Source organism: Culicoides brevitarsis, chromosome 3, assembly GCF_036172545.1.
Source record: "Culicoides brevitarsis isolate CSIRO-B50_1 chromosome 3, AGI_CSIRO_Cbre_v1, whole genome shotgun sequence".
NCBI classification, from domain to species: domain Eukaryota; kingdom Metazoa; phylum Arthropoda; class Insecta; order Diptera; family Ceratopogonidae; genus Culicoides; species Culicoides brevitarsis.
Genome location: NC_087087.1, coordinates 11,421,348 through 11,709,705, shown reverse-complemented (window position 1 = coordinate 11,709,705; position 288,358 = coordinate 11,421,348). Strand labels below are relative to the sequence as shown.

At 28.7% G+C, this 288,358-nt stretch overlaps 23 protein-coding genes across 27 annotated transcripts; 14 read left to right on the top strand and 9 right to left on the bottom strand.

The window, feature by feature from the left end:
- Positions 1-13,426: 13,426 nt before the first annotated feature.
- LOC134833026 (cytoplasmic FMR1-interacting protein) lies at positions 13,427-26,623 on the bottom strand. The gene is made up of 7 exons (XM_063847179.1): positions 26,553-26,623; positions 26,028-26,249; positions 24,719-25,963; positions 21,706-23,072; positions 16,118-16,238; positions 14,752-15,474; positions 13,427-13,861 (listed from the first exon to the last, which is right to left on the bottom strand). The coding sequence occupies exons 2-7, from the start codon at positions 26,235-26,237 to the stop codon at positions 13,664-13,666; spliced, it is 3,864 nt and encodes a 1,287-aa protein (XP_063703249.1). The 5' UTR covers positions 26,238-26,249; positions 26,553-26,623; the 3' UTR covers positions 13,427-13,663.
- On the top strand, positions 16,755-17,313 carry LOC134835110 (uncharacterized). Its single transcript, XM_063849975.1, has one exon. It carries the CDS (start codon positions 16,813-16,815, stop codon positions 17,284-17,286), a length of 474 nt encoding a protein of 157 aa, XP_063706045.1. The 5' UTR covers positions 16,755-16,812; the 3' UTR covers positions 17,287-17,313.
- Positions 19,643-20,228, top strand: LOC134835115 (uncharacterized). The gene has a single exon (XM_063849979.1). It carries the CDS (start codon positions 19,695-19,697, stop codon positions 20,067-20,069), a length of 375 nt encoding a protein of 124 aa, XP_063706049.1. The 5' UTR covers positions 19,643-19,694; the 3' UTR covers positions 20,070-20,228.
- Positions 26,624-26,748: 125 nt separating the features above from the next.
- On the top strand, positions 26,749-31,387 carry LOC134834023 (zinc finger protein 271-like). Its single transcript, XM_063848536.1, has 3 exons — positions 26,749-26,931; positions 28,566-30,135; positions 30,869-31,387. The coding sequence occupies exons 1-3, from the start codon at positions 26,770-26,772 to the stop codon at positions 31,348-31,350; spliced, it is 2,214 nt and encodes a 737-aa protein (XP_063704606.1). The 5' UTR covers positions 26,749-26,769; the 3' UTR covers positions 31,351-31,387.
- Positions 31,388-36,768: 5,381 nt separating this feature from the next.
- LOC134835092 (uncharacterized) lies at positions 36,769-37,214 on the top strand. The gene is made up of 2 exons (XM_063849948.1): positions 36,769-36,912; positions 36,976-37,214. Exons 1-2 carry the CDS (start codon positions 36,780-36,782, stop codon positions 37,176-37,178), a joined length of 336 nt encoding a protein of 111 aa, XP_063706018.1. The 5' UTR covers positions 36,769-36,779; the 3' UTR covers positions 37,179-37,214.
- Positions 37,197-43,075, bottom strand: LOC134835091 (isocitrate dehydrogenase [NADP], mitochondrial-like). Its single transcript, XM_063849947.1, has 3 exons — positions 42,810-43,075; positions 39,160-39,952; positions 37,197-37,746 (listed from the first exon to the last, which is right to left on the bottom strand). The coding sequence occupies exons 1-3, from the start codon at positions 42,904-42,906 to the stop codon at positions 37,302-37,304; spliced, it is 1,335 nt and encodes a 444-aa protein (XP_063706017.1). The 5' UTR covers positions 42,907-43,075; the 3' UTR covers positions 37,197-37,301.
- Positions 43,076-45,228: 2,153 nt separating this feature from the next.
- LOC134835089 (serine/threonine-protein kinase PLK4) lies at positions 45,229-111,466 on the bottom strand. Its single transcript, XM_063849944.1, has 8 exons — positions 111,336-111,466; positions 108,290-108,819; positions 77,333-77,454; positions 51,269-51,467; positions 50,989-51,201; positions 50,803-50,928; positions 48,266-49,538; positions 45,229-46,900 (listed from the first exon to the last, which is right to left on the bottom strand). Exons 2-8 carry the CDS (start codon positions 108,470-108,472, stop codon positions 45,975-45,977), a joined length of 3,042 nt encoding a protein of 1,013 aa, XP_063706014.1. The 5' UTR covers positions 108,473-108,819; positions 111,336-111,466; the 3' UTR covers positions 45,229-45,974.
- A 1,208-nt stretch (positions 111,467-112,674) lies between these two features.
- LOC134834044 (large ribosomal subunit protein mL55) lies at positions 112,675-113,306 on the top strand. The gene is made up of 3 exons (XM_063848562.1): positions 112,675-112,925; positions 112,981-113,059; positions 113,118-113,306. The coding sequence occupies exons 1-3, from the start codon at positions 112,813-112,815 to the stop codon at positions 113,259-113,261; spliced, it is 336 nt and encodes a 111-aa protein (XP_063704632.1). The 5' UTR covers positions 112,675-112,812; the 3' UTR covers positions 113,262-113,306.
- On the bottom strand, positions 113,247-115,279 carry LOC134834043 (tubulin--tyrosine ligase-like protein 12). The gene is made up of 2 exons (XM_063848561.1): positions 115,113-115,279; positions 113,247-115,059 (listed from the first exon to the last, which is right to left on the bottom strand). Exons 1-2 carry the CDS (start codon positions 115,219-115,221, stop codon positions 113,345-113,347), a joined length of 1,824 nt encoding a protein of 607 aa, XP_063704631.1. The 5' UTR covers positions 115,222-115,279; the 3' UTR covers positions 113,247-113,344.
- Positions 115,280-117,833: 2,554 nt separating this feature from the next.
- On the top strand, positions 117,834-126,944 carry LOC134834066 (carbonic anhydrase 2-like). The gene is made up of 4 exons (XM_063848598.1): positions 117,834-118,054; positions 123,133-123,219; positions 125,231-125,386; positions 126,092-126,944. Exons 1-4 carry the CDS (start codon positions 118,027-118,029, stop codon positions 126,745-126,747), a joined length of 927 nt encoding a protein of 308 aa, XP_063704668.1. The 5' UTR covers positions 117,834-118,026; the 3' UTR covers positions 126,748-126,944.
- A 1,685-nt stretch (positions 126,945-128,629) lies between these two features.
- LOC134835090 (serine/threonine-protein phosphatase 4 regulatory subunit 3) lies at positions 128,630-138,625 on the top strand. Of its 2 annotated transcripts, none has more exons than XM_063849946.1 (9): positions 128,630-128,820; positions 129,736-130,011; positions 130,083-130,270; positions 131,904-133,038; positions 133,104-133,359; positions 134,902-135,165; positions 135,237-135,376; positions 135,434-136,116; positions 137,643-138,625. In XM_063849946.1, the coding sequence occupies exons 2-9, from the start codon at positions 129,891-129,893 to the stop codon at positions 137,739-137,741; spliced, it is 2,886 nt and encodes a 961-aa protein (XP_063706016.1). In that variant the 5' UTR covers positions 128,630-128,820; positions 129,736-129,890; the 3' UTR covers positions 137,742-138,625. The 2 variants fall into 2 exon arrangements, with proteins under 2 accessions (XP_063706016.1, XP_063706015.1); XM_063849945.1 differs by having other exon boundaries at positions 137,640-138,625.
- A 479-nt stretch (positions 138,626-139,104) lies between these two features.
- Positions 139,105-140,635, top strand: LOC134834372 (uncharacterized). Its single transcript, XM_063849011.1, has 7 exons — positions 139,105-139,535; positions 139,592-139,711; positions 139,766-139,876; positions 139,934-140,053; positions 140,107-140,214; positions 140,275-140,367; positions 140,425-140,635. Exons 1-7 carry the CDS (start codon positions 139,106-139,108, stop codon positions 140,541-140,543), a joined length of 1,101 nt encoding a protein of 366 aa, XP_063705081.1. The 5' UTR covers position 139,105; the 3' UTR covers positions 140,544-140,635.
- LOC134834371 (zinc finger protein 800) lies at positions 140,576-145,369 on the bottom strand. The gene is made up of 5 exons (XM_063849010.1): positions 145,258-145,369; positions 144,565-144,776; positions 144,341-144,502; positions 143,797-144,271; positions 140,576-142,700 (listed from the first exon to the last, which is right to left on the bottom strand). The coding sequence occupies exons 2-5, from the start codon at positions 144,751-144,753 to the stop codon at positions 140,746-140,748; spliced, it is 2,781 nt and encodes a 926-aa protein (XP_063705080.1). The 5' UTR covers positions 144,754-144,776; positions 145,258-145,369; the 3' UTR covers positions 140,576-140,745.
- Positions 145,370-151,036: 5,667 nt separating this feature from the next.
- On the top strand, positions 151,037-162,747 carry LOC134835200 (adenylate cyclase type 10-like). The gene is made up of 7 exons (XM_063850071.1): positions 151,037-151,049; positions 151,118-151,206; positions 151,272-153,179; positions 155,285-156,767; positions 157,996-158,689; positions 159,499-160,267; positions 162,598-162,747. Exons 1-7 carry the CDS (start codon positions 151,037-151,039, stop codon positions 162,745-162,747), a joined length of 5,106 nt encoding a protein of 1,701 aa, XP_063706141.1.
- A 9-nt stretch (positions 162,748-162,756) lies between these two features.
- On the bottom strand, positions 162,757-163,964 carry LOC134834193 (mitochondrial pyruvate carrier 1). The gene is made up of 3 exons (XM_063848770.1): positions 163,839-163,964; positions 163,263-163,377; positions 162,757-163,200 (listed from the first exon to the last, which is right to left on the bottom strand). The coding sequence occupies exons 2-3, from the start codon at positions 163,359-163,361 to the stop codon at positions 162,961-162,963; spliced, it is 339 nt and encodes a 112-aa protein (XP_063704840.1). The 5' UTR covers positions 163,362-163,377; positions 163,839-163,964; the 3' UTR covers positions 162,757-162,960.
- Positions 163,965-165,819: 1,855 nt separating this feature from the next.
- LOC134834277 (solute carrier family 35 member F3) lies at positions 165,820-188,228 on the top strand. 2 transcript variants are annotated; one of them, XM_063848876.1, is made up of 12 exons: positions 165,820-166,037; positions 175,638-176,094; positions 177,071-177,404; positions 177,473-177,699; positions 177,769-177,872; positions 177,945-178,159; positions 178,515-178,604; positions 178,669-178,798; positions 182,244-182,273; positions 184,862-184,971; positions 186,622-186,680; positions 187,540-188,228. In XM_063848876.1, the coding sequence occupies exons 2-10, from the start codon at positions 175,726-175,728 to the stop codon at positions 184,938-184,940; spliced, it is 1,578 nt and encodes a 525-aa protein (XP_063704946.1). In that variant the 5' UTR covers positions 165,820-166,037; positions 175,638-175,725; the 3' UTR covers positions 184,941-184,971; positions 186,622-186,680; positions 187,540-188,228. The 2 variants fall into 2 exon arrangements, with proteins under 2 accessions (XP_063704946.1, XP_063704945.1); XM_063848875.1 differs by having other exon boundaries at positions 184,859-184,971.
- On the bottom strand, positions 171,903-174,832 carry LOC134835586 (uncharacterized). The gene is made up of 3 exons (XM_063850471.1): positions 174,713-174,832; positions 172,957-173,054; positions 171,903-172,899 (listed from the first exon to the last, which is right to left on the bottom strand). Exons 1-3 carry the CDS (start codon positions 174,725-174,727, stop codon positions 171,915-171,917), a joined length of 1,098 nt encoding a protein of 365 aa, XP_063706541.1. The 5' UTR covers positions 174,728-174,832; the 3' UTR covers positions 171,903-171,914.
- Positions 188,229-189,151: 923 nt separating the features above from the next.
- On the bottom strand, positions 189,152-193,124 carry LOC134834146 (nuclear hormone receptor HR96). Its single transcript, XM_063848712.1, has 4 exons — positions 191,373-193,124; positions 191,175-191,313; positions 189,778-189,845; positions 189,152-189,720 (listed from the first exon to the last, which is right to left on the bottom strand). Exons 1-4 carry the CDS (start codon positions 192,966-192,968, stop codon positions 189,301-189,303), a joined length of 2,223 nt encoding a protein of 740 aa, XP_063704782.1. The 5' UTR covers positions 192,969-193,124; the 3' UTR covers positions 189,152-189,300.
- An 8,393-nt stretch (positions 193,125-201,517) lies between these two features.
- On the top strand, positions 201,518-209,746 carry LOC134834578 (sodium-coupled monocarboxylate transporter 1). Its single transcript, XM_063849305.1, has 5 exons — positions 201,518-201,588; positions 205,749-206,113; positions 207,141-207,315; positions 207,386-207,521; positions 208,232-209,746. Exons 1-5 carry the CDS (start codon positions 201,583-201,585, stop codon positions 209,560-209,562), a joined length of 2,013 nt encoding a protein of 670 aa, XP_063705375.1. The 5' UTR covers positions 201,518-201,582; the 3' UTR covers positions 209,563-209,746.
- A 9,705-nt stretch (positions 209,747-219,451) lies between these two features.
- On the top strand, positions 219,452-220,625 carry LOC134835199 (uncharacterized). The gene is made up of 2 exons (XM_063850070.1): positions 219,452-219,530; positions 220,294-220,625. The coding sequence occupies exons 1-2, from the start codon at positions 219,452-219,454 to the stop codon at positions 220,623-220,625; spliced, it is 411 nt and encodes a 136-aa protein (XP_063706140.1).
- A 2,854-nt stretch (positions 220,626-223,479) lies between these two features.
- On the top strand, positions 223,480-240,455 carry LOC134835198 (uncharacterized). Its single transcript, XM_063850069.1, has 2 exons — positions 223,480-223,539; positions 238,746-240,455. Exons 1-2 carry the CDS (start codon positions 223,480-223,482, stop codon positions 240,453-240,455), a joined length of 1,770 nt encoding a protein of 589 aa, XP_063706139.1.
- A 7,657-nt stretch (positions 240,456-248,112) lies between these two features.
- Positions 248,113-280,347, top strand: LOC134833691 (baculoviral IAP repeat-containing protein 6). Of its 3 annotated transcripts, none has more exons than XM_063848105.1 (18): positions 248,113-248,289; positions 248,526-248,721; positions 248,790-251,388; positions 251,999-252,222; positions 253,033-253,254; positions 253,406-253,561; positions 255,370-256,928; positions 258,011-259,675; positions 265,421-265,859; positions 265,940-271,032; positions 271,768-271,959; positions 276,507-276,684; positions 276,751-276,934; positions 276,995-277,236; positions 277,870-278,084; positions 278,144-278,383; positions 278,931-279,119; positions 279,202-280,347. In XM_063848105.1, exons 2-18 carry the CDS (start codon positions 248,550-248,552, stop codon positions 279,859-279,861), a joined length of 14,229 nt encoding a protein of 4,742 aa, XP_063704175.1. In that variant the 5' UTR covers positions 248,113-248,289; positions 248,526-248,549; the 3' UTR covers positions 279,862-280,347. The 3 variants fall into 3 exon arrangements, with proteins under 3 accessions (XP_063704175.1, XP_063704174.1, XP_063704176.1); XM_063848104.1 differs by having other exon boundaries at positions 265,937-271,032; XM_063848106.1 differs by lacking the exon at positions 253,406-253,561 and having other exon boundaries at positions 265,937-271,032.
- Positions 271,732-275,273, bottom strand: LOC134833693 (probable cytochrome P450 6a14). The gene is made up of 2 exons (XM_063848107.1): positions 274,136-275,273; positions 271,732-272,838 (listed from the first exon to the last, which is right to left on the bottom strand). The coding sequence occupies exons 1-2, from the start codon at positions 275,220-275,222 to the stop codon at positions 272,429-272,431; spliced, it is 1,497 nt and encodes a 498-aa protein (XP_063704177.1). The 5' UTR covers positions 275,223-275,273; the 3' UTR covers positions 271,732-272,428.
- Positions 280,348-288,358: the final 8,011 nt, after the last annotated feature.

Genomic DNA, 288,358 nt, shown 5'->3' with positions numbered 1-288,358 from the left:
AAACTTATACATCATTTTTTTTTTCGCGAGCAGCAAGCAGAAGAGAGCGCAGCGCCCACACAAGAATTTTGCATTACATTACAAATGCGCCTATTTTTGCCTCTCATCTATATAAGTTTTTTTTTAAAAGCGAACATAAAGCAAGTTTAATTTATGATCTTCACATATCCGTTTTTGTTTGCCTTTTTAATGCCATTGCCACACGAAAATAAAAAAAATTACGGCAAAACAATATAATAGTAAGTAATAAATATATTTATGGGGAACATAAAAACATGAATGAACTTGAACATTTATCATGTAAAATATCCCCGCCTGCCATGTATGAGCTTCAATGCAGCTTCAATTGTTCTTGCGCACAAAAAAAAAGCAGCAAAAGAAGAAAAAACTCACATGTGTGTGTCAATTGCAAAGTTTTATTCTTGCTGATGTGCCAGGCAACAAAGGAAATTTAACGTTATTATTGTTATTACAACCTCAAATTGACTTGCTACCATAAATTTATTTGCATCGCCGATGACAAACACATGTTTGGTCGTGTGTGCGCAGCGGAAAATGCAGAGAAAAGGGCCGCGCTTCAATATATGAATTATTGTCATTATAATAATTCTTAATATTTTATGCACAAAGGCTTTTACTTCCATTTTTAATGCAAATGGGAAGCAAAAAATATGGCAAAAACATCGCGATGACATTGAAAGAGAAATTTTTCGCGATGTCAAGTTCATTGAATAGAGGTAATATCGGATAAGAGAGGAAGGAGAAAAAAGCGCACGCTACTTGTTTTACTCGCCAAACATTTTGTCTTGTAAATTTTTTTTGCATTTGTTTGAATATAAGGTCATCATATTAACGATTTTGAACATTGAACATTAGTGACCTATAGCCCAAATACATTTTAAAAACAACATTGCCTCCGAGCGATATGTTGTTGATTCATAAAATGAAATAAAAAAATCTTGGCTACTTAGTGAAAGAAAGTGAATTTAATGGACCTTCAGTTAAATTTAATTTACATAAAAATTTGTTCAAGAGAAGTTATGGAAGTTATTTGAGAAGAGACAAGTTAAACTGACGACAAATTTTGAAGTTCATTCTTTTAAGAAATTCGTTTTGTAAAAAGTAAAGGGATCTTCAATAAATGTCAAAAATGGTAAGGATAACCCCTCAGGAAATAATTTGACTTCACATGAGGTTAACCTGCCCTGAAGGGGGGGGGGGGTCAAAAAAATAAAAAATTGCCTTTTTTGTCCATTTTTAGGTCTGTTTTGACAATTTTCGGGTCTTTTTTGTCAATTTTTGGGTATTTTTTATTATTTTTAGTATATTTTGAGCTGAAAGGGGGGGGGGTCCGTTGGATCCGCCCTTGCCAATTCAGAGGTAAATTTGACCCCTTAAAAGGTTATTGACCCCTTTTGGAATATGTTTAAGGATAAAAATTTCCAAAAGGGTTCAAATTAACCTTTCTAAGGGGTCAAGTTAACCTTATAAGCGATTAGATTAATCCCTAAAAAGGTTTGTAAGAGATTATATTATATCCCGAAGGTTTAATTTAATTCCTTTTTTACCCACAGGGTAAGCTTATGAACTGTTACCTTTAGAATTCATTCAGCTTTTTCAGAAGGTCTTAAAGGGTACAAGTACCGAGAGACAGAGAAATCTTAATCTATACAGATCAGTGAAAATAACTTATTCAGATTATAACTTAAATTTCTCAGAACACGTAGAAACGTAAAAATATCAGAAAAAAGTTATCGACATAGACATCTGGAATCGAACCAAAGTCTTCATTTTCATCCCGGATCCTATGATTTCATTATTTATCAACCAATGCTCAAATAGTTCGGGTCTTCCAGCAACTTGAAAGTTAATTCAAAATGATCGGAATCGGAAAAGTTTTTTTAAGGCTTTGATTTCTAACCAAAAATTTGATTGAACTGATCCCAAAATAATCTTGAACTGATCCCAAACTGATCTTAAACTGATCCTCTGATCCAACCAATATCCTAAGGCACAAAAAAAATAAACAACTGAAATGTACAACTTTTGCACCACAGCATCCGCAAAAAATTCTACAAGTCATAATAAATGACTGAATAAATGAATAACTAAACAAACAATCACTGCGCTTAGCAAAGGTTATGAATCAACTCTCACTTTCCTCATAGGAATATTCGCCGTCGTCTTCTTCTTCGTCATCAACCTGTCTTCTGCAGCAGCGAAATGCCTCACGTTCCGCTCAAAACCTTTGAAGAAAATAATAAAAAAAAATGTATAAAATTCTTTGCATATTTTTATACTTTTAGTATTACATTGAATGAAACGAGAGAGCAAAGTGATTTGAATCGCGGCAAGTTTCCCTTTTGTGGTCTCTAATGGCATATATCAAGTGCCTACAAGTACAAACAAACAATCGAACTGTCTTAATAAAGATGCAAGAAGAAAAAAAAACGAGCGCGCACTGTGAAGAACGCGAAATTTTCGTTCGCATATAACTCTTACCTCGCTTCTCTTTATTCTCACTCGCCAATATCTACATAATTTTACTTATTTTCTCCCATAAATATTTTTGCGCAAAACATGTGTGTCGTCTGTTGATATAATATCACAGCATTTATTGTTAATAAAAACCGGAAAAATTCTGCAGTCTATACGTAAAAAAATAATAATATAATAATTTTCTTCGCACACACAACAAAAATAAAAATTTATATTACTTACTAATGTTAAATTGTATATATTTCGCGGTTTTCACGAGAAACGGTAGATTTTGTGGCACACAATTGATAGACAAATACATAGTTTTTCATTAGTTGTTGCTTTGCGCGCGATACACAATGCTCTATACTACTGCCTGCCTGCCGACGACGACGAAGAAAGGCAAATATAAACGTTAGTTGTAATACTTTTTTTCTGGGTTTGTTTTGTGAAATGCATAAATTAAATTAAGTTGGATCATATGTGAGCTCCACATCACAGACACAGACACCGCGCTGAATGAAGACAATGATAATTAAATTACTTTGTATCGCACTTGAAAAAATTATTTGACTTACTTACGAGAGATTCGTATCATCCATCAAGGCGAAGTAAAAAAACAATTTTTCAATTAAATATTACGTTTAGTAGATTTCCTTCCACAATCCACTCTTTTACAACTATAGAAGAGGTTACAACTCTAAGAAGAAGAAGGCAAATGCAATCAACGGCTATAAACTGTAATTATTAATACTCTGATAATTATTTTATAGCTTTTACTAAATAGCCGGGCAACAAAGCAGCCAATATTTATTATGATAATGATGAAAAAAGAAAACTGAAATCAATTTAAATGAAAACCACCTACCTCTGATCTCGGTCTTGTGTTGCAATGTTTAGAGAGTGAATTGTGGTCCAGATAGACAACGAGACTCCCTTTCTTTTTGTTCTGTACTACTCCCTGTTTTGGTTGCTATTTTGCGAGAAAATTGTCCAAAAATTTAAATAGCTTGAACAAAAATAAATTTTTCAGATATAGAAAGCTATCAAAATTCTCTGAATGGGGAAACCTTTTTAAATTTTTTTCTTTTTCGTAAAATTGCGGATCTTTTTGTAATTTTAAGTAGATTTTAAGACTCAGAATTTTTTTTCAATATGCCAATTCAAATTATGCTGATTAAATTTATGATATTAAAATTTGTAGGTTTTAGATAAGATGTTCTATTAAAGTTATATCGTGGATGCCCTTCTAACATGAAAATCTTGGTATGAGACGATTTGATTCAAAAAGACATTTATGAAGAAGCAATTTGGGTATGATCTACCATAACGACGCTCAGTGTTACTGCCAAGGCTTCAACTGCAATGCAAGTTCTCCTATATTAGTAAACGTCAAGGACAAGTCTTTGCATAATGTTTTGACTTCATCTTCCGGGACTTTCATGTGAGGTATTCGTTGGGTACATTCATAGTTTTTTACAAATTTTTATTAAGTATTAACATCTTGAATGTCTCTTGTCATCTCATCTTGTTATATCATAAAATCGGCTAAACCTTGGAGACGTTTTTCATGTATTTTAATATTGTTTCTAAGTTGGTGGTTCTTTTCGTATATCTTTCTAAAGAGATAATATTTTGCCATTTAAATATTTCAACAGATTTGATGCTAAATTCAAACTTTTCGATTAGAACTTCCATGTTTCCCAATTGACAAGAACTTGACTATGAATAAAGAAAATTCGGATCAAGGAACTTATGGGAACTGATGAAAACTTTTATTACTTACGTTTGATCAAATTATGAGCCATCTGAAACCTAAAAATGAAAATTATTAAAATTTTTAAAACTTACCAAAAGCATTGGACAATTTTCTCACAAAATCGCAAATCTGCAAATTCTTCATGACTCAGTCGATGATCAACGGCAACGACAAAGTGAATGTTCCTCCGGTGAAGGTGCGATGTATTTTCACTGATTTGTTCTTGTCTTTCATTATCCAAAAATAAAAAAAAAATGAGATCGCTTCGGGCGAACATCGCACTCCAAAAAATGTCGTGATGCAAGTTTTATTCTTATTTTTTTTCTTCTCATTTTATTTTTATTTGGGTGTGAATTTAACGATGTGATCTATGAATGCTTGTCCTACATTACATTCCCTCCGCTATACGAAAAAAATGGCAAATTAATTTAAATCACGTTCTGCGATTTCACGGCTTTTCTAATTAATTTCTCGTTGCTCCGCAGTCGTTGTTGTCAAACGAGAGGTCTCTTTCTCTCTTTCTATAATGATCTCTATCGATCTATCTACCTATTGCCTTTGTGTATTCGCACATCATTAGATCAATTTTGGAAAATAACAAAACAACGAAAATCAACACATCCATTATGTCGCTATGGCATGCACGACTCGTCGATTATTAGTTTGGAAATTGAAATGCAAAATGTAAACCAATATTGTGCTTAATCAAGTGTGTAATCAATATGCTGCTTAGCTGCTTTTATGACAATGATCGTGGTTGTTTACGTTGAGAGATAGAAATCGAGTTTGCTTTCCACGGAAAGAGAGATGATGCTGCAGCATCCCAAAAAACAAAAAATCCCATGAATCAGATAAATGCGCAGAGAAACAAAAAGCACGTTGGATTTGGATCATATGCACGATACATGTGTCCCGCTTGTTGTGAAAGAGTCGTAAATTTAATAATAGGCACTGCGCTATTCATTTGTTACATTGGCGAATATACATCTATAAAACAAGTATTGAACGTGATCATGAAAATATTTCATTGTTTAACCCAGTTATTTCTTACTTACCTGTTTTGTTGTCTTCTGTTGTTATTTTTTTTCGAGGCAAAAATGGAAAATAAATTTTATTGCTTGTTTTTAGTGTAAAAAACCTGATTGCGTGGCGAATTTGTGTCTCTAATAATATTGATATCTGATAGTTATTTTCACCGAAACTGCTGCGCGCGTCAAAGAAAGAAATTGCACACACACCATGATTGAGATAAAAGTCTTTACCCACAGTAATTTATAACAGCTCACTAGATAAATTATCGCTAAAACTATCAATTAATGTGTGTGCGATATATGTTTGCTGCTGCTGCAATTCATCAATATATATACTCTACTTCACATATTGGAGAGGAAGGAATCTTATGGTAAGTAATGTATGTCGCCTTTATCGCTCATTTCTTTCTAGTATGACGTTTGCTGGCACATGAAGAAACACAAAACCTAATGAAAGCATCATATCATCGGGTACCAACATAAATCCAAGTCATCCTAGTTTTTACTTGCACATTGCGATCGCGACAGATAAGACATCAGCGAGGAAAAGCATCAATCGTCAAGAAGCTGATAAAATACCGCGATAACACCTTAATAGTGTGAATTATCATGAGTGCAGATCATCATTATCGTCGTCATGATTTAATAATAACGCATCGTCGTCGGGTGACGACGTTCACTCAACTTTTCCTTTGTGCCTTTGACGGTGCGTGCGATAAAATCATCCACCTCCTTCTTCTTCTCCCGTTGGATCATCTCTCTGAAATGGAAACAACCGTTATTTCTCATCCAAATAATGGACCGTTAAGCCATTAAGAAAAGTTCTTAATACGATCTTACCTTATCATTGTTCTTTATTAAAAAAGAAGAAACTTGTACTTGAAAAAAAAATAGAAGGAAGTATAAGTTCAATGCTTTTTTTGCGTAAGACGCGCAGTTCTTAGACAATATAATAAAGATTATCTATCTGCATATCCTCATTCATTTATAAATTGCTTAAGTGACAGCATAAATAATAAACATTTCCATAAATGATATTCATAACGGATGGCATAGATGGAAATTCATCTGCCGCAGTATGAAATGTGATTCTGAAGTGTTTCGATGGAATTTGTGCAAAATATGAAAAATAAGGAACGAACCTTAAAAAAAAATTAAAAAAAGGTAAGAAATCAATTTGAAAAATTGGAATATTTTCTGATTTGTAATTGTTTTTATTCCTCATTGTTATTTTTTATTAGGGCATTTCAGGAAAAAAAAATTTGCTCTTTTGGAGGTTTGCATGTCTGTCCGGAAACACTTGGGTAAGTAAATTTCTATAAAATTTTAATTATTTTTTAATTTTTTGCAGGTAGAATCTTTGAATTGAGCAAATTTTTATGGATTTTGTATAAAGAACATTTTTCAAACTCTTAATGATCCATCAAGTACTTTGAATGAAGTACTTTTTCTATTGAACCGAATCTATGACTCTTGATCTTATATGAAATACTGATTTGTGCTTTATGGAAGTGTTCTTACAAAAAAATAAGCCATGGGCAGCGCACTAAATGTTCTAACTGGAAACTTAGCAATAGTACATAAACTCGATCCAGACCACGAAAACAAAAATGCAAACCTCGTTTGTTTCGCAAACTTAATTAACACTTAAAAGTACGTTTCAAAGTCTCTGGACAATATTTTATTCCAAAAATATTTTCAAAATATCACCTCAAAAATTAATTAAATTTAATTAACAAAACCGAGATGATAGCCACCTGCAAAGTTGTCATGATAAAGACTTACCCTACTTAGCAAGTCTTTCATCTTATTAAGAAGAAGGTGAAGAAGATACTGGTAAGTTCAATGGATAAAAACCATCTAACATTAATACATTAAAGGAGAATTTGGAAAAAGTAAGAAGCAACGTAAATAAGGTTGATGTGTTCTATTACAATGGTAAACTATTGAACGACGAACTATTCACTTCTTCTTCTTTATTCAAAGACATGTGCTGAAGCATTAAAAAAACTATTGTAATTCTTGGTTGAAACTTTCGAATAAAGTTGCCAGCTTTTTTTGTAACCCAATTTGTAACAGTCGAAGACCTTCACAGAAAATTTTTCCTTGTAATGAAAAAAATGCGAGTACTTATGATAAAATCTCAAAGATTCAAAATAAGTAAAAATTTAAGTTTTTGAAAGAAACAATAGGACCTCTAGTTTTTCAAAAGTGCAATTTTCAAGCAATTTTAAAATTATTTCAAAAATGTATCAATTCAAACTAAATTCGATATTTTTGACAATTTTCGGTACAAATTTAATGATCTGAGTATTTCTATACCAAATGTAATCTTCAAAAGTTTATTCTAAATCAAAAAGCGCTCATGTCTTTCTGAAAACATGTTAACCTTGAACTCACAATTCTCAAAAAGAATTAAGGAACAAGAAAACTTTCGTTGATATTGAAATTTTAATACAACATTGTGTGCGAAATGACATAAATTTAAATAGATACACACACCAAAATTAGGTTAATAATATAAGAAATGAACTCATATAAATAAATCTAATAATAATAATAAGTTGCAACTTGCATCAACTGCGTGTTTTATACAGTGGTAATGCATGTAGCAAAATGGTAATTTAAACCTGTTTGCATGCAAAAAATAAATTCAATTGTCTATTTGCTGCAACACTGAAAATAAAAATAAAAAAAAAAACTTTACGACAACATTACCATTATTATTACAATTTTTTTTTTGCTTGTTGTTCTTGTAACTACTACGAGACTCACGCGAAAATTTAGTTCGCTGTCATTTAAACTAGAGTATCATTTCCACACTGCACATTTCTTTTACTTTATTTTTGTTTGTAGGTTTATGTCACTTTTCCCAGAGAGTTCCAAACATATATCTCAAGTGTGTGAAAACGAACAAACAATAATCAATCACCGCCGTAATTGCAAAAACGGCACGGCTATATATGCGATTTCATTCGATGAAACGAAAGTAAAAAGAATAACAAAGAATGACAAGAGTTGTGATGTATCTTCCGATAACTAGTTACTTATGCTTACTTACCGATTGTTTGTTTTCCCTTTTTTGCTGTAACTTTCTAAGATTTTCACACACGTACGTACGGCGAAATGTGCAATACGGAAGAGTAGCCCAAATTTACTTTTAATAGATTTTGACCAGAAGTTAACACGTTGCCGTTTTTTTTTCTTCTACGCTAAAATAAGAGAAAGAACTCTCACTTCTTATGTCGCTATCGCGTGAAGGTAACTTTTTTTGGTCATGAACGCGGTGCTAATGTAAATTGTTGCACGAATCGTGTAAATTAATTGCTCTGTCTCTCTCTTCGCGGTTCATTGCCGATTTGTTCTATTGTCTCTATGCCAGCAATAAAATTGAAATTAAGCAAAAATTTCTTAATTTTTTAAATTTGCACAGAAAAAAGTCGCGTGTATCTTGACACTCACCTATCTGGAGGAAAGTATCTTTAAATTTAATTTCATGTTATTAAAATTGGTTAAAAGCATGAAAATAATTTGAATAATTTACTTACAAGTAAAGTACAAGCCAAAGTAGTAGCTGGATGATGACATGAGTAATTGTTCGCTAGAGGGACTCATGATGGCACAATTTCGCCCTTTTTGTATAACGGCACCTTTCATTTGTTTATCTCTTCCGAAAACTAGAACATCATCTTCCCAAAATAATTGCTCTTTTCTAAATATGTAACATTCAAAGGTAACAATAGCTCTCAACACTTTTGTTTAGCTAATCATAATTAGAGAAGTGACCCTCTAGCAACGCCTCGCAGCGAGATCTGTTGTTTTGTATTTTGTTTTTTTTTTCTAAAACAAAGGAATCTCTTTAGAAAAAGTTTAAGTCAAAACAAATAAAAATCTCATGTGACTAAAAAAGTCGCGAAAGATCCACTTCATGGCAGTACTAACATAAATTTTAAATATAATTTGGGTCAAGACAAAATAAAAAAAAAATAGTAACATTAGTTTAGTAACCTAAACAGAAAATTTTAAAACAACAACAGTTGTCGATATCGAACGAACAATACGACATGTATTTCGTAAAGTGATACCATCTTCAGGATATTTGTTCTTGTTGTTGCGATTCAATTCAATGGCAGGCCAGGTAATGTTAAAAGATAGATTGAATAATATAATGATGGTGTATATTGGTCGTTAATGGTTTATTAAAGAGGCTGGGTTGCAGTATCAAAGGGGCTTAAAGATAATTTTTTAAATTATTTTTTTTTTTCTTTTAATTTTGATTTTGTCTATTCATCGCCCATTTTTTACAAAATATTGGAAGACAAGGAATTTCATTCAAAAAACTTTGATTTTCAAGTTTTCAATTAAAAATTTCCCGAATTTTGGATTTAAGATAATTCTCAGCCCATTTATGCCCCTTTGGGCATTCATAAGAATTTTCTCCAATTTTTGTCTAATTTGAGTAATTTAAAAATTTTTGACCATTTGCTACCCATTATTTCTTAAATATCGAATTTCATGGGCAAATTTTTCAATTTTGCCCATTTATTTCCCATTAAATTATTGCCCAAACATTTAATTTCAAATAGCAAATTTAAGAATTATAAAAAGACATTTGTAGGTGATTTTTGAAATTTTCTGCTCATATAACAAGGGCAATTTTGCCCATTTCTAAATTTGCTGCAATTCTTCAAAAGGTAATTTAATGGGCAATTTTAATAATTTCAAATACCCATTTTTTGATCATCAAGGGCAATTTTGCCCATTTTTACCCATTTGCTACCCATCTATCTTAATGAGTTAAATTTTAGGGGAAATTTTAAAGACATTTTTTATTTGCAGATTTTTCTTTTAAAAACTCAGAATTTTAAGAATAATTCTCAAAATTTTGCCCTTTTGCTGCCCATTTTTCTTTACGAGTAAATTTTGAAGGGCAAAATTAAGGATTTAGCCAAATTTCTATCAATTATTCTTAAGAAGCCAAATTAAAAGGGCAATTTTTAAAAAATGCCCATTTGTAGCCCATCTTTTTTTATTTTGCCCATTTTCCGCCCATTTTTTTTTTTAAATTGTTAATCCTAATTAGAAATTTAGAATTTCAAGAAATATGTTGCCCTTTTTCTGCCCACATTTGTTCGAAAAGAAAATTCAATGGGCAATTTCAAAAATATTGCCCTTCTTGCTGCCCTTTTTGTCAAAACTTGGAAAAAATCCAAAATTTGCCCATCTTAAAACAATTTTCTTAGCTACACATCTGTTTTCATCGCATCGACTCAACGAAAAACAAAAGTTGAACATATTTTATGCTATTTAGCGAGAAACACAGAGAGAGATTCCAATAGACAGACAAATTCGAATGAAAATTATTCGAGCCGAGTAATATTCAAATGAGAAACATCTTCTATATGGGATTTTTCGTGCACACAGATGAGTCAGCGGAACAATATGCGCGACATGTTGATTGTTTAACCAGTTAAATACCATTGAAATTGGAAGATGCAGGGAAAAATTGAATATTTATTTGACTTTTATTTGGTGAAAGTATTTTTTTTTACGTTATATTTTATTTATAATATGCATTTTTCTCCTTATCCGCCGCAAGAATTTCATCCATTGACTGTACTTGTGAGAAAATGTGACTTTCTATCTTCTTCACGTACAAATGGTGCAAATTTCCAAACTTAAAATGCATTTAATGCGGGATATTAGCATTTTATCCATTATTAAGTGCATTAGAATAGCGCGCGAGACAGAGACAGCGCGATAAAGTGTAACACGTTGATTTAATTGCATGTGCCAGTTTCAATGCATTTTGTGATCTTAATTTTCCGCAGAATTGCAAATCCCGTAAAATGAATGGAGAAAAAAAAATGTAAAGAAATTGATTAAAATCACAAGACAAGATCTCCTCACCTCACCTCTTCAAATGTCAAGCTAGGAATCGCGCACAAATTTCGCCGTCATGAAAATGTCGTCAGCTGATGGCAAAAGTTGTAAATTATTAGCGGCGATGTCTTCATGATGCTCATTTTGTGTCTCGGGTGTTCCTTCTTTGTTGGGCAAGTTGACGACTGCAGCAAGCGACATTGATTGAGTGAAGTAGTGAACGGTATCTGGAGTAAAAATCTTAAGAAGCCGGCAAATTGTGTTAATGTGCTAATCAAGTAGAGACAGCTACTTTGCGGAGTTTTTCACAAATGAGAAGCCGAGCTGTCAAAACGATTATTCGACAAGTAGATGCATATGAGAAGCAAATTATTGGTTTTGAGAGTGAAGTTTATTGGAAGTTTGCGGTGAGTTAATTAATAAAATGAAGAATTTTAGAGAAAAAGTTTTTCTTAAGATTAAAAATTGGCTTTTAGAAGATAAAGGGATCTTAAAATTTCTTCAAAACAAAAATTTTGGGTTAAAAATTAATTTTAAATTTAAAATTTTGGTCACTGAAAAACCAGCAATAAGCTTTAAAGCACTAAAAATAACTCAAAAAGCAAAATTTTGTCATTTCGAGGATTGAATATTAGCTTTTAAAACAAAAAAAAGTATCAGAAGCCTTAAAATGCTCTAAAATTAAAATAATTTTTTGAAAAAAGTTAAAAATAACTTTTAACCCATAATTTGTCTTCAAAATTTTTTTTATCCCTAAACAGAAAAAAATTAAATTCTTAAGCCAAAAACTGCAAACCTTCTTAAAAAGGCTTTTTGTTAATAAGGCCGCTCCAATTTTTTTTTTGAACTTTTTGTCCCAAAAACTTTTTTTCAAAATGGGGGGGACAAAAAATCCGATGGGGCAAAATATTTAAAAAAAATGTTTTGGTCAAAAAAAGGCTTTCAAGTTCAAAAATTTCATAAAATTAAAAATTAAAATTTTTGGTCTATTTTCATATTTTTTGGAAAAAATTTCATTGAGATTTATAAAAAAATTTTTTTAATTTTCAAATGGTTAAAAATTTTTTTTGTCAAAAAATTGAAAAACTTTTTTTTAAAATTTTTTTCAAAAAAGAAAATTTTTCAATTTCATTATTAACAAGAAGTTATTTTTATAAAATTTTATCATTTTGTATGAAAAAGAATTTCAAAATTTTTTTTTTATTTTTTGGGACAAAAAGTTCGAAATAAATTTGGAGCGGCCTAAAATGATTTTTAAAAAATGTTCCAAAATTTTTTTTTATAAAAAAACTCAAAAAATAAAGTTAGAGTAAAGAGTTAAAGGAGTTAAAGGACAAAAATTGACTTCAAAATCATATTTTCGATACTGAATGGGTAAGAAATTGGCTCATAAAGCAAAAATTTGTCACTCAAATGGTTAAAAATATTTTTTTCAGGATAAAAATTGGTAAAAAACGATTTAAAAATGTTCTTGACATTAATTTCTGTTAACAAACAGAGTTAAAACATTTATTTAACGAAAATTTTTTTAACGGGAGAGCAAAAAATTTCTTCAAAAGCTTTGTAAATCTCTCAAATGGCGAAAAATCAACTTTTGAGCCAAAAATTGTCATTAATTGAACTGAAGATCACCCTCAGCAAGAAATTTTGGATACCATTAGAACAAAAAGATGAAATGGCAGACAAAAAACTCACTTCGAGCCTAAAAATATCACTAAAAATACCGAAAACAGCCTAAAACCCCATAAAATGCAAAAAACTACACTTTCTATGCAATTTTCTCCTCACCCGGAAACACTTTCTTTCTCTGGCAGAACTTTTTTTCATCGTTCATGTACCTCTGCACTTTCGCAAACCACTCAATTGACGTTGCAATTTACTTTTGACTCGAGTTACTGCCTCCGCTAATGATATCATTGACTTTACATTTTGCGGTCAAATTCCTTTAAGTGTGTGCCATTACGTAATTTTTCATTGATCAATAAAATTATTCCTCAAAGAATTTCTCAAGATTTTGCTTTTTCTCTTCTTTGCAACTCTCTTCTCGGCAACCACAGGGACACAATTATCTGCGACAGAACATGCGAAAAAAAAACAAGACAATTGACAAGTTTCACATCTAACGAAGAGAAATGAAATTAGTGGTTGATTTCGCATTAAAATTACTCGAGGAGTAATTTAAAAATTCTTCATTTTTTTGTACGCGACTAAATTAAAATGACGTCGACTTTTGTCTTTATTTTGTAATAATAACTTTATTTATTTTTTTATTGGATTAATATCATGCTAGATTATTATTTTTAGTTAATGAGTAATAATAATAAATTGTACGATAATAGAAGCTAAGCAACTAATCTCCTAAAATATTTTTTTATTTATTTTTTTTTAATTAATTAATATTTGATTAAATCGTAAATATTGTTATATTATTGTAATTATAATAATAAATATTATTTTTTTATGATTTTTTAGCTTATAAATGATAATTTTTTTCTTATAAAAAGTCCTCCGTTTACATATTTCGTAGTTTATTGGGGTCGTGATAGTGCGATGGGATTTGTGTTGGATGAGGCGGCGGCGGGAAACATCTCACGTGTTCCACATTCGAGCCTTCTGCTTCGCCACTCTTCAAATATTTGTTCAAAATTGCGAAGATTTGCGAGTTCAGTACTTGGAAGCGGCGAATTCGGTCGACCATACGTTTGAGGTTCTAAAAAAAATTTAAAAAAATAGTTTAAATTTAATTTTTAAAATTAAAAAAAAATTAATTTATTAAAAATATTAAAATTAATTAAATATATAGGTATATAAACTCTACATTAAATTTATTTAATTGTATAAATAACAAATTAATTAAAAGCAATTTTTAATAAAAATAGAATTTAATTTAATTAAAATAATTAAATTAAATAAAAATAAAATTAAATTAGAGAAAAAATTAAAATTTATTTAAAAAATAAAAATTAATTAAAATATAAAATTTTACTTAAATTCATTAGGTTTTAAAAATAAAATTAATTAAAAATAATTTTTAATTAATATAAAATTTAATTTTTAATTTATTTAATTAATTAATTTATTTAAAAAAATATTTTAAAATTATTTTTAAAAAATTAATCAAGTAAAATTTTGATTAATAAATAAAAAAATAAATTTAATTTAATTAATAATAATTTTAATAAAATTTATTTTATGTATTTTTGAAATAAAAACATTAAAATAATTTATTTGACTATTTAAAAAAATATTGAATTAAAAAAAAATGATAATAAAATAATTTTTATTAAAAATAAAATATAATTTAACTAATTTATTTAATTTCATTAAGATTTCCATTAATTTTATTTAATTAATTATTTTTATTTTAAAAATAATTTAACTAAACAAATTAAATTAATAAAAAATTATTTTTAAATTTATTTTAAAATATTATTTTAATTATTAAATTATTATTCAATTAATACTTTTAAAAAATTAATTAAATTATAATTTTATTAAATAAATCTAATTAAAAATAAATTTTAATTAATTTTATTTAATTAAAAATTAAATTAAAATTTTAAATAAATAAAAATCATTAAAAAATAATTTTTTACTCACAATTCCCTTCACAGTATCATCCTTTCCATCCACACGTTGCACCCTAAGAATGTGATAGCAAAAATCGAGTGCCTCGAATTTCCTCTGTTGATTGAGCAAAACGATCATCGTGCATCCAGCCCAATGCAATCCCTCGCCAAACAACTCTTCCGGCGTATATTCGTTATTTCCCACTGGAATGCAATAGACAAATTGCAACGCGGACCACAATCGATGGAATTCCGAGCACTCATCAATATGCATAACTCCGTTCACTGGCGGCGGTCCTGCCCAAATTGGATCGTCCAAACACATTTTAATCCTGCCCAAAATCACCTCGAAAATACTCAAGCCGCAACACAAACGTTCACGAGTCAATAAATCGCCTTCCCTTGCGATCAAGGCTTGTTTTGTCGTTCCGAGCTTCTCGATGTTCGAGACAATTTGCAAGGAGGCGTATTTAGCTTCGAGTCTTTTTTGCTTTTGTTCCGGCTTTTCGCCTTCTTTGCAGTAAGGGCGAGGCAGAATGTTCTGGAAGGGAGCCGCGTGCAAAAGATCGCAAACTTCTTCTTGCGACAACGCTTGTTCGATCAGCAAACAGAACAAAATGGAATTTCCCATTTCACGGAAGAGCTGGAAGAGTTCCGTTTTGGCGTCGGGATATTGAACGATGTCAACCAAATGGGCCTGATAGTAGCTGAGGACGCCTGGTGATCCGTAATCGCAGCGCGGTAATTTGCATTGCTGGAAAAAAAAATTTAAATTAATTTTTGATTGAAAATTTATAAATTTTTACTTAAAAATTTAAATTTTTTTACATTTTTTTTGCTATTTTGACAAAAATTGAACAAATTTCATAAAATCTTAAATTTTTTTTTTTTAAATATTTTCCAATTAAAAAATATTTTTTTCAATAAAATCTTGTAAAAAATAAAGAAATTCGATAAAAAAAAATTGAAAAAAAAATTACAAAATTTTATTAAAAAAGAAAAGAACACAAAAAAAATTATTGAATAGTTTATGACAAAAAATTCAGAAGAATTTTTTTTTTTTAATTTTGAGGTTCTTTTTTCTTTTCGTACTATTTTTTTTAATTTCTTTAATTTTTAAGAAAATTCTATAATGTTTCTACGAAAAAAAAGTAATTTAGAAATTTTAGAAAATTATTCAAAATTAGTAAAAAAAAAATTATTCATTAAATATAAAATTTCAGTCCAAAGTTTGATACGAAATTATTTTTTTTCCAAAAAATTAGCTTTTTTAAATAATTTTCTTTAAAAATTTTTAATTTTTTTTTAATTTTAATTAAAATTTTCGATTTTTTATATGAAAAAAGAATTAATTGAAACTTTTTTTGATTAAAAAAAATTTTTTTGATTATTCTCACCTTCGGCATCGCCGACATCAAAGTTCTCGTAAATTGCAACAAATTTCCTTGAATTAGCGGTTTCACAATGTCTTTCATGATAATTTCCATGACGACAGCAATACCTTGATATCCCAACAATCTACAAATAAAAAAGCATAAAAAAATTAACAAAACGTTAATAAAACAAAAAATTTTCCATGAAAAAATTGACGTCATTGGAAGTTCGTTGACATAGAAATTGAAATGCGACTCGATTTCGTAAGACGATAGACGAAAGTGAGTCATTTGCGTAATTGAAACTCTTCTATTACATTCCATTCGAATTGAATCGCAACAACTAGAAGAAACTGCAAGATCAAGGTCGTTAATGCAACAAAAGCATCTTCTGTTTATTCAGCTTTACGCGTCGGAAATTCCCAACATTCATTCATTTATTTTAAGCCAAAGTATACGAGAAATAGAGAGAAAACATAAAAATGAATCGATTGGAGTACGAACGAGAGAGGGAGAGAATAAAGTACGCATTGGAAGTTGTTTTTGCTTTGCCTTGCTTTGCTTGTTTTGACCGGTCTTTGTTTGTCAACTGCAATCATTTTTTCTCTTCGGTGGTATATAAGACGTTAATCGAATAATAGTTGCATCAGTTTACATTTTTCGCTTTTTACATCCAGATCTATCCAGAAAATAAAACTTGTTTTTTTTTTCAATTAAAAATGTTTGCAAAAATTCTCATCGCTGTAACAATTTTTGCTTGTTTTGCTGACCAAATTGTCGCGCAACGAGGTTTTTATGGAGGCTCTGCTGGCACAGGTTACAAAGATCGTTTTGTGGCAGGTCAACAAGCGATCGGGGATAGATTTCAAGCATCACAGCCCGTTGCAGCTCAAGGTACGAATCCAGCTCCAGCTCGTCCCGCTTTGCCTGTGAATGCTCATGGTGATCAACAACTATTCGATCGTTTGAGTCAATTACCGCGGGAACATCAACCTTTCTGGTTCTTGAACTATCAGCAATTGGAAGCGCAACGAGGACAGGCATTCCCTGCCTTGCCTGCTGGACAAATGCAAAATAATTTGCAAGCACCTTCAAATAATGCCCTTGACAATCGATTTGGAGCGCCGTCGTCACAGCCTTTTGTTAATTCACCGTATCCAATCGTGCAAGGAGTGCCCGGAAATATTTTTTAAGGCCGTAGTTTTAAGTTTAATTTTTTGGTAGAGATTAAAGACTTTCTTATTTTAAATTTTATTTGAAATCACTTAAGTAGTTTTATCTTTTATGGGTTGCTTTTGCTCCATCTCCTGCACTTTGACGCCAAATGGATCTTTTGTGCTCCCTTTTGAGTTTACTTTAAGTCTTTCTCATCGAAAAATTTAAGATTGTTCTCATGTTGAGCAAAAATGGTCTACGATTTGTCGTTATCTTATTCACCGATCTGATTTCCGATCTCAAAGGTCTCAGTTGCCTTTATCTTTTCTAAAGGCCTCTAATACAGCAAACTTATGTTGATAGAAATCAAGCTCTAAAAATCTCAAATTTCTCAGTTGTCGTGTTGAAGAACTTTAGTTTACTCAAAGTTCAGGACATTCGAGGTTAAAAGCAAAAAATTCTTTACTGTTTTGTTCCATATTTCTTTCAAATCTTTTGTATGGGTTGATCTTTCAACCGAATTTGGTTCTACGTATTTCCATATTTATGTTCTTCATAAGAGAAAATCATGAATTAATTTATCACCTTATTGATTCCTTCGCGGAGAATATATTCTTCATTTTGGCTTTTTTCAGTAATTATTTTTAAGAAGTAAGAATTTAAGAAAAATTCATCTCAGACAACCTCCTTTTTTGTCTTTCTTCCTCCATGTTCTCTGTGAAGTCGTTTTATTTTTATTCTACTGCTGTTAAATGAAAAACTTCAAATACTTAAAACTTAGTGTCATAAGAGCTCCTTTGGACTCCTTAATTGTGTATGAAATATATCTTATTAACTGAATAACTATTAAATGTTTCAACTTCCTTTTATACTCCAACCATGGTAATCATCATTTTTAGTTATAGTAATGTTCAGAGGTTCCTTAAACTTTCTTTCGACAAATTCTGGTCTTCGTCATCTATCCCAAAAGTTCCCCTTAGTATCAAAATTTCAAAAATAAAAATAAATGACGTTATGACCTTATGACTTACCGTCGTACATTATCAACGTTCTCATGAACATTCTTCCAGTTTTTGTTCATTAGAAGTTCATTTCAATCCGGTTGATGCACAATAAATAGACAAAACATCAAGTCAGTCTCTGTTAGAATTTCACGACGATTAGTCAAGCCGAAATAATTCGCAAAAACAAACAAAAAATATGAATAAACAAACATTTCTTGTTTTTGTCATTTTTGCCTCTTCTTCAGTTTTTGCTCAGCGAGGATTTTATGCCGGTTCCCGTTCCCAAGGCTACAAAGACAGATTTGTGCCGAAAATTGAAGACACAATTAACAATCGTTTCGATTCGCAACCACAAGTTGTTAATACCCCAAATGGACGAGTGCCGGTGAATGCCAACAACGACATCTATCTCGTTAATTATTTGGCATCCCTTCCGCGGGAAAAGCAACCTTTTTGGTTCCTGAATTATCAACTTTTGGAAGCGCAAAGGAATCGACCTCAACCAATTTCACAACAACCTCAAGCTGCCGGAAGATCTCCATTTGCTGGAAGCGGAAACAGTTTCAATTCTCAAGCAAGTTCTCAAGCGAGTGCAAGTTCTCAGACGCAGCTTTCGAACAGATTTGGGTCGTCATCGAGTGCGTCACCAACGAACGATGGGCAACAACGGTTTGGTCCATTTAAAGTTGTTGTGGGAGTTCCAGTATCGAGTAGTAATAGACTGTATTAGGAAGTGACAAACAATTTTTTTTATATTCATGGAAAAGAATAAAATTTAACGACATTTTTTTGTAACGGGAATTCCATGTCTATTCCAGAGACTTGATGAATGAATGTGGTGACAATGAAACATATACAAATTAGTGACGTCGTCAAAAAACCACAATTATTCTCTCGTTAATGACTCGTTTCAATGATCATGTACAAAGTCGCTCTTGAAAAAAAAATTTTTGTTAAAAAATTTATTAAAAAAAATGCGCGGTAAAAAATTGTTTTGAATTTTAAAATTATGAAAAAAATTATGATCGATTTTCGAAAATTTAAAAAATCTAATAGAAATATTTTCGAAAATAATCAAATTAAAATAAAATTTTTCGAAAAATTGTGATAAATTAGAATAAAATTTAAAATAAAATTTTGAATTAGAATAAATTTGAATAAAACTCGAGACAATTTTCGAAAATTTGAATAAATTTCGAAACAATTTTCGAAAATTTGAATAAATTTCGAAAAAATTTTCGAAAATTTGAATAAGTTTCGAAAATTCGAAATTATTTTCGAACATAACGACAATTAACAAAACTCATTAAAAAGCAATTATTATTTTTTTCATTTTCGAAAACAAAACAAAAAATTGATTACGAAAAAATATGTTCAGTTCAAAGTTGACTTTCGACCGAAACACTTCAAAAAACCATTCGATCTCTCTCAACAAAAAAAAAATGCAAACAAAACTCGTCTTTATCTCGCTTCTTCTCGTCATTGGCGTGCCCTTAATTTTCGCGCAACGCGGTTCCTATGCGGGCTCCCGTTCTCAAGGCTACAAAGATCGTTACCGTCAACCAGAAATGCGGGTTTCCGATAGCACGGATCCCATTCCCGTAAATGCTCATGGCGATCGTGGCTTAGTCGACCGTATCGCGCTCATGCCACGAGAGAATCAACCGTTTTGGTACATCAACGCAAAAGCCTTGGAAGCACAACGACAATCTCCGTTCCCCATTTTGAATGGCGACAACTTACAGAGCTTGGATACTGGAGCTTCTACCATGCAATTTGGCTCTCACGCATCCGGTAGATCGCCATTCGCTGGTTGAAAATGTTTCGCTTCCTTATCGTTCTTATCAATAAAATACAGAAACAAAAAAAAAGACAAGAGAGTCGCGTTAATAATTATTTATTTACAAAAGATTTTTGCTTCTGTTCTGGTTGAATCTAGATTCGATTTATGAATATTGATGAAGGAGGAGGAATGCATAAAAAGGGGCAACACACGAATTTTGTGATGTCATAACGTAGTCGCGAGACATTTTGTCGTTATATAATCGATCATTAATTCCTCGTATTTACGAGTCAGAGCAAACAAAAGAGTCGTCAAGTGTTTCCAAGCCGTAAAAATGAGTCATTTTCATGTGAGTTGAAGGTAGTTTAATAAAAAGGTAAAAAGTTTTCATTAGGATATCGACTATTGATAATATCGCGTTTTTAAAATTAAACCACGTGACTTAACCCAGTAAACATTTTACATTTCCTCCTCATGCGCATTTCAAAATAACAACTCAAATTTTTATCCCAATGCTTTTGTTCCAGTTAACTTTTAAAAATATTCAAAATTTTTAACCAATTGATTTTTCCCAATGAGCAATTTTTACTTTTATCCCAGTGAGCATTTTAAAAAATTTAAAATTTTCAACCATTTTAATATTTTAATTAATTTACATAATTTTGACTGAATAAATTGACTTTTCTCCCAAAACACAATTCAAGATTTTCAACCTTTTTGAATTTTAATTCCATTGCGCATTTTTTGCTTTTGTCCCAGTGAGCATTCTTAATAATTCGAAATTAATTATTCTAACCAATTGACATAAATTAAACTCAAAAAACAAATTTTACGTTTTTTGTAGTTGTTCAAACTTTTTAAATTTTCATCCCAATTGATATTTTTAAAAATTTTCACTATTTGACTTAACCCAGTGCACATTTTCAATTTAAAAAGATTTTAAAAAATTATTTCAGAGCTGATTTTGATAAATTCAACGTAGCAAATCTTTATAAACTTTGATCCTAAGGATATTTTGGAATTTTACTTTAGCGTAAAGAAATTTAAGTTGCAAAATAATTTTTGACCCAGTGTTAAAACAAAGTGTTAAATGTGTAATTTAAAATTTTTGCATTTTATATTAAAATTTTACATTTATTCGAGACAATTATCTATTTTAACATATTTCTCTCAATAGTTAAGGCTTTAGAACACTTTTAGGGTATCCATTCCGAGTCACATTTTAAAATTTCACCCCAATGGATATTTCAAAAAATTTAAACCACGTGACTTATCCCAGCGCACATTTCAACTTTTAATCCCAGTGCACATTTTCAATTTAAAAAGATTTTTAAAAATTATCTGAGAGCTGATTTTGATAAATTCAATTGTTTAATTTAGCGTAAAGAAATTTAAGTTGCAAAATAATTTTTGACCCAATGCGTATTTTAAAAAATTTCTCAAAATTAGAAAAACTGTAAGAGACTATTTGACGCTCCATTCCGAGTCACATTTTAAAATTTTCATCCCAATGGAAATTTCGTAAAAATTTAACCACGTGACTTGACCCAGCGCACATTTAAAATTTTTATCCCAGTGCACAATTTGAATTTTTTCTTTAAACAGACAGACGTCAATTTCTCCAAAAAATCAATTTTTTCTTTAAAATACTTTTTAAAAAATTGACTCACCTGCAAATCGAATGAAAATGCGGAGGTCCAATAAACCCAGTAAACTGTCCAAATTGCGTCGAAAATGCCATATTCAATTGTTTCGAACCCCACAAATAATGATGTGCCATTTGTGGTGGTTTTTCCCTCAACGGCTGTTGATTCGGCAGTAAACTATATTTCCCGCGTACAAACCGATTTGTCGCCGCATTATAGCAGAAATTCGACAAGAAATCGTAATTCAATTCGACAAAGACGTGCAACGTGATTCTCCCGTACGGAGCAAGAACATTATGATTCGCTTCCTTCAACATCGTTTCAAAGTCATCGAGAGCCAAGTGTTGCGACAGGAGCTTGTGACACAATCGATTGACATTTAGCAGGGCTTCGAGTTCGACGACGCCCGTCAAATCGGAGGCTTCAAAACGACTGATTGCCAATTCCAAGCTGTTTTGCATATTGGCGTTTATGCGTTGCGTGATGAGTTTATTCAAGTCAATGGAACGTCCGAGAAGTTGGACATGGCGTTGTTTCAACAAAGTCTCGTAACGGTTCGTTTTTGGGTAAACTTGGAAATTGAAGCCAAGTACCTCGCATTCGACACGGAATCTTTTATCGAGACAAATACTTCCGGCAAGTTGTTTGTAATAAGCGAAAACTTGTTCGCTGAGTTTATAGACGAACTGATCGAAGCACAAATTGACCTCAGCTTCGACTTCGTCATACAAAAATTGTTTGCGGAAAATCGTCAAGGCATACAAAGCCGAGTCGTTGTACAAGTCCAGGGGGTACAAAACGTACTCCATCATCGACGGTTCCTTCGTGCGCAAAATATGGTCCGTCAAAATCCACGGCATCGACATCTCAATGGGGAACTGAATCCGTTTTTCCATCGTTATCAAGTCGTTACACTCTTCGTTGTGCTGATGCCGAACCGTGCATTTGTTCACTTTGCGACCCATTGTCATTTCCAAATAAAATTCCCGGTACCACAATTGCGACAAATCGCAGCATTTTTGCAACGTTTCGCTGAAACTCAACAAAAACGGCCAATAAAAGCTCGTTTTGTGGAATTGATCGATGAGAACGAGACAAGCGCCGTCAATGTCTTTGCGGAGAGTTCGTTTGCCGCCAGATTTGTCCGCGATGAGACTCTCGAGCATCGTTCGGACCATGTAGAGTTGCGTGGAAGAAGGACCGACATTTAAACGCGGGACGTTTACGTGAAAGCCGCCGTCGGGATCTTTTTTGCCCTTTAAGGCGGGATCGTTTTGGGCTTCGGCTAAGCGATGCCAGTCAGCAGCAGTTTCACGTACGGAGGTGATGATGCTCCGGATGAGGTCTTTTTTGTTTTTTACTGCTTTGCGGAGGGGTTCGCGGAGAGTTACCTACGGGAAATAATAGAAAATTTTATTAAATTTTTGAAAAAAGAAAAATTTAAAGTTTGGAAAATTATTTTGACAAAAAAATTCTTTAAAAGTCATTAAAATTTGAATTTTAAGCAAAAAAATTTTTTTTTACCTATTTTTTGATCAAAAAGATGACAAGTTTTAAAAATTTTGGAATTTTAGGCAAAAATGATTTTTAAAAAACAATTTTCAACATAAATTTCTTAAAGCTGCGGACACAATTAATTTTTTTTAAAGAATTGTCAAAAAATTTGATTGCTTGAGAAAATTTTGACAGCTGTCACTTTTTTTTGCCAACAAAATATGAAAAATTTCAAGAAGTTCTTTGAAAATTCAATTTTGTGAGAATTTTTAACTAAAAACAGATAAAAAATCTTCTAAATTGCTTCAAAATTAAATTTTCAGCGAAAATTTGACAGCTGTCATTTTTTTATTACAATCAAAATATGAAAATTGTCAATTTTTTGTGGAAAAGTTTGATCTTTAGGCAAAAATTGAGCTCAAAATGTGATTTTAAACTAAAAAAATATCTTCAAAATTGCTAAAAGTTTTAATTCTTAGAAAAATTTGACAGCTGTCACTATTTTAACCATCACAAAATGATCAAATGTCACAATTTTCTCTAAAAAAAATTTTTTTTTATACTTTTTTTAATCAAAAAGTTTAATTTTTTGTCAAAAATATTCGTTTCGAGACATATTTAAACTCAAAAATTGATGTTTTATCGAAAACTGTCAAATGTTAAATGTCAAAATTATGACAGCTGTCAATTTTTTAAATAAACTTTTGTTTTTTGACCAAAAATAAATTTAAAACTGGTTCAAATTTATAATTTTCACATAAAAATTTAAAAATTACTGAAAATACCTTTACATTTATGAAAAAAAAAATAATTTTTAAACAAAATTTTGACAGTTGTCAAAAATCTCATTGTCAATATCACGAAAAATGTCAAAAATTTTTTGAAGTAAATTAAATTTCTAAGAAAAATGGAATTTCAAGTAAAGATTTTTAACAAAAACTTACTAAACATGTTTTCTAAAAGGCTCAAAAATTCAATTTTTAAAGGAAATTATGACAGCTGTCAATTTTTATATTTTTGAGTAAAATTTGAGTTCAAAATAGAAATATCATCTAAAAATGCCATTAAATATCATTAAATTATTCTAAAAAAATAATTTTTAAACAAACTTTTAAACAGAATTGACTTTCAAAGGAAATTTTTGACAGCTGTCATTAATTTTTCTTGAAAATTAAGGAAAAAAAAATTCAAAATTGTCATTAAAATGGGTTGAATTCCTAATTTTTCAGCAATTTTACGAATATTTTGACTTTTTTTGTTAAATTATTCAATTCAAGCATCATTTATGCTTCAAAAATTGAATTTTTATCGAAAATTTTGACAGCTGTCAGTTATTCTACTTTAAAAATATTTTAAAACGTCAAAATTTTCGAAAAATTTTAATTTTTAAGCAATTTTAAATATATTTTTTGTCTTTTTCAAATTAAATTGTTCATTTTGAACCAAATTTTATCTAAAAAATTTAAATTTTCGTCAAAATCTATCACTTTTCTCTTGTCAAAATAATTTTCCCCACTCTTTCAATAAATTTCCCCTCACTCACCTGAACAAAATCCTGCAACTCCGCATAAATATTCCTGCGAATCGCCTCACTCAGCACCGTTTCAATGCGTCCCATGAGCACTTGCAGTCCCTTAATCATCGCAATCACCTCAATTAGTGCAAATTTCTCATCATCCGAGTAATTATACCGCGTCGCTCTCTCATATTCCTCCGCCTCTTGCGGACACTCCTTGTTCTGATGATGATCTGTCGGATGCAACAATTTCCACGAATACAGCTCCGTGACAACTGACGTCCATTCCGACAACAATTGCAGCCCTCTTAACGCCAAATCCGCCGTGGCTCGATTTTCCGCGTCGCTTGCCGTGTCTTTGTACGTCGTGGTCACTTCGTTGCTGTAACGCGACAATTCCGAGATGTATTTGACGTGATCTTCGCGAATCTGGGGCAAATGAACCATCAGATCAGCTTGCGGCGAAATGGCGTTGCTGCTCGAAAGAGGCCATTTACTGGCATCGAAATGTTTGGAGCGTTTGATGTAGTTAAAGGGAGCGATTTGCATGTCGCCAAATAACGGAACGACCTCTAAATTCTTGAAAATTCTGTCAATCCGATCGAGACGAATTTTTTTCTTCTGATCCAACTTGTTGATGTTGCACAAATCGGAATCCATGAGAAAAAGCCCAAATCCCATGACTTTCACGAGCATATGTTTCTCCTCCGGACTCATATACATCTTTGTCTCGAACATGTGAACGCAAATATTGACGACGTCACACAATAAATCCTCGTATCCATTAATTTTCTCGAGCGTATCTTTCACGGTGTCCCGAATTTTGTTCTGTGTCGCCAAAAACATGGATAAATTTTGCGATTCTTGCAACGTATGCGAGTCGCTCATCACTTTTAGGAACTGGGCAGCTCTCCGATACGTCGAATAGTCATTTTTCACACTGGATTTCATGTTTTTCAGCTCATCCAGTACCGCGAACATGTTAATGAACTTGCCCAGGGTCAGCAAATACGCCTCCGAGACAAAATCTTTGCGTTTTTCGACGTGACACAAACGTTTGACCTCACCGGAAAACGCTTCGATGGCCTTTCGCTGGAAATACATGAAATTCAGGAGTTTGTTGACCTCGGGCGCGAGCACTTCTACGGTTTTTTCGTAGATTTCGACGCGATTTGGCTGCTCATTGGACTTTGGCTGGGGAATGGCGCGAGAACAACACCTCCAGGTATATAGCATAACCGCATGTTTTTGTCCCTCATCGAGAAGTTTGTTCTAAAAATGCAAAAAACCGTCAGTTTTGTTAATCAAGAAAGCAGAAAGACGCAACGAAGCTTACCAAATTCGCGTGCGTGGTCGCTTCTTCGATATATTTAGCGATTCCCGTTACAAAACCATTCCGGTCTTCGAAATTTGTGTCGAAATTGGCTTGATACACGACGGAGCAGGGCTGGGCTTCGATGCAAGGTTGCTCATCGGGCAGCGGAAGTTCGTCCAGTACCTCGACATTTGACAAAGCATCCGACAAAGTGATCTTTTCTTGTGCCATTTTCACGAAAATCTGAAAAAAAGTTAATTTTTTAGTCAAAAACCAATGAAATTTGCAGAATTATTTTCAGCCAATCACGGAAAAGCTTCGTACATCTGTGGCATCGAGTGTAGTGTTTACAAATAAAGTTCCTTTGTGTTAGTTGCGGGCTCGTATCTGGACACGTACCAACACAAACAAAGGTAAATTGATTTTTGTCGCTTGCGTTTTTTGTATTTTTGTCAAAAACTAACACGAATTTTACGGATTTTTCATGTTAACGAGGTGAAATGCGGGTTTAAGTGAATTTTGGAGATATTTTTAAGAATTTTTTACCTGTTTTAACAGATTATTTTAGCGAAAAAACACTGATGACTCCACCCACACTGAGATTGGATGACTCACTCGGCTTCTTTGACACAGCAAACCGCTCGGCTTGGTCCAGTTGTCAATTTTTTTCAAGTGTCAAAAATTATTTTTTTGTACTTTGGGGCGAATTTAATGTTTTGGTGCGATAAAAATAGTAAATAAAGTGAGTTTTTAGGCAATTAAGATGGATTTAAAAGAAGTTACCGTACTGAATTTGGAAAAAATCTGTAGAATATGTCTGGAAGTACCGGAAGAAGCGATTCATTTGTCGACAATTGTTTATTCGACGTTTTTGCAGGAAGCGACTTCTTATGATTCGCAGTTAGCGGATTTGATTCAAATGAATGTGAGTTTATTTTATTTTGTTTTTATTAAATATTTTTATATTTTTAGATAAATTTTGGAGTTTTTTCTGAGGATTTTTGTCTCAAATGTTCGCAAATCATAGAAAAATATAAATTTTTGAAGAATTAAAATATTTTTTTCATAAGAGCAGTGCGCTTTATGCGGGTCAATAAAGAATTTTTTGGGGGAATCAAATTTAAAAAGCGATATTTTTGAACAATTCTGACATTTTTTAAGCTCAAATCAAAAATATCGCATTTTAGCTTTAAAATTGTTGCTTATCAGACTCTTGAAGTAAACTGAAATTTATCAAAAATTATGAAAAAAAAATTTTATTTCACAAAAGAAGTGAAGAAATATTGATAAATTTCTAAAAGTTCGTTTCACCAAGAGCTTTCAATGATTTTTTGCGTTAAAAAATTTTATTAAACTTAAAAAAAATAATAATTTTAAAAAATTTTTAAGTTTTTTCGATATTTCTAGGTAATTTTTATCTCGATTGTGCTAAAAATATACTGAAACCTTTGAAAAAAAAATTGAAAATATTAAGAAATTTGAAAGAATATTTTTGTAAAAAATTTTTTTTTGATTTCTGAAAATTTGACAAAAAGCATAAAAATTTACCAAAACTTTTTTTTTCTGTAAAAAATAAATTTTTTTCTGTCTATTGAGTTAAAAAAAATTAAAATTTTAATTTAAAAAAAAATATTAAACTTTTTTAAGTGAAAAATTTTATTGAATTTTCTTTCACTTTTTGTCTTACGTTTTTTTATTAATTTTTTGACAAATTTTATTTTTTTGAAAAATTTCTTTAAGAAAATTGAAATAAAAAATTGCAAATTTTTAAATTTTATAAAAAAAAAATATTTTTAAGCAAATTATTTTATTTTATAATTTTTCAAAATTGAATATCTTTTAAAAAAAGTATCTTGAAAATATCTGACAAAAAAACTTTAAAAAATAATATAAAATAAAAATTTTAAAAAAAATTAAATTAATTTTTTTAATTAAGGCCGCTCTAAATGAAACTCAATAGTTTTTGAATAATTTTTGAAATAAAATGGGGGAGGGGCAAAAAAAATAAAAAAATTTGAAATAATTTTTTCATAAAAAATGTCAAATTTTTTAAAAATTTTCGATCGTTTATCGTTTTTTAATTTTTTTTAAAATTTTATTTAATTAAAATTGAAAAAAATTAATATCATAAAAATAACCGTCAAAATTTTTTTTGAAAAAAAAATTCAATAATTTTCCTGAAAATTATTTTTGAAGGAAAATTTTATGTCGAAATATGATTTTGAATACAAAAACTACTAAAAATTGAAAAATTTTCATTAAAATTTCTTGAAAAATTATGATAATACACCAAAAATAGGTAATTTTTGATGAAATTTTTAATTTTTTTTTTTTATTTTGCCCCATTGGATTTTCGAATTTAAAATGGGGCATCGGACAAAACTTTTGAGTTTCATTTGGAGCGGCCTAATAAATTTTTTAAGAAATAATTTTAATTTAAAAAATTTAATTTTATTATTAATAATTTTTTTAATTATTTTGCTCCATTCAACTTTTGAGCTAAGAAAAAATTTAAAATAATTCAAAAATATATTTATTTTAATTTTTTTTTAATTTTAGATCAGCACCGATGACATCCTTCCAAAGCAACTTTGCAACCCATGTGCCGTAAAACTGCAGGAATTTCACATTTTCCGCACAAAAACTCTAAAAAGTGAAGAATACCTCCGAAAAATTGTTGAAAATATCGAAACAACCACAGAAAATGCCCCAGAAAATCCAACCAAAGTCCCTTACGAAACCCTCGATCACTATGACGAACCTTTTTACCAAAACGAGGAATATTTACTTAACGAAGAAACTTCTGACAAAAAAGAAATCGATCCAAAAACTTCAGAAACAAACCTTAAAGACGAAGTTTCTACAAAACGAAACACAATAAAAAATTCCGAAGCAAAATACGAATGTCCCGAATGCAAAAAACCCTTCGTCAATTTGAAAGCCCAACGCGTTCACATGCGCTTTCATACGGGACAAAAATTAAAATATTGCGAAAAATGCAACAAAGGCTTTTTGAAACAAGCTCATCTCGAGTGTCACATGAAGAAACATGGTCAGATACGAAAATGCCCGTATTGTCAGGAGGAATTTGACATGATAAAATTATTTAGGGCTCACATGAACAGCAATCATCCGACGGAAATGGAAAAGGAACGATCTTTTAAGAGGAAACAGCTTCGAAGCACGAAATATGGGCTTGAAACGGAGAAAAAACTCGCCCAAAAAAGTGTTTTATGTAAAATTTGTGAAGAATCTTTTTCAAATATTGAGAATTTAAAAATTCATTTGATGCAGCATAGTGATCCAAATACGCTAAAAAACTTAAATTTCGCAGAAAAACCATTTTTGTTCGATTTTGAAGACATAAATAACATAAATGAAAGTGCTTTAATCGAATTTATATGTGAAAAAATAAAAAATGGCGAATTGACAAGTTTTTATCAAATCCTGTCACGAGATGGCGCTGAAAAAAGTTTATCTGATTCGGATTCCGACACTGAAAACGCTGACCGTTCCTATATTTGTACTGTTTGTAACGCAGTTTTCCCAAAATCTAAAGAAATTTTGAAGCATACCGAAATTCATCACGATTTGGAACCCTTTCCCGACCAATGTCAACATTGTCAAAAGCAATTTCCGTGTCAATCGCTACTGGAGCGCCATCTACGACAACAGTGTGAAAACGACTCAAAACGTTTCGTTTGTTCTTCCTGCCCCCAAAAGTTCTTCTGGCCCGATAGTCTTCAGATTCATACAAAAATCTACCACGAAGAAGAGGAAAAACGGAAATTTTGTTGCGCCATCTGTAGTCGACTTTTTCAGCGGGCGGAACATTTGCAGCGCCATCTGGCGATTCATAATCCAGTGGCGCAAAAATTCGAATGCAACGTCTGTAAAAAGTTGTTTAAGCGAAAGGACAATTTGGGAGTTCATATGAAAATTCATGAGCCGAATCGGGAAATTAAGTCGGAATTTTTGTGTACGTTTTGTGGAAAGAGTTTTTCGAATTCGTCGAATTTGATTGTTCATACGAGACGACACACGGGAGATAAGCCGTACAAGTGTGACATGTGTGAAAAGGCTTTTCCGAGAAGTTCGGATCTGCAAACGCATCGGAGGACGCATACAGGTAAATTTTATTTTTTTTAATAAATGTTTTAAGAATTTCGAAGAAAAATTTTCTTAAGAAAATTTCAAAAATAAAAAGTTTTTAATTTTTTTTAATTTAAAACTATCAAAATTTTCTTTCATTTTCGTTCATTATTTTTTTTATGTTTTCCAATTTTATTAATTTAGAGAATTTAATTTTAATTTTATAGAAAAATAAATTATTAATTTTATAGAAATTTTATAAAAATTAAAATTTTATTAATAAAAAATAATTTTTGTGCCTTAACAAAATTATTAGTTTGACGTATTTTGGATATTTTTATTTTTTTTTATTAATTTTTATTGCAAAAATAGCTATTTTTCTGTTCAAGAAAAAAAATTTTCTTCTCAAGATTTTTTTTAATCATTTTATTTAATTAAATTTATTAATTAGGTAAAATTTTTTAAAATAATTTATTTAATTCAATTTAATTTATTCATCAATAATAAATTAAAAAAAAATATTAATTAAAAAATATCTTAAAAAAATTTCATTATTCAAACATTTTTTAAAACAAAATTATAAAAAATTAGAAATATTTCAATTTTAAAATATTTTTTAAAAAATATTTTTTTATAAAAAATATTTAATAATAAATATTTATAATATTTAATTAAAAGGAACTTTAAAATTTATTATTTTTTTTTTAGATTTTTTTCATATAATTTTTATAAAATTTTTAAACGAAATTTTTTTTTTATTTTTTTTACAGGTGAAAAGCCCTTCGTTTGTGAAACGTGCGGCAAAGCATTTTCCCGCTCCAACAAACTTTTGCGACACGAAAGAATCCACAAAAATATCCGTCCTTATCAATGTCCTCATTGCGAACGTAGTTTTACCCAAAGTAACGATTTGACGTTACACATTCGACGACACACCGGAGAAAAGCCTTTTCAGTGCGAAGTTTGTGATAAAAAATTTATTCATGGAACTGCTCTAAAAACGCACAAAAAACAACATGAGCAAAATAATCAAGCTGAAAATTCCGACACAAAAACTGTAAAAAAGATCAAAAGGCTGGTTTCGGAAAATAAAAAATCAGTTGAAGAAGTAAACCAATCAGAGGGAAAAACAGCCCAAGTACTTCCTTATAATCCGTCAGCGAGTTATGGCGTGACTTTGTTATCGAATGGAACAGTTTTGATGGCTGAAATTCCGCCAAATACAAATGTGTACAAAATTGAGCAATCTTAGTGACTGTAAATAAAGAAAAAAATAAATATTTGTCAAAAAAAATATTTGTTTTAATTTTTTGTTAATCAAATAATTTTTTAATTGTTCTCAAAGAAAAAAAAATGTTTATTTCAAAATTTTTGTCAAAAAATTGAAACTTAAATCACAAACTGTGTCAAAGCCATTTTTGTCAAATTTTTCTCTAAATGGATAAAAATTTGTCAGAGGGCTCTAATTTATCATTTTTAATCATTTTATAACTCAAAACTGCAAAAAAATTTAAACTGAAAAAATTTTTTTTCTTTGACACAGTTTTGATTTGAAAACTAAATCAAGAACAAAACTGTGTCAAAAACTATGTCAAAAACTGTGTCAAAGCAATTTTTGTCAAATCTTGCTCCAAATGGATAAAAATTTGTCAGAGGGCTCTAATTTATCATTTTTAATCATTTTATAACTCAAAACTGCAAAAAAATTGAAACTGAAAAAATTTTTTTTTCTTTGACACAGTTTTGATTTGAAAACTAAATCAAGAACAAAACTGTGTCAAAAACTATGTCAAAAACTGTGTCAAAGCAATTTTTGTCAAATCTTGCTCCAAATGGATAAAAATTTGTCAGAGGGCTCTAATTTATCATTTTTAATCATTTTATAACTCAAAACTGCAAAAAAATTGAAACTGAAAAAATTTTTTTTCTTTGACACAGTTTTGATTTGAAAACTAAATCAAGAACAAAACTGTGTCAAAAACTATGTCAAAAACTGTGTCAAAGCAATTTTTGTCAAATCTTGCTCTAAATGGATAAAAATTTGTCAGAGGGCTCTAATTTATCATTTTTAATCATTTTATAACTCAAAACTGCAAAAAAATTGAAACTGAAAAAATTTTTTTTCTTTGACACAGTTTTGATTTGAAAACTAAATCAAGAACAAAACTGTGTCAAAAACTATGTCAAAAACTGTGTCAAAGCAATTTTTGTCAAATCTTGCTCTAAATGGATAAAAATTTGTCAGAGGGCTCTAATTTATCATTTTTAATCATTTTATAACTCAAAACTGCAAAAAAATTGAAACTGAAAAAATTTTTTTTCTTTGACACAGTTTTGATTTGAAAACTAAATCAAGAACAAAACTGTGTCAAAAACTATGTCAAAAACTGTGTCAAAGCAATTTTTGTCAAATCTTGCTCTAAATGGATAAAAATTTGTCAGAGGGCTCTAATTTATCATTTTTAATCATTTTATAACTCAAAACTGCAAAAAAATTGAAACTGAAAAAATTTTTTTTCTTTGACACAGTTTTGATTTGAAAACTAAATCAAGAACAAAACTGTGTCAAAAACTATGTCAAAAACTGTGTCAAAGCAATTTTTGTCAAATCTTGCTCTAAATGGATAAAAATTTGTCAGAGGGCTCTAATTTATCATTTTTAATCATTTTATAACTCAAAACTGCAAAAAAATTGAAACTGAAAAAAATTTTTTTCTTTGACACAGTTTTGATTTGAAAACTAAATCAAGAACAAAACTGTGTCAAAAACTATGTCAAAAACTGTGTCAAAGCAATTTTTGTCAAATCTTGCTCCAAATGGATAAAAATTTGTCAGAGGGCTCTAATTTATCATTTTTAATCATTTTATAACTCAAAACTGCAAAAAAATTGAAACTGAAAAAAATTTTTTTCTTTGACACAGTTTTGATTTGAAAACTAAATCAAGAACAAAACTGTGTCAAAAACTATGTCAAAAACTGTGTCAAAGCAATTTTTGTCAAATCTTGCTCTAAATGGATAAAAATTTGTCAGAGGGCTCTAATTTATCATTTTTAATCATTTTATAACTCAAAACTGCAAAAAAATTGAAACTGAAAAAATTTTTTTTCTTTGACACAGTTTTGATTTGAAAACTAAATCAAGAACAAAACTGTGTCAAAAACTATGTCAAAAACTGTGTCAAAGCAATTTTTGTCAAATCTTGCTCTAAATGGATAAAAATTTGTCAGAGGGCTCTAATTTATCATTTTTAATCATTTTATAACTCAAAACTGCAAAAAAATTGAAACTGAAAAAAATTTTTTTCTTTGACACAGTTTTGATTTGAAAACTAAATCAAGAACAAAACTGTGTCAAAAACTATGTCAAAAACTGTGTCAAAGCAATTTTTGTCAAATCTTGCTCTAAATGGATAAAAATTTGTCAGAGGGCTCTAATTTATCATTTTTAATCATTTTATAACTCAAAACTGCAAAAAAATTGAAACTGAAAAAAATTTTTTCTTTGACACAGTTTTGATTTGAAAACTAAATCAAGAACAAAACTGTGTCAAAAACTATGTCAAAAACTGTGTCAAAGCAATTTTTGTCAAATCTTGCTCTAAATGGATAAAAATTTGTCAGAGGGCTCTAATTTATCATTTTTAATCATTTTATAACTCAAAACTGCAAAAAAATTGAAACTGAAAAAAAATTTTTTCTTTGACACAGTTTTGATTTGAAAACTAAATCAAGAACAAAACTGTGTCAAAAACTATGTCAAAAACTGTGTCAAAGCAATTTTTGTCAAATCTTGCTCTAAATGGATAAAAATTTGTCAGAGGGCTCTAATTTATCATTTTTAATCATTTTATAACTCAAAACTGCAAAAAAATTGAAACTGAAAAAAATTTTTTTCTTTGACACAGTTTTGATTTGAAAACTAAATCAAGAACAAAACTGTGTCAAAAACTATGTCAAAAACTGTGTCAAAGCAATTTTTGTCAAATTTTGCTCTAAATGGATAAAAATTTGTCAGAGGGCTCTAATTTATCATTTTTAATCATTTTATAACTCAAAACTGCTAAAAAATTGAAACTGAAAAAAATTTTTTTCTTTGACACAGTTTTGATTTGAAAACTAAATCAAAAACAAAACTGTGTCAAAAACTATGTCAAAAACTGTGTCAAAGCAATTTTTGTCAAATTTTGCTCTAAGTGGATAAAAATTTGTCAGAGGGCTCTAATTTATCATTTTTAATCATTTTATAACTCAAAACTGCTAAAAAATTGAAACTGAAAAAAATTTTTTTCTTTGACACAGTTTTGATTTGAAAACTAAATCAAAAACTGTGTCAAAAACTGTGTCAAAGCAATTTTTGTCAAATTTTGCTCCAAATCGATAAAAATTTGTCAGAGGGCTCTAATTTATCATTTTTAATCATTTTATAACTCAAAACTGCCAAAAAATTGAAACTGAAAAAAAATTTTTTCTTTGACACAGTTTTGATTTGAAAACTAAATCAAGAACAAAACTGTGTCAAAAACTATGTCAAAAACTGTGTCAAAGCAATTTTTGTCAAATCTTGCTCCAAATGGATAAAAATTTGTCAGAGGGCTCTAATTTATCATTTTTAATCATTTTATAACTCAAAACTGCTAAAAAATTGAAACTGAAAAAAATTTTTTTCTTTGACACAGTTTTGATTTGAAAACTAAATCAAGAACAAAACTGTGTCAAAAACTATGTCAAAAACTGTGTCAAAGCAATTTTTGTCAAATTTTGCTCCAAATGGATAAAAATTTGTCAGAGGGCTCTAATTTATCATTTTTAATCATTTTATAACTCAAAACTGCTAAAAAATTGAAACTGAAAAAAATTTTTTTCTTTGACACAGTTTTGATTTGAAAACTAAATCAAGAACAAAACTGTGTCAAAAACTATGTCAAAAACTGTGTCAAAGCAAACAAATCTTGCTCCAAATGGATAAAAATTTGTCAGAGGGCTCTAATTTATCATTTTTAATCATTTTATAACTCAAAACTGCCAAAAAATTGAAACTGAAAAAAAATTTTTTCTTTGACACAGTTTTGATTTGAAAACTAAATCAAGAACAAAACTGTGTCAAAAACTATGTCAAAAACTGTGTCAAAGCAATTTTTGTCAAATCTTGCTCCAAATGGATAAAAATTTGTCAGAGGGCTCTAATTTATCATTTTTAATCATTTTGCAACTCAAAACTGCTCAAAAATTGAAACTGAAAAAAAATTTTTTCTTTGACACAGTTTTGATTTGAAAACTAAATCAAGAACAAAACTGTGTCAAAAACTATGTCAAAAACTGTGTCAAAGCAATTTTTGACAAATCTTGCTCCAAATGGATAAAAATTTGTCAGAGGGCTCTAATTTATCATTTTTAATCATTTTATAACTCAAAACTGCTAAAAAATTGAAACTGAAAAAAATTTTTTTCTTTGACACAGTTTTGATTTGAAAACTAAATCAAGAACAAAACTGTGTCAAAAACTATGTCAAAAACTGTGTCAAAGCAATTTTTGTCAAATCTTGCTCCAAATGGATAAAAATTTGTCAGAGGGCTCTAATTTATCATTTTTAATCATTTTATAACTCAAAACTGCTAAAAAATTGAAACTAAAAAAAAATTTTTTCTTTGACACAGTTTTGATTTGAAAACTAAATCAAGAACAAAACTGTGTCAAAAACTATGTCAAAAACTGTGTCAAAGCAATTTTTGTCAAATCTTGCTCTAAATGGATAAAAATTTGTCAGAGGGCTCTTATTTATCATTTTTAATCATTTTGCAACTCAAAACTGCCAAAAAATTGAAACTGAAAAAAAAATTTGGAGCAAGATATGACAAAAATGGCTTTGACACAGTTTTTGATTTAGTTTTGCTTTTGATTTAGTTTTCAAAACAAAACTATGTCAAAGAAATTTTTTTTTTCAGTTTCAATTTTTTGACGAAAATTTTGTCAAGTCAAAGTTTTAGTCAATAAAGTTTTTTAAGCAAAAGTAAAATAAAAAGTTTTTTTGGCCCTGTATTTTATTAAATATTGTATTTATTTTTTTAAAATTTTTTACTCAATTTTCAAAGAAAAAAAAAATATTTTTCTCATCCTTTCCTAAAATCCTTTCATTCGAAAATACCTAGATAGAAAATTTTTGAAAAATCATATAAAATAAAAAAAAAAATTAAAAAAAAATTTGAAATTTAGATTTTTATAAATTTTATAAAACAAAATCAAAATAAATTTAATAATTTAATAAAAATAAAATTATTTAATTAAATGATTAAAATAAAATTATTAAAAAATTTAAAAAATAAATAAATTTAAATTAAATTAAAATTTATTTAAAAATTATTTTTAAATAATTTTTTTTTATTAATATTATTAATTTATTTTTAATTATTTCAATTATTTTTTTAATATTTTATAATATTTTTTTTGTTCCCGAGCAAAAATAATTCCAGACATTTATCACACGAAAGTTTATCAAATTGTTATTAATTAAACCTTATCAAATCAACAAAAAACTGCAAAAAAAAAATATCTATCTATTATCGACTCTGCCTGTTTTTTATGGCCGTTGCACCCATAAAAACTGATAAAAAATGTTCTATAAAGGGAGACATTTTTCACGCAATCGACATCAGTACACTTTTAGCACTCAACAAAGTCAAGATGGTTACTTACGAGGAAATTTTCGCCAAAATCGAGGCTTACATCAAGAAGGCCGATCCCACCAAGGAACGCAAAGTCCCTCATACCTTCTTGTTCCACATCACCCAGAATGGAACAGTAGTTAGAACTTACTGTGAGTAAAATGTTTGACCTTGAAAAGTGAGGTTAGGATAAAAATTTTGACTTTTTTCGACAGATCTTGACTTAAAGAACTTGAAATTCGCTGTCGGCGAACACCCAGCTGATTGTACGATCACTTTGGATCACGCAATGATGGTAAAATTGGGAACTGGAGCCGTTAAAGCTGCCGAAGCCATTGCTCAAGGTCACGTGAAGGTCGATGGAAAGAAAGAATTGGCTGCCGCTTTGGATAAAGTTCTCGAACTTTTGCATCAATAAAGAAGAAATTTTGCTCATTTTTGAGTAATTAAAATATCTTTTTTTATTATTTTTTTAGACAGACAATTTTTTTTATGGAGTACAAAAATAGGAATTTTTCATCAGTTCAAAATTTCAAAAAATTTATTTCTTCCATGATCGTTCCAATTGTTCAGCGATCGCTTTGAGGAAGTCTTCGGTGTTCAAATACATGCCTTCCTTGACGTTCGGCAGTCCGTGAATGCAAGCTGCCAAATCTTTCGTCATTTTGCCGGATTCCACGCAATCGATGCACGCTTGTTCCAAAGCGACGGAGAATTTTGCCAAGTCTGCGTTGTTGTCGAGTTTTGCGCGGTGCTCCAAGCCGCGAGTCCACGCGAAAATGGAAGCAATGGGATTAGTTGAGGTGGCTTTTCCTTGTTGATGTTGGCGATAATGACGCGTTACGGTGCCGTGAGCAGCTTCGCTTTCGATAGTTTTGCCATCGGGACACATTAAGACAGACGTCATCATGCCGAGAGATCCGTAGCCTTGCGCGATGATGTCAGATTGCACGTCGCCATCGTAGTTTTTGCAAGCCCAAACGAAACTAAAGGAAAATTTTAGTTAAAATTATTTTAAAAAATGGGGTTAAAGGTCGTTTCAAATTAAATCGAAAAATAAAAAAAAATAATTTTTATTAAAAAATTTTTATTTTTTTTTAAATATTTTGTTAATTAAAGTTTAAATTATTTAATTTTTTTTTTCAAAATTTCTCAATTTTTTTGAGTTTCATACAATTTTTTTTTTTTTTTTTTTTTTTTTTTGAAAAAAAATTAAATTAAATTTTTTAATTAAAATTAAAAATTTTTATTTTAAAAAATTAAATTAATTTTTTTTTAATTCGAGAAAAAAATGTTGAATTAGCAAAAAAAGCGATTTTCAAATTTTTTAAATGTCATTTTTTGAATTGAATTTTTTAAATTTTAAACTGAAATTTAATAATTATATTTATTTTATAATTATATTAAATTAAATTTTGAATTTATTTTTATCGATTACGAATTTTTGAGTATATTTATTTTTTTTCATCAAAAATTGAAAATCATTTAAAAAAAAAAATAAAAATAAAATTAAAATAAAAATTGAAACAAATATACATATAATTAAAAAACTTAAAATTTAAGAAATTTAATTTTTAGAAATTATTTATTCAGATTTTTTTTATTTTTTTTTCTATTGAAATTTTATTTATTTTATAACATTTTTTTTTTCAAAATAAAAAAAATCAAAATTGGCATGGTTGGTTTGTATATCGTTCAGTTCAAATAAAAGAAATATTTTGCACTTTAATTTGAGTCATCTTGAATAAATAATTTCTAAAAATTAAATCTCTTAAATTTTAAGTTTTTTAATTAGGTATATGTATATTTTTTTAATTTTATTTTGTTTTAATTTTATTTTTTTTAAATGATTTTCAATTTTTGATGAAAAAAAATAAATATACTTAAAAATTCGTAATCGATAAAAATAAATTCAAAATTTAATTTAATATAATTATAAAATAAATATTATTATTAAATTTCAGTTTAAAATTTAAAAAATTCAATTCAAAAAATGACAGTTAAAAAATTTGAAAATCGCTTTTTTGCTAATTCAACATTTTTTTCTCGAATTAAAAAAATTTAATTTAATTTTTTAAAATAAAAATTTTTAATTTTAATTGAAAATTAAATTTAATTTTTAAAAATATTTTTTTTTAAGAATTAAAAAATTAGAAAAAAATAAATTTATTTTAAAAATTAAAAAAAAAGAAAAAGTCGTAATAAAATTCAAAAAAATTTAAATAAAAAAATATTTTGCAAAATTATTTAAAATATTGTTAAAATTCGTTCATCTTTGTGATATTTTAATAATTTTTAAATTTTTTTTCTTCATTCAAATTTTTTAAATTTTTTTTTAGAGCATCAGATCAAAATTTTCGAAAGAAACCTTATCAAATAATTGTCTTTTAAAAACTTACCCGCCTGCACTTTTGAGTACTTGAGCTACCATGTCGTCGATCAAGCGATGTTCATACCAAATTTTCGCCTCATCGAATTGTTTCTTGTACTTTTCTTCGAAAATCTCAGCGAAAATGTCCTTGAAACGCCCATCATACCGCTTCAAAATCGTATTTTTCGTCGACATGTACAACGGCCACTTTTTCGACAACGCATACTGGAACGAAGCATGAGCAAAAGACCGAATTGACTCGTCTGTGTTGTACATGCCCATCGCGACGCCGCCATCCTTGTACTTGAACAACTCGAATTTCTGCTCCGTGCCGTCATCGGCTTTGTAAACCATCGTCACGGTGCCTGGCTTCGTGATGACAAAATCTTGCGCCTTGTATTGATCGCCGTGCGCATGACGTCCCACGATAATACTTTGGGTCCATCCGGGCACCAGGCGCGGAATGTTTTTGCACAAAATGGGCTCGCGGAACACGGTGCCGCCCAAAATGTTGCGAATTGTGCCGTTCGGACTGAGCCACATGCGTTTCAGGTTGAATTCTTCGACGCGTTGCTCGTCGGGCGTAATTGTGGCGCATTTGATGCCGACGTTGTGCTTGAGAATTGCGTGGGCGGCATCGATTGTGACTTGATCGTTTGTTTGATCGCGATGCGGGAGACCCAAGTCGTAGTACAGACATTCGACGTTGACGTACGGGAAGATGAGCTTTTCTTTGATGAATTGCCAGATGATGCGCGTCATTTCGTCACCGTCCATTTCGACGACGGGCTTGCTCACGGGAATTCGCTTGTCAGTGGAATCTGTAAAAAAAAAAATAATAAAAATTTTCAAAGTAAATTTAAAAATCAATGAAAAATAGTGTAAAAATTGAATTTTTATCAAGGCCATTCAAAAACTCTGAATTTATTGAACATTTATTTAAACATTTTAACATTTTTTTTCTTTCAACATTTGGTTTTAAATTTTTTTAAAAGTTTTACCAATTTTTCAACATTTTTACGAATATTTTCATCAAAAATTTTAATTTTTCTTGAGTTTTTAATTTTTATTTTAAATTTTTAAAGTATTTTCGGAATTTAAAATAATTTTTTTTTACTGTCAAAAAATATTTTAAAATATGGCAAATGTTAAAATTTTTCTCAAATTTCATATTTTTAAAAGATAACTGAAAAAAAAAACTAAATTCAAAGAAAAATTTTAATTTCGATTTCTTGAAACAAAAGAATTTTTGACAAGTAAAAATTTAAAAAAAAAATTAAAAAATTTAATATAACTGATATTTTCATACATTTCAATAATTTTTTCATAAATTAAAAAAAATTATTTCTAAAAATTCTAATTTGATGAATTTTTATTTTAAAAAAATTGATAAATTGTCAGTAAACGTTACTTAAATTTTTAATAAATATATTTTTTTTAAATATTGTGGCTCGATTTTTTTTAAATAAAATAACAAAAAGGAATACTTAAATAAAAAATTTTAAAATATCAATAAAAAAAAATGACACTCGAAAAATTTGAACATCGCTTTCTTGCTAATTCAACATTTTCAAAATCAGAAAAAAATTATAAACAAATAAAATAATTAAAGAATAATTAATAAAATAAAATAATTATTAATAGTTTCCAATAAAAAATATTAAAAAAAAACATAAAAAAATAAAATAAAATCATATACCTAATAATTTAAATTAATTAAAATTTTAACTTAATTTCTTTTTTCATTCGAAGTTCAGAAATTAAAATTGATAAAATTTTATTTAGGTAGCTCCAAATGAAAATCAAAAATAAAGTCCAAAATTTTTTAAAATAAAATGGGGGGGGGCAAAATAAAAAAAAAAGTTTTAAAACTATTTTTATACCAAATGAAAAAATTTGACAATTTTGAAAAATTTGAACATCGCTTTCTTGCTAATTAAACATTTTCCAAATCAGAAAAAAAATATAGAAAAAAATAATTAAAGAATAATTAATAAAAACTGGAAGTTAAATTCTAAAAGTTTTTAATTAAAAACAGTTTCAAAAGAATAAATTAAAATATTAAAATAAAAATTAATATACCTAAATTAATAAAAATTTTTTAAGTTTTTTTTTTTTGGTTAAATTTTTAATTTTTTTTAATTGGATTTTCGACTTTTAGAAAACTTTATTTTTGATTTTTTTAGATCGGCCTAAAAAAAAATTTTTTTTAAAACAAAAAAAATTCTTCTTAAAATAAATAAAATTTAAAATTTTTTAAATTTTTGGATTTAAAAATGTTTAAAAAATTAAAAATTAATTTTATTCAATTATTTTATTTCAAATTCGTATGAAAAAAAAATGAAATTTAAATTAGAAAAAAAAAATAAAAATTTTCAGAAGTTGAAAGAAAAAGAAAATTTTCAGAAAAATTAAATTTTTATAGAATTTATCTTTTATAAGATTTTTTGGAAATTTATTATTAAAAAAATTCAATTAGAAAAAAATCAACAATTTCCTTTAAATTTTATTTTCAAAAACAAGAGCAAGGTCATTATCATTTATTACACACTTCCACAATTTATTCGCGATTCGTAATATTTACATTCGCAATAAGTACAAATTATATAAGAAAATGACATATCTTATCATCTGTTCCCTCCATCAAACATTTACTGAACGATAACAAGCAATATCTCAATTAAATAATAATTTTTTTGAACTAATTCCCCACAAATTCACGCACTTGACGTTAACCATGAAATTTTGCACAAAAATAATTTTTGACCTGAATATTGATTTCATTATCAATCGTTTTCAAATAGGAAACATATCAATCAACTCTTTATTTTATTTTTCAGAAAAATTAGCAAAAACAATTCCTTATCACTTTTAATTTATTTCCAACGTAGATTCTTTACAAAAATTTTTCTGTACACAGCTGTGCTAAAAAATTAGATAAACATAAAAAAAATATTTTTTTAAGATAAGAAAAAAAGGCAGACGTGACTTGGAAACTGTGAATTAGTCTAATTTTTGCAAATTAAAAGTAAAATTTTTCTTGAAGGTCATAAAAAATGCGAAAATTGTAGCATTGACGCATGAATTTTGGAGAAAAAATTAATTTCTAGTCGCTAAAAATAAAAATTTTCATCACATTTGCTTGACTAATAGACAAAAATTCGTCTGGAAGCTCAAAAATTTTAACAAAGAAGATTATCTGAGCTCCAATTTATTTATTATTGTATTATGTAAGCACAAACAGAGTAAGCTGATGATAACAAGTGTCTTATCAGCGAACAAAGAATTGTCAAAAATTTATAAAAATAACTCATTACGTGGACCAGGAATCCACAAAAGCGACAAAAAACTCATAAAAAAGCAGTTCATTGACCAATTTTGCCGAAAAAAACTGGTTTTTAATTCAAAACTTGATTTGCATTCCTTTTGTTTTGTTTCGCGTTTGGTCCGGGAGACGTTTCAAACACTTGTCGAGTGCATTTTCGGCACGAACAGACATGCGTCGCATCGGTATTCAGACGTACTCCAGACACTTGCCAAAGGTCATGAACCTTTTCGATGCAAAAAAATGAAACGGAAAGTCACGTTTTCGATGTTTTTAACCTTGAACGCTCTTCTTAATTTATTTTTTTTTTAATTAATTTGTCTGCGAATTTTCCGCATCTGGCGTTGACTTACATTTTTTGTTGGTGGCTGCAATGATGCCAGCTTGTTGTGCCTTGAAAGCCTTTTGCTGCAAAACAGCTTTGCCTAAATTTGTTAGAGCTCGAGACATTTTTTTTTTTATTTTTTTGACAAATTTATTTAATGCTCAATTTATGCTGAGAAGAGACGAGCGTGTATGACACAATTTATTCAATTTGTAAAAAAAAAGTGGAACAACACAGACCGAATTCAGAGTTAAAAACAAGACCGGCGTAAACTTGAGCAGAACGCAGACTGACGAAATTTCGGTGACTATGTTTTGCGGATTCTCTCTGTTTCTCCTTAATGATTTGTTATTCACTCATAGTCACTCATGCCGCAGTCCCATTGCAAAAAAAAAATAATTTCCGACAAAATCCCAGTGCAAAAAAAAAATACGTTAATTGAGTCAGGGATGGATAAAATTGGGGCTCTGTGTAAATAAAGAAATTTAAATTTTTATAATTTTTTTGAACAAAAAATTATTTAAAAAGAATTTTCATGCATTTTTTATGTAAAAATAAAAAAAAATTAAAAATAAAAAAAAATGAATAAATATAATAAAAAAATTAATAATGAATTTAAAAAAAAAATTAAAAAAATGATAAACAAATGACAAAAATAATTTAATTTTTTGAATTTTTAATTAATTTTTCTTTGTTTTCATATTTAATTTTTAGACCTTTTTTTTAAGGAATAATTAAATAAAATATTAAAAATCCAAATGAAACTCAATAGTTTTGTCCTCGGTTTTGTCCAAAATTTTTGAAATAAAAATACTTTGGGGGGGAAATATTTTTTTCATGCAAAATGTCAAATTTCTTAAAAATATTGATCGTTAATCAATATTTTTGTTTTTTTTTTTTGTTTTTTACATAGTTATTTGTGTATTAAAATTGATTTAAAAACAGTTTAATTAAAATTGAAAAAAAATAAGTATCATAAAAATAACTGTCAATTTTTTTTTTTTTTTGAAAAAAAAATTAAAAAATTTTCGTGAAAATTATTTTTTAAAGAAAATTTAATGTCGAATACGATTTTCAATACAATAATTAATGAAAATTGAAAATTTCTTAAAAAATTATGAAAATACACCAAAAATCGGTAATTTTTGATAAAATTTTTAACTTTTTTTTTTATTTTGCCCCATTGGATTTTCGAATTTAAAATGGGGCATCAGACAAAACTATTGAGTTTCATTAAATATTTTAAAAATAAAAAAAAATTTCAAAAATAAAAAATTCCAAAATAAAATATCATTAAAATTGACTGTTTTTTGATAATTTTTTATTTTTTTCAAGAAATTTTTAAAAATTTAAATTTTTAAGAATTTTTGTATTGAAAAACGAAATTTAATATGAATTTTTTTTTCTAAAAATTATTCCAAAAAAATTATTTTTGTTTTTTTTTTTACATAATTTTTAATAATTTGTTAAATTTTTTGAAAAATTCGTAAATGCAATTTCAAAAATATCTTATCGTTAAAATTCAATATTTTTTCTCATTCATCGAAAATATTTAAAATTGTTTGAATTTTGTCTTTTGTCCCCCCATTTTGAAAGAAGTTCTTGGGACAAAAAGTTCAAAAAAAAAATGGGAGCGGCCTAAAACAAATAGAAATCTCTAAAAAATTTCGAATTAAATAAATTGTAATATTCAGAAAAAAATAGTTTTTGATACTTACTGATACTTACTTTTACGTATTCAAAAGAACAATAAAAAAATTTTAAAATTCTTATGATTTTTTTTTTATAAAACAATTGAAATTAAATAAAAGTTATAAATAATTAATTTTGAAATAAAAAAAAATAAAATAAAAAATCCTTTAAACTTTTTTTCATATAAATTTTTACTTTATTGATCATTTTTGTCTGTTGCACAGTTTAATTCCTTCTTATTCATCTAATATTGTAGTGTAAGGTTAACAGTACTTTTTATTTATGACAATTTTTTTTTCATTATTATTATTAAGTCTAGTTCATATTTTTTCTTTTAATTATTTCTTAATAATTTTATTCTAATAATTTAATTTTTTTAACCCTTTTCTTTCATGATATTAACTTTACTTTACTTTGCCTTAACTTTCTTTTTTCACATTAACTTTTATTTTTTTTACTTTTAATTCCAATTCAATTCAAATTTAACCAACATCAAAACTGGTCTTAACAATTTTTTTTTCTAACAACACTCCCTTTACCTTTTTTTCTTTAATTTTTTTAATTAATTTTATTTAATTAATTTTAATTAAATTAAATTTATTTTAGTTTTTTTTTATTTGAAAATAAATAGAACAAACTCGAATATAAGAAAAATTTTCCACAATTTTTTTTGAACTTTAATTTAACTTAGAGTAAATACTTTTTTTGATTTTTTTAGGGGGGATTTAGAAAATAAATACTTTTATTTTTTTTATTATTTAATTTTTGGACTTAATTAAAAATAGATTTTATTTTAATTTTTGAAATATTCTTAAAAAATATATTTTAATTTCATTTATTTGGCATGTCCCTTAATATTTTTTTTTTTATTTTCGGGCACTTTTTTATGAATATTTTTTTTAATAATTAATTAATTATTTTTTAAACAAATTTAATTATTAGTAGAAGGAACAAAAATAAAAGTGTAGAATGAAAAAAGTGATTTTTTGTTTAAATTATTTACAATTTCATGATTGATATTTGATTTGGCAGGATGAAAAATCTTGGAAGCTGGTGGGATTCAGTTTGGAAGATCTTTTAATAAAAAGGATGGATGATACTGAACAAATTTAATAATTTCCTTTTCAATTTTTTCTATCTTTGACACAATTTTTATATCTTTTTTCTTCAATTTTACTTCATTTTTTAAAAATTCTTTTAATAAATGGACGTTTTCTACTGAATTTATGCTAATTTTCTCGAATTTGATGAAAAAAGTAGAGGTAGCTTCAATTTTTTTGATGATTAAAACGTGTGAAAAGTTGTTAGTTAGGAACTTATCTAAACCTTAAGTCAAAATATTTGATAGTTTTAGATGCGCTAATACGATATTTTTTACTTTTAATTTCATTACTGTCCCAATAATCATCTAATGTGTGATAAAAACTAACAATATTTATGATAAATTTCAATTAAAAAAATAATTTTGGTAAATTTCCCTTTAAATACATTTTTTTCGCGCTCATGCGGGCGTTTTTTCGACGCCATTGGGTGTCCCGACGGGCGATTGTTGTCCCGCTTGTTGCTTCATTTGCTTATCGAAGAGCGGCAACTTTGATCTAACCGCACCTTCGCACACCATAATCCGCTGCTGATGCGGTTTCTTCTCCAATTCCAAGCAGAAAGCCTCGTAATCGGCGCGCGTTTTCAAATCCGCGTATTTTCGCGTCAGTCCCGAACTCAAATTGCTGTAATCCAAGTAGCAATCGGGAAAATGGGTTCCCGTCGTGGCCAACGGAGGCGGGCGATGTGTTTGCGTCGGTGAATTTGTCGCATATAAACCGCCGCCCGTTGACGAGGCACTCGATCCCGTGGACGGCGACGACGTGAGACGCCCCGAACTGGCACTGCTGCTGCTCGCCGTGTGTCGCATCACGTACTCAGGTACTTGGAGTGGCATGAACGCCTGATTTTTCCGCTCGAAATACTCGACAATTTTGGCAATTTGGGCGGAACGCGTATTCGGGATCGTCGTGTACGAGCGATCGTCCCACAGCAGGGAATCGGAGCCGGCGAGACTGCTGATGTCGTCGCTGCTGTCCGTGTAAATTGACGAGGTGCGGTTTTTGCAGTACAAAAGTTGGTTCTGGAATTGACTTCGTTGCATCAAATTTTTGATCTCAGAGTCGAGTTGGAGGCGTTGGATGAGGCCCATGTCGATGGAACGCGCATCGATGTCGATATTGCTCAAAATGTGGTTGCGACAAAGAAAGCGTTTGCGCGATTCAGCTAGTTCTAGGTCGTCGAACGAGCGAAGGGAGCTCACGGTTGTGCTGCTGTCATCCAAGGGCGTGACGCCGTCATTTAGAGTCAATGTGGACAAGTCCAGGTCGTTGTTCGGCATCAAGCAGTATTGGCACAGCGTCATTTTGGAGGATTTTGGACCGTCTGTTTAGGAGAAAAAAATTAAATTTGATCAAAAGGCTCATTTTAAATTAAAATTTTCGAAAGAAAAAATTATTTTGATTAAAATTGTTAGTCTTAGATTGAAATTTTAGTAATTTTCATCAAAAATTAAAAGTCAAAAATTTAATTTTTTGAAAAAAAAATTTGGTTGATTTATTTTACATAAAAAAATTTAATCAAAAGGTTATTTTTTTTAAATTAATAGAAAATTTTTACTCAAAAATGTAATTTTTTGACAAAAAAAAAAGTCTCTATTAGAAAATTTTTCATTTCATTTAATTTAGGATTTTCAAAAAAAAAATGTTACTTTATTAATATTTATTTTCGATATTTTTCATGAAAAGATGATGGTTCTTTTTTTTAGGAAAATTTTTATAACAGAAATTTTTTTTAATAATAATTTTTAAATTTTTTATTGATTTCACATGAAAAAATTTAATTAAAATAATTTTTAAATAATTTTTTTTTATTCAAGTTTTTTAAAGAAAAAATCTCTTTAAGAAATTTTTATAGTTTGTCTAAGATTTAAATTTTAATATTTTTCTTCAAAAATTCAAATTTTTGGAAAAAAATTTTTGAACAGAAAAAAAAATTTTTTTATTTTTTTTTTAACATTTCATATTATTTTACATAAAAAAATTAATTAAAATAATTTTTAAATTTAATTTTTCAAATTTTATTCAAAGCAAATAATTTTTTTTAGTTATTTTTGAAAAAAATATTTTTTTTTTTATTAAAAATAATTAAATAGATAACTTTTTAAATTTCTCCTAATATTTTTAATTTAAAATTTTAATATTTTTAATTAATGAATAATTTTCTTAATAACTTTTTACTTTTTTTTATGGAAAAATTTTATGAGAAGTGTTCAACTTTTGAAATTTTCTCTATGATTTTTAAATAAATCAAAATATTTTGATTTTAAATAATTATTAAAAAAAAAGTACCTAATTTAAAATAATTTTTTACAAAAAATTGTTATAAAAACAAAATTCTTTTAAATTTTTTTTGGAAAAAAAAGAGTCTTTTTGAGTAATTTTTAAGAAAATTGTTGGTCTAAAGAAGATTTTCGAAATCTTTCAAAAAATTGGCATTCAAAAAGTTAACTTTTTCAAAAAATTTTAAAATTCATTATTTTGTTTGTAATTTCTGACTAAAAAACTCTTATTGAGTAACTTTTTGATGAAAATTTTTACTCACAAGCTCTTTTTTCAAAAAATTTTAACAAAAAATATTTTTATGAGTAACTTTTTCTGAATTTTTTGAAAATTTTTTTCCTCATATAATTATTTTTTTAAATTTTCAAAAAAATTTTCAAAATTTTCGCAAAAAATCATAAAAACTCACCATTAAAAGTATCCAATCCCAAATCAGGTCGTTGAACATCCGTGCAACAACATCTCAATTTACTACCGGATGCCCCAAAATCTTCATTCAAGCACGAGAAAAAGCCACTTTCGACAGATCCGCGTCTCGTCAACACCTTCGACGACTCCATTATTTCCGGCAAAATCAACGGATCGCCATTCTGCGTCTTTTCCGTCGCATTTTCAGTCACATTCTCTGTCAAATTGCCATTTGGTAGATCGCTCGCTGCACTATTTTTGCGCGATGATGTCGTCAAACCGCCATTTTCAGTCTCAATTTTGCCACTCTTGTAAAGCGGATGACTAGAAAGTTCATTAAAGTTCGCCTTGTACTTTCTCGCTGCTGCAGTTCCGAGTTGTTTTCGCAATTCCTGCACAAATTCGTGCCGATCTGCTGTATTTGGGGTTGTTTCTTCGGGCAATTGGGCGTTGCGAAAGTCTTTTCGCGCAGTTGGCGGCGTATTTGGAAGACTTTTTGGCATTGCGTCGACATTTTCTTTGTCGCCCGCTTTTGGGTCTGTGACGAATTTGCCGAGTTCCTTGAGGAAAGGCGCCGTCATTTCGAAACACGAGCTAAAAAGATCGCCCGTTCGCGACATGTAAGCCGACGCATTGGCTCCGATGATCTTTTTGACGCCCCGCAACTGCGCCAGAGCCGTAAACGGATTCGATTTGGCACTCGGCAGATCCTTGCTGCGCGGCTTGTACTGCGGATCTTTAAGGAACATCGTTTCGGCGACTTTTTGCAGCGTCACATTCGAATAGGTAACGGGTTGTTCGGGTATGGAGGCTTCGGGTGTGGCGAGACGTGATGCGGTGCGAACCAACATGTGACAACGCGCCTTGTCGCTCGGGGTTGTGTGTGGCGGAAACATGATAACGTCTTCGGACAAGGAGCGACGATGCTTGTTGAGGCCGCTGTCGTCGTGCGCGAGGCCATTCTTCAGTCTTAAACATTCGGTGCTGTCACCGTTCTTTTGTTGTCGCATCAAATTGCTGTCGATGGACTTGCGTTTGCTCACAAAAGTGCTCGTTTTGCTGCCGCTGTTGTCGCTTCCGTCACTGCCGCCCGAACTATGACCGGAATTGGTGCCGCTTGTGGCACATGAACTGTTGCCGTTGCCCGAAATGCTCAAGTTGCTTGCATGGAGATCGACGTCACTAAGTGCTGAGGAGGGGTGTTGAATTTTGTCGAGGAGTAAACTCAACTTTTTCGCTACTTCCACGAAGGTTGGACGACTCTTTGGATCGTACTGTAAATGAAAAAAATTAAATTAAAAATTATTTTAAAGATAATTTTTAATAAAAATTTAAAGGTTCAAAATTTGAAATATTTTTTTTTAACTAAGCTTTAATTTTTTAATTTATTTAATTTATTTTTTTATTTTAATTCTTAATTTTTTTCTATTTTTTATTTTATCCTTTTGAATAATTTTTAAAAAAATTTTTAATTTATTTTTTTTTATTTGGAAATTGAATCATTTTTTACATTTCATTACATTTCATTATTTTTATATTTCAATATTTGAATAAAAATTTTTTCAAATTATTTATTTTTTTTATTTAGGTATTTAAAAAATTTATTTAATTAAAATATTCTATTTAATTTGAATTTATTTTAAATCTTTGAATTTTTAGTTTGATTTAAGCTTTTTAATGGCTTTAAACTTTTCAATTTAATTTTTTGAAAGCCGTTGAAAGTTTAATATTTAAATATAAAGATAAAAATTTTAAAAAATATAAATAATTTTAAAATAAAAAAATTAGTTAAATTGAAATTTAAAAATTCAAATAAATAAATTCTGAAAAAATTATATTTAATTTTGATTTATTTTTATTAAAATTAGAAATTTTATTGAACATCATTTGAAATTTTTTGAATGAATTTTTTATAAAATTATTTTTGTAAATTTTCAATTTATTCTAATTAAATTTTAAGAATTACTTTGAATTTAATTTTATTTAAAAAAAATAATAAATAATTTAAAATTAAAAAAAATAATTAATTAATTTCAAAAAAATAAATGAAAATTATTTAAAAATTTTATTTATTTTACTTGTTTTAATTTTTAGTTAAATTAAATTTAATTAATTTTTGAAAAATAAAATAATAAAAATAATTTAATAAAAAAAAAATTAAAATTAAAAAAAATAAAAAATATTTTCAAAAGTAAAACAAAAATAATTAAATATTCAAAGAAAAAAAGAATGAAAATTTTATTTGAATTTTATTAATTTATTTTAATATATTTAATTTTATCTTTAATATTAAATAATTATTTTGAATTTAATTTTATTTAAAATTTTAGAAAAAAATAATTTATAATTTTAGTTATTATTTTTTTTAGTTTTCTGATTTTATTTTTTTTTATTTGAATATTTTTTAATTTTAGTTATTATGATAATTTTAATTCTATTTAAAATTTATTATTTTTGAAAATTAATTTTTTTATTCTTAATTTTTTTTTAATTTTAATTCTCAAAAATTTTATTTCAAACGAAAAAATCTCAACTTACGATGCAACAGTAGAAAACCAGTCTTAAAAATGTTGGTGGCGTGTCATTGGGACACAAATCCACGAAGCCCATGTAATCCAGGCCAAACGAATTTGTTCGCGGCATGATATCTGGATCAGCTTCAATCTAAAAAAAAATAATTTTTTCATTAAAATAAAGTTTTTAGTCGATAAAAAATTTTCTCACCCTCGCTATCAACTCGCACATGATAATTCCGTACGAGAAAACGTCACTTCTCTCATCATACCATTCTCGTTTTAGGCACTCCGGACTCATCCAATATGGCGACCCAACGGTATCGAGTCTTTTCTGGCTTTTTCTCGGAATTTTCGCTGCTAGGCCGAAATCTCCAACGACAGCTTCCCACAAACCGTCATGCGTTCTTCGAACAAGAACATTCTTTAAAAAAAAAAACGAAAAAAAATAAATTTTTGATTTTTTAAAGGAAATTTTGCGAAAAACTTACTTTACTCGTCAAATCTCTGTGAAAAATTCCAACTTCATGCACGTACGCCATTCCTCGAGCAATTCCCAAGGCGAGAAAGATTTTCATCTGGGGCGTTAGCACGATCGACTGATTCTGTATTAGCTGCTCCAAAGAACCCTCCTCGATGTATTCCGTCAACGCATGTAACTGGCCTTCTTGCACACAAACTCCCATGAACCTGAAAAAAAAAAACAAAAATTAAAATATTTGCCGGTCGTCTATTTATTAAAATAAAAAAAATATTAAAAAAAGACTCAAGAGAGAGAGACAAAGGTACGTAGGTTTCAATAATTGCTTTTTTTGTCACGTTTCCATAATTTTTAAAGAAAAATCAAGAATTGTCTGTCCGTTTCTGCGATTTTTTAAAAGGAGAAACAAGTCACGTTGATGCACTTTTAGCAGCAATAAAACAACCGACCGGTGTCTCGACTCTTGTTGATAATAATGCATTACATTGTTAACGTTTTGATGTTTGTTCAGAATTTATTTACTCATGTCATTCGCATTTATGCATCACAATTCAAACTTTAGCCGGCGCTTGTTTTATTTATATTTTTTTTATTTGCGTTCTACACTTTTGTTGAATGTAATTTCTGCAATGCATGCAAAAAGTTCTAAATTTAGACTTGAGTGGACCTTCATTCTGCATAATAATTCAAAGAGATTTATGAGGATTTTTATAAGAATTTATGAGTGAAGGAATTTTTGACGCTAGATGGCACTGACAAATTTATGAAATTAATTTTTTGGCACTAGATGTCTCTTTATTTTGTGACAGTTTTTTACAAGATTTCATTAAAATATGAAATTTTTTTAAAAATATTCTTTGATAGACTCGCAGATAAAAATAATCCGCTAGATGGCGCTGAAAAATTTTGAATTTTAATTTTTGACCGCTAGATGTCTCTTAAAAGTTTATGAAAGTTTTTCACAAGAATTAATTAAAAATTTAAAATTAAAAAAAAACCGCTAGATGGCTCTGAAAACTTTTTAAACCAATTTTTGCCGCTAGATGTCTCTTAAGTTTATTAAAAATTTTCACAAGAATTAGTAAAATTATGTTAAATTTTTCTTAAAAGATTCTTTGATATCCTCACAGATAAAAAAAATCCGCTAGATGGCTCTTTAGATTTTAAAAGATGGAAAATTTCGGCATAAAAGGACTCTGCAGTTTTATTAAATTCTCCATAGAGGTATTGAAAAGCCTGCTTTGATAAACAAAAATTATCAATAATTGGCTTAAAAAAGAAATATGTTTATAAAAGTTGTCGCTAGATGTCTCTGAAGTATCAGGAACAGACAAAAATTTGCCTTTAGAGCTCAGTAAAAGCTAATAGTTGATCCCAAATTTTCAATGAATTATTCTGAAGACTTTTGAGTGAAAAAATTTAACTCCCCAAGTTCTTAAAAATTATTTCAATTAAAAAAATTGACGCTAGATGTCACTTCTGAACTTCAATTAACTAAGAATAACAGAAAGATGACTCTAAAAAATATTTTAATTAGAAGAAACTCTCACTAGATGACACTTAAAAGTTCTTTTATGAAAAAAAATGCCGCCAGATGTCTCTGAAACATCAAGAATTGACGACAAATTCCCTTCAGAGCTCAATCATTGGTATAAGTTGATTATAAATTGTCACTAAATGGTTCTGAATGCTTTCAAGATGTTCAAAATTAACTTTTTAAGTTTTTAGAAAATATTTTAATTTGAAAAAATGCCGCTAGATGTCAGTTATGAATTTCAAATGATAAAGAATAACCAAAATATGGATCTGAAACGACTCTGAAAGATCTTTTCTAAAGAAGAAATCTCCGCTAGATGTCACTTAAAAATTTTTATTGACTAAAAAAGCCGCCAGAGGTCTCTTTAAATTAATAAATGTTAAAAAAATACAATTATAATCCATTATTGACCAAAAATCATCTTGAAATAAATCTTATAGAACTCAAACATGCAAATTTTCGTTCTGCATAACAATTTAAACAGATTTATTTGACTTTAAAAAAAAATACTTTAATAAGAATTTCATGCGTGTAAAAAGGAGCAAAGGCCAAAAATAAATCTTCTTGACTTTTATAGCGCATTTTCAAGGTAGACCATTATTGTAGCTTGCATGTTCCTCACATGCTTTGGCATATCACAAACAATAATCTAGTGCAGAAAAATAAAAAAAAAACAGGAGACTAATTATTTGCTTGTCTAGGGAAAGAAAATCCATTTAAAAATCAGCACGAAACGGAATTTTTAATTAACTCGTTTGCAGCTGCTGCTGTTCTAACTAAGGTCAAGAACATTTGGATCTCGTTGGTGTCCAATAGTATAAAATTTCCCTTTAGTCCAGCTTCATTTTTTTCTCTTATCTAAAACCGAATCTTGTAAGAGAAAAAAAAACAACAAAGTAGAAAAATGATCGATATAAATTGCTACTGCAATTCCCACTAATTACTCTCTACCTTAAGGGCTCGTTTTTATTGCTACATCTCTTTTTTATTTTTTTTCCCATTTGAATAAATTGAACTCTTTTTTTCTCGTGAAAGACGAAGTAAGGCGTGATTTCATTCCAACACAGATTTTCAGGTGTTGATAAAAAAATAAATAAAAAATCCTTGATCCACTCGACTTTGTAGCGAAACAACAAAAAAAAATCATGTCGTCGTAAAATTGATTATTTTTCGCAAATGAAATATTAATAAATGGCGATATCATAAATATAAACAGGTCATCAAATGCAACAACATCGTCGAAACTCATGAAGATGATTCATTATTCAGTAATTTAATCACGTTTATTGTTGTTTGGGTGGCGATTGTCTGTGCTTTTGTTTATGACTGCATAAAGTGTGTGATGAATGGCAAAAGGACATGATCAATGAAGTTATTAATTTAAACATATAACGTGCAATGGTTGGTGTGTCTGATGTAACAATAGTTGAATTAATGAAGTTGTCTGCGTCGCTTGTTATTTATGTGTGATAAATTGACAGCGGAGTGAAATTTTTATTGATTTGAGCAGTTGGAATTTGTAGGAATTTCTGAGAAATTGGCGAAGACCTCCAGTTGAGTTCTGTGATTGATGAGTTTAAGACTTCAACTGCTTATAATTTGAACGCCATCTAGTAGCGATTTTTGGAACAAATAAAGTCTATTAGAGTCATCTGATGATAGATTATCTTCAGTTGAATATCTTAAGCGACCTCTGGAGGCAAATTTTTGATCAATTGAAGTCTCTTAGAATTGCTTGATTGATCTATTTATAATTTTTAATCAAGGAATTCTAAGAGACTTTCATTGTTCAATAATTTGCCAACAGAGGTCGTTTAAGACATTCAACTGAACAAAATATATCATCAGAGGACTCTAAAAGGCTTTATTTGTTCAATAAATCGCTACTAGATGGCGTTCAAGACAATTTTTGAAAAATCTTTAAAGGCCTTTATTTAATTTAAAAAAAAACTATCAATAGAGGTCGCTTCAAAAGTTTCATTTAGAGAAAATTTGTCACTTGAAGTCTCTAAGGGTATATAATTTTTGCCACTAGATGTCGCTGTAAAAAATAATTTATTTAATTTTGCCACAAGAGGTCACTTCAAAGATTCAATTGGTTTAAAACTCATATCAGAGAATTCTTAAAGCTTTAAATTAATGAAAAATTGCCACGAGGGGGCGTTCATCTGAAAAAAATTGTTTAAAAGTTCTCTTAAAATGTTTAAAACCTTTCAGTTAATAATAATGTTGGCACTAGAGGTCGCTATAAACCTTTTTTGAAGCAAATCTGGGCTCAATGGCTCTTGAAATTTTTAAAAATTAGTGACTAGAGGTCACTTTAATGGAAAAAATGAAGGAAAATTTTAATCAAAAGTTTTCTCAGGTGTTCATGTTTTAAGAAAATTGTCACTTGAGGTCTCTTAAAGATTAAATTTCATAAAATTTTTCATTAAAAGTTTCTATTTAATAAAATTATTACCACTAGATGTCGCTGAATAAAAAAAATTATTTAAAATTCCCGCTAGATGTCTCTTTAAAAATTAAATTACTTCAAAATTCACAAAAATGACTCAAAAATCCTTCAATTTATGAAAAAATTGCCGCTAGATGTCTCTTTAAAAATTAATTTGATTTAAATCTCACATCAAAAAGATCTAAAATCATTCAATTTATGAAAAAATTGCCGCTAGAGGTCACTTTTAATAACTTAATGCTATTAAATAATTCCTCGAACATTCTCAAACATAATCCAAAACTTTATGTACCATCACTCTCCCCTCACAAAGTAATAAAAACAAAATAAAACAACTACCTACAAAATGTTAATTAATGTTTATGAAAGCATAAAAAACGATACTTATCGATATTATCATCCATTTCATAATAAACGAAAAAAAAGCTACTGTACTCCACAAAACATTTAAAAAAAACTTACATGAATTTTATGTTCATTAACAAAAACACACAAAAAAAGTACATAAGAAATGCGTGCAAATTACCAAGTAACCGTGTATGTGTACTTTTTGACAGTTGCGTCGCGATAAATATCTTAAATACATAATTAAGAGTCATTTTTGATGCGTATAAACTGACAATTTTGCATAATGATAATTAAAACCGACCAAAAAAAAATTGTACAACCAAAGTTTTATGTCTTTAGTGTTAATAAAGTATCACAATTAACGATGTTTTGCATTCAAAGTTACGGAATCATTTATTATTAAAAAAATACCAAAAGTAACAATTATTATTAATGTTTAAAGTAAGGTGACTCTCTTAATTCTCCCTGGGTAGTAATAAATTTCTTTGTTTATGTAATTATTATTGGTATTGTCATGTGAGTGTAATATGATTATTATTTTATATAAATGTAATTTTTACATGTTAAAAAAAATATTTCTGGAATGTAAATTATTTTATTGATATTGCGTTGCCTAAGGTGATCATATGTCGAGATATTTACGATGATGTATATGAAAATAATAATATGTAAGAAAAAGGGCGTGCACAGAAATATTTCTTATCTCGTGTGAGTTTGTGGCTTGCTGTCCCTTTTGGGACCCACAATTATTATTTGTTTTGCAGTTTTTGTTTGATAAATGACTCTGAATCACATTGACCAGGGTCAAGAAAAACTTCAAATATCTGATTACGAAAAAAAAAACTCTCACTTGTAAAAAAAACAAACAACGCAACGTTAAAAAAAGGCGGAAAGAGGAAATATAATAAAATAATAAATTTTTCAATGCACTGCTTTTAAATAGCCAGCAACATATTATTTAGTCAGTCACTCAGGCAAGCAACTCGTATATCGATGCGATGGATGGATATTATATTATTACTTTATTAGCAACAAACAATTTCTTTATAGTATAAATTTGCTGCAGGAAAATGTTACTCAAATCCAGGACCACCTTCATCCACGATAAAAACAGGTACTTTGTGCAATATGCTATTATTATAAAACAAACTCGCGAACATAACAGCGGAATGTTGGTATCGCGTGCAAATTTAATTATACACCAAAGTTGACCTCTAAGTTTATTTTAAACTTTATTTATTTACTTCGTGGTGATATAACGGTTCTAATGTGCTTATGCCATGCGGCGGTGTAGAGTCATAATATATGAAAAATATATTTAAAAATAAATTATATTGATAATAGGTACTCGCGGCTAAATATTCTGACTAAAAGTCTGTCTGGCAGAATTAAAATAAAACGCGACAATATTAAATGTAATTTATGCATGTAAAGCTTAAATCTGTGTCTAAATGCAAATTTTGTCGTGTTTTAGTTGTCATTATTTTTTTTTTTTTGCCATTTTTCGTGTCGAATATATGGGTAAAATGTAACTCAACACGAACTTTTGATATGAAGTGAAATATTGAGTAGTTGCGGATCTGTTTGAGGTTTGGAAGTTTTCGATCGAGGTTTGGATGAACATTTTAAAATTGGTATGTAAAATTTTATAAGAAGTTTTACTTAAGTTAATATTTTAGAAAATCTTCTTTAATGATCAGTGGTGGATTCACAGGTAGGCTGATAAGACTGAAACCTTAGGCCTTGAGTATTTTGTTAAAAAAAATAAAATAGGCCCTAAAATTGTTGAAAAAACCCAATTGCCATTATTTTCACAATGTCTATTGTCAAAATTCAATTGATTGGACTCAATTTACTCAGTTATTTAGGCTCTCGATAATCGTCACATTCTGGAGTTTCACAAGTTGCACATATGGAGATACTTTGAGTCGATCCTGCCACCCAAGATCACGCAAAAAGAACAACAAATTAAAGTCGATCAAAGTCACACTAGTTTGCGAGTCAGTTGTTGAAAAGCGTTTCATTTTTTTCAACATTTTGTATATTTTGAACAAGAATACTTTCATAGACATTTTTTCATACAAGTTGTCATATAAAATGAGAAGGTTCTTAAATGCTGGTTTCATTGATAAGAAATGCAGGTTTGAATTTTTCATTATATCTTAACTTTTTTCTATCCTCATTCCTGTTTTGAAAATCAAATGATCATTGCCTTTTTGTACGGCTTATCCCGATCCTAAACAGATGCGGTCTGCATTCGTTGATCTATTTGAAACCAAAAGACGAAAATAATGAAATATTGTAAGAATCAAAATCTTGTGAACAGCTTCAGTTTCAGTTTCATAGAACTTTAGTTTCAAAAGGAATTTAAGTGTGACTTAGAAGTTATCCAAACATTGCAGCTTCTCATGGCATCATCATAACTTGAAACTCTTGAAGCTGCTCAGTCTATTTCTAAAAATTTTTCTTCTCGTTTAACTAAAAAAGCAAATATTAAAAAAATTAGTAAATATTTTTTTTTTCATATTGATATAAACTTCAAAAGTAACCTTCCCGCTAATTCAAACTTTTTAAATACAAATAATTTTTAATTTATTACTTTAGAATTTTTGTGACAACAGGACAAAACTACAACCAGACCAGAGCTCCTTGAAACAAATTTCAACAAAGTTTTATTAAACATGCCCTTAAGTTAACAAATAAATAAAATCTACAATGTATTAGTAAACACGTCACGGTAAAGTAACAAAGTTTTAAAAAACATTCAAATTCATTCAAAAATCGCATGCAATTTTAAACTTTTTCTTTTTTGCATGCTTTTTTAACAAATAAGCTCATAATGAGCTAAGAGAGGTTATTGATTGAAAAACATTGAAAAGGTGCCTTTCAATCCTCCTTAATTACATTAATTATTATTTTTATTATTTTCCGTCTGAAAATAGAAGCCTCTTAACTGTTGCTCACTTAGATAAGTCCCGGGTTGACGTAGAGTGACAAATATTATATAATTCTTGACGACGACAAAAAGTAGTCGTAATAAAAAACGAGGAAATCGATACTTTTTCTGGTTGTGCACTCAAAATATCAAGTATCCAATATGTATATTTATTAAAGATCATAAAAATTCGTTTAAAAAATTAAGAGCGTCAATCACTTGAGACTTGAAAGATGCAGAGAGGCAATGCTTTTACTTTTTTTCTTCTGAACAATCACTGCAATAACAGTAGCAACAGCGGTTTAAATTATTTATTATTATTTTTGCATCCTCATTTACTTTTTGAAGCATGTTGTGCAATTGGATGCATACGGAGTAGTAGAGTAAAGACCATTTCCGAGATTGTTTGACATACATTGTTAGTTAATTGGAAAAGTATAAATAAAAAAATGTATTTACCGGTAGTGAGTGTAGTTCTTCAGAGATTTTAAAGTAAATATGCATTATTACGAAAAAAAATGTTTTTTTGTAATAAAATGTTGTTAAACGTCGAAACATGAGAAATTTCCATATGGTTCCTTTCTTTTTTTTAATTTCTTTTTTTAACAACTTGTAATAATATTTTTTTACAAATTACAATTACTAATTACAGCTTGTTACCAAAATCATCGAGCTGTCAAACAAAACACGCGCTGGGATGTTTATGTCAATGGTAATTATGATCAACAGCAACACCTTTGGTACGAAATTTGCATAAAAAGGTTCAAACGACCTTCACCTGAGATTAAAGATTTAATTACTCGGACAAATTGTTTCGCTTAATGTGGTTTAAACTTCTTCTTCAATGATAAAAACTATATAAAAAACCTGTTGCTGTCAATTACCTTACTTATTTCATTGCAGAAAAAAAATATCAATTTGTGGTTACAAATGTTGTTGAAAAATATAAATATAAAGGGAGACCCTACGCATTACATTGTGTGGCATCGCTTGTGGTTGGACAGAGATGGTAAGTTAAAAAAGCGCAAAGTCTTTTTTGATCAAAAAATTTAAAATTAAAAAAATTTTTTTTTCCATTTTTAGAAGTTGATGTTAAAGAATTTTGAGGTTAGAATTGATTAATTTTAAAAAACTAACCTCAAAATATTTTCGTTTTGGAAAATTAGTCAGTTTTAAGTCACTAATTGGTAAGTTTTTCTTTTTAAATCAAAATTTCTAATTTATTTCCCAGATTTGCTGAAATTTGTTGACATTTCATAAATTTGGCGCCAAATTTATGATCGTGTCTCTTTTAATCAAAAAATTTAAAATATTCTAAAAAAAAATTTTTTTCAGCTTTTAAAGTTGATCTTAAAGATTTTTGAGGTTAGAATTGATAAATTTATAAAAAAATTAACCTCAAAATATTTTTTTGGTTTGGAAAATTATTTAGATTTAGATTCACTTTATTGGTAAGTTTTACTTTATTAATAAAAATTTCTACTTTATTTTCTAGATTTGCTGAAATTTGTTGACATTTCATAAAATTGGCGCCAAATTTATGATCGTTCGCGCCTTTTGACTTTTAGTTACGCCCCTGTCGGTCGTTACACGCATTAACGTCCTGTCAACATTTCAAACCGAGTTTTTGCATGAAGCATAAAAAATTGCAAAATCGCATTTATTTAAATTGAAATCGAAAAAAGGACGTAAACGCCACTTTTCCAAGCATAAATTTAAATGCAACTCGAGAGATTATCATCAATTGAATGCAAAAAATAAGTAACGACCACATTAAATGTTGTTCGCTCTCGAAATAGATCCCGCGTCATTTCTATGATTTCACTTTCAATTAATGTAACAAAACTCGTACTTATGCAGCATATTTACACAAAAACATGTTCGCCACATGTATCAACAACATGACTAACCTATCTAGCAACAACGATCTTCAGCGCGAGTGCGATGCATAAACGAAAAGAAAGACGGGTAATGATTGCTCACTACCTGAATTTTCGTCGTTTTGCGATTCGTTTGAAATTTTGCGCGAAAACAGGCTTGCGAATTGTGAATGAACCGAACGCCAAACCATGATACGAGGGGAAACATGATTTGATCTTGACTATAAAAAAAAAGTAGTTAGCAGAAAAACGTGAAATTATAAGTTGAGGTAGGTTCGGCTCTTTTTTCGCGACTTGATGATGTGTGTGGGTCATAAATGTCATGTTATTAATTGAAATGTGATGTAAATGGGGTTTGTTGATAACATCGACGACGACGACGAAAACGACGAAAATTGATGGCTCTAATAATTTGTAACTGATGGAGTAAACACGAAGTAATTAGCTGGCATGACTCTGTACAATATTTAACATGCTCAAAGGTATTGTGAAGTTGTCAGTCAGTCCCTTTTTGACCGATAGACATCTTCATCATCATCATCGAGTTGAACAAATATTGCTCATGTTCGATAATGATTTGCGTTTTAAATTATGAAAAAAAAAATGAATTTATTGATCATGAAGGTCTTTCTCGTGTGTAAGTATGTTATGTCAATTTTTGCCCTTGCTGATATTTTTTATGATTTTTTTTCTTTTTAGTTAAATATAGGACAAGACAGTTGGTCATCATTTACACTGCAAAAAAAGTTTTGGGGGGTATTTCGCAATCAGGAGGCTCAGCTTTATATGGTAAGTTGTTTTTTAGCAATATCTTATGAAATTAGCAAAAGCTATGCTATAAAAGACCACAATGGACTCATTTGGTTTACCTTGTTGAAAAAAGGCTCAATTTGTAATCTAAGCTATGCCAAAACTCGGATTTGTTCGAAGAAATTGAGTCGATTTCAAGGATTCAGTTGATCTTGGTGAAGTTTTTTCAGCACATGTAAGTATCATGACATTACAGGAAACTCAGAACAGGAAGCGTAAGTGAAATGTTACAATAAACTGAATAATTGGCAGAGAATTGGAATAAATGTTAATTTTCAAAGCGACGAAAAATTTACTTCCAATGTGCCTGATAATTATCATCGAAACAACAAGAATCATTTTGTATCACTTGTTAACGCCGTTAAGCTGTTTAAAAAAAGTTAAATTAAAGCAACCATGGAGTATAATGCCTTCAATAAAAATTGGTCAATAAGCGGTATTTGGATTATGACATCAAAGCTGTAAAGAAGTGTTTAAAAAGTTAAGAAAAATTCAGGTACATCCAAAAGGCTTTCCATTCAAATAGTTTTCTTTCATACATACAGTGTGGTACAAAGGTGTCAAAATATTCAATGAAATGTCAAGACTTTACTTTAACTGGGATTGCAGTTTTTTATCGATGGATTCTCAGTCTCAGAGAATTTAGTATTAGAATCATCAAAAGTCTTTAAGTCACTCGATTTCATCATTTTATCGAAAAAAAAATGTGATTTTTTGATGATTTCGGGTTAGTTAGTTCTAAAGTAGTCGAAAAAACCTAAATTCAAAATTCTGGAATGAGCCTAAGTGTTTTTAGACACTTTTAAAGAGTCTAAAGAGGTACTCCAAAACTCAAAAAAATGTTTAAAATCTCAAAAGCTAATTCCTGAATTTTAAATTTAGGACTAACTAACACGAAACAATCAAAAAATTTCATGCTAAAGTTCAAGTCAGCTCATCTCAGAATTACAAATTCTTATAGCAAATTCTTTTTTTACCATCAAGACATTTTAAATTTAACCGCCTATCAACATTGTCCCACGATTGCAATTTATGACTTGTTGCTTATTGAATTTATTTTATGATCCATTATTTCCGATTGTTCTGTGTTATCAACACAAGTCAACGCCATTTCAAGTACTCTGTCATAAAATCCTTCTATATTTATTGTTATAAATAAACAAACATTCCAGGTATTTATTTTTAACGTTTTAAAGCAACAAATTATCAATTTAGAACAAATTTTAATGCGAAAAGAATTCCTTATCACTAAAGTTATAAAATATTTATTTGTGTCAAGATTTTTTTTTTTTGCATAACACAAAATTTAATTGTACATTCCTGAAATGTGTCAAGGTGTGACATTTTTCCCTCAACTTTTTCCTTTTTTTTGACAGAATTATGGAAAAAATGTTTGTCAATCCATAAAGCACAGAACAAAAAAATGAAAAGTGACACAAAAAATACAATCACGTATCAAGTTAAATAATTTTCCATGACATGCCACCATGAAAGCGTGATAGAAAATAAATGTCGCAAACTCATTGAGTCAATATTTGTTGTTGTTTTTTTTTTGTCACGATATTAAGTAATATCTCGCGAGTTGGTAAAGAAAGAAAGAGACTTTAAACTAGAAATGAGTCAGTCCAGACAAAACCGCAGCATATTACTTAATAAATGTTTTTTTACTGATTCATGTTTTCGGTAAAAAAAAATCATTTTTTATCAGGAATTAATAGAAAAATCCCAAGATTATCACAAATATTTTGTAACCTATCTGACTACTACTTTAAAGACCTTTTTGGAGAAACGTGACTTTGCTTCATCTAGCAACATATTTTTGGACATCTTTCATAGATCAATAAAGATTAACTTCATCTCTTTTTCATATCAATTTCAGCTTTTCGTGTTCTTTCATCTTTTTTAGTCGTCTTCGACTTGTGTCATGTGCGTGTAACGCGGCGATTTACTAAAGATTAATATTTTTTTTATTATTTATTATAAAATTACGATGAATCATTTCAAATATTTACACTACAATGCCACGTTTTTTCTCCTCTAAAGCACTAAAGATCGAATCTTGACCCATTTATCTATATTTTATTGAGTTATTAGTAAGTTTAAAGTACACTTTACTATTTGTTCAGCTTAAAATTTGACGTTTCATGAGATCCGACACGAGGAATGTATTTTTTTAAAACAACCTGAGTCATTCTTTGTGAATTCTTGAAAAAAAAAATTGTAAAGATAATATGGCTAAAGATAAAGCTAAGAAGTAATGATAGTAATTAACCGGGCGCCGTCGATAATTAATCCCCTCCGCGTCAAATTAAATTTTATCTCATTTTTTGAAAAACCATATTTTGTTACATAATTTTCCCTTCTCTTCTTCAGTAATAATTCTTTTTGCTCAAAAAGTCGCCTCGGATCACTCTTAATTGATTTATTGCCTCTGAGCATAATAATTAGAAACGAGCGTCGGTATATTTTTGTGATGCTATTACTTCATTCTCTGTTTAATTGTTTAATTTACGGAGCATCTCTTCTCATCTCGAACAAAAAAAAAGATTAAATAATTGTCACTGACATTGACACTCTTAATTGTACAAATTAAACAATGAGAAGTTTGTTTTTACTTTGTTTTCGTTTCGTTTTGTTTTAGATTGAATATGTTGAGAGATAAATATTACATAATAAATAAATAAGAGTATCTTTGTCGCTATCTTTTGTTTTAGTTGATAAATGTATTAGATTGAAAGGTTTAAATGACAAATTGAGATGGGAAAAAGGGTCTTTTTCAGTCAAAATTTTTAGAAAAATCTATTAGTTTTGTGATTATAATGAGTAGACCCGTTTTTTTTATGAGTAAAATATTTTTTTCAATTCTAGAAAAAAATATTAAATTGATATTGATTTAAATAAAATTTTGTAAATCAGTAAAATTTTTAAAAAATTATAAAAAATTATTTTTAAATTTATTAATAATTTTTCAAAATTTTTATTTTTATAAAATTTTAGTTACAAAAAAATTATTTAAATTAAATTTTTTTTTACTTAATTAATTTTTGAAAAACATTTAAAGATTTTTTTTAAATCTATTCATTATTGTTTTATTCAAAAAAAATAATTTAAATATTTTAAATTAAAAATAATTAATTAATTATTTAAAAGTAAATTAATAATTTTTAAATTTAATTAAAAATAATTAATTTTTAAAAATAAATTAATAATTAATTTCAAAATAAATTAATAATTTTTAATTTGTAAATTTTTTTTCCAGAATTTTATTTTAAAATTTTTAAAATAAATGATATTTAATTTATTTTTTAAAAAATTTTATGTAATTTTACTTTAATTAACTTTGATTAAATTTAAAATTAAAATTTCCAATTAAAAAAAAATTAAAAAATCTTAAAAACCACTTTACTTGATTCAACGAGAACAAATAATTTCCGGAAACCCTTAAAACAAAAAAAAGCACTTTAATTGGTCATTTTTTTCGTCCCACAGCTACCATATGCGACATTACAGCAACCTTGCCTTGACTGTTGTTGATATTTTTTTACTCCACTCGAGTATCTCACATGTGAGAAAATTTCCGCATCATCATCATTGGCTAACATTGAGCCATTACTCAGTTTGTTTATTACTTAACAATTAACTTAACGTAAACAAAGCTCGGAACATTTTTTTAATTACTTCATCAGAAAATTGTGCTTAGAAATTTCATAAAAGTTGACAAATTTTTTTTCTCAACCTGATTGAATACAATGCGAAGATTTTTTTTGCACACAAAAAGTGTGAATGAGGACGCTTGACGTTTTTTTTTGTGTCATTTTTTGTTTGCTTCATTGGACAACAAAAAAAAATCGCACAACGTTCCCTTGAACTTGACTCGAAAAATAAGCGAAAATAAAAATAACGATCATTGTTTATTTCGTTTCGTTTCTGTTCTACATACAATAATAAAATAAGCATAATTGCATTGCTGCTGTTGCACCGTCGTCATAGTGCAAAAAGATAATAAAAAATAACAATTGTATAAACAAAACAATAATAAAAAAAATAAATACTGTAAAATGTCTACGAAATCTCTTTCGAGAAATCATTCTCGTTCAAAGTCAATGTACAGATGAGGAGGCATGACTTTACATTTTTTGCTTCATCTTCTTTTTTTTTCGCGTAATTCGATGCAAAAAATATTTTTTTTAAGTTTTTCACGAGTTTAGATCTGTTCGTGAAGGACTCTTGTAGTGAGAAGGAGTTGACGTAATTTCTTCGTAATCCCTTTTACTGTCATCTTAGCAACGTAACTTCTCTTCAAACCAACAAACAAAAGAGTTTAGCTGCAAGTTCTCGTGCTTGGCAAGACAAATCATGATCATTTTCTAATTAGACCGTAAAAACTTTGCATGATTCCTGATGAATGGATCGTTTTTGCTATCTAGCTCGCATGTTACAGCCTTTCTTGCTTTTAAGATGCAAAAAAAGTGGAGAGTAAAGCTGCTGCTTTTGTTGAATTACATGCGCATTACAGTTTATTGGGAGAGATTAACAGAAAAAATTTACTTAGGCTGTTAAAAGTATTGAAAAAGTTTCATTGTCATTTTAAAAAATTACCGTTAAAATTTGAGATTTGCCTTTTTGCTAATTCAAATTTAAAAAAAATCTGATTCAAAGGATTAAATGATAAAAACTACTTAAATTTTATGAAAACTTTGAAAAAAAAATTTAAATTTAAAATTTTATCAAAAATAATAAGTTTTAATTTAAAAAAAATTACCGTTAAAAATTTGAGATTCGCTTTTTCGCTAATTCAAACCTTAAATTTTTTCTTGTAATAAGAACATTTAATTTTTAAGAAAATTCAAATTCTACTAAAGTTTGAATTAGCAAAAAAAAAATTTAAAAAAAAATTTTTAACAGAAATTTTAAACATTGAAAATCTTAAATATATTTTCAAATCGAATTAAAGTTTTAATTTTTAACCTAATTCAATTATGAATTTTTCAAAAACCTTAAATTTTTAAAATTTGAAAATTTTTAAAAAATTTTAATTAATTTTTTAACAAAAAAAAATTTAATTAATTTTTAAAAATTTGAAGGCTAAGTCTATTCTATATTTTTTCAATTTTTTACTCAAAATTCGAAATTTTTAATTCAAAAATAAACTGTCAAAAATTTGAAAATTGTTTTTGCTGATTCAAAATCCTAAAATAGAAAATTTTGCCTGAACAGTAAATATTTAATATTTTATTTTAAATTGTAAAAAACCTTTCAAAATGTTAAAATTTTTTTTTATAAAAATTAAAATTTCAATAAAAATTGTCTGTTAAAAATTTGAGATTCGCCTTTTTCGCTAATTCAAATTTAAAAAATCTGATTTTGAAATTTTACTAAAGTTTGAATTAGCAAAAAAGCGAATTTCAAATAATTTTAAAATGCCTGGGCCTTTACATTTTTCCAATCCTTTTAACAAAATTCAATTTTAAATACTTAAAAAATTTCAAAAAATTAAAATTTGTTCGTTAAAAATTTGAAAATCGCCTTTTTGCTAATTCAAACTTTCAAAAACTGCTAATTATGTAGAAAAATGTTAATTTTCTCTAAAAAAAAATAAAGTTTCAAACATTTTTCCTTATTGTTACAGCCTTAATCGCATTGTTATTGTACTCTTTACTTTACTTATGAAAAGGTGTACATTATTAGCATTAATAATAATCATAGTAATAAAAATAATACGAATATTTACATTGCACTTTTCCTCGTTTCGTCGTTCGCATTTTTTTCGCTTGTTCGTTGATTTTTTTTTCGTTTCGTTTTGTACGAAACAATTGAATTTTTGAATTTTACCAAGAAATTTATAATCGCGCTGTAAAGCACTTAATCGGTAAACACTGCAAATTATTGTGTATTGCTATCAAATTAGTGACGCTAATGGTTTTTAGCTACGTTCTTTATTAACGCTGTTTGCCATTCGATTCATTATTTAAAAAGCTCACAAATTGGATTCGAGCTGGGATTTTCTCTTTCTCGCTGATTTTATTGCGATTTGACTTCAGCTTGGATTTACAAAAGGGAAGAAAGATGAGAATTGTAAAAAAGTAATAAATAGGACAACAAAAAAAAGTATCATATTGCTCTCTTTGCTAGCTTAGAGCTAATTGGAATTGAATTCAATCAAATTGCTATTATTTTTTGACTCACGTTTCTTCCTTTCTCCCTTGTCTTGTCTGATGCGATGAAGGCACAAAAGAGCGGATTTTGCATGGGATTTATGGCGAAAATGGTCATCGAGCATCATCGTCATCAGTTTACATTTAATGACAAGACATCTGATATTGTTATGATGAGACGTTTCAAAAGAAATAACAAAATTTCTTCTTTCAGGGATGGAGATGGACTTTTTTTCAACAAGAAAAGTTTCTAACTTTGGCAGAATTGGGTAAGTAAGTCATTATAAATTAATCCAAACCAAGCATATAAATTCTAAAAAAATCCGGCCCTGACATCAAAGTATCAATTCCAAATCCAAAATTAGACGTTTCGCTTACAAAGTTGCCCACAAGCTCATTTTTCCTATAATTTTAAATAAATAAATAACAAACGATCTGCGAGACACAAATAAAATAATAATAATAATAGCCTAGACTTGTGAAGAAGTGAGAGAGTTGCTATTCATGTAAATAAACATTTTCGCAGAAAAGCTAGCAATTACGTATACACACGCTTCTATTGTCATCTGAAAGCAACTGCAGCATTTCCACTGCATGACAGACGACAATCGGAACAATTTACATGATTGATGGCTATTTTCTTCGACGACTTTACGTCAACTGGCAATAATATTATCATCAATTTGATGATTATTGTTATTATTTTCAATAAAAACTAGAAAAGAAATTCAATTATAGCGAGAATCTGGGTGATCTGTTGAGTGAAAAAAGAGATCAGCTTCTTCTTACATCACTCCTCGTCGCCAATTTTTAATGATGCATGTTGTTTGATGAACCACGAGACACAGAAATGCAGAGAGAGAGAATGGAAGTTTCGCAATATTTTAATGACCCATATGATTATTAACTTTTTTTTGATGCATTTAAAAGGAAAAATTTCGGTTTTATGCTGAATTGTTGTCTTTGTTGAAAAAATGTGCATTGGGCTAAAAATTTCGGGTTTGAATTCAACATTTTCATTAAGAGTTCATCTAGAATAATAAGAGTAAGAATCTTAAAAATTTATAAAAAATGAAATTTTGAACTCAAAAAGAGCCGAAACTCTGAAAATGTGCACTGGGCAAAACTTTAGAAATAATTTTAGGTGAGATTTCAAAAAAATTTCAAAATATGCATTAGGACACTGTAAAAAAATGTTCATTAGGATATAATTTCAGAAAAATGACAAGCTAGAGGTTAAAAAAATGTGCATTGGGTCAAAATTTGAAACAAAACTTAATAATTTTAGAGCTAAAACAAGCCAGAAGTTAAAAAATTTGCATTGGGTCAAAAATTTTTTGATATAATTCATTTAGTTTAAACAGAGAAATCAGGGTCATAACCTAAGAAATGCATAAAAACAAAATTTTAATGCAAAAAAAAACCAAAAGTTTGAAATGTGCACTGGGCAAAATTTAAAATGTAATTTTAAGAGAGATTTCAAAATATTTTTTGAATAAAAAGTCGAAAATATACATGAGAACATAAAAAGAAATGTTTATTAGGATAAAATTTCAGAATTGGACCAAGCTAGAATTCAAAAAATGTGCATTGGGTCAAAAATTTTGGGATATAATTCATTAAAAATGAAAATTTAAAATAAAAATAAAATTTGCATTGAAATTCATAAGGCAGAAATTTTAAAATGTGCACTGGGCTAGAATTTTAAAAGAGGTTTTCTGAACGATTTTAGAATGTTTTTTGAATAAAGAGTCAAAAATATACATTAGAACATAATTAGAAATGTTCATTAGGGTAAAATTTCAGAATCGGACCAAGCTAGACATTTAAAAATGTGCACTGGGTAATTTTTTTTCACATTATTTAAAATCAAAAAGCGATTTCATCATTTCAAAAGAAAACTTTCTTCAACATAATTTTTCGAATCAAATCAAAAATCGGTAAATATTTTTACTGTTTCTCGATCCGCTATACATTTCAATTTACCTTTTCATGTAAGTAATTCGATCAAATGTAAAACTACTGTAAGCAATAAATGTATAACTTTGTTGCTCGCTACCTAAAGCAAGCGGCTTTTTGAGCGGCAGCAATTGAATATATTTTTGTTAACTTCCTCATATTATTTTTTTTTCTTTATTTGCAGAAATTTTTTCACATATGGTTAACATATTCATTCAGTCGTGTACTTTGCGCGATCGGAGTATTATATAAAAAAAAATATGAATAAATGATCATAATACTTAATAATTATTATATAGAGAGGTACTTATTCGAACAATGTAGTGCATAAAAAATGGATTTTTGCATAAACCATTGAATTCTTTGCCTGTTTTTTTTACTATTTTAGGCTCGTAACATGACTACGACATGCTAATGTGCTTGCAATTATTGAAGCATACATCAAGCAGTTATATGACTTTTCGTTGTTTTTGTTATGATAGAAGATGTTACGTTACTTTTTTGCAAATTTTCATCTAGAGCACAATGATGATGATGAGATGTGATGTTTGATGAAAGATGAATTGAAGGGAAAAAACGCAATAGACACATCAATAAGGTAACGGTGATCTTTAGATCTTTTTGATGTTTTGCGATATGAACATGGAAAGTTATCGTTAGATAATGTTGCGTTATGATGGCAAGTGAAATGCAAGAATTTTGCTTTATTGTTAAGTTTTTATGGAGGAAGACGGAAATTTTATAAGATGTTATGATTGATTTTCAATGTTTCTTGATAAAAAGTGATAAAAATTGATTTTTCTTCAAAATTTGGTCAAAATTAATCACTTTTTGGTACAAAAACTGAATTTTGTTCGTAAATCCACTTTTAAAAAATGTTTCAAAAAATCCATCAATCCATCCAGGAAGTCAAAACACCACAAAAAAGGAACGAAATTGGGTCAACAACACAGTTAATCCACGTTTCTTAATAATAATTTTCGCGGCGCGAATTCCTCACCGAACGTGGCGCAGAGAAAAAAAATCGATATTTTTGACTTTTCTGAAGCAATGGTAGGTTTGCGGGCATATTCTTCGAAAAATGATTGTGAACTTTTAGAGGAAAAAAATTTTCAAAAAATTTTACTCAACTTCGATTTTTTTTTCTTTTTCAAGTAATTTTTCAATTTTTGTTTCTTGATAAAAAGTCGAAAATCAAAAATTTTTTCAAAATTTTTTTCACTAGAATTCGTTGTCTGAGCAGATCATTTTTCGCCTAAACATGCCCGCAAACCTACATTGCTTCATTCGAAAAATATCGATTTTTAAAAAATCCATCAATCCATCCAGGAAGTCAAAACACCACAAAAAGGGAACGAAATTGGGTCAACAAGTTATACATTTATCGTTAACAGTTACGCCCTTTCATCATTATGTTTCGAAGGCATATTTTACCGTTTTTTATTTTTGTATTTTTTTTTTCATTATTCTGATTATTATGATTGCGCGCTCCTTTTCCTACTTCCATGCCATTATTACTCACTTAACGATATTTTTTTCTTGTTCTTACTCGGAGCTTCAATTTGTGCCAAAGCTCGTTGAAATGTTAGAAAATTGATGATTAATGAACTGATTGAGAATTTCAAAGCTGCTGCCTTTATATTTTTTTGCCAATAAATCATGATAAAGGGAAGACAGAAGACGTGCTACTTATCGACAAAAAGTCGTGATTTTGGTAGAAAAATAATCACAGCAATAAATTTTGTAGTATAGATTTTTGTTGACCTTGATAACGATCGATGTTGCCATGTGATGTAAAGCTTTTCTTTTGTGAAATTCTCGAGGTTTTTCTACGTCATTTGATAAATGTTAATAGAACGAATGATTCATCAGAAAATAAAGTAACTAGACATTAAATCACTTCCTTCACTTATTTCATTTGATATTACCTCATATGCAAATTGAAAGCGTTTGTTCTGTAGATGCAATCATCACTTTGCTCTTTATTTATTTTTTTTAGATGCTTTTTGTTGAAAATTTTCTTATTTTCGAAAATCGAATATGAAGTTTGAAAATTTGAAAATTTGAAATAAAAGCTTTATAAATTTTCGAAAATAAATACAAAAGCTTCTCAAATTTTCGAAAATAAATACAAAAGCTTCACATATTTTCGAAAATCGAATAAAAAGCTTCAAAAATTTTCAGAAATTTGAAATAAAAGCTTTTCAAATTTTCAAAAAAAAAATAAATACAAAAGCTTTTCAAATTTTCAAAAAAAAAAATAAATACAAAAGCTTCACATATTTTCGAAAATCGAATAAAAAGCTTCAAAAATTTTCAGAAATTTGAAATAAAAGCTTTTCAAATTTTCAAAAAAAAAATAAATACAAAAGCTTTTCAAATTTTAAAAAAAAAAAATAAATACAAAAGCTTCTCAAATTTTCGAAAATTAATACAAAAGCTTTTCAAATTTTTGAAAATCGAATAAAAAGCTTCACAAATTTTCAAAAATTTGAAATAAAAGCTTTACAAATTTTCGAAAATTGATACAAAAGCTTCACAAATTTTCGAAAATAAATACAAAAGCTTCACAAATTTTCGAAAATAAATACAAAAGCTTCACAAATTTTCAGAAATTTGAAATAAAAGCTTTACAAATTTTCGAAAATTGATACAAAAGCTTCACAAATTTTCGAAAATAAATACAAAAGCTTCACAAATTTTCGAAAATAAATACAAAAGCTTCTCACATTTTCGAAAATTAATACAAAAGCTTTTCAAATTTTCAAAAATCGAATAAAAAGCTTCACAAATTTTCAAAAATTTGAAATAAAAGCTTTACAAATTTTCGAAAATTGATACAAAAGCTTCACAAATTTTCGAAAATTTATACAAAAGCTTTACAAATTCTCGAAAATCAATTTTAAAGAATCCGGAAGCTATTTAAAAATGTTTCTAAACAATTTTTTAATTATATTTTTTAATTATTTTTTTTTTCATTTCATATGCAAATCGCAAATTTATTGTTACACATTACAATCTGGCTTTAATGCTCTAGCATCGTCATCATCCGAACGAATCTCTGTGTAACAAAAGTACTTTTTGTAATGTGTTGTTAGCATAAAAGACACATTCATTATTATTTATTTGCCAGACTGTGCGCCGTCCTTGAAGTGTTTTTTTCAGTTTATATTCACACTTTAAGAGAGACAAATTTTCGCTTCATTTCTTAAAAAAAATCGAACGAATAATTACACAATAAACAATCATGATAGATGGCAAGTGATGCACTCAAGTTCACACTATTTGTCTTTATGGTCCATTTCCTGATTCGAAAATTTCACATCGCAACTCGTCGTCGTCGTCGTCAGCTGTTTAAAGGCAGATCATTCACTTTTATTGTTCGCTCAATGCCATTCCGCAACGAAAGCGACAAAACTTTTCATTATCAACGAATATTTTCCCAGCTTTGTCTCGGCAATTTTTGCGTGTACGTACTCTGCATATTATTTAAATATTAGTCGTAGCGCGTCACTTTACTTCCTTACAACTGCAATACAAATAAATAAATGAAATATTTTTGTGTAAAAATACCATTTTGTAGACAAGTCAGCAAAATTAACATTTAAAAATGTGCGTAAAATTTATGGAAATAATTTTTTTTTTTCGGTGTACGTTATAAAATTTATATTTCCTCGTTTTTTTTGCTATTTCATAAAAAGTGAGAAAAATAAACTAACAGATGTAAAAAATGTCATTTTTTAATGAGTTTTTTACTCATCTGCCTTCTGAAAAATTATTTTATGCGATTTTAATAATTTTACGAGTTTCTCTTTGGAAAAATTTGTCACACTTTAACTTTTTAATCTTAAAAAAAATTACAGAGCTAAAAATAAATCAATAAAAATTTTCTTTTTTCTAATTTTTCATGATGACGACAACCGCAAATCGTCTGGCTCGAAGAAAAAACTAGCTTTGCAATCAAACGCACCGGACATGACTTCAAAAATAAAATGCAGAAGATACCAATAATACGTGAATCGGACTAGTAGTGTCATGCCAATATATTTCCAATGTTTTCAATAATAAATTGCGTGTAGACGACATAATTATCTCTTTTTAATGTTGCTGTTCATCGGTGATTGCGTCGTCGTTGTCGATGTGATCCGGTCTCAGTTACAAATAAAATGGTTTAATTAGAAATAAATCTGTGTTAACGAGTAGCGAGTGGAATGTTGTGAAAATTTTCACGTTTTGTGATGATTTTCATGGATTTTGAGGTGAGTTATTGTTAATTAAGAGATTTTTATTTTATTGAGTGACAGGTGAAAATTTTTTTATTTGAACTGATTTTTATCTTGTTGGAAATTTGAATTTTTTTTAAATTTAAATTAATTTTTATTATTAAATTTATTTATTCAAATAAAAAATAAAAATAACTTAATTCTTCACATTAAATTTAATAAATAAGAAAATAAAAATTATTAATCGATGTTATTAAACAAATTAATATTTTTAAGTTAAAGTTAAAAATATTTTTAAAAAATTTAAAAAAAAAATTAATTTAATTTTATTTACATTATTATTTAATTATTTAGTCTTTTATTAATTAAAAAAAAATAATAAAATTTAAAAAAAATAATTTAAATAAAAATATTTTAAATAAAATCATTCGAAAAAAATTATTAACATTTTTAATTTTTTAAATAATTTTATTTTTATTTGTTAAAATTATTAAAATTAAATTAAAAAAAAATAAAATTATTTAATTAATTTTTTTTATAAAATTTATTAAAAAAAAAATATTTTTAAAAATTAATATTTTTCAAAACAAAAAAGTTGAAATAACTAAGCACTTCACATTTAATTTAATTCATAATAAAATAAAAATTATTAATCGATTATTAAACAAATTAATATTAAAAAAAATAAATTAAAATTAAAAATATTTTTAAAAAATTAATTTAATTTTATTTAAACTATTAATTAATTATTTAGTCTTTAATAATTTAAAAAAAAATTAATAAAACTAAAAAAAAAATAATTTAAATAAAAATATTTTTAATAAAAGCATTCGAAAAATATTAATATAATTTTTAATTTTTAAATGATTTTATTTTTATTTGTTAAAATTATTTAAAATTAAATTAAAATTAAAATTAATTTTTTTTATATCGAGAAATTTTTTAACAAAAAAATTTTTTAGAATTTTCCAATATTTTTCTTAAAATTAATTAAGAAAATTATTTAATTCTCTATTAAATTATTTTAAAACACTTCTACAGCCTAAAATGAAAAAAATTTAAGGTGCGAAATTTAAATATTTCAAACAAATAAAAATTTGTTACAATTCAAAACGACTCAATCTCACCAGACATGAAAAATTGTGAAAATCCTTCACATTCACATCACGTGCGTAACATCCGAAAATTGAAAGAAGTTTTTATTTAAACTTTCTCCCCCTAAAAATTACTTGCTGTTTTAACGTGAAAATCCGCATGAAAATCCATTCACGTTCCAAAGCTTAATTAGAGCCGATTAGTTGCTTGCTTACTTAGACATCATCTTTTTTTTTGTTAATGCAGCAAAAATAAAGTTTCTTTAAGATAATTTAATTTGTTACTTTTCTTATGCCGAAATTTATGAAAATTATTCAAATTGGGAAATTTTAATTTTTTTTTTACTTGATTTATGTACGAAAAACGCCCCAAAAATGCACACAGGTCGGTCTCTCGTCTGGGTGAGGCAATAAAAAAGGGTGCATGAATCATCCTGTTACGGAAATATTTGCAAGTAAAATCACGATAAAAAAAGTCTGGAAAGTAAATTGGATTTTTTTTAATGTCCATAAACGTGTGTCAAAAATTAAATAATAACCAGAGGGCAAAATTTTTTACATTCTACTCAAAAATCGAAGAGGAAAAACAGAAAGAGAGGGTTCGACACACCTTTCTTTAATTTCATTGACTGCTTCATTTAATTGAACGCGGAATTTATTGAACATTTTTTAATTAAATCATATTTTATTGATTGTTGACTCGGAATTCACGCAACAAACGGGCGTTACTGGCCCTTGATGCGATATAAATCTTATCGACGAGCAAATATCGTCGTCTAGACGGCAAATTCAATCGAGGAAGACACAAATCAATAATTAATTTAAAAGCCATAAGTTATGCGAAATTGAAATCGAGATTGAAAAAAAAATATTACACATCGAAGCAGAACGAGGAGTGGCTTTCAAAATCATTTTGGAGCAAATTTTGTCTGGAATTTCTTCATTTGCCGCATACTCAAGTGCGCTTAAGTAAATATTTCTCACCCAGACTGGAGTTCTCGAATATTTATTTATTTTTAATTGAATTATTTTGTAATAAACACTTGAGCGGATTGTCGGCTTGCGCGTATTTTGACACAAATATTCGAGCGAGAGATACGATCTCCCGACAGGAATTTGATATTTTTGCATTGTGTGTCAATTATTCAATTATTATTATTTAAAACATTTGTCGTTTATTCACGAGAGAGTGAATAAATAAATAATAATAAAATAAAAGCTTTAAAAAATGTTTTTGCATGAGCAACTAGAGTTCAATCAGTGCGCGAAAATCTGATCAAGATTAGAACGAAATTCAAAATTGATTGATAGTTGCCAGAGTATTTTGCATACAATACAAAGAACTCTTTTTTATAGTTTGAAATATTAAACTCCAAGGTGAATTTTACTGAATAAATATCGAGTGCGCGCTTTTTAATGTGAAAAGGCCGGAACAATTTATGAAAATTTTTACCGGTTTTCTATATGATAATATTTGAATTAGCAGAAAAGCGATTTGCGAATTTCAAGTGGTAAGTGTTTTTATTTTACTCTTGTTTCATTTTTTCTACAGTTTTTTCTTTTTAAATTTAAAGTTTTTCTTTCAAATTTAACGTGAATACTCAAACATTTCAAAAATGTCAAAAAATTCTCAATTTTTTATAAAAATTTATGAGTTTTGAATTAATTTTGTTTTTTTATCCCAACAGGATTTTTTTTATTTTTAGGACATCACTTTTACTGGTATATTAAAATGTGTATCAACTCAATCCATGGAACAACTTAAACAAATTTTAATAAATATATCTAATAATGATTAACAATGGTAGAAACGGACGAACAAATATTTCCATTCAAGCAATAAAGCAATCAACTTCCAAGTGTTCCGGTGAATCCTTCTTAAAAAAAAGCGAATATGCCCATCAAGATCTAAAAGTTGTTCAAAGAAAAACGATCATCTGAATACGCTGCTGACTACTATTTGAGTGGAGCTTGATAAGTTAAACAGACGGCTCATCGTTTCGAAAAACTAAAAGACAATTCGGCTTCAATATTCAAAAAAATTTTAGCATGTAGGATAGGACTTTAAACATATATGCCTTAGAGTCTAAGGCTTAGACTTTTAAATAAGAAGATTTTAGATGTTTCCATTCGATCGATTTTACTTAAGAAGCTGTTTAAACCTTGGCTAAGTTGTAATGATATTTTGTGTTTAAAAAATCTTTATTTTAAATGAGTTATCAATTTAATAATTTTTTTTTTCATAATTCTCATCTTCAAAGAATTATTTAAAAAAATGGATAAACCCTACTAAATTTTTAAAAGTTTTTGGTGTTTCAAATATTTTTAAAAAATTTGCGTAGCAAAAATTTCAAGAAAAATCTTAAACAAAAGTTATTTTTAAAATCAGTTAAGATAAAATATGAACCATTTTCGATAATTGTTTTAGCCTAATGAAAAAAAAAATTACAGAATAATAAAATGACACCAACCAATCAGATGATATGCAAATGACGAGCAAAGGACAATCACCTGGCATCATGGCATGGACACGACACGCCATGACTGAGTCAGTAAACTTCAAAAATAATGGAAATTGACACGTCGATCAATTATCATGCGCTTGACATTGATTTCTGTGAGTTCATCTCTTCTCTTTGAACCATATTATTTAAAAGTTAATTGCATTTGACACTTACCTCAAGATATTGGGATGCGATAATTTATTGAGCAATTGCACTTCGCGCAGCATGTTAGGCCGATTCGATCGCAGCTGATTCATTTTAAGGACCATCACTTCGCCAGTTGTCCGGTGTGTGACCTGTAATTTGTAAGAAACGAAAAAAAAAGTTAATTAAATTATAATGCGAGAAATATTTGTCATATTTGCGCGTCAATGGAAAATTGCATGTCACTTGCGATGGTAATTTGAGACACCAACACTCTCTTTTGCCGAGTAAAAGCTGCTTAAATTTATATCTCGACGACAATCGCTTCAGCTAAAAATATCGACCGTTATTTTTGATGATGTCGAGTTTAGCTGGCGTCGTCTTTTAATCTCATACAAGGCCACATTTTTTTGCATGTCTTTCACAAGTTGTTTTTCCTAGTCGCAAGAAAAAGATTGAATCCCTTCCCACGCAAATGCTGTTTCCGTTCCAAATAAATTGGTTCCGAATAAAAAGCTATTTTTGGCACAATTTATTTTTATTTCTGTGCGAAAAATCTTTGAAAATGCTAAAAATAATCAAGATAACAGCAAATTATATGAGTGAGAGAGAGGAAATGTTCTGTTGCTGAAAAAAATTGTTTACAAAATTCTTAATATTTATTTATATATTTTTGATGTTTTTTGCACAAACATTGACCGGTTTTTATATACAAAGGTGAAAATTTAATGGATTTTGCAAATAATTTATGGTCTGGCGTTTAAATGTTAAAATATTTTCAAAATTAAAAAAAATCTAGAATATTTTAATTATTTAAAAATTTTAATTTAAAATAAAGTTAAAATTAAAATTTTATTAAAAAAATTCTTTTAAATCTCAAAATAAAAATTATTTAATTTTATCAAAAAATTAAAAAATATTTTGATTTATTTTTTAAGCAAAATAATTTAATTTATTAATTTTATAAAATAATTCCTTAAAATTAAAAATAATAATAAATTAAAAAATATTTTAAAATTTAGTAATTTAAAATTAAAATTTATTAAAAAAATGCATTTGAGATAATTTTACTCAAAAAAACACTTTAATTATTTCAATTAATTTATTTAAAAAAAAAAAACAAATTAAGTCAAAACCACACAAATGGATTGTTGAGTTTAATAACATTTTAATGCAAAAATTTATTAAAAGTGGGAGTGATGATAAATTTATATATGAAGCAAAGAAAATATTTATTTTGCATGTTTTTGTCTGTTTTGTGCGCCATGAATAGAAAATATTACAAAAAAAAAAAAATTAAACAAACAAAAATTTTTGGCTCAATTTTGAGACAAAACTTTTGTGACATCTCTCTGTTTATTTTTCTCTCACATTTGTCAAAAAGTAAAATTTTTCAAAAAGTTTTGACATTTCAGTTTGTTCTCGAATGCTATAAAATTCTTGTTGTCAACAAACCAAAATTGAGATCTCGTGCTTTAAATTTTATAAGAAAAACAACGGATTTAAATCTTCGTAATTGTCGGCAAATAAAAAACGAGCCGCAAAAGTTAAAAAAAAAATAAATTTAATAATAATTGAAACATTTTATGAAAAAGGCACCTCAATGCACCTTAGTACAAAAAAAATATAATGAAACAAAAGGTGTGTCGTGACTGCTTGATTTGTAGTAATTTTAGTGTTTAAAGTACTTAAAGGCGCCCTTCAATCATCACTCCAGCATTGAACGAAGAAATGCTTATGTTTTATTGTTTCATTGCTTTTCAATCGTAATTATGTTAGACACATCATTACCTTTTTTTTAGTAAGGTTGAGCTTTTATTGACTTTGAATAAAGTTTTTCTAACTAATTTTCTAGAATTGGTAGTCAAAAGAGTCATTGAACTTGAAAATTATTATATTATAATTCAATTGTAACATGTAATAATAGTATATAAAAAAAACTTTCTAGGTGTCGAAAATGATACGCTTGCAATGCATAATGATATGATGATGATTTACATTTGATAAGCTAAATTATTTTAATGATATATATGAATTACTTTAACATTGTATCATATAAAATAATAGCATTATACATAAATTATAATAAAACAAACAACTTATTATAATATTATTAATAATAATATTAAACATTACATTTTAAAATAAACAAAAAAATATTAAAATTAATGCATTTTTTTATTAGAATTAACAATAAAATTATAACTTGAAATTTCTTTAAAAAAAAAACCTTCAAAGTTTAATACATATATCTTAGATCTATATTTGTATAACTTTTACAAAAATTATGCAATCTCTAAAAAAATAAACAAAAATAGTATTTTAACAACAAAAAACAGTATTGTGTTATACATTTCAATATTGCATTGTTCAAAGGAAATGATAATAAATAAATTGAATACACATTTTCGATATTGTTCATTGTAATATTACTCACTTCTTATTTTTTTGTTATTATTATTATTTCATATATAAATATATTTGTTTAATATATTAATATATATAATAATAAAACGTTTGTTTGTTTATTTTTTGCAACACAAAAAGAAAGAAAATTTGCAATTTAATGCAAAAATAAAAAATATTAAAAAAGTGAAAATAAAAGTTTAACTAAGCAGAAACCGAGTTACGCATAATTTTGTATAATGTATATTTTAATATATATAAATATTTTTATAATGATATATGTTATATATTTTTGTATATAAATTGATGTGCGTGTGAAAAATTTTAAAGTAATTTATTTTTTGGTAATTCAATATTCTCCCAAAATAATTTTAAATGTTGTTTTTTGTATTAATAAAATTTAATGTTTAACTTTTTTTGTAAGTTAAAAAAAAAGTGAAAGACCACCCAAAATTAAATCGAGTAGCAAGTTAAGTTGAAGCAAAATAAAAATAAGTAGAGTAGTAGAGCATTATTTGACAAAACATGCTCTCTGCTCTGCTCCTCTAGGGCATAATTTCACCACTTATTGTAAAAAACTTTTTTTTCCTCAGCTGCAGCTCAGAGTTCAAAATGTACAAGTTGCATCATCGCGACACGAGAAAGCACACGATTCAGTTCTTAGAAACACAAAAACAAACAATTTCTAGTCGTTGTACTTTTTTTTTAGTTTTAGTTTCGAGTGAGAGAAAGAGAAAAGAGATTAAATGTCCATATAGAAAAAAAATAGTAAATAAAAAAATAATACGACGATCATATTGTTTTGGTATATTGTGTGTAAAAAACTATAAATCATTGCAATAAATGTAAATAAATTGAAAAAAAAAACAAAATAACGACACGACACAAATCGTGAAGAATTTAGTCCACCGCGAATCGAACAATATTAGTGTTTAGCTGAAGGGAGCTAACGTGTAGTTTTAATTCAAATTTGTCGTGAAATATCATAATTTGCATTGGGATTTGAGCTTATATCAACTACAGATCAAATCCCAGTGCAAATTTTGATATTTTATGACAAAAATGTGTTTGAATTTTTCATATTTAATCGAAAAAAAAATTAAAATTTGCACTGGGATTCGATAATATATTCGGTAAAAATCAAACCCCCAGTGCATATTTTAAAAGTTCATGACTTGTATTTGTGTATATTTTTCATATTTAGTCAAGAAGAGTCAAATTTTGCATTGGGACTCGATATAAAATCGAAAAAAATGTAAAAAATTGAATCCCAGTTTAAATTTAGATATTTCGTATATTTTAGAAATCAAAATTTGCATTGGGAATTAACTAAAAATAAATTTTCGTTAAAATCCCAATGCAAATTTTGATATTTTATGACAAAAATGCGTTTGATTTTTTCATATTTAGTCGTGAAGAATTAAAATTTGCACTGGGATTCGATTATATATTCTGTAAAAATCAAACCCCAGTACACATTTTGATAATTCACGACATATATTTTCCATAAATATTCCTGAAGAATCAAAATGTGTACTGGGATCTGATCAAATTTAATCAAAAATCTAATATAGACCAATTCCCAGTACAAATTTTGATATTTCGCAAATTTTAAAATATCAAAATTTGCACTGGGGATTGATTAAAAGTAAATTTTTGTCAAAATCCTAATGCAAATTTTGATGTTTGCCAACAAATTTTTCAATTGAATATCAAAATCTGTATTAAAATAAAAAATTTTGTGAATCCCAGTGCAAATTTTAAAACTTTTCAAAAAATAAATATCTTTAAAAGTTAATAAATGTTACACGTTAGCCCTCTAACATAGAAAAAAATAATAAAAAATGTATAAAAACGAAACTGATTTATAAGTTAAAAATTCAGTTTGCTCTTGTTTTCGTCGTACTACCAGCAACGTTCGTCGCATATAAATAAATAACAATAACACTTTGTTAGTTTAAAGGTATATCAATTTTTATGCTACAAAAATGAGTATTTTTTCAATATTAACAAAAAATTTGCAGCAACATTCATCTATAATAGTAATAATACTACTAATAACAATAATAAAATCATTGAACCATTTAACTTCCCATTCATACAGAGTTCGCATATAGACAAGCGAATTGTTCATCTGTAGCTTATTAGACCGTTTTTTATGCTCAACAGGGCTCGACAGTTTTCATGTCGTCATGTTTGTGACGTCTAAACTTTTATTGAGCCCCAGAGAGCAAACCGTTTAATTGAAACTGGCTAGACAATGCTACTTATTTAAATAAAAAAAAAAACAGAGGAACTAAATTGCGTTCTAAAAATTCGTTGACAAGCAATTTATTTGCTCTTTTAACGTCAGACAAACGAATTTCATGCGTGTGAACGATTGAAAAATTGTCCAAACTCACGTAACTTTTTCTGCATCATTATGTATGTTCACATGTGTCATTACGCAAGATGATGACTTTTTTTTCTGTTGTTGCTTGTTGTGGTTGCTAATTTAATGAATGAATGCAGAATTGGAATGCGAAAGAAAATTAAGCCAAGTAGACGTGACTCCCACGCGCACGGAACATTATTGCATGTTGTATGCGCAATATTTCATATTTTTTTTGTCGTTACCTGTCTTTTTCGCGTTCTTTTTGTGTCGTTTTGTTTGCTTTTGTAACTAAGCCAATTTCTTTGGCAGGGCATGGCAATTGAGGCGAATGCGCACTGACTTTAAATAATTGTGGCAATAAATAACGCAATTTATAATTTTTTTTGCTGTTGTCTTTTTGTCGCTCTCTCATGAGAAGTCAAATGTAATAAAAAGCCATCGAGGCTGATTAATGTCAAAAATATGTTGAGCGAGAAAAAAAACTTTTGACATGTTCTTGGTCGTATGGTGATACATATTTGGCGATGTCAAGGTGCACGGTGCATATTTTTATTATTATTAATTAATTCGGGTTATAATTTGCTATTAAGTGATGTGAGAAATTCAGGTTTCGCGGTAAGTAAAAAATAAATTATTTAAATTTAAAAACAAAAAACTTTTTTATAAATTTTTCAAAATAAATTTAAAAAATTTGAATAAAATTGAATTATTAATTATTTTAATTTAAAAAAAAAACAATTATAAAAAAATAAAATAAATTTAAAAATTAAATAAAAAAATAAATTAAAAAATTAAATTAAATAAATAAAAATTAATTAAATAAATTCAAATAAATAGAATATTAATCAAAATTTTATTATAAATTTTCAAATATGATTTTATTAAATTTTTATTTGATAAATTATTTAAAAAAAAATTTTTTAACTAAAATAAATTAAAAAAATTATTATTTTATAAATTTTAATAAAATTCAATTAAAATTTAATTTGACATTAAAAAATAAATTTTCTACAATTTTTTCTTTTTTAATAATAATAAATTAATTTAATTTAATTAATAAATAAATTATTAAACAAAAAAAATAAATAAAAAAAATAAATTTTGTATATTTTTCTAAATTAAAATAATTAATTAAATTATTATTTTATAAATTTGTACATTATTCTTTGTTTGACACTTAGCAAATTTGTTTGATGAAGTATTTTGCTTATTCTGTTATATCTGTTTCCTTTCGTCATTACTCTCAACACTTTGTTTTGTATTTTCTGAAGTTAACTCAGATCAGTCTCCAATCTCTTTTCAAATTAAATTTTTTATCGAGCTCAGGTTGGTAATTACGAAGAACAAATCGTGCCAGAACCTTTTACAAAGACCTTGAAACCAGATTATGAAGAATATTCTTATTAAAAGTTGAATATTTTATCATGAGATTAATTTATCAAGGTCGTAACTAATTATTGCGGTTCAAAATATTTTTTTAGTAAATGCTCAAATTTTCATACTAAGCCAATATTTTATTTCAAAAATAAATAAGCAGGATGTCTCTTTGTAAAAATTGAATCCCGAAACTTTAATTTTTCACACTAAACGAATTAAAATGTCTCAGTCACCAATGAGTTAAAAGACAATCTCAATGTTTATTTACTTTTTTTTTGGCAACAACTTGTTTGTCGTTAATTGAACTGGGTTATCAAAATATGCTGTTACATTCGTAATTGAATTGAACGCAAAGCAAAGCCGATTCAAAATCAGAACAATACTTTTCAAAATATTTGTCATTCTTTTCTCATGATTATACCTTAAACGAAAATAAAAACATTTTATTTTTATATAAAATGTAAATTTTTTTTTCGGACCTTTTTGTACCTTTATAAAAGTATTTTACCTGCTCATTGCTTTCAACGCTCTCATGTTTTTGTTGAAAAAAAAATCACATTCTTTCGTTTATTTTTTTGTTTCGTTTTGTTGTGTGAACGTGCGCGAACGGCGTGTGAGACACCGCCTTTTAGACATTTCTGTTGAAATTTTAATAATAAATATAAATATACACAAATGATTAAATTAAATCCAATCCAAAGAGATGTTAAAAAGGCGTACTCTTGGAGTCTGTCATCTATCTGCCACGAAGGAAAAAAATATAAATAAATAAATAAAAAAAATCAGAGACGAGACAAGATAACAAAAGCATTTTAATTGTTTGAGGAAAGGTATTGATGCAAGTCTTCTTCTTCTTCTGGTCTATTTCATGGATAAAAAACGGATCAAATTTACTCATTTAGGAGTAACATTACTTTGGGAGTAAATGTTGCTCCTTAAGGAGTCACATTACTCTCTTGGGAGTAAATTTTGCTCCTTGATGAAAAACATTTTCCCTTGGGAGTAATTTTGCTCCTTGAGGAGTCACATTACTCCATTGGGAGTAAATTTTGCTCCTTGAAGAGTAACTTTACTCCTTTGGAAGTAAATTTTGCTCCTTGATGAGTTACATTACTCCCTTGGGAATAATTTTTTTCCTTGATGAGAAAAATACTTCCTTGGGAGTAATTTTTGCTCCTTCAGGAATTAATTTGACTCCTTAAGAGGTTCATTTGACCCCTTTAAAAATTTGGGCCTTAAGACTTTAGGAGCCACTTTAATTTATGAAGGAGCAAAATTTACTCCCAAAGGAGTAATGTTACTCCTCAATGAGTTATTCCGACCCGTTTTTCGTCCATAGGATAAAAAATGAACTGCAGAGAGGAATGTTGCTCAAAAACGAAGCGAAGAGTGAAATAAAGCACACTCACGCCCATTCAAAAGAGACCTGCACATATTGTCATAAATTGTGCGATGACGATCATAATCCGACTTCACTTCGCTGCACTCACAGATTGGAATGCAAGATCAATTTTATTATCGTTTTTATTGTAAGTATCGCTTCGATTACTAACTATTACCTAATTCCAATGCACATTATTGTTACTTGAACAATTTCGATGAAAAGAAATCCTTGATGACTCAATTCTAAATAGTTTTGCCTTGTGTCAATTCATCTAATAATCGTTCATTCCTTTTATGTCGGAGAAAAAATAACTAGATTTCGTTAATTTATTAAGTCATTGTCGATTCATTTATTCCGTTTATTTACCTCGTTCATGTCAAGCCATTTTGGCAAGTCTGCTTTTTATTTTGTTTAAACTTTTAATTTAAACAAAATAATTTCTTGTGAGAAAAAAGAGGCAATTGTGCTTCTCCAATTATTTCACGTTGTTAATTATCTCGTGTTTTTTTGCAAAATAAATGATTGACAAGTCACTGACGAAAATGAGAGGCGCATTATTTGGTGGTCTAGTTAAGTAATAATTTGCATCTGTTTTGGTTTCGTAAAATTTGTGAAAAAAATTTGCACGAATTTTGTAAAATAAAAGACTTTCAATTTCATTCAAAGAAAAGAAAAGTAAAAAAAAATAGAAAGGGTCGTTGATTTGTTTTCTAATCACCGCAATATCGACATTTAACATCCAGCCATTAGACATCCATTTATAACGAGTGCAATAACATCACGTTGCGTCGTCGTCGAAGCCGCCACCATCTCGCAAGTCAGAGTTCAGCTTTCATTTAATGTTTTTCCTCAAAGCAACGTCGTCTTCGTTCGTCGGTTCATTAACGAGCTTTTCTACTTGTTTGTTTTCAGCTAATGAGAAACCAACACAAATGAAAGAGAAAAAAAAAGTGAAATATTTTTCCAATAATGTTACCGCGTAATAATAATCGTGGTGTGCTTTCTTTGTCGTAACTCTCTTCAAATAGCATAGTTTCAATATCTATTTATTATTATTACCGCTCTATTACATGTATTTAGTTCACAAAAATTAAAAGCGAACGACGACGACGACGATCAGCGACATGAAAAGTAGTAATTGTTTTATTATTATTATTATGTCTTGTCTCTATTATCATTTGTTTTGGTCCATGCTTTGTCATGCCAAACAAAAATAAAGACTTTTCCTTATTACCTTTTTTTTCTTTCATTTTTTAATTTATAATGGCGATAAAACTTTCTGACAAAACTCTTTTTTTTTTCATTTTTATAGCATGGCATCACAATGTTATCCGATGCTAATATATTGGAATACTTTCATCTTGTTTTACTTGGATCGAAGTGAGTATAAACATTTTTTTTTTAAAGCAATTCATGCACTGAAAATTTTGATTAAAAACAATAAATTTGTGGGGTTTATTAATTAAATAATTTGTTGGTATTAATATTTAAAAGAAAAAATCTTTTTTTTTCAGATGTTTAAATAAAGCTTAATAATGTATTAAAAACTGTCAGAAGAATGTTGATACGAAATATGGAAATATTCAGTGACGGATGGTAAGTATTCGGGTTTAACAGAGATGTTGATTAAAAGGGCCATGAAAAATATTTAATAGAGCAAAAATGACAAAAAAGGTAAGAAAAAAAAACTTTAAATAATTTGATAAAATTTTGTAAAAGAGCTGTTTCTTTTTAGGTTTAAATTAATTTTTGGATGAAAAAATTCTAATCAGGAAAAACGTAATATCAGTCTCGGCCTAAAAGTATTGGGAAATTTCAGACAAACTTGATACAAGTTCCAATCTTTTCAACATATCTGGTTTTAAACTTCTTTTTAAGCATTATTTTGTCCGAAACATGGCTTCACGTGATACGTAAATTGAAGTATCTTCAAAAAATAGACCATGCTTCAAAACTTGCCTTGACGTGATACGTAACCTAAATTTTGACAAAAAATGGACCATGCTTCTAAACGTGCCTTTGAAGGAAATTCGGAAGACTTCTGATATAATCCTCGTAGTGTTAGATTTGAGCCCAAGATCAAACAACAACATAGTCCGTAAGAACTACAAAGAGTTGTGAAATTATTTTCTACAGCTTTTAAACCTTTGTCTCATATTTTTCGGCTTTCTGAGTTAGTATATATATGAGTTCGTCATATAGCAAAACAAAATTGAATAAGAACGAGAAACCTTTAAAGAAGTAGTCTTCTCCAGAAAGTAATATTTAGAAGTTATGAAACATTTTGCCTTAATTCATAGAAAAGAAACGAAATTGATTTCGAAATTTAAAAGCACATTAACATTAAAACTAGTATTTTCTGGAAGATCCCAAAAACGTTAACAAAATTTATCAACCAAGACCCTTTTACTCATACCGTCAAAGTGAAATGCGCTATGGTTTAGTTATTACGACACACTTTTTCTTGTCCACTAATTAATAAATATGAATGTTTCTTTTAATGAATTCTCGTTAATAATATCACTAAATTTAATTGAACCCATAAACAACGTACTTTATCACTGCCTTGTTCACTTTTGACTTTTTACTTCATTGTTCAATGATAAATGTAACGGTTTCTTTTTTTTATTTATAAAATTTTCAAGAGATATTCAATTGCTTCAAAGTTGCTTTGAGTTATTAATCTCTTTACTTCCCGATCACTAACCTTCTAAGCAAACAAAAAAAATCATCTCTCGTACTATATTAATCATTTAATTGCATTTAGATGTTCTAACTCTGATATCACTTCCCCGCATTTGCATATTAACTCACACAAATTCTCAAGTGAGTTCAAGAAAATGTAATTTAAAGCACGGAAATGTTTATTCATATTTTAATATTTGCAATGCTAGATTTTTGTCTCACCTTCTAACTAAGTAACTCTCGGTGTGTGCTTTACGAGTTAAAAGGCCTTTCAAAACATTTCAAAAGATAAGTAAGGATCTATTAATAATCATTATTGTTGCGTTGTAATGCAATCTATTGCACGCGGTGGGAACAACAGAGAATATAAATGACCATCATTTGTGCACGTCTAATTCCATTTAGAGTTATTTTTTTTTCTTGCGTTTCTTCGCAATTGACACCTACGCGTCGTTCTTCACCTTAAAGAAGCATTTGTCTGAATCTAGTTGAGTAGCAAACGAATCATTAAGATAAATGATAATAAAACTCTTTCTGAACTAATTTTCAAAATAAAAAAGCCACAAAAATGGACTGGACCGGTAATAAAAATTTATGTAACGTCAAATTTGGCATCAATTACGACGGTCCAAATGGCAAAAAAAAGAAATAACTCAATTATCAGTTAATTTATCTATCTAAAACTTTTTTTCTGCCGCCAATTTCTCCGTTTTTGGACTTGAGTAATAAAAATAGAATTTGCCAAACAAAAACTGTCATCGATAAAGTAAGTAGTTGACAGTAGCTGATAATTTGCTTGTTTCCGTTCGACAAATATAGTTTGTGTCTATCGGAAAACGAACATCATTAATTTTGTTTATTTGATTTTTTTTTTGGTTTGGTTTGGCGCGAATTTGGACTCTTCCATTGACATTTTCAGTGCATGGCAGCGCGATGACATCGCAGTTACGATGATGAATGTACTTTTTCGCGCAAATGATGTAATAAGCAAATAAAGTCATTAAAATATTATTTCGATTCAATGAATCTGAAATTAGCGGAAAAGTGAGAGGAATGAAAAATTAAACCTTGTTAGACCTGGAAACCCACAAATTTGATCACCTTATGTTGAAAATGTAGTTTTTTTCCATCGACATTCACCTGTCATTGCTGCTACTGCTGTTTGTTATTGCATAACGTCAATAATCACATAATTTGTCAAGTTCAATTACCTTTTTTCACGCGTCGGCTTATGCAAATTTCTTGCTTCAGACGGCAATGATGGGAAGCGACGACGACGCCAAGCAAACACAAAAAAAGTTTAATTTCCTTTTATTCCAAACCAGAGCTGAGAGACATGTGTGTCGATGCCGATGATTGTTTTGTGGCGAGAGATATTTTTATGATATTAAAATTAAAGAAAAAAAAATTGCATAACTTCATGTTATAAAAATATAAATAAATAACTTGAAGAAAAATGGATTACATTAACTTTATTTTTACACTCTCTGAACACCGAACTCTGGACGTTCACTAAGCCACTTATAAAAATTGAAAGAAATCAAGACAAAAGAGGCTTTAATGAGATTTTAAAATAAAACAAAAAACAAGTGAATGATGGTTTCTTCCATTTTTTTTCCATCAAAGTGGAATTAAAGGCAAAAAAACCGAAAGATCATCGAAGCAAGACAAGTGGCTTTTTTTCTTATTTCTCTTTTTTAAATTAAATTCACTTCGACGATGATAACTCCTTGCATATAATATGAGTCACTCACTAAATTGACATTCCTTCACATGCGTTTCTCTCTAACTAACTAACAAACAATAATTCACATTGCAATTATTAAAATCTTTTTTTTTTTTGCCTTTCCGGAATGTGTAAACAAAACGTATAAATGTGTCTCGAACGTGATAAACTCAATTATCATGAAAAAAAAAATAAAATAAGTGAAGTGCATGAATGAAGCTTGTATGAAGTTGTTACAATTAAAATTAAATTACAAGGTAATTCATCAACAGCTTTAAGGTAAACAAACTGCACAAAACTTTCAAGTGAGAGACGTGCGATGTTGGTTTTGTCTATACCTACTGGCAAGCTGTTGGCTGCCCTTTGGAGTTGATTTGCGATATGGAATTGGTGATTTGTTAACCCTTTCGAGAGTTTTGAAGGAGAAATTATGGAATTTAAAAAAATTAAGGTTTGGAATGGATTTCAGGTAATTAAGTTTTTTTTTACTTTTGAACAAAATTTTGTATCAGATTTTAAAATTCAAAAATTTTTTTTTTTTAATTTAGCAAAAAAAAAATCGAATTTAATCTTTTTTATGATAAAATTTAAAAAATTTAAATTTAATAGCTTAAAATTTAATTTGAAAAAAAAAATATTTTTTTTTAAGTTTTTCTTTTGCAAAAAAAAAACAATTATTATAGGTCTCAATTTTAGTTAAGAACCTTAAAATTTTTAAATTAATTTTAAATTAACAGAAAAATTAAATTTTTTGTATTAATTTTAAATTAATAGAAAAATTAAAATTTTTAAATTAATTTAAAATTAATAGAAAAATTAAAATTTTTAAAATTATTTTAAATAAATAGAAAAATTAAAATTTTTAAAATTATAGAAAAATTTAAAAATTTTAAATTAAATAAAATTAATGAAAAAATTTTAAATTAAAAAAATTTTAAATCAAAAAAAAAATTTTTAAATTAAAAAAAATTAAAATTTTTAAAAATTTTAAATTAATAGAAAAATTGAAATTTTTAAATTAATTTTAAATTAATAGAAAAATTAAAATTTTTAAAATAATGCTCAGAATTTCAATTAGGCTTGAATTTCTAAAAAATTTAATGCATTTTTCACAAAAATTTGTTAATTTTGAAAGTTAAAAATTATTTAATTTTTTATTTAAATTAGAAAAATGGATCAAATCAATAAAAATAAAATTAATTTTCAAATTGAAATTAAAATTTAAAAAAATTTTAAATTTATATTTTATTTTTTTTTTCTTTTCAGGAAAAAAATATATTTTAATAAAAATCATATTTTTGATTTTCATCTCAATAAAATACCGAAAACAGCCTATTATACAAAAATTTCTTCAATATTGAACTAAATATCTAATTAAAACCTAAAATTCAGCGCCAAAATATGAAAATCACTCAAAAACAGTTCCATAAGTCGCTAATTACTCCAAACAAACAAAGGGTTAATGCGCTAATTGAATGTTGTTACGTTTAATTTCTAAGCATTTTGTTTTGTTTTCGCTTATTGAAAAGTTTCCTACGACACACGTAGCTACACAAATCAAATCACTTAATTGTATATAATTTACAACAACAACAACAACAAAAAAAATATACAATTAAGGTATACGACACAAAAATTAATAAAGGCCTAGTTATTTAATGTAGTGGAAGTTAAAAAGCAAAATAAATACACATTGTTGATTATTTGTATAGTAGATTCGTCGTATTTGAAATTAATACCGCACACACCGTACTTCGCACTGAAAAATAAAATAATAATAATCGTAAAATAAATTCAGTTGCATTCTTTTCCTCTTTTCTTTTTTTTCTGTGAACGACGATTGCGTTACAAGTTTTTGCCTTTTGAAGTGCACACATCGCGCCTAACATAACATCCATAACTTCCTACACACACAGAAAAATTTAGTTATTATTGCTCAATTTTCATAATATACATTTTCAGTGTCTTTGATCTCCAGCTCTGTGCGTCGAATTCGTTTTGTTTATTTTGACACGCATTTTAAAGCAGATTAAGTTTTTTTCTTTGTGGACTTTCAAAGCGAATGCAAATGCCCTTAGGTTAGTTTAGGCGACGTGACGCGACTTGTGACACGTGATTTATTGAAAGAGTTGGCGCTATTTGTCACAAAAAAATTTTTATTGCGTGACCCAGAAATTGTTTTCCAGCCGTCTCGTGTCAATCTTCATTCCGAGTGTTCGGAGCGTTATGAAAAAAAAATTCATCAAAATCAATAAATTAACACTCCTTTGTGCAGTTTTCTTCTACAATTCACAAAGTTCGTTCTCTCTTAAAATAATAATAAAAATTATTGACGTAAATAAATAGAATAAACAAATATTTCCGTTTAAAGTTAATGCAACATAATATAAATGGCATGTAGTAGGAGCGTTTTGTGTCGTTGCGTCAAAGAGTAGAATGCAAGTAAAGTAGTGCAAAACGTGAATCAGCAGCAATTTTTTTTTCTGTAGCGTTTTTTTTTGTAGGTGAGTGCAAAGAATGTAATTGAATGGAAAAAGAACACAATGGTTGGCACTTCCTTTTCTTTCCGTTTGCGTTTAGTGCTTTTCTTTCCATTTTTCTTGAGTTGGAGTGAATGAATGCAGTTATCAGGGATGGGAGTTGGAAAAAACTTTAAGGGCGAAGACTTAAAATTCTTTAAGCTTAAAAGTTTTTTTGAGACTTTTCGAAACCTCAAAGAGTCAACTTGAAGCTTCTGAAAAGTTTTTCGAAACCTCAAAGAGTCAACTTGAAGCTTCTGAGAATCTTTTCGAAACCTCAAAGAGTCAACTTGAAGCTTCTGAGAATCTTTTCGAAACCTCAAAGAGTCAACTTGAAGCTTCTGAGAATCTTTTCGAAACCTCAAAGAGTCAACTTGAAGCTTCTGAGAATCTTTTTTAAACCTCAAAGATTCAACTTGAAGCTTTACGAGAATCTTTTCGTAACCTCAAAGAGTCAACCTGAAGGTTCGGAAAATCTTTTCGAAACCTCAAAGATTCAACTTGAAGCTTCTAAGAATCTTTACGAAACCTAAAAGAGTCAACTTGAAGCTTCTGAGAATCTTTTCGAAACCTCAAAGATTCAACTTGAAGGTTCTAAGAATCTTTACGAAACCTAAAAGAGTCAACTTGAAGCTTCTGAGAATCTTTTAGAAACCTCAAAGAGTCAACTTGAAGCTTCTGAGAATCTTTTCGAAACCTCAAAGAGTCAACTTGAAGGTTCTGAGAATCTTTTCTAAACCTCAAAGAGTCAACTTGAAGCTTCTGAGAATCTTTCTAAGACTTCACAGAATCAACTTGAGAAACTTTAAGTTGATTTTGTGAATTCTTAAAAAGATTCTTAGAAGCTTCAATTTGATAAAATGAAGTCTCAAAAGGATTCTCAAGCTTTTTGTAATCTTTATGAGCCTTCTCCATTTTTTTTTTAAAACAAATTTAGAGACTTTACAAAATCACTTTGGAGCTTAACTCACAATTCGTAATTCAGTCCCTGACGACTTACGAAGATAAATGATGTAGAAGCATTTCTCACGTAATTGAATGCAACCCAAGTTAGAACTATTCTTGCGTGCAATGACTGAAGTTCATTTGCATCGTCTGCCACTCTCGCTCAACATAATTAATTAACGCATTTTCCTCCATTATGTTTTATTTAGCTTGTCATCTAAAAAAAGATTCAAAAGTGTCTGTAACGTGGGCGTTGTCTAGCCAACTTTTGCCTTGTTCTCCCATCACTATCGTTGTTCTTGTGCCAAATAGTTCTCAACTAAACGTCTCACGGGACTGTGAACTAATTCCTCGCTCATTGATGCAATTTTGACCTAAATTCGTATCGATAACTTTTTGTAAACCATATGCCACCACAACGTCGTAACAACGATCCAACCACACAAAATGCACGTATTTTTTATAGTTTTTTTAATCGCTTCATAACAATAATTTTTGATTTATTTATTGGATTATGTTTTATTTAGCAGCTTCTTGTATTGGAAATAAAAATATGTTAAACAGATGATTGTTACCGAACAACTGCATCACTAATCCAGCACGAAACAAAAAAAAAATAAAAAAAAAATTAAGTCAGTTAGTGTGTCAGTCGTTAAAGATGACTTTTCTGTCAGGTGTTTCTTTTTTTTCTAAATATTTAAATTAATTTGAAAAAATTAGTTGAGGTCGATTCGTTACAGAATTTCACTACGGAGAAAAAATCTTACGAGACCTAGAAAAAAAGTAACGTTTTTTTCTGTTAGACGTCTTCTTTTACTTGTTTAGCGTTTTGATGTTGAAAGGTACATATAGCTGTACTTTGAGTCATAAATTATGAGACTTAACAAAGAGTTGTTGAAACCAACTGTTGTTGTTGCACCATTTCTCGTTAAAAAACAACAAAAATTTAGGATGAGAAAATTACGCGCGCGCGCCTACACTTTATTCCGACATTGTGACATTTTCTCTGATTCTCTTGTAAATTACTCTATTATTAGTATTATCATTGTTGTTATGAATTTTTTAATTTACTGTGGACTTGGGCCAGAAAAGTAATAAATTTTTCCTGTGGATTGAAAAGGTTCGAATTTAAGACCTTGAGGTACGGAAAAAATGTGTCTAATTTTTTCTTCAAATTTTTAATTTTACTCTTGAGGTCTTGAATTTATTTCTTAGTTCACCTCTTGAGCCTTAAATTCATTCTTTGAGGTCCTAAATTTTTTCTTTTATTTAAGGTCTCAAATTTCGATGGTAGAATTTTCTTCTTGAGGTCTTAAGATTTTCTCTCGAGATCTAAAAGAATAACTTGAGGGTTAAAAAGTTTTCTCTTGAGGTCCTAAATTCATCTCTTGAGGTCTTAAATCAACCTCTTGGGGTCCCAAATAAATCTCTTAAGGTCTCGAATTTATTCATTGAAACTTAAAATTTTCTTCTTGAAGTCTTAATATTTCTCTTGAGGTCTAAAATTTTTCTCTTGAGGTCTAAAGTTTTTCTCTTGAGGTCTTAAATTTTTCTCTTGAGGTTTAAAATTTTTCTCTTGAGGTTTTAAATTTTTCTCTTGAGGTCTTAAATTTTTCTCTTGAGGTCTAAAATTTTTCTCTTGAGGTTTAAAATTTTTCTCTAAATTTTTCTCTTGAGGTCTCAAATTTTTCTCTTGAGGTTTAAAATTTTTCTCTTGAGGTCTAAAATTTTTCTCTTGAGGTCTAAAATTTTTCTCTTGAGGTCCCAAACGAACATCTTGAGGTCCTAAATCCATCTCTTGAGGTCCAAAATCTGCCTCTTTAATGTCTCAATTCAACCATTAATCAACCCATCGAGCTTTTAATCGTCATCGTGTGTCGTGTGGGCTTGCATAGCCTAGTTTTTTCGACAACAACTTTGTAACTCGATGCAATGATATGCTAATGTTATGCGCGAGAAAAGTGTTTGTTTTACATTTTTTTCTACATCTACGTGCGTGCGTGGTGGTAGAAAGTTTGTTATTATTTAAAATAAAGTTCTTTTGTCACATTTTACAACAACAACAACAACAACAAAAATGTTTAATGAAAATACAAAAAATTGAAAGTGCGCTGACGCTTATTTTTTTTCCTGAAATTACATTTTTGGACATGCACAAGAGACGCATTTTTCTGACCAAACATGGCGAATGCAACATTTCTCTATATGTCACTTGCACTTTTTTGCACGCTGCTATCACTTACCAACAATACGGCAACAAAGAAAGCCGGTCTTGCGATAAAATGTACGACACGAGAAGTGAAATGAATGAGCTCTATTGATTTTTAATCGCATTTATTTCCTATTATTTTGCGATATTTTTTTTTCTTTCCTGCTTTGTAGCGGGACAAGTTTTTTTTGTCGATTGTTGAATTTCATTGTAGCTGCATTTCACTCTCGTTTCGTTTTCGTGCGCATTTTTTTTTTTAACATAAACATTCCGATGCAATAAAATCTGAATAAAATATAGGTGATACAAAGTACGTAAATAAAGTGACAAACCACACAACGAACGGTCGCGGACCGACGAAGAAAGTTATCACAACATTAACAATTTTGTATTTATGCATTTTACAACATTCGACGTGGTTGTAAGAAAATAACCTTGATAAAAATTATACTACTTTATATTAAAATATAATAATAATTTTTTATCATAAAAAAAAATTAAATTTAAATACAGTCATTTATATTTTAATGACTACCCTATTGCTGCTACTCTCGACGAGACCTCGTGAGTTCAAATATTTTTCCATTTTTATTGTTATTACTTTATTTTTTTTCTGTTGACTGAAAAAAATAAAGAAATTAAATGGAAAAAAGTTAAAGCTCAACAGAGAGAGAGAGAGAAAAATAAAAAAAGAAAGTGCATGAGGAGACATTGCAAGCGTTTGATTTATAAATGCAACATGGTGTTTTATTGTTGTTTGGTTTTCACGGTTTTGTTAATCCTGTTTTGCATGTTTTCAGTCAGTTGCGTGCAATTAGGGGAAAATGGTTCAAGTTGCAAATTTTAAGTTTAAAAAGTCTTTAATAGTAAAATTTTAATGTCTGAAAAAGATTCAGTTTTTTGCTAAAATGTCATAAAATTGTTTAGTTTTGTGTTTGAAAAAGAGCTGAATGTTTTTAAAAAAGTTAGCTCTTAGTTAGCCCAATTTAGGTCGCTTTATACAAAGAGCTAACTTTTTAGTTTTTCTAAATGATTTTCAAAGAAAGGTTTTGTACTTAAAAATTCAAGTCTATTGGCTTCTTTAACGAGACAAAGACCTGAGAAATTCTAACTAAAGAGCTGAAAAGAGTTAGCTCTCATCTTAACTAAGAGCTAACTTTTCAGCTCTTTTAAAGGATTTGAATTTAAGTTTAATTTTAGAAATCTGAGTCTTATTTAAACCTTATTAACTCACTCATTGAACCAAAAGCTTCTTCGACTTTAAGATTTAAAATGTTAGACCTAAAAAGATCTAATGTAGGAGCTGAAAAGTTAGTTTTTACTTTAAACCAACTTTCAACAAGTTACATAAGCTCTAACCTTTTTTAAAAATGTTTCACGAAATTTGGCGCCAAAACTAAAAAGTTAGCTCTTAGTTTTTCAGACTTTTTTTTAGTCAAGATTTTGTTCAAGAAAAACAAACTTTTGACAAAAAATAAGTCTAAGTGAGCTAACATTAAAAACCATCGACGCCACTGTCCCGTCGGTCAATGTCCAAAGTTTGCACAATCCATATCATTCACCTTATCTTATCGCAAAAACTTGGCAAGATCTTGATTTCTGTCGCCAACGTCACTACCGAAGTATTTCCAAAGAGACTGCATTGTTAGTAAGTAAATACTTTAACTGATTTGATAAGATTGTGCGCAACTGATTGCGAAACGTGGTAAGTGATATGACGCTCATGTCAACTTAAAGGTCAAACTTAGTTGACATGAAACAGTGGGTGGCTTTTTCCTTTTAACGAAACGTCATCTTTTGATACAAATTTGCATCGCACGTGTTGCGCCACAAGAACACTAATGAGATAAAATGTGCAACTTTTAATTAAAACAAATTTTCAACTAGACTTGTTCATTATATTTACAAATTAAATTTTCTACAAAGAAAGATAAGGCGAGATAAAATGCGCTGTGACTTAATTAAGGTTTAAAAAATGTAACTGAACAAAACACATGCTGCTGCTAGAATTCTAGAAATGCAAATATTTTTCTCTTTAATTTTTTTTTTACTTTGGTTGAGTTGTAACGATAGCGAGTGAAGCCTAAGTCAACTTTTTACTAGTTATCGCCTTTTATTTTATAATACATTGTTATAACAACAACGACCACAGTTTATAACAGTAATATGAAGCGAAAAAAAAATCATTACAAGCTCTATATCGCTCGTTACAAGTGTTGTATTTGTTGTTTTTATTACACAGGTGAAAGAAAAAAAAAGTTACGGTGAACGAGTAGCGAAGGTATAGATCTGTTTTTTCCATTAAATCACCTCACACGAAAAAGACGTTTTTGATTTAATTAAGATTCACGCAAGTTTTTTCTCAAATGGAAAGATGAGTTGCTGATATGGATCGAAAGTGAACTTGGAAATCTTCCTCATAGCGAAACTTGTGAGGTCCGCAAAGAGAATTCAAGATGGCGGATAAGATCGGAAAAGAGAAAGATCGCATCGTGATTTGAAAACAAACAACGAAATTAATTAATCGAACAAAAAATTGCGTCGGAATGTTTTGCATACCATCCAAGGTTGATACGTAAGTATATTCATTGCACGAACTTTTTTTTTTACAGCATCTTTTTTCTTTACATCACACATCACTAGCTACACTACAATTTTTTCTTTTAATTAAATACAATTAGCCTGTTTTTTGTGTTATTTATTTTTAGAAAGATGCGAGGCATTGATGCATTCATTGTTTGTCTTACGTACGAGAGAGCGTTGGAGAGCGCAAAAAAAAAAAAGAAAATAGTCACGCAATGTACCTAACAACTTTATGCAAATCCGTGAATGGAAAAGAAACACTTCGTAGTTCATTCATCTACTAGTCTAGCGCGAAACGTGCCATTTTGACGAAAACGCGATCGATTCTACTAACGCGATAAGGAAGTGTCTAAGATGATGCCCATCCAATGGTTATTCAACCTGGAGACGACGCCGACGACGACAATTGACCACAACAAGTCTTCCTGGTTCACGTTCTTCAATCGCGCGCTACATTGTCAAATGAAGAACGTGACATGCATATTAAGAAGCTTAAAGCGAATCAAAGCCCTTTTAAGTGTATGCGTGTGTCATCGTCTTCGTCGTGAATGTCTTTCGGAAGTAGTTATTACATTACACAATAGAAAGAATAGACGACACGTCTTTGCTGATATAGTTTACAAGGCGCATGATACATCAAAGTGAACTCATTATACATTCAAGTGCTTTTAAAAGTCAAGGAAATTCGATTTTTTGACATTTTGGACAAAGGCAAGAAAGAAAAAGGTCAGTGGGTAAGTAAGGTCCTTGTTACCTGAAATAATTTCTATTGTTTATTGTTCTTTTTTTAAGTTATCTTTCAAGTGTTATCAGCAGAAGCAAGCTCTTATGAAATATCATTAATGGACAAAAACAAATATTTTTAGACCTTCAATCAATTACAATTGAGTTGAAATTAGTTATACTCTCGAAGATAAGGTAAATTAAATTTTTAAAAGCATTAAAAAAACTAAGATTGATTTTCTGAATGATAAAATATGCTTTGTTGTTCTAAAATGTGATAAGATAAATTCTCTGTAAATAGATTTTAGGTTTTATCTGATCAACAAAAGTTTGACGAGACTTCGGATTATCATAAAATATTCCAAGATGCATTCATATTTTTCGAAAAAAAAATCAACCTTACTCATGGAGTCTGTCTGTTTATCTAAAGGAGAAAATATTTCAAATACTGATCGAAACTGATTTCTATAGAAGCTTAAGGAAGCTGTAAAAGATTTTTTAAAAGATTTATAAAGATTTTCAGGACAAATCCGAAATAAAGTTTTCGCTTGTGAACTGGATGGACTAAAATTTATGGCGGTTAAGCCGATGGTGATATCATAAGAATAATAAGCAAACCAAAAGCAACTAAATTTTGTGGATTGGAAGAATTACCACTCTATTTATTTGAAGATGCATCGCTTTGTTTGCAATGTTTCAAATCAAATATGAATCCGGTTATAGACGACCAGCTTAAGAATTTCAACAAAAATTTTCTGTGACTCATGAAATGAAAAATACTAAGGAAGATGTACAACATAAGCTGTTGTTTATTTCTGAATTTAATCCCATAATTTTACCAAATGTTTAAAACAAAATCCTCGACTTGGATTCTAGCAAAAAAATATTTCCATTGGCGTGAATTGTTACTATCGACAAAAATTCATATAAAGAAATAGAACAAAAAAGTTCAGGAACAAGTTTAAGAAGACTTCGCTTATTTTATAATCAAAGAAAAACGAGCTAATTAAAGAGACTATCTCAGAAAGAGACTTAAAATGAGCTATAACTAAAAATATATTTTTTTATAAATGGAAAAATTATAAATGTAGACGAATTAATTGTCAAACCATATAAAAATTCAACAAGAATTATCTCTTAACATAAAAATGCGCTCTCGCCAGAAAAAAAATCCTTAACTTAACGTCGAGTCTTTATAACAACTCTTATTTACTTATCTCTCACGACTCAAGGATAAACTTTTATTGTTCATCGATTCGATTCCGTTTCGTTTTACTGTCTTCTTCCTTATTATTCGTCACACACGTTTTTATTTTTCAATTCGGAACGAACAAACAGACAACAAAAAACGTATTTGGAGCGCCAATAATTACACGGACAATTAAAATTTTACGGCTAGAAAATTCAATTTAAACTCAAACCTACTCGATAAACATCTTCGACGAGAAAGAACGAAAGAATTTAACACAAATTTACAAGAAACGACCATCTTCACATCCATTACCTCATTCGGGTGACACAATAAACGGAACAACAATAGAATTTTTTGGAATGCGAGACAAGCGACAACAAGAAATGCTCGAAAAAAAACGAGTTAATCTTCACGACTTACGTGTTAGCTGGAATGTCTCATTAAAACCCATAAAATTCATTTACTTCTTAGATAAATAGAAAGATATTGCGCTCCGTAGTGAGATAGAGGAGAAAGAAAAAAAAGAGAGAGGTACAGCAAAAAAATTTACGTTAGATACCAACAAACAATCGAAAAAATAACGGTTCTGATGTAAGTTTAACAATAATAATGTGTAATAATTGGGTCAAAAAAATATTTTAATGAAGGGATTATCTTCTCAACACTTGCTCCGCGAAACCCGATCAACCACAAATAAAATTTTTGGTTCAATGTCGCGTGCTTGATTAGTTCCGACGCAGAATTTGAACAGATGTTCACTAATTGCGACGCAAAAAAATCATCAATATCCCATAAAAATTCCTTTCCCAAAGCAAACATGCCGGCTTCTTGCGGTATCTTTCGTATTTGAGAGTAAAAACTGTCATTCCGTTATAAAATATCAAGGTCGTTCAAGGTAATAATAATCTGCATGTAATAAAATGAGCAAGTAACACAAAAAAAAATCTCGTATAGAGACACAAAAATGTTGATACGGTTTACGCAATCAATGTAATTATTACCAAGTATCATGTTGTTGGTTTCTTTCATTTTTTTCATGCTTCTAACAAAAACGAGATAGACTCGTTTTGCAATGATAATAACAACAAAATATGATAAAAGATGTGCTAGTAAGCAAAAAAATGGTACCTTGTAACGGTTGCACCTACTTTTTTTCGTTCATGCAGGCACGAGCAAACTTCTTAATGAGAGAAGTAAATAAATATTCATTTAATGATCGTTGATACATTTTTTCTTGGAATTTTTCATGTTTACTTTTTTTTTCGAGGCGAGTTAAAAATAGAATGACAAGATGATGCGGAGATGATAAGAAATCTGTCAAAGTTGGTAGTATTGCGTTATGACAGCTTTCACTGATGAGTTTTTTAAAACTGATGCGAATTGTTATCAAAGAGGTAATGTGAGATAAGTAAGTGAGTAAATGATGAGAAAGAGGAAGTTATGAAGACATTTAATGCGAACAATCTCATGATTTATATTAAATGTCTTTTATTTCACATACAAAAATTTGTCATGGCGGAAATTCTATAAGATTTTAAGGTATTATAAAGTTATATAAAGAGCGATAGAAGTTGGAAAAGATTTATGGAGAGTTATTTTTTTATTTTTTCAAGACCTTAAAACCAAAATTAAATTATTTGGTTATAAAAATTAATTCCCAATGGGAAATTTGGGCCTTTTTTTTAAACCTTTAGGGACTAAAAAAAGCCTTTTAAAGTTTTCTTAACAGTTTTTCATCTTTTTGTAAGCTTTTCGAGAAATTTATTTTACAAAAATGAAAATTTGAGTAAATTGACTATTTTATGGCTCAATAGTTCGATTTTAACTCGCTAAATATTGAGAAAATTCTATTTTTGAGCCCGAATTCTATTAGTCATTCAAATATTACACTCAAATATATTTTTCCATGGACTCCATGGACTACAAATCATAAAATTTACTCAATTTATTTTTTTTTTCTAATACTTTTTTTTCGAAAAAATTAAAAAATATTAGAAAACTGTTAAGAAAATTTTAAAAGGCTTTTATTTTAGTTCCTGAGGGTCTAAAAAAGGTCCAAATTTCCAACTGGGAGTGCGATAGAATTCAGAGGAATTTTTTTTTCGTTTTTTTTTTTACTTTTTTCAAGATCTTAAGAACCTTGGTTATAAAAATTAATACAAATTTAATTTTCAAATAAAATCAAATTATTTTTTAATAAATTAAATTTTTCATAAATATCGAGTTAAATGTGCACTGGGTTACAAAAATTTGTGATACAAATATCAAAATTTTAATTTTCTTTTTTTTCTATATTTTTTTTATTTATTTAAAAAATATTAAAATATTTCTCCAATAATTTTTTGGCTATTTCATGACAAATTCAAAAATCCCAGTGCACATTTTTAAAATTTTCTGACAAATTTCATCAACTGGAGGTAGTTGATTTTTTTAAAAATTGTTCAATTTTATTAAAAAATCTAAAACATGTTTTAAAAAAAATAAGGCTAAGAAATTAAAAAAAAAAATTGTTTAATTTTAAAAAAAAATTAAAAAATTTAAAATTTAAAAAAAATATTTTTTTATTAAAAAATTTAAAAAAAATAATTTATTAAAAAATTTAAAAAAATTATTTTTTTTTAAATTGCTTAAAAATTAAAATATTTTTCATATGAAAAAAATTACAAATTATACAAAAAATTCATATTCTCTACAAGCAAAAGTTTTAAAAATAGGTCAAAATCATAAAACCTAAGGAAAATTTGTCAACTAAATCGATTTCAATCATAAAATCCCATATAAAACTTTTCCTCTTAACATGAATTTTTCTCCATAAAATCGTAGCTAAAGGCTGTTAAAAGGCTCGAAAAACATTTCGCTCGTCACGTAATTAAATTTATTATTTCCAACACACAAACAAACCCATTTGAGCAGAACTTGAACCAACTAAAATTTAATTTAATTGTGCTACTAACAACGTTCCGTGTGCTTCAATAACGCTTCAGCAGCAATTGCTTTTTTTCATAACGCATTTCCACGAAACTCCAACTTTAAACTACTACCGAAGAGCAAAGCAAATACGATGCACAAAAAGTACCGTAATTTCAACTAGAAGTGCATCAAGTTGTCCAGTCGTTTGTCATAAATATTTCTTAATTAACATATTGAACTAAAAAATCATCGACACAGTTATGCGACTGATTAAAATAGACGAAAAAAAAGTGTGACAACCGAAGAAGAAGAAGAAGAGATAAAAAAAAGACAACCACGTCTTTATTTCTCGATTTTATTTGGATTTTATCATCATTGAATTCTTTACACTATTTTTTTATGTTTATTGTTATTACAAAATTGAAATTTATTGTATTAGTTTTTGATTCTTCGACACTCGTTTTTGAGGTAAAGTGAAGTGAGTGGTCGTGAATGGAGGTCTAAAGTTTTATTGCTTTCTTAGCGCGCGCACTATTAAGAACGTATCGGCAGAGATTTTCAGACAATGCCTTGATAGATAAATATTTGAAGTGTAATCAGAGAGAAAATCAATAAAAAAGCCGTAATAAAACTTGAGAAGAAAAAATATTTATCTAACGTTACACGAACGCATGTCGCACTTTGATTGAGTTTTAAGGGACTTTCTATCGTCGGAGACTTCTTAGTTGAGTTTTATTGTTATTCGATTGCAATCATTATGTGTGGTCCCCTTTCTTTCTTTTGTCACTTACTGATATGAAAATGTCCCTTGGCTAACTAATTTACAGGGCAAACTTGTTATTATGAACTTCGGTTTAAGGTTTAAAAAAATTTATTTGAAAATAAACTGACAAAACTTAAAGGAAAATCATCAAAATGTGCACTGGGATTTGCTAATTTGTCAAAAAAAAATCAAAATATGCACAAATTTTAAGAAAAATTAATAAATTCCAGTGCACATTTTGATGAGTTTCGATATAAAAAACCATCGAAACTTATCAGAATGTGCACTGGGAATTGTTAATTTGTCAAAGAATAGTGAAAATATTTAAAATTTATTAAATATTTTGACAAATTAGTGAGTCCCAGTGTACATTTTGATGAGTTATGGTAAATATGGTAAGCTTCATCGACCTTCATAAACTTGGCATCGGATCTCGAATCAATAAATTTCTGAAAGTCTTCCTTTTAAATTCATTCGAGTCGATCTTTTAAACCTCAAAACAAAAAATGTAACAAATTTTGTTTTGAAGTTCAAAAGATCTACAAAGATGTCAAAAATAGAAAGATTTTTATCGATTTGAGATCCGATGTCAAATTCATCAAGGTCGATATGATGATATAAAGCTTAACAAATTTACCGTAACTCATCAAAATGTGCACTGGGACTTCTGATTTGTCAAAATATTTAATAATTTTTAATAAATTTCGAAATATTTTCATTATTCTTTGACAAATTTTTGAGCCCCAGTGCACATTTTGATATTAAATGAGACAAAGAATAGAATTAATCAGAAATTTTTCAAAATGTGCACTGGGACTCGATGGTTTGTCAAAATACTTATATTTGTTTTTAATATTTTGACCTTTGTTTGACGAATTAGCAAGTCCCAGTGCACATTTTGATGATTCTTATTAGCTCCAAATGAGACAAAGAGTAGAAATATTCAGAAATTTTTCAAAATGTGTACTGGGATTTGATCTTTTGTCAACGAACAATCCAAACGTTTGACGTTCGTTGACAAAAGATCTAATCCCAGTGCAAATTTCAAAAAACAACCGCCAAATTCGTCAAGGTTAAAGTTCAAAAAAACACGTTCGGACCCTTGAACTTCCTTTCCTCTTTTTTTAAATGAACTGATGATGACACATTCCCGTAAACAATACAAGGCGCGTTACTCGAACAGAAGTCTGTAAATCATCAGCAGAACGCTATTTATTAGATTTTTTTGACAAAATGCGTAGTAAAGTAATATTATTACACCAAGACAAATGTGTGGGAGAGAAATTTCGTACGAAATAATGCGGTCGCTAAAAATAGAATCTTTGTGGATTATCATCATTCAGTGGGAAGTTGTAAATAAATAAGAAATCGTACATTTACGAGAAGTGAGTTTGTCTGATAAGAAAACGATTTGTTTATTTATTTATCAGAACAAAAGACGAGACGATCTAAACTCATAAGACGAAGACGAACGAATCCTTACATTGTTGCAAGTATTAAAATATAAAATAATGAAAGTAAAAGTTTATTTTTGTCTCTAAATATTTACTTTAACATCCCTTCGTTTCTTCACATCGTCTTGATGAATGAATGCTTGAGCATGACCATACGCACGTAGTTCGACGTGAGACGATTCAAAAAGTCACCGAGTGTGAAAGAATGAGAAAACGAGAGAGAAAAATGAGAGAAGGGGACTCAATCAATATCAATTTACGAAACGAAAGACAGATAAAGTTTTCTTTGCCAAAAGGATGGAAATTGAAATCATCTGTCAAGAAATTTTCTTATGAGTCACACACTCATGAGATTTTTTTTTCGCTGCAGATTTATGAAGATTTGAAGAGATTTTGTGGTGTTTATTGTGGAATTTGTCTTTGTTGATGAATTTTTCATGAAAAAGGGTTCTTTTTATATTTATTTTTATTTGTGTTTAACAGAAAATTTTATGGCATTCAGATGTTGTAACTGAAAAAAAATATTTTACAAATTGTGACATAATAAAATAATTTGAGTTTTTCTTTCAATTTATTTAATTTTTTTTATTTTAAAAAAAATTAATTTTTCGAAAATTTTTAAAAAATATAAAATTATTCAAATTTATTTTGTTTCAGTTTAAAATTTTTCTTCAACTTTTTTTCATTTATTTCAAATTTTTATTTTTTCATAAATTAAAAAATAATAAATTTAAATAAAATTAAATTAATTTAATTGATTAATTAAAAATTTAATTAAATATAAAATTTTATTTATTATTTAATTAAATTATTTAATTAAAAGTTAAAAATTTATAAAATGAATTTTTGTTAGTAAAAAATATGTAATTTTTTAAACTTATGAAAAATTAACATTTTTTTAAATAGAAAAAAATTATAAATTTAAAGAAAAACTGAAAATTTTTATTTAAATTAATTAAATATATTAATCAACAAAAATTATTGATTTTAAAAAATGAAATTTTTTATTTAAATAAATTTAATTTAAAAATTAATAAAAAAAATATTAATTTTACTTTTATTAAATAATTAATAAAAAAAAGTCTATTAATTAAATATTCATTATTTTTTTTAATTATTTAAATTAAATAAAAATTAATTTAAAATTTATATTATAAAAATTTTTATTTTAATTTTACGAAATTTTTCATTTGAAAAAAAATTAATTAATTTAAAAGTCGACTTTATTTTAATTTTTATTTCAATTAAATTTTTAAAAAATGTTCACAAGGAAGAAAAAATTATTTAAATTTTTTATTAAACTTAAAATATAAAAATTACATTAAAAAAATCAAAAACTGCTCCAGTCTAACATTTAAAATCCCCCAAAAACACTCTGGGGACTACCGAACAAATCCCTCATTTAAAATTCTATAAAAAAATGTTTAACCAACCACACAACCAACAAATAAATTGAAAAAAAAACTGTATTTTTTATCACCTTCTATATTAGGATGACGGCGTTAAATAAAATTCTTAACACTTGAAATGACAGATTTTAATGCATTTTTTTTTTATTATTATTGAACACGATTGAATGGTTTCCGTTCAAATAAGGGGGCGACACGCTTAAAGATGAATTTATGAAGGGTATTGACTCTTCTTTAATTTTTTTTTCATTTTTTTTTTTCAAAACTATTACGTCAAAGTTCACGTTTCTCCGCGCAAAAAGAAAAAAAATCACGTTGCTCATAAACAATCGAAAACTTTGCGTTTTTTGTTCGTCAAATTAAATTACATTTTATTTGTTTATCAATGACTTGCTTTTTAAATTGTTTCAAACAATTTTCGTTACGCAAGCGAAAAATAATAAAAAAAAATATTAAGAGGGCTTCTGTCTTATCAGCTGCCCGCTTGTGTAAAAACCCATTCAAACAAGGTATCTTATCTTTTGTCATTTTGCATGCGTTTGTTTGAGTTTGCTAATTAATTAATTAACTCGCGGCTCGTGTATTTATTTTTTTTTTGTTACAATTTTTTTTAGTTTGCAAAATCGTGCCAAAGATAAAAAACACCTTGTTCGCGTCATTTTTTAGCGAAAAACACACGTGACTTGCAGGAAATAAAAAAAAATATTTTAAAAAAATAAAAAAAAAATAAAAAAAAAAAAAAAAATTAAAAAAAAATTAAAAAAAATTAAAAAAAAATTAAAAAAAAAATTAAAAAAAAATTTTTTTTTATTATTTTTTGCATTTAACATAAATTTTTTGACATTTGATGCAATTTTGAAAAAATAAACGAAAAATATTTTAAAAAAATTTTCTCGTGATTTTCTGCTTATTTTTGTCTGTCTCGACATTTTATCTAATCTTGACATGATAATTTTCAAAAAAGTTACATTGACGTCACAAAAATTTTTAGAATATTTCAGCGAATAATTAAGTTACAAGAAACCGACAATGGACAATAAAATATAATTTATTGTGATGAGCCAAAGGTGCTTTTTCGTACTTTTTTGATGAATTTATGACAACTTTATCTCTCTTTTTGCCTCTGAGTGTGAGTATTTGCTGAGAGCAATCATGAGGGATCAACAACCATCAAGAATAAACTTTTTATTGCTTCTCGTTACATGTCTAGAGAATACTAGCAAAAAATAGCAAAAAACGTATGAACGAAAAAGTTCGTCTAGTGATTTACCTGGGCAAGTTTATGCTTTTAATGGCTACATTACGACGCTTTTTGTTGCGAATTACGATTGATGGAGGGTCATGTAATGAGAGCGATGACTAAATTATTTGACCTTTGGTCTCAATTTAATGGTTCTAATGAATAATTTGTCGGTCTACGTTGGAATTTCGCGAGATTTATGTAACGAGGTGAAGGTAATTTTTTTTGACAGTTGGGAATGTCAAATATTTGACAGATGTCAATTTTATTTTGACTGAATTAATTTTTTTTAATAAATTTAAATTTTGTGACATTTTTTAGTTAATAAAAAAATCGTTTTTGACACTAAAAACGGTAAAAATTTAAAATTTAATGAAAATTTGTGACAGCTGTCAAGTGTCAAAATTGAAAAAAGTTATAAATTTTTGAACAAACGAATTACTTTGACAAATTTAATGTCAAAAAATTAAAAAAAAAGTTGAAAGCTTTGGTTGAAAATAATTTCAGAATATTTATTTAAAAAAAAATATTGACAGCTGTCAAAACACATTAATTGTCAAAATATTTTGTTTTATTTTTAAAATAGATTTTTACGATAAAATTTAACTTTTAAACTATTTTAAAGTTTTTTATTCTTGCTAAAACTCAGAAATTTAATTTAAATTATTTTCTTTAAATTTTGACAGCTGTCAAGTGTCAAAAAATTTTATAAAAACTCAATTTATTGCTTAAAAAAGTTTTTAAAAAATGTATTTCAAAGACAAAAGCCTATTAAAATTAAAAAAAATAATCTTTAAATATGAAAAAAATTCATATTTTGATAAAAAAAAATTGACAGCTGTCATCTGTCAAAATATCAAAAATTAAAAAAAAAAATTATTTATTTTACAATTTTAAAACATTATAAAAATCAAATAAATTAAAATAAAATTAATAAAAAAATTAGTCAAATTTGGATCAAATTTCTGAGTCAAATGAAAATTTTTTGACATCTGTCAAATTTTAAAATTCTTAAATTTAAAACATACAATTTTCCATTGAAAAACTATTTTTTTTATAAAAAATAAATAAAATTAAAAATTCCTTACCTTATAAACTTCTGAAAAAAATCCACAACCAATTTTCTCACGTGAAAAATCATCCACGGAATAAAGTGCTGAGACAGCGGTCTTTAATGCACGACACGATGACCCAGTTACAGATTTATCTGAGCATTGTCGATGGAAAGGCGGTGGCCCTGGCCCACTATGCGGACTAACATTCATCATCATTTCTTAATTTTTGTTATTTTTTTTCTATAATTTTTTTTCTCTTCCTTCTTTTTTCTTTCTTTTTAATTTATAAATATTTTTCTTTGTTTCTTTATTTTTTGTTGACACTTTTTACATTAGTTACGGGTCCGATGTGATGCGAATTTATCCATTTTCTGTCACTTCTGCTACTTCAAAACTAATAATTTAATATTTCAACAACTTTTCAACTTCATTTCTTTGTAGTGATTAATTTTTCACTAGATATTTATTTTAATTTCTTCTCACTCGCGTGTGAATTTTTAATTTTTATTTATTTCCCATGCAAAATTCATCCGAAGAACGTAGTTGCGGCTCGAACTGATGTGCTAAAATGAGAAATAATTTCAAAAAGATAAAATGAGTTATTCGAGGGAACATGAAAAAGATAAGATTAGGTAAGTTACTCGCTCATGTTTTATCGAAAAAATACAAACAAAAAAAATTCGCCGAGGGTGCGATAACATTTTATTTATTATTATTAAAAGTTAACGTTGTGCGGTGTTTTGATCGATTATGATGAACTTGAAAATGGATTCAAAGTGTTGTCGTTTGATTATTTGCAGGTTTTGAGTGTCACGTAATGATCACGTCTAGGATGTCACGTGGTTCGGTGAAGATGTTTTTCAATGCGATTTTATCAAAGGGAGTCTTATTGGAATTTTTAGATAAGAAAATTTTAATTTTTTATGGAATTTAAAAGTTCGAAAATATTTTTGACTGAAAAAATTAATTGCTTTTACTCTTCAAGCAAAAAAAAAAAAAATATTGAGACCCCAGGGTCCATAAAATTCTGGATTTTTATAAATTTATTTTTTTCATAATTTAAGGAGAAAAATTATTAAAATTGCTTTAAAATGTCCTCAAATGAACAAAATTATTTTTTTTTAATTTTTAAAAATTTTGACGTTTTTCGATTCTTAGGGTCTCAAATTTTTGCATTTTTTGGACTTTTCAACAAGTTTAAGCTAATTAAAATTTTTAACAACTTCTTTTAAAAATAAGTTATTCCTATTTTTTTAAATTTTGAATTTTAAGAAACTAATTTTGTTCTTTTTAAGACCTCAGGGTCTCAAAAAATTTTCATTTTAAGGTCTTCTAAAAAAGTTAAGGTACTTGAATTACTCAAATATGGCCTTCAGATGACCTTAAATTTGCTAAATTTCAAATTTGGAGCAGTCTTAAGATTTTTCTTAGACCTCAGGGTCTCAAAAACTACATTTTTGTGTCTTTTAATTCAAGTAAAATATTAAATCTGTTAAAAAATGTTCTTTAAAAACAAAAAGTAACTAAAATTCTTTAATTTTTACCGTAAATGAAAATTTTCAGTTTTTTTAAGACCCCAAAAAATTCTAAGACCCATGGTTTTTTTCTTTTAATGAACTCAAAGTACTTTATTGTCTAAAAATTATCTTTTGATGAGTAAAATTTAGCAAAATTCATAAAATAAATATAAAGTTTGGACCTCAGGGTCTCAATAAATTGCGTTTTTTGGTTTTTCTAAATAATGATATGTAATTAAAATATTCCAATATTTTCTAAAATGAACGAAAAATCTTTAAATTCTTTAATAAAATTCTTAATTTTTTGGAATTTTCAATAATTAAGGGTCTTTTAAGACCTCAGGGTCTCAAAAATTTGCATAATTTAGCAAAAAACGTCCTTTTTTGAACAAAAACTTTAATACAAAATTTAATCTTCTAATCCTTGCAAACTAAATTTTCCAGACATCCAACTCTATTAAACACTTCAATGCCAATTTGCAATTTCTACAACTCAACTGCAAATTTATGTCTCAATAAAAACTTTAAATAAATTCCATTGAAAATCATTTCACATGAAGTCATCACGTCGAGTTTCCTCGTCGACGAGAAAGATTATCGATCGCTGGTTTTGTTCTCAACACATTTCACATTGAACTTCGTTGGAAGCATTTTTTTTTGTACATTTTTTTACGACTCGTTCATATCACTTCTCACTATGGCGTAATGGAGCGACATGCGTTTTTATGTATTTTTCGTACAATTTTATCATCATGCTCGCAGTCAGTAAACGAAATAGCAGTAAAAATTAATTTTCTACATTTTTTCACACTAATTTTTTTTTTCGTTTTTATTATTTCATATTACTTGTTTTATTTTAATTCTCAAGCCAGTTTTTTTTTTTTTTTTTTGATGAAAAGATTTTTGTTGTTTTGGATGTTTACCAAAATATTTCTCGTATTTACATGCAGTTCAGAACAAATCTGATGAGAAAAAAATAAAAGAACGTTCAATGTTAATTTTTTTTTGTTTTTTTTTTATTTTTCGGTGTCTTGTAAGTTATTAAAATGTTTATAGAATTTTTATGAGAATTTTTTTCGGTCAAATTTACTGCCAAAAAGAATTTTTTTCGTTAATGACTCATTTTGTAATTTTTTTTTTTTGGGACATGAAAATTTTGTAATTCCCAGACACTTTTTCGTAAAAAAATACAAAAATTTTTGACATGCACTCGAAATTTTTTGTTTTTGTAAATGGATGATGCTCTATTAATAAATTTCTGTGTTGCTCTTATTTTTGTTTCAAATGTTGTGTGTTTATTCTAATTTGTTGACACACAAAAAAAAATTATTTTCGAAATTTTTTCTTTGCTAATTTATTTATTTTTTTTTTCGTCAAAATTTAACTTTGAATTCATTTTCGGCATAATTTTGTATCAATTTCACGTTTTAATTGCTAAATTTCGTTTAATTTGTATCAAATATTTGTAAAAATTTATTTTTTCGTAATGCGATTCGGATGAGAAATTTTTAGAATTTTGTAGAAAAAATAAATTTTCAAAGGTTTTTAAGGAAAAAACGCACTTTTGTAACTGTTTGGCACTCTGTGTTACAAGTTGTTTTGCCTCCAAAAGGTCCGAAAGTCAAATAATAAGCGATTTATTCTGTTTTTTAGGGAATTTTAACACGCACGATAGCAATAACTATGCCCGATTTGCTCAACGATATGAATAAAACTGAGTACAGAAAATGACAAGCGACGAAAATTCATCGAAATCAAAACAATGTGCGGTGAATTAGCGTCTGTGGGATGGGAGGTTTTTGACGTTTCGAGAAAAAAATTTAAAAAAAAAAATTTTTTTAATTTTTTTTTTAAATAAAAATTTTAAAGGTAATTAATTAATTAAATAATTATTTAATAAATATAAATAAATAAATTTATTTTTTTAATATTTAATTAACTTTGAATTTATTTATTTAATTTTAAAAAATATTATTAAAAATAATAATAAATTATTAAAAAATTTTAATTAAAAACTTAAGTTTTAATTGAAAAATTATTTAAAAATTATTAAAAATTTAAAAATAAATTTATTAATTTAATTAATTGAATTTAATTTATTTAAAAATAATATTAAAAAAAAATTTTAAATTAAATTATTTAAATAAATTAAAAAAAAAGAAAAAAAATTATTTTTAAACAATTAACTTTTTTAAAAATTAAATTATTAAAAAAAAATTAATTAAATAAAAATATTTAAATTTAGTTCAAAAAATTAAAAAAAATAATAAATTAAAATTGAAATAAATTTCAACAAAATTAATTATTATTTGATTAAAAATTTAAAAATGTAAATTAATTTTTTTAATTAATATTAATTAATTTTTTATTATATTAAAAAAATTTTTTAAAATTTATAAAATAAATTTTTCTCTTAAAAAATTAAAAATTAAAAAAAATAAAATTTTTAATAATAAAAAAAAAATTAAAAAAATAAACTTTTTTTAAATTTTTAATCAAATAATAATTAATTTTGTTGAAATTTATTTCAATTTTAATTTTTTTAATATTTTTTTTATTATTTTTTAATAATTTATATTTAACAATATTTTTTAAATTAAAAATAATAAAAAATGATAAGAAAAAATATTTTCAATTCAAATGAACACAATTTGACATTTCATCAGCAGAAATTCGAAGTCGTAACGTCATTTTTTTGTAGACTTCGAATTTTTGAATCTCGTCAGTTCTGGATTTTACGATTGGTTTTTCCCACTAATTTATGAAAATTTAATGTTTAATATTAAAAAATAAATTTTTAATTAATTTTTAATAAGATTTTCTGTCATAATTTTCTTCAAAAATCAAAAAATAACAAAAAATTGTTTAAAAATTTTTTTCTATGAACTGACAGAACTTTGACAGCTAATTCCAATGTTGTTTTTCACACTTAAAAAATAATTGAAAACATAAATTTTGTTAAAAAACTGGATTTTTAATAATTTTTTCGGACTTTATCCGTACTAAAGTTCACTTAAATTCACATTAAACTCAACAAAAATGTTAATCAAATCCCTCTTGACACCAAAACTGCCTTTTGCGGAACATGCCGTGCGATATTTGTCATCGACGACTGCTTCGGTAACGAGATTACACAGACATATTTACGCCAGGTACGATTTTTTCGCTTTTTTTCAAGATTTTTATTGATTTTAATCAATTTTTCAGGATTTATCCGACAGTTGTTGCCCTTCCCGATGGTTCAACCTTCAACATTCGGTATCATGAACCCCGAAAAATCATCAAAGTAAGTCAATTTCTTTAATTTTTCAAGTTTTCATCAATTTAAATAAGAAAATTTTTAGTTACCCTTGGATTTATCAACTTTAACGGAAGCTGAACGGAAGGCTAGAGTTCTGAAACGAAAGCCCAAGAAGAAAATCGTCGTCGAGGAGGAACTGGAAGACACTTACAGTGCAAAGAAATACTTGAAATACGTGAAAAAATAGAAATTTTTAATTTTTTAATAGAAATTAATTAGAAAAAATCCAAAATTTAGTCAAAAAATAATTTTTTCTTGAATTTCTGGGGATTAATTGACTCGTCGGAAGACCAAATCGTTAAATTCGTTCAAGAAAAGAAGTTTAAAGATGTCATTGAAGAAGTTTTCGTAGTACTGACACGCTCGTTGGCAGTCCGGCGTGTAGTTCATCTCCAATAACTTAACTTGCATCTTGTCTCCTTCCCACCCGAGCATCAAATCTGCCGCATAAACACCTCTCGACTGTGGCGATTTCGCAATTCCGCATGGCGGAGGCTTTTTACAAGCCGCTTCAAACAATTCCTTAAACACCTGAGCGATTTGATCTTCGATTTCCTGCCACGGATGGTCCGGATATTGCTTCGCCCATTCAATTAAAAAGTCCTCGCACTTCAAATGATGCAAATTCGCGTGTTCGACATAGTTCATGACCGTAAAATGTTTCTCATAAACATCGAAGTCGTTGAGTTCATAAGGTTTATTAGCGAATCTCAGGAAGAAATTGTTGTACATGTACACTTCTGGTGCTGCCCCCGCCTCTTTTAACATCACCACATACCGAATATCGAACTTTACCTTTCCCTCAACCTCTGGGCGGTGAAAAAGAACTGGCTTTTCGATGTATTTCTGCGCGATTTTCGGTCCCGTTTCGGAATGACGCATGATTTGGGCGATATTTGAGGTTATGTGGGTATCTAAGCCACGTGCCAGGTTGAAAGGCTTCACAATCCAGTGATTGTCGAGCTCTTTTGCCGCGCGATTTTGATAATAAGCCGCAAATTCGACGATTTCCGTGCGCAAATTGAATGTCACTGGCAGCCATTTTGGATGACCTTCAAGAGTTTCAAGGTCAAAGTGTTTTTCGGAAGCCCTACGAGCGACAATTGACAGTAAATCTTTGATTGTAAGGACATTTTCGAACGGAAATTGGTTCACAAAGCGATCTGGCATCGTTTCACTCAGTTCTTTAAATCCCTTGAAGTGTTTCGTGTACCAAAGAATATCCGCGGTTTCTTCGTTTTCGACAATTTCGAAGGCGGGATCTGTCAAATGCTCCTTAACCATGTCATATTCGGCAAAAACGCGTAAAGGACGGTTTGGATCGATTTTTGGTTGAGCAACATCTTCCCCTGGAAGTGTTTCCTCGATGTGTCCATGCAAAAAATACTCCACAGGAGGTTCCTTGAACTCAAAAGAGTGACTTTCGAAGTCTGTGAAGCGCCACGGAAGTAAGAGGGCGTCGCGGTGCTCTTTGACAGTCACACCTTCGACAAAATCTCGCGTCACGAGATCACCTTCGTCGATATCTTTGATCGGGAATAACAAACTGTACGTTATTTGCTCGTCTACGTGCATGAAAGGGACCATTCGGAAGTTGGGAGTGTCAGAATGATGCACCGCTGAACCAACTTCGTCGACAATGTACCAGATTGGCATGCGATTTTCGACGGCGAGACCGCTGGCGTTTACGGAATACGTTTGAACGTAGCGCCACATGGCATTTAAAACCTTTTCGATCGAGGTTTCTTGGTCATTTTCTTCCGTATTGACACCCATGATGCCCGACATGCGATCCAGCAAGCCGGGAACTGTCTCAAGTTGCTTTTTTGCCATGTCGAGACGGAAAGTCCATGCGTGATCGATCAGGAAAATGGCATTGGAGTCATCTAAGGAGATGGGTTTCGTTGTGGCAACAGCATAAACGGGGTCTTCTTCCGATGGACCATCGTCGCCGTAGTCAACTTGCAACAATTGAAATGCTAAACCTAAAAAATTTTTGTTTTTAAATTATTTTTAAAGGAATTTTATTGATATTTACCGGCATCGAAAGTCTGATTGGCGATTTTTTCGTATAAAACAGGCCAATAATGCGGCGGCACGCCACTTCCTTGCAACTGAGGACGATGAAGCTCGATAAAACTTTCCATAATTGTCAACAAATGCCGGATTTTTTATGAGAAAATGTGTGATGATGACTCGAACAGTGGTGTCTCGACGTAGAAAAATCCGAAAAATGACATCTTTTGACACGATTTGAAAGTTGAAGAATTTAATTCAAACAAAAACTCGTTAAATTTTGGTAGAAAAATTTCTCACGTGAATTGTGCGTGGCAAAAATGATGCAAACAGGTGTCCAAATCCAAATAAATCACTTTTTGCCCATAAGTCTCTGAAAAAGTCAACAGTTGGTGTAAGAAATGGGCGACGATTGACGCAAAATTTAAGAATAATTTTTTTTTCACAAAGTCATTTTTTTGCACTTGTGTTTTTATTATTTTTTTCTCGTTGCAAAAATAAATTAACTCAATGTCATCTGCAATGGAAGTACAAAAAACTCATCTTTTTAACTGCTTCTGAAAAAAATACATTAAAACAATTTTTAAAACAAAAATTTTTAAAACGATCGACACTTACCTACCCAATAATTTTTGCACACCAACAAACCACATGACGGATTCTTACAAAATTGCGAGTCACGTGAGAAGTGTGTAAAAATTAACGTAAGAAAAATGCGTCGGTTGGGTTAAGAAAGTCTGTCTGATAATTTTTTTTTCATTGATTTGAGAAAATTATGTTTTTATGATAAAATTTTAATTATAATTTTTTATGTTAAAAATAAATCAAAATATGTTAATTTAATTTTTATCATTTTTGTCAATGAACTAAAATTTTTATAAAAATTGTTTAAAAATGAGCAAACTTATTAAAAAATTCATAATGTTAAATTTCTTTTAAAAAAATTTAAATCTTAAATATTTAGAGATTATTTTTCTTTATATCTCACATTTAAGACAATTTAAAGTTTTTTCGATTCAAAATATTAAAAACAAAGTTAAATCTTGAGATTTAATAGAAAATCAGAATGCTTTGCTCTTTCAGAGTATATTCTAAATCTCAGAGTTGCCCTTTGATAGAGTTTCACTGTATTCAGGAAATTTATCGTACAAGTTTGTTGACACTCCACATACAAAAAATATAAATTAAGTTGTCTCAAGATGTCTCAGTCTTGAACATTTTGCCTCATTTTGTTCTTCATGGTTCTTTAATTTTTTGTGCAGATCGGCAGTTATAAAGCCACTGGCTGTTTTGTTGCTTGTAATTCACTTGCTTTAAGTGGTATCGGTTTCGTCTGAAGAGTTCATCTCATTCAAGTAAATAAGTTCTAGTAAAGTTAGAAAGTCTCCTTATCGTAAGCTTATCAAAAAATAGTTTATAGTTTAAAAATTTACTCTTCATTTCGAAAATTTTGATATTGAAATATGAGAAAATGCACCGGCAAATTAGTTTATATTCAAAAGTCGAGTTTTAACCGACTAACTTCTTTATTGGTTATTGTTACTTATGGCAAAGTTGTCCTTTTTACATCCGGACTTTGTGGAAGTCTGCATAAAAATAAAATTGATGGCGGAACATAGTTAATTTGAAATATTAGTTTTGCAGATTTTGGTACGCCTTCTTCAGGTTTCTCGAGCTTCGTTGTTACATGGAAACTTTTGCGGAAAAACTTTGAAAAACACCATCTTTCTGTTTAGTATCAAGTACGAGTTTCGTGATACGACTGAAGAATTTTTTAAGACTTTAAATATCCATTGCAAGTTTTCTTTTATTTTTTTACCGCATTTGAAAGAAAAAATGTCAACTTGTCGTCAGTGTGTGTGTCAGTAACACTGTGCCTCAAATTTTTTGTTAGTAATTCTTAATTATTTGGGGACCCTGAAGGTCTGTGGGCAGTCCCTTGGGTATGAAAATGTGAAGTGAGGAGTATGAAAATGTGACTTGAGGACAAAATTGTAAAATGTGGAGTACAAAAAAGCGTAGATATATAACTTCGAAATGCGGTATAGTATGTCTTTCCTAAAATAAATTAAAATCAATGAAATTCCACAAAATCATACTTTTTTAAAAATACGCTCAAGTCCAGTTCAATTAGTAATTTTCCATAATTTCATACGAATAACCGTTGAAAGCACATGAGGAGTTAAATATCCAGTTTTTCGTCATTTAAATTTTAAATTATTGATTGTAGTCACATGAGACTGTTTACAATTGTCTCTGTTTATTTGTTTACGTTTTTTTTTCCTTTCATCGTAAACAGTTCAAGAACCGGTGTAGTATTTTGATTACATTTTTTTTCGAAAGCAAATGCGTCACAAACAATCTTCTGCGTTGTATCGGCCTCATTTTTACCATCACAGCTACATTTCATCCCCTTTTTCCACCAACACAGCTTAAGCAGCTACCGACCGGCAACTGAACGCACAGAAACTCGTGTTATCACAGACTCATTCACATGTTCCAACTACAATTTTACTATGATCAGGTGTGTGACTATTAGCGAGGATCAACATTTAACGTGTTGCGCTGCTTTTGGAATGAGAAACAAACGCATGCCATGCTAGTTAGTCAATCATAAATGTACTTTGCTACCGCTCTGTGGCAACGAGTGTATATGGGCACAGACGTAATATAATAAATATACACAAAAAGTCTGTTTGACTTGACTATCAGTAAATTTTTCGCATCAGTTGCAGCTCGACGATCGTCACGTTCGAACATTTTTTGAAGAGAAAAATTGTGCCCTGTGAAAATAAAAATTTAAAAAAAATATTTTGGGTAAAAATTTTTGTTCTAGTTCAAAAAAAAAATAAAAAAAAATCGTAGTGAGAGTGCAAAAAAAAATATTTTGAAAAAAATAGAATAGAAAAAAAATTATTTAAAAAAAATCGACAATTATGAAAAAATCATCAATCATTATTTTTGGTGAGTTTGAATTTTTTTTGTTTATTTATTTTTTTTTCTTTTGTCTGGATGTCGACTAGACAATTAAAAAGACTTTACAGAAATTTTTACATTTGTGTTAAGTAAATAAATAAAATAAAAATATGGAATAAAATTTAGTTTTGATAAGATAATTTTCTTGTAACGAGCTACTTACTTTTCAATCGTTTGTCACGTACTTTTACCTTGATGCGCGATACTTGTGCAACTAAGACCGATTATAAATTACAAAGTTAATTCCCAAGTTCGTTCGTTTATAAAATAAAATAATGAAATAATAAATAAATAAATAAAATTTGTTCCGCGAGTGATTTAACGATGATGAATTTTATGTTTAACGGAATAAACATTTGTTTGTTTTTTTTTAGTTTATTTTATTTTATTTGCAGTAAAATATCTATTTTGAACCGCGCTTTTTTTAAAAAAAAAATATTTTGATTGATTAACAAGAATTTTTGCAGTTATGTAAATTCTTGTATTTTTTGAAGGTTTTTATTCAATTTAATTTTTTTTTATTTTTTTGGTTGAAAAGAAATGAGTTAACAAAGGGTTCCGATAAAAATTAATTTAAAATTCTGATTCACTTTCGTTGCATTAAATGTAGAACGCGTTTTGCTTATGAATTTTAATATTTTTGTGAGGTTATTGATCGAGTTGTTCTGATTTTTTAAGGAATTTTGATGCATCAAGGCTTTTCCTGGAATAAGGGTTCTTTTCTAAAATATTTCTTATGTTAGAAGGCATTTTATGTTGAATGAATCAAGTTTTGCTCCAATATTGTTTTGAAAGATACTTCAGAAAGTTTGTCTTGAAAATGTTTGTTTATATTATTTTATGCAAATGTCCAGGAATTCTGAATAAACATCCATGCTTTGAAACATGATGCTGATGTGCAATATGCACAAATTTCTAAGAACATTGAGGTTTTGTATTGACACTAATTGCAAATTGTTTAAAGGAATTTTAATTAAAAATGTCATCAAAACATATTGTTGAAATTTGCATAAAAGGTGGTTTGCTTTTGAGGAAAAATTAGTCTTACCCTTACACATCACCCGATATCAGCATCTCATCGAAAAAAAAATGGCATGAGATTTTTTGATAGTTTTGTATTATTTAGGCCTCAAATAGCTCAAAAAACCTAAATTTTAAATTCTAGAACAAACCAAATGAATTTTAGACATTTTTTAGTGCATTTTGGGTATATTCCCAAATCTCACAAAAAATTCATAAACACTTTGATTCGTTTTAGAATTTTAAATTTAGGTTTTTAGACTACTTGAGGCCTAACTAATACAAAAAATCTCATGTCATTTTTTTTGATGAAATGCTAATATCGGGTGATGTGATTATACTATGATTCAAAACATATTAAAATTTGTAGAAAATGGCTTAAAAAGGTACAATATTGATTAGAAATCCTTCATCTAAAATATTTTTTTCATTTTTTTAGTCTCTTCGTCTCTTTAGTTTCTTCTTTTTCCACATTTTTGAGACTTTTATTTTAAAATCTACACAATTTCACTATTTTTTGGTACCCGTACACTTCGTTCTACATATGTACTTTTTAAAAATTTTGAATTTGTTCCAAATTTTTATTTTATGAGAAAATTTACGATTTTTTTAAAATTATTCATTAATTTATTAAAATTTGAAGTTTAGCCTTATTTTTAAACAAAACTTTAAAAAAGCTTGCGTGACTTGTCCATTATGAAATCGTTAAATTTTTGGCGGGCTTTTTGAAATAACTTGATTCTTTTTTCCTTTCTTTCTATTCTTAAATCAGATTTCGTATTTTATTCTCGTATATTTTAGTAATTAATAGAATTTTAAATAAGCAACATATGGAACCTTACCTTTTGGGACCTTTTGGGAGAGTTAAATGATCTCTGCTTGACTTCTCAGGTTAAAAGCTAAGACTTTTTCGCTTACAATTCCGCAACATGAAGCACAATAAGAGAATCCTTGAAAGTTGAAGGTTTAAAATCAAATTGTTTTAATTTGATTTCCTGCTCTGCAAAAAAAAAATACAAATGAAATATGCTTCAAGTCCTAACATAACAGCAATAAATAAATTACTATTGGGAATGAATTGTATTTCAAACCAAAGACAATATACGTTAAGTACGTTTGCTTTTTGCTACTATTCAAAGTATTATTGGTTATAAATAATCATTTATAGCCAAATATCATTTGCAAAAAATAAGTTAAAGTTCAATTTGCATGCTTTTCATATTAGACAAGGGCAACACCTCAGACTCCCAGAAGTCCTATTGTGCCAATAATATTAATTATTATCTATTATTAGAAATATAAATATCAATAATGAGTGAATTTTGCAGCTAATTAGCAATAAAAATGATATCATTGATGTCATTAACTTTATTCAGAATTTTTCGATAACTTTTAAAAATTTGAGATAAATTTCTAAAAAATAATATTTTTATTATTTAAGAATTTATAGAGACAAAATATGATTTTTTTAAAATATTAAACAAAAAAAAAAATAGATAAAAATTACAAAATTAGCTCTAAATATTTTTTGAAAAATGGATAAAAAATTAGTTAAAAACATTTAAAAATTACCGTAATGTAAAGAATGCTAAGAGAAATTAAAAATCTTTTCTCTTAACAAAAATGGAAGTCAAAATTTTAACTAACTTAGTTTTTTTTTATATATTTATATCATTTTAGTGTCAAAAACTTAAAATTTCTACTAAAAATTGTTGAAAATAATACTTAAAAAAGTAAAAAAAAAATAATTTAATTTTTTAATTTTTTTTTTATTATTTTAATTTTTAAGTAATTAATTTTTTTAAAGATTTAAAAGAAATTATTTTATTAAATTTTGACGTAATAAAAATGAATATTAACAGCATTTAATTTTAATTTTTCTAAATATTTTTAAAAATTTGCCAAATGTCTAAATCTTATAAAAACATATTAAAAATGTATTAAAATGCTCAAAATATAAAAAAAAGTCAAATGAGTAAAAAAAAAGTTTGACTTAAAAGAATCCAAAATTATACGAAACATTGAAATTCGCATCAAAAATTTACAAATTTTATTAAATTAAGAGACAGAAAGTATTTCAGCTCAAAAAAATTGTAAAATTATTATAAAATTTTTATATAATTTCTTCTCAAAAATTTTTAAAAAATTTTCATAAACAAATTTAAATTTAATTTTTTTCTCTTTTTAACCTTTCGACCTAAACTTTTTTAAATTATCTTGTCTTAGTTCAAAATTTTCTTTAAGTTTGGCAAAAAAATCTTAGATCGTCTTGATTTTATAAAAAAAATGTTTTGAAACACATTCAAATTGGTGCATTTTTATAATTCTCGGCATTTTATTAACTTATCAATAAATTGATAAAAAATAAAAATCTTTTTTTTTTTCAAATTCCACAGATAATCTAATTGCAAAACGCATTTAATATTAGATTACCCATATCTTCAAAAAAATTCATCCTTGAGCTTTGCACGTTCCTCAGGACGTGCCTTTTAACCATATTTTCTTAGAAATACCTCAAGAGACCGCAATTAATTATTTATTATGGAAATTTACCTTTTTTACCTTCCGACTAGAAAGTTACTTCCGAACACAATTCCCTTGATTTAATTATCAGTTGATTATGTCACTATCACTTTTGATTGAAAATATTTTTTTCCTCAATTCACACGTTCGATCGTCGTTTGAAAATCGCTTACAATTATAAATTGCATTGTTGCGCTCTTGATACAGTTAGTTATCAACGAACATTAATCACCTTTTTACAATTTTTTCAAGTGTCATGTTTATCACTTGCTTGAGTGAATCACTCAATAATGTTCAACCAATAATGAGTTGGCCTTGTCCTCAGGTTTTAGATAAACAAACAAAAAATTTGCAGTTCATAATCTGTAAAATTTGAAAAAAAATATTTTTTTATGTTCTAATCCATTAAAACGACCTCCCTATTTTTTTTTTTTAATTTTAATTTTTTTCATATTTTTTTAATGATAATTTTCTAAAATAATTGAACTAAAAAAAACATCTGAAAAAGATTATTTTGATAATAAAATGTTAGAAAAATTAAAAAATTATAATAAAAACGATAAAAAGTCAAGTTCAATGATGGGTGGTAAAAATAACTCTTAATTTTTAACCACTCTCGGCGAGACAAAAACAATGAAAAATTACGTTTTTTAAATTATCTCATAATTTTTTTTATTAAATATTTATTTAATTGACGTAAAATGTACTTAAAACGGTCCAAAATAGAGGAAGAAAAAAAATGTCAATAAAAATTTTATCTAATCTGCGTCGTCTACTGTGAGATTGAGTGCAAAAATGAACAAATTTATCTTTTTTCGTCTCATTGTATGCAAGTTTATCAAGGAAATCACAAAAAAGATAAGATTAAAAATTTTTTTTTAGCGAGAATTTGGTTTAGTTTTGATTTTTAGAGAGGCAGATAAGGATTGAATTGATAAAAAATTAAATAAAAAAATAAATAAAAATATTTTTTTTGTTTATCATCGTGAATTTATTAGAAAAGAACTCGCAATTAAACTTTTATGAGAGTAATTTTTCAAAAAAAGCTATAATTTCTTGAAAAATTTATGTCAACATTAAAAATGAACGTAATTTATGATTCTAATGCTTTTATGAGCTTCAGAGGTGATGATGATAATTTTAATTTTTAATTAATGATTTTCTGTCATCAATCTTGTTTTTTTCTGCTGTTGTGACTTTTTTAATAAAAATATTGTCCTTGACAAAGTCATTTTCATCTGCATTTGAAAAAAAATTTCTTTAATAAAAACAAAAGAATTCAATCAAATCAAAAATTCTGCAAAAATTTCTTCGCCAGTCGCGAGCGTTCACCAAGTTCATTGCAAATTACACGCGAATTAGCACAAATATCACAAATGATAAAGATCCGCTTTATCTCTGCTCGCGTTCTATACGTTTCACACAATTGATTGGATTATTATTTAATTTAATCAAGTGAATTTTGTAGTAAAATCTTGAATAAAATTGGGTTACTTACCATTTTTTTTTTTGCTATTTTTCAGGAGTTTTTCTGCTGACGACACAGGTTCGCGCATCGGGTCATGACAGTTGGGAGTATCCCAAGGCCAAAGATAATGGTGTTATGCCAGGTAAGAAGGGCTAAAAATAAACACACAATTTAAAAAAAAATAAATAAAAAACGTGTTTAGTGGCCAATTATTCAATAAAATAACCGGCTTTTGTAATTTGATCAAGTTCAGTTTTTTTTTCGTGTCGTGTCGTATAGAAAGTTCTCCCTCGTGATTGTTGTGATATTGATAGTTTTGTAGAAAAAATAGTTTAAAATGGAAAAAAAATTGTAAAAAAATTAAAAAAGTTCAAATTTAATAAAAATATTGCAAGAAAAAAATTTAAAAAAAATGAATTGAAATAAAATTATTCAATATTTTTTTTTAATTAACTGATTAAATTTATTAAAAATAAATAAGAAATTTTTCTAAAAAGTAAAAAAAAAATTAAAAAAATTTAACAGAATAATTTTGAATTTTTTAACCTGTTTTTTTTCAAATTTAAACAATTTTAGGCACTTTAAAATTTTTAACGGTTAAAAAATTTAGTAACGGTTAAATTATGTTCTAAAAAGTGTTTTAAAATTTGAATAAAATAGTAAAGACTTTATAAAAAAATAAAATATTTATGAAAACGAGTTCTAAGAAACTCAAAACTGATAAAAATTAGTTCTAAAAATTTCAAAAACTTTTTGAAAAAATTTAATTTCATGAATTTTTTTTAAATATTTAAGAAAAACGAGTTCTAAAAACTAAAAAGTGATGAAAACGAGATAAAAATTAATTCTAAATATTTCAAAAACTTTTTGAAAAAATTAAATTTCATAAATGTTGCTTATAAAAATTTAAAAAATTTGTTCTAAAAATTTTAACTTGCAAAATTTAAAAAAAAAATTAAAAATTAATTTGTTTGTTCTAAAATTTTTTACTTTAAATTATTTGTTCAAATGAGCTCAACATTTCATATTAATTTTTTTACTAGTTTTAAATTTGATAAAAATTAGTTTCTAAAAAATAAAATTATTAAAAATTCATTCTAAAAGATTCAAAATTAATAAAAGTTTGTACTAAAAAAACAAATTTGATAAAAATTAGTACTAAAAATTTCGAGTTTCATAAAAAATTGATGAAAAATTCACAAATTATAAAAATTTAAATATAAACATTTCTTCTAAGAAAGTTAAATTTGATAAAATTGGGTTCTAAAAAATTTTTAAATTAATCAAAAATTTGTTTAAAATATTTCAAATTTGATTAAATTTTGCTCTAAAATAATTATAATTGATAAAAACTTGTTAAAATCAACTATATAAATTCTAAAAATTTATAAATACCTAACAAAAAATTTAAAAAAAATAAAATGTGGATGAAAATGTGTACTAAAAAATTAAAATCTAATAAAAATTTGCATTAAAAATTTTAAATTCCATAAAAAAATTAAAAATCATCACAAATTAGTTCTAAAAAATTAAAAAAAAAAATAAATTAGACTAAAAAAAAATTTTGCAAGTCATCCACAATCCTCAAATATTTAACAATAAAATCTCCTCAATTTATCTCTTGACAAAATCATTACAAAATCAAGCCACTACAATAGCAACAAAGTACCTGAAAAGTAACAATCGTTCAACAAGCAAAAGATTAGAATACTTTTCTTAATTAACGAATAATGGCACTAAATTTATCATCTTCCTGCAAAAAATCTTGTTTACAATTTTTTTTTAACTTTTTAACGATGATAACTTTTTTTGAACGACACGAGCAGGAGCAAAGTCATCTTTTTTTTGTTCACTTTCACTTATTATCAGTATCAGGTCCAATTAATGTGCATCGTTATCGTTCACTGCTCTAATTTTATTTTTATTCAATATTTTTTTTTACACGGGATGAAGCTGATAATAAGTTATTTCCGAGAAATTTGTCACAAAAGGAAGTTTTGTACTTTACAATTTTTTTTCATGTTTTTTCGTCATAAAAATGATTTTTCAAGTGTTACTAAGACATGTTCGACACATGTTTAAAATGTAGAAATTGTTCGATTGCAAGACATTTGGAGTTCGATCGATTAATTTTTGATTTTTTTTCGTTCCAGAGGAGCATTGGGGTGAACGTTGTGACCTCGGAAGACGTCAAAGTCCCGTAGATCTTAATACACAAGCAAGTGTTCACGGAATTTTTCCTGCTTTCACGTTTGCGAACTATGATGAGGCTATCAAAGGTGCTGCTGTCGTCAATACAGGACATTCACGTAAGAAAATTTTCTAAAAAAAAAATTATTTTTAAAATTGAATTTTTTACTGAAAATTAAAATCTTTCTAATGAAACTTGACATTTTTTAAATGAAACTTGAAACTTTTCAACTGAAATTGAAATTTTTTAATTGAAACTTGAAATTTTTATTGAAACTTGAAATTTTTTAATTGAAACTTGAAATTTTTATTGAAACTTGAAATTTTTTAATTTAAAATTGAAACTTTTCAACTAAAACTTAAAATTTTTTAATTGAAAATTGAAACTTTTCAACTGAAATTGAAATTTTTTAAATGAAACTTGAAATTTTTCAACTGAAATTGAAATTTTTTAACTGAAACTTGAAACTTTTCAACTGAAATTTTTTAACTGAAACTTGAAATTTTTTAATTGAAACTTGAAATTTTTTATTGAAACTTGAAATTTTTTAATTGAAAGTTGAAATTTTTTAATTTAAAATTGAAACTTTTCAACTGAAACTTAAAATTTTTTAATTGAAACTTGAAATTTTTAACTGAAATTAAAATTTTTTAATTGAAACTTGAAACTTTTTAAATGAAACTTGAAATTTTTTAAATTAAATGAAACTTGAAACTTTTCAACTGAAATTAAAATTTTGAACTAAAAATTGAAATTTTTTAACTGAAATTGAAATTTTTCAAACTAAAAATATTTTTTTTAATTAAAAATTTTTCCTTTTTAGTCCAAATCAACGCCCACCCGTCACAAAAGATGCTCGTAATGGGCGGCGGCCTTCCCGGAACTTACGAATTCGATCAACTTCATTTCCATTGGGGCTCGGAACACACCATCAACGGTCGTCGCGAAGCTGTGGAAGTGCATCTCGTGCATCACGAGTCCCGTTTCGAGTCTCTTGGCGCCGCAGCTCAAGTCAAACGTGGCATCGCAGTGCTCGGAGTCCTTTTCCACATCGCCGCCGAACCAAATCCAACCATCGAACAAATTCTCATCGCCAGTGAAGCAGTTAAAGAGCACGTCGGACGAAATCAATCGTTAACGAGACCTTTGGAACTCGAAGATTTGCTGCCGAAAGATCGCTCCTCGTATTTCCGTTACGAAGGAAGTCTCACGACGCCGGGATGCTTCGAGAGTGTCGTTTGGACCGTTTGGAAAGAATCTCTTCCCATCTCCATCGAACAAGTGGAACGCTTCAAAACACTGAAATCCGACAAGGGACAAGAGCTGACGAACAATTATCGCAGTGTGAAGCCGCTGGGATCGCGAGCCTTGGTTTATGTCTCGGGCGAGGAGGAAAAAAGTGCCGGGACCGTGACAGGCGTCTCGTCACTCCTTTCGCTCGCATCGATGATCGCTCTCGTTAAATTCTTCTCGCAATAAGAGAACTAGTCAGAAAGTATTTTACTGCGCTACAAAAAAAAAACGCTTCGCCCCCTTAACTCATTTTTTGTAAACTTTTTAGATGTTTAAGCGTGCCATTACCTATTTTTTTGTTGTATTAACAAAAAGAAAATTGTGTTAAGTTATGAAAAATGTATGTGTGTTAATGTAAAATTAATTAAAATAAATGTGATTTGATGAATTTATTCAATTTTTTTTCTTCAATTTGTCTCAACATTCTGAATTTGGCTTCAAATTAGTCAAAAAATTCGCTTAAAATCAAAAATTTTCGTAATTTTTTTGATTTTTTTAAATAATTAATTTAAATTAAATTAATTTTATATTTTTTGAAAAAAATATTATTTAATTTTATTAACAAAATCATTCAAAAATTATCGAAATTCGGAAAGTAATTATACAAAAAATTACAAAAAAGGTAAGATTTTATAATATAAAGCTCTCAGAACTTTAAAAATTAGTTAAAATTTAATGATAGAAATTATTCGAAAATTATTGAGATTTTAAAAAATTTCAAAATAAAAAAAAACAATTAAAAAATTATAATTAAAATAATTAAATAAAATTAAAAAAAAAAATAATAAAATATCTAAAAATTTCAAAAAGTATACAAAATAATTGAAATTTTTTATTTATTTTTTATTTTTTTTTGAAATCGTTGAAATTTTGTAAATTTGTACCAATTTTTCTTAAAAATGAATCTTAGGTCAGCAAATTTCGTGTAAGTTTTATTAAAAGAGGTCGAAATTTATAAAAACTCTATAAAACAAATTTTTTTATAAAAAATTGAATTTTTTTTTATAAAAAATTGAATTTTTTTTCAAATATTTAAATTTTGATACAAATTCTTCAAAATTGACAAACGTTGATCAAAAATTTTACAAAATATTAAATTTTTAATAAAATTTAGATAATTTTTTTTTATAGAAAAGCTCTCATTATGCCCAGAATCGTTCAAATTTAGACAAAATTTTATTTAATTTCATGAAATTTTATATAAAAAAGATGAAAAAATTCTCTGAGGACTTAAAAATTGTCAAAATCTTGCAAATTTTTTATGAAAATTTAAAAATTAGATCTTAAATTTTTAAAAAATTAACAAAATTTGGCCAGAACTCGTACAAAAAGATAAAATTTAGATAAAATTTTGACAATTTTTCTCATAAATATCCCTCGATGTACCAAAATTTGCTTAAATTTGACCTGTAATCGATCTTAATTGCCAACTTTTAAACAAAAGAGGTCTAAAATGGTCAAAATTTAGCAAAAAATCTTAAAATTATCAAAATTTATCAATTATTTAATAAAACGATGTTTCTAATATTTGAAAAAATTAAATTAAAATACCAAAAATTGACACAATTTGATTAAAAATCACAAAAAAGTAAAAAATTGATACATTTTTTCTTAAAAATTATCTTTATATAATAAAAAGTATAAAAAATTTAACAAAATTTGATTTAATTTAATCAAAATACGATTAAAAGTGCTCTTATTTGATAAAAAATGTTTTACAAAACTCTTAATGAGCTGCCAGATTCATCTCAAATGCCATAAAATGTACTCAAAACAATAAACTGCCACAAATTTTAAACGAAAATTAATGTTGAGGAGTACAAAAATGTGAATTTACCTCAAAATTCCTAATTTTTCACCAATTCAAGCAACTTTTCTTGTCTCTACAACATTAAAATTCAATAAAAATTTTAATTTTTACCTCATTTCCTCAGATTTAAAGAATTTTTTTCAAAAAAACTTTCTAAAAAGTCCCGTTCCAAGCAGTTCCTCCCTGCATTCCGCCTCAATCGTAGTACTCGTCATCGAATCGTAATCCGCAATCGAGTCAGTTCCGATGCGCATTACGATCCCAAAACATTTCAATAACGATAGAATTGATTGTCGTCGCGTTTTTTGTAATTTTTGACAAGTTTTGGCGAAAATTTCCACGCAAACTACCGGAAAATCGCTAGATTAGCTCGCGGTGCAGTGAAAAACAGTAAAAGTGCGTCGCCCCCACGACTATTTCCATGTAGGAAAGCGAGAAAAGAGCATCAGGTCAGTGAGGTTTTAAAATAGAAATATTTTTGTGTCCTCGACGGAACTTTTGGAGTGGCTTTTCGGCAATTGTTCGTGGAAAAAAGTGACAAAAAACCCGGCGACGCTGCAATTGGGGCGATTTATCAGCGAATTGCAGCGGAAAAAGTGCAAAATTTCGCAGAGCAGAGGCTTTGATTGTCGCAAAATCGTTGCGTACGTGCCGTGTGTGTGTATTTACGGTCGTTCCGTGCATAGTGTTTGCCATTTTTTATGCGTCTGGCGAACGACGAAACTGAATTTCATTGATTTTTCCGCAAAAATTTTCGCTTAAAGTCGCGAAATGACGTTAAATGTCGCGGATTTTGCCCGCAAGATGAGAATTTGGGACAATTGATGCGAGAAAAGGGGTCTCGCTGTGTAAATATTGACAAAATTCTGGCGTATGACGAACGGCGTGCACTTTTATTTTGGTCCAGCAACACAACAAAAGCGGATTTCGTGGTTGAAATTGCATCGCAAATCGTTCGCGGATGAATTTTCGTCGTAATTATCGGGAAAAAGTGGCCTTGCCCTCGAATTTTCCGTGCGAAATCCCATGAAGGTCACTACGTGCCTTTCCAGCATCATCATCCATGTTTAATTTTGCCGTGCACAGACTCCATTTGCGTAACGAGAGCAACTTTCGCCACTTGAGACACCGTGAAAAGTCGAAAAATTCCCAAAAATCTCGGAAAAATCCCCGAAATTCGCGTCATTTTTAATTTTTTTCTTGTTTTTTTTGTCTCTTGTACGCTCGCACACAGACAAAACTCACGAGAATTGCATACAAATGAAAAGCAGAGTGTGAGTAAATGACGTATGAGGTGTGCGAATGTTGTCAATAATGAACTTGAATCATCCGGAATGCCTCACGATCCACTTTTCTCGTTGCAGATACCTTTTTTTTAGACGAATCCTGTGCATCGCTTCGCACGAAAAGCACCAATTGCATCGCAAAGGCTCGGAAAACAGCATACAAAATATTAAAATTCAAATTCAAGTCCGGCATATTTGGTAAAAAGGCCAAATCAGCTACAACAAACAACAAAATGACATCGACAGACTCAAATACGCGTCGTCGCGTCAAGCTCTATGCCCTCAATGCGGACCGGCAGTGGGATGACAGAGGCACGGGACATGTCACGTCAAATTATGTCGATCGACTGAAAGGTAAAATTTATTTTTTTTGCAAAATTTCTCGTTTTTTCTTACATTTTTTGACATTTTCGGACATTTTTTAGGCATGTCACTATTGGTCCGTGCGGAAAATGATGGCTCGTTGTTGCTCGAGAGCAAAATTCAACCAGATACGGCATACCAGAAGCAACAAGACACACTCATTGTGTGGTCAGAAGGCGATAATTTCGATTTGGCACTCAGTTTTCAGGAGAAAGCAGGTTGTGATGAAATCTGGGAGAAGATTTGTAATGTAAGTATTGTTTTTTTTGGTACCTGAAATGATATTTAATGAACATGTGATAAGAATTTTTGGGCAAGTGCAATTTTTAAAAGTGTTTCAAATTGTTTTTAAAGTCATAAAAGTCGGGTGAGAAATGAATAATGGTAATTTTGAGAAAAATATTGACAAATTTTTCATTTTTGAAAAATATTTTTAAAGAAATTTAATGTTCGGGAGAAATTTTGAAAGAATTTTTTTTTTAAATTTTTTAATTAAATAAAATTGTTTTAATTATTTTTCAGCGATTTTACAATGAACTTTTTAAAAATTTTCGACAATTTTATTTTTTTTAATAAAAAAAATATAAACATTATATTGATAAAAAGCAATTTTTCCTCTAAAAAAATTTTTTTCGAAGAAAAAAAATAATATTTTATATTTTAAAATAAAAATTAATTTAAATTAATTAAATTAAAATTAATTTAAAAAATTAATTTTTAAATTTTAAAAAAATAATTTTTATATTTAAAAAAAAAATAATTTTTTATATTTAAAAAAAATAATTTTTCATATTTAAAAAAAATATTTAAAATTTTTAATAAAAAGAAATATTTTTTTTAAATATTCATTTATTTTTTTTTAGAAATTTTTCTTGATAATGCGAGATTTTTAATTTAAAATGAATTAAGATTAAAATTAATTAATCTTCAATATTTTTTATTTAATAAAAAGAGTAAATTTTTAAGAAAAAAAAAACAAAATTTTCCCAAATTTTGATAATAATAAATTAATTTTCAAAAAATAATTAATAATTTTTATTATAAAAAATCAAAAATTGCTTCTGATAAATAAAATTTGTTAATTTTTTGTGCCAAAATCTTGTTAAAAAAAATATAAAATTTTATTAAAAAATTTAGTTAATATGATTTTTGTTTATTTTTGTGATAAAAAGCATGGTTTATTAATTATTTTTTTTTAATAATTTTATTCTTTTAATAAAATATTTTTTTACAATTTTATTTTTTTAAAAAAAATAGTTATTCCTGCAAATAATTTTTAATTAATTTTTTAAAAAAAAAAAAAGGTACAAATTTATTTATTTTTTTATATTGAAATTTTTTAAAAAAATATTTATTACCTTTAAATGAATTTTTTCGTTTCGAGTAATTAAATTTATTTTTTAATTTAAAATAATAAAATTAAAATAAAATTAAAATTAAAATTAAATAAATAAAAAAAATAAAATTTATTTTTTAATTAAAAATAATAAATTTAAAAATTGAAAAAAAAATTAATTAAATTTTTTATTAAAACCATTTTAAAATCAAATTTTTCTTTCAAATTAAAAATAAAATTTTCAACAATTTAAATTTCATTTTTCATACATTTTTGACAATAAAAACCGGAAAATGACCATTATTATCATTATTCATTATCCCCACTTTATCTTCAAAAAAAAAAGAGTTCTAAAGTACATTTTTAAACATTGCATTTACCTCTTGCATCTACGGACCTACGTAATGACTCACGAACAAGCATTTTCGAGTTCTTACTTGAAATTCGTGTCACTCGTGTCAGTCCTGCGATGCCACGCTACGTGTTTTATCGTCATCCCCGCGCAAACAAAATGCTAAAATTCCTCAAATCGCTCCGTTTGAAACAGGTTCAAGGCAAAGATCCCTCCGTGGAGATCACCCAAGACATTGTCGAGGAGTCCGAAGATGAGCGTTTCGAGGAAATGTCAGACTCGGCACCGCCAATCGAGTTGCCGCCCTGCGAGATGAACCGTTTGGAGGAAATTTCCGAGGTAATTGCCAGCGGATTGACGTCGCCCATTCGCAAAGAGAAGCTCGCGATGGCCATCGAGTCCGATAACTACATCCGGAAGCTGCTAAACATCTTTCACATGTGCGAAGACCTGGAAAATCTCGAAGGTTTGCATTATTTGTACGAAATTTTCAAGAATATCTTCCTGCTGAACAAGAACGCGCTCTTCGAGATCATGTTTTCGGAGGACACGATTTTCGATGTGGTCGGCTGCTTGGAGTACGACCCCTCGGGCAACCCACCGAAGCGACATCGCAAGTATTTGCAGCAACTGGCAAAGTTCCGCGAAGCAATCCCGATCAAAAATAAGGATTTGCTCGCGAAAATCCATCAAACGTATCGCGTGCAGTACATCCAGGACATCGTTTTGCCCACGCCGAGTGTCTTCGAGGACAATATGTTGAACACCCTATCGAGTTTCATCTTCTTCAACAAAGTCGAGATTGTCACCCTCATTCAGGAGGACGAAAAATTCCTCGATGACCTCTTCACGATGCTCACGGAACACAACACCAGCAATGCGAAAAGGCGCGATTTGGTGCTTTTCTTGAAGGAATTTTGCAATTTTGCGCAATTTTTGCAGCCGCATGGCAAAGAAACGTTCTACAAAACGCTAATTCGCTTGGGAATTCTGCCCGCGCTCGAAATTACGCTCTCGATGAACGACAAAAAGACGAAATCGGCCTCCATTGATATTCTCACGACAATTGTCGAGTACTCGCCATCCATTGTGCGCGACTACACGTTGCAGCAGTACGACAACATCGATCCGAATGCCGAACACACGCTCATCAATATCGCCATCGAACAAATGTTGTCAGATTCGGAGCCAGAACTGGGTGGCGCCGTGCAACTTATGGGCGTTTTGCGGATTTTACTCGACCCGGAGAACATGCTGAGCTCCATCAATAAATCCGAGAAGACAGATTTCCTCAATTCGTTCTACAAACATAACATTGATACGTTAATTGGTGAGTTTTTCTGAAAAAATTTCGTAAAAAATTAAGTTTTTTGACAATAAAATTCATTTTTTTAGCTCCACTTTTGTTGAATACGATGAACGATAAGCCGGCGAACGAAGATTATCACACGGTTCAGCTGCTGGGACTCGTGCTTGAGCTCCTTTCCTTTTGCGTGGAGCATCACACGTATCACATAAAGAACTGCATTCTTAATCGGGACTTGCTTCGTCGCATCTTGGTACTCATGAAAAGTACACACACATTTTTGGTTTTAGGGGCGTTGCGTTTCTTACGCAAAATTATCGCTCTCAAGGATGAATTTTATCACAGGTGAGTTTTTTTTTTAATTTGTTTTTTAAACTTTTATTATTTTTAATTAATTTTCCTTGAAGAAGAATAATTTTTTTTTTCATAAAATATCGACATTTCTTGAATATATATTATTTTTTTTTAATTAAAAATTAAATTTTCTTAAATTTTTCTTGAAATCATGAATTTACTAGAATTCTAATTTTCTTTAAAAAATTATTTTGCTTAAAAAAATTAGAATTTAGAAATTATTTTTTTCTTAAATCTTTCTTCTAAAAATTTATTTTTTTTTACAGAAAATCAGAATTTTTCAATAAAAAAAAAATAAAAATTTTTAAATTAAATTTAACTTAATTTAATTTTTTTAAAAAATTTTAGAAAAAATTTAAATATATTTCTTGTAAAAAATTTTTCTTGAAAAAAAAATTAAGAAGAATTAAAAACTAAAAAATTAAATTATTTATTAAAAAAAATTAAACAAAAAAAATATTAATTATTAATTAATTAATTAAAATTAAAAATTAGGTAAATTAATTAAAATTATAAATTAATTAATTAAATTAATTATTTATCAAATTTAAAATAAATTTTTCTCTAAAAAATTCGATAAAATAAAAAAAATTAATTTAAAAAAATTATAAAAAAAAAATAAAAAAAGTAGCTAAATAAAATTCTTAAAAAAAGGAATTTTTATAAAAAAAAAATAAAATAATCAATTTTTCTAAAAGAATTTTTTATGAAATAAATTTAAAATATTGTTAAAGGCTTTTTTAAAATTGATAAAAAAAATGTCAAAAATCATAGAATTTGATTATATTTTTTTTTTATTTTTTTCTTTAATTTTTTTTTATAAAAAATCAATTTCAAATTGATCTGATTGAAAATGGAAGGGGGCAAAAAAATAAAAAAAAGGTTTTGAAATACTTTTTTTTATAAAATTGATCTCAGAGTACTTCAAGGTAAAAATTTAAACAAGAAAATTTCATAGAAATAACCGGAAATAACTGTCAAAAATTTTGAAAAGTAATTTTTTTGAAAAAAATTTTAAAGAAGAAAATTCATGTTCAAATACTATTTTCAATATAAAAATTCTTAAAAATTGAAATTTTTTTAAAAAAATTTTAGAATATTCTTTGAAAAAATATGAAAAAAGACCAAAAAACGGTCAATTTTGATGAAATTTTCAACTTTTTTTTTTATTTTGCCCCATTGGATTTTCGACTTTTGAAATGGGGCATGGGACAAAAAGTTCAAAAAAAATTGGAGCGGCCTAACGAATTTCTTAAAAAATTATTATTTATTTACTTATTTATTTTTTTTTTGAAAAAAATAAAATTTTTATGAGAAAGCTCAATTTTTTTGTTAAAAAATCTCTTACTTTATACAAAATTTTAATTAAAAAATGTGACTTGACTTTTAAGGCTGTTGACTCTACAATTTTTCAAATTTTTTACTTGGCTTGAATTAATTGGATTAAATTTTTAGTTCAAATTTATCTTTTTTTTGACAAAATTCGCTGCAAAAACAAATTTTTTAACTAATTTCTTTAAATTTCCTTTTCAGACACATCGTTAAAAGCAACTTATTTGCACCCGTCGTTGAGGCATTCATCCGAAATAACGGTCGTTACAATCTCCTCGAATCCGCGATCCTAGAACTCTTTGAATTCATTAAGCTAGAAGACATAAAAACTTTGTGTACGTACGTTGTGGTGACATTTGGCAAGACATTCGACGAGATCCAATATGTGCAGACGTTCAAAAGTCTGCGGATAAAGTACGATCAGCATCAGGATCGCTTAAAAGAGAAAGAAAAGGGACTAGATAGGTGAGTTTTCTCATTAAATTTAAAAAAAAAAAAAACAGATTTTTTAGCTTTTTTTTGATGTTTTTTGCCAGCGTTCCATCGATTCTGCGCAATTCCGCGAGATTCCGTCGAGATCCACGGCAGCTAGAAGAGGAAGAGGAGATTTGGTTCAACGAAGAAGACGATTTCGGTGATGTGCATTCGACATCCAAGACAGATATTGAAAGTATAGGTACGAATTTTTCTTGATTTTTTAAGATTTTTCGTTGAATTTTTGGGTTTTTTCAAGGCGTGAATAAATCAGACAGCAAAAAATCCGACGTGAATGGCAGCACAACGTCAGTTCTCGCATCGACGCAACAACAAAGCTTCCAAACAAGTCTAGGCAGTGCGACAGTTGTCCAGTCCACGGACAGTGCAAATGCCGGCGACGACGAAAAACCGGCAACCGAAACCGAATCAGCTCCCACAATGCTCGGCCAAATGATAAGCGAGGCCAAATCACCGTCCAATTCCATCACGCCACTCGTCACAATGTGCGCCAGCAGCACGGAAACCAGCTCCACAATCACGCCCGCGGTTGACGTTCCTCCAACTGTCGCCGTTGTCGCTGCCGAAGTCACGGAATCCCCGTTGGGCGACGAAAATGTCACCGATGATGAAAAATCGTCGTCTCCGAAAGCCGAAACCTCCTCCCAGTGCAGTGACGATGCAGCAGCAACAACAACAACAACGGCAGCAGCAGCTACCACCGTCGAACCCATGAAAACGGACGACGAAAATGCCGCGGCGACGAGTAAATCGCACGAAAATATCTCGTCGTCGGACAATTCTTCCGAGTCGGCAACGAGTGACGATGCGCCGGAAACAACGCGCGACAACACCTCAAATCCAATTACCACCCCGGAGACAGATTCTGCTGCCAATAATGTGATAGAAGAACAACGTACGGATGCCGTGCAGCCCAAAAAGGTAAGTAGGATTTCGTGGAATTTCGTGAAAAGAACAAAAATGCAATTTGGGAAAATGTTTCGTGTTACAAAGGAACCTAAAAATTTATAAAGCATTAACTTTTTTAAAGCAAAAATTAAAAAAATATTCCAAAAAACTTCAACAAAAAGTAAATTTTTGAAGTTTGAATTAGCATAAAATCGATTTTCAAATTTTAAAAAAATTTTTAAATTGACATTTCTAATTTCGAAATCGTTTATTCGCTTATTCAAGTACAAATTTTATCAAAAAATTTCTAATTCATCAATTTTTTTTTTATTCTTGAACAATAATCTTCATGGAGTTGATTTTTTTAATTTTGAAGAATTTTTTAAACTCTATGAAGATTTTTATTTTAAAGAATTAAAAATTATTTAGAAATTAAAAAAAACATTTGTACTTGAATTAGCGAAAAAACAATTTTCAAATTTTCAACTGTTAAATTTTTGAATTAAAATTTTTTTAATTTTGTGTCTGAAATTTTAAAAATTATGCAAAAATTCAAATTTATGAAAATTTTTTGTCAAAAAAAAATAAAAGTTAGAAGATTTTTAAAGTAGTTTGATAAACCAAATTACAAATTTTTAAATTGACATTTTCTAATTTGGAAATCGTTTTTCGCTTATTCAAGTACAAATTTTATCAAAAAATTTCAAATTCATCAATTTTTTTTTTAATTTTTGAACAAAAATCTTCATATACCTAGTTGATTTTTTTAATTTTGGTCCAATAAGATTTAAAAAAAAAACCTACTCTATGAAGATTTTTATATTAAAGAATTAAAAAAAAAAGAAGAATTAGAAATTTAAAAAAAAACTTGTACTTGAATTAGCGAAAAAACAATTTTCAAATTTCGAAATGTCAATTTTTAAACAAAATTTGACGAATTTTTAGTTAAATTTTTTTTCAAATTATAAATTTAATTATTTTTCAATAGATTTTTTTTATAAAATTAATTTCTTTTGATTTAAAAGAAGAAATTTTTGTGGTTTTTTAGTTTTGAATTAGCAAAAAGCCGATTCGCAAATTTGGCTTAAAATTGGCTTAAAAAAAGATTTTAATTAAGAATTAAGTGAAAATTATTAAAAAATTGATTTTCAAATTTTCTATTGTAAATTTTTTTTCGAGCAAATATGTCAAAAACTTCAATTTACTACTTAAAAATTACTTTAAGTCTATTTCTTTAAAACATTTTATTAATTATCTTAAAAAACATGACATTTTTGTCAGTTTAAGCTTTTGAATCAGCGAAAAATCGATTTTCAAATTTTTAACTGTCATTTTTTGAATTGACATTTAAACATTTTTTATTAAAAACACGAACAAATCTAACAAAATTTTATTATTCATATTTTTTTATACATTTTTTTATTTTTTCTTTAAAAAACATCAATTTTTGTAGACCTAACCTCAAATTTAATTCTAAAAAAATAAAGAACATGAAACATTTTTCCTAATTTTCCCATTTTTAATAAAAAAAAAAATATTTAAAATATAACTTTTAGCAGGCCCTTGTCGACTACGACGGCGACTCAGACGAGGATGACGACTCTGGTGACACATCAGACGAGAACTTACCAGCACAAAAGAAGCAAAGACTTGCGTAGTGGTTTTAAAAACAAAAAATAATTGTTCAAACAAAAACAAGAAAAAACTTAAAAACTTTACGCGTTTATTATCTATATGTTAAATATATAAAAAAATGTCTCAAGTTTTTTTTTCTTTTTTGCATCAAATACTAAACGAGAAAAAATATATTTCAATATTTTGTGATACAATTCATTGTCCTACATTACGTTACGCGAAATATTTAATTTAAAGAAAATCAATCGAGAATAAAATACGAACTGCAAGAGACATTTTTCACTATTGTACATTTTTTTAAAGAAAGAAACATTTTCGTTTTCTCACACATAAACAAGCAGATATCTTAAAAAATTAATAATAAACATTGTCAACTTTATATATGAAAAAACTCGTGGAGTGCTTTTGAAGCGCCCGACGTAACTTGTATCATAAACTATATATTAATATTAAAAATATATAATTGAAAAATAACGAAAAATAGGAAAATCTTGATACTTGCGATTGAAAAAAAAATATGAGAAAAAACACACAAAATAGGAGTTACTTTAATGATAGCAATAAAGAAAATAATAATTATGAATTATTAAACAGTGATGAACAAAATGAACATGACTCACGAGATTCAGAAACTTGTTTTTATAAAGACTTACCATTTTAGCTCCTATACGCAAAAAAATTCATCAAAAAAGAACCCCCCTTAACTTTGAAGCAAAAATAAAAATCAATTATGATTTAAATTTGTAGAGCATTATTTGCAACTTCAATCATCGATGCGCGTCATCGTTAATTTTAAAGAAATTTTAATATTAAAGAAAAAAAATATCATCTTTTAATTAATTAATAAATTAATTTAGAATATTTAAATTCGAAAAAAAAATACGCAAGGAAAAAAATTATCATTTTAAAATGTTTTTTTGGAACATTAATCCATGATATTTTTAGTTTCTTTTTTATCATTAATTTAAATAAATAAAAACACAACAAAAAAATCGTATGTATGCTAATTATACATATTAAAAAATGAAAATTAAGAAATAAAATAATTAGAAAAACCAGTAATTAAAACTCAAAAATTCGTTTTTTATTTCATTTCAATTTAGAAAAATTAATCTAACCTCAAAGAAAAGTTAAATTGTTCGTAAATATCAATAAAAAATGTAAATTTATCAATAAAAATTAGAAAATTTAGCATTTTTTTTAATTTTTCTAATTTTTATTGATAAATTTACATTTTTTTTATTGATATTTATGAAAAATTTGACTTTTTTGAGGTTAGATTAATTTTTGGTTAAATTTTGGTTGAACGCCCTGTACAAATTTTGCCCCAAGTCAAATTCGTAGATAACCTGAAAATTTCTTTTGTTTACGAAATTCGAAAAAAAATATGAACAAAGCAATCCATTGCAACTTGTGTTTCGAAATTTTAGACTTTAAAAGTGGTCCTGAACTTTTTCTACTCTCTTGTCAGCATGTTTTATGCTCAAATTGTTCAAAACCAGGTATTTGCGTCATTTGTCGAGTTCCCGCAAAATCCATACCAATCGATGCTCAAATGCCGAGAAACATTCGTAAGTTTTTAATGGATACTGAATCAAAGGTCACGGAAGCTGTTGATACTGAAAGTTTTCAACTGGAGAAATCTTCAGATCGATTTCTGAAAAATTCGAATTCTTCGTTGTTGGAAATGTCATCGGGATCATCGTATTCGACTGTTAGTACGCCATCTTTCTTGTTGGAAAAGTCGAATAATGGTTCTGTAGAGAAAGGATTTGCAAATATAATATCGGAAAATTCAGTAAAAAACTCAGTTTTTGGTAAATTTTGATCAAAATTGTAAATTTTTCAAATCTAACCTCAAAATTTTTATCAGGTTCAGATTTTGAATTGCAACCCAAACATCATATCGCAAACGTTTTTGAAAATTCCTTAGTGCAAAATCCATCGAAAAGCTCTAAAAGTCCAAAAGATACTTCAATAGTCTCAACTTTCGGTAGGTTTTGATCAAAACTTTTCAAATTTTTGTTACATAACCTCAATTTTTCAGATCTTACCTTCAAAGAGAAATCTAAACCGATCTCCAGTAAATCCTCTACTCTTGAAAGTCCTTTATTCGTACCAAACTTTAGAGCAAGTCGTTCAAAACATTCAATTTTTGGTAAGATATTATCAGATTCTGTCTTTTTTGTGTAATCTAACTTCAAATTTTGTTTAGATCTGGGCTCTAATTCAAAATTTAATCATCTTGCTCTCATCTCCGATGATGAATCTTATGATAAAAAGCGATTCGACAAATCTGGCTACTTAAAAAACCATCCAAAAAATAAATTTTCCGGTAAATTTTGATCTAAATTAATTTTTTCCTATTCTAACCTCAAATTTTTTTAGATCCAAACTTTAAACTGAATTCTGAAGCTTTTGTTGAAAATTATTGTACCGAAAATCGCTTTGGCAGCTTAAAAACTCCTGCAAAATCTTCAGAAATCCTAATATCCGGTAAAAATTCATCAAATTTCTTTAACTTTTCCTAATCTAACCTCAAAAATCATTTTTCAGCTATTGCTGGATCTCAAGTTGAAACTTCTCATGTTTCAAATCGTTGTGTTAGCTCTAACAATCAAGCAGGTCCTTCAAAAAAGCCATTTTCAGGTAAATTTTCTTATAAAATTCAAATTTTTCCAATTCTAACCTCAAAATTTATTTTAGCTCCTAGAGTCACCAAACGAAAATTGAATCTGGAGACAAAAATTCCACATTCCAATCGAAGTATTTTCTCAGAAAATGCCAAATTTGCTAAACGAGGAAGACCTTCCCAAGAAAACTAATGTTTTTTTTTTTGGAAATTTTTAGAACAAAAGTGAAGTTCACTAATATATTTCTAACTCAATTCAACAAATTTTTTCAGTGTGTTAGGTACAAATTTCACTAAATCCTAATCTAATAATAATTTTTTTTTCCAATAATTATTTTTCTAAGGGATACAATTCTAACTACTAAACTTAACGCGACATGAAAATTTTCTCTCAGTTAGTCTTCAATATTTGGCTTCTGACTTTTTCGCTTGGTTCCGTTCTCGGCAAGGTCATTTTCGTTTCTTAACCTTTGCAGCATCTCGAGCTGCGACTTTTCATTGTTCGACAAGTCGAGTTTTTTCGTCGCTTTGATCGCTCTCAAGGCAGGGGGCGCTGTTGTTGCCTTCGGAAAGATCGCCAGCGCCTCTGAATCGGTTTCCTCCTGTCTTTGCTTGAATTTTTTATCGCTTCCGGTGCTACTGAGAAATTGATCGGTGAAACTTGGGACCCGCTTGATCTCCGTTGTGCGTTTTCTGCCCCGTTTCCCTGCAATTGTCGGATCTTTGAGCAAGGCCGGCACCACTTTGATGACTTTTTCGTCGGATCTGCGTGGCGTACTGACTTTCGCCGGGATAAAGGGACGTTCTGCCGGAATTTCGGGCGGTTTGTGGAAACAAGCGCGTTGATTCATAACCTCAATTTGCGCCATCTTGAGTGCCGCTCCCGAAATTTCGCTGATTTTGATGGATTTTCCGTCGTCGAGGACATTTTCTTTGTCCGTTTCGGAAATTTCTTCCTTTGCTGGCGTGTTTTCGAGGCTTTTACGCCCTCTCGTGCGACTTGGATACAGTAATTGTTGGTTTTGCTGTTCCCGATGCTGCTCCGCTTCCTGCTTGATGATTTTATTGAGGTCGTAAACGAAATCCTTGCATACGGGCTTGATGCGATTCCGTGTGGGGCGCCTTCCTTCGCCGTCGCTCGTGATTTTATCCGAATTTGGGGACGACATGCCGCTATTTTCGCCCGATTTCGTCGGGGAAACGTCCATTAAATCGATTTGACTTGTCGCGGTGATGCTTTTGAGGACTTTTTCAGGTACAGATTGGTCAATGACCATCGCCATGACGCCATCTAGCGTCAGCGTGGGGTCACATTTGACATTTGTGTTGATCGGACCGCACAAATCCTCCTCCTTAATACTGATTTCGATGAAGGGATTCACTTCTTCCTTCTCGCCTTGGATGTTGTGGGCACTGCTGAGGTGATTTGTCGTGTCAATGCGACGATATCCGCGAAAATCGCACTTTTTGCACGCGAATCGGTTCTGGCGGAAGTGAAACATGGACACGTGACGTCGTAAATTCGCCGTTTCCGAGACTTTTTTCGGGCACAGGGGACATTCGATGTCTTTTACGACCTCTTCTTGACCTTTTTTCTCTTCCTTCACCTTTTTCAGCTTGCGTTTCTTCACGGGCGGCGTTTCAATTAACGAACTTTGGGCCAACGGAGCAATTTCTTCGTCGATTTCCTTCTTTATCTGACTCGGATCGAGCATTCCGTTACTCGTCGAACTCCAAAGTTGCTCAACTTCGTCCTTGACTTCGGGCAATTCGTTTCGAATCACCAACGGACCTTTGCGCTTCCTTTTATTCACCGGTTTTGTCACCGTCGACGACACTTTTGACACGTTTGTGTCGCACGAATGACTCGAAGCCTCGTCAGCGGTCTCGGTTTCGGTCTTTGGTTGAATCGGGGTCTTTGGGGTGACGCTTCGTTTGCGGGGTTTGGTCTCTTTTTGGTTCGCGCAGGCCTGAACGTGCGCAATTAACGCGGCTTTTCGCTCAATTTTCTTGTTGCAATACGGGCACGAGGGAACGGCGTCGGAAAATTCGCCGAGCCACGTTTTGAGATCGTCTTGTTGGTCGGGTTGCGACGCAGTGGGCGTTGCTGGGGGAGGTTGTTCTTTGGTTTTGGGGATTTTATCGGAGCGACGACCACGATTGCATTTTTCGCGGGCTTGGCGCAAGGATTGTTGGGAGTTTTTGTGGTCGTTGGAGAGGTGCTGGAGCACGCCAGATGGTTGGAGGAAGGTCATCGGGCATGACGGGCATTGATAAACGACGGTCGATGGAATGTGGTTCTTCTCGATGTGGATGTTTAAGGTCTTTTCCGTGGAGAATCCCTCATCGCCTGAAATAAAATGAAAAAAAAAATTAAATTTTTGAATAATTTCTGAGGAAAAATTGAGAAAAATATTATTTGTTGAACAATTTTTAATTTAATTTGATTTTTGAAGAAAAAAATTTTATAATTTGAGGAAATTTAAAATTTAAAATTGATCAAAATCTGATATTTTTGAATAAATTTTTAATAAAAAATTAATTTTTTGAGAAAATTTAATAAAAAAGTTGACAAAAATCCTTTGAAAAATTTAAAAAAAAATATTTGAAGAAATTTTTAAAAATTTTTGATATAAATTTATTTTTTCAGAAAGTTTTAAAAGCAAAAATAAACTAAATTTTGAGTTTTTGAGAATTTATAGAAGAAAATTTTTTGAAAGAAAAGTTGATAAAAATTAATTTTTTACGATACTTTAAGAACTAAAATATCAATGTCTCTAAAAAATTTTAAGAAAAAAAATTTACAAAATTTTATTTTTATAGATCCTTTATTTTCATTTCAATTAAAAGATAAAAAATTAAAAAAAAAATATAAAAAAAAATTTGGTCAATTTTATAGAAGAAAAAATTATTAAAAGAAAAATTTAAGAATTTTTTTCAGGAATTTTTTAAATAAATTTGATATTTTGGTAGCTTTTAAAGAAATTTTTAATCAATTTATTTAATTAATTTGACCAAAATTTCAGATTTTGAAAAATTTTAAAGGAATTAAAATACAAAAATTGACAAAAAAAATTTTTTCTATCAGAAATTTGAAAAAAATTACTAAAAATTCAATTTTTTTTTTTAAATTATTTTTCTTGAAAAGCTGACAAAACTTGACTTTTCGTTAAATTTGCATTAAAAAGGTTAAGAAAAATTTTAGTTTTCGATAAAATTTTTAAATGTTTCAAGATAAATCGACAAAAATTAGCTAATTTTGCTAAAATCTTCAAGACAATTGAAAAAACAATTCACAAAATTTTGTTCTTTGTCGAGCTTTTAAAGAAAAATCAAATATTTTGATAAATTTTTAAAGAAAATTGAGAAAATATTTGATTTTTGAAGATTTTTCTTAAGAAAAAGTGGTCAAAAAATTAATTATTTGAAGAAATTTGGCTACTTACACATCTCACACTTGAAATCCTGCTGCTTTGACGACCCAGCGACGGCTGTATCTACCGGCGAAACTGAAATCGCTTTCCCATTCGGATCCAAAACGACTGTATTCTTCCCCAGCAACTCATGAACCTCATTCACTTCATCCCGAATGTTGTCTTCTTTGTGTCTTTTAAGCGTTTGATACACCGCCGCTGACGATTCCGGCACCGAATTCAACTGCAACACGATATTTTTGCCCGCTGAGCCATTCATCATCGCCGGAACTTCCTTCGCCGCCACGCCATTCGACTCTTGCACCAACTTTTTCCCGAGCTGCTCGTAAAAATCACTCAAATTAGTCTCGCGCTTCGTTTTCTGCTTCTTTATCAACCGCTCGACGATCGCACTGAGGTCCCGATTTTCCGGTTCGCGTGATTTTGAGCCGTTTCTCTGCGAGATAAAGTCATTTTCCGCTTGAATGATCGTCGATATGTCTTGATCCTACGGAAAAAAATCGATTTTTTAATAAATTTTCATCAATTTTCGTAAAAAATTAATATTTTTGCTTACAATATACTCATTATTACTAAAATGAAAATGCTGATTCGATTTAAATGTCGTCTGGCAATAGACACGTTTGTGTGATATGAAATTGACGAGCGACCGAAAGACGTTTCGACACACCTTGCATTCATATATGAGATCACATTCGTTGGACAGCAACTTACGAATCTGAAAAAAAAAATTTTTTTTTACAAAAAAAAATTATAAAAAAATAATTTTTCGTGACTTACTTCATCCGTGCCACTGTCATAGGCCTTCTTAGCTTCCGAAAAGCCCGTCACTGACGTCACAATGGGTTTGCGCAACAAACTAAAATCCACAGTCGAACTCGAGGTATTTGTATTTTCCTCGTCGTAGTTGTCGATCGCCTCGCTGGAATGATTCATCGACGAAGAACTGACAGTTTTGCTGCTCTTCATCCTTTGTTTATCACTAAAAATCCCTAAAATGAGTCAAAAACGAGAAAAAAATTATGCTGATGTCCAATATTTGTCACAACGACCTACGTAAACAATACAAAAACCCCGTACGGAAACTGTCAGATGGTCAAATTCTACCTCTTGAACATGCAAAATTACGGAATTTCTACGGATTTGTATGGGAAATCTAACATTATGTAAGCGAAACCCATTATTTTATGTTTAAAAAGGACTTGGAACATTGGTTTTTGTACGAAATTTATGTTTCTGATTATTAATATTAATAATGTGTAACAAACATTCAAGAACTAGGTAGTACAGAAAGTCACGTAGACATGAAAATGTATGAGCAACTAATACAATACATGCAATATGGTGCTGGTATGTACAATTATAGGTATTGTGGGGAACATGTATGTTAAGATAACCATTGAATCAGAGTTTCTTTGGTACAAAAAGAATTAATTATTTATTTTTATCATTTGAATATATTGAAAAACTTACTTTTTTTAAATAATTTTTTGCAAATATATAACTTTTTAAATAATAATATATATATATATTTTTTATATATGTTTCAAAGTACGTTTTTTGTTTTTTTTTATTCAAATATTATGTTAATTTTTGTTCTTTTAATGTTATTTTTGGTCACTTTTTCGTTTTTAATCAATATATATAATTTTTTTTATTATTTTTACACAATTTTTTTCTATTATTAATAATTTTTTATATATTATTAATAATGTTTAATATATATCATGTATGTTCATATTTCGATATATCTTGCATCTTATGTTAATTTTATGCATTTTTATTTATTATTTTTATATTTTAATATTATAAATGTTACTACTTGTATATTATCATTATATAATGTTGTCTTGTAATCAGGTAAGAAGATATATTTTCACTCACAGGAAAATAATAAGCCATTTCTTATGATTATTATTACTATTAGTTTTATTATATTACACACTATTTCTTCATAATCATACGCACATAAGTTTGACTAAACAATATATTTAACTTTGCCGTATGTTTCGAAGCATTTACAATATATGTATAATATATATCTATAATATATATAAAGTACAGTATTGAAATTTTAAAAAGAAGAGAAAAAAATAAACGCAACAACGATTTTTATGAAGGGAACAAAATATTTGATCTTTTTCCTTAGCACGTTCAAAGTATACTGAAACTCGACAACCTTGTTTTGCCTTGTCGATGTCTAAGTTATACACGTATGTATCTACAGGCGGTACGTGCATAGGTAAGTACTCTCTTTATTTTAATATTTAAAAAGAGTTGCAGGGAGAGAAATATATTTTTTAAAAGATTAAAATTTTTTAATATAAATTAATGTATAGATAATAATCGATCAATATCTTATCATTGTTTACAAAAAAAAATTAAAACTAACATCAATAAAAATTAATACAAAAAAATTATGTTACGAGTTACGAACGAAACTACACTGTTAATATGTTAATTCTCTCTCTAACTGAATGTGCATGGAAATTACAATTTTTCTGACTATCAATATATATTACCTATAGATTATATGTACATGTTATAATATACATACAGAGGAAGAAGAATAATGCATATTGAGTTAACTAAATAGTAGATATTTTTTTCTTTCATTTTTTGCAAGAATGGTCTTTTTTGTTGTTAATTATTCCTTATTTTAATGAACATTTATCATATATATTTTTTTATATAAATCTAGAATTGATTTAAAATATATAGTATATGATATATGTATGATTCATGTTCCAGAATATAATAATTTATTTTAATAAATACTCAAATTTTGATATTCTGTTTATTTTTAAAGTAAACACTTTTGTACCTAATTAGAGCTATGGTGTATATTTGTACAATGTATTGTATATGATAGTGTCTTTTTACATATATTTTTGTAAGTAACAACATAAACATGACGTGTGTTTAAATTAAAACTTTTATTAAATGGCTTTCTAAATTTATATTATTTGATAATTTTCATTTCTATTATTTTACTTTGCATACATTTTTGATTGCGTCATTATTTGTTTTTACTTTTTTTATATGAATGTTTAATAATTTTTCAGTTTTTTCAAAATATATCCGATATATGTTGAAAAATTAAAATTTTAAAAGATATATCCCGCTTGATTTAATACAAGCAATGAATTTATGATTTTTCAGAACCAATTAAAGCCTTAAGTCACATATATATGTCATACATATATCATATATGGCTTCCGTATAATCATATATGTTATATAAATATCTGAATAAGTTTATGATTTTTATTAATTACATGAAATTAATGTTTAGATATAAGCTTTAATATATAATAATGATTATTAATATACATATATATTATAAACAATTATCGTTTCCTTGGACATGATATTTTCGCTCTACTACTATATGAGCATAGGCATTGTCACACAACACAAAAATCAAAGCAAGCAGGTAAGCAACATACATGTTTGAACCTACAGCTGTCATTTCTAACTTTTTTTTTCAAGAATTCAATTTTTCACTATTTTATTTGTTTAAACTTAATTAAAACATAACTTTTCTAATATACAAACCTCTTAATGATAATTGTTTTAGTTTTTTTCTCAAGAATAGATTTTCTAATTAAAAACAAATATTTTCCTCGCACTTCCTCAACTAAATATCTGATTCTTCTTTTCTTCTATAGTCGACTGACTATAAAAGTGATAACACAATGTACATTTTATATGTTGTAGATACCTATGTTCCGACAAGAGAATTGAGTTTACTATTTATAATATAGATGTATGCGTGTACATTATTATAATGTGAAGTAGATGTCGCCACTGACTATACAATGAATGAACTACAAACAAACAGAGACGTATATCTTGAATGTTGTTGCTGTAATAAATATAAATTACCATGTTTATTTTATTTTTCATAATCTTTTGTTTATTTTATAATAATTTACATTAACATATATTTTATAAAATATATGATATATATTAATGTAAATTATTATATTTTTTAACATACATATTTTCGTATTATATAAGAGAAAATATGTTTGTTAATTAATAATAAATTTCTCATTGTATTGATTTAATTGAAAAAAAAATTCGAGGTGACATAGAATGGCATTGTATATGCACCTTTTGTAATAAAAATGAATATATATCAATACAAAAAATTCTCGTATTGATCGAGTTGTTGTTTTTTTTGCGAAGATGCGATAAAAAAATCTCTGTACGTCCTCACCATAAATTTTATTTAGCATAGCTATTTTTGTTTTACACACATTTTGCGGATAAATGACAATGTTGTAATCACATCTCTTTTTAGCGCAAACAAACATGTGGTGGCAAAACATTGAATCGATATTCATAAGAAAAGACTTTTTTCTTTCGTCTTGAATCATGTGACATTTTCAATTATTCTTCTATAAAAGTAACGATCGAGAGAATAATGTAATGAAATCATTTGACATATCGAGTGAAGAGCCAGTCAATGCAATAATAATATCAATGTTCAACAATGTTCTGCTTATAAACAGAGACATACATATAGATATTTATTATTTTTAGTCAGCAATGTTCGAATCATATGTTTAGTTTAACAACCATATCTTGGTTGTTCAGAAAAAAGACATATTGATACGTACGTACGGGCATCTATACATGTACTACGTATGTCTATAGATACAAGCTGAACGTACGAAGAGAGAATCGAAAAATTTTCTAACAGTGTAAGTTTTTTTTTCTGTATTAACAAATACTGTTCATGATAATTTTTTTTTTTCGATGCAATGATGGTCTAGTCGAGATATTCATTAAGTAATATAGTTTTTTCTTCTTCATTTTGAGTTAATCATGTCTGGGCAGGACTTTATTTTATCCTCTGTGGTTTAGAGATATTAGCATTGTTCAAGAATGTATCTCGTAGAAGTTGTAGAAAAATGAGAGAGAAATATGTTCAATTGTTACAAATCGTCGTTCGTTCAGGAAGTGCTTGTTGATGATACATGTTGATGTTTTAGGATGTACTTTTCAGCAATTTGTACTAATTATATAACCGGGCGGTGAATCATGATGGTTTGCAGTTGACGTCAAAAGTTGGAAGTAAAGGTTCTAAGTACATAGAGAAACAAAGTTTGTTTTATGATAATAAATAATTTCTCGTATCGTATATGGGTAAATATGTATTATAGGTAAATTAATAGTTTTTTTCTAGAGCATTTCTATGGTATTTAATAGTTAGGTTATTTGAAGATTGGATTGGGAAAATTTAATTTTAAAAAATTTAGGCCAATACAAGAATCAAAAATGTTTTCGATTTTATGGGCAATTTAAACATTAAGAAGAATACAACCGCGAAAGTACAACTTCCAAGGTAGCAAAACTGCTATAGGTATAACGAACTTAAAGATGTAAGTAGGGTTAAAAATGTCTTCAATATGAATAAGGGTAAACATATCACAATGCCATCTGGGGCAAAAAATTTACATGTATTTTGGATAAAAAATTTCAAATGTGCATTGGGTCAAAAATCTTCAATGTGCATTGGGACAAATATTTTAAAATGTCAACTGGGTCAAATGTCGAGTGTATAGTACTTTAAAAAGTTAAAATATGCATTGGGATGAGAAATTTAGTTGTATAATGGATTATTTTTGATAACAGACCAATTCGTTAAATTGAAACTTAAACTTAAAAATTTATAACTTTATATTCAAAAATTTAAAAATTTTTAAGGATTTTAAATATTTTTTTTTATAAATATTTTGTGCTTTAATTTTGAAACTTAGAATTTTTTGATTATAATAAAGATTCAATTAGGTAAATAAAAATTTTAAAAAATTAAATTTTTTTTTTCTTTACAAAATTAATCATTTTTCATGAAAAAAAAATTAAAATACATATAAGAGAATATTAAAGTTTAACAAATTATAAAAAGAATTATTAAAGGATTATTAAAAAAAAAATTAAAAAATAATTTGAACAACTTTTATAATTTTAGATACTCGTAAAAACTCCCTCCTTAGAGCCCTAAGAAAAGAAAATATACAAAGTTCTTTTTACAAAAATTTATTAAGTAACTGTATGTATTTTTAAAATAAACAACAACAAATTGTTTTATATGGTAGCCATGCGTTCTATATAAGTTGTCGGTGCTAAACAGCTGTTCTATCAGTTGAATACATTTATTTAAAAAATTGCAATGAACTCAGAACTTAAATTCCGTTAGACGAAGAAATTTAATATATCCATTTTTTGTCTTCCAACCTTCAATTTTGTCGAAATAATTCAGGAGAAAAATAAAAATTAAGTATAAAATGGAAATATTTTTGACATTTCTTCGAATATTTCAATTGGAAAATTACTTTTTACGATTAAGACGTTTCTCTTGAAATGTAGAAAAAAATTTTTAGGTCACATGACCAAAATATTTTTTATCAAAAATTTAAATTTTGGGAGGTTTTCTTTGATTTTTCTTCATTTTTGAATTCAAATTTAAATAAGGCGAATAAATTTAATTTCTTCATATTTTTGTCCCATAAGGATTTTCATGAGGGGGATGAGGCAAATAAAAAAATAAATATTTTTTAATTTTTGGTTTGTATTTTTTTCGTTTTTGGATGTTAAAGTTGCTTTTTAATATTTTATTAATTTAACATATTAATTTTTTTTTTTTGATTTGAACTTAGAAAGAAAATTAGATAAAAAATAAAATTTAAAAAAAAAATATATTTTGGTCACGTGACTTTAAACATTTTCTCACATGTATTTAATAGAAAACGTCTTATTTAAATAAATTTACCTACATATTCTTTCGTATATTTTTTACAAAATTCCAAAAATGTCAAAAATATTCTATAATTTTTAATTTAATTTTTATTTTTCCCCCTGAATTTTTTCGACAAAATCGTAGGGAGGGGGACGAAATTGAAATATAAAAATTTTAAATTTAAATTAAAATAACAAATTAATTAATTATACAAAATTAATTTAATGTAAAGAATCAACAAAAAAGAATGAAAAAAAAATTCTGTTTAATTTTTTATATTTTTTTTTTTATTTTATTTTATATTTTTATACACATTTTTAAGAAAATATCCATGTAATAGAAATTTTTTTTTTCAGTTTAATTTTTTTTTGTTGTAATTTTGAGTTCTTAAATGGTTGAAAATGATAATTTTGAACATTTCTGATAAATTTTTCTTCATTTGGACTAAAATTTCCAAAAGCAAGCGACGAATTAGTGTCAAAAAATAAACTTTTGATACAAAATGTTTGAACAAAGTTTGTTTTTTTTTAAATTTTCTCATCAAATATCTAATTTTTATTAAAAAAAATTTTCCTTTTTTCAGTGCCTTCTTTCGACGGCGACAAAGGCCATGACCGCCTTGAACGAGCAATTGTCGAAGAACATCGTCGAACAACACAATTAACGCCTCATGTAATTTTTCTAACCTAAAAAAAATTAAAATTTCTCTTAAAAAATAATTTTTTACCTTTTTTTAGAAATCCAAACCCCGCACCTACAGTCCCCATTCCGTCGAAAGTTTCCATCAGGCAATTTTACGAGCTCCCCGCTTGAAATCTGAGCTGCGTCGCGAATCCGAGGACATCGAGCTAATCCAAATGAAAACCCTGGCCTCCATGATTCCCGATGAAATTCTCATGCATCCGCAGGAAAACGCCGCCGTTCGTCACTTTGAAGCTGCCATCATGATCACCGATGCCTCTGGATTCACGGATTTGTCGGAAAAATACAACAAAGTCGGCAAAGGAGGTGCTTCCATGTTGAGTGCCGTGCTGAATTCCTACATGGGCACCATGGTCCAGGAGATTTTGGCGCAAGGAGGGGACGTTTTAAAGTTCAGCGGCGACGCAATGTTGACAATTTTCAAAGTTTCCGGCACCACGACGATGCACGATGCGGTCCACAAGGCACTCGACACAGCACTGATCATCCAAAATCGCTGCGGAAAATACAAAACGGACGTCGGCGTGATTCTAAAGTCAAAAATTGCCATTTCCGCGGGCAGTGTAAGCTTTTCCATGATCGGCACGGAGCAATATTCGCATTATGTGTTGGTCGGACAACCACTTTGGGACACAAAATCCTGCGAACAAGCAGCTACATCGGGTCAGGTGTTGGTAACGAGTCAAGCGTGGCGCTACATTAACGCGAACGAGTATTTGTACGAGTTTTTGGACGACAAACATTTGTACAATTTGATGGGATTCCGTGACGAATGGCGATTTGTGCAACGGGGACACGAGGATTTCGGCGAAGTTGATCGATTTTTGGGGAAAAATGACATTGGCGACACCAAAGAACGCGATTTGTTCCTCGAGCAGCACATAAAAGCGGAATTTTTCGAAAGACCGAGCATGAAAATTGCTTTTGACAAGCAGACGAGGGGATTTTTGCGGCGATTTATGATCCCAACGCTCAATCGAGCGATCGAAATGAACGAACCGATCGAACATTTGAACGAAATGCGACAAGTTGTGATCGTTTTCGTGAATTTGGTGACAGATGATGCCAGTGACGCGTTGCTAATTGACGTCGCGAACGAAACTTTTCAAGAAATCTGCAAAATTTCGGCCTTTTATGAGGGAACGCTCAACAAAGTCTCACTTTTCGACAAAGATCTGATGTTTCTCGTGATTTTTGGGCTCCGTGGCTTCAAGCATCACGTCCAAAGTCAAATTGCGCTGCGTTGCGGATCGGAAATTAAGAATTCCCTGATCAACCATCGACATGTGATAACGGCGTCAGTTGGTGTGACGACCGGAAATACCTATTGTGGCGTCGTGGGATACGAAAAAAGGCGGGAATATTCGGCAATTAGTGTCAAAGTTAATAAAGCGGCGCGTTTGATGATGGCTTACCCGAATAAAGTGACGTGCGATAAGGAAACGTACATCGGGAGCAATTTATCGTCGATGCATTTCACGCCGCAGCCGCAAAAAGAGCTGAAAGGACTGCAAAATGTCGGAGTTGTTTACGAATTTTTGGAAGTTGCGGTTTATCCGATTCATTTGACGCCCCAGGGACGAGAATTTTCCTTCCTAGGACGGAGTGATTTCATGCAAGCCTTTGAAAAAAGGCTTTTTTATGCGATGCAGTTGTCGGAGGACAGCAAAAAACAGCTGCAAGAGGAAAAAAGACAAATTAGTGTGTTGATTTTGGGCGAAACGCGTGAAGGAAAGTCTTGTTTGTTGGATGAAATGTTCGCTTTTACCTATGAAAGGGCGATCAAATGCTTTAAAATTAAGAATCACGTTCATCATGCAAGGACTCCGTATACTCTGACGTCTCTTTATATGAATATTCTGCTTGGAGGAAATTCCGAGAGTACGACAATGTCACGGCAGAAGGCGATTGAAGTGGCTCTTAATAAATTTCAAGTGAGGCAGGTGAGTATTTTTTTTTTCTCAAGTCACTTTTCAACCAATTTTTGATGGGTTTTAAAGCTAAAAGTTAATAAATATTCATTTTTAAGTTGATTTCCATTGATATCTGATCGATTTTTGATCAAATAAAAAAAAGTACGATTTTATCATATGAGGAGCAAAAATCGTACTTTTTTCTCAAGTCACTTTTCAACCAATTTTTGATGGGTTTCAAAGCTAAAAGTTAATAAATATTCATTCTAAAGTTGATTTCCATTGATATCTGATCGATTTTTGATGAAATAAAAAAAAGTACGATTTTATCATATGAGGAGCAAAAATCGTACTTTTTTTTCTCAAGTCACTTTTCAACCAATTTTTGATGGGTTTCAAAGCTAAAAGTTAATAAATATTCATTTTTAAGTTGATTTCCATTGATATCTGATCGATTTTTGATGAAATAAAAAAAAGTACGATTTTATCATATGAGGAGCAAAAATCGTACTTTTTTTCTCAAGTCACTTTTCAACCAATTTTTGATGGGTTTCAAAGCTAAAAGTTAATAAATATTCATTCTAAAGTTGATTTCCATTGATATCTGATCGATTTTTGAAGAAAAAAAAAAAAGTACGATTTTATCATATGAGGAGCAAAAATCGTACTTTTTTTCTCAAGTCACTTTTCAACCAATTTTTGATGGGTTTCAAAGCTAAAAGTTAATAAATATTCATTCTTAAGTTGATTTCCATTGATATCTGATCGATTTTTGATGAAATAAAAAAAAGTACGATTTTATCATATGAGGAGCAAAAATCGTACTTTTTTTCTCAAGTCACTTTTCAACCAATTTTTGATGGGTTTCAAAGCTAAAAATTAATAAATATTCATTCTAAAGTTAATTTCCATTGATATCTGATCGATTTTTGATGAAATAAAAAAAAGTACGATTTTATCATATGAGGAGCAAAAATCGTACTTTTTTTCTCAAGTCACTTTTCAACCAATTTTTGATGGGTTTCAAAGCTAAAATTAAATAAATATTCATTCTAAAGTTAATTTCTATCGATTTCTGATCGATTTTTGATGAAATATAAAAAACAACGATTTTATCATATGAGGAGCAAAAATCGTACTTTTTTTCTGTCACTTTTCAACCAATTTTTGTCACTTTTTGACCAATTTTTGATGGGTTTCAAAGCTAAAAGTTAATAAATATTCATTCTAAAGTTGATTTCCATTGATATCTGATCGATTTTTGATCAAATAAAAAAAAGTACGATTTTATCATATGAGGAGCAAAAATCGTACTTTTTTTCTCAAGTCACTTTTCAACCAATTTTTGATGGGTTTCAAAGCTAAAAGTTAATAAATATTCATTCTAAAGTTAATTTCCATTGATATCTGATCGATTTTTGATGAAATAAAAAAAAGTACGATTTTATCATGTGAGGAGCAAAAATCGTACTTTTTTCCTCGAGTCACTTTTCAACCAATTTTTGATGGGTTTCAAAGCTAAAAGTTAATAAATATTCATTCTAAAGTTGATTTCCATTGATATCTGATCGATTTTTGATGAAATAAAAAAAAGTACGATTTTATCATATGAGGAGCAAAAATCGTACTTTTTTCCTCGAGTCACTTTTCAACCAATTTTTGATGGGTTTCAAAGCTAAAAGTTAATAAATATTCATTTTTACGATATCTTCGATTTTTTGAAATAAAAAAAGTACGATTTTAATATGAGGAGCAAAAATCGTACTTTTTTCCTAATTTTAATTTTTAATTTTAATTTTAAAATTTTAATTTTAATTTTTTTAATTTTTTTAATTTTAATTTTAATTTTTAATTTTTAATTTTAATTTTAAATTTTAATTTTAATTTTAATTTTAATTTTAATTTTAATTTTAATTTTAATTTTAATTTTAATTTTAATTTTAATTTTAATTTTAATTTTAATTTTAATTTTAATTTTAATTTTAATTTTAATTTTAATTTTAATTTTAATTTTAATTTTAATTTTAATTTTAATTTTAATTTTAATTTTAATTTTAATTTTAATTTTAATTTTAATTTTAATTTTAATTTTAATTTTAATTTTAATTTTAATTTTAATTTTAATTTAATTTCAGCTTTACTTCGCCCTCAACCCAATCCTAAAAGTCGAATTTCCTGTGCCACCGATGACTGAAGAGCTCAAATCCCGTTACGACGAAATTCAACGCCGAATGTTCAAGTTACTCTGTCGCACCATCATCAAAGACTTCTGGGTAATTTTCATCGACGACATCGAATTCGCGGATGACGAGTCCGTTCTCCTCTTAAACGAAGTTTTCGAGATTTTTCACGTATTTTTCGTCATCACCACCGGCAACAAAAGAAAAATATCAAAAATAGCCGCGAAAATTTTCAAACAATTCAACATAAAATCCTTCGTTTTGGGCCCAATCGAGCAACTGCACCAAAAAACGCTCGCCTGTCAATTCTTGAATGTCGACGCAATCGACATCGATATCGAGCGCGTGATAAATTTGAACAGTAACGGCAACCCCGGATGGATTCGTCGCTTTTTGATCTCCATGCAGCTTGATCGGGTAATAAATATCGAAGAAATGAGTGTCAACGAAGCCAAGTCACGTGGTTATGTGTTCAAAGATGAGCGCGCAAATCACCACAAAATGTCCATGGAACGTCCTTCGGGCTCAACTTTTCAATTTTGCACCGTTCAATTTCCGGATTTTAACAAAAATGGTGAAAAATGTGGGAAAATTCTTCGTGTTGCGACATTGCCGCCGGATTTTAATGCCGAAAAATTGGAAATTGAAGCACCGGATGACGTTCACATCATGATCCAATATGACTCGTTGTCGTCGTTCGAGCAACAAATCGTGAAATGTTGCTCCGTTTTGGGAAAAACTTTTTTCCGATCGATGACTTCGCATTTGCTGCGTGGAAATGAACGCGCCATTTCTCAAGCAATCCAACATTTGTTCGAATTAAAAATTTTCGCGTGTGCCGGCGGGAATTTTATGCACGGAAATGTCTTGATCCAGAAGCAAATGATGAAAAATTCCGATCGTGATGACGTCTCGTGTCTTTGTACTCACCTGAGAATCCCGGAAAACTGCGTTGATTTGCCTCGTTACGCCAATTGTGGCTACATAAAATTCAAATCTGAGCTTTTTATGAAGGCATCTTACGATTTATTGACTGACGGGCAGCAAAAAGAGTATCACATGAAGGCACTGAAATATCTCGAGAACGAGTCGAAGCGATGTGAGGCATGCGGAAGTTCCTATTTTGAGAACTTGGAGTACATAAAAGACGAAATAATCGCCGATGAGCCGCAAAAAATAACGTCTGAAGTGCTGTTTGGTGAGGCAAAGACGAATAAATGGGGAATTCATTCGAGTTCGTCCATTACGAGGATGAGTGATTCGCAGAGGTCGAGCATTACGTCGTCGTCGTTGACGAAGAGGGCGAAATTTTTCATGACAAAGACGTCGGAGAAGGCACTGATTTTCAAATTTGGGAGTTTTACCTTTGTGCATTGCGAGTGCAATATGATTTTGTATTTGACGTTTAGTCAAATGATTCGGCATGCAAAGGGAGCAAGTGAGTATTTTAATTTTTTTTTTAAATTAGAAAAAAAATATTTTTAATGAAAAATTGGTAAGAAATTACATTTTTGAGTGACAGCTGTCAAAAAAAAAATATGACAAAAATGGGCTCAAAAATGTATTTTTTTTTCAAAATTTTTAAAATTTTGTATGAAAATTAATTTTCAAACGTCAAAAATTGAAGTTTTGAAATGACAGCTGTCATCAAAAATTCCATAAAAATTAGATTTCGCTCAAAAATTTTGAATTTTTAAATGACAAATCAATTCAATCTAAAAATTTTAGCACTTTATTTGAAAAATTTCTGCAAATGTCAAAAATTAGAGTTTTTTTAATGACATCTGTCAAAAAATAAAATTCTAAGTGACAGCTGTCCTTAAAAATGAGAAAAGTTGCTCAAAAGTTTAAAAATGTAATTATAAATTCACTTTTGAATATTAAAAATTAAAGTTTTTGACTAAAATCTGTCAAAAAATGAAATTTTTAAGTGACAGCTGTCATCGAAAATGTCAAAAATTGGTCCAAAAAATAATTTTTGTCCAAGCTGTCATAAAAGCTCTAAAAACCTTCTCAAAATTTTCCTTTTGTTCTAAAATTTTCAATATTTTGTATGAAAAGTCGTTTTCAAACGTCATAATTGAAGATTTTAAATGACAGCTGTCATCAAAATTTTTTTAAAAAGGAATTTTCGTTCTAAAAATTTGACATTTATTATTGACAAGTTCTGTTTATACGTCAAATTTGAAGTCTCAAGTGACAGCTGTCATCAAAAATGTCAAAAATAATTTTTGTCCAAAATTTTCAAATTTTTATGTTTTTGTTCTAAAATTTTGTAAATTTGACATTTATTATTGACAAGTTCTGTTTATACGTCAAATTTGAAGTCTCCGTTGACAGCTGTCAAAAAAAAAATTAAAAAAATTGAAAAAAATGTCCAAAATCAAGTTCTTGTACTAAAATTTTATAAATTTGAATTGAAAAGTAACTTTTAAACGTCAAAAATTCAAATTTTGTTCTAAAAATTTAAAAACTTTTTTTGACAAGCCTTAAAAAATGTCAAAAATTAAAGTTTTTGAATGACATCTGTCAAAAAAATGAAATTGCTAAGTGACAGCTGTCATCGGAAATGTCAAAAATTGCTCAAAATTTAGTTTTGTTTGACAGCTGTCAAAAAATGTTCCAAAAAAATTAAAAACTGTTTTTTTTTCATAAATTTCTTACAGATTCTTACCAAAAAATCGTCGAAACAATGTTACAAAAAACGGAAGTCTGCATCGACAACTGGAACTACATCAAAGCTCTTCACATCCTCGACGAACTCGAGTCCTACATGACCGACGCCACTTTATTCCGCGATCACGGTTACTTTATCTTCTTCAAATCTCGCCTTTTCACGCTCCAAGCAATCGCCAGTACGGGTCTCAATCAACTCGCAACTGCCCGTTTGATGCTTGCTAAAAGTTGTGAAGTCCTCAACCTTCCTTTTCCGAAGCCAAATCGATCAAATGTCAAATTTGCGTTGAAATTAGCCAACAAAACGCGGAATTTCCTTAAAAATCATCCATATGGCGGAAAAATATCAAAAGTTAGCTTAATTTACGAGTTGGTAACTATTCAAATTGCCGAATGCTCGACCGCCATGTTTGTTTTGTTCAAAAAGACCCGCGAACATGACTTGTCGTTAACAATGGCGGCGATTGCGTTGTACAAAGCGACTTGTTATAGTCACAATTATGCGTTAATTATAAATTGTTATGCGAATTTTTTGAATGTGGCATTTAAATTTGGGTTAACGCATCATTTGAAGTGGATGAAGACGAAATCTTTCGAATTGGCGATCTATGCGATGAAACAAGGAACTGATCAAAAGTTGTTACAAGCTGTTTCAAGTCTTTTTTACTCGTTGGTGTTCTCAATGTGAGTAATTTTTACTGAAAATTGATGAAATTTTAAAATGTGCCTTGGGTCAAAATTTTAAAATTGGGTAAAAATCTATGAGAATTTGTACTGGGGTGAAGTTTTGAATCTACAATGAGACAAAATTCGTAAATTAATAATTTATCCAACTCATATTTAAAGTTTTCCCCCAGTTCACATTCAAATTTTTTCGTCCCAGTGGACATTTTGAATTTTTAAAATCTTCAAAGCTTTGAATATGAGTTGGAAAAGTAATTTATTTCCTCAAAATTTACAAATTTTGTCTCATTGTAGATTCAAATATTTCACCCCAGTACATATTTTCATAGATTTTTATCTAATTTAAAGTTTTTGACCCAATGTACATTTTCAAATTTCATCCCAACTTACATTTTTATTGAATAATTTTAAAAATTACTCAAGAAAAATGTACACTGGGACGAAATTTTAGAATGTGCTTTGGGTCAAAACTTTTATAAACATCTTAAATTCGGTAAAAACTTACCAAAATGTGCATTGGGTTGAAATTTTTTTTCAAAATTTAAATCCAATGTGACTCAAATTCTTAAAATTTTGCCCAATGTACATTTCAAATTTTGTCCCAGCTCATATTTTAAAAACTTGAAATAATTAAATGAGCTTATTTTAGATTTTTTTCCTTTTAAAATATAAACTGGGGCAAAATTTGAAATGTACATTGGGTAAAATTTTAAGAATTTAACTCACATTGGATTTAAATTTAAAAAAAAATCTTCAACCCAATGCACATTTTGATAAGATTTTTGAAAATAAATATTTTATATCTAAAGCGCTCATGAACCAGAAAAAGATTTCGCCATCAACCTTTCGTACATGAGCCTCCATATCAACAAAAGTTGCAAAGCATCTCCCGAACAATGGAAAGTCCTCCCGATGCTCATCAGTCTCTTACTCTCCCAAAAACGAGTCGGCGACATCCTCATTTTACTCCAACAACATTTCGAGTCTGTCAAAAATAACGAAGATCGCACTGGGCTAACTTGGCACTACGCCCTCTGTTTAGACATTCTCCTCGATGCGAGTTTCATGATTGTTCCTTTTCACGTCTGCATGACTTTCTACATGGAAAACATCGAGATTTTATCGCATCTGCAAGATCCCTTTGGCATTTCCCGCTTTTATTCAAACATGTGGTTGTGGTGCGTGCGAACCAAGTCATGGGCATCTGCGCAAATTTTTTACGAAAATATCCAAAAGAAATTTAATTTGTCGATTTATGATTCTTCGGACAATCTCATGACAGCAATTCGTGTTTTGGAAGCCTTAATTTTGACTTTTCTTCGAGCAATGGAGACACGAAATCTAGTTTCGATGGAAGAAATTGAAACGGAAATAAGAAAACTCATGAAATCAATTGAGGAAGCTTTGGTTGACAAAAATTATCATGGCGAGAGATTTATTTTGCTGAGGACTTATTTTTCGCAAATCACGAATTATAAATTATTGGATCAGAATTTGTTCGTTTTGAGGACAACGGCGTCAAATTGTTTGATAACGGGAAATTTTTACATTTATGAAATGATTTGTCATCATATTAGGGTGAGTTGAAGTATTTATAAAATACGTAAAAAAATACGTAAAAAATACGTAATTTTGTTTTTGGGCCCCTGTAAATTTATTTTTGCGCAAAAGGCATTCAGACCTATTGTAATTTGTAGCTTTGAATTATATCTTTCCAACGAATGTAAATTTGACCCTGTACGATAATAGCAAAGCTAAAATTATCAGATTTTTGGATAGGTATAAAATACGTAAAAATGCGTAAAAAATACGTAATTTTGTTTTTGGGCCCCTGTAAATTTATTTTTGCGCAAAAGGCATTCAGACCTATTGTAATTTGTAGCTTTTTCACATGCAACAGTGTCGCACAACGAATGTAAATATCTGAATTATATCTTTTTATCCAACGAATACGTAATTTTGTTTTTGACCCTGTAAATTTATTTTTGCGCAAAAGGATAATTTGTAGCTTTGAATTATATCTTTCCTACGAATGTAAATTTGACCCTGTACGATAATTGCAAAGCTAAAATTATCAGATTTTTGGATAGGTATAAAATACGTAAAAAATACGTAATTTTGTTTTTGGGCCCCTGTAAATTTATTTTTGCGCAAAAGGCATTCAGACCTATTGTAATTTGTAGCTTTGAATTATATCTTTCCAACGAATGTAAATTTGACCCTGTACGATAAGTGCAAAGCTAAAATTATCAAATTTTTGGATAGGTATAAAATACGTAATTTTGTTTTTGGGCCCCTGTAAATTTATTTTTGCGCAAAAGGCATTCAGACCTATTGTAATTTGTAGCTTTGAATTATATCTTTCCAACGAATGTAAATTTGACCCTGTACGATAAGTGCAAAGCTAAAATTATCAAATTTTTGGATAGGTATAAAATACGTAAAAATACGTAAAATATACGTAAAAAAATACGTAATTTTGTTTTTGGGCCCCTGTAAATTTATTTTTGACCTACAGTACCATATCTTTCAAACGAATGTAAATTTGACCCTGTACGATAAGTGCAAAGCTAAAATTATCAAATTTTTGGATAGGTATAAAATACGTAAAAAAATACGTAAATTTGTTTTTGGGCTCCTGTAAATTTATTTTTGCGCAAAAGGCATTCAGACCTATTGTAATTTGTAGCTTTGAATTATATCTTTCAAACGAATGTAAATTTGACCCTGTACGATAAGTGCAAAGCTAAAATTATCAAATTTTTGGATAGGTATTTAAATTTAAAAAAAAAAACCAGGTAACTCCATTGAATAATTTTGACAGTTAAAATTTTTGACAGAAGTATAATTTGTCGTTAAACAACAATTTTTTTGGAATAATTTAAGTCAATAAACGTAACTTTAGAATTTTTTGATAAATTCATAAAGATCAAAAATAGAAAATTTTGATAAAAATTTCGTAGCTGTCAAATTGAAAAAATGACAGGTGTCTTTTGAAATTTTCGTAATTTTAAAAGTTGAATTCAAATTAATTTTTTTCTTTTAATTAAATTAAAACTTAGATTTTATTTAATCTTTGAATTAATTAAAAATTATGAACTTTAAAAAAAGTTGTGACAGCTGTCAAAATTATTTTCAAATTATTTTAAATTTTAAGAAATTAATTTTTCAGCAAATTTTTGTCATTTTTAATTAAAATTGTAGGTTTTAAACCTAAAATAAATACTTTAAAAAATTTATTTTGACACCTGTCAAATTTTTTAAATGTCCAAATTCATTTTGAAATTTGATATTTATTGTCAAACTTTGATCTATTATGATCGGTCTGAGTTGTTTTTTTTTATTTTTGTCTAAAAACTTAAATATTAGGCTTTGAATTGATTGAAAATTATGAACTTGAACTAAAATTTTGACAGCTGTCATCTGTGAAAATTTTTAAAATTTATTTTTTTATTTAAAAAAATTAATTTTTCACCAAATATTTGTCCTTTTCATTGAATATTGAATTGATATTAAATATTTTGAGTCTAAAGTTGCTTTGAAAATTTATAATTTATTAAACAATTGACACCTGTCAAAATTAAAAAATCATGATTTGATTTGTCCCTTAAAAAAAATCAAATCATTTTTTGATTTTTTGATTTTGATTTAAATCATACAAGCCTGTTTAGAACTGTCAAATTTAAACATTTATCAATGCAAAATGTCAAAAATTTAATTTTTTTCAAAAAATTGTCAACAAATCGCAAAAAAAATAATTTTTTGACAAATTTTTTCGAAAATTTAATTGAAAATTCTTTTAAAAATTAAAATTTTTATAAAAATTTTTCAAAAAATTAACAAAATTTGTCAAAAAATTTAAAATTTTCCAAAACTAACAAAATTTTATAAAAAATCTCCAATTTCAGGCTTGGTCAAAATCCCTCCCTTCCGAATTCGAGACCTTCTGGACAACCTTTGCCACGGAAAAACACGACGAACGTTATTCCTACGAAGAATGGTGCAAAACTGGCAAACGTCTCTTCCCGTTCACACTTCCCATGCCAACAATCATCTAACTGATAAAATCAATTTTTTTTTATCATCTATCATAATAATTTGTATTTGTTCAATAACTCAACAAAAAATCTATTTAAATTAATAACAAAAAAATTTTTTAACACTAAAGGGGATCGATATATTGAAATTCACTGCAATTTCGTAACAAAAATATATGAAATTAATTTCTTTTTAATTGAGAAAATTCATTTGGATCGTTTTTTTAGGTAACTTTAGAGATGTCCTGCTTTTTCCTTGCCACCCAAATAGTGATATTGGATGAATCTGCCGTTCTGTATGCATTGCGCGGTGAAATTTGTGACGTGACACGCAAACAGGAGCCAGTTTCGGGGTTGGACTTTGTAGGCGAATCGCATGAAGACGAGCGAATACAAGCAAAGGGCGGTTGTCATTGTGCCACTGATGATTTTGGGGTCTTTGTTGATGTCGGAAAGGGCGGCAATGGGAATTCCCTAAAAAAAAATTAAAAAATTTGATCCAAAAATTTAAAAAAAATAAAAATTTTAAAAATTACCCAATTAGCGACGGGTCCCCAAAAATGTGTGCTGCACAAATAATCGCGAAATTCCTTGCTCTTCAAGCTGTCAACCAATTTACGTCCAATTGCTGCCATAGTTCTTGATGCTTGTCTGTAAATAAACAAATTAAAAAGACGAAAATGCTCAATTTTTGTCGTCAGTACGGAAAAAATTATTATTTATGACAAGTTGATTGCTCGTGCGACGACAACTGACGACTTTCTGTAAACTCGGCCAATTTCATGACCTTACACAGGGATATTTTTCAATTATTTATTATACAATTGAGTGCCTACGTCGCACACAGAACTTTTATCGCAATCACAATTAAAACCATGCGAGCTCGATTTCATCTGTTTGCAGTGCAAACCAATCACTTTTGATTAAAATTTTATTGCGTAGGTATGCAAAATAGTTTTTTTTCGCTCTATAGACGAAAAACGAACGAAGAAAGTAGTTGTCGAGTCGTCATTATATAAGACAGAACAATCAATAATTTTTATTGATTGATGATTTTTGTTGAATTTCTGGCTCTTGAACTTTTTTTTGATGATAAATTACTGAAAACGTACCTTTTTGTTGTTTTATCGAAGTGTTGGAGAAATGAAATTGCAGGAAAATGAGAGAATTTCGTGTTGTTCGTACGTCGAAATGTTTACCTACTACGAGTTAATGACGTTTCTGAAGTTCTGTGGCGCAGTAGGGGATTGCGGAGTGATTTAGAAGTGCTGAAGGAAGGTATTTGTGGATTACTTTGGAAGTGCTGAAATAAAAGGATAAGAAATTTAGTAGTTTTAGTGAAAAAAAAATTAATTTTAAGGTAAAAAATTCAAAAAAACAAAAAAAAATTAAGTTTAAAATTTTAACATAAAAAATTTAATTTAATTTCATTTTAATTAATTTAAATTTTGTTTAAATAAATTTAATTTTATAATAATTTTAAAATAATTTTAATAAATTTATTTTTTTTTAAATAAAATTCATTTAATAAAATAAAATATATTCATTCCAAAGATGATTTCCATCAAAATCTCCTTGATTTTTAAAGAAATAAAAAATTTTTTTTTTCCTTGACCGTTTTAAAAAAAAAAATTAAAAACGGTCTTGAAATTTTTCAAAGCAAGTTTTAATCAACTTTTGTTAGATTTCAAAGCTAAAATTGAATAAATATTCATTCTAAAGATGATTTCCATCAAAATCTCCTTGATTTTTAAAGAAATAAATTTTTTTTTTCCTTGACCGTTTAAAAAAAAAAAAATTAAAAACGGTCTTGAAATTTTTCAAAGCAAGTTTTAATCAACTTTTGTTGGATTTCAAAGCTAAAATTGAATAAATATTCATTCTAAAGATGATTTCCATCAAAATCTCCTTGATTTTTAAAGAAATAAAAAAAAGTTTAAAAAAAAAAAATTAAAAACGGTCTTGAAATTTTTCAAAGCAAGTTTTAATCAACTTTTGTTGGATTTCAAAGCTAAAATTGAATAAATATTCATTCTAAAGATGATTTCCATCAAAATCTCCTTGATTTTTAAAGAAATAAAAAATTTTTTTTTCATGACCGTTTAAAAAAAAAAATTAAAAACGGTCTTGAAATTTTTCAAAGCAAGTTTTAATCAACTTTTGTTGATTAAAATCTCCTTGATTTTTGAAGAAATAAAAAAAAAAATTGGGGACACAGCGTTACTGACATACATTTTAAATTTTAATAATATTTTGATTTATTTTTGCAAAGAAATTTATTTTAAATTAAATATTAAAAAAAAATTGAATTTTTTTAAAAAATTTATTGTCCTCAAACAAATACAAAAACATCTGGTCACCTTATTGGAAAAGATCCCAATTCGACGTGATTTTTCGTTCTCACAGGACAATTTTTCCCCATTTTCGGTAAAATTCGTAGTCAACTCGTCATTTTCCGTCAATTTCCGAAGATTTCACAGCTGATACTCGTCAAGATGCAACAGATGGTGAGTAATTTTCTTCTTTTTAAACCAAATTTTATCAATTAAAAATATTCTTATTTTTAGGTTAGCTTCGTTTTATCAAGAAAAACTTCAATTCTGAAAAGAAAATTGATAAAATCCCAAAAATTCAATGAAAAATCATGAAAAAATCTTCGAAATTTTTATTTGTTGTCATAATTTGCATTTCGTAACCTTCACGCTATCGCGCATGTCCTGCAAGTATTCCAACCAAAATGCCCTTAAATGAGTTTTTCCTCACAAATTTTCTTTTTAGTTGCGATTGAGTAGTGGAATCCTTCGAAAGCTGCCACACGCGTTGTGTAATCAGTGAAAAAAAAATCTTTTCTACATCAAAAAATTTTCTGCTTCTTGGATCTTGGTCATGAATTATTAACGAAAAAACTGACGAAACGATGTTCAAACGGGCAATTAGTGTTAAAGTTTTATACAAAAGCACCGTGAACTGAGCTCTTTGTGAAAAAAATTAATTTTTTATATTTTTCAAGACGCTTTTCTATACATTACTACTCTCTGTACCTACTTGAGTCTATAGTTAAAAGTAGTCAACCGCACCTCAATATAATTTTTCGTAACTGCCCTTTTTTGTCTTTGAACATTAATTTGAACAAAAAAAAGTGAAAAATCATGACTGAAGCAAAAAAGCAATAATAATTTTATAAAAAAAAAGAAAAAAATCATGAATAAATTATTTTATGATTAAATCAATTATTATGTGTAAAAAAAATCGTCGTAAAATTTTTTTATATTAAAAAAAGTGAGGCAACAACGAAGAAAAACAAACAAAATGTAAGTGGCAACTCGCAACATATTTACTGCTATACGTTGAGATATGTATCAAGTTTCATCAATTTTATTGCGCTTGAAACGAAAATCCTTGTAGTCTGCGTTTCGGTTGTTAAGCAAATGATCCGGATATACGACAACGACCGTCGACACTCATTATTTTCTGTGCTTTTTTTTTTGTTTTTTTGGAGGAATGTGAAAATTTGACAAATGCGGGCATTATAGTCAGAAGTTGTGAGTTATGTAACCTAAGGTTTTTGTTAAGAGATTTTTGTTTGTTTTGAGCCTTTTAGTAGGAAATGAGGGCGTTTTTAATGAGTTTGCTTAACTGACAAATTTTTGTAATTTAAATTTACTTTTAAAAAAATATTTTTTTAATTAATTAAGTCGAGAAGTTAAATACCTAATCTAAATTTTTGATAAAAAAAATTATCTAAAAATTAAATTTTAATAAAAATTTAAAATTAAATTTAATTTAAATTAAAAATTTACATTTACCTATGAGTATTTTTTTAATTTTTAAAATAATTTTCTTGACTTATTTAATAAAAAAAATAGACAAAGTAGTCGTCTAAAGAACGACATACTGTACCGTATTTCGATCTTTTTTGTACTCCTCAAGTCACATTTTCATACTCCTCAAGTCACATGTTCATTCCTCTCATTTCACATTTATGTACTCCTCATGACTATTTCACGGTTACATACACCTCACAACCCAAGAGACTGCCCACAGACCTTCAGGGTCCTCAAATAACTAAGAATTTGGTACCAATTAGGTAGCAACTTTTGTTTTGGACTTTTTCCAAATTTTGCGTTTCCGATGTACAGGAGCCATTTATAGAAGTTAGCAAAAAAAATTGATCAAAAAAAATTTAAGTCAAAATCCTCTTATTATGAGGGCTCACATACCGATTTTTCAAAATTAAGCTAGATCACGGTTCTCCGTCTCAAAATGAAGGTTTTGATGTTAGAAACAACTTTTGTTTTGGGCTTTTTCAAAATTTTGCGTTTCCGATGTACAGGAGCCATTTATAGAAGTTAGCAAAAAAAATTGATCAAAAAAAATTTAAGTCAAAATCCTCTTATTATGAGGGCTCACATACCGATTTTTCAAAATTAAGCTAGATCACGGTTCTCCGTCTCAAAATGAAGGTTTTGATGTTAGAAACAACTTTTGTTTTGGGCTTTTTCAAAATTTTGCGTTTCCGATGTACAGGAGCCATTTATAGAAGTTAGCAAAAAAAATTGATCAAAAAAAATTTAAGTCAAAATCCTCTTATTATGAGGGCTCACATACCGATTTTTCAAAATTAAGCTAGATCACGGTTCTCCGTCTCAAATTGAAGGTTTTGGCATTAGAAACAACTTTTGTTTTGGACTTTTTCTAAATTTTGCGTTTTCGATGTACAGGAGCCATTTAAAGATGTTAGCAAAAAAATTGATTAAAAAAAATTTAAGTCAAAATCCTCTTATTATGAGGGCTCACATACCGATTTTTCAAAATTAAGCTAGATCACGGTTCTCCGTCTCAAATTGAAGGTTTTGGCATTAGAAACAACTTTTGTTTTGGACTTTTTCTAAATTTTGCGTTTTCGATGTACAGGAGCCATTTAAAGATGTTAGCAAAAAAATTGATTAAAAAAAATTTAAGTCAAAATCCTCTTATTATGAGGGCTCACATACCGATTTTTCAAAATTAAGCTAGATCACGGTTCTCCGTCTCAAATTGAAGGTTTTGGCATTAGAAACAACTTTTGTTTTGGGCTTTTTCAAAATTTTGCGTTTCCGATGTACAGGAGCCATTTATAGAAGTTAGCAAAAAAAATTGATCAAAAAAAATTTAAGTCAAAATCCTCTTATTATGAGGGCTCACATACCGATTTTTCAAAATTAAGCTAGATCACGGTTCTCCGTCTCAAATTGAAGGTTTTGGCATTAGAAACAACTTTTGTTTTGGGCTTTTTCAAAATTTTGCGTTTCCGATGTACAGGAGCCATTTATAGAAGTTAGCAAAAAAAATTGATCAAAAAAAATTTAAGTCAAAATCCTCTTATTATGAGGGCTCACATACCGATTTTTCAAAATTAAGCTAGATCACGGTTCTCCGTCTCAAAATGAAGGTTTTGATGTTAGAAACAACTTTTGTTTTGGGCTTTTTCAAAATTTTGCGTTTCCGATGTACAGGAGCCATTTATAGAAGTTAGCAAAAAAAATTGATCAAAAAAAATTTAAGTCAAAATCCTCTTATTATGAGGGCTCACATACCGATTTTTCAAAATTAAGCTAGATCACGGTTCTCCGTCTCAAAATGAAGGTTTTGATGTTAGAAACAACTTTTGTTTTGGACTTTTTCAAAATTTTGCGTTTCCGATGTACAGGAGCCATTTAAAGATGTTAGCAAAAAAAATTGATCAAAAAAAATTTCAGCCAAAATCCTCTTATTATGAGGGCTCACATACCGATTTTTCAAAATTAAGCTAGATCACGGTTCTCCGTCTCAAATTGAAGGTTTTGGCATTAGAAACAACTTTTGTTTTGGGCTTTTTCAAAATTTTGCGTTTCCGATGTACAGGAGCCATTTATAGAAGTTAGCAAAAAAAATTGATCAAAAAAAATTTAAGTCAAAATCCTCTTATTATGAGGGCTCACATACCGATTTTGCAAAATTAAGCTAGATCACGGTTCTCCGTCTCAAAATGAAGGTTTTATGTTAGAAAAATTTTGCGTTTCCGATGTACAGGAGCCATTTAAAGATGTTAGCAAAAAAAATTGATCAAAAAAAATTTAAGTCAAAATCTTCTCATTATGAAATACCGATTTTTCAAAATTAAGCTAGAACGGTTCTCCGTCTCAAAAAAGGTTTTGGCATGTTAGAAACAACTTTTGTTTTGCGAATTTCAAAATTTTGCGTTTCCGATGTACAGGAGCCATTTAAAGAAGTTAGCAAAAAAAATTGATTTTTCAAAACTTATATGAGGGCTCAACAAAAGGTTTTCAGCAATTCAAAATTTTGATTAAATATTAAATATTCATATTTTTGTCTAAAAAAATATTCTTTAAAAATGATGCAAAATTTAACTTTATACAGTAACTTATCTGAATGTTATAAATTTGTCATAATTCAGCAATTTTTTTAAAAATTAAAGATCATTCTCCGCTCAAAATGAAGGTTTTGATGTTGAAAAATTTCAAAATTTCCGAGCAGGAGCCATTTTAGAGTGATTATTTGATCAAAAAAAATTTAAGTCAAAATCGACTTAAAACGGTTCTGTCTAAAATGTTTTCCGCCGGAATCATTTTTTTCCGATGTACACTAAGCCATATCACAATCAGAAATCCTTCGACATGGTCTACTAATCTTAACATACTTTTCTCTTTTTTCCTATTCTCTGTCATTTAAAGCAAAAAAATATCAGATCTACTTGAGAATCAAAGTTTTAAAAAGAAAAAATCAAGTTCGATGGGAAGTTTTTCATATCACAATCAGAAATCCTTCGACATGGTCTACTAATCTTAACATACTTTTCTCTTTTTTCCTATTCTCTGTCATTTAAAGCAAAAAAATATCAGATCTACTTGAGAATCAAAGTTTTAAAAAGAAAAAATCAAGTTCGATGAAATGTACACAGTAAAAAATCCACGTCTCGCGCGGCGTCTCGCGGCGCGAGACGTGATGCGAGACGTGCGCGAGACGTGGCGCGAGACGTGGAAAATTGATATTTTTGGCTTTTCTGAAGCAATGGTAGGTTTGCGGGCATATGTTTCTTGGTGAAAAATGATCTACTCGAGACAACAAACAATCCTAGTGAAAAAAAATTTTTTTGAAAAAATTTTGATTTTCGACCAAAAATTCAAAAATTGCTTGAAAATCAATGAAAATCGTTAAAAATCGAAGTTGAGGTGAAATTTTTTGAAAAATTTTTTTTTCACTAGGATTGTTCGTTGTCTCGAGTAGATCATTTTTCGCCAAGAAACATATGCCCGCAAACCTACCATTGCTTCAGAAAAGCCAAAAATATCAATTTTCCACGTCTCGCGCCACGTCTCGCGCACGTCTCACATCACGTCTCGCACCGCGAGACGCTGCGCGAGACGTGGATTTTTTACTGTGTATTTCCTTAGATTTTGCAAGAAAAGTTCATAAAAACCAGAATTTCTTCAAGATTACCATAACTACAAAACAGAGGGATAATTTACAGTTTCACACGATGTTGCATGTCGATTTTTATAAATGGTCTCGTGCAGCTTTAATATCGATGTTGTGCATGATTTGACATTTTTCACACAAGTTCTTGAAGAAATTTTTCGTATTCTTTAAAGTTTGAACATTAAAATGCACGGAATGTGTTGAAAAGTTCAACAAAAGAATGCTTTTGTCACGTCATTGCAAACTAAAATTGTTGCTGAATGAAGCAAATTTTAAATTTTATGGATAATTTCCTCTGAAATTTGCTGAATAATTTCTTTTGAAATTTGCTAAATAATTTCTTTTAAAATTTGCTGAAAAGTTTTCTTTGAAATTTGCTGAATAGTTTTCTTTTAAATTTGCTGAACAGTTTTCTTTGAAATTTGCTGAATAGTTTCTTTTAAAATTTGCTGAATACCTTTTTTTAAAATTTGCTGAATAGTTTCTTTTAAAATTTGCTGAATAGCTTTCTTTGAAATTTACTGAATAGTTTCTTTTGAAATTTGCTGAATAGTTTCTTTTGAAATTTGCTGAATAGTTTCTTTTGAAATTTGCTGAATAGTTTTCTTTGAAATTTGCTGAATAGTTTTCTTTTAAAATTTGCTGAATAATTTCTTTTAAAATTTGCTGAATATTTTCTTTTGAAATTTGCTGAATAGTTTCTTTTAAAATTTGATGATTAGTTTCTTTTAAAATTTGCTGAATAATTTCTTTTGAAATTTGCTGAATATTTTATTTTATAATTTGCTGAATAGTTTCTTTTAAAATTTGCTGAATAGCTTTCTTTGAAATTTGCTAAATAGTTCCTTTTAAAATTTGCTGAATAGTTTTATTTGAAATTTGCTGAATTGTTTCTTTTGAAATTTGCTTAATAGTTTTTTTTAAATTTGCTGAATAGTTTCTTTTGAAATTTGCTGAATACCTAGTTTCTTTTAAATTTTGCTGAATAATTTTCTTTTAAATTTGCTGAATAGTTTCTTTTAAAAATTTCTGGAAAAAAATGATCAATATAGACAATATTTTGAAAAAATTGCTGAATGAAAAACAAATTTTTTACATTTTAGGTTAAAAATTTGCTGAATTAAGAAAAAAATGTTTATCAAAAATCATTCAAAATTTATTTCACATAAAAAATATTACCTTTCATTCACAAAAAAAAACAATTTCCCACAAAACTACCAAACACCAGTCACCTCCACGAGTTAAAAATTCCCATTTACATTGCACGTAATGCGTGTCACTCGTACTTTTAATTAGATTGTAACCTCTCTTTAATTCCATTCTGTAAATAATTATCGCACGGAACGGATCGTAAAACATAAACCAACAACAACCGGACTCCAACGATATTTTGAGGGACGGGCTCGACTTCTTTTGATGAAAGACGGCATTCACTATTGCGTGACAAAATTGCGTAATTTTCCCTTCTTTCTTTTGTCTGGCGTTTGATGTGCTTGATAAACTTTCATTAAAGCTCAAGGCAGCCTCGGCTGTATTTCACGAAGTAATTATGGACAACGACTTTTCTAATTCAGTTACATCTATTGTGCGTTGTGAGGCAATAAAATCGAAATCGATAAATGAAAATAGAACTGAGTGACGCGGAAATCGTATTTTATTGATTTTTTATTTGTTTATAAATAATTTTTTTTTCTACATAAATATTTGAGTTGATTAATCCTATTTTTTTTTCAATTCATTTTCGTGTCTTTTTTCTCTTCTGACATTTCTTTCATGGTTGTCGTCGTCGTTGGGGTCATTGTTGTTGTTGTCATAACGGGAGTGTCCTTCATTGGCTTCATTTTCATCATTTCAACTTTTTTGTTGGGTTTGATGAAAATTGGTTTACTTTCGGTTTTTTCCATGCTACCAAAGGCTGATCGATCGTCAAATTCTTCTTGTCCCTTTTCGGAAATCGGTTTTATGTTCTCTTGTTTCTCTCCTTGAGCTGGAGACCCGAAAATTGGGTAGCCAATGGGACCCCCATGAGGTCCGTATCCAGCTCCGGGATAAAATCCTCCGGGCGGGGGGTAGAATCCTTGACCAGGGTATCCTCCAAAGGCTGGAGGGACCCCATAAGGACCCCCAAAACCTCCTGCGGGAAATCCGGGCCCATAACCTCCGGGATAGCCTGCGTAGGGGGGAGGATATCCAGCTCCTGGGTATCCAGGACCAATTCCGGGTCCAATTCCGAATCCAGGGGGTCCATAACCTGCAGGTCCGTATCCTGGACCTCCATACAAAGGATTATTCGCAGTTTGTGGGTCTCTCATGACATTTCCGTCAACGCGTTGAGGAATCGCGACTGGTTGAGGTACAAAAACGGGGAAAAATGGAATTTGGAAGGCTTGGAAGTTTTGCGGGGGAATTGCATCTCCATGGAATGTCGAGACAGATTGGAAAGTTTCCTTCTTAATCCCGTCTTTACCTTGAATGTCATTTCTATTTTTGACGAAATTTGACATTCGATGCTCATCGATAGGCTCTCCGCTCATTTTCGGCGGGGAATTTTTGATGTAGACAATTTTTGTGCCATGCTCATCGGCAATATCGAGTACATTGAAGGCATTGTCGTTCGGGATATTGAATTCGTGTTCGGCACGTGGCTGCATCATTTGTCGATGGCGCACGTAATCGACGACACTAGCAGGCATTTTGTCGCTTTTGTAGTGACTTCTGTGAATTGAACTAATTTTTTAATGCATTTCGAGAAATGGGAGGAGCAGAACTTACAGAACAAAGGGGCCTTGACCTTCTGCTGAAACGTGAACGCCTTCTGCATGACACACTTTTGCAATTAGCAGCAGCAGCAGCAACAAGGGAGACATTATCTGTGAAAGAGTGTCGGATAGTAATTAAGTGAGTCAGTGTTTGCATTATTCGCAAATTGGTTAAACGAGGGAAAGTAACGTCTTAATAATAATGGATTGCATTATTTTATGACGACGACGACGGAACTTTGTTATGCTCTGAGAAGCCATTCAAATATCAATAATCTTTGCACTTTAGAAAGTTGTGTATTTATTTGAATTTTAAATTGATTTTTAAACGTATAAGAATATTTTATGAGGAAGAAAGTTTTTGTTTTTAAAGAATTTCTGGGTGATTCTATTAAATTAACAAAAAGGTGTTACAAATCTGCTTAAAATAATATTTTATTTGGCCCAGATTTTAGAGTCAATATTATTTTAAAATTTATCGAATATTAATTTTCTTAATTTTTGTTATAATTAAATTTTGATTTTTTTAAATTTAAAAGTTCAAGTAACGTAATTTTCTTTCAAAAATATAATAAAAAAATAAATAAATATTTTTTGTGACCTTTAAACGTTTTTTGACGTTAAACGTTAATTTTTCACATTTATTTAAATTAATTTTATATTATTTTTAAATTTGAGCTTAAAATTTGAACATTTGATATAAAATTTTCCAATATGAAAATTTATGAAAAAAAAAAATTATTTTGGTCACGTGACTCAAAAAAAATTTTCTTCTACATTTCAATAGAAATTATCTATTTAAAGCAAGTTTCTTCTGTTTTTTGAATAATTTTATCATAAATAGTAATTTTTTATGATTTTTCAATCAAAAAAAGGCAAAAAATATCAAAAATATTTTTATTTTATATTTAATTTTTACTTTTCCCCCTGAATTTTTTCGACAAAATCTGGGGGTGACAAAAAGTAGATATATTAAATTTATTCACCTTAATTTTTTTTCTTATAGGTTTTTAAAAAAATTCTTTCTTTAAGCATTTATTTTTATTAAGATACAAATCAAAAAGTTCCAAAAATAAAATATTTGACTTCTTTCTTAATGAAAAAAAAAATTATTGTGATTTTATCCTAAATTCCTGCTTTTGACAAAAATAAAATAATATTTCATCTAAAACTTTAATTTTTATTGAAATTATTTTTCTTCCATATTTCAAATAAAATTTTTAAAATTCTCTGAATATTTCCTTACTTTTAAAAAATTATTTCTAAGAAAATATAATTTATTTTATTAATTAAAAAATTTTATATTTTCTTAGAAATAAATTTTTAAAAGTTTAGAAATATTCAAAGAATTTTAAAAATTTTATTTGAAATATGAAAAAAAAAATAATTTCAATAAAAATTAAAGTTTTAGATCAAATATTTTCTAATTAATTTATTCTGCGATTTTTCAAATTTCATCAAATTTTAATTTTCTTTCTTTTTTTTATAAAACTTTAATGACTTTCCGGGATTTTTCAAATTTAAAAAAAATTACTTAAATGAAAACTTTAACTTTTTTCATTAATTTTTCAATAATTTTTTGAATTTTATCTAATATTGATTTTTATTAACTTTTAAATAAACTCAAAAACATAAATTAATGGAAAATTTTAAATAAAATATTTTTCAATTTAAAAAATCAAAAAAACCTCTTAAAAATTAATTTCAAGTAATAAACTTTTTAAATTTTCACAAACAAGAAACAAGAACTTTAATAAATCTTCACTCACAATAAATTTCCCCATAATTATCTCTTTAAAAATAAATTAACTTTGTTTCAAACTAAAATTAAATAAATAAAAAAAAACACTAATCACCGCGTCGCGATGAAGAGAAATGTGTGTTGTTTCTCCAAAAATCACTAAACAAATGTGACAATTTGCACTCTTTCCAGCGATTCTTATGCCAACTTTTTTGCTGTGCTTCTACTTTCGCGTACCGCACGACCATACGAAGAAGACATTTGACGCACTTGCCACCAAATTTACTCACGTTTTAAACACATTCGTTCTCGACTTTATTTATTCTTATTTGTTATTCTGGTAATTCTGCACAAAGTTACGCACCGCACCAAGCTAATAATGATAATAATTTTCTTTTCGTTCTTTCGCTTCGTAATATGATAATAATGATGATTATGTGGTTGTTTGCATATAGCACGAAAGAATCTGAAGCGAAAAAAAAATACCTTTTTTTACGGTATATCGAAATATCATCTTGCCTTGTTTATATTATCGAGAATATGTGTCACACACAAAAAACGCGTAAAAAAAGACAACATTTGTAAATAAAAACGAATCAGAACGAGTTATGAGGTTCAATGAACTACATTTTGTTGGTTTTTTGTTGTTTTTTGGCACAATGGCATTTTTTGATAGTTTTTGTCTCCGCAGAAGAATAAATTCTGATTGTTGCTCGATCCCACTGTGGCACATTAATAAATTAGACGTCATTATCACCTTATACCACATAAGTAGTTGTGTGTATAAACTTTTTATGGTAGATTATAAAAAATGTATGTTTTTGTTTTTTCATATCAAAAGCGAGATGAAACGGGACTACGAACTAGGTCAATTTTTTCTGACTTAATTTTCCTTCTTTTTTGCATGAATTTGAATATTAATGACCTTTTTTCGTGTGTTTTATTTTTTGCAGGAAATAAACACAAAGCAATGTCAGTCCATTTAAATTGTAGAACAAACTTTTAAGGAAGGTCTCAACAAGCAACAATTTATTTTAAATCATGGCACGCGACGGCGAAATTCCAGCAATTTTTAATCCGCGTAAAGTTCGGGCGCCCTCAGTCGTGGTCACAGGTGATTCCCCCAATGGGCCCTTTGGAGGTTTTACGCCAACGGGTTTGCATCCGCCGCCATCGGGAGCTACGACGCCCTCGTCGCAACCACCCCAGTCGCATCATCCCCCACAAGTTCAGCACTCGGATTCGGTGTCGTCGAGTCAACACGATGGACCCGAAAGTTTGAGTGGCACTACACAAATCCGCTGTGACACGCCGACGCCGTTAAACCAACAAATGATACAGCAAACACAACCGTCAAGGTCACGCTTTAAACGATGCCGAGACTCGTGTTGCTCGGAGTTCGCACAAAAGGTAATAAATGGTGACGTTCGATAACGAATGGATGTTTTATATTAAACTACAGGGTAGACGTGATGGTTTGTACTTTGTACTAGGCTTTGATGATATTTTTTACTGATATGCCAAAAATTTGATATATGAATCCTATTTTAGTCTTTAAAAAGTTGCCTTTCTGTGAAAATTGTCCTTCAATCGTTTAGATACTCTCCTTTCGATCCCATACGGGTAAAACTAAGTGCTTCATTTATAAATTGTTGGATTTTCAAGATTTAAAAAAAAAAAATAAATAAATCTCATATTAGCAAGTCTAGATTGTTAAGCCATTGAATGTGAATTGGTATAATTGGTTGAGTTGATTATTCTTTGAACGAGGCAACCTATTTGGAAATCTTCAACGATATGTGTCATTTTCATTTTATGGCTGGCATTCCATGAAGAACATAAATATCAGAAAAAATAGACATAGAAGACATAGTAATTTCAAATGTACGTCACGAAGTTTCCGTATCCGTGTTCCAAAATACTGTCGGTCCATTGTTTTTTGAAAACATCATGAGTACAGTTAAAGATGTTGGATCCTCTTGAAAGATTGTTGTAAAGGCGCAATGTTCGTGGCATGACATTGTTAAATGCGCAATTAATATAGTGGTGACGTATTCCGAATAATGACATGTTCCGTACATTGAATGGGTTTTGGCGAAAGACCAGTGCATTTCTAGCAGAAGTATCGAGAATGTCATTGTTTGAATCTCGCTGCATTTGCATAAAGAAAATGAAGTAATTTTCCTCTGCTTCTTTTATCCTGTATGAGAGACATCAGGCATCATCAATTTTTTCCTGAAGATAGTTTTTTTTGTCATCCTGTTGATCCTTTTCGTTAGCCAATACCTGAAATTAAAAAAAATAGTACAAAGTATCACGTTTGCCCTGTAAAAATATATAACTTAACAAAAAAATATCGTTACCCATATTTCTCCCTTGTTTATAGATGTATTTTGGCGTTTTTGTTACAATATTGGTGACTGCGTCGTGGGTCGGAAGTGCGCATAGCATTAAATATTTATACTTATCAAAGCCACAATCAAATTACATGTCACTGCCTCCCGAGGCGACGATACTCGTGTCTGTGGATACGGATGACAATGACAACACCACCAAACTAATTCACACATTCAGTCCAACGACTGCATCGTTTGCACAATTGCACACCTTCAACGCGCCCTTTTTTGCCTCATGGTTTTTTACGAATTTTACCATTTTATTTTTCCCCATTTACATGTTGGGTCGACTGGCTGTTAAAAAGTGCGATGGTACCGGCGAAGGTTAGTACAAGAAAAAAAAAAGTAATTTTTCTTCTTTTACGTGATTTTTTGTTTGTCACTCGTAACAGTTCTTGATGACATAATTCGCGGATACAGAGATCGTGGCTTCACAGTTGGACGTTTTCTTAACCGCTGTCTCTCCTTTTGTATATTGTGGGTAATCATGACTTATATATTAATGTTATCGCTGAAAAGTCTTCTGGCAACTGATGTTCTCGCATTGTTTGCCACAAATGTTGCTTCCGTCTATCTGCTCTCTTGGGTCATCTTGCACGAGCAATTTGTTGGCGTAAGGGTAAGTTTTTCTTTACATTTTTTTTTTTTATTTTATTTGTTTAATGCAAACGAAAAATAAATATTGCAGATTGTAGCTGTAATACTTTGTGATACGGGAATCGCGCTTTTGGCGTATATGGATGGCATTACAAACAGTCCGTCGCTCAGAGGGGTCGTTTTAGCAGCATTAAGGTAAAACGTTTAATTTTGCATGAATAAGTAAAGTAATTGTCTTACCTCTTGTTTTCGTGTTCGAACTTGTAGTGCCGCTGGTTATGCTGTGTTCAAAGTGATGTTTCGGAAGGTGATGGGAGATCCGCCAATTGGACAAATTGCTTTCACATTTACCGTGATTGGTATTTTGAATGCGGCGGTTTTGTGGCCAATTTGTGTGGGACTGTACTTTTCGGATATGGAGCATATGCCGTGGGATCCCTTACCGTGGATCGTTCTTTTGATAGCTAGTATTTTACTTTTAGGTAAGATTTATAAAGAAAACCTATATTATCTTAATTTAAGATTTTGACCCAATGCACAATTGAAAATACTGACCCAATGCATATTTTAAAATTTGACCCAATGCACATTTTAAAATTTGACCCAATGTAAATTCATCGTTTTTGCCCCATTTGACATTTTACTTTAATGGCCCCAAAGCACATTCAAGATTTTTGACCCAATGCACATTTTAAAATTTGACCCAATGCACATTTTAAAATTATCCCAATGTAAATTCATCGTTTCTGCCCCAGATGGCCCCAAAGCATTTTGTCCCAAAACACATGTAATTTTTTTGGCCCCAGATGACATTTTGAGATAATTTTTTTTCCGTAGTTTTTCATATTTTGATGCAATTCAGCAGTGCTGTTACCTACAACATGTTTGTAACTCTCGGATTGATCACTTCAGTGCCCGTTTCAGCAGGTAAAATTTTTCTTTTTGATCTTAATTTTAAAGAAATTTTGTTAAATTTGCTTTTTTTTTACAGCTTTGGACGTCGTTCTCTACGAAGCTAACTTTTATGGCATGAAACTTTCCGGAATAATCCTTATTGCTGTCGGCTTTTTCCTTGTGATGTTCCCCGACAATTGGCCCGATTACATAACAAGGCTTCTCAGGTAACGTTTTTGTCTGTTTTTCTCTTTTCTTACAAAAAAACCTGAAAATATAAAAAAAATGATTAATGGTTTTGTGTCCCCAAACCAAAAAAAAAAACTCTTAAAATTGCGACTTTAATTTCGTTCCTCATTCCTCACACATTAAAACTTCGTTTCAAAGTATTTTCATCGACATTTTGTATCATTATTTGTCGTTCCTCATCAAATATTTAGAGCAAAGCAAAAATCAATACAGTGTGAGTTTATTTAAAGAATTCCAACGAAAAGAACAATTTTTCATGAATTTATTTTTTTTGTTTTTTGTTGTTTTGTGGTCAGGAACGAACGCTATCGCATCATAAAAAGTAAATTTATCTTTATCCCAAAGGGGATTTATTTTTTTCCGTTTTTTTTTTCCTTCAGCTCTTGCAGCCTAACTTTTTTCATCTCACACATATTTTATCATCATAAACATAAATTTCTCTATACACCATGCGAACAAAAAAAAAATTACTTACCTACATGCGATGAAAAATCCTTTCTCTATGTTACTTGTGTTATTACAGAATTACCGGTCGTGCGTGTCTTCGAAGCCAATGTTGTTGTGATTATGCTGATTTAAATTATGAAAATTCGGTAGGAACTAAAAAAATACAAACAAAATTTTCAAAAAACAAAAGAGCTAAATCAAAATTTGTTTCCTTATTTGTATATTTTTTTGTTTTTTTTTTCTAAATCATTTTTGCAATCCAAACGTGTAATTCTGAGTTTTGAGGTTAAGTTTTAAGAATTTAATGGAGATCGTTAAAATATGCACTGGGATTTTTTGATTTGTCAACAATTTTTATGACAAATCAAAAAATCCCAGTGCACATTTTAACGATTTCCATTAAATTCTTAAACATAAAAAATAATTCTTCAAAAAAATTTCAGAGCTACATGTTTGGATCTATTTAAGGCGAACGTGTAGCTCTGAAGTTATATTTTAAAAATTTAGAATTTAATGAAAATTATGAAAATGTGGGAATTGATAATTTGTCATTGAAAATTTTGACAAATTATGAAATCCCAATGCACTTTTTAATTATTTTCATAAAATTAAAAAAAAAACTAAGAAAAAAAATCTTTATGAAAAATTTCAGAGCTACAAGTTTGAGCCCTTTTAAGGCAAACGTGTGATCTGAACTTTGAGGTTATTTTTTTTAAAATGCAGAATTTGAATAATTCATTAAAATATGCATTGGGATTTTCTAATTTTTCATTGAATTGGTTGAAAAACTAAAAAATCCCAGTGTATATTTTGATGATTTTCATTAAATTCTTAATTTTAAAAAAAAACCTAACCTCAAAATGTAAATTACACGTTTAGCCCATTTTAAGTAATTCGTAAAGTGTTCACTTCGTATTTTTTAAAATTATTTTAAATTAATTAATTAATAATTGGATTTAATTCAAAGCAATTCAAAAAAAATATGTAAAATATTCTCTTTTTTCATTAATTTTTGTGTCTATGTCCTCTTTGCTTCTTTGCACCAATCAAAGTTCAAGTTCCACACACACTCTTTATTCACACACGTGCTTAGTTATACCGTTAACAGTAAATTATTTCCCGATATTTTTATTCATAATCTCATTAAATCTAATGTCATGTCATTAACTCACGCCTTCTTAAAACCAACTGATGACCTTCTGATGGGCACAGGAAATTACCACACATTTATTTTATCTTCTTTCACGTGTTGAAGTTTTTTTTTTGTAAATAATATTCTCCAGCAATTTCTTGTAGATTTGTTGCGACAAACGACGTAGGATAGCTAGTATTTTGTATAATTCACGAATTAATCAAAAATATAAAATTAGTTTTTTTTTTTTTCGTAAAATGTGTGGCAGATTCCCGTAATAATAAAAAAATAATTTATTCTAAATTTGGCATGAATTCATTTGTTCTGTCTTCTCATATTCTCTCTCTCTCTCTCTACTCCTCGTTTCTTTCACAATTTTAATTCACTAAAAAAAAAGTCAGCATATACTTACGGAACGTGAAATCCGGTGAAATTTCGAGAAAAAACGGTCCATCTCTGAAAAATCCTTCTTAATATGGTGTATATTCTCTCATTGTATAAATAAAGTTAATTTTAATAATTATTAAATATATTTGAAAACGTTTCTCACCACTTTGTAAATTTCTAACATTTATATTTAAATATTTTATTTTTGAGTTTATTTTTACAGTTTTATTAAAAGGTACGTCACGAGGAAAATTTCAGGTTTTGTAAGGATTTGGAGATTAGTGGATTTTGGTAAAAGTTCTGAATTCGACTTCAAATTTTTGATTTGATTTCTACTGTAATTTTTTCAAATAGATTCGAATTCGACTCAGTCTTTCAAGTTGATTTGAATTCGACTAAAATTTGTTCAAATTGATTTGAATTCGACTCAAAGTCTTTCAAATTGATTTGAATTCGACTCAAAGTCTTTTAAATTGATTTGAATTCGACTCAAAGTCTTTCAAATTGATTTGAATTCGACTCAAAGTCTTTCAAATTGATTTGAATTCGACTCAAAGTCTTTCAAATTGATCTGAATTCGACTCAAAGTCTTTCAAATTGATTTGAATTCGACTCAAAGTCTTTCAAATTGATTTGAATTCGACTCAAAGTCTTTCAAATTGATTTGAATTCGACTCAAAGTCTTTCAAATTGATTTGAATTCGACTCAAAGTCTTTCAAATTGATTTGAATTCGACTCAAAGTCTTTCAAATTGATTTGAATTCGACTCAAAGTTTTTCAAATTGATTTGAATTCGACTCAAAGTCTTTTCAAATTGATTTGAATTCGACTCAAAGTCTTTCAAATTGATTTGAATTCGACTCAAAGTCTTTCAAATTGATTTGAATTCGACTCAAAGTCTTTCAAATTGATTTGAATTCGACTCAAAGTCTTTCAAATTGATTTGAATTCGACTCAAAGTCTTTCAAATTGATTTGAATTCGACTCAAAGTCTTTCAAATTGATTTGAATTCGACTCAAAGTCTTTCAAATTGATTTGAATTCGACTCAAAGTCTTTCAAATTGATTTGAATTCGACTCAAAGTCTTTCAAATTGATTTGAATTCGACTCAAAGTCTTTCAAATTGATTTGAATTCGACTCAAAGTCTTTCAAATTAATTTGAATTCGACTCAGTCTTTCAAGTTGATTTGAATTCGACTAAAATTTGTTCAAATTGATTTGAATTCACTTCAATAACTTCAAACTTCCTTAAAAACCAGAAATTTTTCCTTCATAGCTTCCAGTGACGTGCCATTTGACAACGTGTTGTAAATTTATTGAAAAATATTTTCAAAATATCGCTCGTTATATTATTAATATGTGTTCCCTTTTTTTATAAAATTCATTTCTTACCATAACTTGCGTTACTTTTCCTTACAAACTTTCTTACTTTTTTCATTGTTTTCTTTTTGCAGAAATATCATCTTGTTGGGACACAACGCGAGGTAAGCAATATTTCGTAAATTCTTTTTGCTTCTCACTTAAAAAAAAGAGTTTTTTGACAAGTCACCACATTTATCTTCTGTTTAAATTAATAATAATGAAATCTTCCAAAGTTTTTCTTCCTTGCACTCTAACTTGACTCTAAATCTCTTTCTCTCTCTCTCTTTGTCTGTCCCTATGTCCAATACTTGTTTAGACCTCAAAAAACACCTTTAACTGTACAAATCTTTCTCACACAACTTTTTTTTCTTTACTTACTTGAATGTTTGCTTTCTATGTTGTTTCTTCAGCTGCATCCTAATTTTCTTTCTCTGCATCTGTAGCGCATTTATCGATGTTGTATTGATTGTTGTTGTCATGTATAACTAAATAAATACTCTTAAAAAGTCAGTCACTGTTATTTCTTTTTTGATTGAAAGTCAGAAAATAAAAAAAAACAACTTTCATTGGTGTCCAACAGAATTCGGTAATATTTAACTTTTGATTTATTTTTTTAGTTCAATTTAACACAAAAACACTTTTAGTGAAAATTTGCACCATCCTTTTTTGTATAAATTATTATCTTTTAGCATGTTTGTCTTAAAAAAAAAAAACATCAGAAAACGACAAAAAAACTTACAAATCCTTTCGACAAAGGAACAGCTTTTTTTTAATGAACAGACCGCTTTTGAACCCTGTTGAGTTGAAAAAAAAACACAGAGTAGCTTTGAAGTTGAAATCGCAAGCTTGTGTAGGAAATTCATAGTCTGAGTTGGATTTTGAACACGCATAGAAAGTTTTTTCCTTTTAAAGAGACATTAATTTAGAAGTCCCTTAACTTTTTTTCTCTCCATTTCCAGACGTAAGCCCGAGCCAACATTCGTTTAATTCAATGTACTTAGAAAAAAATACCTAGATGTAGTGTTGGCGTCTCCCTCTTCTTCTTCTCTTGAATCTCGAATCTAGCGTCTAGATGGGAATTAATGATAAAAATTTATAGAAGAAAACTTTTAGTCAACAGAGATTATTATAGGAGATAAAGTGTTTAGATAACAGAAAGTGCAATGGAAATTTTGTTGTCATGGTAATGGAGAATGTTGAAGTGAAATATGCTGAATTAAGGCATTAAGAGAATGAAATTTGTTTAAATATGAGAGAAAAATAAGTTTTTTTCAAACAAAATTCGAAAAAGGTAAAAAAAATCGATTTTTTAACCGATTTGAACCGATTGAATTAGTTAAATGGCGATTTACAAATTTTACCGGTTCAACCGATTCACTTAAAAATTAATTCGACGAGCTTCAAAAAAATTGTTAACAAGAAAAACCAAAAAAAAAATTAAAAATATGAAAATTTTGAATTAGATGAAAAGCAATTTCCAAATTTTAGCGGTTAAACCGATTCAATGAAAAAATATCGAATATTTTAAAAAATTTTCTGAAAAGCAAAAGTTTCTGAGTTTCAAGAAAAACTTTACAAATATATAATTGCTAAACAAAAAAAAAATTAAAAATTATGAAAATTTTTACGATTTTCAAATTTTTACGGTTTAACCGATTAAAAATTAAAGAATCAATAAGTTTTAAGAAAATTTTATAAAATTTTCAGAAATAAAATAATTTTACGTTAAATCGATTGAAATTGAATTTAATATAGTTGAATTAGCTGAAAAGCGATTTTCAAATTTTAGCGGTTATTACCGATTGAATCGGTTCAATATAAGAAAATCTAAAAATTTTAAAAAAAAGGTTAAGAAATTAAATTTTAAAACCAAAAAATATCAAAAATTGCCTTAAATGAACGTTTATATACAATTTAAGTCATCTTTTTAAAAGAATTTAATTCTGTAAATGCCTCAAATCATTTTTCACTTCATCACTTTCCAATCCACTGCAACTGTCATTGCTGTACAAAGTGATATTGTTACCTAATGTGAAAAGTTATTATTAGAAAAGTTCATGATATCATTGTTATATATCAAGAAAAATAATAAATTAAAGACAAAAACCTTCTTTTTCAATTTTTTTCCTCCTTATCCTTTTATTATCTTCATTTTACCTACCCAACTAGTTAGATAGATAGATGTTATGCGTGTATGAATGTCAAAAACTTTCCTTTATTACATTTTTTCCTCCGTTTTTTTTCATTTGGAATGATTGTTAACTTTTAACAAATGATTCGGTTGTTGTTGTTGTAGATCAAATGTTGGATATGGACATAAAGACAAAAAAAAAGTTATTTGTTAGATGAACACTCGACGAGAAAATCTTTTTATGTTAAATAGATGCTAGACTAGCTATCATCAATAAAAAAAGGGTTTCACAAAAAAAAAAAAAAAAATAGAAAAAATCTTTTTAGGTTAGCTTTAGGTCCCCAGTTAACAAAAAAAAAACTAGTGAAAAATCCAAGAATGCGCCCCTTTCATTTTTTGCTTGACGAATCTTCTAGCCAAGCTTACTACTTTATATATATTACTTAACTAATGATGATGCCCACAAACGCCTTCTCTAACTTTAATTTTTTACCTAAATGTTTAAAAAAAATGAAATTCCTGAAAAAATGAAAAAAAAAATAAATTTTTTGACTACAAATGAAAAATATTGTGCAGCAGGCCGGCGTTTTGTAGTAGAAGACCCGCATCACCCATTACTACGACATCCACAAGACAAAATCAATATTCCAAAGCCTAGATTAAAGACAATTAAAATTTTCAAGTAAGTGGTAAGTAATGATTTTTTTTGTAAGTTTTTTTTTATAATTTTTGTTTTGCGGTTTTCGAATTTTTAAAAGGGTTTAACGTGTTATTTGTAAAATTTAAATATTTTTAAAGAAATATTAAAATGTGCACTGGGTTTTTTTATTTATTTTATGGAACAGGGACATTTATGATTTTTTAAATATATTTTTTATGATGAAGCCTAATATTTATTTTTTTTATTAAATACCTAATTTAATAATTTTTTATTTAATTTATTTAAAAAGGTAAAGTACAAAAACAAATATTTTAAAAAAAATAATTTAATTTAATTTAAATAAATATTTATGTTAATATTTCCATTTTATGGAACAAATTTTATTCAGTTTTAATTCGAATTTAATTAAAATTTTAAATCTTAAAAAATATTTTTATTTCTAAATAAAATAGAAAAAAAATTTATTTATATATTAAAATTTATTAAAATAAAAAAAAAAATAAATTTTAATTTAAATTAAATTAATAATTAAAATAATATTATTTTAAAAATTTATTGAAATAAAAAAAAATAAATTTTCATTTAAATTAAATAAAAAATAAAATTAATATTATTTTAAAAAATTATTAAAAAAAAAAAACAAATTTTAATTTAAATTAAATGAACAATAAAATTATTATTATTTTAAAAAATTATTAAAATAAAAAAAAATAAATTTAAATTAAAATTAAATAAATAAATAATTAAATTTAATTAAAAATTAATTTTTATTGATTTAATTTTATATATTTTTTTTTTAATTTTTAAAATAAATCGTTGAAATTAATTTTGTAAAAATTATTTTTTCCCAATGCACATTTTGATTATTTTCTTCTAATATTTGAATAAAAATACAAATTTACACGTTTAAACCCATGATTGATTTTTTGCGTTCGTCGTGACCTCTCTATCTATATTTCTATACATTAAGTAAGTTTTAACTATTTTTCAATACTTTTAGTAGTTAGTGCAGTCAGTATCTTGCTATTGAACCGTAAAAATTAATAAAAATTGTCACCTTTTAACTTCTTACCTCTTGTAACAAGTAATTTTCAGACATTTTATTGCATTTTAATTCCTCTTTTTTGCAAAAACCTATCTTTACAAATAAAAAGTTTTTTCCGCATAATTGGCTAAGTACTGTTAATCTTTCTTTCTGTTCTCTCTTTTTTCCATTTAAATACTCTAAAAATGGATTGGACTTTTATTTTTTTGTTTATTTTATTTAAAAAAAAAAATATTGTAATTAATTAGTGGTGGCACAAACACGCACCGATAATTAAAATCGAAACAAGCTTACTGATGGATGTTCATTTTTATATTCAAAAGTCTGTCTGCACCGTGCGACTCAATTATCATAAAAATTATTTAAAAAAAAAATGCAATTTGCATGCACCGCGCTAAAACTTTTTTTCTCGTCTCTCATTTTTCATCATCAATTATAAATTTTGATCAAAAACTCATGAATTTTGAATGAAAATAAAAACGAAATTTTTTTCCGCTTCTATGCTGATTTTTGAACACCTGAAGCACTATCTTGTACAAAAAAATCGCGTTTTCGGTTTTTTTCTCTCTATGAAGTTTTTCTTTTTAGTTTGGTTGTTGTCATGAGTATTATTTTGAATGAAATAAATTTCAGATGGGGCCACCACCATCGAAGCGGAATTCATGGAGCATTGGCCATCGATTACCGGACGGGTAAATTTTTCATGATTTTTTAAAAATTAAATTAAAAAAATTTTAAATTAATCAAGTAAAAAAGTCAAAATAATTAAATAAAAAAAATTAAATTTAAAAATAATTATTTAATTTAAATTTTTTTAATTGAAATTTAATTTTAAAATTAATTAATTTTCTTTTAAATTTTTAAATAATTTAATTTTTAATTCAAATTAAAAATAAAATAAATTAAATTTTAAAAAATATTTTATTTAAAAAAATAATTTTATAAAAAAGGCAACAATAAAAATAAAATTTATTAATTTTTTATTTTAACTATTCGTAATTTTTAAATATTTTTTACGCAATTTTTAATTAAATAAATAAAAGATTTTAAAAAAATAATTCAATAAAATTATATTAAATTTTAAATAATTAATTTAATAAAATTAATAAAAGTTTAAAATAAAAAAATTAAAAAATAAAAAAAAATTTAAAAAAAATTAAAAAAAATTAAATTTAAAAATAATTATTTAATTTTAATTAAATTTTTTTTAATTAAAATTTAATTTAAATTAATTAATTTTCATTTAAATTTCAATATAATTTAATTTAAATTTAATTTGATTAATTTATTTTTAAATTAAATTCAAAAAAAAAAATACTTAATTTAAAAAACAATTTATTAAAAAAGGCAACAGTAAAAATAAAATTAATAAAAATTAATTTAATTAATTATTTTAATTATTCATAGTTTTTTTTAATATTTTTTACGCAATTTTTAATTAAATAAATAAAAAATAATTATAAAAAAATATTTAAAAAAAATTAAATTAAATTTTAAATAATTAATTAATTTAATTTAATTAATTTAAAAAAATATTTCTCTTATTTTTAGGTTACATTCGATCACACCTCAGATCCCCGAGCGGCAGAGTGAGATGACTGAACCACTTCCTCCCTACGTTAGTTTGGACAGTCAGCAGTTCAATTTGAATCTAACAAAGCCAAAAGCGAACTACAGCGGCCCGGAACGCGTACGACACTCATTTTCGCACGTGGCCGAGACAAAATTCGAAAATAGATTAGCAAAGTTCACGCCAATCGGCATGGATGCCACAACAATTGCGATGCCAACTGCCGGCGATACCCCAGAGTTTAATAATCGGGACTCATTTATGTCGTTAGAGTAAAATTCTGTGCACTTTCCTTTTGTAACATGATGATGATGATAATGATGATGTAGTAGCGAAAAAATCGAAATTTATGGACTTTTGGCGTGTTAAATGTAACAAAATTGAGACAATATTGAAAAAATCATCAGAATTTGCTTCTTTGCCTTCTTTCATGACATTTCTCTATTTTTGATGAAAAAAAAAATAAAAACAATCATTCAACTTGTATAAAAAAAAATAATAGAATTCTGGCTAAAAAAGCACGTTTCAATAAAATTAATCAAATAATAATAAAAAAAAAATATTTTTAAAAATAAAAAAATATAAAAAAATGAATAAATGATGTTAGAATTGTTTAGAAAGACACAAAAATGTAATGTTATTTATATGTATAATGTTGATGTTTAGCGAATCTTCCAAACAAATGGTATTGAAAATAAAAATTCTTTTAATATTATTAACATTCATAGTTCTTTTATTTAGCTATGCAGCGATAAATTCACAGATTTCATAACAAAAATATAGTTTAAAGCTCTTCTAACAGCGATTTTTGTGAGAAAATTAATTTTAGAAAGTCAGAAATTTTCAAATTTTTTGATTAAAATTTATTTTTTTGAACGAACTTGGAAAAATTTTTGCTCAAAATTTGAATTTTAGTTATAAAATGCTTTAATTATGCAGATTTTTTCGATGAAACTGGTCAAATTTTAAACGGAATGTTAATTAATTATCATTTTTTGTAATAAATATAATTTTTAAAAAAAAGTTTTGAAATATTTTTGTCTCAAATTAATATTTTTTCAACAGAAGATGCTAAAATTGTATTTTTCAGTCATTTTAGGTAATTTAAAATTATTTTTCAATATTTTTTTTTAATTTTTAAGAGCTTTTGATTTAATTTTGCCTTAAATACGATAATTTTTTTCCAAAATTGCCGATTCTGATTATAAAATGACCTTTTAAGCGTCAAATTTTTGGTCCTTTTTTTATTTGAAATTTGTTAAACTTTCATAAAAATTTTAACTTTTTAAATTTTAAAAAATTTTAATTAATTTTTTTTAAATTTTAATTTAATTAATAAAAAAAATTATTATAATTAAAAATAATTTTCAAATTTTTTTAATAAAATAATTTAAAATCAATTAATTAAATAGATTTTAATATTTTTTAAAATTGATTTTAAATTAAATTATTTAAAGATTATTAATAAATCAATTAATTTTCAATTAAATTAAATTTAATTAATTTCATTAAATTAATTTTTTAAAATTCAAAAATTAATTAAAAATTCAATTTTTAGTTATTAAAAATTTTTAGAATCATTTTTAGGCCGAAGCTTATAAATTTTATTAAAAAATGGTCCCTAAGCTTTTAATTTTGAGTCGAAAAAATTTTAAAAAAATTCTTAAAATGTTCAAAAAGCTCTTTTTTAATCAAAAAACTTAAAAAAATTCTGACTTTCTAGCATTTTTCACCCTTTTTCTCTAATTCAAGTTAACTTTCAAATCAAAAATCTCCCTCAGTAACGGTTCCACTTGCGTCGGATTCACGTCGAGATACACATTCACAATTTCCTCGTTCAATTTGTGTAATTCGTTGATTTTTTGCATCAACTTTAAAAATGTCGACTTTGCTTCACAGCCTTGATAAACGCTCTCCAGATAGCGTCGCAGCAGGTAATAGTAGGAATTTTGCTCGAGCTTTATCACGTCGCTGTGTATCGTGCGGGCCCGATCTGGCGTAAAAAGCGTTATGGCACACATAATGAGGATGATATTTTCGTCTTGGCGCCACTTTTTTTCGAACGTTTGAATGAATTTTTCGTGCTCTTGATAAACGTTTCCTTTGGCAAGTTTTAGGACGTCCGCTTTGATGTTCGACATTTCTTCTTGACTGTGAGGAATCTACGGGAAATTTCATTCTGTAGGTGAAAATTGAAAAAAATTTAGGAGAAAACTTACTTTCCATGTCCCTCGATCGCCATCGTACTGCATCACGGAACGAAGAATCATCATTTCGACACAACCACCTGGAAAAAAATAAAATATTTTGTAAAAAATTATGATTTGAAGATTGAAACTAAAGAAAAAATTGACAATTTGGCAGTTTGAATTAGCGAAAAGTAATTTTCAAATTTTTAACGGTCATTTTTTGAATTGACATTTGACGAATTTTTAAAAATTTATTTTTTTTAACTTTTTCTTTTATTTTTCTTTATGAAATTTAAAAAATTATCAATCAATAAAATAGTAAAAAAATTACTAAAAAATTAAATTTTTATAAATTTTTTTTTCACGGAAAATTTTTGACAGATTTCAAAATTTTTAACGAAATCTCATTTGTTGAAATATTTTTAATTTTGAAAAAGAATCATTTTGACATGAAAAGTTTTCACATTTTCGACAAATAATTTTGAATAAATGAATTAATTTAAAGAAAAATTTAACAAAATTACATTAAGAATTTCAAAAAATTAATTTTTAATAAAAAATTTTAGTCAAAATAGAAAAAAAATCAATTTTTCAGTTTGAATTAACAAAAAAGTGAATTTCAAATTTTTAACGGCCTTTTTTTGAATTGACATTTGACGAATTTTCTTTTTATTTTTTGAACTTTGAAGGCAATTGGATTAAATCCATTTCGAAATTCATAAAAATTAAAAAAAAATAGCTCAAAATTTACTAAAAATTCGCAAAAAATTTAAATTTTTATAAAATCTTTTTTTTACGAAAATTTTTTTTATTAAAAAGTTTGACAGATGCCAAAATTTTTGATGAAATCTCATTTTTTGAAATGTTTTAGTTCTGAAAAATAATTATTTTGACAATAATTGCCTTTAAAAATTTTAAAATTCTTATATTTTCAATAAATTATTTTGAAAAAATGAATTTATTTTAATGAAAAATTTAGAAATTTACCCTTAAAAATTTAAAAAAAAATTAAAAAATTTTTTTTTTTTAAATTTTCAGTAAGAATACCAATTTTTTTAGTTTGAATTAGCAAAAAAGGGAATTTCAAATTTTTAACGGTTATTTTTTGAATTGACATTTAACAAATTTTTTAATCGAAATTTTAATTTTTGTATTTTTTAGGCCAATTTAAAGCAATTTTTATGAAAAATTTTAAATTTACTCCTCCAAAGTTAAAAATAAAAAAAAAATAATTTTAACAAAAATTCTGAGGATTGTCAAATTATAAATTTTTACATTTTAAATAAATATCAGTTTTCAATTTTTTATACGATTTTTATCGAATTTTCATCATATTTGGTAGAAAAAAAATTTTTTTTTAGTATGATCATTCTTAAAGGGAATTTTTTGAAAATTCTTATGAAATTTCAATTTAAAAAACAACTCACCTTTGAGTAAAGCAACTTGATCCTCTTGACACATATTCTTAAAAGCACTTATTTTCTTCGACATTTTGATCAAACGTCTTATTGCAATAGCTGTCAAATTAATCACCGTCAACAATTGCGGATTTTGTGGATTCCCGGACTAAAAAAAAATAAATTTTCATTAAAATTCTTACCAAAAATTTAAAAAATTGGTCTCACCTTCAACCTTGCATTATCATTTATCAAATTAGCCCAATCCTCATCGACGGGCGCATACAAAGCTTTATTCGCGACAATTAATTCGTTCAATTTAGCGCGTTCCGAGTCGTTCAAATCGCGATTTGGCGTGTTATTTTGCGACATTAACGTAAAGCAATCGTATTCCAGCTTAATTGCCTCACACAAAATCGATTCAATGGAATTCGCTTTACTCTCGGATTTGTTAGCGATCTCATCGAGCACGGAAAATTTCGTTTTTTCCGCGTGATTTTCCTCCGGATTTGTCGTTGTAGTTGTCGGAGATTGAATTGTTTCGTTAAAATTCACTTGCGAAGGTCCAACGGGAACTTCGGGCGCACATTGGGCAGTTGCGCCATAACAAAGATGCGAATACGAGTTGAACGGATTGAATGTAGATGGCGCGTTACAAGGTTCGAGTGCGGGCGCCGATTCAATCGTGTTTGTACTAATGATGGATTTAATCAAATTTCCTTCGACTTTTTTCCGCAAACGTTCCTCTTCGGTATTTTCCGTGTCATTTGGCGGCACATCGTCGTGATTTATCATGCGATTGATCATTTTGAGCGCCTCTGCCGGATCATTCATGAACTTGGTCATGACCTCCAAGGCATCTTGCGGCGAGTTCATCAACTGCTGAATGAATTGCAGCACCTCGTCCGGCGACGACATGATTTTGTTGATGATCTGCAGGGCATCTGTCGGCGAACTCATGAACTGAATGAACACACTGAGGGCATCTAGTGCCGAGTTCATGAGTTTACTGATAATCGTTAGTGCGTCGCCAGGGGTCGTGATGAAATGGTTAATTAACCGTAAGGCATCCGTTTTCGACTGAATTATCGTCGACATGACTCGCATCGCGTCATGTTGCGTCGGCATGAGTTGATTTATCATCTGGCTCGACTGCTCGGGGACACTGATGATTTTTTCGACCATCTCTGAGGGCGTCAGCGACAACAAATTCGTATCGGGAACTTGCATTTCGGTGCCTAGCGTTGTAAATTGGGGCACATAAATCGACGGCGTCGACGGATTGCTGTAATCCGGTGAGTTTAGGATGAAATCTCCGCGTTTTGGGGTCTCCGAGGCATCATCAACGTTCGACCAAGACTCGTCATCGGTCTGCAAATACTCGAATTCACGTTTGATTTTTTTGTCTATGGCGTTGCCGGTTGACGTGGATGCCACATCGTCGCCATTTGGGATGCCACTTTTCCGTTTTGCCCGGTTTAGCTCGATTTTCTTCCGTTTCTCGACTTTTTCCGTCTCACTCATGATGTACTCCTTCTTCATGCCGATGTCAAAACATCGCGTCAAGCGACATTTCTGGCAAAAGCGCCGCGTAACCACCGTAATCTCGCAATTTTGGTTGAACGGGCAGGTGAACTCCTTCTTCGTCAAGGCATTTCGACGGAAAAACGCTTTGCAACTCTCGCAAGTCACGGCGTTGAAGTTGTACCCTAAAGCCTTGTCGCCGCAAACTTGGCACGTTCGACCGCGACTTTGACGAGCCGAGGACTTTGGCGAGCCCGTATCTCCATTATCTGCCATCTTATCAGTGTTTGATTCAGACATTCTTTGATTTTTTTTTTGGTAATTTTTCGGGTGTGATGTAAAGTGCAGTTAATAGGCCGTGGACCCTTTGAGCGATTATGTCCGACGCATTTTTACGTTTTCATCGCGAATTTTAACAATTTCTTGCGGAAAAATTCAAATTTGAATTTTATTTGTTTTGTTTTCTTTTCCGATGAATGAATTTGTGAATGAAATAGGATCGTGACGGATTTCAGATGAATGAAAAAACTGTCCCCTGAGTACGTCACGGAACATCTGTTTCATTCAAAATGAGTAAATATGTGAAAGTCGTTAGAAAAAATTAAAAAAAAATTGGGAATTGATTTAATAAAAATTAATTTTTCTAAATTTAAATAAATTTTAATAATTTTTTTAAAATTTAATTTATTTTTTTTAAATGAAATTTAATATTTTTTTTTAATTTAAAAAAATTAAAGTTCATTCATAAATTCATCAAATTTAATTAAAAAATTTTTTATGTAAAATTTTCAAAATTTATTACTTTAAATTTAATTTGTTTTTTTTTAAATTTATTTTTAATGAAATTAAATTTAAATTTTTTTCATTATGCCTGGGAAAATTATTCTTTAAAAATTTTTTTTGAATTTCTGAAAGAATCAAGATAAATTCTGTTTTCTTGCTAAAATATATAAACTTAATTTAAGAAACATAAAAATTTTAAAAAAAATTAAATATTCACATTCTAAAAATTTTTTCTACAATTTTTAGGTATTTAAATTTTTTCTTGCAAAGGAAAATAAATTCATAATTTTAGATAAAAAAAATGACAAAAAAAAAATAAAAATTTTAAAATGTTAAAAAATTAAAAAAATTTTTCTTACTTTTTTTCATTAATTTTTTTTTTAATTTTTCAATTAAATTCAAATTTCTGAAATTTTTAAGAATTATTATTAAATTAAAAAAAAAATCGATTTTTTTTAATGAAAAAATGCAGTATTTTTTTAATTTTTTTTTTATTTTATTTTTTTTTAAATCAATTTTAATTTAATTTTATAAAAATATTTAATTATTTAAAAAAAATATTTTTTTTATTTATTAAATTTGTTGACCTTTCATTACTTACCACACACAATAATAGCACTTCCTACTGTTTATTTTTAGTACTTAATCGTCAACAAAAACTTTGGAAACTGAAACCACGATTAAAAAAGCATTTCAGCAAAAAATACCTTCCTCCGTAAATATTTTTAGCAACAAAATAAACATTTTTTCATGTTTGGCACTTACTTTCTGACTCAAACTTCGCTACTGAATCAGTTTTTTCTGGTACTTCAAGCATTTTAGACCTAAAAATTTGAAGTAAAAAAATGTTAAAACTTCTTCTTTTCACATTTTTCGCAATTCGCGTATCGCATTGCAACGAAAATTTGATCCAAATTAATTTTAAGAAGGCCGTAAATGAAATTAGTGAGAAATTTGTCAGTTTTAGCGTTGATCCGAAATATTTATTAAATGGACATTATACGAGATATCTAAGGTAAGTCCTAAAAAATTACATTTTAACAATTTTTCATCTAAAATTTTTTTTTAGGCAGCTTACAAATGAAAAATTTTTTTGACTCACTTTCTTTGCTACTGAATCAGTTTTTGCAAAATGGTACTTCAAGCATTTTAGACCTAAAAATTTGAAGTAAAAAAATGTTAAAACTTCTTCTTTTCACATTTTTCGCAATTCGCGTGTCGCATTGCAACGAAAATTTGATCCAAATTAACTTTAAGAAGGCCGTAAATGAAATTAGTGAGAAATTTGTCAGTTTTAGCGTTGATCCGAAATATTTATTAAATGGACATTATACGAAAATATTCTGGAAAAAAGTTTTAAAAAATTCATTACTTAAACATATTTTTCAAACTAAAAAATTTTGGCAGTTCCGAAACTTTGGGAAGAAATTTTATTCACTTTTAGCTTAATCGTTTGAATATAGTCCTGAACTGAAATTTTCCACGATGGAAAAACTTTAGAGTTCAGCAAGTTCAAAAATTCGCGTCCGAAAAAATTTAAAATTTTTTCAACATAATTTTGTGGCAGTTATTCATTCTCAAATACTGAAAAAGAGATACGTTGAGACTTCTTGGAGTAGCGAACGATATTGGCATTAAAAATTGCGTTTGGCAGCTTGGAACAGGTAAAAATTTAATTTTTTTGAATTTTTTTCAGAATTTTCGAGCGAAAAAAAAAATACATCCGTTTATTCAAAATATTGAAAAATTTTAAAATGTTCATTGGGCTTAAAATTCAAAAATTCAAAATTTATCCAAATGGGAAAAATTTTAAAATGTTCATTGGGCGTAAAATGAAATTTGGGAAAAATTTTAAAATGTTCATTGGGTTAATATTCAAAATATTCTTTGGGAAAAATTTTAAAATGTTCATTGGGCCTAAAATTCAAAATATTCTTTGGGAAAAAATTCAAAATATTCTTTGGGAAAAATTTTAAAATGTTCATTGGGAAAAAATTCAAAATATTCTTTGGGAAAAAATTTTAAAATGTTCATTGGGCTAAAAATTTAAAATATTCTTTGGGAAAAAATTTTAAAATGTTCATTGGGCTTAAAATTCAAAATATTCTTTGGGAAAAAATTTTAAAATGTTCATTGGGCTTAAAATTCAAAATATTCTTTGGGAAAAATTTTAAAATGTTCATTGGGCTTAAAATTCAAAATATTCTTTGGGAAAAATTTTAAAATGTTCATTGGGCCTCAAATTCAAAATATTCTTTGGGAAAAATTTTAAAATGTTCATTGGGATTAAAAATCAAAATATTCTTTGGAAAAAAATTTTAAAATGTTCATTAGGCTTAAAATTCAAAATATTCTTTGGGAAAAAATTTAAAATGTTCAGTGGGATTAAAATTCAAAATATTCTTTGGGAAAAAAAAAAATTCTTTTAAAATCAAAATTCTTTGGGAAAAATTTTAAAAATCAAAATATTCTTTGGAAAAAAAATTTAAAATGTTCATTAGGCTTAAAATTCAAAATATTCTTTGGGAAAAAATTCAAAATGTTCATTGGGCCTAAAATTCAAAATATTCTTTGGGAAAAATTTTAAAATGTTCATTGGGTTAATATTCAAAATATTCTTTGGGAAAAATTTTAAAATGTTCATTGGGACTAAAATTCAAAATATTCTTTGGGAAAAAATTTAAAATATTCTTTGTGAAAAAATTCAAAATATGCTTTGGGAAAAATTTTAAAATGTTCATTGGGCCTAAAATTCAAAATATTCTTTGGGAAAAATTTTAAAATGTTCATTGGGCCTCAAATTCAAAATATTCTTTGGGAAAAATTTTAAAATGTTCATTGGGCTTAAAATTCAAAATATTCCTTTGAGAAAAATTTTAAAATGTTCATTGGGCTCAAAATTCAAAATATCCTTTGGGAAAAATTTTAGAATGTTCATTGGGATAAAAATTCAAAATATTCTTAAAGAAAATTTTAAAATATTCATTGGGCTAAAAAGTTATTTTTTTTTTATTTAAAAATTGATTTTTAATAAAAAAATTGTTTTCAGAATTAAACGAAACGGGCATCAAAAAGTACGTAGATGACTTCAAAGCATTCGAAACGATGGTAAAAGTCTTCCCCGAGGAAAAAACGAATTGGAAAGTCATCCCTGCAAATCTCAAAGAGGACCTTAGCACCTACGACACTTCATTTTTCTTCAACGAAGTCAAGGACATTATTTATTCCTCAGTTTGGCAGCAGTAAGTCCCTTTCTTTTCCTCAAAAAAACCAAAAAATTAATAATTTTTTCATTTTTAGAGACTTCAATCACCCAACAAACCCCACTTTTCTCGCTACCAAAGACACATCGTTGAAATATCTCCTCAAACACGAGCCCAATGTGTGGTTAAACCTCATTTCCCGCCGAAATTCCTTCGCCAGCAACACTCAATGTGGCACCCAATGCACGCAAGATGGTCTCCAATGGGCTCGAATACTCGGCGACGCATCACGAAAAGGATTCAAAGCTGTTTTCAAGCCTCTCGTGAAACGTGATTTCGCATATCCGGGCTTCCAACATCACATAACGCGACTTTTTAAGCACTTAATTGGCACAAAAGTCTTTGGCGTGACAGTTTTAAAGGTTGACCGCACAAATTTCGGGTACTATGCCTTCTGTGGGAGGAACCAAACCGGCGGATTTGTCCTTATGATGGTGAATTCGGGCGAAAATCGCTTAAAAACCGAGTTCAATATGGCCTTGAGACACAAAAAAAGCATCGTGCGGAAGTACGTTTTGTCAATTTGTGACGGCGAGGTGTGTTTAAATGACAAAAAATTCGGTCTCGACTCCGAAATCACCCCGATTTCGCGAAAAAAGAACTTTAAAAGGTCAATTTTGTTGAGTGTACCTGCCGAGTCGGTGACTTTTTATGAATTTCCGATGGCAAATGTGGGTCATTGCATGGCAACGAGCTCTGATGAAGTCGACGACGACGAAAGTCACGAGAAAAAACACTCGTCACCGGTTGTCCGTATCTTAAAAGACCTCGCGATCGAGAATTTGAACCACGAAAAGCGACATTATGACGTCATTTTGCCTCGGATCAAGCGACAACTCATGAAGGACTTTAATTTTTTCAAACCTTTGACGCCGCCACAGCCTCCAGCAGCGAAAAAACCTCCGACGCCCTTCAATAACGGCAAAATTTTGCTCACAAATAAGTTGGATCAAAAAACAAAAATTCCCGGGATCGAACAACCGTCTTCGATTGAGGAAAAAATCTTCCAAAGTCGCGAAAATGTGGATTTGCCGCGTGGCGAAATGTATCTCTTCGTCGGCACAGACTCAATTGACAAGGATCCTGATTACGATTACGTCGAATTCGAGGAAAAATCGAAAAATTCCAAAAAAAGCAAGAAACCAAAGACAAAAGAAGCAGATTTGGAACAAGAAACGCCCGACGAGCAACTTTTAGACGACGGAAGACGCGAAAAAAGTGTCGAAGTCGAGTCAATTGATGATTTCGTGAGCGATTTTGGCGGGGAATTTGTCAAACCGGCATCGCGGAAGCAACAAAAAAAGGTCGAGGACCAGGAAATTTACGAAATTGCCGCGACAAAAGTTCGTTCGGGGTATAAATCGAAGAAAATGAACAAAAAACAGCAAGAAAAGAACGACGAAAACACGCAATATGCCGTTTTGGTGAAGGAATTGGCACCCACGGTGCGTCAAAATAAGCTGCAACGCAAAAAAGTCGCACAAAAATTGGCAAAAATGGAAAATGGGGGCTTGGAAACGACAGATAACGATCAAAATCAGGAAGAACAAGACCAGGAAGACACCGATGACTATGAATATTTCAACGAAGACGACGATCGGTTCTTCAGTTCGGACGAACAAGAGGCTGGCGACAAGAAAAAACGAAATAGTCCGCATGGAAATCGCGTGGAATTGACCGATAAGAAGGAAAATGCGCGTTTTATGAAGGCTTTTGAGAAGCTTTTGCAGAAAATCGAGAAGAAAGTTTCGGAAAATGCGGAAACTTCGACAAAGGACACTCCTGTGAGGACTCGCCGATCGATCTCAAGTGTCCATATCCCCAAAAGAAAGACCCGGAAGGCATTGAGGTTCACCGAAACTGGCAAAGAAATCTCAAAAGCGACTCCAATTGATATAAAATCCATCGCGGAACGACCTTTAAATGACCTTGCACGGAAAAAGCGCTTCCTGCAAGACACAAAAACGAATTTTTATGAAGTCGCGAACGAAATTGATGTCGACGAGGAGGAAGTAGAGCCCAAAATTTTCGTCAAACAGTTGAAACACTTCCACATTGAGCCGAGCACGAATGATTTTAATATTTCAGCCGAGTTTATGTTGCGTCCCAAGATGTTTGAAAGAACGGAAGTGACGCTGCCAACAACAACAACGACAGAAACCAATGAAATTCCGACAGATCTGATTGTAACAGAAGCCCAAACGGAGCTAACGACGTCAGTTATCACTCCGATAGACACGAGTACGGATCAAAATTTTCAAGTAAAGGTCGCTGGGGTCTTCGATGGCCTCATGAGACCATTTGTGGACTTTTATCACACGCTGGTAAGGGGCTCCAAGGATCTCTTTGACTCAGTTTTTGCTGAAGAAGAATCAGAAGAAACTTTTTAATTTTTTTTTATTTAATTTTTTTTTTAAGTTTTAATAAATTAAGGTTTTTAATGAAAAAATTTTTTTTTGCTTATTTTTCATAAATTTTAAAGTTTAGGAGGTTCTTATGCGTAATCGAGTGGAATTTTTTTAAAGATTTGAAGAAACCGGTTCGATGATCGAAACAAAAGTCGAAAACATCGATTGAAATGATTTTTATTAAGAATGATCCCATTTTTTAAAAGACTTGCTTTGGTTAAAAAATTAGTCAAGTTTGTAACTTGATATTTTTTGCGAATTTTTATTTTGTGAGAAAATTGGACAATTTTTGATTTTTTAAAATAAATTTTGATTGTTTTTTATGAGGTTTGTATTTTTTTTTAATTTTCTAACGAATTTAAGATTTTTTTAAAAATTAATTTTTAAAATTTCTTTTAGATTAATTTAAAAAATTAAACTTTAAATTTATTACTATTTTAATTAATTATTAAAAAATTTATATTTTTGGAAAATTTTTGACAATTTCGGATTTTTTTCGAAAATCTTAAAATATTGTGTGAATTTTATTAATTAATAAATTTAATGCTAACAAATAAAATTAATAAACAAAATAAAAAAAATAATTAATAAAAAATTATTAATTTAAATAATTAAATAATTAAAAATAAAAATTAAATTATATTTGAAAAATCTTTGAATTAGCAAAAAACGATTTTCAAATTTTTTTTGAAGGATTTTAATTTTTTTAAATTAATTTACTTTGAAATTTTAATTTAATAAATTACTAATTATTTTATTTAATTTAAATTATTTTTATATATGAAAATTTTTAAACAAATTAAGTTTCGAAATAGTTACATTTTTTTACAAAAATTTTGAATTTTATTTCATTTTTTTTAAATAATTTTTTTTTTCAAATTTTTAACGGAAACTTTCGAATTTAAATAAATTGTGAATTTACAAATTATTTGTCTAAAAACATTTAAATTAAAATAAATCTTTAAAGACATTTTTTTTAATTTTCATCTAATTTGCATTAAATATGTAATTATTTATTTTTCTCATCTGTCATTTTCGGAAAAAATTAATTACCATGAGATATAAAATATTATTTAAAATTGAATTTGTGGAAAATAAAAAAAAATTAAAAATAAATTCTAATTAAATTTTAGAAAAAAAATATTAGAAATCTCAAAAAATTTAAAATTTTTGAAGAATTTTGTAAATTTAATAAAAATTATTTAAAAAAAAATTAAATAAAATTTAAAATTTTATTTAAAAAAAATAACTATTTCGATATTTAATTAGTTAAAATATTTTCAAATATAAAAATAATTTAAATTAAATTAAATAATTTTTTTATGTTATCAAATTATTCAAATTATCAAATTTATCAAAATATTCATATCATAAAAATTAAGTTCAAACTAAATTAATTTAAAAAAAAAATTATTTTAAACGAAAAACAATTAAATTTAGAGAACTTTGTCAATAGTATTTTAATTACTTCATCGAACATCATTACCAAAAATATCTTTTTTAACACATTTCCAATGCATACTGGATTTGTTAACCAAACAAAAACAAAATGTTACGTATTTCTTGGAAAAAAAAGTCACATGACCAAAAAAAAAATCTTTCTTTCCGATATTCTTTCTCTCGTCTTTTATTGTTCTTTTATTGCTCAAGTTCACCATGGAACAACTTGTCCCATAAAAAAAACTATTTCAAGCCTTCTTACGTCGTTTTTTTTTGCGATGTGCTCAACTTCGAGGTGTCTGTAAGCAAAACACTCAAAACATTCTGAATAAATTAAAAATACGCGAAAAAAAAAATCACCAAAAAACGACACTTACTTTAAGTTTTTTTTTTGTGTATTTTTATTATTTTTTTTTAGTGTGTGTCCATGTGATTTTTATACAAACATGCGATGTAGTAATTCTGAAGTTAGCGTCGTTGTCGTCACTCATGACGACGTTCCTTTTTGCTTGCATAGAAATATCTTTGTGTCGCGTACAGGTAAATTGTAAAGTATTTATAAATGTATGCAAAAAAAAAGTTATTGAGTTGATCACTCGAAGCTCGAAGTGGACAGTTCGACTTTTGCTGCGATAACTATCGGATGTGACTTTGCTGATCGTTTCGGAATGATTTCTCGAAATTAGTGCAATTTTATTAAAAAATTTAATTTAAAAAAAAATAAGACAATTTAAAAATAAAAAAAAATAATTAAAAAATTAAAAAGAAATAATTAAAAAAAATAATTTAAAAAAATAATTAAAAAAATTAAAAAAAAAATTAAAAAAAAAATTAAAATAAATAAAAAGTTTCGTTTGAAAAATGTTTTTTTTAAAATAAAGGAAAAAATAAAAAAAAATAAAATTTAAAATTTTATGAATGAAACCAAAATAAAAACAAAATTGTGTAAAAAAACTTGCAAAAAATAATTAGACACTAAACGTGAAAAATTTAAGCAAATAAAAAGTAAAGTGCTACAAAATGATGGTAAAAATTGCATTTTTAAATAAATAAAAAATTTTTCTTCCTAAAAATTACGTTAAATCACGGATCTCATGTAAAAAAGTGACGTTTAAAAAAATTATTTAATCAAAAAATTAACATTTAAATTTTAATGCGGCGTCTCCATTCATTAAAATATTTTCGGAAATGTAAAATAAAATGTGATAAGCAGCAAAACGTGCCTTCCTATTTCAATTCTCTCTAATTGATCATAATGAATGCTTATTAATTATGAGTACAACTCTGTGTTTTTACGTTATACAACTACCAACGACCTTTTTTTTTCATGAAAAATAATTATTTAAAATAATATTATTAAATTTTGTGGCTTTTTACGACGGAATTTGAATGAAAGTCGAGTGAATGTAACCTTCGTATTTTGCGGTTTCAGCATAATTTTTGCAAGAAAATCACAAAAACGAGTTTCTTTTAATTTTCTAGAAAATTTAAATGCATTTAAAAAAATATATTTGGTTTTCCCCAATTTTTTTGTGGGCAAGGCGTTTAAAAAAACATCCATGACATCAAAAAACATTCTGAGAGTGATAAAAAATTTAATGTTATTAATAAAAAAAAAATACTAAAACCGGTTAGATATTGATTAACACCTTTCGAAGAAGTGTTGTTTTTTTGCACACTTGAAGATTAAAAAAATTATTCTGTCTGATTGTTTCTTGTTGTTGTTGAAGATATCGCCTTGTTATGTTACAGATAACGTTCGCGCGGAGGAGAGAGAGACACGGAAACGCATCCAGTTATTTTTTTGTATTTTTCTCTCTGTTCAAAGTGTAATATTTATTATTTACAAACATTTGGTTCAATAAACTCATTTAATGTCAGAGTGTCAGGTTGCTAAGTGTTTATTAGCAACAAGTTTTCTCGCTTACTTAGAGAGAAAAAAAAACTATAAAATTATGTGACAAGTTATTCAATGTTATTAATAGATTAGACGCTGATTTATAAATAAAATGCATAAATATCAATTAACTAGATGAATTGTTCTAGAAATTGTAAAAATTTAAATGTCTCATATTTATTTAAAACTGGTCAAACTTTTTAATTTTTTTTTTTTTTACTTAATTCTGATATCAATAACAAAAATATCACGCCGTGAGTCATTGTCATGTGAATTGATCTTTAGTTCATTTGTTTTAAAAATGATAAAAAAATGTTTACCAGACAGATATCGGATACAAAATCATATGATGTTTTATCAGGTGTTTGAATTAATTTGTAGATAATTGAGATCATTGAGAAATTCTTAGCTTGTGCCGAGTAGTTTTTATTTATTTTTCGGTAGCTGTTTTATTGTTTTTTTCTTTAGAGATTTTATTGCGTTTGATATGTGAAAAATGGTTTATGATCTTTTTGGGGGATTCCAAAAAAAAATTTAATGATCTAATTCGGGTTTTGAAAGTTCAAAAAACTAATGAAAATGATTTTTTAATAATAAAAAAATATTTTAATAATATTCTTTGTCCCATAAAAAATATATATTAATTTTTGATGATTAAAAGAATTTTAAATATCAATAAAGAAAAATTCAGTTAATAAATTGCTTGTTTTTCTTCCTAAATCGATAACTTTGTTATGTAGAAATATATGAATAGTTTCGGTTTTAAAAAGAAGAAAATATTGATATTAATAAATTCGAGTAATAGTCAAAGAAAAATGATAAATTAATTCATTTAACGAAACAACGACGGCTGGAGTTCATATGCATGTTTGAAAAGGAACAAATTCTTAGTCTTTAAGCTAAGGTCATATTTTATATAAAAATATTATATTAAAATAATACATAGTGAAAATTCTATCATAGGGCAATTCTGAGTTAGGGCATATTCTCTAATAGGGCACATCGATTTTCTATGGAATTTTAATCAAAATCTCAAATTTTGGGTTTATTTTAACTGCTTTCAATAGAAAAAGTTTTAAATTGTCTAAAATATGACAATTAAGGAAGAAAAACTTGATAAATTTAAAAAAATTTTAAAATTCATAGAAATCTATTATTTTTAAATTTCTCAATAAATTTACATATTTTTGAATAATTTCTGATCAAAATACTTAAAATTTAGCTTATTGATCAAAAATATTTATAAATCTATCATTTTTTATAAATTTTCATTGAAAAATGTATGGATTTCTGAATATTGATATGCCCTATTAGAGAATAAATATTCTCTTATTGGTACAATTATTTGAATTTTTTGTGCCCCATGACAGAATGTTTACTGTATTTAAATGTAATTTTATATAAAATTATGACCTTTAAAACACAACACTAAGAATTTGTTTCTTTTCTCGTTTAAAACTGTCTATCTAGATTAGTTAAGGGGCTTAAAATAGAGTTGTTCTGCTGATGTGATCGACATTGTGACAAACTATGTGTCCTACCCAGTCAAATATTATTTACTTCACTTCGATTTCGACAAGTTCTTGTTCGTATCTTTCGTAAAACTCACGGTTAGCTATCCTATTGGGTCAAAATATTTTCAGGACAGTTTCAGGATCCTTCTCAAGCATTTATTGACGAATAACTGTAGTTGATGTGAGACGTCATGCGGAACTTATCATGTCTCACAGCAATATCAAGGAATTGATTTGACATTTGAGTTGAAGATACAAAGTTTTGTCTTTAGACTGAGTTAAGTTAAGCTTCGAATTGGCTTCAATTGTGTGAAAGCTCATTGGGTCTTTCTGATGAGTTGTTGATGAAGCGCCGCTATCAGTTGTTATCTGGTTAGTTTGCTCACTGTATGAAATTTCTTGTCTTGGTCTTAAATAAGCATTGTTTCTTAAGTTATATGTCTCTGTGTCGCCCACTTTTTCAATGTTTGTAGACAGGTAGTTAGGAAGTAGGTTTTGTGTAGCTTTAAAAATTAATAAAACATTAAACGAGATACGATGCGACACATTTAACAGATTGGTTTGTTGTAACATTAGACGAACACTGCTATCTCTATTTCCATGCGTCAATATTCTAAGAGCTCGATTTTGTACTTTTTGTAATGCTGCAATGTCTTCTGTTTGTCCTGTTTGAAGTTTTTCAAATGCTCTAAAGAAACATTTAGATATACTTCGAATTTTGGCTTCTATGAATTATGATTTAAGTTAATTATTATCATTATTGCTAAGTCGAGTCTGTTGATAAAAAAAAACAATAATCAAAAAAAAAAATTATACTCGATATTATAGTTGGATAATTTTGGTTTCAGTTGTACTTCAATACAAGGCTCCTAACAGATTTTCTAATGAATAAAAATTAAATTTGAATAAAAAAAACCTTTTAAAAAAATTCTCAAATAACTTACCTTCCTATCCTCAAATAAAATTCCTTCAATTAACTTTCCTTGATTTCCTTCAAACGAGTCAATTTTTTTTTCCTTTAATCACATCTCACACTTTTTAATCACTATTATTATGTTACATTTCATTTGTTTCACTTTATTTCATACAATTAACTTTTTTTTCCTCCTCTCTGTAAACATGCTAAGAACGCCGGTATTTAAATGTCACGTTCCACTCTCCAACAACGTAACAAACAGCAAAGAGTTATCGTGTAGAGAAATTTATTTTAAATTACAAGTGTGACATTAAATTATAACATTGTTTTTCACCCAGTTTTTTTCGCGTTTACTCAATTCGTGTGAATCAAATTGATGCATGGTTGCAATTCCACAATAACAATCATTGAGCTTTTTTGCACTAAATTGCACCCGATCTGATCTAAAATCAGATCATCATGAATATCGTGAGTTTTGTTGGTTCCAGTTAAAGGGGAATTACCTGATTCTTCGAACCTCAGGTTTCGAGACACGTTTTTTCGTCGTAATGCGATCAAAACAATCAATTAAGACTGATCATCGATCATTTAGCTTGAATAGACAAATTGACCTGAAAATAAATGATTAAAAGCAAAAAAAGAGATTAGCTGACATGATCTTGCACAAATGTTCTGAGTGTGACTTTGTGTCATTGATGAATATTGTAAAGAACTTGATTAACATTGATTTCTTGTTAGCAACATTGCCAGGTGTTTCGCAATCCTGTTTGGTCACGCGTCTCGCTGTTAATGAGAAACTTTTAATTATAATTCACACCTTCGGTCAATTAACACTTGTCTCTCTTTCATTTAATTGCAGTTTACGAAAAAATTTCACGAGCTGATATGGGATTACTTGGTATTTGTGATTTTCATCATTTTTAGTACAATAGCGCCGCTATGGAGTAACCTTCGATCCAGCAAGACGAAAAAGCGAGTCAAGAGTAAGGCGAATTATGTCTTTGCCGGCAGCGTTGGAATGTTTGCCATGATGCTCTCGATTGGCAGAGGAACGCTTGGAGTGCGAACTTTTATTGGATTTCCCAGTGAATTGTATTATCGCGGAGCCGAGATGTGGGAGACGCTTTATGGATACATTTCCGCATATCCAGTCGTGTGTTTTCTCTTCATTCCCGTGTACTTCGATCTGGGAATTACTTCCGTGTATCAGTATTTGGACATGAGGTAAAAATAAATATTTTTTTTGTACAGTTTCTCTTACAAAAGTTACCGTTACTTGAAGAATGATCAGGGTTGTAAAAGTTTTTAAGTCAAATTTTTTAAACTTTTGATCTGGACTAAAAAATAAAAATCACTTCAAATTGACTTGAGATAATTTTATTTTTTTCCGAAATTTAGCCGAAAAGTAAAATAAATTACGAATACTTAAGTATTAATCTTAAGTCAACTTAAGTTAAGCTTAAGTTAAGCTTAATTCAGCTTAAGTTAAGCTTAATTCAAAAAATCTTTTGAATAAAAAAACCTTATGTTTTTACTCAAATTTAGGTCTTATAAGTTAAAGTTAAATTTGACTTAAGAAAAATTAGAAACTTAACGTAAAACTTAAAAAATGAAAAAAAAATTACCTAAAATTTAATTTAAATGTCAAAACTTATTTAATTGTTCTTGAACTTAAGTCAATAAGTCTTTTGAGCCAAAAATTTTGTTTTACTTAAGATTTAAGTTTAAGTTTAAGCCTTAAGTTCTATTTGACTTAAGATTATTTAAATAACTTAATGTTAGTTTGTTGAAAAAAAGGTTTTTTTTATCAATGTTTAATTAAAAATTAGATGATTAAGTCAGCTTAAGTCAAGCTTGAGTCCAAAAACTTTTAAAGCTAAAAATTTCCTAATTTTTTTTTCAAGTTTTAGTTTGATTATTCTTGTTAAGCTTAAAAATTTAATCAAACTTAAACTTAAACTTGAAAAAAATTTAGAAAATCTTTAGCTTTGAAAGTTTTTGGACTTAAGTTTGACTTAAGTTTTAAAGCAAATCATCTAATTTTCGAATTTTTAATTAAATTTTGATGAAAAAAACCTGTTTTTCAAAAAATGAACATTAAGTTATTTAAATTATCTTAAGTCAAATTGAACTTAAGGCTCAACTTAACTTAAATTGACTTAAGTTCAAGAAAAATTGATTAGTTTAAGTTTATGTCAAAAGTTTTAACAACCCTACTTACCATTCAACTTCTTTTCCATTAAAACCACAGATTTAAAAGTCGTCTGGTACGTTGTCTGGCATCCGGATCATTTATCATTCGTCAAGTCATGAATCAGGGAATTACGATTTACACGCCGACCGTTGCCTTGAATACCGTTATCGGGATTCCGTATTGGGCTTCATTGGTTGGAATGACTGTAATTAGTATCATTTTTAACATTTTGGTAAGTTTTTTAGGATTTAAACCAGATTTTAAGGAAGTTTTTTGTAATTTATTTGTTTTTTTTATTTCAGGGAGGATTGAAACATGCCATCAAAGCAGATGTAATTCAAGTTTTTACAACGATCGCAGTGACAATCGTCATCATCATTCATGGTTTTTACAAAGGAGGTGGCATAGCAAAAACATATACAACGAACAGAGATCAAGGTTTGTAACGGTGCAATGCGTTTTTGTGTGATTTTGTGAGAAAATGGACCAGATCTTGAATTTTTGAACACTTTTAAAAAATTAAAAAAAAAATAATTTTTGAAAATTTTTTAAAAAATAATTTTTGAAAATTTTTAAACAAATAATTTTTGAAAATTTGTAAAAAAATAATTTTTGAAAATTTAAAAAAAAAAATTTTTTGAAAATTTTTAAAAAAAGTATTTTTGAAAATATTAAACAAATAATTTTTTAAAATTAAAAAAAAAATAATTTTTACAGTTTGAGTCATACTTTTTTAACAAAATATGATTTTTGAATATTTTTAGTTAATATTTTAAAATTTTAAGGTTAAAATCACTAAAAAAAATGAACTTAGAAAATGTCAAAATTTTCACAAATTTACGAATATTCATAATAAATTTAAAACTTTTGAAAAAAAAAAATCATACTGAAATTTAAATTTTTCTCAATATTAAATTTAAAATGAAAAAGAAGTTAAAAAAATTAAGAATAAGTAAAAAAAATTAAATTAAATTAATTTAAAAAAAATGAGATCTCATATAATTCTTACCTTTGGAATTCATGAAAAAAAATTTTCGTGATGAAATTTGCTTGAAATTATAAAAATCGGTAACTTTTCTCACAAAATCTCACTTCAAACAAAAACAAAACCTTGAAAAACTGCAACTGACGTCAAAAATTTTTTGCAGGTCGCTTGGATTTTTTCAACTTCACCGGCGACATGACAGTTCGCGTTGATACACTTTCCGCATGGATGGGTCAGTTTTTCATCTCCATGAGTCAGTTCGGCTGCCAGCAAAACTTCATTCAACGTTACTTAAGTATGCCATCTCTCAAAAAGATCAACAAGATGATGATGTCAAACATCCCGATGATTTTCGTGCTGTTTTCCCTCTCATGGGTTGCTGGAATTGGAATTTTCGCCACGTACTGGAATTGTGACCCTTTGAAAGCTGGAATAACTCAAAAGAAGGATGAGCTCTTGCCTTATTTCGTTGACAATGAGTTCAATTATCTTCCCGGGTTCACAGGACTTTTCATGGCTTGTTTGTTCAACGGAGCTCTGGCCTTGCAAGTTAGCAATTTGAACTCTTTGGCGACAGTTACTTGGGAAGATTTCTTGTCGCAGTTGCCAGCGTTCAAAAATATGAAGGATAAGCAACAAGTGAACATTATCAAGTTTGTGGGGACCGTTTATGCGGTTTTGATCATGGGAGTTGGCTTCACCGTGGGACTTTTATCGGGGGTTATTGAAGCAAGTATGCTCATGACTTCAAGTACTTCAGGATCGTTGTTGGGAGCTTTTGTATTGGCCATTATGTGTCCAATTGCCAATTGGAAAGGAACTTCCGTGGGAATGATTGTCGCTCAAATGACCACCACATGGCTCGTTTGGGGAAATTTGACCCTCGGAAAGACCAAAAAGAGTCTTTTGCCCACCTCGATTGATGGTTGTTCCAACGAAACTTTGTCCAATTTGAACAAGAACATGTACAGCTCATGGTTGATGTCCAACAAACCCTTGGAGATCAATTCTTACAACACTTTTGGAGTTCCTACCACTCCCGCTCCCGAACCAGAAAGCTCTCTTGCGGGTCTCTTTTCCGTTACTTACATGTACTACAGTGTCTTTGGAACATTAATCACCGTCATTATCGGAGTTATTGTAAGCGCCTTGACACAATCCGACGAAGACAATTACGAATCGAAATTAGTTCATCCTTTGGCTCGCAAGGCTTGCGCTTTCCTTCCTTTCAAAAAACGCGTTTATCTCGATCAAGTCGAAGGAGCATCGCCAGCTGGTGAAAATACCGATGAAAAGCCCGGAACACAAATGCACGAAAACCTGGGTTACGTCAAAGATACCGCCGAAGAATCTACTTCGACGAAAAAACATCCACAATCGAGCATTTTCACGATATTCCGTCGAGAAGATAAAAATGAGACAGCTGAAAATGTCGATAACACGCAACAAGTTGAAACCACGTCCGAAAAGAAAAGTGAAACTCAAGTGTCATAATTAACTTCGAACAAAAAGAAAATTACAAGTTGTTGTATTTTGATCATTATTGTTATAAAAAAAAAATAAATTTGTAGTTAGATAGAATATTTTAATATGTAATGACTAAGACTGTGATTAAAAAATAGGATTTTTTTTAGAGTTAGGACGATTCCAGATGAATTGAAATTAATTTGTTTCCGCTATCACGTCACAAAATTTTGTAAATATATTAAAAAAAGTTTGTAAAATTTTGCAAAAAAAAAAATATTGAATAAATTTAAGATAGGATTTAACGAAGGTTTTTCTTCATTTTATAAAAATAATAAATTTCTTGTAGTAAAATGTAAGACACTCACGTAACTAAGTATATAAAGGGACACTTGTTAGAACTTAATGACATGGTGATTGTAATAAGTATATAGGTACAGTGTCATTAAGGTCCACAGCTGCGAGTTTTTGTAAGAATTTACAATTTTATAAGATTTTTTAAAATTATGTTTGATGAATTTCTAATTTTTTTTAACAAATTTTATTTTTCAGAGATTTCAGCTTTATGTCAACTTTGAAAAATTTCGTTTAATTGAAGAAGAATAAACTCCGTCAATTCTGAAGAAAATATTGTGAACTGATGATCTAAAAAAAAATTTTATAACGAAAGGAAACCTGACAAAAAACTTTATTAGCACGTTTCAATGACGTTGCTGTTCTTGAAATATGAAATGCTTGAAAAATGATAAGAGTCTTCATTAAATCAATATTTGGTCATCTTAGCAGCTTCTATAGTCAAGTGCATACAAATAACTCTTCTGTAAACCAAAAACCAGTAGAACAATCTAAAGTCAGTAGAAAATATATCAACGATGTCAATTATGAAAATTTCGATCTAAGCTTATTTGCCAAAAAATTCCATAAATGTGTCTACATATCTTTTTAAAACCACAAATTTATCTTATATGAAACTTTGGAATAGCTAAAAAGCAAAATTTGGCCTACTCGTCATGCAAATTAAATGAAAACGGTAGTAAGATCGCCAAAACTAGAATGTCGAAGACACATGATATCCACGTATGCACTTCCCTTTGTAGTCGTTCGGCGACAAGGAACAGGTAGAAAGTAATAGCTTTTGTGGCGGTCATTAAGGAAAAAGGCTTCAAAGTGTCTCTTTGGTACGATCAATGCTTTTTGCACAATTGAAGGTAAAATTTATGTCCCCTTGAGGACTCGTGTTAACGACTTCAAAGATTAGGGAGTGCGCTTTAATAGTAAACTTAAACTCGACAAACACATAGATGACATCATGAGGAAATCGTTTAAAACTCTGGGCTCTGTAATCCCCGAGCCTCACGTAAATTCCAAAAACCAAAAAACTATCATTTATCTTTTTAACACCCTTGTCAGGAGTCAACTTGAATACGCAACACAGATATGGTCTCCGCATTACAAAGAACACATTGCTAGAGCGGAAAAGTTCAACGGAGGTTTTCAAGGTATCTCTTCAAAAAGTTTAAGATACCATACTTGCAGTACGATCGACGACTTGAGGTTTTAGATATGCGACCCCTTGCTTTTAGACGTGTGATTCATGGCATGTTTCTATATAAAATCGTGAATGGCATTCTCGATACTTCTGCTAGAAATGCACTGGTCTTTCGCCAAAACCCATTATATGTACGGAATACGTCACCAATCCTTTGATTGCGCATTCAACAATGTCATGCCACGAACAATGCGCCTTTAATTTTTTGGGAATCTTTTTTAATCTAGGTATTTTACCCTTTAAAAAAAGGTTCAATAAGTAAAAAGAGGATATACCTAGTCGACTCAATATCTATAGTAATTAAGGTCTTCTATAAAATATTATGAAAGATTCATTTAAGCAAAATTAGTGAAAACTAATTTTAGAAATTAAAATGAGAATCTCAGCCAAAATTTTCGGTTTTATTACCCTGTAAAATAACTTTCTCAAAAAAACCTACAAAAAGTTGAAAAACTGTTAAGAAAACTTTAAAACACTTTTATTTTAGACCCTGAGGCCCAAATTTCTTACTGAGTAGAAAAGCCTATTTTTAATTAAATCGTCCTTCTAAAATTTTTACTTGACAAGTACTTAAAGTAGGTATATTAAAAAGCTCCTAAAAATTGTAAATTCTTTCAAAATCTCGCACATCGGTAGGTACATTTAAAATTCTAAACTGTTGCTTGTTCTACAACTAACTCTCATCGAAAGCAATGAATGGATAGTTTTTGCTTCCGTTCTGCGCCTTACTACATAATACTTACAAAGGAAAGGTACTACAACGTCTATAGGTGGGAAAGTGATTAAATATTAACGTATTCATAGGCATGTTTTATGAAAGGATTGAGCGCGTTGTCCAATAAAACTTGAAGTACGTCAAACATTATAACACGCAAAATCCCTTTACGTTCCGTACAAAAGAAAAAAAGCTCATAAAATGTCTAGTTAAACTGTTTGATTAGGTAGTTGGTATTACATCATGTCAACGAGTATGAACTCAAAAATGACATTTCATCATTTTTTTAAAATTATAATGTAGTCACGTGACTTCATTTAATTATATTTTATTACTTTTCATATTAACTAGATGTCGCATTAATTTCTTTTTAGTACCTTTTCAACCCTTCCAAGTCCAAAACTATAATTAACAATTTTTTTTGAGTAATTTTACAACAGTTTTTATTGTTTCCTTTATAACACATTATTAATTTGAGTCAAAGGCAAAACAAAAAAAGAGAGAACGTTGCGAGAGATACTCACCTGCCACTCGTTACTGATTCAAAATAACAAAAGAGAGAGAAACGTTTCAACAAAGAAACTAAAATGAAAAACTAAAAGAGGAGCTTGATGATAAAAAAAGGGCACCCAGCAATCGCTTGCGTGTATTCTAATAATTTATTGGTATGTTGCAGTAAAATCTACGACACCATTAATGCTAAGCTCCTTTTCCCGCCATTCATGCCATACCACTATCGTGCTCGCGACGGAAACTTTTATGATCTCTTTAGCATGTTTTATTTTATAGGTATTCATCATTAACGTCGTCGTTCGTTGTCGTAGGAAAATTGTGAGAATATTTATATTTTGACTGCGATTGAGCACTCATATTTATGTGCTTGTTTAAAAAAAATTTTTCACGTATAATGTACCAGTAACAGTTACTGTAGGTACGTGTGAATGTGTGTTGATGAGCTAGCAAGTCCCTTTTTGCATTGGGAAAATTCAGTGTATCAGTGGTTGGCGCACGGGAAAGACACGAATTTAAAATATTTTTCTCATTGTCGGTGGAAAGTACATATAAATAAATGTGAATGTAAACGTGAACGCGAATAATATTGCAAAATAATAATAATTAATATATTATTAGAAAGACAGTGACATATTTAACTAACTAAAGCGTGTCGCTCGAAAGGAAATACAAATTTATTATTATTAATTTTGTGAAAATTATGAAATATGTGAACATTTTGACATTTAACGAACATTTGTAAGTTTCGAGACATTGTAATTTTGTACCATGTAGTGATTATTACTTTATGATGTATTGAACGATTTGTTAAAAAAAAGTTATAATTTAAAACCAAAATAAAATTATTAATTATAAATAAAAATGATAAAGTTTTTAACAAATAATAAAAAATATGAATAAAAATAAAAAAAAAATACATGACAAATAATTTTATTTTTTTTTTGTTATTTTCAATGGAATGTGAAATATATTTTATATAACATATCATAAAAAATTGATTGAATTAGAATAAAATTTTGTCAATAAATTATGAAAAATGTTTTTAACACATATTTTAATGTGAAATATAATAAAAAAATAAAGCATTATTATTTTTTAAATATAATAAATATTTTTTTAAAATTATATTATTAAAAAAAATATATATATGTTAAACATTTTAAAGAGGATAAAAAAAATTATTAAAAAAAATAAAAATTTAAATAAAAAGTTATGATTTTTAGAATAATATTATGATTGTAATGAATTAACATTAAGTATTTCAAGTTAAATTTTAAACAAAAAATATTTAATTTTTGTATTTTTTTTATATTATTATATTCAATAATTGATTATTTATATTAATAATTAATTATAAAATAAATAAAATAAGAATTAATTATTAATAAAAATTATTTTTATTTTTTTTATTAAATTTATTATTTTAAAATTATTTATTTTAATTTTTTTTACAAACTAATTTTTTTCGTCCTTTTTGTATTGCGACAAATTCACTATTTTTTATTTGAAATAATTATTTAAAGTATAAAAATATTTTTTTTTAATAAAAAAAATATCATAAAATAAATAAAACATATATTTAATTACAAAGTATACTTTTTATCACATATTTACATTAAAATTTTAATTATATACAATGTTTTTTTTATTTTTTCAAATGTTACTTCAATCTAAAAATTCTATAATTATACAAACATAAATAAAAATAAAAATGCATCATCGTGACAAAATCACATAACATTCCTCAAAAAAAAAGACTTTCCATAATATTAAACAACATAATACTATTATTAATGATATACCTTTAATATTTACGATTCTCGTTGTTACAAAACAACATTATTTAAGGCAAAATCTGTTAGAAATGCATTTGTGGCTTGACAAAAGTTTTTTTTTTTATTTCATGACAAGAGCACGAACGACAGTTTTCCTTCTTTCCCTACCCCACAGCCATGCCTCGTTGCCTCTAAATACATGATAACGATCCATCATATTTCATGTATTTTACCGCAATTCACATTCAAAGTCATTAAAAAATAAAAACAAAATATTTTTGTGTAATAATAAACGAGAATAATACAAAAATTGTAAAAAATTTATATTTTCTACTATTATTGCAGGTCGTTGAGATTTTGGATGATGATGATGATGAAAAAAGTGTAAATTGCGTTTAAATGTATATCAATTGCCAAAAATAACGTGGGAATATTTTTTGACATTTTAATAAAAATTTTTCGTGCGTCTACCTCCCGGTGAAGCGGTAATGAATACGAACATTTCGGTCAACGTGTTAATAATGTTTTCTGTAATTTTCAAATATCGCGGGAGTCGTTTTTCATATTTTTGACTGCCCGCGTCTTCACATGTGAAACATGTTTTATGGTTATGATGATGATGATGATGATGAAGTGACGAATTTTAATTAAATTTTTGTTGTGAACTTTATAATGGAGGAGCCAGGTGTTTTTCATTTTTTAATTTGATCAGGGATATTCAGGTCAAGTTTGTCATAATAATTTATTTGTCAAATTTTGTTTTTAAAATAGAATGTAAACGTGACGATATTTTGATTTTTATTTAAAAAAAATATTTTTACTTTTTTTCTCGAGGTTAATTAAAAAACAATATAATAACAGTATAATAAAATTAATTAAAAATAAAAATTGTGAAAATAATTAAGCTTTCATTTAATTTAAATTTAAATTAAAATAAATTTAATTTTTTACAAAATAAAAATTTTAAAAAAATATAAATTTATTATAAAAATATTAAAAATTAAATAAAATTTAAAATAAAATAATAAAAAATAGAAAAATAATTAATAATAAAAAAGTAATAGTAATTTTATTATTTCTTTATTTAAAAAAATTATTTTTTTTAAAGCTTACATTATTTTATTAATTTAACAAATAATTTTTTTTTATAAAAATAATTGAAAAGTAAGTTAAAAATAAAATTAAAGTGAAATCCTCAACATTAAATTTTTATTATTAATAAATTAATTATTTAAAAATAATTATTAATTAACCTCATTATATTAGTATTTTTGTAAATGAAATTTTATTTATTAATTCTAATACTTTAAAAATTTCGACAATTTTTCTAAAAGCAGAAATTTTAAATATTAGTCTTAAAATAAAATTTAGGTCGTTAAAAAAAAATACAAAAATATAAATTTCTTCGATTTTTTGTATCTTCTTTCCGTTATTTGAGAATAATTAAAAAAATTTAATTTATTTAAAAATTAAAAAAATAAAATAAATAAAAAAAATTAAAATTAATAAAAAAAAATAAAAATTGGGAAAAAAAAAATAAAAAAAAATGAATTTAAAAAAAATTAAAAAAAAATAAATTTTAAATTAATTTTTTTAATAAAAAAAAAACTATAATAAAAATAAATAAATTTTAACAAAAAATAAATAAATTAGCTTTAATAAACTTGGACAAATCCTCAGACCTGAAAACCCCTCATCCTAATCATTCATGACTTTTCCGTTCTACGAGGCACACAAAAAATGCATTTCAACGGAATTGTCAACAGAAAAGAAAAACATTTTATTTATAAATTCTTTTGTCATATGGCCTACCTGTTGTTTCTTCGGAGGGGTGTGCCTGCCCGTAGTCGCAGCTAAACACTATATTTAATGACAATAATGACAGCCAAACGAAATTATAATAAAAATTAGAGACGAATAAAAATTGGTGCCAGAGAATTTTTTTTATATCGTTTTCACCTTGAACCTTTTCGAAAGAAAGACAGATAACAAAATGAATTTTTGATCGTTATTGAAAAATCGCAAATAATTTATCCGTCAAGTGAAATCCCGCAATCTCAAGCCACTAGTAAATTCTGAATTTTTTTTTTGTTTATAACGAAAACGGGCTTCGCATGCAAAGTCAATAATAGAAGAAGAAGAAAGAGAAGCGAACATGCAACAAATAAAAAGAAAATTTGCTTTTATTACCGTCCCAAGCGATTTAAAATGCACCATTATCTTTACTTTATGTTATTATGCGGAGTGCATCGAAACTCGTTTACTTCACACACGCCGGCACGAATAATAAATTGCATATCAAAGTTGCACCAAATCTATTGAAAAACCATGAAGCCAAAGTAGAAATTATAATTTTTTCATTTAAAAAAAATAATAATAAAACTTTTGAACAAGTTCGTAACTTTTTTTCAATTTTTTTGTTGTTTTTAAGAAAAAAAGGCAAAGGAGGAGGAAGCTCTGCCGTGGCAAAATCAATAAACATAAATGTGTGTAACTTTGATAAAATGGATAAAAAATGATATGTTGTACAAGTAAACTGAATAATAAATGAATAAAAGCACCAATTTAGCATGCACATAACTTACTACCGCGCGCCGCATCAATTTCACGCGAAAAACGTTTACGACTTTTCTCCGTATATTTTTCCGTGCGTCGAAGAAAAAAAACGAAAGAAAATAAATAAAACAATAGATTTTTTATGTTTTTTTTTGTGTTTGATATGAGAATCAATAAAAGATATATCTGTCAGACGATCGTGTCTTTTTAAGTATTGCGGTTAAGTTGTTATGACGTTTTATTTCTTGATTTGAAAAAAATTTTTGTCTTTTTTTATTGAATTAAATTTTAAATTAAATAAAAAAATTATATAAAAAATTATTTTAAAAATAAAAGTTAATACTTAAATAAAAATAAATAAAAAAAAAATAAAAAAAATATAAAAATTATAATAAAATCAAATAAATTTTTAAAATTGTGCAAAAATTATAAAAAAAATTAAGAAATTTAATAATGTGATTAATTTTTTTAAAAGTTTTTTATGAAAATTCTTTTTTCGAGAAACATTTATCTTCAGGCAAGAAAAAAATATTAAATTTAAATTTAATTAAAATTAATGAATCTTTGAGAAAAAATTAATAATATTATTCTATGTTTAGAAAAATTGTGTAAAATTTTTTTTTAAATAAAAAAAATTAAATTCGTTCAATTATTTACAAAAAAAAATATTTAATTAAGTACTTTTATTTTATTTAAAAATAAATAAAGTTTTTTAAAATTTTTAATTAAATTTATTAAAAACAATGATATGATCCACAAAATAAAAAAATAACTATTAAAATTTTTTTATTTTAAAATACTAAATTACTTAAATATTTAGAAAAAAAAATATTTAATTCAGAAAAATTTTAAATAAATAAACAAAAAAATAACTTAAAAAATTATAAGTGAAATTTTATTAATTTTATTCAAATTAATTATTTAAATAATTAATTAATTTATTAATTTAATTAATTAATTTATTTAAAGAATAAAAATTAATTATTTTTAATATTAAAATAATAAATATATTTTTATTTTACTTTATTTTTTATTAAAAAATTAAATTTGTAAAGTTATTTGATTAAATATTTTTTAAAATTAAATTTATAAAAGATAATGAATACGATCCACAAAATAAAAAATTTTTCTAAAATTTTTTTAAATATTTTTAAAAAATAAAAAAAAAAATATAACATAAAAAATTAAAATTTGAAAAAAAAAATTAAAATATGTACATAATAAAAAAAAATAATTTATTAAATTATGAATCAAAATTTTTTTAAATTACTTATTTAATTTAAATTACTTATTTTAAATTTAAATTAATTTAAAATTAATTATAAAAATGAATTATTTTTTTGATAAAGATTATAAATTAATTCTTTTACTTAATTAATTTAAATATTTAAATAATTTTACGTTGAAAATAATATGAAAACATAATTTAAAAAAATCTTTTTAAAAATAATAAAATACGATCAAATATAAATTTTTCATACAACAAAAAATCACTTAATAAAATTCTAATATTATTTTCAAAACATTCACATTTAATGATAAATAAACGTTTCTCCAAAAAATTTTCTATTTTCAGACAATCACCTGGAACTCATCATCTATCAACGTGATCTACTAGTTGATGAATTTTCAACGGAAACCCTATAAACACGGCGGAAAATTGTTTATTTATCATCTCTCTCGAGTGTGTCTATTAAAACAACAATATAAACTTTCGTGCACTTTTTCTATCCAAAAACAACAAAAAAAAAAACTCTTGCGTTGTTAATAATTAATTTTCTCCCTCAGAGAAATGTACGGAAAAAAATTTAAACAATTTTATTAATAAAATCCTCTCTCTCCCGAAATTCTCAATAACGAGAACAAAAAAAAATCTGAAAATTTGATGCAATATTTAAAAAAAACACAAAAAAAAGTGAAACCGCTACGCATAGAAAAACATAGAAAAAAGTGAAAAAACCATCAAGTCTGTCGACAACACATGAATCGAATTCATCAAAGAGCAAGCTCTTTCATCATATTCAACAACGTCGTTAGAGAGACGGCTATTTCTGTATTTAACGCATATTATTGTGTCGACGCATCCGTAGAGACAGAATAAAAAAGAAAAATTTTTCCGAGTCAGTCGCGATTGAACAAAGTCGAGTTTTCATGCGTTTTATTCTAAGAAAAAAAGTTAAATAATTTTTAAAGAAAAAATTAATCAAGAAAAGTAAATAAATAAATTAAAAAGAAAACACACAAGAAACTCGTGAAATAATTGAAAAAAAAAATAAAAAGGTGAAAATTTATAAATGTAGAAACTTTTTTGATTAATAGAAGTTTAATAATAGAATAGAAAAAAAAATAATTTTTTTTCACGATTTTTGCTCACTTTTTTTTAACAAATAATTATTATTATTACAAAAAAAAAGTATTGTCATCTAGAAGCTCATTAAATATTTTAAATATACATTTTTCCTACTTTTTCTCGCTCAAGAGAATTTTAGCTTGATTTTTTTTACATTTTTCTTACAAAACACTCCACGCAAAGTAAATAAAGTAAACAAAAAAAAAACTCACATATTTATTTCTCTACACTCACAAATTCACACATTTTAGCTTGAACGTTATTTAAATTTATAATAATAAAAAAAAATGATAAATTAAAGAAAAATAATTCAAGAACTGCAAAAAAAATATTTTTTGGACACACAAAAAGTCAAAATATTTTCTTAATAAATAATTTGTTGTTGTTATTGCATCGATCATCGACATCAAATGCAGCGAGTTTTAAGCTATCAGACAGCGGTGCGAGTCAATCACGACGACATGGATCAACGGGATTACGTATCGAAGCGCACATGTGTCAGTTTGGTGCTCAGCGTGGCCTTTTTTACGCTCATCTGTGGTAGGTTGACTTAAAAAAATTAAATTTATTTTAAAATTAATATAAAAGCATAAAATAATTTAAAAATCTATTAAAAATTTAATAAAAAATAAATTTAAAATTATTTTGAATATAAAAAATTAAAATAAAAAATTAATTTAGAGATAATTAAAATTTAATTAAAAATCATTTAAAAATAAATTAAAATTAATTTTAAAATAATTAATAAAAAATAAAAAAAAAATATTTTAAAATTATTAAAAAAATATATAAATAAATTAAAAATAATGAAATGTTTTTTTTGTAAATAATTTATAAAAAAATTAAAATTAGTTTGAAAATAATTAAAATATATTTAAAATAATTTAAAAACTATTTAAAAAATTTTAAATAATTTAATTATTTTAAAAAATAAATTAATAATTAATTTAATAAAACTAATAATTAAAAATTAGTTTTAAAAGAATTTAAAATTAATTAAACATTAATTTATTAAAAATATTAAAAATTATTTTAAAAAATAATTTAAAATTCATTTAAAAATTATATCCAAGATAATTTAAAATTTATTAAAAAAAAAAATAAATAAATTAAAAAATTTTTTAAATATATTAAAAAATTAAAATTAAATAAAGATTTTTTAAAAATAATTTAAAAATAAATTTTAGAAAAAATTTAAAAAATAAAATAATAATTTTTAATAAAAAATATCAATCTGAAAATAATTTAAGAATTTAAAAATTATTTTCAATATAATAAAAATAAATTTAAATTTTTTTTATAGGATTCCTCCTCGGTAAATTCGTCTCCGATCGCCATCATCACATCCGCATGCTAAATCTCGAACAGAGTCGGAATGCTAATGCGCTCCAGCTTAAAAATCAATTGTCAGTGCCGGCTTTAAAATTCGTCGAAAACGATCATCGCACGACACACGACGAGCAAAATCGCAAGTTGTGGCAGGAATTCATCGCGTGCATGCAACACCAAACGTTGCCCTACAACACGGAGCGACTCGATACCTTCGTGAATCACTTTATCGATCAGCAATTTAGGGAAATGAGCAGTTGCATGCGCAAGCTAGAACTTTATTTGAATCAGTTGACGCCGGAATGATAAGAAATTAAATGAGAAAAAAAAACGAAATTTACTTTTGCTTATTAATTAATTTAATTAATTTTTATTAAAATTTATTAAATAATTTTTTTAAATTAAATTTTATTATTAAATTTAAATTATTTTTATTAATTTTTAAATTTATTTAAAAAAATAATTAAATTAAATTAAGATTTTTTTCTATTTTAAACTTTTAATTATTTAATTAATTAATAATTTCGAATAAGAACCAAATAATTCTACTTTTTTTTCACGCATTTTTTTTTTATTATATTCCAAAAAGATCTTAAAAAAGTGCGAAAAATGAGAATCGTAGGCGCAAAAGTAATTAAAAAATAAAATAATATTTTTTAAAGATAAGTCAACTCAATTAATTAAAATTATGGTTTAAGGAAGTAATTGTCAATTAATATTAAAAATTAAAAAAAAAAATAAAATAAAAAGACAATTCGAATAATCACAAACTACCAGTTGTTTCCACTTAAAAAAATCGCCAAGCCTGCTAATTCAACCAAATAATGTTAAGTACTGACATCTGTTTTTCATTTTATGAACTTCCGTTATTTTTATAGTCTTTTTCATGTGAAACATAATAAAAATGTAAGTTATTTATAATTTTCTTCAGAATTTTTCAATTTTATTTATTTTTCTTGAGATTTTAAAATGCATCAATGTCAATCATATGAGAAAATTTCAGTATTTGTGATATTTTTGAAGATTTTTGTGAATCTGACTATGAAAGTTACCATTTTATGAAATGTTTCGTGATAATTTTTAAAAATTTATGTATTGAACACATTTCTCAAGACCTTAAAATGTTCGATTTTGAGTAATTGTTTAAAATGTTCTCATAATTAATTAAAATTTGATTTAAATAAATTAAATTTTATGATTGGTTTTGTCATGAACTTCTTTAAAAATAATAGTTAATGCTAAGAAATTAATCAAATTAAATTTAAAGATTTTTTTTAAGATTTTATAAAAAAAATAATAATAAAATTATTTTTATTGAATAATGAGAAATCATAAAATAATCAGAAAATTTAATTTTTCCTTGCTTTTAATTTTTAAAAATTTCAATTTATTGTTATTTAAAGTTTTTTTTTATTATTTAAAATTTTAATGTTTATTTAAATTTTATTTTATTTTTTTTTTATTTTTTATTTTTTTTTAATTTAAAATTTGACCACTTTTTTTAAATTTTTTTTTTATATTTTTTTTTTATTTAGGTATTTAATTTTTTTTATTTTTATTTTAATACTTATTATTTTAAAGATTAATTTATCAATTTATTAAATTTTAAGAATTTTTTTTTATTCATTTAAGTTCACAAAAGTAAAAAAAAAAAATGACAAAACATTGCATCAGCCATTATTGCATTTAAAACCAATTTACCGCCAAATCACTCTGAACGTCACAAAAAAAATTAGTTCAATTAACAAAAAATAAAATCACTTAATTTACAAAGAATCGCCTTATCTAACAAACCCATCGAAAAATCACCCGCATGCGGATTAATAAAAAATTAAAAAACTCATAAATTTATTCGCGAGCAATTCATTTTCTCATTACTCAAACATTAGTCGCTCCGCCAAGCAAGTAAACAAACAAGGATCTGATCTGATTATCTAACTATTGTTTAGCATACAAACTCTATGAAACACACGAAAAAAAAGAGACAAAAAACCGGATCCTATCAGCTTTTGTGTGCTCCGTCTGTCACTTTGTTACACGTAACAAGCGACATTTATTATTATTATTACCACATGTGTGCAGCAATGTTGGAACAAATTTTGCACTAATTTCAAACGTTAAAAATTTTTTCACTTCCCTGTGTGGAGTTTTGTGCATGAGGTGCGTGCAATAAACATGACTTAACTGTATCAATTATTATTATTGCCTATATTAAAATATATTTAAGTATGTTATCATTATTCAATAGAAATAGGTAAATGTACTACTTGTTACATGATTGTCTGCCTTTGACGATGTAAACCAAAATATTTTTGATTTTTTTTTCTTTTAATTGAACTTTTTTTTAGGTGACAAAATTTTTTCTTCAGAATCGAATAAATTTTTCCAATGCAATAAATGATCCACTTAATTTTTTTACGTAATTAGTAATAGTAACTAAATGCATGTAAGAATTACACAATTATTTAACGTTTGCTACACACAAAAAAATATAGAAAGTTGTCGTTTGAAGAACAAACAAAAATGGTACCGTATTTTGATTTCGTTAACTTTTATTTTAACCACGTGGTTTTAAAATTCTACTTTTAAAAAATTTCAAACCACGTGACCTGAAATACTTTTAAACCTTAAAATATTTCAAACCACGTGACTTAAGATATTTTTAATTTTTCAAACTATGTGACTTGAGATATTTTCAAACCTTAAAAATATTTCAAACCACGTGACTTGAGATATTTTCAAACCTTAAAAAATTTCAAACCACGTGACTTGAGAATTTTCAAACCTTAAAAAATTTCAAACCACGTGACTTAAAGAATTTTTAACCTTAAAAATATTCCAAACCACGTGACTTGAGATATTTTCAAACCTTAAAAAATTTCAAAACCTTAAAAAATTTCAAACCACGTGACTTGAGATATTTTCAAACCTTAAAAAATTTCAAACCACGTGACTTAAAGAATTTTTAAGCCTTTAAAATTTTTCAAACCACGTGACCTGATATATTTTCATATTTTAAAAATATTTCAAACCACGTGACCTGATAAATTGTTAAGCACAATTTTTTCTTCGAAATGCGCTAAAAAGTGTCTATGACGATCGACATCGCTGACCAATTTCTCGTTATTCTATAACAAGCATGTGGTGAGTGAGTAGAGCTATGATGCAATTTCGAATTTCACTGATAGTTCGCGTAAATCGTCACACGGAATGTTTAAAAGTGAGTGAGTAGTCGCACTAATGATCTCTTTTTTAATTTTGTATTTTTATTCGTAAAAGTTATTGCTTTTGCTCATTATAAAACACCAACGTTCATTTTTTTTTTATCATAACACACTTTTTTTTAACTCCTTTCGAACGACCTTGCACGAGAACGAACGAACGCTTCAAACTGATTTAGGTTCGATCGAGCAATTTGCAATGACGCGATTAAAATTGCCCCGCATCACACCCATGATTGTTAAGTTCCTTGCCAGGCAGCGCGAGACGTGATTAATTCACGATGCTTAATTGTTTGATGCTTGATTATTAACAACGAAGCGAAAAGTGATTATTATCTTAAGCTTGAGTTTGTTTACTTTGAGCAAATATTATTTTATTGCTATTTCCTACTTAGATCTAGAAAGGATAGGAAGCAAAAAGTTCATAAGAATTCCATAAGCCATGAGTCATGCACGAAAATGTTCCGCTCTCATTTTTTAATTTATTCTATTATTATCTTGATATGGATATTTTTATGTATGTTTTAAAAAATTGTAAATTTAAGTGACAAAAGAAAAAAATAATTGTTCATTGTTGTAACTAATAAATAAATAAGAAATAAAAAAAAATAGACCAAATAGCGTCTCTGGTCTTGTCTAGCCTTTAGCTCACGACTATTATAGGTTTTTCACACAACTCCAAATAAATAAAAAAAACATAACTTATAACACTTACGCAAAAGTCCATACACGTTTATATAGTTCAATTGTTAAAAGTTTGTGACCTTGACTGTTCAAAAGTGCACATTTATTAGTTTTTATGTTATAAATGGCCAAGCCACTGTTGTGAATATGTTTGGCATATTTGGCTCAATTGTTTTCAAATTAAGTTGAATTGGGTGTTTCGTTTGTGCTGGGAAGTTAAAATGCTTGAAGCAGTGCTGGGTATGGGTCAAAAAAGATTTTTGATCAGTTTTGGAAAACTTTATAGGTTTTCCAAAGTTTATGAGAAGTTCATCAAAGATGATTCGAGGGTTCTATAGATTTTCTAAAATTTTATAAGAAATGTTAAAGTAAACTCTTTGCTTCACGTCAAGTAGTTCAGTATCATTCAGCGTATCGATCTCGTAGTAAAATGGCTCTCAATGCTTTGTTACAGATCTTTTGTATCGACTTCAAGTCTTCATTTTTCATTAACATCAAAGTTGTTCTACAGTTGTTTGGGGCTGATTCAGTGATTTGTACAATATCGTTTTCGTTTCCTTGTTTATGAAAAGTTCATCAAAGATGATTAGAAAGCTTCATAGATTCTCCAAAGTTTGCTAAGAAGTTCACAAAGATGATTAGAAAGCTTCATAGATTCTCCAAAGTTGCTAAGAAGTTAACCAAAGATGATTAGAAAGCTTCATAGATTCTCCAAAGTTGCTAAGAAGTTAACCAAAGATGATTAGAAAGCTTCATAGATTCTTCAAAGCTTATCAAAATTTTTAAAAGTCAAAAAACCTTACCTTTCATCCTGCTCCAAAACCTCTGCCATCCACCCCTGAAATATCCGAAACATGTTCAAACAATTCGCCAAGTAATTCATCATCTCCATCCATATACGATCTCTTTCAAAAAAATTAGTATTTAGACCATGGGTGTGTCAAAGAACAAATCACGTTGATTACTTGCAGCTGGTTCAATTTTCATAGTACAAATATTTCGACCATAACTCACCTCACACAGTGTCAAGTAGATAGTTAGAGCAAAAATATTCAATTAAAGTATAACTTTCGTTACATAACACCAACTAACTAGCTAACTAGAGGTATTTTGACCAACATAACCAAATCAGTGAATTTGATGCTGATCGTTTCGATCATTCACCTTTTCACACACATTTTTTTTCACTTTTTTTTCCTTCAACATAAATTTGAACATGCCACAGCCTTATATGAGATATTTTTTCTCGCGTTCGGTATACTGGAGCATAACTATGGTGCGTATTTATGTATGACCATATTTGCGGCTTTTTAAACATTTAACTAGCGAGATTCTATGAGAAATGTTTCAACATAAATGGCGTTGATTCAAATACCTTTAATTCCAGAGCTGTGAGAAAGGTGGTCGGTGAGAAAACTTTTATATCTTTTTTATTTTATAAAAAAATATCTAAAAAGTTTAGATTTATTAAAATATATAATAAAACATTAATATATAGTACAACATATATTATATATTTTAATATTATACTATTATAATATTATTTAAAAAACTTTTATATCTTCTTCATTTTATAAAAAAATATAAAAAAAATTTAGATTTATTAAAATATATAATAAAACATTAATATATAGTACAACATATATTATATATTTTAATATTATACTATTATAATATTATTTAAAAAACTTTTATATCTTCTTCATTTTGTTAAAAAATATCAAAAAAATTTAGATTTATTAAAATATATAATACATCTTTAATATATACTACAACATATATAATTTAATTTTATACTATTATAATATTAATTATTAGTATAATATTAATATATATAATAAAATATTAGTATATATTATATATAATAATACTTACAAAATATGACTCACTTTGTCTCCAATAACTTTACAACCCACCTTCTGAATTAAATAATTTGATTTTCTTTTTATTTACGACTTGTAACGAGTCACATATACACATCTCGACAAGTTTCTAACCACTTTTTCTGTGCAGCTTTTCTGTAAATAGACGCGGTCCGAGTCAATTAAATAACATTTTCTTACCTGATACTTTTTCCATTGATTTTTTTTTAATTCTAGCTTCTTTTGAGTTGAAGAACTTGACCTGGATCTTTGATTTTTGTAACACGATTCCTTTCAAAAAATGAATAATTGGAGCAAGACACCAACGATGATCGATCATCACGAAAGGACACATTATTACGTTTCATTTCTCTCCGCCAAATAACTCGAGTTATGATTCACACACACGAGAAACCAGTTTTCCCGTTGTTCGCTAGCCAGATAAACAGAACATGTTTACGGTTTAAATTCACTTACACTTTCGTATAAACGATAATCGAATAATATACATTAATATTCACTAATATTATACAAGTATAAGCTATAGACTCAGATTTACTGGAATAGTCTTTACTTTTTTTTTTAAACATGCTTTTTTGCTATTATTAAGGCTATATACGCGAAAACGTGGTTATGCTAAGTATAGATGTAACATTACTCAGTGGCGGAATAATTTAAAGGCTTAAGCTTAAAAAATTTAAAAAATCCTCTGAAAATGTTCAGAAAAAGTCTTTTTGATGTTTAAGATGTTTTTAAAGTAAATCCAAACCAAGCAATATTTCAATCTTAAGTTCCAGAAAAATGCAAATCCATCACTGCTCACAAAGACAGATGCAATATTTTTCGCTTCTGGCGGCATTTTTATGTTGATCGACCATAAGTTGAATATTGCTGAATAAACCCAAGTATCAACAACATACACCCTTCGCGGGTTCGCTAAATGTATGAATGAATGTATGTTGTATGGCAATTATGAACTTTAAGTCATACATTCATGTTTTGTGGGTACGATCACATGCACGGTGTCGACGTCGCGGCACCGTGGTACAAAATACAAAATGTTATAAATACTTGAAACAACTACATAGTTAAAGTCATTTTGCAAAAATCAGTTGAATCAGAAACATATCATATATATTTTTCTTGTCTAAAAAGAAAATTACTTAACTGTGTGTAATAATATATATGTTATATTATACATAAGACAAAAGAAAAAATTAGTATCAAATAAGATAAAATAATAATAGAAAACCGAAAAAGAAACAAAGAATAAGTTACTCAATAATATCAGTAATAATATAAAATTATTTTTGTAGATTATTATTCACGAGTAACTTTTGTTTGACGCCACATAAAAATCCTTGTTACAGTTTCAAATAAAGTGCAGATAACTTTTGGATATTAAACATGCGATTTTTTATATCGGTAAGTAAAAATAAAGTTAAATTTATTTTAAAATAATGATATAAAACAAAAAAATATATGTTTTAACATAAATTTAAAAAATGTATAATTTTATATTTAATTTTATAAATTATAATTATTTGATAATTTATAAAATTAATATAATATATATATTTTTTAAATTTGTTTAAATAAAATTAAATAAAATGTATTTTTAATTATAAACATAATAAACATTAATTGTTATATTAATAATAAATAAATATATTGTTAATTAATAAACATAATAAATGTTAATTGTTATATTAATAATATATTTTTAAAATTTATAAAATATATTATTAATTTAATAAATATTTATATTATATTTATTAAAAATCTATAAATTTAAAAAAAATATATAAAAAAAATAAAAAAACAAAATATATTTTTAATTATTAAACTTAATAAATATTATTTATTATGATTAATAATTAAAAATATATATTTTTTAAATTTAAAAAAAAATAATAAAATAAAATATATTGAGTGCGAATATTTACATATATATCAAAAATCGCGACAAAATAAATATTTATCATTAATTTAATATTTATTATTATTACCATTATTATGTGTGGGACGTTTTTTCAACCAACTAATAAAACACGAATGTGACTAAGATTATAACTGTACTTCACGTATTATTTTACAATCGTATTGAATAATAATTAAAACAAGTAACACGTAAAGTAATGAAAGTGAAATTATGTTACAAACATATATCAACAACATATATAAAGGGAAAAACCTTACATATATGTTGTATAAATTTGATTGATAATTTTTTTTTAAATTACTCATTATGTTCAGTAATAATTTGTGGGAATTTTTGTCCTTCCCTGTAACAAATCGAATTTCATAATATTTTAAAATAAAGTAACGAATAACAAAAAAATCAGTTGTCTTATATAACTTAAAGTAAAATATAGTATGAAAAAAAAAATAACAATCACCTGCACTTGCAATAGCTCATCATCATGCACTTTACTTTCAACATTTAATTTAAAAAAATGTATAAAAAAAACTTGAACTAAAATACCTTTATTACAATGAACTCTTCATCATGAATATTCACACAGACGATCGTTTATTAAACTGAATTTGTATCAAACTTGTACCTTCATATATTTAGTATAGTGTCATAAAACAAGTTTCCTTTCAATAAACAAAACTTCTTTTTTTTTGTATTAATGAATGAAGTACATTTACAAAAAAAAATCGCAAAATAACGGTCGAGAGATATGCACCCTGCCCTGATTTTATTTGGCACTGTTTTATGTACATTATGTTATATAATATAAAATAATATAATAATAATAATAATCTTTCGGTTCAATTGACTCATGAATTTAGTCTAGTTTTGCTCTCACATAACAAAACAAAACAAAAAAACGAAAACAAAACAGGCACATCATGCATGAGGTCTCTCCAAACTGTCGTTAGTTATTCACAATAATAATAATAGTGAACGAATAAAGGATTGCGGAAAACAAAGTATATCTTATTGAGACAATGCATGCCTACGAAACTCATTGATTATTACCATTATTACTTTTCTGTTTCACAAAAGACTTGTCGTCGTCGTTATTTGTGTCGAGAAACAGCCACGAGGTCGAAGAAATATACGATGTCCAAATAAAGAAGCAAATTCAATAAAAAATAGTAACTAAATAGTGAATAATGTTTGTTTGCGAGACAAAAGACATTTAATAGACGCAAAAAGTGGAAAAATCACTCGACCGTAGCGAAAATAAAAGTGAACTTGATTTTTTATAGTACTTAGCTCCTTACTCCACTCAAGTAAATCGAGTACTCGGTATTTCCTCTATCTATTCAATTCATTATAATACATATTATAATCTCGAGTGCAGCAGCAGTATTTCTTCACCTCCCACGATCGTTAAGTTTTTTAGCGTGAACACGAATCCGGCGACTCAAGGGAACAAAAAGTTCTCAGCGGTTAAAACAATAAAAGTTGAATTTCTTTATATTAATTTTTTTGTACAAAAAAAAATGTTAAATGGTAAATTGAATACAATATGATCTTAAAAACTCATGATATCTTATAAAAAATAATACAACAATGATAGGTAATAATGCAATAACCTCAGAGACCTTCAGATGTTCTTGTGACTTTTGTTTCAGCGGCAATAATACATCAGATGGTTTTTATTAATGATATTCTTTGGAGATATGGTGATTTTAATAATATGACAGGAAAAGGGAACTGAATATTTTAATTCTATATTTTAAGTATAAACTTATCAGCTTCATAAAGGTCACGAAGAAAGAAGGTTTATGTTAATAATAGTTCGTTACTTCTTCGAAGAAAATTCTCAGTTGATTCTAAATGAAGCTGTAAACTCTTTAAACAAGGATGTTAATCAAGTTGTTCATGAAAGATCTAACTAAAAAAGACCCAAGGTTTGATATTGATCGTAGATCAAGGATACAACTGAACAGAATAAGAACAAATCAAGGAAAATGGAACCTTATAACATTATATTAGGCCTGAATTGTGATTGTAAAGAACCAGATAGATATTTTGTGGAGGATTATCAAGTGATATACAAACGCTCATATACTCACATATTTAAAACAAATGTAACTTTAAGTGACTCTCAAAATAGATTTTAGAAGCTTTAGGATATACTCACAAACTTAAATCAATTCTACTGATATTCAGTAGAAAAATTTGGCGAATATATGAGTATAGCTGAATCTTTTAAAATCTAATTTGAAACTCGATATAACTTAGAAAATATGTGAGTTTTTGGGCTTTAGTATATTATTTCATAACCATCCTGTTATCCATGACAGAAAAGAGTTCTAAACGTTTTGTATTCATCGAGCTCCTGTGATCAAAATAGAGGTCCGACGGTTGTCCAATGTATCTGTCTGGACTTTTCAGAACATAAAATAGCTAATAAAAACCAACTTGATGAGACAAAACAAAATTAGAAGCTTTTTAAAGCTTAATTTGGAAGAAAATTTGACGATCCTAATAGATTTTCCTCCTTCATAATGTTTCAAAAAGCTACTTATTTGTGTTTAATAGAACCAAGTTTACATTTTGAGCTAGTTTATCCTCTGAGAATTCCAAAAATATAAATTACTCATGAAGTTGAACCTCTATTTTGACTACAGGAGCTCGAAAAACAGAACGTTGAGAATAATCAGTAGAGCTTTTGAGACATATTGATGTAAAGATCATTGTATCCTTGTTATGGTCTAATTCAAATATTTGTATCAAATGCAAAACCTATGCTTATTGATTCTTAAAAGCTTATGAAAATTTTACTTACCAACCTCTTGAGCCAAGAATCTTGACTTCAGAAGGATTCTTCTTCAACTGAAACCCCTTCAAAAAAAAAACTTTTTCTGAATGGATTTGATTTCAGAAACAGGTTAAGTTTATACTTAATGAATCTTTCGTTGAAGGTTATCAGGAATCTACGAAGGTCTTGAACCACGGTGATGCCATCCTTAAACCTGACCTAACCTAAACGTACAGTTTGGTTAGTAAGTTTAAGTCAAGGTTGATCATGAATTTAACTTTTCCGTCGACATTCGAATAAAGATCTGAAAGCTTTTCGATAATTGAGACTGATATCAAATGTCTTGATTCTCTTTTGATATCAGTTTCAATTATTGAAAAGCTTTTAGATCTTTGATTGTCGACGAAAAAGTTAAATTCATGTAGTTCCTTGACTTAGACTTACTAACTAAACTGTAGCTACCTTATGGGCAAAAAACGGGTCAGATCAAAAAATTCCCTTAAGGGATCAATCTGACCCGTTTTTCGCCCATAGTGTATAGGTTAGGTCAGGTTTAAGGATATCGCGGACCATAGACCTATCATATAGTTTCGTAGACTCCTGAACATCTTCAACGAAACCTTTTTCAAGTACAAACTTAACCTGTTTCTAAAAATCAAAACCCTTCATTAAAGTCAATCATTAACGCTCATCTTCCGTTTCCACAAAACCTTTACTTGAAGCGTTAAATAACATAATTATAACGACTCATAACTGCATCGATATTCCGGTAGCAACTTACTAAAAAAAAGAAAGAAAAGAAAAGAAACTATCAATTCAACGAACAAGCATGTATTGCAGAATTGCAATTTCACTTTTCAACAGGTGAAGTGAACTGCATGAAAAAGTGACAGTGAAATGTTTTTTTTTTACAAAAAAATACGTAATTCGTATTATGTTGCGTCTCATGTAGTAAAAATATAAAAGAGTTCAATGCAGTATGTAATGTTATAATTAATATTATTCATTTTTGTGTGTAAAAAAAAAGTAAAACAAACGATCGTTATTTCACAGCGGAACATAATGATAATAATACTAATATATAAAGAAATTAACACACGCTTTTTTTCACTTTTCTTTTTTTTTTGTTTGTTTCTCCTCATTAGTACTCATATTTAGTCATTTGATCTTTGATAATATCGCGTGGAAAAAATATTGATTAAAAAGTCATTTTATCGTGGAATTGAAAGTGAATCTTGAATTAAATTATAAAACAAAAAAAAAAAAAATAAATGGAAAGGAATCTGATCTCGTTTCTTGCTTTTTTCGCAACTCATTTATGGTCAAATTATAATAATAATAAAACGAGAGTACATTGTGAAATTGAATCACTCTATGCATGAAACTGGTTTAATTTTTGTTCATGACTTTTATTTTACATTAAATTAAGAGCAAATATAAAGGGTAAATGCACGTTTATGAAATTTTTAACGTAATTTACGCAATGTAATGTCCTATAAACATAATTGCGACAGAATTATGTAAATTTAAAAAAAAGGTTTCGTCGCGTCTGTCACTTGAGGTGATAAAAATTATCGATTTTTACATTAAAGCTTCAGGAAATAATAATTAATAATAACTAAAAGGGTGTTACCGATATATATATGAACGTCAATGAACCGTTATTGACGTGTTCATTCATGTATCTTAACAATACACAAGGAAGTCTTTCTTACCAACTTACACCGAAAAATTATTATTAGTTATTAGATACTTAATTATCTCAACATTATAATGACGACAGTGCGGAAAAAACTTCCATTTCCATCAAAAGTTTGTGTTATATATGATTGAGGGTCGTTATTGTTACTATTTAAAAAAAATTTCCGATCGCCTTGAAATAGTTTGAGTTTTTAAGTACTACATCGTGCTAATCAAAATAACAAAAAGTTAAAAAAAAAATGTTAAGTACGTCCAGATATCTCTCAATTAATGGGAAAAACAAAAATTATTCCGGTGCACGCAAAAATAATAAACATATTATGCAATATTTTTGGTGAGCGGACTAATTTTTGAATATTTTTAAATATTTTACGTTAGTTCATGCAATTATTATGTGACTTCTATTACATTTGATACGTAAAAAAAAATTGTAACTTGAGATATAAATGATATTTACCGCACCAAATATAATAAAGTATATCATATCATTATTCACAAATATTATTAGCTTGCGTAATAGTTGGTAATATATATATCATGTCTTGATCGCTGCATTAGATAGTATACAATTTTTTGTCAAGAAACAAAAAAAATATGTGTAACACTGTAAATTCCTTTGAGGCACTTTTTTATGGTGTGGTCTAAAAGGTCAAGCACAGATACAGTCAAAGTTAATAACTTTGCGGTTTTATGTTCTGTTTTTGGAGTTAATTGTTAATTATATAGATTATTTGTATAAAAATATATAACATAACATGTATAACAAATATTATTTTTATAATGACAAGATTTATTTAAATAAATTATTATTTTTTTTTTAAATAAATTTAATAAGAAAAATTCTTTTATAATGATTAATATGAATTATTTCTTTAATATTAAAAATAGCGGTTTTGACTAAAATAGTTATAAACAGCAATGTAAAAATGACAAGTCTAGGTCGTTTAGTCATTGAACTGTTAATTTGTTTACTTTGTTAAGTTTAATTAATCATCCTGAAAGAGTAATAAATAAATATTATTAATACTATTATAACATTTTAATTTATTAAATTAATTAATTATTAAGGAATAAAATTATTTATAAATTATTAATATTATCTAATTTTAATTTTATTCATTAATTTAAATTAATTTAATTAATTGAATGATTTTTACAGTTTAAAATCATACATTTATAAATGATCCAATTTAATTACAATTTTTTCTTATACATAAATTTATCATTAAATATAAACATAATTATTGATTATTGATTAATAATTTAATTGATGATTTAATAATATATACATGTTTTTAAAAATTTTAGTATAAAAATATGCAAATTAATATGAAAGCATTTTCAATATTTTATGAAGATATTATCAATGAGGAAAAGGACAATAAGGAAGGATAAAAAATATATATAATTTAAAAATATTATTTATTTAATTCAGAATAATTTATTAATGATGATCTTTTAATTTAAAAAAAATATAATTTTCGCTCTTTTATTTATTTTTACTATATTTGTTTTTTAGATTAATATATAATACTTTTATAATATTTTTAATTATATTTTTTTTAAATATAGGTAGTTCTTGATAAATGATTTTTAATACTTAATTTACTTTAAAATATTCCAAATGATTGAAAAAAAAATTTTTTGATATAATTTTAATATAAATATTATAATATGATAATATGATAATTATTATAATATAGTATAACAATCATTATGCTATGAGAAAAAATCATTAATATTTAAATGAAACGAAAAATTGTAGATAAATAAGGAGAAGGCTAATTTTGAGGTTAAGAAAATAATTTCTTTTTAAATTTTGGCACTTTTAATTATTTTTAAAGAACAATTTTAAATTGAATTTTAAAATGTTTTTGACGAGGCTAAATATTGGATAAACATTAGAAAATCATTATTAAAAAATATAAAAAAAATAAAAAAAGAAGTTAAGAAATTGAAATTGTTAAGAGGTTTTCAATCGGTTTTTAACTTTTAAAACAAATTTATATTAAACAAAAAATATAAAGTATGAAACTTATCTAATGTAAATTTAAAAATATTTAAACTAAAAATTTAGATTTTAAAAAAAATAAAAAATTAAGAGATTTGTTACTTAATTTTAAAATTTAAATTTTTAAATTATCAAAAAACACTTTTATTTACTAAATTTACCTAATTTCATCCAATTTTCTTCTCAATAACTAACGATCGGTAATTGAATTGAACAAAAAAGCAAAAAAAAAACCTTTTAGGTTTTAATAAAAAAAACGTTTGATCTGTCAGAGTAATAGATATTGAGACAACGACGACACTGATTGATCATCATCATTATTTTATTATATTATTATTACTAGATATGTTGTTGTATTTGTCTTAAAAAGATGTGCATGAAGATCACAGATCTTTGCTTTGATGGTACAGAAAATAAAATCGTGCCTTTTGAATCACGAATTATGTACATCATGTTTGTTGTTATTTTTGTTGTTGTAACATCTTCCAGCATTTGTTTTAATTTTTATTAAATTTTTAGCTCATTTGATAAAATTTATAACAAATAAAAAAAAAATTAATTATCATTTGTCAAAAAAAAAAATTAAAAACTATTCATTATTATGCAACTTGAACACTTCTTCACACTTCATACCAAAAAAAAAAATTAATTTACTTTTGGCATTGTTTAAATAATAAAAAATAATAATGCCAAAACACGCAAGCTGGCACGCTATCGGAACATAATAAAAATATTTAAACAGTAATGTGATATATTTTTTTTAAAATTTTTTTTAAAAAAATGTTTACTTTGACCGCGATTTTATGTCCGACATCCGACAAGAGGCGGTCGAACTTTATTTGCTTTAGTTTGATTGAATGCCTCCCGCCAAAGGCACGAACACGGTGAAATGTCAGGGTCATCCATAAATTACTTCTTTTTTTTTAATTTTAACTTCTGTGTGTCTTGTCTTTCAAGTATTCGAGAAACTTTCAAGTGTACACTCAAGTATTGTCACGTTGACTTTTTGTTAATTTATTAGTTTGTATTTTTCGCGTGTTTGGAATTCAATTTTTTTTATTTATTAATTTTTATTCAATAATTTTTGTTTTTTTTTTATGAAAATGCAGTAAATCAACAAAAACCATTGTTCGAAAAAAAACGTTACAAGAGTTACACATGTTTCAGAAATTAAGTAAAAAGTTGTAGCTAAGGGAAAAAAACAACAACTAACAACACCAATAGACAAAATGTTGAGATTCGTGAGAAAATTTTAAACCGCATACATTGCAAAGAAGCAAAAATATAGATAATTATTATTATATTTTATATATTGAAACAGAAGTGCCTAAGACTTGTTTATGTAGCAAACTAAAGTTTGTATCGATAAAATTGAGCTGGAATTTCACACAAAATAAATGAACAATCGATTATTTTATGACATTTGTAGAGAAGTTTAGAGTTCATGTTGTAAATAAAATGTTAAGTATAAGCGAGATTCCCTTGAATTTTTTTTACTTGAGTGGTCATTAAGTGTAATAATAATTAGATTCATGATTAAAAGTGTAATTTATCTAAATAGATGTTTTAAGATATTTGATCGCAATATTAATGGAAGATGTTACAACAACAAATTAACAACAAACATGATGTACATAATTCGTATTAGGCAGTTTTTTTTTTTTCTGTACCATCAAAGCAAAGATCTGTGATCTTCATGCACATCTTTTTAAGACAAATACAACAACATATCTAGTAATAATAATTTAAAATAATTGATGATCAATCAGTTTTTTTAATAACTCTGACAGATCAAACGATTTTTATTAAGACCTATAAGGTTTTTTTTTTGCTTTTTTGTTGAATTCAATTACCGATCGTTAGTTATTGAGAAGAAAATTGGATGAAATTAGGTAAATGTAGTAAATAAAAGTGTTTTTTGATTGATTTAAAAATTTAAATTTAAAATTCAGTAATAAAATAAAAAAAAATGAAATTAAATTAAAATAAAATAAATTTAAAAATATTTATTAAAATAAATTTGAATTAAAAAAAATAAATAAATGATTTAAATTGAATTTAAAATAAAATATTTATAAATATATTTTTACCTAAAAAATCTATATTTTTACTATATTTTTACCTGGATGAAAAATGAAGGAAAATTTATTTGAATCTTTATTAAAATGATGTTATCCCTTTCCCGGGCCAAAATTTTTTCGATTTTTTGCGCGTTTTGAAATTTCTCTTAAATTTCAAAGACCAAAATTCAAAAATATTTTTTTGTTGAAAAGCTTGAACCCTTGGCTTTCAAGTAAACTTAATTATTTTAATTGAACTTAAAGTTATTGAAAATATTATTTTTTTCCAAATTTTTAAATTGTGAACAAAAGGAAAATATTTTTTGAAATTTATTTTAAATGATCATTAAATTTTTCATTTAGATTATTCTTTTTAATTATCTTAAATATATTTTATTTAATAATTCTTGAAAAAATAATTTTTTAAACAAATTAATAAATTTGAATAAATTTTTAATTTTATTTTTTTTATTATTAAAATTTAATTATTTATTTATTTATGAATTTATTATTTTTTTATTTATTAATTTAAATTTAATTTAAAAAAATAAACTTTTATGATTTAAGAGTTAATGAATTAAATAAGTCGTTCTTTTCATTTGATTTTCTTTAATTTTTAATATTAAAGATTTTTTTCCTTTTTAATTCTTTAAAAAAATAATTTTATACATTAATTAATAGAATTAAAATTTTGAATTAAAAAACGATGAATATATTATTTAAAATTTTTTTATTCAATATTTTAAAAATTACTTATTTATTTTATATTTATAAAATTAAAATATTATTTAAAAGTAAATAAAAATTTCTAATTTAATAAATTAAAAAAAAAATCAAATTTAACCTTTGCTGGATAAAATTACAAATTTTCTACGATTAAACTTTATTTCCATTTCAATTGTCTAATTAAAGATTTTCTATTTTTATCTTTTTAATCCCCGCAACTTATTACCGTTATCAAAGTATTTTCTCCGGCGACTTATTGACACTATGTTGTTAGACTCGGACTGCAATAAACAAGAAATTTCACTTTCAATTTTATTTATTTTTTTTTATAAATGTGACGACGTGCGGTATTATTACGCATATGTATGTTACATATTAAAAAGTGAGCATTAAATGTAATAAATATAAATAATAAATGAAATAAAATAAAAAGAAAACGAGAAAAATTGAGTCAAGTTTCTTTTTAATTTAAACATATTGCCGAGACGTCAATAAACTCATACGGTTCAATGGCTGTTTTACTTTTTTTTCTTCATTTATTTGTGAATCAGTTCAGGTTTTCATCTCAAATTGCCTAATGCTGAGACGTAGACGGACGACGTGCCTTTTCGTTGTTGCAATAACGTAGAAAACGAGTTTAAAAAGTTATCATCGAGTTAAAGAGTAATATTTAGCTGAAATTACCCGAGTTTTTACGGAATTATAATTAATCCGTTGTAAAAATAAATAAAAATAATAATAGAGAAAGAGAGAAAAGTTTAATTTTTTTGCAACATTGTTTGACTTTGTAGATCAATAGATTAAATTTTTTACCGCATTTCGAAGAAAAAAAATTTTTTTTTTGCTATTTTTTAGTTGTTAAAAATTAATTTTTTAACATTTAATAATTTTTAATTAAATATTTTGTTTTAAAATAAATAATAAAATTAATTAATTATATCCAAAAAATAAATTGAATTAAATTTTAAAAAATATATTAAATTAAATTTAAAAAAAAAATAATTAAATTTATTATTTAATTAAAAATTTTTATTTTATTTAATTTTTTATAAAATTTATTAATTTTAAATTTAAATAAAAATAAAAAATAAATAAAATCAATTTTGAGGACTATTATTTTAAATTTTATTCTTACGAAAAAAAAATATATATTTTAAAAATTTATAGAAAATTAGCTTTTAAGATAAATTAAAAGTTTTTTTTTAATAAATAATTTTTTTAATTAATTTAATTTATTAATTAATATTTAATTTAATAATTAATATTTAATAATTTAATTTATTATAATTTATTTATTTAATAATTAATTAATATTTAATTTTATTAATTGATTAATTTATTTTTTACTGCACAAAAATTTTATTTTTTTGACGATATATTTTAATTTTTTTTTTTGCTGAGTTTAAATTAAAAAAAATTTTTTTTCTCTCATTACAGCTTTCCTGCTTCGTCTTGGTCGTTGCGCTAAGTGACGCCAGACGTGTGCGTGTCAGAACGCGACCTGTCGAAGACAGTGAACAACTCATCCAAGAGTCAGAAAACTCCGAAGAAGAACGTCGTCCCATTGTGCAATATTTCCGCGCAGATCCACGTGCCGACACCGATCAACGAATTGTCCTAGTTCCCGCCTCCGGATCCGACGAAGACTATTCCGACATTTATCGTCCCACAACGGCGCGAGCTCGTGCCGATCACGTGCGTCCCCAACCCCAACAAATCGCCTACAAATCGACAACTGTCGCCCCACGTCGCAAACAAGATGACATCACGAAACAACCGCCCGTTCAAACGATCCGAAATTACAACAAAGTGAACGATGACGGATCCTTTACGTTCGGCTATGAAGCTGCCGACGGTTCGTTCAAGGAAGAAACTCGCGGTACGGATTGCGTTGTTCGCGGAAAATACGGATACATCGACCCTGATGGCAATAAACGTGAATTTACCTACGTTTCGGGCAATCCATGCGATCCTAACAATCCTGAAGGAAGTGATGAGGAAAATGCTGCTTCGGAGGAGGAAAGTGACGAAAATGTTCCACAAAATTATCCTCAACGTCGTCCTGTAGCGAGACCTGCCCCAGTGCCAAGACCCGTTCAACATACAACTCAGCGTCCCACGACGACAGTTTTCCAAAATGTCTATGCGCATCAATCGCTGGGAACGCCCTCTGAAGAATCCGAAGAAGAAAACATCCCACAAACGATCCAAATTGGTCAACGCCCCCTGAGACCGTCGCCCCGCCCCTTGGCACAAACGTCACAAACGCCACGCCATCGTGTGCAAATTGTCAATACGACACCAACGCCCACTACCGCCTACAACCAAGCAACGCATCCCGTGAGTATTACGCCCCGCCCAAATTACCGCCCAGCCCAATCCACAAACTTACCAGCGACAACTTATAAACCACCCGTTCACTTTATCCAAACGCAGAAACAACAAAATGTTCCCGTAACGACGCCAGCTTCGTTCGCGACATCGACGCGCGGCAGTAGTTTCACCTCGACCCAACATGGCGGCCAAATTGACTTTGATGCGGAATTCAAAAAGTTCCAAAAAGACAACAACGTTCATCATACGCCCTCGAGTACGCCCTCTATCGTTTCCTCCACACCCAAACAATTCAAAGCTTCGACTCCCAAATCGCCCGCCACCAACGCCCCCATTTACCAATCCCAACTGATCTATGACCCGCAAACTGGGCAATATGACTCGAATTTGTACCAACAGCTGCCCCAAACTGACGGAGATTTCCAACTGAATCACCGCATTCAGCCGTATGTGCATCAACCTGTTACAGCGGCAGCGCCACACCTAGTCAATCTCCAGCAACTACAAGATCAAAGCCCCCTCTACCGGCACCAGATTCAACATGCTGCCCAACCTGCCGCACAAATTCCGCAGCAATTGTACCAACGTCAACAAAGCGAACAACAATTCCTCAATTCGCAGCAACTCTTTGCTCAACAACTGCAGCTGCAACAGAGCCAATTGCAACGTGATCGGGCCCAGGCAGCGACCCGTGCGCCCCACAGATTCCAAGTTCCCGCGTCGGCAGGACAGCAATACTACTACGTGCAGCAGCCCAATGGCAACGGGCAAATTGATGCATTTTTACGAGGACACAACATTGACTTCAACTAGGCGATAGACGACGAGCAACATACAAAAAAAAATCCACAAGAAGCAATAGAAATCTTTTGTACATAATTTCTTCTTTACTCGAGATATTTTTTTTTTAATTTAATCGAATTTATGCACTAACAAAAAAAAATGAAAAAAAAATCCTAAAAAAAATCAGTAAAAAAACAGGGAAATATCTCTCACTTCTCTCTCTCTTTTTTTTGACTTAAATCTTTAATTTAATTTCTAAAAAAAAATCAAAAATTGTTGAACCAGTAAATAGTTTGTATGTCTGATTATCTTATTATATTGTTTACAATTATTTGTATGCATGCCATTTGTATTAATATAATCTACCAAATATATGTTTTTTTCATGATTAACGTCTTTTCTTTGCCTTTCCCTTTTAAATAGTAAAATTGCGGAGTATAAAAAAGTTAAGCAAAGACATAAACCAAAAAAAAAATTTTTTTTTTTATTATGCGCTATTTTATTTTACGAGGCACCCCTATTTTCTTGAAAAGAGGTTCAGGTATTCTGTTGATTAAAATTTTTCAAAAAAGTCCGATTTTATTCATTCAACCGCCAGTTTCTTGCATTTTTGTTGTTCTTTCAAGAAAAATTTACTCGGAGACTGTATCTCTTAAGACAACTGAGAAAAATTCGAACATTCAACCCTATGGGCGAAAAACGGGTCAGATTGATCCTTTAATGGATGCGTTATAGAATGAATATTTATTCAATTTTAGGCTTAAAAGTGATCAAAAATTGACTTGCAAAAAAAATCAGAGTTTTTACTTCCAAACGCTGATTTTTTTGTTTCGTCAAATATCGACCCAATATGAACAGAAATCATCTTTAGAATGAATATTTATTCAATTTTAGGCTTAAAAAATTTTCAGCGTTTTTACTTCCAAACGCTGATTTTTTTGTTTCGTCATATATCGACCCAATATGAACAAAAATCAACTTTAGAATGAATATTTATTCAATTTTAGGCTTAAAAGTGATCAAAAAATGACTTGTAAAAAAAAGTCCAAACTCTGATTTTTTTGTTTCGTCAAATATCGACCCAATATGAACAGAAATCTACTTTAGAATGAATATTTATTCAATTTTAGGTTTAAAAGTGATCAAAAATTGACTTGCAAAAAGTTTTTCAAAACTTTAAGCAAATCGAGTCCAATAGAACAGTGAATATTTATTCAATTTTAGGCCTAAAAGTGATCAAAAATTGACTTGCAAAAAAATCAGAGTTTTTACTTCCAAACGCTGATTTTTTTGTTTCGTCAAATATCGACCCAATATGAACAAAAATCAACTTTAGAATGAATATTTATTCAATTTTAGGCTTTCAAAAATTTACTTGAAAAAAAGTGACTTGTTAAATCCAAACTCTGATTTTTTTGTTTCGTCAAATATCGACCCAATATGAACAGAAATCAACTTTAGAATGAATATTTATTCAATTTTAGGCTTAAAAGTGATCAAAAAATGACTTGCAAAAAAATCAGAGTTTTTACTTCCAAACTCTGATTTTTTTGTTTCGTCAAATATCGACCCAATATGAACAGAAATCAACTTTAGAATGAATATTTATTCAATTTTAGGCTTAAAAGTGATCAAAAAATGACTTGCAAAAAAATCAGAGTTTTTACCTCCAAACTCTGATTTTTTTGTTTCGTCAAATATCGACCCAATATGAACAGAAATCAACTTTAGAATGAATATTTATTCAATTTTAGGCTTAAAAGTGATCAAAAATTGACTTGCAAAAAAATCAGAGTTTGAACCTAAAAACTCTGATTTTTTTGTTTCGTCAAATATCGACCCAATATGAACAAAAATCAACTTTAGAATGAATATTTATTCAATTTTAGGCTTAAAAGTGATCAAAAAATTGCAAAAAAATCAGCGTTTTTACTTCCAAACGCTGATTTTTTTGTTTCGTCAAATATCGACCCAATATGAACCGAAATCAACTTTAGAATGAATATTTATTCAATTTTAGGCTTAAAAGTGATCAAAAAATGACTTGCAAAAAAATCAGAGTTTGTTTCGTCAAATATCGATCCAATATGAACAGAAATCAACTTTAGAATGAATATTTATTCAATTTTAGGCTTAAAAGTGATCAAAAAATTACTTGCAAAAAAATCAGCGTTTTTACCTCCAAACTCTGATTTTTTTGTTTCGTCAAATATCGACCCAATATGAACAAAAATCAACTTTAGAATGAATATTTATTCAATTTTAGGCTTAAAAGTGATCAAAAAATTACTTGAAAAAAAATCAGAGTTTTTACCTCCAAACTCTGATTTTTTTGTTTCGTCAAATATCGACCCAATATGAACAGAAATCAACTTTAGAATGAATATTTATTCAATTTTAGGCTTAAAAGTGATCAAAAAATGACTTGCAAAAAAATCAGAGTTTTTACCTCCAAACTCTGATTTTTTTGTTTCGTCAAATATCGACCCAATATGAACAGAAATCAACTTTAGAATGAATATTTATTCAATTTTAGGCTTAAAAGTGATCAAAAATTGACTTGCAAAAAAATCAGAGTTTTTACCTCCAAACTCTGATTTTTTTGTTTCGTCAAATATCGACCCAATATGAACAGAAATCAACTTTAGAATGAATATTTATTCAATTTTAGACTTAAAAGTGATCAAAAAATGACTTGCAAAAAAATCAGAGTTTTTACCTCCAAACTCTGATTTTTTTGTTTCGTCAAATATCGACCCAATATGAACAGAAATCAACTTTAGAATGAATATTTATTCAATTTTAGGCTTAAAAGTGATCAAAAATTGACTTGCAAAAAAATCAGAGTTTTTACCTCCAAACTCTGATTTTTTTGTTTCGTCAAATATCGACCCAATATGAACAGAAATCAACTTTAGAATGAATATTTATTCAATTTTAGGCTTAAAAGTGATCAAAAAATTACTTGAAAAAAAATCAGAGTTTTTACCTCCAAACTCTGATTTTTTTGTTTCGTCAAATATCGACCCAATATGAACAGAAATCAACTTTAGAATGAATATTTATTCAATTTTAGGCTTAAAAGTGATCAAAAAATGACTTGCAAAAAAAATCAGAGTTTTTACCTCCAAACTCAAATCAACTTTAGAATGAATATTTATTCAATTTTAGGCTTAAAAGTGATCAAAAAATGACTTGCAAAAAAAATCAGAGTTTTTACCTCCAAACTCTGATTTTTTTTGTTTCGTCAAATATCGACCCAATATGAACAGAAATCATCTTTAGAATGAATATTTATTCAATTTTAGGCTTAAAAGTGATCAAAAATTGACTTGCAAAAAAATCAGAGTTTTTACCTCCAAACTCTGATTTTTTTGTTTCGTCAAATATCGACCCAATATGAACAGAAATCAACTTTAGAATGAATATTTATTCAATTTTAGGCTTAAAATTTGACTTGCAAAAAAATCAGAGTTTTTACCTCCAAACTCTGATTTTTTTGTTTCGTCAAATATCGACCCAATATGAACAGAAATCAACTTTAGAATGAATATTTATTCAATTTTAGGCTTAAAAGTGATCAAAAATTGACTTGCAAAAAAATCAGAGTTTTTACCTCCAAACTCTGTTTTTACCTCCAAACAACTTCTGATTTTTTTTTGTTTGATCAAAAAATATCGACCCAATATGAACAGAAATCAATGCAAAAAAATCTTAGAATGAAAAAAAAAAAAATCAGAGTTTTTACCTCCAAACTCTGATTTTTTTGTTTCATCAAATATCGACCCAATATGAACAAAAATCAACTTTAGAATGAATATTTATTCAATTTTAGGCTTAAAAGTGATCAAAAATTGACTTACAAAAAAATCAGAGTTTGAACCTCCAAACTCTGATTTTTTTGTTTCATCAAATTTCGACCCAATATGAACAGAAATCAACTTTAGAATGAATATTTATTCAATTTTAGGCTTAAAAGTGATCAAAAATTGACTTGCAAAAAAATCAGAGTTTTTACCTCCAAACTCTGATTTTTTTGTTTCGTCAAATATCGACCCAATATGAACAGAAATCAACTTTAGAATGAATATTTATTCAATTTTAGGCTTAAAAGTGATCAAATTTGACTTGCAAAAAAATCAGAGTTTTTACCTCCAAACTCTGATTTTTTTGTTTCGTCAAATATCGACCCAATATGAACAAAAATCAACTTTAGAATGAATATTTATTCAATTTTAGGCTTAAAAGTGATAAAAAATTGACTTGCAAAAAAATCAGAGTTTTTACCTCCAAACTCTGATTTTTTTGTTTCGTCAAATATCGACCCAATATGAACAGAAATCAACTTTAGAATGAATATTTATTCAATTTTAGGCTTAAAAGTGATCAAAAATTGACTTGCAAAAAAATCAGAGTTTTTACCTCCAAACTCTGATTTTTTTGTTTCGTCAAATATCGACCCAATATGAACAGAAATCAACTTTAGAATGAATATTTATTCAATTTTAGGCTTAAAAGTGATCAAAAAATTGACTTGCAAAAAAATCAGAGTTTTTACCTCCAAACTCTGATTTTTTTGTTTCGTCAAATATCGACCCAATATGAACAAAAATCAACTTTAGAATGAATATTTATTCAATTTTAGGCTTAAAAGTGATCAAAAATTGACTTGCAAAAAAATCAGAGTTTTTACCTCCAAACTCTGATTTTTTTGTTTCGTCAAATATCGACCCAATATGAACAGAAATCAACTTTAGAATGAATATTTATTCAATTTTAGGCTTAAAAGTGATCAAAAATTGACTTGCAAAAAAATCAGAGTTTTTACCTCCAAACTCTGATTTTTTTGTTTCGTCAAATATCGACCCAATATGAACAGAAATCAACTTTAGAATGAATATTTATTCAATTTTAGGCTTAAAAGTGATCAAAAAATGACTTGCAAAAAAATCAGAGTTTTTACCTCCAAACTCTGATTTTTTTGTTTCGTCAAATATCGACCCAATATGAACAGAAATCAACTTTAGAATGAATATTTATTCAATTTTAGGCTTAAAAGTGATCAAAAATTGACTTGCAAAAAAATCAGAGTGTTTACCTCCAAACTCTGATTTTTTTTGTTTCGTCAAATATCGACCCAATATGAACAGAAATCAACTTTAGAATGAATATTTATTCAATTTTAGGCTTAAAAGTGATCAAAAATTGACTTGCAAAAAAATCAGAGTTTTTACCTCCAAACTCTGATTTTTTTGTTTCGTCAAATATCGACCCAATATGAACAGAAATCAACTTTAGAATGAATATTTATTCAATTTTAGGCTTAAAAGTGATCAAAAATTGACTTGCAAAAAAATCAGAGTTTTTACCTCCAAACTCTGATTTTTTTGTTTCGTCAAATATCGACCCAATATGAACAGAAATCAACTTTAGAATGAATATTTATTCAATTTTAGGCTTAAAAGTGATCAAAAATTGACTTGCAAAAAAATCAGAGTTTTTACCTCCAAACTCTGATTTTTTTGTTTCGTCAAATATCGACCCAATATGAACAGAAATCAACTTTAGAATGAATATTTATTCAATTTTAGGCTTAAAAGTGATCAAAAATTGACTTGCAAAAAAATCAGAGTTTTTACCTCCAAACTCTGATTTTTTTGTTTCGTCAAATATCGACCCAATATGAACAGAAATCAACTTTAGAATGAATATTTATTCAATTTTAGGCTTAAAAGTGATCAAAAATTGACTTGCAAAAAAATCAGAGTTTTTACCTCCAAACTCTGATTTTTTTGTTTCGTCAAATATCGACCCAATATGAACAAAAATCAACTTTAGAATGAATATTTATTCAATTTTAGGCTTAAAAGTGATCAAAAATTGACTTGCAAAAAAATCAGAGTTTTTACCTCCAAACTCTGATTTTTTTGTTTCGTCAAATATCGACCCAATATGAACAGAAATCAACTTTAGAATGAATATTTATTCAATTTTAGGCTTAAAAGTGATCAAAAATTGACTTGCAAAAAAATCAGAGTTTTTACCTCCAAACTCTGATTTTTTTGTTTCGTCAAATATCGACCCAATATGAACAAAAATCAACTTTAGAATGAATATTTATTCAATTTTAGGCTTAAAAGTGATCAAAAAATGACTTGCAAAAAAATCAGAGTTTTTACCTCCAAACTCTGATTTTTTTGTTTCGTCAAATATCGACCCAATATGAACAAAAATCATCTTTAGAATGAATATTTATTCAATTTTAGGCTTAAAAGTGATCAAAAAATTACTTGCAAAAAAATCAGAGTTTTTACCTCCAAACTCTGATTTTTTTGTTTCGTCAAATATCGACCCAATATGAACAAAAATCATCTTTAGAATGAATATTTATTCAATTTTAGGCTTAAAAGTGATCAAAAAATGACTTGCAAAAAAATCAGAGTTTTTACCTCCAAACTCTGATTTTTTTGTTTCGTCAAATATCGACCCAATATGAACAAAAATCAACTTTAGAATGAATATTTATTCAATTTTAGGCTTAAAAGTGATCAAAAATTGACTTGCAAAAAAATCAGAGTTTTTACCTCCAAACTCTGATTTTTTTGTTTCGTCAAATATCGACCCAATATGAACAAAAATCAACTTTAGAATGAATATTTATTCAATTTTAGGCTTAAAAGTGATCAAAAATTGACTTGCAAAAAAAATCAGAGTTTTTACCTCCAAACTCCAAACCCAATATGAACAAAAATCAACTTTAGAATGAATATTTATTCAATTTTAGGCTTAAAAGTGATCAAAAATTGACTTGCAAAAAAATCAGAGTTTTTACCTCCAAACTCTGATTTTTTTGTTTCGTCAAATATCGACCCAATATGAACAAAAATCATCTTTAGAATGAATATTTATTCAATTTTAGGCTTAAAAGTGATCAAAAAATGACTTGAAAAAAAATCAGAGTTTTTACCTCCAAACTCTGATTTTTTTGTTTCGTCAAATATCGACCCAATATGAACAAAAATCAACTTTAGAATGAATATTTATTCAATTTTAGGCTTAAAAGTGATCAAAAATTGACTTGCAAAAAAAATCAGAGTTTTTACCTCCAAACTCTGATTTTTTTGTTTCGTCAAATATCGACCCAATATGAACAGAAATCAACTTTAGAATGAATATTTATTCAATTTTAGGCTTAAAAGTGATCAAAAATTGACTTGCAAAAAAAATCAGAGTTTTTACCTCCAAACTCTGATTTTTTTGTTTCGTCAAATATCGACCCAATATGAACAGAAATCAACTTTAGAATGAATATTTATTCAATTTTAGGCTTCAAAACGATCAAAAAATGGTTGAAAATTTACTCGAAAAATTTATCACTATTAACAAAATTAAGAAATTTAATAAAAAAAGGCCTTTATAAAACAAAAAAGTTGAAATTTTTCAAATAATCTGAATCATTTTTACTTCAAATTCAAGATTATTGAATTCTGCAAATTTTTAATTTTTTTTTATTTCCTTAATTCACAGACCTCTGGTAGAACGAAGCTTACAGGTCCGCCAAAAAATTTCCTACTGTTCTCCATCGTCGCCGAACCCCCAAAATTTCGCCAAAAATTTGTTTTCCGCGGAACACGTCACCTTGCATTTTGAGACGACCCCAAGTGATAAACGTCAAAAAATCGACTATTTTGGAAGAGAGACACAGCTTCATTTCAAATAAAAAAAATTCTTCGCTAATTTTCCAGTTTTTACTGCTAAAAAAATTACCACAAAAATCGCGTGTACGTGTGTGCACTTTACGCAAATTCGCAAAAAGTTTTACCGGAAAAAGATGAATTATTGCCGAACGCGTGCAAATTCATAGGTGAGTTTTGTCCGTCTTTGCCTCGGAACTGCGTGGTACATTTGGAAAAGTGAATTTTCCGCCGAAAATCGCCACGCTGCCCGATGATTTACCGAAAAAGGCGTCATTTGAAGGTTTTTCTCGCCGTGTAAAAGTGAAAAATTGCCAAAAATCCCGTTTAAATTGATAAAATTGCTCAAAGAAAATTTTTGTTCTTTTTTTCATGTACCCCGTATGCGTGCACGCGACCCGTACAGGAGAGTATCAATTTTCTCAACAACATGGCTGACGCGAAATATTTAAAAGAAGATGACTATTTGAACGTATCCGAGGACACATGCCACATAATTTACCATCCGAGCTTGAACGTGATCCTGCTGTTCACGAAAACGGGCGATGTCAAGGTGCTCGACGTCAATTCGGGCCTGATTTTGCATTCGTGCTCGTTACTTGGTGAGGAATTTCTTTGTTTTTTTTCCGAAAACAGCTGTAAAATTTTTTTTTAAATTTTTTTCTTGCAGTGGACAATCAACTTCCGAAGGCGAAATTCTTGCCGGAACAGGAAAAAGTCCTTTTTTGGAATAACGCCACTTTGGGATTGCGCGGCGACTACAATGGCGTACTTTTGCTCGATACAATCCTCCAAACGCCGATCACGCAAGCCGATGACACGATCCGTCTGGAGCTTTTGTTGTCGGAGGCGATGTTATTTTTGCAAAGTATTCAAAGTCTCGAGCAGCAAGGCTTGGAAAATACCGCCGATGTCACGAACGAGCTCGTTCTAAAGATCGAAGAAGCGCGTCAAAACAACAAAAAAGGCATAAAAGCGCAGCGTTGGGAGACAATTTGCCTCGAACTGCCGCATTCGAGCTTAAAAATGGTCGCCAGCAGCGTCGCTTTGACCCTAAAACGTCTCGGGCGACAAATTCCAGCGCTCGCCATCGCATCGGCGATCAACGAAAGACTGACGGATCTCATCGTAGGCGGCCGCGTTGTCGACAGCGACAACGTACAACGTTTCCACATGTATTCCGAGGCGGCGCGACGTCAAACTTTCGAGCAATGGCCTCACATGGACTACAAATGGGCCCTGCCCGACCAAATGGCGCAAGCGGGATTCTACCATCAGCCCGGCGAAAGTGGCGGGGATCGTGCCATGTGCTTCACGTGCAACGTTTGTCTCGTTTGCTGGGAAAAAACCGACGAACCGTGGAGCGAACATGAACGCCACTCCCCAGATTGCGCCTTCGTCAAAGGAGAATACACGCAAAATGTCCCGCTGACTGTGACTTATGCCACAAATCCCGCCGTCGCCACGAACCGCTTCACCATCGTCTCGAATGGCTGCCAAACGAACATAATTTGCACGGGAAATCGCGTCGCCGAAGTAAATGTGTGGAATATCGAGCGGCAATCGCAAAAAGTGCACCAATTTACGATCGATGCGCAACAAGCGATCCATGCGAAACTCAATTTAACGAGTGGCAAACACGATATTGAGCTGACAGCGCTTGCCACGTATTGCGGAAGCAGCACGAAAACCGCCTCGCCGCAGGGAACATCCAAAAAACCCGTCGCCATGTCGAGCAAAGCGAAGATGTTGGCGTCGAAAATCATCGCTGGCGTCTCTGTGGTGCGTCAAATCGACCAAGAAACCCCGGAAATTGAGAAAAAATTACTTTTAATTATTTATCAGCTCAAGGAAATGTCGCCGTCACCCACGACCAACAATAAAATCGACGCCACACAAAATCCGAGCAAGAAATCCTCCTCATCCACGTTAAGTACGATCGAGGAACGCTTCGAAGACGATGAATTTATGAAATTTTTGGCAAGCGAAACGGATTTGCAGCAACTTCAGCTGCTCGAGGACTACATAGATAACATCGATAATACCTCGTCCTCGGACAAAATCGCCGAAATCGCGTTAAAAAACCTATTTTCGGCGGGAAATTCGGTCTCGGGGACATCTTCGACGCAAGGAACGTCAGACGACGCCAAGAACGACGACCAAAAAATCAGCAAATTAAAGGCTTTTAATCACATGTCGGGCGCCAATGTCGATAAAATGGACAAATGGGTGTGGAGTCAGACGGATTCCTCAGCGACAAGTGGAAATAATAACAATTCCTCGACTCCAACGGTGGAAAATACGGAAAAAAGTCCCGCGGAAAAGGTTCTTTCGTCACATTCCGTCGCTGCGGGTCATCAAATGACGTCAGTTCCCGTGCAATTTGTCACTGTTGTGCCATTCCTGTCGGACGACTACGAAATTGACGAGATAATTCCGTCGTGCGATGCGAAATTCCTGCTCGTAGTGCTTCGGCGTTGCACCCAATTCGAGGGAACAGCCTTCGCGGATGACGTCATGGACACAGATTGTGTCGCCACGAAGGATACGTCGCATGTGCAGCTTATTTTGTACTCCATCGAGGACAACGGGATGCTGGATGAGGTGCCCGTTTGCGTTAGAATTCTCGAGGAACGCGATTCGCCGCTGGAATTTTGCATGTTGCCCAAGTACGAGGGGAAACGACGCGTTTTTGAGGGTCCCGACACGGAAAATGGCATTTTTGCGATGACCTGTGTTGATGGCAGCTTGAAAATTATCTCACTATCGTCACTGAAGACCATTTCGGAGGCGCGAGTTGACACGGGAAATTTCGTCTCGGTCACTTACTGCAAGAGTCTCGAACGGATTTGCGCTTGTACGGACAAGGGATCGTTGCATTTTTACTCTTTTTATGAATTTGATGCGGATTCGAGCGATGAACGGGATGACGATGCGTGTAATATTTTGAATGAGGCGCAGGGCAGGTGCAGCAAGTCGAATATTATTTATGACGCGATGCCGTCGACGTCGAGTCAAGCGCCAGCGGGTGCGGCAGCGGCGAAGCAGGAAACGGAATTGATCGCGTACAAGAATAATTTGACGCTGAATGATCTGAAAGTGCTGTACTCGTTGACGCTTTTTGAGGAATTGCCGTTGCCATATAATGCCGAGGTGCCGGGTTGCTGGAGCGAATTGATTCAGGCGCAGAAGCAACGAAGGCATCCGAATCACTTGAGACCCGGAGATGATTCGAATTTGACACGGACATGGAGGTTGCATAATGATGCGTAAGTTTGAACAATTTAATTTTAAATTAATTTTTTTAATTGAAGAAAAATTAAAATAAAAAAAATTATAAAATTAATTAAAAATTAAATTAAATTAAAAAAATTTTAATTTATTTTAAATTTAAAATTATTTTTTTAATTAAATTAATTAAAAATTAAATAAAATAAAATTAATCAAATTATTTTTTAAATTAATTATTAATTAATTATTAATTAAAAAAAATAAAATAAATTAATTAATTTAATTAATTAAAATAAATCAATTAAGTAATTTATTTTTTTTAATTATTAATTTTTTTTTTAAATTAAATTAATTTAAATTTAATTACCTAAAAATTTAATTCAAATTAATTTAAATTAATTTTTTTTAAATATTTTAAATTTAATTTAATTAAAAATTTATTTAAAAATTAATAATTAATTAAATAATTTTAAATTAATAATTTTAATTAATTAACTTTAATAATTTATTAATTTTTAAATAAATTTTTAATTAAATTAAATTTAAAATATTTTTAAAAAAATTAAATTTGAAATTAATTTTAATTAAATTAATAAAATTTAATTTTCCTTAAATTTTTTTCTAAAAAATATTTTTATTTCATTTTAGAACGACTTGGGATGAACATCTCATCGAATTGAATGTCCCGAAATCCGTGACACAAACGATCGGGCATATTGACTTCAAGTTCTCCTTATATCAACCGTGCACGAATCCGCCAGCCATTCAAGTTACGTTGCTGAAACAAAAGTCGTTGGGAATTTGCTCGAGACGTAAAATCGGTAGCAAAATTGATGAAACCGAAATTGGTGGATCAGGCTCCGATAGTAAAGGTAAGAAATTTTATTTTTTTATGAGGGAAATTTTTCTGAAATTTCGTAATTTTTTTAAAAGTTGAATTAGCGTAAAAGCGATTTTCAAATTTTACAACTGTCAGTTTTTGAATTGACATTTTCGAATTTACGTCAAATAATTTGAATAAGATTTCAAGATTAATTTTAACTTTTTCTTTTGATAAATTTCAAGTAAATATCAGAAAAATTTTAAAATAGAAAAATATTAGAAAATTGCAATTTTTTAAATCTTTGGGATGATTTTTTGAAGAATTTTGGCTGATTTTGCCAAAAATTGATAAATATTTACAAATTTTGAGTCAAATATCAATATATTTTCGATTTAAAAAAAAAGGTTTGAATTAGCAAAAAGCGATTTTCAAATTTTCAATTAATTTTAAACCAATAGGTTTCAAAAAAATTATTAATTTTTTTAGAAAATCAAGATTCTGTTGAACAAGTTTTTATGAATATTGTGCAAAATTAAAAAAAAAAAATATTTTTAAGGTTTGAATTAGTGAAAAGGTTCAAATTTTTAACCGTCAAATTTTGAATTGACGTTTATGAAATTTTTATTAAAAACTAAAATTATCAGTATTTAAAGTTTTTTCACAAAATTTTCATGGTTTTTAGTAAAAATCAAATTTATTTATCACGTGGTTCAGTTTGAATTAGTAAAAAACCATTTTAAAAACATTTAGAAATAAAAATTATTTTTTTCAAAAAATTTTGTCAAATTACTAAATTTTTTGTAAATTTTTTTTCTTTTACCTTCAAAATTTAACCAAATTGCTTCAATTTATATTTCAGAATCCTGCGAAAATCCCGTTCTCAGCGAAGAGTTCCTTCAAGCACGCAGCGCCGACATCCTCGTCGGTCCCATCGAGCTGTCGTCGTGCATGGATCTCAGCGAGCAAGGAGGCGTCGTGACCCTAACTAGCCCCAAATTGCTCAAAACCAAGGGACGCAACTTTTTGTTGCACATCAAAACTGTCGCCGACATGTCAAAAGATGGTCAAGGCAAGACTCGAGGTGAGTTCGAATTCGTCTTTCATCGCATGCTTTTCATCTTTTCCCGCTTTTTGCTTCACATTTTCGCCATTTAACTCATCCCAAAATTTACAAAATTCACATGTTCGTGTCTTTTTTGTTTAATTTCATACGCAAAAAAAAATCTCTGTAGTGCCTGTTAAAAGAAAAGGTTTAACAAGTATCCTGTTAACATCATTTCAAAATTCGAGCTCAGCACAAGCATCATCATCGCAACCAGTTAATTTTATTGGAAAAGATCGCATCTCATTTTATTCATCCAAGCCACGTACTAATAACTTTTACACAGGTACGTTTTTTTTCTGTTAACTCATTTTTCTTCATTTTTTCATCGCTTTTCTATGAAAAAAAAAAAATTTCATCAAAATTTAGTTTGTTTTTCATCTTTTCATGAACCAAAAGTCGATTTTTTGTTCAAAAGAAATTTTTTTTTATCAAATTTTAATATTTGATGAACATAAAAGTAATTTTTAAAAATTCTCAAACTTTTTATCCTTTTCCCTTTTTTGCTCAAAATATTTTTTTTTTAATAAATAAATGAAATTTTAATTTTTTTTCAACTTTTCATGAATTGAATTTTTTTTCTCAATTTTTCATTTTTTTCATGAACAAAAAAAATTTAGTTTTCTTTCGAAAAAAATTTTTTCATCAAATTTTATTTTTTTCCATCTTTTCATGAACTAAAAATTCAGTTTTCTGTAAAAAAAAAAAATTTCATGAAATTTTTCATCTTTACATCAATTTTTTTACATTTTTTTATGATCGTAAAATCGATTTTTGTTCAAAAAAAAATTTTTTATCAAATCTTAAAAAATTTTTTTTAAATTTTTCAACTTGATGAACATAAAAAGATTTTTCTTTCATCAAATAGAAAAAAAATTTCTGAAAATTTTTTATCTTTTTAGGAACAGAAAGATCGCTTTATGATCCAAAATATTTTTTTTTCTTTGAATTTTAATGAAATTTCAAATATTTTCGTTTTTTTATAATCGAAAAATTTCTTTTTCTAAAAATAAAATTTTTTTCATCAATTTTTCTTGAAATTTTAAATATTTTTATTTCCTAATGAACCGAAAAATCAATTTTCTGTCAAAAAAAAATTTCATAAAAATTTTATGAATTTTTTCATCTTTTCTTGAACCAAAATGAGACCAAAAATCGATTTTTTGTTAAATTTTTTTTTTTTATTAAGGCCGCTCCAAATGAAACTAGTTTTGTCCGATGCCCCATTTTATATTCGAAAATCCAATGGGGCAAAATATATAAAAAAAGTTAAAAATTTCATCAAAAACTACCGATTTTTGGTGTATTTTCATAATTTTTTAAGAAATTGTCAAGAAAACTTGATGAACATAAAAGTAACTTTTTCTGTCATCAAAAAAAAGAAAATCTTAAAATTTTAAGAATTTTTTATCTTTTTATTAACAGGATAGATCCCTTTTTTATTCGAAATAATTTTTTTCTATCAATTTTTCTTGAAATTGAAAAAAAATCGCTTTTCAATTAAAAAATTTTATTCATCAATTTTAATAAAATTTTAAACTATTTTTATTTCCCATGAACAAAAATAAAAAAAAAAATTCTGTTAAAAAAATTTTTTTTATAAAATTTTTCATCTTTTCATGAATCAAAATTTTGCTTTTCTATAAAAAAATTTTTTTTTCATCAAATTTTTATGAAAATTTTTAATTTTTTTTTTATGAACCAAAAAAAAAAAAAAATTTTTTTTATCAAAATTCAATGAAATTTTAATTTTTTTCATCTTTTCATGAATCAAAAAATTTTTTTTTGATCAAATTTCATTGAAATATTATTTTTTTTCATATTTTCATAAACCACAAAATTTTCTTTTCATAAAATTTTTATGAAATTTTTTAATTTTTTCATCTCTTAATGAACCGAAAAATTGTTTTTTTGTCAGAAATTTTTTTTTCACCAAATTTTAATGAAATTTTTTAATTTTTTCATCTTTTAATGAACCAAAAAAATTTTTTTATAAAATTTTAATCTTTTCATGACCAAAAAATCGCTTTTTTGTCAAAAAAAAAAAAAAAATTTTTTTCATCAATTTTTATGAAATTTTTTAATTTTTTTCAGGTTGCGACTGGCTCCATGAAATCTCGATCACCGTTCGTGCCGCGAAACACATTCACAAGGTGCCGAACGAGCGAATTCAGCGTCTCGTGATGCTCGAATCGAACCAATTGCTGGACAATTTACTTAAAATCGTAGCGTGCGACGGCAAGCTGTTGATGCAAAACCTCGCTTTCGACATTTTGAACTGGATCACCGTTATCCGCCTCACACGATATCGTTCCCCGTTGCCGACAATGTGCAAATGGAGTGCGAAAAATGCCGCCAAGAACGCCAACAGCGCCGCGCTAGACCCGAACGAGCAACAAAACGAGTGCGCCATGATTATCGGCGACAATTTACAGGAATTGGTGAAAAATTGCATGGTTTTGAACGATCGCAGTATCGCCCATAAGTGCTCCAAACTGATTCTCGCGAGTCTGGATGGCGCCCAAAACTTGCTGCATGCCGATATTTGTCAAACGTTCGAGGAACGCCTCAAAATGGCGATTGTGAATGCTTTGCCGCACATTACGCGATGCGAACATGCGGGCGCTTTGCGTTGGTTCACGTTGTTGATATCGGGCACCTCGTCGCTGGACACGCAAAACGAAATTTCCGAACAGAGCATCAAACTTTTGGTCGAAATTGCGGGCGAAATGGTCACGCGGTACAATCCGCACGGATTATTGCTGCGATCTCGGTTCGGATTGTACGGTTTGCCCTTCGAACCGGAGCTTTTTGACGCGGAATTGCCAAATTTGAGTAAAACTAGCAACTTGATCTACACTTATGTGCCGGCGACGAAGCCTGGCATCCAAGTTGGCAACCAACCGATGGATCTCAAGAGTTTTTGTGTCTCCGATGGGTCCGAATTACGCGTTTTGCCCTTCCAACTGCGACGAAAAGGCATCGGAAATCACTTTAAAGGCGCTTTAGAGGTCGAACCCTTGCATTTTGTGTGCACCGGAACGTCAGAAGCGACGCGTTTGGAAAATACGGACTCCGCGATGGTCCAATCCGGTCACATAATCGACGACATAATGCTCGAAACCCCGATAAATACCGTCGAAAATGCCGTTTCCATGGCAATTGGCGGCAATTCGAAGAAAGAAACGGGCGACAAGGAGAATTTAGACGACGACATGATGAATAATGTGAAAAATATTCTCGTTGATAAGATTTTTTATTCGGCAATTAAGAAGCACAAGTTGAAGGAAGACATCAAGGAAGCTGCGAAAACGTTCGATCTCGAGGTCTCGGTGCTGTCCGGGTACAATGAGCCCGAAACGAATGACGAATGGGGACCGCCAGAGCCGAGGGTCGTTTTTTTGACAAATAATTCGGCTAATAATGAGAATAGTGAGGCGATTTTGGAAGATACGACTGCGACAAGTGCATCGCTGACGAATAAAATTCAGGAATTCTTTGAGGAAACGAATGCGAATGAGGATACGGCGTTCCAGTGGCACAAAATATTGAGTACGCCGCCGAAGCAGACAATTGTCGTGGATCGCATGCATTCGGGGGCGAGGCGTTATGTCATTTTGGACTTTGGACAACCGACGATGTTGACTGATTTGGTAAGAAAAATACAAATTTATTTGAATTTTTTATTTTTTTTTTAAATTTGAGATGAAAATTTTTTAAAAATATAAAAAATTATTTCTTCAAGAAAAACATTATAAAAAAAAATAAAAATCTGAAAATTAACAAAAATTGAGAAAAATTTTAAATTTTAATTTTTTTATAAAATAAATTTTCTTATAATTTTTTTTTATATTAATTTTATTTTTAATTTAAAAGATTTTTTTTAAGCTCGCAAGAAAATATTAAGGAAAATTTGGAAAGTTTTTATTGAAAGTTAAATGAAATAAATAAAATTAAAAAATGGAAAATTAAGAAAAAATAAAAGAACTTTTTATTAAAAGAAAAATTTTGAAAAAAAAAAATTAAAATTAAATTAAAAACAAAATTTTATTTTCAAAAAAAAATGTGGAAAATTAAATGAAATTGATAAAATTAAAAAATGGAAAATTAAGAAAAAATTAAAAAAAACTTTCAAGTTTTCAATAAAAAAATATAAAAATTTATTTTAAAACAAAATAAAAGATAGAAAATTTTTTTTTGCATTTTTATGAAAAAATTGAGCAAATCTTTATATTTTTACTTTTTTTTTTTTGTAAGAAAATTTTTTAATAGTTTTTTTTGATCAAATTTTATTTTTATTAAAAATTTTAACAAAAAAAATATTTGAGCAAATCTTTATATTTTTACTTTTTTTTTAATTTTTGTAAGAAAATTTTTTTTGGTCAAATTTTATTTTTATTAAAAATAAAAAAAAAAATTCAGAAAAAAAATTCAAAACGAAATTTGTAAAACTAAAAAAAAATTTAAAATCACAATTTTGAAAAAAAAATGGAAAAATGTACAAAATACTTTTAAAGAAAAAATAATTATAAAAGGTTCGAAAAAATTAAGGATAATTTCTTATCCTTAAAAATATTCAGAAAGTTTTTCTATTTAAAAAAAATTAAAATTACATATCTTCACAAAATATTCAATTTTTTGAGAAAAAATTAAAAAAAAATCAATTTTCTTCAAATTTGTAAAATTTCATGAAAATTTTTCGAAACTCAACTAAAATTTTTCTTTAATTTTTCAGATCATTCCCGCATACCCCGACTTGGCATCAATTTCCATCGACATTTGGTGCTTCGAAGAAGAAGCCGACAGCGTTCGTCTCGTCGTTTCGCAAGACATTGGCAGCAAATCGCTCGTTCTAAGTGACTTGCAACCTCCCCCAATTTGTCGCTACTTGAAAATCACCTTCACCGGGCGTTACGGCATGACAGGCACTCGTTGCAAAATCCCAATGGGCGCCTTTTTCGGTCATGTTGTCATCGTAGAGAAAGAAGGTTACGCCGATCCCGTGATGAAATACATGAAAAACAAGAAATCCAACACTGCGATTCAGTTAAAAGTGCTTAACGCGCTATTCGAAGACGTTCATTGCCGTTATTGCTTGTCCAGTAGCAAGTTATCCGAGTACTTACAGCCGTTCCTTAACAACGAAACGTCAAATATGTCGCATATGCAGGCGTTTTTGAATAAAAATCGCGAAACGGACGACACAAATCAGGGTTATGCGAAAATTTATGCGACTTATGAGGAGTGCATCTACTTCCAGTACCAGCTAAATTTGATTAAACGCGTAATTGATCGAATTGAGTCAATTTCGGTGAATCCGGTGCCCCCGAAAATGGAAATAAATGACGTTTCGTCGTTGTGCACGGACAAATTGCGCGTTTTAAGCGAAAGTTTGATCGAAATTTTGCTGCATTGCATCATCAGTAATGGAAATAATGCGATGAACGATGCCACGTTGACGCTGCTGATGAATCAAAACGTTTGTTCCTTGCTGTTTGAGACGATAATCATCTCGGGAGACACCCACACGCAATTGGCGACGTGTTCATTGCTCGTCCGTCTCTGCGGATCGCAACCATGGTGGGGCGATTTCATGGCAAGCTGCTTCAACAAGTTATTTTCCAGCAAAAATACGCAAATTTTCCCGCAAGATCGAATTTTCTTCCTGCTGACGTATCTCGGGCGCAAAAGTATCTCGATGGGCGTTTCACGAACGCGCGTCATCGATTCCATTCTCAAGGCAATCGCCCAACTTCTCGTTCCGCTGTCGACTTCCGTCGATGCTGGACTCGGAATTTGGCCAAATACGGATCTCACGCAGCTCAGTTGGCTGTTGCTCTTTTTGTCCGTTTGCTCTGACGATGGGAACGAGAAAAAAGACACCGCCACCTATCGGTGGGATTTTATGTCAGGCGAAGGCGACATGGCAAAGTCACGGCTTTCGATGTGCAACAATAACGCAAGGACCTTTTCGAGATCGTTTAAAAAGCGATACATTCAGAACAAAACTGCGTCAACGAGTCACTTGCCCGAGAAATATTACATCTCGGATGCGCTGAATCTCGTTGGGAATGGCGACATGTTGACGATCAAGCAGCAAGCGGATCACTTGGTCAAGCTGAAGAACTCGATGAAGGGCAAATTGCAGTCTTTCGGGGATTATTTCAATGAAATTACGACGAAGAAACAGCTGAGGGCGCAAGCTGAGTCGTCACGGGCTTTTCAAAGTACTTCGACGCAAAGCTCGAATGACGTGCCAGTGGATACAGACACCGTTTTTGATAAAGGACTCAAGACGATTAAGACGCAGAATATTATTGTCGTTATTCGGGGATTGATTGGATTGATTTTGAATATGGATTTTACGTGCAACATGGATTTGTTCCTTTTGACGTGCAAGGTGAGTGATTTTTACTTTTACAAGTTTTCATTTCAAGATTTCAAAATTTCATTTCAAGAGCTAAAAATCTAATTTCAAGAGCTAAAAGTTTATTTCAAGAGCTAAGTACCTTGAATTAGCTAAGCAAATTCGAATTGTAGTATATGTTTGTTACATAACCCGTTTGTGTACCGAGTCAATTGATTAAAAAAAATTTAAGTCAAAATCCTCTTATTATGAGGGCTCACATACCGATTTTTCAAAATTAAGCTAGATCACGGTTCTCCGTCTCAAAATGAAGGTTTTGATGTTAGAAACAACTTTTGTTTTGGACTTTTTCTAAATTTTGCGTTTTCGATGTACAGGAGCCATTTAAAGATGTTAGCGAAAAAAATTTAAGTCAAAATCCTCTTATTATGAGGGCTCACATACCGATTTTTCAAAATTAAGCTAAATCACGGTTCTCCGTCTCAAAATGAAGGTTTTGATGTTAGAAACAACTTTTGTTTTGGACTTTTTCTAAATTTTGCGTTTTCGATGTACAGGAGCCATTTAAAGATGTTAGCGAAAAAAATTGATTAAAAAAATTTAAGTCAAAATCCTCTTATTATGAGGGCTCACATACCGATTTTTCAAAATTAAGCTAGATCACGGTTCTCCGTCTCAAAATGAAGGTTTTGATGTTAGAAACAACTTTTGTTTTGGACTTTTTCTAAATTTTGCGTTTTCGATGTACAGGAGCCATTTAAAGATGTTAGCGAAAAAAATTTAAGTCAAAATCCTCTTATTATGAGGGCTCACATACCGATTTTTCAAAATTAAGCTAGATCACGGTTCTCCGTCTCAAAATGAAGGTTTTGATGTTAGAAACAACTTTTGTTTTGGACTTTTTCTAAATTTTGCGTTTTCGATGTACAGGAGCCATTTAAAGATGTTAGCGAAAAAAATTGATTAAAAAAAATTTAAGTCAAAATCCTCTTATTATGAGGGCTCACATACCGATTTTTCAAAATTAAGCTAGATCACGGTTCTCCGTCTCAAAATGAAGGTTTTGATGTTAGAAACAACTTTTGTTTTGGACTTTTTCTAAATTTTGCGTTTTCGATGTACAGGAGCCATTTAAAGATGTTTCAAAAGATTTTTCAAAATTAAGCTAGATCACGGTTCTCCGTCTCAAAATGAAGGTTTTGATGTTAGAAACAACTTTTGTTTTGGACTTTTTCTAAATTTTGCGTTTTCGATGTACAGGAGCCATTTAAAGATGTTAGCGAAAAAAATTTTAAGTCAAAATCCTCTTATTATGAGGGCTCACATACCGATTTTTCAAAATTAAGCTAGATCACGGTTCTCCGTCTCAAAATGAAGGTTTTGATGTTAGAAACAACTTTTGTTTTGGACTTTTTCTAAATTTTGCGTTTTCGATGTACAGGAGCCATTTAAAGATGTTAGCGAAAAAAATTTAAGTCAAAATCCTCTTATTATGAGGGCTCACATACCGATTTTTCAAAATTAAGCTAGATCACGGTTCTCCGTCTCAAAATGAAGGTTTTGATGTTAGAAACAACTTTTGTTTTGGACTTTTTCTAAATTTTGCGTTTTCGATGTACAGGAGCCATTTAAAGATGTTAGCGAAAAAAATTTAAGTCAAAATCCTCTTATTATGAGGGCTCACATACCGATTTTTCAAAATTAAGCTAGATCACGGTTCTCCGTCTCAAAATGAAGGTTTTGATGTTAGAAACAACTTTTGTTTTGGACTTTTTCTAAATTTTGCGTTTTCGATGTACAGGAGCCATTTAAAGATGTTAGCGAAAAAAATTGAAGTCAAAATCCTCTTATTATGAGGGCTCACATACCGATTTTTCAAAATTAAGCTAGATCACGGTTCTCCGTCTCAAAATGAAGGTTTTGATGTTAGAAACAACTTTTGTTTTGGACTTTTTCTAAATTTTGCGTTTTCGATGTACAGGAGCCATTTAAAGATGTTAGCGAAAAAAATTGATTAAAAAAATTTAAGTCAAAATCCTCTTATTATGAGGGCTCACATACCGATTTTTCAAAATTAAGCTAGATCACGGTTCTCCGTCTCAAAATGAAGGTTTTGATGTTAGAAACAACTTTTGTTTTGGACTTTTTCTAAATTTTGCGTTTTCGATGTACAGGAGCCATTTAAAGATGTTAGCGAAAAAAATTGAAAAAAATTTAAGTCAAAATCCTCTTATTATGAGGGCTCACATACCGATTTTTCAAAATTAAGCTAGATCACGGTTCTCCGTCTCAAAATGAAGGTTTTGATGTTAGAAACAACTTTTGTTTTGGACTTTTTCTAAATTTTGCGTTTTCGATGTACAGGAGCCATTTAAAGATGTTAGCGATGAAAAAAAATTTAAGTCAAAATCCTCTTATTATGAGGGCTCACATACCGATTTTTCAAAATTAAGCTAGATCACGGTTCTCCGTCTCAAAATGAAGGTTTTGATGTTAGAAACAACTTTTGTTTTGGACTTTTTCTAAATTTTGCGTTTTCGATGTACAGGAGCCATTTAAAGATGTTAGCGAAAAAAATTTAAGTCAAAATCCTCTTATTATGAGGGCTCACATACCGATTTTTCAAAATTAAGCTAGATCACGGTTCTCCGTCTCAAAATGAAGGTTTTGATGTTAGAAACAACTTTTGTTTTGGACTTTTTCTAAATTTTGCGTTTTCGATGTACAGGAGCCATTTAAAGATGTTAGCGAAAAAAATTGATTAAAAAAAATTTAAGTCAAAATCCTCTTATTATGAGGGCTCACATACCGATTTTTCAAAATTAAGCTAGATCACGGTTCTCCGTCTCAAAATGAAGGTTTTGATGTTAGAAACAACTTTTGTTTTGGACTTTTTCTAAATTTTGCGTTTTCGATGTACAGGAGCCATTTAAAGATGTTAGCGAAAAAAATTTAAGTCAAAATCCTCTTATTATGAGGGCTCACATACCGATTTTTCAAAATTAAGCTAGATCACGGTTCTCCGTCTCAAAATGAAGGTTTTGATGTTAGAAACAACTTTTGTTTTGGACTTTTTCTAAATTTTGCGTTTTCGATGTACAGGAGCCATTTAAAGATGTTAGCGAAAAAAATTGATTAAAAAAAATTTAAGTCAAAATCCTCTTATTATGAGGGCTCACATACCGATTTTTCAAAATTAAGCTAGATCACGGTTCTCCGTCTCAAAATGAAGGTTTTGATGTTAGAAACAACTTTTGTTTTGGACTTTTTCTAAATTTTGCGTTTTCGATGTACAGGAGCCATTTAAAGATGTTAGCGAAAAAAATTGATTAAAAAAAATTTAAGTCAAAATCCTCTTATTATGAGGGCTCACATACCGATTTTTCAAAATTAAGCTAGATCACGGTTCTCCGTCTCAAAATGAAGGTTTTGATGTTAGAAACAACTTTTGTTTTGGACTTTTTCTAAATTTTGCGTTTTCGATGTACAGGAGCCATTTAAAGATGTTAGCGAAAAAAATTTAAGTCAAAATCCTCTTATTATGAGGGCTCACATACCGATTTTTCAAAATTAAGCTAGATCACGGTTCTCCGTCTCAAAATGAAGGTTTTGATGTTAGAAACAACTTTTGTTTTGGACTTTTTCTAAATTTTGCGTTTTCGATGTACAGGAGCCATTTAAAGATGTTAGCGAAAAAAATTGATTAAAAAAAATTTAAGTCAAAATCCTCTTATTATGAGGGCTCACATACCGATTTTTCAAAATTAAGCTAGATCACGGTTCTCCGTCTCAAAATGAAGGTTTTGATGTTAGAAACAACTTTTGTTTTGGACTTTTTCTAAATTTTGCGTTTTCGATGTACAGGAGCCATTTAAAGATGTTAGCGAAAAAAATTGATTAAAAAAAATTTAAGTCAAAATCCTCTTATTATGAGGGCTCACATACCGATTTTTCAAAATTAAGCTAGATCACGGTTCTCCGTCTCAAAATGAAGGTTTTGATGTTAGAAACAACTTTTGTTTTGGACTTTTTCTAAATTTTGCGTTTTCGATGTACAGGAGCCATTTAAAGATGTTAGCGAAAAAAAATTAAGTCAAAATCCTCTTATTATGAGGGCTCACATACCGATTTTTCAAAATTAAGCTAGATCACGGTTCTCCGTCTCAAAATGAAGGTTTTGATGTTAGAAACAACTTTTGTTTTGGACTTTTTCTAAATTTTGCGTTTTCGATGTACAGGAGCCATTTAAAGATGTTAGCGAAAAAAATTGATTAAAAAAAATTTAAGTCAAAATCCTCTTATTATGAGGGCTCACATACCGATTTTTCAAAATTAAGCTAGATCACGGTTCTCCGTCTCAAAATGAAGGTTTTGATGTTAGAAACAACTTTTGTTTTGGACTTTTTCTAAATTTTGCGTTTTCGATGTACAGGAGCCATTTAAAGATGTTAGCGAAAAAAATTGATTAAAAAAAATTTAAGTCAAAATCCTCTTATTATGAGGGCTCACATACCGATTTTTCAAAATTAAGCTAGATCACGGTTCTCCGTCTCAAAATGAAGGTTTTGATGTTAGAAACAACTTTTGTTTTGGACTTTTTCTAAATTTTGCGTTTTCGATGTACAGGAGCCATTTAAAGATGTTAGCGAAAAAAATTGATTAAAAAAAATTTAAGTCAAAATCCTCTTATTATGAGGGCTCACATACCGATTTTTCAAAATTAAGCTAGATCACGGTTCTCCGTCTCAAAATGAAGGTTTTGATGTTAGAAACAACTTTTGTTTTGGACTTTTTCTAAATTTTGCGTTTTCGATGTACAGGAGCCATTTAAAGATGTTAGCGAAAAAAATTGATTAAAAAAAATTTAAGTCAAAATCCTCTTATTATGAGGGCTCACATACCGATTTTTCAAAATTAAGCTAGATCACGGTTCTCCGTCTCAAAATGAAGGTTTTGATGTTAGAAACAACTTTTGTTTTGGACTTTTTCTAAATTTTGCGTTTTCGATGTACAGGAGCCATTTAAAGATGTTAGCGAAAAAAATTGATTAAAAAAAATTTAAGTCAAAATCCTCTTATTATGAGGGCTCACATAATTTTTCAAAATTAAGCTAGATCACGGTTCTCCGTCTCAAAATGAAGGTTTTGATGTTAGAAACAACTTTTGTTTTGGACTTTTTCTAAAGTTTTCGATGTACAGGCCAAAAAAAAAAAAAATCCAAAAAAAAATTTCAAGAAGCTGTCTCAAAAAAGGTTTTGATGTTAGAAACAACTTTTGTTTTGGACTTTTTCTAAATTTTGCGTTTTCGAACAAATTTAAAGGTGTTAAAAAAAAAAATGAAAAAAAAAAATTTTTTTAAAAAATTTCTCTATAAAAATAAGGATACTTTTTTGCTCAAAAAAAGCCATGCTTTTGTCATTTTCCCCAACTTTGAGACCTGGGCCCCAGATTTTTTTGTTCAAGTCGGGAGATTCTTTGCCTCAATTCGAATTATTTGGAATGTTTACTGTCGTTTAGCACCTTACCGTCTTTGATTCTGACAATTTTTCGATGTTTTTAGGCCGGCGTTTCACAAAATGGGCCCTTTTTGTGCTGTAAAAACAAAGTAGGAACATATACTACAAAAATTTTATTTCAAGAGCTGAAAATTTTGTTTCAAGAGCTAAATATTTTATTTCAAGAGCTAAAAGTTTTTTTAAGAGCTAAATATTTTATTTCAAGAGCTAAAAGTTTGTTTCAAGATCAAAGACTTTAACTTAATTCATTTTCTCTTTTCAGATTATCGCTCGTTTGGTCATCGCATGTCGTCCTTCCATTCAATTAACCAAAATCATCACTGGAAATCAATTGCTCCAACTTCTCCGCATTGCCGTATGGGAAAATCAGCAACAACCATGGGCCGTACATGCGATTTCTTGCTTGCTCCAAGACATTTTAGACGCCGACAAGAACTACAAAAATGCCGAACTCGAAGACGAAGGCATGGAAGTTGATGCTGCCTTTGAACGGGACTCGGATATCGCTCTCGGAGGCAGTCAAGACGCTTGTAGCAGCAATTCTTCGGCAGGATCGTCATCTGCCGCGCACTCAAGTAGCATTCAAGTGTCATCGAGTGGCATGGATATGAGCAGCAATAGTGCCGATTCGATATTCAAACCTATACAATTTCATAATCCGCCGCCGCCAGCGACTTATACGACGACTTCGTATGCTGACGGTAAGTTTATTTAAAATTTTATTTAAATTTTGCTTGATTTGGATTAATTGAAATATTTTTTTTTTGCTTTTTTCCAGCAGTCAAGGGCAAATTACCTTGTTTGATGGAATGCGAAGACGCCGAAATGGACGAACTTCTCGATAACTTGCTGGAACGCGAAAAAACTCGCAACAAAAAAGAATCTGGCGTCTCACAAGCGCAACGTGCTCAAAACGGATCTGGACTAACAATTCTTTATCGTTCAGTTTCTTCCGCCATGGATGCTCGGCTCGAACACGGTTTAGACATGGCAACAGAAATCGCTCTTCGTCGCCTTACGATGCGCTCTTCTGTCACCCTCTTCGCTTGTTTACCGCAAAATTTGTCGCAATCCCCGAACGCATCGCCAATGGAGCCGGAATCATGGTCTCCTGACTTACTTGATTCATGGTCGAGTCCCGAATACAATTCACGCATCGAAACAAACGCGATGCTCGTGGAAGCCTTCGACAACATCTTCTACGACTTGAATCTGAAAGAAACGTGGTTAGATTTGGAGAAAATAATGCAATTATGGCTGACGCTAAATGGAGAAATGGTCGAACAAGCAAACGGAAATGGCTTCGGACATAATGCGTACAAACCGAAGATTGCGTTCGGCGAGCGCGCCATGAGCGGTTTACTCAAAACGCTCGCTACGAGTCCAATTATCAAACTGCGCACGTGGTGTCTTGGTTTCCAGTGTCTCATAATGGCTTGCAAACCGCCCGTTGATCTGCTGGACAGCAATTCGACGCAAGAAAAGGTTTGTCGTCGCATGGGACAACTTCTCACGGAAGACCCGAACTTCGAACAAGTTCTTTTGCGTTTCTTCTCGGGCACTGATCGATGCGCTTCCTCCATCGAAAATAGTCGATATGCTGGTCCGACAATTTGTAAGCTACTTGTTGAGCTATTTGGCTGCATTTCGAGCAAATGTAGCTGCAAACAGCAATTAAAAGAGATTTTATTACGTGTCACGATGAATTTAGTGCAACCGAATGGCGCAATTGCCATGCAGCAAGGTCCCATCGATGCTCAAAGTCAACTCGTGAAGGAATTATTGAAATACACTTTCGACAAAAACGATTTAGGTGTCGCCATGAACCTGCTACAACACATTTCTCAACTCGTTTACACAAACATCGCCAACGAGGAACGAATTTACTGCAAAAAATCGTCGGAAACGAGTAGCAATAACAACGTCTTCGGCAGTTTGTTTGCCACAGTGCTCGGCTCCGAGAGTTCGCGTCATTGCAAAACTGTCACTGACAACACGCTGCACGTTAGTTTGCTAAAACTCTCGTTAATTCTCATCAAAACGAAGATTCCGCGTACGGAAGAGACCTCTAGCGGTAGCGAAGATCAAATCATGTCGGATGCGGATCCCAACGAAAGTCAAACCGACGAAAGCAAAGCTGAACAACAAAAAATTCCCTGCTTCGCTGATACAATTTTACAACATCCGCCAACGATGAACCGACTTTTGAGCTCGTTATCGGCTTGCAGTAATTCATCGTTCGCCATGTTGGTTGCGTCGTCACTTTACACATCGTGTTCCAGCGAAAGTAAGAACGCCATCAGTGAGCCGCAGAATGTAGCCGATGCCGTATTTCAACTTTTGATCGCTTTGACTAAAACGGCTACGCAGCAGCGGTTTGTGGTGAAGCCTTTGTACGATTTTTTGAGTTCTGCAGCGAATCAAGCTTATGCTTTGCCCAAATTGCAACTTTCTGAGCCATTTTTGTGGTTTATTTTGAAGGTGCTTGAAACATCAGAGTCTGTGCAGACTTTTGCTGAGCTCGGCGGGATTCGGGTTTTGTGTCAAAGTCTCGTGAGAAGCAACAGAACGCTAATTAACACTCAACCAAGTCTCGTTTCGATGATAATGCAGCACATTTCCCGCACCTCGGGCAGTTTACAGTCAAATTTGACGGGAACAATCAAAAAATCCAACATCCCAGCGGCTAAAAACGAAGAAGGATTGATAAATTTCGCGCCATATTGCACAATTTCGAGCGACAATCCAACCGCTCAACCTGCTGATGTTTTAATTCAGAATCCGATCGCATCGCATCGACGTGCGAGAACGCCCGCATGGAGTTATCTCTTCTATCCGAATGAAAGCCACGTGGATTTGACGATCACGCTACCGGCAGCCATTTTGTTGAAGGAAATCCAGTTACAACCTCACGTTTCGACATTGGCGTCATGCCCATCAGCTGTCGCTGTGGAAATTACGCGCGATAACAACGTTGGCCCGATCCCGATCAGTCAACCAATTGCCACGATCGGCATGACGTGTATCCGTTTGAAGTTCAATCAACCTGAAATTGCCACAAGTGTCGTTATTCGGCTTTATCGACCCACGGATAGTACTAACATCGGTTTGACGCAAATTTTGGTACTCGGATCGACGACTTTTAGCGAAAACTCGACGCCGAAAGAGGTTCCCGGCATGGATGAGGAAATTCATTCAAAATCAAGTCTCGGTTGGCTGAGAATTTTGGCGCAATGTTTCAACGTGGCGACATTTAACGCCCCCGCTGAAGAGGAAAATCTCGTTATTTCGCAAGGAGCCGAAGTTAATGGCTTCTTAGAAGCTTGTGTTTCATTGCTGAGTGTTCCTTGTCCGAATCCGAATTACGCACTGTCGAATTTAGAAACTGTTTTGCTGAAATTAGGACTTTATAGTCGCGAATTAGGCCTGCAGCTGATCGATAACTTGCTAAGACAGGCAATTCCGCAGAGTTTGAAGCACAATAATGATGCCGTTTCCGATCTCTTGTACATTTTGTGCACGACGCAGGACAATTACACGCGAGATCGGATCGAAACAATGCTACGCTGGGTCGAAGGAATGTACCAACATGACAGATTCGCCTTCCCTGAACCAGTTTCGGGGCATGTCAAGTGTTTGGCGTCGGTACTATGGCAAGCGTATGCTGTGACGTTAGTGCCCGACTTGCCAAATATGATCACAAAAAGTCTGTTTGAGTCGCTCTACAAATGGCGACTCGCTTTGGAGACAGATGCGCCCATGCAAAAAGCTATTGACGCCATGTTGTGTAGTATTTGTTGCATCCGCCCGGAAATGTTTACGATTTTGTTGCGTCGCATGGGGGTTCTCGTGCCAAATTTGTCGAATGACTTGAGTGCCTCGATCTCAGATGATCGAAAAGAAGATGCGGAACCAATGTCGGAAGATACGAACGAAGAATGGTACAGTCACTTGAGCATCGAGGATCTGTCAAAGTTGAATTTGACATCGCCACAGCTCAATACGATTGCTTTGGCTTGTCAAAGCCCGTTGGCGATTCAATTGCTCATCGACTCAGGTCTGCCATCGTTATTCGCATCAGCAATTCTGGAGTTTTGTCATCGCGAAATGAGTAAAAATGCGAAAGAAGTCGAAATTGAGCCGGAATGTTTGACAGATTCGGCTAAAGACTCAGCAAACCGCTTGAATTCGAACAAGGGACAAGTCTATCCGATGGTAAATGTCATCAAAATAACGGAAATTTTGAATTTCTTTGCGGAAATTTGCGCTGAAGGCACGATGCGTGACTGGCTCGGCTCCTACGAAGGCTCAGTCTTCTGGGAACCGCTCCTGAATCTCTTGTGCAACAGCAAAATCTACTCCGGAACCAATTCTGAGCATTGTTCTGTGATAACGCCGCAGCCATATTTGAAACTAGAAGAAGCTGTCATCAAATTTATGTCTCGCGTAACTTCTTGTCATCCGAAAAATCAAGAAACTTTCACAAGTAACCTCATTTTTGTCATTCGAAAAGCAGAAAAGGCGGGAAATAGTAATCAAAATAATGGCGGGAACTCCTATAAGAATAGCATTTCGGGATTCACGAGACGATTAGTTCTACAAATCTTGCTGGAAAGTGAGAAAATCCTCGTTTCCGTGAGAAGTGAACTTCCGTTGCAGAAAAAGGAACAAAGTGGTCAACTCATAAGTCATCATCCATCGAAACGACCAAATTCGCATCATTTATTGTTCTATTTGAGCACAAATGTCAAATGTCACGAAGTGCTCGAGCAATGTGGGAGCGTTTATAGCAATTTACTGCCCAGCATGCCAACGTTCGATCGCGCTGGGAACGAAGCCGGCGGTAATTCGAGCGGTTTGTCGTCAGTTCGTGAGTCGCGTAAGGAACTTTTCGAAATTGGGCTTGGCATGGGACTCGGAATGGAGTTCTTAAGTGTTGCTGCTGGCGTGACAGCGAAGGATAAACGACTGAAAGAGGCGAAAAATCAAGCGGCGACATTAAAGAAGGATCTTTTCTCGGTGTTCAAGATGAAAATCGACGATTCAAAGTCAATGTCGCAAATTTCCGATTTTGGTCAGCTGGTTCATAATGCCTGCCCTGATTTTATTCTCTCGAATGACACGACAATTTCGCAAATTTTGGCAATGTTGAAAGCTAATAACATTTCGCTGTCGACTCCTTGCATCAATTTGACCTTGGTTCAAGGACGAAAGACGCCGCCATGTTTGGATGAAATAATGCGCGCCGACGACGACACGCCCCCTATGAAAGCAGCTGATTTTGTGCCCCTCCCCTCGCCATTGCAGATCTTTTCGGCACGCGGGGGACTTTCATTGCTCGCTCATTATCTCCCAACGGTTTATCCGGAAACGCCAAAGTCTCAAATTGCCCCGATGGATAAGGAAAAGTCGTGCATGCATCAAACGAACGACTGGGTAAAAGTCGAGCCGAACGAGGAAATTTACGAAGATCTTGACGATACGTTGACCGAGTCGTCGTCAAAGTTGCCGGTGATAACGTCGGTGCCGCAACACTCGTTAGCGGCTTTTGGACTGTTCCTGAAGCTGCCGGCTTATTCGGAGGTTTTGTTGAGAGATAAAATTAAGGCGCAATGTTTGTTAAGGTTGATTCTTGGCGTCACGGGAGACGGAGAAGGGAATGAGATTTACAGTTTGGCACTTTCGTCGTCGTTGCCCACGTTGCCGTTCGAGGTTTTTAGACAGCTGTTGGATTCGTCGCCACTGACGACAGATGATGGGGTCTTGCTTAGACGAATGGTGATTGAAGTTGGAGCAATTCATCTCGTTCTCAATTGTTTGGGCATTTTTACGCATCATACGAGCCAAAGTTATCAAGTTCCTGGAACGCAAGAGGTGAGAAATTTTTAATTTCATTATTTTTACCGCATTTCGAAGAAAAAATGCGGTATTAAACTGAGTTCGAAAATGTGAAATGAGGAGTTCGAAAATGTGAAATGAGGAGTTCGAAAATGTGAAATGAGGGGTTCGAAAATCTGGAATAAGGAGTACGAAAAGCAAAGATACATATGCAACCTCGAAATGCGGTTTAGTATGTCGTTCTTTAGACGACTACTTTCTCTATTTTTTAAAATAATTTTAAAATTATTTTTTTTAATATTTAAAAAAAATAATTTTTTAAAAATTAATTTTAATATTTTTTTAAAATCATTTTATTTTTGTTTAATTTTTCTAATTTTCTAAAAATTAAATTTAATATTTAAAAATTTTATTTTAATTTTTTTTTTAATTAATTTTAACATTTTTTTTAATTCTTTAAAAATTAATTTAAATTAGGTACCTAATTATTTTTAATTTTTTAAAAATTTATTTGAATTAATTAAATTTTTTTAATTTGAAAAAAAAAACTAATTTTTATTTAAATTAAATTAAAATTATTAAATTTAAATTATTAATTAATTTAATTTGATTAAATTTTTTAATTAATTTATTTTTATCATTAATTTATTTTTAAAAATTTATTTTAATTTTCTAAAAAATAACTTTAATTTTTTTGAAAATATTTTTTTTGATTTTTAAAATTTAATTTTAATTATGTGTATTTAATTAATTTTTCTTTATTTTTTTTAGCTTCAACCGAATGTCAAAACTGCCTCAAGTTCAATAGAAGAGCCCGTTCCGTCATTGTCAGACGATAAAGGGCACATGTATTGGGCAAAGGGAACAGGATTTGGTACAGGATCGACGCAGCAATCGTGGAATGTGGAACAAGCGTTATTGCGGCAAAAGAGCGAGGAAGAGCATGTGACGGTTTTGTTGCAGGTAAACATTTCAATAATTTTATAAAAATTTTAAAAGAAAAAATAATTATTTATTTTCGAAAATCCCACACTAAAAATAACTTTTTTTGTCCATTTTTAATTTTTAGATTTTTTTTATTTTCGAATTAAAAAAAAATAATAACTTTTCTTCACTAAAAATTATTAACATATCTTTCATTTTTTTTTTGAAAATTTTTTAAATTAAAAAAAATAAAAATAATAAACATAAATGGTCAAAAAATAATTTAATTTTTAATCAATAAATAAGATTTAATTATTTATAAAAAATTTTAATTTAATTTTTAAATTTTATTTTTTTATAAAATTTAAATTAAATTTTTTCCTTAAATTTGACCTTAAAAATTTTTTTTTTCTCGAATATCAAATTTAATTTTAGAAAATTACTGAATTCAGTGATAGAATAACTCATTTTGGGAATATTTTCATATTAATTTTCACTTCAAACACATTTAAAGACGTTTCAAACCCAAAAACATCTCCCCTTTGGTCGACATGAGCGGAAGTCTCGTATTATAAATCGGCGGATAGTTCGTTTTTGGCGTAAACTCAAACTCAAAATTCATCAAAAGTAGAGCTAAGGCCAATTTAACGGTCATTTTCGCGAATCTCTCTCCAATGCAAATGCGTTGACCTTCACCGAATGGCATGTAAATTTGCGTATGTTGACTTTCTTTGCTGGCAAAACGCGTGGGATCATATTTTTCCGGGTCAGGGAAGTGATCGGGGTCCAATTGGTAGCTGTAAATGGGAATGTTGACACTTTGTCCTTTCGGTATGACATAATTGGTGTTTGGAATGCGATAATTTTCGTTCGCCACGCGAAGCAGCATGGGAGCGAGAGGGTACATTCGAAGGGTTTCTGAAAAGAAATAAGAGGTTGAATTAGCAAAATGGCGATTTTCAAATTTTTGTTTTTTTTTTTGAATTCGATAAATAAAAAATTATTTTTAATTGCGTTTAAAGAAAAGTCTGACCTTTTTTCACGAAAAAATTAAAATCGGAAAATTTTGTTTCTAATTTATGAAATTACGAATAGCAAAAAAGTAGAATTTCATATTTTAACGATATTTATTACACTTTTAATGTTTTTATCAGAAATTAAGGAAAAAATATTTTTTTAATTGAAATTTTGTATATGTTTTTCATAAAAATATGAAAATCGACTCGAAAACATTCAAAAATCCAATTTAAATTTGGAAAAATGTAGTTTTGAAATTTTTAACGGTCAATTTTTGAACTGGCATTTACAAATGTTTGGTCGACTAGATCTAAATTTTTCTTTTTATTATTTTTTCTATCCAAAACCATAAAAATGGACCCTTAATTTTTATTTGAATCAGCAAAAAGGCGATTTACAAATTTTTAATATTTTTAAAAGTAAATTTTGAATAATTTTTTTAACGAAAACTAAAAAGGATCGAGAAATTATTAATTGATTTAATTATTACCGTAATCTACATAATGCTAAGAGAATTTAAAAATCTTTTCTCTTAACGAAAATGGAAGTCAAAATTCGTTCTCTTAACATTTTTTCGTTTCAAATTCTAATTTTTGAAAATTTTGAACTAAAATATTTGAAATTTCAACTAATTTTGTACTTTTATGTATTTTTTTAATTTTTGTGTCAAAAACATTTAAAAATTAAAATTTGTTTAAAAAAATATTTAAAAATGTTAAAAAATTAAGAGAAATTGTTTTCTCTTAACTTCAAAATTAGCCTTCTCTTAATTTATCTACATTTTTTCGTTTCATTTGAATTTTAACGGTTTTTTTTCTCTTAGCATTATGTAGATTACGGTATTTTTCAAATATTTAAAAAATTTGAATCAGCAAAAATCAATTTTCAAATTTTTAACACAGATTTTTTAAAATGAAAATGTATAGTTGTTCATTAGAAAAATAATCTAATTTCTCAGTTTTTTGAGATTTTGTTCAATTTTTGACCCGAAAAACTAAAAATTAAATTTTTTAAAATTTGAATTAGCAAAAAGGCGATTTTCAAATTTTAACGATCATTTTTTGAATTGACATTTACAAATTTTTCGTTCTAAATGTCAGTTTTTTCGATATTTTTTGATATTTTTAAGACTTTTTTAATGAAAAATCTTTAAAATCAAAATTTTAAATCAGAAAAAATCAAAATTTTCATCTCTTACCAAAGACACATTGATCAATGTACGTCAAATCCTGCAACATCTCGTACGTCATTTCACCATTGTGCTTCTTTAGCACCTCTTTCACGTGTTTTCGCGCTTCTTTTTGAATATCTTGATTGCGCGCCAACTCCAATAACGTGTAAGAAATCGCACTTGATGACGTTTCAAAGCCCGCAAAGAAGAAAACGAAGCATTGCGCCGCAATTTCATAAATCGACAATCCCTCGAGATCCCAATCTTTCTCGTCATTCGTCTTCTTTTCGTTATAAAGTCCAATCAAGAGATCCAAAAAGTCATTTCGCTGACTTCCATTCTTCTGACGATACGCCACATTTTGCTTCACCGTATTAAAGAAAAAATTCCGAATCTGATCCGTCAAAATTGTCAAATGCAGAATATTTTTGGAAAACCACGGAAAATTCTGCCCGAAAAAAACTTTGACAAAATTCACATTTTTCAGCAAAATTTTTCCCATTTTTCGGAATTCGGCATCCGGATCGGCGATACTGTTGCACTCCAAGCCAAAGGCACAAGACCCAATGACGTCAGTTGTGAAGCGTGCCAGCCATTCTTTGACATCAATTTGCGAGTCAATTTTTATCTCGGACGATATCTTATCGACGAGACGTTCCGCAATTGCCAGTATCGTCGGCGTCATGCCACGAATTTTGCCAGACGTGAAAACGGGCGTCACTTTTTCGCGAATTCGCTTCCATTGCTGGCCCGAAAGGATGAATAAATGCGAAACCATGGGATCGTCTTTGCGATTTTCGTACAATCCGCGACTGTGGAAGCTGGAAAAGTCTTTGATCAGGATTTGTTTGGCGATTTGCGGGTCAGCGATGATGAGAAGGGGCTCTAACAAGCGATAACCACCGAAAATTGGGCCTTTTTCTTTGAATTTGAGGTATTGTTGGTGCATTTGTTGCGCTAAATGGAGCTTATCGCCGATTCGGATAGTGCCAAAAGGGAAAACGGGCTTCGAATGAGGAATTCCGTGACGTTCCCAGTACTTGAATTTCCATTTGAAGATGTAAAAGTAGACGGAAATGATGGCGATGACAAACAATATTAATGTTGTTATCATTTTTTGCTCGAAAAATGACTAAAAATTGTTTGATACGTTCTTTTGCGTTGCTGAAATACGACTGAGAGATTGCAAGATGATAAAATTTGTTTTTATGGGTGCGTTTGAGAATTATTTTTCAAGGTCACGTTAAAAGAGAGAAACTAAATATGGAGAGAATTTAAATTTTTATCATGAAAATAGCGCGAATTTTATTATTTTTTAACGTTAAAGACAATGAGAACGAAAAAATTTATTTAAAAAAAATCATTTCTTATTAATTTAATTTATTATTAAATAAATTATTAATTAATTTTTAAATTAAAATTTTTAATTTATTTTTTTTTTATTAAATTAATACCGTAATGTAGATAATTCTTATGGAAATAAATAATCCGTTCTATTAACAAAAATAGGTTTTAAAATTCGTTCTATTAACATTTTTAAGTTAAAATTTTGATTTTTTAACAAAATTTTGAATTTTTCAATATTTTTAACAAAATTTTTGAGAATTTATGATTTTGATGAATTTTAATTAATTTATTTTATGAGAAATAATTTCAATTTCTTTCTAAATATTTGCTTAAAAAATCAAAAAATTAATGGAAAATTGTTGTTCTATTAACCTCAAAATTGATGTTTCATTAATTTTTAGCATTTTTTGAATTTGTAACGAATTTTTTTCCATAAGAATTATCTACGTTACGGTAATTTATTTTTTTTATTAAATTTATAATTCATTTTTAATTAAAATAAATTTAAGGTAAATGGAAAAAAAAACAAAAAACAATCTCCAATATAAAAAAATAATTATATAATTAATTTAATTTAATTAAAAATTAATTTTGGTTTTTTAAAAAAATAAATTATTAATTAATTTTTAATTAAAATATTTGAAGTTTAATTGAAAAAATTACTAAAAAATTTCTCCAATTTAAGTAATTATTAAATTAAAAATTAATTTTGGTTTTTAAAAAATAAATTATCAATTAATTTTTTTATTAATTTAATTTAATTTTTTATTTTATTATAATTTATTTTTTTAATTATTTTTTTATTATTTAACAAATAAATAATTTAATGTTTAAAATTTTATTAAATTTAAATATAAGGAAAAACAAATTTTATTTGCTATTGAATTAGCAAAGAGGCGATTTTCAAATTTCAACGGTCATTTTTTGAATTGACATTTTAAAATTTTTAATTCAAAAAGAAAAAAATGGCTACAATTTCGAAATTTTTTGACGATTTTTCTCAGAATGTAAAATTTTTAAAACAAAAATTAACGAAAAAAATTATTTTCAGGTACTTTCGAGCTACATCAACCCCGGTGACAAAGTTCCAAGCAGCTTTACGGACGAATCTGAGATCAATTATCGCGAACGAGACGAGTTACTGCCCGAATTGCCGCCGATTTTTCTGGATTTATTGCAGCAATCGTGTTTGATAGCCGCTTTGAGCTCCTATTTGAGGAATGATTCAGGTAAATTTTAATTTTTTCGTTTTTTAGAAATATTTTATTAAAAATTTTTTCTTTTTTTCTTTGCAGTTTTGGACATCACACGCCATATTCCCCTGTACCGTGCTATTTTGCAGCTCTTGCGGGCCGTTTCGTTATCTAATCAGTTGGTTTCGCTCTTGTTAATGCGTCAAAATGGCGAAAATCGTACTTCAATCGCTACTTTACTCTCCAATATGAAGTGCTGTGTCGATACTTATGCGAGTCGATTGAGGTAAAATTCAATATTTTTCTGTAAAAAACGAATTTTTAATAATTTTTTGTTGAATTTTAGGATCAAATCGAAGACAAAGACATCAAAAGCGGGTTTGACGACAATTACTTTGGATGACGGCGAAGATGAGGGACTGGCATTGCTTATTCCAGACATTCAGGAGACTTATATGTTGGTGCAAAATGCCACGAGTTCGGATATGTCGATGCAGGAGGAGCAGGAACAAATTCAATCAATTGAGCGCCCTTCGATGCAATCGATCGAGGAGAAATATCTCGAGCTCATGAAGAAGTTGCAATTCGGTGAGTTGAATTTTGAAGGATTTTTAGTATTTTGAAGAAAAAAAAATTGATATAGATTGGTCACGTGGTTAAAATTTTTAAATTGTGCATAAGGGGAAATTTTAAAATGTGCACTGGGGTAAAAATTTAAAATTTGCATTAGGGCAAAAAATTATATTTCACAGAAAATTTCGAAAAACCCAAATAGTTTACTCAAAAAATCTAAAAATGCTCATTGGGGTGAAAATTTAAACTGTTCACTGAGCAAAAATTTCAAAATGTTATTTGGGGCAAAAGTTCAAAAATTTAATTTTTCATAGAAGAGAGAGAAATTTTCAAATATTTATTGAGACAAAACTTTTATTTTTATCATTGAAGGAAATTTTTGAAATGTACACTGGGTTAAAATTTCAAAAATTTTATTGGGGTAAAAATTTAAAAATGTCCATTGAGGCAAAAATTAAAAATTCGCTGAAGGATTTTTGAAAATATTTATTGGAACAAAACTCAAAAATTTTTTTTGAATAAAATTTTCGAAATGTACACTGGGGCCAAAATTTAAAAAAATGTTCATTGGGTAAAAAATCTATTTTTCAACAGAATTTGTTTTTTTTTTTTTGAATTTTTTTAATATTTTTCCTTCTAAATTTTCAGATACATTTGAGATGATTGCCGAAAGTGACAACGGCTTCAAATTCACCATTTCCCATCATTTTGAGACAAATGTACGAATGGCGGGCGATCGTGGGCATCCGGCACGCGTCAAACGCTTAGCACAGGAAACCGTTACCTTATCAACTAGTTTGCCACTTTCATACAGTAGCTCTGTATTTGTACGCTGTGATACTGATAGACTGGACATTATGAAGGTAAAATGCGAAATCTGTTAAAATCTTGTTATGTTTTTTGACAAAATGTTATTTTTTAGGTATTAATAACCGGACCAGCTGACACGCCATACGCCAATGGCTGCTTCGAGTTCGATGTCTATTTTCCACCTGACTATCCAAATTCGCCGATGATGATAAATTTGGAAACAACTGGCCGGAATTCCGTCAGATTCAATCCGAATTTGTACAATGACGGCAAAGTGTGTTTATCTGTGCTGAATACGTGGCACGGGAGACCCGAGGAAAAATGGAATGCACAAACGTCGAGTTTCTTGCAAGTGAGTTTTGAAATTTTTTCGATTTTTATTTAAAAAATTAATCTCAAAAAAATTTACAAAAATTTTATAATTGAATTAGCAAAGAGGCGATTTACAAATTTTTATTTAGTTTATATTTTTTTTAATTTTTAATTATTTGAAAAACTTCTTTTTTAATTATTTTTTTATTTTTAATTCTTTTTAAATTTTTATTATTTTTAATTATTTTTTTGATTGTTATTTAATTCTTTTAAAAACTTTGTTTTAATTTTATTTTTTAAATTCTTTTTTTTTTATTTTTTAATTTTTTAAAAATAATTTTAAATTTTTTCTATTTTTTATTTTTAATTCTTCTTAATTTTTATAAAAAATTCTCTTTAAATTATTTATTTTAATTTTAATTTTTTTTTTTTGAATTTTTAAAAATGATTAAAAATTTTTTTAACATTTTTATTTTTTTTTTACATTGAAATTTTTAAATTTACCAAGAAAAAAATTGAACTTTTTACTAAAAAAAATCGATAAATTAAAGTTTTTCATATTTTTAAACGAAATTTTCTCATTTCAGGTGTTAGTCTCTATCCAAAGTTTGATATTAGTGGGTGAACCATACTTTAATGAACCTGGATTTGAAAGAAGTCGAGGAACGCCAGCTGCCACTCATAGTTCGAAAGAGTACAATAGCAACATTTATCAGGCGACAGTTCGATGGGCGATGTTAGAACAGCTGAAAAATCCATGCCCGTGCTTCAAAGAAGTAAGTTTTCACTAAATTTTGCTTATTTTAACTCAAAAAATCATTTTTTAAAATTATTTTTGAAATTTTTTGTACTTTTCAGGTGATTCACACTCATTTCTGGCTGAAGCGCAACGAAATCTGCACGCAAATCGAAAACTGGATCGCCGAACTGAGCAAGCCGCAGTACAGCGAACGCAACGGTCGTACAATTTCCTTCAATTCCATGGTGCTTCGTCGTAATTACCGTCAATTACGCGAGGAACTTGCCAAATTACCGCCTCCTCCGGGTCTCGAAGAGATGAACAACCCGTTCAGCATGGCAGCAACGACTCCCACAACGCCCTCAAATAGCGCCACAGCGAGCGGCAGCACAAGCATGAGTCACAGCCAGCAAATGTCCGACATGGATTTCATCAATACGACAAGCACGTCGCCCAAAATGGATTGTCTCGAGGACGAAAATGCCTCGGTGTCGAGTACGTTGCTCAACGATGCCCTGTCGCAGCACGTTCTCTTCAATAATGTCGCCGCAACGACAAAAACTAACGCCACTGTGGACGAAGATGGCGCCAGCAACGAAAGCGGCAACAATAATCAGCATCACATGGGTCAGGGAAGCAGCGGAGAAAGTAGCACGTCGAGTAGCAAAGAGCAAATTACCACTTCCGAAATGATCTGCAAGGTCATGGAGAACCAGATGAAGGACCTGAATCAACTCGATAATCTGTTTGCATTCGAGGATGCCGACTGTAGCGAATGATTAATATAAAAAATTATGTGAAAAATGGACTGTGTCTCCCGAAAAAACTTTAATTTTCTCACAAAACAAACCCCTTTATTACTACCTACTAATTATTATAATTATATTGCACACGAACCGAATGTAGATCGCTAGTGTTAAGTTCAAAACAAACAAAAAAATGTATGATAATCGTATAAAAATACCAAAAAAGGGCAAATAGTATGAATTACAAACAAAAAAATAATAAATTATAATTTAAAACGAATAAAGAAAGAACGTCCTTGAAGAATTTCCTTACTTTCCTTAAATTTAAACTATAATTATTATTATTACATATTCCGACCACCCTCAAAAGTTAGTCACGTAAAGATATTTCTTTTATATCTGAACAAAAAAAATCAATGTGAAGCATTAGTTTTTAAACAAGCTTAATTTAATAATCGCGATAAAAAAAATTAACTTCAAAAATAAAAAAAAAATAATTTTAAGCTGTGTTTAAAAAGCATTCATTATCGAGAAATGTTTACAACATAATTTAATTAAAAATAAAAATGAAAGAAAAAATTACGTAAAAAATTTAGTTTTTTTTATGAAATTTTTCTCTACAGGTGGAAATTCTTTTGTTGGAGAAAATTCTTTGGAAAAACGGAATATGGAGGTATCAATTCACATCAAACACATGAGATTTGTTTCGATGTTCGTTCTACCGTAAAATGTTATTTTTCATCATTTTGTGTTGTGACAGAAAAAGAGAGAGAGAAAGGTGGGTTGGAAAGTTTTGTGATAATTTTTTGATTTTACAAATTGATTAGTTTTTTTCAAGATTGGTTTTTTAGAAGTTTTGAGTTATAAAATGATTAAAAATGATAAATTAGAGCCCTCTGACAAATTTCTATCCATTTGGAGCAAGATTTGACAAAAATAGCTTTGACACAGTTTTTGACACAGTTTTTGACACAGTTTTTTTCTTGATTTAGTTTTCAAATCAAAACTGTGTCAAAGAAAAAATTTTTTTTCAGTTTCAATTTTTTTGCAGTTTTGAGTTATAAAATGATTAAAAATGATAAATTAGAGCCCTCTGACAAATTTTTATCCATTTGGAGCAAAATTTGACAAAAATTGCTTTGACAGTTTTTGAAAATTTAGTTTTCAAATCAAAACTTGTCAAAGAAAAAATTTTTTTTCAGTTTCAATTTTTTGGCAGTTTTGAGTTATAAAATGATTAAAAATGATAAATTTTGACATTTGGAGCAAGATTTGACAAAAATTGCTTTGACACAGTTTTTTTGCTCTTGATTTAGTTTTTAAAACAAAACTATGTCAAAGAAAAAATTTTTTTTCAGTTTCAATTTTTTGGCAGTTTTGAGTTATAAAATGATTAAAAATGATAAATTAGAGCCCTCTGACAAATTTTTATCCATTTGGAGCAAGATTTGACAAAAATAGCTTTGACACAGTTTTTGACACAGTTTTTGACACAGTTTTTTTGCTCTTGATTTAGTTTTTAAAACAAAACTATGTCAAAGAAAAAATTTTTTTTCAGTTTCAATTTTTTGGCAGTTTTGAGTTATAAAATGATTAAAAATGATAAATTAGAGCCCTCTGACAAATTTCTATCCATTTGGAGCAAGATTTGACAAAAATAGCTTTGACACAGTTTTTGACATAGTTTTTGACACAGTTTTTTTGCTCTTGATTTAGTTTTTAAAACAAAACTATGTCAAAGAAAAAATTTTTTTTCAGTTTCAATTTTTTGGCAGTTTTGAGTTATAAAATGATTAAAAATGATAAATTAGAGCCCTCTGACAAATTTTTATCCATTTGGAGCAAGATTTGACAAAAATAGCTTTGACACAGTTTTTTTGCTCTTGATTTAGTTTTTAAAACAAAACTATGTCAGAGAAAAAATTTTTTTTCAGTTTCAATTTTTTGGCAGTTTTGAGTTATAAAATGATTAAAAATGATAAATTAGAGCCCTCTGACAAATTTTTATCATTTGGAGCAAGATTTGACAAAAATAGCTTTGACACAGTTTTTGACACAGTTTTTTTGCTCTTGATTTAGTTTTTAAAACAAAACTATGTCAAAGAAAAAATTTTTTTTCAGTTTCAATTTTTTGGCAGTTTTGAGTTATAAAATGATTAAAAATGATAAATTAGAGCCCTCTGACAAATGTCTATCCATTTGGAGCAAGATTTGACAAAAATAGCTTTGACACAGTTTTTTTGCTCTTGATTTAGTTTTTAAAACAAAACTATGTCAGAAAAAATTTTTTTTCAGTTTCAATTTTTTTCAGTTTTGATATTAGATTTTTAAGAACAAAACAAGATTTGACAAAAATGCTTTGACACAGTTTTTGACATAGTTTTTGACACAGTTTTTTTGCTCTTGATTTAATGTCAAAGAAAAAATTTTTTTTCAGTTTCAATTTTTTGGCAGTTTTGAGTTATAAAATGATTAAAAATGATAAATTAGAGCCCTCTGACAAATTTTTATCCATTTGGAGCAAGATTTGACAAAAATAGCTTTGACACAGTTTTTGACACAGTTTTTTTGCTCTTGATTTAGTTTTTAAAACAAAACTATGTCAGAGAAAAAATTTTTTTTCAGTTTCAATTTTTTGGCAGTTTTGAGTTATAAAATGATTAAAAATGATAAATTAGAGCCCTCTGACAAATTTTTATCCATTTGGAGCAAGATTTGACAAAAATTGCTTTGACACAGTTTTTGACACAGTTTTTTTGCTCTTGATTTAGTTTTTAAAACAAAATTGACACAGTTTTTTTGCTCTTGATTTAGTTTTTAAAACAAAACTATGTCAAAGAAAAAATTTTTTTTTCAGTTTCAATTTTTTGGCAGTTTTGAGTTATAAAATGATTAAAAATGATAAATTAGAGACCAATTTTTATCCATTTCTGACAAAGTTTTTGACACAGTTTTTTTGCTCTTGATTTAGTTTTTAAAACAAAACTTGTCAAAGAAAAAATTTTTTTTCAGTTTCAATTTTTTGGCAGTTTTGAGTTATAAAATGATTAAAAATGATAAATTAGAGCCCTCTGACAAATTTTTATCCAAGCAAGATTTGACAAAAATAGCTTTGACACAGTTTTTGACACAGTTTTTTTGCTCTTGATTTAGTTTTTAAAACAAAACTATGTCAAAGAAAAAATTTTTTTTCAGTTTCAATTTTTTGGCAGTTTTGAGTTATAAAATGATTAAAAATGATAAATTAGAGCCCTCTGACAAATTTTTATCCATTTGGAGCAAGATTTGACAAAAATAGCTTTGACACATTTTTTGACACAGTTTTTTTGCTCTTGATTTAGTTTTTAAAACAAAACTATGTCAAAGAAAAAATTTTTTTTCAGTTTCAATTTTTTGGCAGTTTTGAGTTATAAAATGATTAAAAATGATATATTAGAGCCCTCTGACAAATTTCTATCCATTTGGAGCAAGATTTGACAAAAATAGCTTTGACACAGTTTTTGACACAGTTTTTTTGCTCTTGATTTAGTTTTTAAAACAAAACTATGTCAGAGAAAAATTTTTTTTTTTTTTTCTTGATTTAAAAAGTTTTGGAGCAAAAACAAAACTATGTCAAAGACACAGTTTTTTTGCTCTTGATTTAAAACTATGTTTTTTTTTTCAGTTTCAATTTTTTGGCAGTTTTGAGTTATAAAATGATTAAAAATGATAAATTAGAGCTCTCTGACAAATTTTTTCTACTTGACATCCAAAAGCTCATGTACTTTCCAAACCACCCCTTGCAGCAGCACCAATATCGTCATATACTAAAAAGAGAAAAAAAATCAGTCACCTTCTTTTATTATTATTTTCCTTTTGACTCACAACAATACAAAAAACCAGAAAACAAGTCAGCCTTACTGTAATCATAAAGCAAAAATTGTCACAAAAATATTGATAGAAAACAGAAACAAATTTTCTGCTTCCGTACACTTTGGAGAAAAAAAAATTGGAATCAACATTTTTCCCGTTCCATTGTTCCTCTTCACTTCATGTACAATCATTTTGCCATCAGAAGAACTTCATATATCGACTTTTACTTGACTCCAAGGACAAAGCAATTCAATTGGCGCCTCTTCCGCTGCCTTTCAATATTTTTCAATCCATATCATTTCAAAAGATCAATTTCTCTTATATTCCCGAGATTGATGTTAATATTACTTCTTCATGTCGTCGTAAATGTGGCGACTGAAATTTTTTTCTCTAAAATATTGCAATTGATTTTTTTTCTTAGCTCGCATGTCTTCGATAGTTTGTCATGACTTTGTCATTTTTTTACTGAAATCAGCATTTTTTCGTCAAAAATGGATTTACTTGATGGAGCAAAGAAGGCAATAATTTGTTATTACTTGTCCCAGATCATGGGAAATGTGTGTGTGTGTGTGTAGTTTGATAAATGGAGCAGATTGTAACGTAAAGAAGAATTTGGATCATAACAGCTAAAATAATTGCTTTTGAAATCCCTGCCAGGTACAAAAAAATAATGAAAAAAAAAAATTTTTAAAAAAATAATATTTTTTTATGAAAAAAATGCTGTAAAAATTTAAAAATAAACGAATTGTTTTTTTCAGCTCATATTTTAAATAATTTAAAGCATAAGAATATTTAAAAATATTTTATTTCACAATCTTTTTATTCTGTACTTTTTAAGATTTTTCGAAAAGTTTTATAAAGTTTTTGGAATATTTAACAAATTTTAATTAATAAATAAATTCTGAGATTTTTTCCCAATGCACATTTTAAAAATGGTCCCAATGCATATTTTAAAATTTAACCCCAATGCAAATTTCGAAAATTTTCCCAATGCAAAATCTAAAGTTCATCCCGAATGTAAATTCTGAGATTTTGTCCCAATGCACATTCCAAAAATTTTAACAAAATGAAATCTGTGAAATTTTGTCCTAATGCACATTTTAAAAATTAACCCCAATGCACATTTTAAAATTTAACCCCAATGCAATTTGTAATTTTTTTTCCCAATGCAAAATCTAAAGTTCATCCCGAATGTAAATTCTGAGATTTTGTCCCAATTTACATTCTAAAATTTAAGTTCACTGCAAATCTGTGAAATTTTGTCCTAATGCACATTTTAAAAATTAACCCCAATGCACATTTTAAAATTTAACCCCAATGCAATTTGTAAATTTTTTTCCCAATGCAAAATCTAAAGTTCATCCCGAATGTAAATTCTGAGATTTTGTCCCAATTTACATTTTAAAATTTAACCCCAATGCACATTTTAAAATTTAACTCCAATGCAATTTGTAAATTTTTTTCCCAATGCAAATTCTAAAGTTCATCCCAATGTAAATTCTGAAATTTTGTCCCTATTCACATTCTAACACTTTGCCCTAATGCATATTCTAAAATTTGTCCTAATGCATATTTTCCTAATGAACATTTTGAACCTTTTTACCTTTTTGATAAAGAAATTTAAATAAAAAAGCACACAACAAATTTAATTTAACATTAAAGAAGCTTATTTTCCACATGACATAAAATTATTCTTTTTAGAATAAAAAAAAAATTATAGAAAGTAGAGCAAAATATCGGATAATGTCACACACACATTGGGGTAGAAATTCTTGTAATCTGTTGGTAATTACACTCTTTTCTAACATATTTCATCCCAGAAAAGTGGCTGCATGAAGTACGTGCTTCAGGTTTAATTGTTCGTTCGGTGTCTAAAGTGCTGCTCTACGATGAACGAGACTTAAGCATGGATTAAAGCAGATTTTAATTTACAGGTTGACTGAATAAAGTGACGATAATAACTGTTTGTACAAAAAATTAATTCTCGTCTGCTTTGAACACTTTTTATTTTTTTAAATGGCTGGTTATGTGATAATGGGGCAGACTGGTTGTTCGTAATGTGGCTTCACATATGGCTGAAAAGAACATTTTCCGAACAATAAACTTTAAAATTATATTGCTTGCATGGCTCACATGTGCGGCAAAATGGCTGGAAACGCAATTCATGCGGAATTAATATTAAAATTTGTGAGTTTGTTGCGAAAAAAAAAGTTTTTTTTTAAAAATTGTGCATTTATGGAAAAACATAACAATGAAAGAGGCAACAACTATGTGCAATGTTTTGCTCTTTCCGTACAATTTGTTCTCGATGTTATTATTATTTTCTCAAATATATGTCGAGTTTGTTGTTTTTTCCATGAAATTCAGCTCAATTTTTTGATCTTGAACTTTTTTTCAATTTTTTCGTATTGTAAACTTTTTTTTTTAATTTTACTTGATACTCTTCAAAAATTGTTGAAGTTTGACGTCGTCATCTCTTGTTTCTTATTACGAAAAAAAAAAATTGTGGATTTGATGGTTTTCTTTATCAAAAAGTAATTTTTCAAATGTCGACCGGAAAAAATTTCTAGTATGTAACCATTTATGATTTTTACTCCATTTCTGCGAGATTTTTATCAATGATGACCTTTTTCCTCCCCTTTATCGTCGTTTTTTGATCTTTTTTTCCTACATTTTATGTCGAGTACTATTTGACACACATTGCTTGCGAGACAGAAGCAATAAGGTCACAGTCAAGAAGCCTCCTGCCGATAATTTCTTTCAGTTATACTCGTTCTTGCCTGTTGGTGTCTCTCTTGATAAAAATCGTATTTTATATTTTATTATTTGCACTATATGAGAACGTTGCGGTATCAGATAAGTTATTTGTCGATATATTTCGTGTGGTGCTCATGACAACGTTAAAAATTAATTTAAACTTTGGAAATTACAAAAATTTTTCAATTTATTGCAGGTGTGGTTGGTAAGGATGGACTTATGTTAGTAATGTAAAAGAAGGAGATAAACTAAGAAAATTATGAAAGGTAAAGGTAATTTTTACAAAAATAAAACATAAAATAAAATAAATAAATAATTAAAAAAAAAAATAAATATAAAAAAAAATAAATAAATAAAAGATTTTTCAATAAAAAAATATTTTATTTATTTTATAATTTTTATTTTTTTTTTATTTGTTTTTATTTTAATTTAAATTATTTTTTATTGGCTTAAATTATTTTATTTTATTTTATTTAATTTTTAATAATTTTAAATTTTATTATTTTTATTTTTTTATTTTATTTTATTTTTTTTATTTTTTTTTTATTTTTTTTTGTCGAATCATTTGAAGAGTTCAATTAAAACAGCTAATAATCGTCAGAATTGTAATCAGTAGTATCCTCATCGTCATCATATGAATTATTATCATCATCATAGTTAAATTCATATTCGTCTTTTGCATACCAATCAATGTGACTGACCTTGATGAGATGTTTATTGTTGTCAAACAATTCTTGAATTTTGATTTGATATCCAGCGGCATAAATTTTTCCAACACATAGCTTGAGTTTTGGACGATTTTTTAAATTTTTTAAGATCCGAATAAGCTCATCAAAAAAATGAAAATTTAGACAATGAACTTTCTGCATAACCATTAATTTAAGGTTTGACAAGGATTCGATCAAACTGAAAAAACTGAAAGTCCTTAGCTCATTATTTCCAATTGTCAATGATTCAAGGTTTGAGAGGCATTGAAGTTTATTAAAATCAGCATCCGTCAGGTTTTGAACTCCTTTCACTGATAATTTCTTCAAATTGGTAAGTTTGGAAATATGATCTATGTTTATTGAAAGTTCTAAGCTAATAATGTCAAGTTCCTCCAAGATATTTTTTTGACTTAATTTTTCCAATAACTTGTTCATCTCTTGAGCTGTGGCAGTTACATCTGTTCTTTGTTTCGGTATTTGAGTGATTTCTAATTTTTTCAACTTTGGTAAGTCATCCAAGATACTTATGTTTGGCGCCATTATGTTGAAGGAAAGTTCTTCAATTTCCTTAAGGTGGTTCGAAATGAATTCGATCAATTGAGAGCTATCTTTCAAATAATCTGGATAAGAATTCACTGGATGACATGTACTTATTTTAAGGTTTTTCAAGGTGAAATTCTTCTTCAAAACTTCTATAAGAGATTCTGAGGTTATTGAACAGCGAACAACTTCCAAGGATTTCAAATTCGTAACATATTTAAAAAAGTTTTCAGTGACATTACTTAAGTCAGTGACCTTCAATTCTTCAAGTTGAGTATCTTTAAAACAGTCACTCAGACTATCATAAATTTCAAGGCGATGATCTCCATTGAATGAAAAGCTTTTAAGACGTTTAACTAATGGAGTCAATTTGTGGAGTGAGTTGAAGTTGTTAAAATAAGAAATTCTGTGAACGTAACTCTCCAAATTTTCACAATTCTTGATAATCCATTCATAAATCGCTGATGTATCTTTGACTTGTGCAAGGAATGAATTGCTTAAATCAAGTGATTTGATCTTTGAACTCATGAACTTTAGAATTTTTAAGCAGTAATCATCGTATGAACATGAAAAATTCAGATTTGAAAATCTTGTTCGACTTTGAAGGATTAAAGTGTTAAAACGTCGGCAAATGACACGCATCTCCATTAATGTTGAAGTAACTTAAAAGATAC

Excerpts from the sequence above, each read along its gene's own strand:
- LOC134834044 (XM_063848562.1), top strand. The coding sequence starts at position 112,813 with ATGTTAATCAAATCCCTCTTGACACCAAAACTGCCTTTTGCGGAACAT. Across the intron at positions 112,926-112,980 it reads CACAGACATATTTACGCCAG|GATTTATCCGACAGTTGTTG; the intron begins GTACGATTTTTT and ends TCAATTTTTCAG. Across the intron at positions 113,060-113,117 it reads AACCCCGAAAAATCATCAAA|TTACCCTTGGATTTATCAAC; the intron begins GTAAGTCAATTT and ends GAAAATTTTTAG.
- LOC134835200 (XM_063850071.1), top strand. Across the intron at positions 151,207-151,271 it reads CAACACAATTAACGCCTCAT|AAATCCAAACCCCGCACCTA; the intron begins GTAATTTTTCTA and ends ACCTTTTTTTAG. Across the intron at positions 160,268-162,597 it reads TGATTTGTCATCATATTAGG|GCTTGGTCAAAATCCCTCCC; the intron begins GTGAGTTGAAGT and ends CTCCAATTTCAG.
- LOC134833691 (XM_063848104.1), top strand. The coding sequence starts at position 248,550 with ATGGCTGACGCGAAATATTTAAAAGAAGATGACTATTTGAACGTATCC. Across the intron at positions 271,033-271,767 it reads AAGTTCCTGGAACGCAAGAG|CTTCAACCGAATGTCAAAAC; the intron begins GTGAGAAATTTT and ends TATTTTTTTTAG. Across the intron at positions 271,960-276,506 it reads ATGTGACGGTTTTGTTGCAG|GTACTTTCGAGCTACATCAA; the intron begins GTAAACATTTCA and ends AATTATTTTCAG.
- LOC134835089 (XM_063849944.1), bottom strand. The coding sequence starts at position 108,472 with ATGATGATGAATGTTAGTCCGCATAGTGGGCCAGGGCCACCGCCTTTC. Across the intron at positions 51,202-51,268 it reads ACAGAGATTTGACGAGTAAA|AATGTTCTTGTTCGAAGAAC; the intron begins GTAAGTTTTTCG and ends TTTTTTTTAAAG. Across the intron at positions 49,539-50,802 it reads TGGTTTTCTACTGTTGCATC|TACGATCCAAAGAGTCGTCC; the intron begins GTAAGTTGAGAT and ends TTTCATTTACAG.
- LOC134835199 (XM_063850070.1), top strand. The coding sequence starts at position 219,452 with ATGGATCAACGGGATTACGTATCGAAGCGCACATGTGTCAGTTTGGTG. Across the intron at positions 219,531-220,293 it reads CTTTTTTACGCTCATCTGTG|GATTCCTCCTCGGTAAATTC; the intron begins GTAGGTTGACTT and ends TTTTTTTTATAG.
- LOC134834023 (XM_063848536.1), top strand. The coding sequence starts at position 26,770 with ATGGATTTAAAAGAAGTTACCGTACTGAATTTGGAAAAAATCTGTAGA. Across the intron at positions 26,932-28,565 it reads CGGATTTGATTCAAATGAAT|ATCAGCACCGATGACATCCT; the intron begins GTGAGTTTATTT and ends TTTTAATTTTAG. Across the intron at positions 30,136-30,868 it reads GCATCGGAGGACGCATACAG|GTGAAAAGCCCTTCGTTTGT; the intron begins GTAAATTTTATT and ends TTTTTTTTACAG.
- LOC134834371 (XM_063849010.1), bottom strand. The coding sequence starts at position 144,753 with ATGAAGAGCAGCAAAACTGTCAGTTCTTCGTCGATGAATCATTCCAGC. Across the intron at positions 144,503-144,564 it reads ATGACAGTGGCACGGATGAA|ATTCGTAAGTTGCTGTCCAA; the intron begins GTAAGTCACGAA and ends TTTTTTTTTCAG. Across the intron at positions 144,272-144,340 it reads TTAGTAATAATGAGTATATT|GATCAAGACATATCGACGAT; the intron begins GTAAGCAAAAAT and ends TTTTTTCCGTAG.
- LOC134835115 (XM_063849979.1), top strand. The coding sequence starts at position 19,695 with ATGCAAACAAAACTCGTCTTTATCTCGCTTCTTCTCGTCATTGGCGTG.
- LOC134835091 (XM_063849947.1), bottom strand. The coding sequence starts at position 42,906 with ATGTCTCGAGCTCTAACAAATTTAGGCAAAGCTGTTTTGCAGCAAAAG. Across the intron at positions 39,953-42,809 it reads TGCAGCCACCAACAAAAAAT|ATTCCACTGACAAGCGAATT; the intron begins GTAAGTCAACGC and ends TTTTTTTTACAG. Across the intron at positions 37,747-39,159 it reads GTACTCAAAAGTGCAGGCGG|TTTCGTTTGGGCTTGCAAAA; the intron begins GTAAGTTTTTAA and ends ATTTTCCTTTAG.
- LOC134833693 (XM_063848107.1), bottom strand. The coding sequence starts at position 275,222 with ATGATAACAACATTAATATTGTTTGTCATCGCCATCATTTCCGTCTAC. Across the intron at positions 272,839-274,135 it reads CATTGATCAATGTGTCTTTG|AAACCCTTCGAATGTACCCT; the intron begins GTAAGAGATGAA and ends ATTTCTTTTCAG.
- LOC134834277 (XM_063848875.1), top strand. The coding sequence starts at position 175,726 with ATGGCACGCGACGGCGAAATTCCAGCAATTTTTAATCCGCGTAAAGTT. Across the intron at positions 176,095-177,070 it reads GCTCGGAGTTCGCACAAAAG|ATGTATTTTGGCGTTTTTGT; the intron begins GTAATAAATGGT and ends CCTTGTTTATAG. Across the intron at positions 178,605-178,668 it reads TTCAGTGCCCGTTTCAGCAG|CTTTGGACGTCGTTCTCTAC; the intron begins GTAAAATTTTTC and ends TTTTTTTTACAG.
- LOC134835110 (XM_063849975.1), top strand. The coding sequence starts at position 16,813 with ATGTTTGCAAAAATTCTCATCGCTGTAACAATTTTTGCTTGTTTTGCT.
- LOC134834066 (XM_063848598.1), top strand. The coding sequence starts at position 118,027 with ATGAAAAAATCATCAATCATTATTTTTG. Across the intron at positions 123,220-125,230 it reads AGATAATGGTGTTATGCCAG|AGGAGCATTGGGGTGAACGT; the intron begins GTAAGAAGGGCT and ends TTTTCGTTCCAG. Across the intron at positions 125,387-126,091 it reads CGTCAATACAGGACATTCAC|TCCAAATCAACGCCCACCCG; the intron begins GTAAGAAAATTT and ends TTTCCTTTTTAG.
- LOC134834146 (XM_063848712.1), bottom strand. The coding sequence starts at position 192,968 with ATGTCTGAATCAAACACTGATAAGATGGCAGATAATGGAGATACGGGC. Across the intron at positions 189,846-191,174 it reads TCAAGTTGCTTTACTCAAAG|GTGGTTGTGTCGAAATGATG; the intron begins GTGAGTTGTTTT and ends ATTTTTTTCCAG. Across the intron at positions 189,721-189,777 it reads GCGATCGAGGGACATGGAAA|ATTCCTCACAGTCAAGAAGA; the intron begins GTAAGTTTTCTC and ends AATTTCCCGTAG.
- LOC134834578 (XM_063849305.1), top strand. Across the intron at positions 207,316-207,385 it reads GTATCATTTTTAACATTTTG|GGAGGATTGAAACATGCCAT; the intron begins GTAAGTTTTTTA and ends TTTTTATTTCAG. Across the intron at positions 207,522-208,231 it reads TACAACGAACAGAGATCAAG|GTCGCTTGGATTTTTTCAAC; the intron begins GTTTGTAACGGT and ends AATTTTTTGCAG.
- LOC134835198 (XM_063850069.1), top strand. The coding sequence starts at position 223,480 with ATGATGCAATTTCGAATTTCACTGATAGTTCGCGTAAATCGTCACACG. Across the intron at positions 223,540-238,745 it reads GTCACACGGAATGTTTAAAA|CTTTCCTGCTTCGTCTTGGT; the intron begins GTGAGTGAGTAG and ends CTCTCATTACAG.
- LOC134835090 (XM_063849945.1), top strand. The coding sequence starts at position 129,891 with ATGACATCGACAGACTCAAATACGCGTCGTCGCGTCAAGCTCTATGCC. Across the intron at positions 133,039-133,103 it reads TAACATTGATACGTTAATTG|CTCCACTTTTGTTGAATACG; the intron begins GTGAGTTTTTCT and ends TCATTTTTTTAG. Across the intron at positions 133,360-134,901 it reads AAGGATGAATTTTATCACAG|ACACATCGTTAAAAGCAACT; the intron begins GTGAGTTTTTTT and ends TTTCCTTTTCAG.
- LOC134835092 (XM_063849948.1), top strand. The coding sequence starts at position 36,780 with ATGGTTACTTACGAGGAAATTTTCGCCAAAATCGAGGCTTACATCAAG. Across the intron at positions 36,913-36,975 it reads AACAGTAGTTAGAACTTACT|ATCTTGACTTAAAGAACTTG; the intron begins GTGAGTAAAATG and ends TTTTTTCGACAG.
- LOC134834372 (XM_063849011.1), top strand. The coding sequence starts at position 139,106 with ATGAACAAAGCAATCCATTGCAACTTGTGTTTCGAAATTTTAGACTTT. Across the intron at positions 140,215-140,274 it reads TTCAGAAATCCTAATATCCG|CTATTGCTGGATCTCAAGTT; the intron begins GTAAAAATTCAT and ends ATCATTTTTCAG. Across the intron at positions 140,368-140,424 it reads TTCAAAAAAGCCATTTTCAG|CTCCTAGAGTCACCAAACGA; the intron begins GTAAATTTTCTT and ends AATTTATTTTAG.
- LOC134834043 (XM_063848561.1), bottom strand. The coding sequence starts at position 115,221 with ATGGAAAGTTTTATCGAGCTTCATCGTCCTCAGTTGCAAGGAAGTGGC. Across the intron at positions 115,060-115,112 it reads CAATCAGACTTTCGATGCCG|GTTTAGCATTTCAATTGTTG; the intron begins GTAAATATCAAT and ends AAAATTTTTTAG.
- LOC134835586 (XM_063850471.1), bottom strand. Across the intron at positions 172,900-172,956 it reads GGTCAAGGCCCCTTTGTTCT|AAGTCACTACAAAAGCGACA; the intron begins GTAAGTTCTGCT and ends TTCAATTCACAG.
- LOC134834193 (XM_063848770.1), bottom strand. The coding sequence starts at position 163,361 with ATGGCAGCAATTGGACGTAAATTGGTTGACAGCTTGAAGAGCAAGGAA. Across the intron at positions 163,201-163,262 it reads GGGGACCCGTCGCTAATTGG|GGAATTCCCATTGCCGCCCT; the intron begins GTAATTTTTAAA and ends ATTTTTTTTTAG.
- LOC134833026 (XM_063847179.1), bottom strand. The coding sequence starts at position 26,237 with ATGGCACAAGAAAAGATCACTTTGTCGGATGCTTTGTCAAATGTCGAG. Across the intron at positions 23,073-24,718 it reads AGTTGCAGGATTTTGTTCAG|GTAACTCTCCGCGAACCCCT; the intron begins GTGAGTGAGGGG and ends TATTTCCCGTAG. Across the intron at positions 13,862-14,751 it reads ATGATACTGTGAAGGGAATT|AACCTCAAACGTATGGTCGA; the intron begins GTGAGTAAAAAA and ends AATTTTTTTTAG.